A 285,408-nucleotide genomic window follows, 5' to 3' on the forward strand; every position below is an offset into this window, starting at 1 on the left:
AATTAAAGGAAAAAGTGTGTTTGACATCCATCTGCCAAATCTTAATTCTGACCAGTATAATCCCAATGGATAATCTGTCGAGTTGGAAAGTGTAGAAGCAGGAATGTGTGTGTTGCAGCTGCATTATAGCGGTGAGCACAAGTCTACCAGAATTTCCATCAGCATGTCACACACACACACACACACACACACACACACACACGGAATCTGACTTTGCTGCCAAAGTACGAATCTGAGGTCAAGCTAAGCAACGTGAAGGACTTTAATTGTTGCATACATGGATGAGCAAGAGACACTTCTGCTCCGAGGAGACAGATTAATAGTAGAGCCTTCAGGGATTAGTGCAGAAATGCCAGACTGACAGGAGGGGGGGGGCAACATTCTTGACACAAGATGTTTTGTTAATTTTTGTTATCGTCTTATTCTGTGCACACAACTTTTAAACAAGTCAGCAGAAAGTCTTGAATGGAAGCAGTCTGAAAATTGAGTGAATGCCAAGTTTAAATGGGCACAATCAGGTAAGTGAAGAGTCACACACACACACACACACACACACACACACACACACACACACACACACACACACACACACACACACACACACACACACACACACACGAGTCAGTGTGCACTTCCTGGGCACCACGTCACCTGGTGCTCAGGTGCTTTATTATTGTTTGCTGACTTGCAAAATGAATATTTCAAAATGTATCTATATTCAAGCTGAACACTTTGTGTTTTTAGTACTTTATTAACGTTATGTTAGTGTTCAATTTAAAATATGATATTTTCCAGTGAACATTTCAGAATATCTACCGGCTGTCACCGCCATCTTTGTTGTTGTTATTTTTACAGCTGTAATAAATCCTGAACATCACATCCATGTGAAATCTGTGACAGTTCTTCAAACCACATTTGAGATCCTGTCAGAAATATGTTCCAAAATGAGTTGTGATCGTCTAAAAAAAGAAAAGAAAAGGCCGATAACATCTTAAAGACGTGTAAATACAGGCTTCCTACATGCACACAGTTATCTATGTTAAAGTTTACACTAAATGTAATTGAACATAATGCATCCATTTAAAAAGGAATGTTTCTGAAGACATGTTTACACCAGGGGGGTGTGTGTGTGTGTGTGTGTGTGTAGGTGGTGGTAGGGGGGGCAGCATCCCCCCCCTACCTACAAGTATTCTGACAACGCCGGCTGTTCAACACAGGTCTGCCTCTCGTCGGACCCCTCCCCCTCTCTCTGCAGGTCGCAACGACTCAGATTTCTGGAACTTCCCTCAAAAAACAATCGTACATTGCGACCTTATGAATGAGCTCAAGCTGATGCAGACTGTGGAGAAACAAACGCAGCATGTGTCCCAATTAACGGGGGGCAACTGCAGAACTATGGATCCCACCCGAGTTACGAGCATAGGCTGCACTTAAGTGGCATTAATTACACAATGTTAAACTTGGGTTTTACTGTATTTGAAAACCCATCTGAACATGTAACATCTGAACACAATAAACTTCTTTTAAAAACTTAAAGGTTCGTCCGTTTAGAGATGCAGCTGTGTTCTGAGGTCTCAGTTTTGAACCTGGATAGTACAATAATGATTTAAAACAATGGCCAAACATACGGAATAATGATCCAAGTCGTAAAGGAGCCAATGGTACATTTGGAGGCAATGCTTTAGACTGTGCGAACATCTACAAGTTCTGACTGGAGCCCTGCGAGAGGCATGTTTGGTAATCTGAGAGGAATTTCCAGCCAAACCCTGGTTCACAGACGAAACATTAGGAGGGTCCCAACACCTCCCGTCTCTCCTGAACTACAAGCTTAATGTTGAGACTAAATGTAAACGCTGAGAGAACCTTTCTGCAATTACGGTTTACAGATCGCTCACATGTTAAATTAAATACAGTTCGTCTTTAGTACAAGAGAGTACGATTAACACGAGATCAATCCAACACTACATTTAAAAAAAAAAAGAAGCAACTGGAGCACATCTGGATCCAGTATGTTGGAGACTAGTTTCCAAGTTTAACATTGTGTCATCATTTGCCCACTAGCATCCAGTAACCACCACAAAAGGGATTCCCTCAGTTGTATAAAAAGTTAAATGATCCCTCGTTGACTCAAGGGCGTGCCTTTGTGGGCGTCTCATGGAACTAAACAGATCCAGACTTGATACATGGAGCAAGTAGAAAGCAGGCCCGGTAGACAGGTCGGGAATAAAGATCATGCAAGACTTAACCACGACTGGAATGGCACTCTCCACGTCTGTCGAGAATACCTAAGATGCTTAAGTATGCCAAGAATTCCACTTGTTTGTTTCAAACACGCACACGTGTTTAAAGCTGTAGTAAATATACAACTGGAACTTTCTGACATGACTCATGACAGAGAGAGAGAGAGAGAGAGAGAGAGAGAGAGAGAGAACGGTACCCAGCTGTGTGAACAGTTATATCATTTATAATGACCGTTACACTTTCTGTGAAATCTCGTCACGGCTGTGCAGACAAACAAACAGCTGCTAAAAGATATTATAAAAACACATTACCCTAAAGGCAAAAGTAATAATTACAGGACAAGATAAAAGAAAATGTGATGTCTTATTGTTGCATTGTTTAGACAAGAGCAAGTTAAACCATACAGCGGTTTACTAGTTACACCCTATTGATCAGACCTTGTGTATAACCACCACCAAGCTTCATTTATTTTGTTCCTAAGATTTGCTGGATTTGATATATACTTAAACATGTGCTTATATTGTCCTTGGGCAGGCTGTATATTGCATAATCAAAACCTTGTACGTGTAACTGTTACACCCTAATAAGCAGCTTCAAATTGTAAAGGACAAACATGCCGTAGTGCAAAATACTACTACTGCTACGTTGGTTAATGTGGATTAAAAACTAGAACAGTTCAACTCTTTTTACTCTCTAGAATAAAGTCACTTTGAGGGGAAACTTCCATTCAATCCAATGAAACCAAAACATTGTGAGTGGGGGGTGTTTGAAAGTTGCACAAGTCTCAAACTAAACACTGCAAAGTGTAGCTGTACCACACGACAGTATCCTTCACTGAACCCTTCCTAGCATTCATAACATTGGCCTAAATAACATGCTAATTGTCAGGTATGCTAATCGTCAGGTATGCTAACTTTACCACAGAAAGAAACGCATCAAACTTCAAAGCATGAAATACAAACGGTTTGCGTAAATGTTAGCAAGGTCAGCAAGGAAGTGCTCTGTTCATCGTTCAAACACGAACCTCTCACTGCGATGTGGAGCGTATAGTGTCACTTTAAGCAGCATCCATTAACATGCATATACTTAGATACATTATGACTTCAGAGATGCTCTAATAACTTCAATTTGACTGACTCACACAAAATAACATTTCTGCAAATGTGGCGGTTAGCCAGCCGGTTTATTCAAATCCACAGTACAGAGACTGTTCTACAGGTTGCCAGAGGCTGTCCTCGTTACGAAAGCCGGTCCGCACCTTCATCTTTAAACTGTTCAATTATCCCGAGGTCGTAAACTCTGTGACACCTTCACACTTTGTTCTTCGGTGAACTAAGTCACAGACGAGTGACAACTCTCCTTTTACCACCAGACTGGTTGGGAACATGCGGCGAGGGAAACGTGCATGACTGACATTTTTTCCAACCACCTAGCAAAGCACTTCACTACAGCTGCTCAGTGACAAACAGGAGAAGACTGTGGTGTTGAAGTAGGACTGCACACACTGTAAACAAACCCCGCTCTGCCAGCACGTTTTCTTGAGGGAAAAACCTGGCTGAAATATGCCTTAGATTAATCCTTCGGAGAGGGTGTTGACACTAGAAGTTGATGCAGCGATAGCAACCTGCAACGTTGGAGCGTTAACAGTCGCAGTGTTTACATTACTATCAGTCAGTACACCTGGGCTGGGTGACCTTGAGGCCCTTTGTCGCCATCTCAGTGGTTAGATACAGCTAATATTTACATGTATACACAGAGTTAGTGATCCCTAATCTACCCTACAAGACCGTCATTGAATGCATTTGAATCTAAAATGACATGAATCAGTTGTAAATGCAATATTACTTTATCTGGATCATATTGAGATGTTGAAGGACGTTTACTTGTGTGGTAAAGACCTCAGTGTGCTTTACCCACTGTGCATTACATGAGCGAGGGGTGTTCGTTAGAGGTTCTATCTTTCTCCCAGGATGGTGACATTAAATGACTAATGCTGTTGCATCCAGCAAGCGAAAATGATCAAAGTAATTATCAAGAACATTATCTTTAAATGATACGTTACACTTTCAGTATTTACTCAAGAGCTGCAACGATTAGTCAATTGACTAGTTTGATATTAAATTAATCGATAAAAATACCTTTCATGCAAGAAATGGCTGTGTTCGACCTTCAACTATGGAGGTGTCCTGCTTTTCTCTGTTTCATTATTCATAACTGAATATCTTTGAGTTTTGGACTGATCCAAATGGTCTTAAATAATATGAGGTTATTTAAAGTAGCCTACATGCTCTGACATGCCACTATGTGGTAGATACATCACCTCTGACACAGCTAGCCACATTAATTATAGTAAATAAACATACCTAGCTACTTGTATTAAAAACATACTTTCAAAAAAAACACTCAAAAGGTCTAATAAACTTGAGCATTGAGGTTATTAAACTAGACCAATTTACAAATGTGTGCCTCTGATAATACAGTCACAAACTGGAGCTACTAAGAGCTTAAAACAAGGTGCAGCAGCCATGGATGCACGTGGGTAAACAGTTAGAAACAGTTATAACTTTTAGCCAGCAGGTAAGTGTCACTTCTGATCCACTACTTACCTGTTAACCATGCATACAACACATCAATGTGTTCTCTGTAATCACCACATTAATGTATGACAGCTACAATCCACACAAATATGGCCGTCCATCTGCCTTCAAAGTGCAGAGTAACAATCCCCACTGCACGAGAGCATCCGGCTGTTAATGAGCTCTTTGTTCACACAGGTGCAACTGATGAGCAGCTGGCACAAACAGGACGATACCATCAATATCCAAAGTAACCAGCGTCTTAAATATCTGCTGTGCAAATGTGATCTCCAAGCACACATGGGATGCACATGTGTGCACGAGACAGGACATGAGGTCAGAGGTGACATGATCGTGCCCAATTTTAATTCGCTAAAAAAAAAAAAAAAATTCAATTACAGCACAAAGCACACAAAAAACTAAAATGATTCTTTTTTAAATCTGCATCTAACAAAAACAACAAATTAATCCACTTAAATGAAAATAACTTGACGTTACGGAAATTGGCAGCGCGCAAATAAATACTAAACAGACGAAGGCCTGTTGGGCTCCGAACTGTCCACGTATTTATAATATAAAAACTGTGTTACAAAGTACTCACTTGAATTACAGCTGAGGGAAACTGTCGACGGTAGAGTGTGAAGTCAGCGCTGCTTCCTCTTCCTTTCCGCTTAAATCTTCCTCTACACGCAACCCCTTGATGGAGCTGGAAAAAGGTGGAGTCATCTCTACACCGCTGTGAGTGGGTCGCCTAATATGGACGTAACCGACTGACGGGACTGACTGTCAATCATCAGCAAATCTGAAGCTTTTATTTGGCAACTCATTCTTGCTTAGACCAATAGAAGTTTTTAATATAGGTTGTTGATGGGATGGGACCTGTCTAAACTCTGGTATATAGGCTTATTATACACTCCATTGCTATGTGATGTAAAGAGAGCCAAGAGGCTGTAGCTGGCATCATATTACCAACACATGTATATATAATAATACTTACAATATTATGTTTAAAGCTCACCAGAGCTACCTGCCTCCATCATGTATTTCTTTTATCTTCCACCTACATAAAAATAGATTGAATCATAAAATAATAATGTATGCAACACTGTTATTCAGGCTTCAAATCGATGAATGACAGAATATGATCCCCAATAAAGATAACGTGCTACTTCCACATGTCTGTCAAATAGCAGCAAAATGTGTTTTTATTTCACACTGTGTAAACTCTGCTCAGCTATGTGTCAGTATACGTAACACGTTTTTAAATATGGCATTACGCTGCAAAGAAATACCACACATTTGCAGCCTGTTAAAGTGAGGTGGATGGATGTCAACATAGAAATACATAATAATATCTATAATAGAAAACGTTTGGAAGGTATCTGATTCTATTATATTGATTAAATAAGTAACCTAATGCATAAAAAGTAAAAAAAAAAGGCTCTAATTTTCATTTTATTTTAATTAAGAACAGGTTGTAGCAAAACATATTCACAGTTTGATTTACAGGTTTATCATAAGCCTACATCTGCAGCACTTTTACTAAGCGTTGTGTTTATTTGGAGCACTAATGTCAGTGGGTTTTATGCTGAGCGACAATCAAAGGTGGAAAGAACATCTGACTGGTTGCACTTCCTCCTGGGAGCAAAAGTAGAGCATAGGGCAGCAGCTTATTCGTCATGTTTCCTGTGTGTGTGTCGTCACTGTTGCAAGTTTTTGAACAATCTTAATTGCAATATATATATATATATATATACATGTATAACTAAGATATTTTAGTTAGATCACACGTAATCGTTTGTATGTAAAATAATGTTTTTTTTAAGTTTGGCAAGCTTATCCAACACTTAACCTCAGTTCTGTAGTTTAGTCTTACCCTATGGCTATACTTTATTTTATAGTTTACTTCACACACATCAAACATATTTATTAATTCACAAAAATACATTTAAATAAATGAATACATTTAATAAAAAGTAAATAAAGACTAAAAACACAAACAGCAGAGAAAAATAAAATAAAAATGGTAAAAGCTACATTATAGATTGTGCAGTATACAAACATTTTATGCCACATTGATAAACAATATTTAATCAGCATTTAAACTCAAACCACCTGCTGGTCTGTAAAAAGAGTCTTTCTCTGATTATGACTCACTGAATAAAGGAAGTCTCATGAAACAGTCATGGTGCCCCCAAGTGGAGATGTGGGGTTACTGCAACTTATGACTATCTTTTCCCCAAGTCCCTTTATTGAACAGTATTAATGGAAGGTGCAGAATAAAATCAATAAGTAACTCAACAAAATATGCACAAATATATATACATATTTACTTATACACATATATGTATATATATGTACATACACTATTTTAAAAATATTATAATCATGCAGTTTAGGTATTAATTAATATTTACTTCCTACCACACGTTTGGCTTCATATATAGTCTATATATGTAAAAAAAAAAAGCCAAATGCAATCAAATTTAGCAGGATATAATACTTGTTCTAACTTTCTAAACATGCAATGCATCTTGATCAAAGGCCAGGGAAGCAATACAATCTCATTTGTTTCTTACCTGTTGCCCCACGGAGGACCCACACATTGTGAAAACTCACCAACTCAATCCAACTACTTGATTGCAGCAGCTCTGTGAAACAATGTTCAGATAAGAATACACACTGAATCTTTTTCACAGTCTTATCATCCTGCAGGAAGAACATCTAGCTCTAGTTGTCTGCACTGCTGACTCTTTATGTCGTTGCTCCTGAACTAAGAAAATCTAAATCCTATCGCAAAAGCTAAACCTGAGTCATCACAAAGAGTCTAGACATCTTCTTTTTGCAGGTTGGGAGCCATAACCCAGCAGAGAAACAGACACCCTCTTCATTTTAGTGGCACCCATTCACGCTGGAGACAAAGGGAACATTCAGGGCAGCCATCGTAAGAACACTCAGCCCCCAAGGGCACCAGGAAACACACAGTTTCAGTCAAACATGCCTTGTTAGCTCATGATTTGCATGCATTTTTTGTTAATGCCTATTGGAGACTAGAACTTACTCTATTTGAGGTTGAATTCTAAGTTCAATGACAATGTCTTAAAAAGGCCAAGAATTTAAATGACATGTTATTGAGAAAAGCAGCATGGACTGCCAAACATTCAGAAATGTTTGTGGGATCGTTCTGCTCCTTCTGTACTATATGTGGCTCAAGAGGAGGGGTTGTTTTCTCAGGACCTTTACCAGAGGGCTGGACTTTGGTGGGACTAGTGGGCTGACTGCGCTCTGCTACAGGATGAGAAGAAAAAGAAAGAAAATGGAAAACAGGGAGGGCTGAGTGGGGGCCTTTTCCAGCCCTTCTACTCTTTCAATTTATAGGTCCTCCACACACACACCCACACACAGTCCCACACACACACAGTCCCACACACAGTCCCACACACACACGCAGAGACGGCAGAGCCCAGAAGGCAAAGTCAGGATGTGACATCATCCACAGGAAGAGAAGCCAAACAACTTTTTCTCTCTTGTCTGTGCTGCTGAGTGAAGTTGGAGCCTCTCCGTCTGTTAGTGGCCGGCAGAGAGGGAGAGGATCCAGAGGAGCTCGAGGGGGCAGAGCAGCTGGAGCTGTCCTGCACAGGGAGTTTCAAGTCAAAGGCTCCGGCGCCTGTATCCTCCCTGAACTTCCCACAACTTCCCACCACATTCCTCCGATGTAGGATTTCAGCCAGGTACAGTGCACACAGCTTTCTCTTTTTCTTGAATCTCTTGGTCTTGAGTCCCCTCTTCCTTTGGTTTCTGGTTACCCACATCTTGCAGTGCGTTCCTTTTTATGTGTCGGGTCTTGGGAGGACTTTGGTTGCGTCTGGAGAGGCAAATTCCAGAAAAACTATGAAAGTATGCCAACAGTGCGTGATCAGACACGCTTCAATCCGAGGCTGTTGAGGCACGAAGAGAGACAAGAAAAGCCCCACATGCTGTCACCTTTTCTACAAACCTATAACGTCTTCAGGACAAAGAATGTCCAAGTTTACGTTTCTTGGCTTAAACGGTGTCTCCCTGAGTGGAGGACTGAATGACACTGTAACTAAGAGCCTTCCTCTGAAGCTCTTTTGTTATGGACACATTAAGAGCAACAGTATCTCATGACCACGTATTCATGCTCCCCCAGTGGTGAGTTTTCAGCTGTAAAAGCTAGTGGAAAGAAAGAGTTACCCTCTCATGCTGCTTCCATTTGTAATCATTTCTGTTTCCTCAAATCAGAGTGAACAGAACTCAGTAGTATTAGACGAGCTTCACTTCTTTTGGTTTTTTTGTAGCATAAAGGGGCGACTACTGCATTCTGTTGCACAACTCTGCGGTGTACAATGACAATAAACGAACCTTAAACCTTGAACCCAGTAACACTATAAGCCTGACAGACATGTGAGGAGTCTGTGGAGTGTGAGCGTTCTGAAAGGAGGTCAGCAGCAGAAATGCACAACAAACCACCGTATCAGTGCTGCTTGGTCTGTAACGTGAGCACAGATGATAATGCAGGGACAGAAACTTCTGCTAATCTCAGTCACAGAGAAACAAACCACAGGAAATGTTGAGAGCGGCACTTCAAAATGGGACACAAATGCGGATATAGTATCGTGTTGCAACCACAGTCCCTCGAATGTGACTGCAGTGTCAAATCTGTGGAAGCTAAATATGCTGCAAATTACTGAATGCAAACACACGACTCGGTGTAACACAACCTAGACTTTGTTTCTTACAAACAGCCGACCTTATTTCCCTATGATAACCTACTTAATTAATATTCAAATGAGAACATTATCTTTTATTATCATAACAATAAAGTATTTGGATCACATACCCAGTCAGTGAGGGCATGCTCCTGATCACTGTGTATTACCTGCCAGATAGTTAATGGCTATATGAAAAATTCATTTTTCAATAATGTACCAGTTGTTGTTTCATATCCCAACACTAATTTCCCAGAGGGGGGGGGGGAGCTGACTGTGTGTTTTTCAATCAGTTGTCAAAGACCAAATTTAAAATGACAAACCTCATCTACCTTTCTTATAGTGCTGAGCAAAGCGGCCTAAATTTAGCCCAAACTGACTGAAACTGTTGCTATTTTTATCAATGAGTGCCACTGAACATCTTGTGATAAGGTCATACTGGTCTCGCAGAGCTTTGAAGGCAATGATGGCACATTTGGGATGAACTCAGTAGTTTTCTCTGTGGTTTGTACTTTGGCCTACATGAGTCATTTTAACGATCCAGTTCTTGAAAATGTTTGGCTTGTGAACGTTGATGTCATGCCTGGTTCACGCTCTGTATAGCCCCTTTGTAAACAATCTGACAATGATACGTAGGGTTTGTAGTTCCACCTTTGATGTTTTGGTCGGACGCAATTTGTGGTCATTCTGTCCTAAAGCAGTGGATTGACAGGACATGAACCTCTGACTTCTCTTGTTGTTCTTCTTCACAGAAAGGTCCCTGCATCTGAAAACAATCTTTACATGACAGACACTGACCCCCTGTGACCCACGATATCCGAGCTGAAACCAGCCATCGCTCAGGAAGGTCACGCTTTATCGAACTCAAACTAATTATTACTCTGGAGAGCTTCTTCTCCCCTTATCTCGGGGGAAGCGACTGAGTCAATGGCGTTGTGTCTCGGACAAGTGTTCAGCAAAGACAAAACATTCAGGCCGAGGAAGCGGTTCGAACCGGGCACCCAACGCTTTGAACTCCACAAGAAGGCCCAGGCCTCGCTCAAGTCCGGCTTAGACCTGAGGAAAGTGGTCCAGCTGCCGGAGGGAGAGAACATCAGCGACTGGATCGCTGTTCATGTGGTGGATTTCTTTAACAGGATCAACTTGATCTATGGCACGGTGAGCGAGTACTGCTCCGAGCGCACGTGTCCCATCATGTCCGGGGGGCTGAGGTACGAGTACAGGTGGCAGGACGGTGACGACTACAAGAAGCCCACCAAGCTGCCCGCGCTCAAGTACATGAACCTGCTGATGGACTGGATAGAGTCGCTCATCAATAATGAGGACATCTTCCCCACCAGAGTAGGTGTGTGAGGAGTCTACAAATGAAGGCTGTTATTGAGTGTGTAACCTAATACATGACTGATTGCTGCCTGCACCGGCGCTGTGCTGCATCACTGCTGTTCCCCTTCATTAACATCTCACAGGGGAGGATATAGTTCAAGCAGAGGTTAATTAAACAATGAGGTTGACATTTAGAGAAGACTGAATGGGTGATCGTGGTGGTATTTTATCTCGGCACCAGGTTTAGAGGAGAGAATCAGAGACAGGACTTTCCTCTGGGAGCTCTTGTTTCCTGCTACAGTCCATAGACGTGCAGGTCGGGTGAAATGAATCGGTGTAAATGGGTTTCGTCTGTGCTGGATAGACGATTTTTCAAGGGTTTTTCCCTTGAAATGTACCCAGTGTGTGCACAATCCTTCATGACCCTTAACAGGAATAAATAGGGACATAAAGTGGATGGAAAGAGTAAGCATAAAGTCAAACAATAGTTACCAAACTTTACCCTTCCATAGATAACTTCAAGGATATGTTAATATAATACACAGAGGCTTTTCCTGACACATCAATCCATACAAGACAAAGTGATCCTGATATCTGTAGTGTTCAAGCCTGGTGTCTTTCTTTCATTCAGTAGTTTTACTACCACTCGAAATGACAAAAAAAGATGTTCTCCCATCACTTGTAGCTCTTCTGCAGGACCTTTGCACAACTTCTCATGTTATTGTCGCACTAAATCTGCAAAAGATCCACTCACACCAATGTGTAATCCTATTTGTTTGTTTCTAAAGTAATATGTGGAGGTTTTTTTTTACCCCTTTAGTCAAATAGACTAGAAGAAACCCCAGGGGTTCAGGCCTACCCGGCTATGAACCACAGCTCTACTGCACCTTTACCTACAAGTGTATAAAAGAGAGTGTTTCAGCTACAAGAGGCTTTTATCAGTTCTCTTTGATACTTCTTAGACTGACTGAGGCCTCATGCATCTGAAAATTGTGCAAATGTACAATAGAATATTAAATTACAGGTCCTATCTTTTCTCTTTTGTGTCCGCTTTTATCAACCCAGTCCCTGAACAGAGGCTGTGTTTGGAATAACTTCTTGTCACTTCTATATATTGTAAATGCAAATCCCATTCCATTAAGACATTAGAGTATTACATCTGCTAAAGGATGGGTTATAGAAAGTTATTACATTTGTGCCTCAGATTGAATGACTAATCACTCTCTGAGGTCTGTAACACGTTTCTCTTTTCTTCACACTAGGTGTACCTTTCCCCAAGAACTTCCAGCAGGTGTGCAAGAAGATCCTGAGCCGTCTCTTCCGGGTGTTCGTGCATGTTTACATCCATCACTTTGACAGCATCTGCAGCATGGGTGCAGAGGCCCACATCAATACCTGCTACAAGCACTACTTCTACTTCATCTCGGAGTTCCACCTCATTGATCACTCTGAACTGGAGCCCCTGGTGAGATAATAGCGCGGCCTCAGATGTGTGAGGGTGACGACAGGGAGCAGGAGAAAGGGGATCAAATGGATGTTTTGTGCTGGGAGGGTTGTCAGTATCACTCTCACAACAGTCAGTCTTGCAGAAAATATCAGATATCCTGCCATCTATAACCTTGTTGTGCAGCATGCTTGGTGAGGTTGAGTTCTACCCTCATGTCAGTGCACATGCAGAGCAAAGAAAATAACAGCATTTTTAGTCTTCTGAGGACGTACAGACTACATGTCCTCCAATAACAATATTTTTTGGAATGGAACCAGCGCTTGTTCCCAGATTTTCCGTCATGAAAGAAACTTGTTAACTGCTTTATAGAAAAGGGTTTGGCAACAACTCTAATAAAAGACGTCGCTGACTTTGTGCAGTCACGTAATGAGGCAATTTGTGTAGTTGTTGCTTCACATATGAGCAGATGGAGAATGGTAGTGTGACTAAAAGGCTTCAGTTATCATCATTATGAAGACCGGGCTGTGTTATTCCCCTCACAAAATGAGAAGGGGGGTGAGACATTTATATCAATACGCAATAGAAAAGATGAATCTTGTAATACACTGTTTTATTGTCCCACCTTTAGTACCCAACGCATTTCCTTACAGCAGGAAAAGCAGCGTTCTTTCTCACAATAAGAAATAATGTTCATAAAATGTTCATTGAAAGTGTAGATTGCACTTTATAACAATCTGAACAATATGCATTTGATGTGTTAAACATGTCCTTTGTTTTCTTTTCAGAAGGTGATGACAGAGAAGATATGCAATTAAACAAAACCACACGGACAAAAGGAGTTTACATTTACACGTTATCTGAGCCCTGTGAGAAATCATCGGCATCAAACACTCAAAACAAAGAACAATTTTACATAAAGTGAGTGGTTTTCTAATGAAAATGGGAACGGTCCACTGACTCACCACAGTTCTTCAGATGGTGGCCCTGTGCCATCACAGAGCTTGGTGCATGATGCCATTATTATAGGACTTTGTTTATAATACATCTCCTGTACATATGCTTTTTCTTTCCTCCTCCTGTGCATGTATGTTTATGTTTGAACTTTTTTATATATAGTGTTGAGTCTTATTTTCTTGAATGAAAGTTTGTATTTTATTTTTTATGTTTTTTACACTTTGAACATAAAAATGCAGCTGGAAAATGATCAAAGCTTTTGCAAATGTATTTTTTTTTTGCAATGCACAACAAAAATGTATACAAAGCATTGGAAAATTAATACTTAATCATATATTTGCTTTAAAGGTTTAGTCTTACATAGATGCCGTCTCAGGCCAAAACCAATGAAGACAAAGTCATATTTTACCAGATAAATGAAGACAAAGTCATATTTTACCAGATAAATGAAGACAAAGTCATATTTTACCAGATAAATGAAGACAAGGTTAAACTATGAATAATAATAATGATGAAACATTGTTGGTATGTGGCATGAGCCGTCCTTCTGTCCTGTCAAACCTGTAAATGAATGTCGTCATCACACACAAAATCCCCACTACGTGGATTGGGGTGTGGCGGGGAATAAAGCGAAGTGACGTGATAACGGTCGCCGTATTTTCGACCAATGGGAGAAGAGTGTTTGCAGAAAGGGGCGGAGCAAACGTCTGGTAGTGTCTTCCCGCCTGCGCGTCACTGACTCTATCACTGATGGATTTCAGCTAGCAATGGATGCTTACATCAGCTGTGAGAGGCTTTGACAGACGGGATTCGGCTGGTTTGGACAAAGAGTTCAGGTTAGAAGGCTTTTTTTGCATTTATTGTTTTTGTTTTAACGTGACCTGACCGTAAATACAAACGAGTGAATGGACGTTAATCGGTAGGAAAAGCTATTTTAGGGTAAATGCTAGCTAGCTGGGGCTAACGACAATAACATCTGCTTATACAAACAGCCACTAACCCTAGCTTTCGTAATGTTATGGTTAACCTTTAACACGTTGTCCCCTCTTCGTAAGGGTGCCTAGATGTGTGTTAACAACAGTGTTCAGTAGGTTAAAGATGTGGCTTTCGTCACACACTAGCTAACTAACGTTACCGAGTTTCATCCGGACATCAACAGTAAGTGAAACATCTTAGCATATTACTTTGAGCTGTTATAAAGCTGGATGTTCTAGCCAAAAGCTAACGTCTCTAACATAAGTACGAAGACTAAACCTACCTACTGTAACGTTGGCGCTCAATAACCTCCAAACTAAATTGATCAGAAAGAGGAAACTGTTTGATTTTTCTTCCCACCAATGTGTTGTTAATGTCTTGTCAACGTGTACAGTATGTTTGTGTGTCTGCTGATGAAGGCTGTTCCAGACTAACTCTAGTATTTGTAATGTACTCTCAGTTGGCAGATATGGTGAGGCACAGCATGATGACAGAGTTGCAAACCTTCCAGCACTCTCTCCAGGTAAGAAGATCTGAACTATTAATACTGGTGATTCCTAAAGATTCAACCTCCTGAAACATGATGTTTAGTGACGATCAAACCTGTAAGGAAGTGAATACCAAGCTTATCTGTACAGAAATGTAGAAGCTTCATTGTTTTCCATGAGTCATGCACTGTTACTGGTTGTGTAAATAATGCTTCTGGTAATATCCAGAGTGAGGTAATGCCTTTCATAGAGCTTCCTGGATTTTCAACAGGCCACTGTTTTGACAGGGAGATAAGATCAGATAGGTTGTGACAGTAGTAATGCGTCTGTATAATTACTGTAGATAATGTTTAGCAAAATAATTCCTTATCAGTGTATTAGCCTTTTTTAGACTGAGTGTTTTAGAAAGTTAGATTTTTCACAATTTAACACTGAGAACAAAGTGAGTGAATTATGTATTCCTTTCTCGTGCCTTCCCTACTGTAGCACCGCCTGAACTCTCTCGGGCACCTCTCACACTTCCCCCCCTCCCTCTCTTCCCCTCTCTCATTTGGCCTCCTTCTCTGTATTACAGGGTAACTCCCTGGCTGTGGGCCAAGTGGGGCAGAGCTGTGGGGGAACTCAGGAGAACGGGGTCGTTTCAGAGGAGAGACAGCATCTTTCCCAGGGCCCAGCAGGTACAACAGCTCTTTGATTCAGAACAGCTCTGGAGCTACTGAAACGTACTGCATACAGTAACACGCTGGCAAAGTCTCTACTGTTTTTTTAAACTAATTTGCTTGCACATGGGTTCTTTTGTTTCGCTACAGAAATTGAGAAAAGCCAGCCAGTGAATATCCCAGATGCAGCTAAAAGAAAGAAGAAGAAAAGAACCCGAGCGACAGACAGCTCCACGGGCACTTTTGATGGTAAAGAAGCTGATGTTATTGTGAGACGACATAAATCAGAAGATGACACAAACACCTGCTGCAGTTTCATGTGTCACTTTCTCTTCAGATCTCTACAAACTCACAGACGAGGTGCTTGGTCAGGGGGCTTATGCTAAAGTTCAAGGATGCATAAATCTGCAGAATGGGCAGGAGTTCGCTGTGAAGGTGAGCAAAGATATTTTCTCATTATGTTTAAGGAAATGTTGAGACCGTTTGTTGGATGCTGTTTCTCCATTTTTTAAGTTGTCCTGCGCCTTATTGTGTTAAGTAACACCTTTGGCTAAATTTGGCTTGTGTTGTAACAGATTGACAACCGAGACACAGAGTTGTGGATTAAATCTCTGGTTCACTTGAAGGAAATCACACAATTTATTGAGGTGTTGTAGCAGCACAAAGACAGACATAAGCACAGATAAATAGAGTTACAAATAAGAATAAATGAATAAAAAATAAGATGTATATACAACTAGTGTAAGAGACTAGTATAGAAGCTATACAAGAGTTACATGATAGATTAATAGCAGCGAGTCTGTACTGCGGTTTAGTAATGATACTTCTTCTTTCTCTGTAGTAATATAGTAATATAGTAACATAGAAATATGCTATAGTGCATGATGTGGTAGGACAGAGTATGAAGTAAATCATAAACACTTAGACCTTTCATAAGTTTAATATGTTCTGTTGCGTTCTGTTTTGTTTGACAAAGATCGTAGAGAAGAGTGCCGGGCACAGTCGCAGCCGAGTCTTTCGAGAAGTGGAGACTCTCTACCAGTGTCAAGGAAACAAGTGAGTGCATTGATACATTTTTAAACTCAATTAAAAACCAACGCAGAATAAAACGGATTGTAATCATCGTGAAATATCTTCATGCAGCAACATTTTGGAATTGATCCAGTTCTTTGAAGACAGCACCTGCTTTTACTTGGTATTTGAAAAGCTGCGTGGCGGTACGTATAGATGAAACGCTTACACCATCTGCACACGCTTCGCTTCATCAGATGATTTGTGATCGTCACTATAAACACTTCTCTTCCCTTTCAGGCTCCATTCTTACACACATCCAGAACCGGAAGTACTTTGATGAGCTGGAGGCCAGTAAGGTGGTCCGGGACATTGCCCAAGCTCTTGACTTCCTACACACTAAAGGTAGGTCAACGTTAAACGTCTATCTTATGGAAGTCCAAAGAGAATAGCTGCAAATGAATGTTTTCATTTCATCACGGTGACAATGTGCTTTTCTCCAGGCATTGCCCACAGAGACCTTAAACTGGAGAACATCCTTTGTGAATACACTGATTGGGTAAGTGGCGTTTAAAGCTCAGGAAGCTTTTAGAAAGGCATTAGTTGTTGTTAGAGGCATCGAGTGTAACAGTAATGTTATGTCCTCCATCTTTTTTCACTCAGGTGTCCCCAGTAAAGATCTGTGATTTTGACTTGGGAAGTGGAGTGAAGCTCAGCAGCGCCTGTACGCCCATAACGACTCCAGAGCTCACCACACCGGTAACAGTTTTAAAAACATAAAACACACACACACACACACACACACACACACACACACACACACTGAACCAGTCTAATGGACAGTTACGTGACTCTCCCTGTGTGTGTTTTTTATTCTTGCCCTCTCTTAGTGTGGCTCAGCAGAGTACATGGCTCCAGAAGTAGTGGAGGTGTTCACTGATGAGGCCTCCTTCTACGACAAACGCTGTGACCTTTGGAGTCTCGGGGTCATCCTGTACATCCTGCTGAGCGGCAGCCCCCCCTTCACAGGACATTGTGGCACCGACTGTGGCTGGGACCGGGGTGAAACCTGCAGAACCTGCCAGGTATGTTTATCCTCTGCGCTCGCTCACTGTCCAGCTCACCTGACACTCCCAGAAGTGTTCCCTACCTACAGGGTTTACAGTAGGAGCTGGAACGACGGATTGCCCGTGTCGGAAAAAATGAAAGGCATCGAAAGATGTGGTGGGGGAGGGGTTTACGACAAGCACTTCTGATTATACTGGTGCCCTTTTTGTTTAATGATGGGAAACTGAATATCTGTTGGTTTTGGATTGTCGGTCAGACCAAACAAGACATTTTAAGATGTCACCGTGGACTCTGGGAACTTGTGATGTGCACGGGTTGCAGTGACATAGTATGCATATTAACGAGATAGTGTATCCGCTATAAATAATGTTTGCGTGCTACAGTTGGAGTCTGTTGCTCAACAGTTATCAAAGTACATGTGCCTCCTTAGATTAGTTTTATATTTATATATATTATATATTATATTATATATATATATATATATATATATATATATATATATATATATAAATATATATATATATATATATATATATATATATATATATATATAATAATAAAAAAAATATATATAAATAAAAAAAAAGTGTATATAAGTGTATTCTTTGAACCATTAGGAACAGAAAGTGTGTGTGTGTGTGTGTGTGTGACTGTTCATCTTGATTCAGATGTGACCGCATCTGTAGTTCTGGATATGAATTATTTTTTAATGTTTAATCTCTTTTTAGAAGCATTTAGTCACAACACCCATACAGGCACTCTAATGCGTCACCACACATGCGTAACAAAAGCAGCAACAGCTGATCAGTTTTACAGGATGTTGTGTCTTCTCCTCTCCTCTCCTCAGAGTCACCTGTTTGAGAGCATCCAGCAGGGCAAGTATGAATTTCCAGCCAAGGACTGGGATCACATCACAGCGGGGGCCAAGGATCTCATCTCCAAGCTGTTGGTTCAGGATGCAACTCTGCGCCTTAGTGCTGCTCAGGTCCTCAAACACCCTTGGGTGCAGGGGGTGAGTATCATAACATCTGTGTAATATAACACCTGTACTGTATCACTCTGCCATATTTATCTTCTTATTTATTTCAAGCCAGTTATTCTGTTTTCTTGTATTGCAGAACGCTCCAGAGAGAGGGCTTACAACTCCTCATGTTCTACAGAGGTAAGACACGAAGCTTCCAAAGTCAAGTCAAATGTATTTATGCAGCTTTAAACACAATTGTAGTATTTTAAAATGCTCTACAGCGGAAGTAAACTCAAATTAAAGCAGTAGATTTATTGATAGGACAGTAGAGTGTGTGTGTGTGTGTGTGTGTGTGAGTGTGACTCACGGATCCTCTTCTGTCTCCTCTCTTCTTCCAGGAACAGCAGCACCAAAGACCTGACTCAGTTTGCAGCAGAAGCCATCGCCTTTAACCGGCAGCTATCCCAGCACGACGAGCAGCAGGAGGATGTCGGAGTCGTCGTTTGCTCCATGAGGCTTTCTCCTCCTTCCAACTCCAGACTGGCCCGCAGACGGGCGCAGTCCAACGCTGTGCGCTCCAGCGACTTCGCACCGGCAGCGGACGACCTCACAGCCTGAAGGACCAGTACAAGTCCCCTCGTCGTGTTTCCTGACTGATTTGTTGTGTGTGTGTGTGTGTGTGTGTGGGGCGTGTGTTTTCACCGGGAGCCTTGTAGCATCAACCACACAGTGTCAGACGAGACTAACTGTTCTCGGTGTTGAAGCTCTTTCTCATGGCCAGTAATCTCCTCACCCAGACAGAGTTTGAGCACCGTGGGGACAGTTAATCGCCGGCTGCAACCTCCTAATTGAAAACAGTTGAAACTCTTGAGATTTGTCCCCGGAAACGTTTTAAGCTGCCTGCGTTTTCATTTTGAGAATAGCTTTGGGTTTACATCCACAGTCTTAACAGAGTTATTTATTTTCTATTAAAGGATGAAAAACATTCACGACGAGCCCACTACAGCAGCTTAATACCAGCAGTTTGTATTTAAATATCTAATCGGTACATATCAACACAGCATTACACACTCGCAGCTGTGTCTGTCCTAATGCAATATTAGATAGATTTTTATTTTTATCGTTGTCAAACTGAATTGGTTAATATGTTATGTAAATGCTTCTCAGTCACTGGAGGAAAGAGATGAGTTATCGTTCATGGAAGCTTTTTTTTTTGTTTGTTTTCAAGCATGTCAGTGTTTGGGTTAGATAGAATGTGCATAGATTTGATGTATGTGGTTTAAATGATGAAGTATGTGGTTTAAATGAGGAAGAATTGACACTTAGAGGAGACTGTCCATCTCTGGACGCAGGACTTACAGAAGGTGCAGTCACGTGAATGGATGTTGAAGTTAGAGAAGAGCCTTCGAACTAAATAGCGCTTTTTGTTCTCTTATCATTTCTAGCTTCCACTTCAACACAAACTACCTGTAGCACTGATGTACTTTAAAACAAGTCACTTATGTAGTTTATCCCAAAGGGAAAGTATTATATCTTAAATAAGCAGTTTGGTCTAACAATGTGAAATCGGCACTTACAGTAATATTTATCTTTTTAAAGGGTTTTAACAGCTTTTCATTGGAGTCCAACGTGACCTCAGGCTCTTTGTACTGTACCAACGTAACGCCATCCCTCATCGTCTTATTGATTTAACATCGCAGAGTGTTTTTAATTCATTAAATTGTGAGATTTCCACTTGTTTTAGTCGTGCGTAGCTGATTAGACTTGCACGTAGTAGTGAGATGGAGGATTTAAAGGGATTTATTTTGAGGTGTTTGTGTATCGTTGTTGGTTCTGTGACTGGACGAACACGATGAGACTTTAAGGGTTTTGAGTCCATCGAGTTTCTGATATTTACTTTTGAGCCTTTAAGCTGTTACTTTGTTTCTCATTATGTAACTCATCTATGTTTGAATGGGGTTCTCAGTGGCAGTGTATCACCCCTGTATCCCCCGCCCCCCCGCCCTATTAACTTTATGTATTACCCGCTAAACGACACGTCCCCTGATTCAACATTGTTGCCATGGACACCCCATCCCTATAGCAACAAAGGTCCTTTGGCAGGCAGGAATTGGCAGAGATTTGCTCGTACACATTAAACACCCACTTGCTATATTAAAGCCCTCTCCCTCCCTCCCATTATGAATCATTAAAGGACTTGTTTGTTTTCCCTCATCAACATGTAATGGCATCAAATGAGATCCAGTAATTGGCGTGCAATTATGGAGTCCCATTGAAATTTGTCAAAGGTCTTCTGCATAAATCTCTCTGTGGAGCATATTCTCACTGTGTTCTCAATAAAATAAAAAAAAGTGTAAACTACTCGACTGTGTTGCTGAGTTAATGCAAGATCTCATTCAGGTGTACGGAGCAAATGTGGTTTAAAGCTTTCAGTGCGTTTTGTTTTGAATGCTGAGAGGATGAGAGGGGGGGGGGATGAACCATGATGGACGCAGCAGAGGAGAAGTGTGTGTGTGTGTGTGTGTATCCAGATAACTTGAATGTTTAAAAGATCAAGAACAAAATGTACTTTTACCATATTTTAATAATGGATTTAAAGAAGCAGCAGCAACATTGAACACCCCCCCCCCCCCCCCTGTGTGTTTGCTCAAAGATTCCTGAATATATCAGATGTAGATTTACTCAAATCCCTTTTGCCACTGATTTGATAGGACGGTTTGTTTCAGAGCCCTGTAGCGCCCCCAGTGGTCCGTGTGCATTATAACCTGTGATGGTGTGTGAGCAGCAGCTCACTCTGCTGTTCACCTGCTGAAGGGAGAGATCTCCTCCAACTCCGAGACTCCTGCACAGCGTGATGGACGGACGAGAGACGTCAACACATCACAGAGGTTTATGGGACTGATCCAAGGTAAGTGACAGTGAGAGCAGATGTTGCTGTGTGGTTGTTTTCAGGTTGTGTGTGTGTGTGTGTGTGTGTGTGTGTGTGTGTGTGTGCACCTCTGGCAGCAGTTTGGAGAATGTGCTTTTGTAATTTGAGTGTTGCTTATGTTTTGTGTTATAATCCCAATAGATGCACTTTTAGTCGTGTTGCCACATGCGTTACATGTTTTATGCGTTGCTGTTTGTGTGCGAGCGCCTTTCTCAGTGGGTGTAACGGAGTAATTATAGTCACTTAGTCATTTATGGAGCATTATTTTGTAGCATTTAAGGTTTTTTGAACATTAATTCATCTCTAAAACATCTCACATTTGCTCTTTTCAGCCTCCTCCTCATCATCATCTCTCTCTGAGGTGATGAGTTCAGTGATCTGATCTTCAGCTTCTCTGGATCTCTCAGAGTTCTCCATGAGACATGGTGCTACCTGAAAAAACCTCCAGACCATGTGCTCCCAAGAAGGTCCCCAAGCAGCGCGCCCTGCCGCACCAGAGCCTGCCCTCCCCGGCCCTGTGCTGCGCCTGCGGACTGTGCATCATGCTGGCTGGCATCAACATCACCCTGGTGGGAGCGTTCGCCTTTCGCACCTTAATCCCTACTAGCAACCCCCCCATCATCATCGGGCCTCTCCTTCTGTTAATAGCCCTGGCCTTCTTCGCGGCGTGCTGTGTGGTGAGCAGGAGGCCCCCGGCCCACATGGCTCGCAAGGCTAAAGGAGGTGAGAAGTGGGGGCTGATGCGAATGGGGACGGCAGCGTTTGAGATGGAGACGAGCGAGCACACGCTGCAGGACACCACGGCCGTTCAGCTCAGCCCCACCAACTCCCCCACCTCCTCTCACAAGTCCAGCTCCAGCCACGGGGGCGACACCGCTCCGCCTGGCTGCCAGGGTGGAGCCGGCGAGCTGCACGTGTCAGAGATGTCTGACCAGGGTGTCACTGGCGATAACGGCACCTTGACCTCTGACCCCAAGGCGAGCACTCCCACACAGATGCTGCCCGCTCAGAACACTTCCTCAACATAACGTGGACTTTCTTCTTCTGCAGCCCGGTTTCTTAATTCTTTTTAAAAGAGACTACAGACAGAAGATAAATGAAGTGCGTCGTGCTAAACCTCTCTGATTGTAGCTTGTTCGGTGTGTGTTCCAGTATGTCGTTGAATGTGTATTGCTCAGTGAAACAGGATGTACATGACTTTGCCAGAAGAGAAACAGGAACAGGAGATGATACCTTAATCCAAGTTGCCTGTTTGTGTACTTCTTGTTGTGTATTCATGCAGTCAAGACAAATAATCCTGCATTCACGCGGATCGACTGCGGTTAGCTCTCGTCAACCTACGTTTGGAAAGAAGATGTCCAGCCAAGCTTCTCTGAGTCACGAAAGCTGCTCCTGTGTAAGCCTGCTAAATAATCAGCCACAGTTTTTTTTCCACACACTTTAACATAACTGTTCTAATTATTATTATTATTTTTTAATGCTGCAATGAGTGTGTGTGTGTGTGTGTCGTGTCGAGATGGATTTTCAAGAACAAATTAATAAGTGTGTGTCATGTTGTTACTGCAGACATCAATACGTGTTTGTGGCATTTATACGTGTTGTAAATAAAGCTTCAAAGACAAAGTTAACGCGACTCTTTGTGTAGCATGCACGGAAAACAACGCCATAAATAACACACTAGCTCGTACATGTCAGGCTATGTAAGAAAGGTACACGGCTTGCAAACATAATGAATTTGTTATCTGAGGAAAGCCGGCTGCGGCAGAGCAAACAGCTCCTTTCTGACATGTTGCCCATCGCTCGCCATCTGACCCAACAGCTTCTGGCGAAGGCGAGAGCCCTGTTTACTCAACATCACACAACTGCTGTCCACAAACACAGCAAGACACACAGTGTGATCCACAGACACAACTCAACCACTGGAGATAGCAGGACAGACACCAGCTGCTGTTATTGCCTTAAGAATGGCTACAGGCAGGTAGCGTGTGTGTGTGTGTGTGTGTGTGTGTGTGTGTGTGTGTGTGTAGTAATCCAGTGAGTCAGAAATCTGCTAGTGTAAAGGGGATGATATGTTTCAGTGAACTATTACTGAGGTCACGTTGCTCTGCAGGTGGAGAGTTGCAGTTTAATATTCTACTTAAGTCTCCGGTTCTTCTCACATTTTTGATCATCTGCTCCCACTTTCAGTGTAAATGTCACTTACCATGCATTACATGATTACAGTTCATTTAGCGGAAGCTTTTGTCCAGAGCGACGTACAAAAAGTGCAAACGATCCTGAGGATACGACTCCGAACAGCAAGAATCTTGCACGTACAATAGCTTCAAATAGTTACAATCCTTTAAGTGCAGAACAATAGCTTCAAATAAGACAAACAAAAGCACAACATACAGAAACAGTAGAATATTAATTCAACTATTAGCTACAAATAAGCCAAACCAATATAAGTGCAACATACAAAGAACTGCAGGTCCTCATCCTCCGTGGCACGGCGTGGACCAGGATCCCTCTTCAGGATCAGTCTCAGACCGGTGGGGTCACTGGGATCATCACAGAGGGATGATTCCCACAGAAACTCTCCTGCTTTGCTCGGGAACAGCCTCTAGGGGACGCAGGTCAAGACCTCGATCCCCCAGGTGAAGAATTAATCCTCCCCTGGTTTACTGCATACACTGTTACACATTTATTGTAATTTTGCGGTAACCACAATGATCTGTTTACAATTACCTTTACTGTAATGATGTTTTACAATATTGTGAGTACAGTATTACTGCTCTACTGTCATGTGTACAGTATGATACTCTAAAATACTATATGTCAAATATAGCCTACTAAGCCTAATAATAATATTATCTAATAATTCATTTTAGCACAGGTTTACTGTATTTAATATAAGAATATTTTACTTTAAAAAAATACAAGAAATAGAGGGACAATGTGAGTATGTATGTGTACAGTCAGGGAAGCTCTCTTTAAATGTGTTACATGTTTCAAGTCTCTGCAAGGTGATTGTGGTGCTCTACTGGAAAGCACTGGATGTAGATAGGAAATGTATCTACAAAATAATAAATACAAATTAGTAAAGATTATGCTTTGAAAGTGGTCAGTAGGTTTTCTCTGCACAGACACAGTAATAATAAATAATAATAATAATAATAATAATATATATTTTTAAAAAGATTTAAAAAATACAAATACAAATAAAAAGTATATTAAAATGAATAAATAGATAAAATTAAATAATAACAAATTAAATAACAATAATGTTCTGTAGCCTGGCGTTAAAACATAGTTTAATCAAAACAACAAGATGTCAGTTAATAAATGTTGTTATTTTAAGACAAATCCTTTTGTTTCCTCTCGTTTTAAGACATCTTGATAATTTTATTTAGGTTAAAGTTACATTTTCAGTGTGTCCAGTTTCACCGCTAGAGGGCAGTATCACCCTTCTCACTGTGGTTCCACGCCAGGTGAAGATGGTCGTGTTTATTTCGAGGTAAGGAAAACTACACGGTTTGTTTTGATTTAGTCTTCAGCTTTGATATTATATTGAATCTTACATTACTCTCCGAAAGTTTCACATTTCAACCCGCCACGAACTATTTCGTCACTATCAATCATTGTCATTTGTCAGTTTATTAAGTGCACCTGTCCAAAACTGATGCGCTCTTACTATTAGTTAATGTTTATGATATTGTCCAGGTTTTATTGAAACTGTTCTGGGATATGTTCAGAGAGGTTTTGCATCAACTTTGGTCATTTTGCACGCTTTAGCCTAGTTTGTGCTGCTGTTTTGTTTTGTTTTGCGTTATAGCAAGAGATTCTAACATGGAGTCCACCCTCATTGGTATACATGAGATGGACACAATATTACAATTAAAGACGCATCTCAGTGTTGTTGCAGGACTGTTGTATTAGACAGATGGTTGTACTTACAAACTAGTAACTGAGAGCAGAATGCCTCGTAGAAAGTGCAGATTTAAAGTCCTTCTTCACTTAAAAATGTGCCTTTTGTTGGAGCTTCACTGTGCAGCACCATGTTTGTGCACTAGAGGGCTGTTTTCACATGCTGTGGTCTCCGTGCTCATCTTAAACCTGAGTTCAATTATTGTGTAGCATCACAACTAGTTTGTCAGCCAACATGCCGTTTATACAGGTGTGATGTCCACAGAATGGCACTATAACTGTGTTGTACAATCACAAGAAATGATCCTTGTGTGTTGAAACTTGAAGCCTTCAGTGGACATACACACTGAGAATACATTAGTAACTTCAAGTAGTAACTTTTGAAATAAAAATGTGCGTATTCATAGGTGGTGTTTTCAATAAAAGAGAGGGAGTAGATGTGATTATGAGATTTTTCAGAATGACTAAATTAATTCACCTTCTTTGTGCATCTCAAATCCTATCAGTGTTTGCATGTGTCTTAAAACATATTTTTTTCAATTGATAAAGAACTTCAGTGTTGTCTCATCAAGCTCCTTAATCTCCATGTTCCTGTGAGGGACTTCAAAGCAGTGTAAATTATGCTTATTTCCTTATTTTTGGTTTTCTGGATTAGTTGTCTCAATTTAAACTTTCCCTCATTCAAGGTGTTGGGACCTTGAATGCACCACGGCCTCTAACTGCGCTTGTTCAAAGTGCCCGGCTGCACTGCACTGTCCTTGTTTCCTCCTCCTGCCTGCAGCTCACTGCGTGTTCAAGGGATGAAGTGTTCCTCCTGCGGCCCTGAACCACAGCCTGGAAAATACATTTCCCACAGGTAATACAGCACATTCCCAGATATTCAGAAGATAGAACAATAGCAAGGTTACAGTGTCTTTGACCTCCTCTGTGAATATAATCATCACCAGGTGAGTGACCCCATGTGTTTCATGCACGCTGAATTTCCCATACACAGAACCCCGCTCATGTGCGGTTTGCCCCGGCGTCTTGTATAAGCCATTTGTCTTTCCGTCTCTCGTCTGTTGTCGGGTAGAACAGGCGTTTAACATCCCACCTCTTGAAGTGAAGTGCCATTAATTTTATCCTTCTTTTCAGTTTGCAAAGCGTCCCTCCAAACAGCAGCCGGCTTGATCTAATTCCTAATGACTGTTGTGAGTGCTGACTCGGCTATTGTAAAACAAATGATATCTCTGCCCTGTTGGAATAATCCTAATCTATTTCAATGGAAGGGGCCGTATTAAAATGACAAAAGGGGGAGGATATATCCATCTCATGATAAATGTGCAAATGTCCACCAAAGCTGAATCAGACACCACATTTTAATGGCCCGATTGCGCGTTCATTTCTCGCCTCATTCTCTAGCAGCCCTGCTCCCTCCCTTTTTAATGCGGAGCTGGTCATATTTTGTCCCAGATTAGTATAGACGCCGGCTGACAGTTGCCTCTGCTCAAGGTATTTAGAAGACATAATTCATTCATAGATCTAGAAGTGCTCCCATTTGTCATCCCCATTTTTTATGCTCTCCACAGTCGCTCATTCCTCTGGGTGCTGGTGTGTGTGTGTCTGTGTGTGTGTGTCTGTGTGTGTGTGTGTGTGTCAAGGGAGATGAGGGCCATGGCAGTTTTCAGCTGATGTATTAGCTGGCATATGCAAGCAATGAATTATCAAGGAGGCAAAGGAGTCAATTATCCTCTCCTAAAGAGGGGCCGGGCCTGTGTGGCCGAGGGGCCCCTTTCCATATTTACCAAATGATTTCACAGAAAGGTACGCTGGGAGACCTGGGGGGAGACAGTGAGCAGACAGCACACACACACACACACACACACACATTCGGCCTCCACCCTCTCGTCACTCTCCTCCCTGCACATGCTCAGTGCCACCTCTTCGGTTAACAAGGACAGGCTGTGACGTTTTGGATCCGAATGGTAATAATCCATTTTATATACGCCAACTCCTCAAACTGATTTGGACTGAGCTGGAATAGCCACCCCGTGACCGTCAGCCATTTTGCCGTGTCCCAATTCTCTCTCCCCTGACTCCCCTCGAATCAAAATGGGGCCCTGATTGACTGTGCCGCTCTGACTAATAGAGTGGATATGGTAAATGAAATACCCGACACTTTCATTCCAAAGTCTCTTACCCCCTGTGTCCCCAGTCACTTTGCCTTGACATGTTTTCAGAGATTGAGCGTTCTATCCTGTTTTTGATGAGGACGAGGTGAGCGCGGCGGCGATGGCACCGATGCCTCAGAGCAGCCGGGACCCTCGAACATGAGCGGCCGAGCTGACAGGGCCTCCGGTGACTGACAGGCCTAACACTTAGGGAAATGAGGTCGTTAGACAGCATTACGAGAGGGCTGATAGCTCGGTAATGGGTTTTAAGTTTGGAATTTAACACAGAAGCCCACCGGGGATGGGTTCCATGTGCAGGTGGGTTCCTCCAGAGTAAAAACAGCAACTCTCACGGGCACCAGGTAGAGCAGGTGCAGAGGGGGGGGGGGGGGGGGGGGAGAAAGGGCGAGGAAAAGAGAACAACAGAAGAAAGATGATCACAACAAAGAACACGAGACAGCGATCTTCTTCAACACAAAGAAACCAAGATGAGGGTTTCAGCACATGGCGGACGACAGTTTCTGGTCCTGCCCTTAACTTTACGGATTTACTGAAAGACTTTTGCTTTCTTTTGCTTTTTTTGAATGTCCACACAATCTCCACCATCCAGATGATTGTTCCTCCAAACTGTTTTAATCTGTTACGGCTCAATCGCAGAAGGTACTGATTCCTAAAACAATGAACGTTTTCGTAAGGTTTATAATTTTGCACGCTGTATGCACACAGCTTCCAAGCTGCCTTGAGTCTTAAGAAAGGGCGTCTAAATTTAGCGCGTAACGATAAACTCTTAAGTTATAAGACATAGGCTAATGCGTAAGGGTGTTAAAACCAGTGGGATAGTTTAGTGGAGATTAAGGGACGTATCAAAGACTTGTGTAAAGCTCCATCAAGAGCTGCGCGGTTGTTTGGTGGGCATCTGCACATGCTTCTTTATATATATATATATATATATATATATATATATATATATATATATATAAATAAAAGGCCAGTTCACGGAGCTTTGGCAGCCAGTGAGTGACTGATAATGTCTCAACAGCACTCCCATTACTTCTTTTGGTGCTGTGAAAACGAATGGTCCACTTTACTGCCACTGTGGACCTTTTAGCGAGTTCTGTTCAGGAGGAAGATTTAGAGGGACGTTACGGCCGTCCGGCGGAGGGCAAGACAACTGGCAGCAGAGGATGAAATGGATGAGGTGCGGGAGAGTGATGACCGTTTCATTCTTTCCCCTCACTTGGTTTGTGGGACATGAATCACGCTCGGACTCTGTGAGAGGGTTAGGGAGGGGGGAAAAAGGTCAGGTTTTCATGGCCAGATTTTTCAGTAGAGCAGATGAGTAGGGTCGGCGATACAAATCAAATCACCCAAGCTTCACAATGTGTTTCGATTCCGTGTCCTGCAGGCATCTCTTTCACGGCACTCTGGAGAATACACACCGTGTTCAACCTCATCAGAACAGCCCGACTGGTCAAGCAGTGATTTCTGGTTTATTAGAAGTAGTGTGTGTGTGTGTGTGTGTGTGTGTGTGTGTACTAGTGGCAATCTTCTCTTTATTTCAAAGTGTTAAGTATCTTTCACAAACTGCTGCTGCTTTAATCAGCATCTGTCAGAATTCATTATGCTCGAGTGAACATAAAGCCTTTCTTTAGAGTTGTGAAAAACCAGAAAAATAACAGCCCCTTTCACTACCTGAGGTGTGGAGGATCGCTGCAGCAGGCTTAAGTGACAGGTAAATTGCAGGTTAAGTGGAGAACACGGTCTTTTAACAAGAGACTCCAGGCTCCTGCAAATCCTCCTTAGTCTTTAATCTGAATACAAAAGGCAGGGGCGGGGGGGATTAAATCTGACCCCTCAATGTTCTGTTTGTTCCAGACTCCACTCGAGGGCCTGCTGTAGCCGGCTGAAGAGTCCCAGGTTTGCATTTCCTTTTGTGCCATGTGGCGGCGTTTAAAAAGAACACCGACCACAATGCTGCCTCGTCATTGGCTAACTTCCCCCGGACAAAGGAAGGCCCCGAGTCACCAGCTTCCCCTCTCACATGCACTCTTATCAAACTTTAGATGTAGTTTGAGTTCTTTTAAAAAGGGACTGTTTATTAAATTGTGGATGAAACGGCGTAACGCAGCATCATTATCACAGTTCTGCCGTGGAGGAAAAACAAATCCTTCTTTATTTAGCAGCAACGACGGTTAGAAAGAGGAGAAGGGGCCGGGGTGAGGCAGGCGGTTAAGGCTTGCCGAGAGAAAGGCGCTTTGGGTTGTCAACGTTTTAGAGGCTTAGAGTCAAACCTATCCGGGCTCAGGAGAGAGGAGTCTGGGTGTTAGGCAGGCAGAATGACTCCTGATAGAAGGAGTTTGCGGCTCAAGTCGAGAGGAATCGTCTTGGCTCCCGGATGAGGCGAGGACTAATTGATTCTCTGAAGTTTCCTGTCGCAGAGCCCGATTACAGGTATGACCGGATTAAAAAAGGAGAGGGGAAAAAAACAAGGGATCTGGAGGAGGGAAATGGTAAAAATCAAAGAGAAAAGAAGATGAGGGCTGCCATAGACGGATCAGCATCACTTAGACGCATTGATGTGCTTGCTTTTGTGTGCGTTTTTGTTTGTGTGTGTGTTTGTTCATGTGTACACACACAACACTGCGGCTGTGTGTGATCTCTATACTCAGTGGCAATCATCAGGTCACATTGCAAGGCCCCTTTCAGCGGCGTGCTGCACAGGAGCACATTGTGTTGTAGCAGCATGCTTCCTTCAATCACTCACTTCTGGTTAACACGTCTCAAAGCCAGAGGCATGTGTCTCGCCTGCCCATAACAGTCCATGACAAGATTGAGTACTGAGGCATGTGGGAGCCATAGTGAGGCGGGCTCTAAGAGAGAGGCCTCCAGGAGAAGGAGAGTTAGGACGCATATCTAGACCTAAGCTGTCATGCGTGCGGCTGTAATGGCTTGTTTAGTGGCAAAGTCCAATCTAGGGCCCCAGAGAGCCATTATTCCTGGAGTATCGATCGGGCCCTACGGCCACCACAGCTCGGGCCCCTGTCCCTGATCCTGTTCAGTAATAAGCGTACTCGTGTCAAGGTGGTAATTATCATTGATCTGTAGCCGCTGTGACAGCGCAGCGGCCCCTTGCTGTGATTCATACCCGGCGTGGGGCTACTGGACTTGAGGCACCAAATCACCAATCTCATAGACGCATGCAGCTTCTGGTGGCACTGCCATGCCCGGTCCTGGAAACAAAGGAGTTCGGAGATGGATTTCAGGTTTTACTTTCTGGGTGGAAGTTTTGAACAAGGCTAATTACCAGCAGGAGAGCATTGCTTGGCATGATGTACCAGAACTCTAACATCTTTACCAACTCTGTTTTCATCTGACAATGAAGTAGCCTGCAGAAAGTTAAACAAACTCAACTTTCTTCCCAGGGGTGTAGTTTTTGTCTCTTTATCCGGCGTCGCTAATGTTTCCCTGTTTTCCTCCTCGTGCTGTCCTTCCCCATGCGTCGGCCAGAACGCCCCCACCTGTCCCCGGGTTATAAGCAGGGAGATCCATCATTAAAGATCTACCTCTGTGTGGTAGCCTGCGGCACAGTGTGTAGGGACACAATGTTAGTGTGCATTCTTTATTACTGTGTTAGCATTGTACTATAAAGTACATGTCCGTATACAACAATGTATGTGGCTTTGTGTTGACTTTTTAATACTTCTGCACAGTGACAAACTGAAATAGCTTAACAAACCATTGGATGGATTGTCGAGGACTTTTGTACAGATATTCACGGTCCCCAGAGGATTAATCCTAATGACGTTGCTGATTCTCTGACTTAGCATTTTGCACCACAGCAGGTCTGAGTATTCAGTATTTATTCTTAATGAGTGAAATACTTATCTACTTGATGTTCTGGCTCACACATTCATTGTTCCTAGATGATGTATCCTAATTGCAATGCTAACCTGCAGAACTAAAGACATTCCCATCAGCTGTTTTTAGTGCTAATTAGCTAATGTGAGCATGCTAACACTCTTAACTGAGATGGAGAACATGCTAAACATTACTGTTGACTGTTGACATTTAGCTCAAAGCACTGCTATACCTAAGTATTGCCTCACCGCTTTTTATTATTCTTTGACTCCAGACAACCATACAGTCCCAAAACAAACTATACAGGACTATAGTTCTGCAGAACTTTACAGTCCATTGCAGTTCTGCTTCAGCTTTACTGGGACGGCTTTTAACATATCTCTGATTGAATCTAATTGAACGACATGCTCACGGTGAACCCCTCCTCTTGTATGTGAGTGAGGCGAGTGAGGACAGGGAAGCAGTGAGAGTCAGATAGGCGACAGACGGACACACGGAGAAGGAGAGAGTTGGTGGGGGTTTCAAGGCAGGCAATCAGTTTTCTTTTTGTGAGCACTGGAGCGGGACTCGTGTCACCTGCAGACCAAACCCCATTTCCTCTGATTAAGTCCTTTGAAATATTCCATTTGTCAGTGTCACGGCCCCGGCGTGTTGCCGCGGCGTGCAGCCAGCCGTGTCTGTTGACTGTGTCATTCTCCAATTTACATCAGACACTGACAACATCATCATGTCCCTAATGTCCCCTTGGCTTGCTCTTGCTCAACCCTTTGCTCGCGCTTTCTCCTTTTTTCTTTTTTTGTATCTCTCTCTGATGCACCTTTCGCTTATCTGCGTCCTCTGCATCACACCTACACATCAGTCGTTGTCTGGATCCATCGGTGACAGTGAAGCCCGAATTGTTTGCTTGTACCTGGGCTCTACGGACTATCACTGTATGCCCCAACCTTAAGGGAGTTTTCCTCTTTTAAAGTGTTGTGTTTTTTGTGTGTGTGTGTGTGTGTGTGTCTGGAGTATCAACATCACTCAGGCCTCAAACTCTCATGCGTGTGATCTAACCCCATTAGCAGTCAATGTCTTTTCAGGAGCAGAGCCGCCATGGTTCAGAGAGGATGGAAATTTCAATCTCCCCTCTATCATTTTCCCTATCATTACTCCATTCACAGCCCTTCCTCTCCACCGCGAGTCCCGAGTGGGAGCGGAGCAGCTGAAAAGGAGGGCATCGTACACTCTGCGCCCAACTTTAATATGAATGGAGCAAAAAAAAAAAGAGAGAGCGGGGGTGTTTATACATTATTAGGGGTCTATTATAAAGCTCACATTTTCCCTCTTCTTTTCATTCCCTCACTCTCCTGACAGGTAGCGGGCGGGCTGCCTTGATGACTAGACTCAATCACCTGTGACAGTTTTGATTTGATGTCACTCTCTGGGTCGCTCTATTTGTTTGAGCAGTTAAGAGGTAATTGTGTGACATTGGCAGTGGAAGACGTGCTTTGGCGGCGCACCCGCTGAACCGAGGGGACGAGACGAGGGAGTGTGGCAATAATAAATGAGGGCTATTTTCCCCAGCATTCACAGACTGTGTGTGTATTGCAGGGGTGTGTGCGTGTGTGTGTGTGTGTGTGTATAGCTGATGGGGGGAACAAGAAGGGGCGATGAGCCCCTCTACCCTGGGGGAATTCAACTGTGAGATGCACATTGAGGTCGCCTGCACCCACTCTGATCATCACTTTCTCCGCTCGGAACGGAATTGTTTCTGTGCGTGGCGGCTTTTTTTTTTTCTTTCTTCTCTCCTGTCAAAGAGGAGTTTAGGTGTCACTCTGAGAAACTTCTGAACCCGCAACACGTTGACAAGCGGTGTCATGTTTTTCATGCTGCTTTTTTTTAGAAGGCTGTTGAATTGTTTTCAACAGTAACCGTATAACTCTGAGGAAGTCGAAACAAACTCATTGGTGTGTACTCGCTGCACCGTGATTGTGTTTGTTTGTTACACGTATAGTGCAACATGATTATAAAAAGGTAAATGTCAAAACAGAAATCTTAGTGATAAAGAGAAAGTCTTTCTCAAATTCTGTGCACTCCTGTGAATTCCAGTCAATGACTCCAATGCACAAAATGAAGCATAAAGTCCGGCGACTACAATCATTTTTCACCTTGTTTTGGTTTTCTGGCCTCAACTTTACTGTTTTGGTTCACTATTCAGGACGTAGTGGAGACTAAAACAAATCTAAAAGTACATGTGGCAGTCCCTCATTCTTTATTACTCGTCGTTTCTCTTTTCCTCATTCATTTTCAGCTGAACGTCACAATGTCCCCCTGAGTTGATTGGAGGTTATTCAGATCACCTGTTGGCTCCTAATTACAAATTGAGAGCAGCTTGGTGCATTTCCCCTCTCGACCAATCAGAGTGTGACGACGCCCTTTCTTCAGGGCTTAAGAGAAGTGTGCACACCCAGGGCATTCTGATCCGTCATTGACTTAATGCAAACCTCATTTCAGACTTTAGGCCCGGTTGAGATTTCCTAAGATTTCGGGTTGACAGTGATTTTTGCAATCTGAAACCTAGCTGGAGTGAATATTAATAAAACACCTTTCCACTAGGCTACCTGCATCAGGACAGAGTTTAGATTGTATTTTGTATGCTTGCCTAACGACGACTTAAAGCCTCCAGGCTTTATTCTGTTGTTTTATTTATTGGTTTCCTTCATGCACATTATTAAAGAGGCATTTTTTCAGTGTGAAGGAACTTGTGAGATTTGTTTCTCTAAGTAAATATGTGCAGGTTTAATCAGGACTGATGGTCTTGTAGCGCTCTTTCCTCCTTGAATTAACCAGCTAAGTGGGTTCGCCTTCTTGCATTCTTCTTCTCTTGATGATACAGAATCTGTATCATGGCTCATAAAAGCCCAAATTCAAAATGTACTGAACATATAAAGATGCAAATAACAGAAAAACTAACCACAAAGCAACACAATAAGTTAATTAACTTGCAGGGAGACGCACACTTTGGGCTGATATGTGCAGAATTGAAACATTTTGGATGTTTATTTTTCCTTTAAGTATTTACAAACCTGCCGATTTTTCTTTTTCTCACTAAGTTTACGGTCACCTTTAGGTCTGCAGCAACAGACACAAACCACATTTTTAGAAACCCCAAAGTAAATCTGATAAAGATTGTGCCTATTGTACAACCACATTGGCACTAAAGTCCTTTCTGTATTCAGTGAGTCTTCAACTCTCCCTGGCTTTGAGTGCCAGAGATAATCTAGAATCCTCCTTTTCTTATGTAGAAGAAGCAGAGAGAAATCGTGGTTGAAGATTGCAAATCTGTGAGCTCCAGCTTTACTCCCCCCCCCCCCACTTTCCCCCCCCCCTCTCTGGGTCCATTCCCTTACACCAGGGGGGAGGTAGACGAGGTGATTTTAGGGAGAACTGGATGTCGTCCTGGTCCAAGAATCATAGAATCTGACTCGGTTGTGTTTCTGCTCTGACCACTGTGCAGCACCAGGATAGTCTTTGGCATTTAAGGTGCCAGCAAAAAGGCTTTCTTGCTCTGCACGTTGAGCTCATCCATTTGTTTGTTATCTCAATCCAGGATTTGGAGAGATACAAAGCTGATTAAACAACAAAAGCATATGGGAAGATAAAGAACACTTAGGTAATGGGTTTAGCCTGCCTGTTTAGCACGCCAAATTCATCCCCCCTTTTTCCCTCGGCTCAAAATGCATTTGTTATTCTTCTCTCAGCCTTGATCCAGATGGGAGAAAAGGGAACAAGAAAGGGTGGAAAAACAACACAAAAAGAGTGAAGAGGCTTTTGGTGACAGTCTTGTGGGAAACCAGCAGTAGGGAAGTGCAGCAGGAGGCAGTTACTGTTGCTGTTGGCCTGCTGCTTGTGCATTTCTGTGTCGAGGCTTTAAATCTGCTGTTTTCACAGTTAATCAATATGAAATAATGTAGCGTTTAATTGCTTTTAAGTGCAAAAGTCTCTTGTAAAAAAATCAATCTCGACTCGTTTGCAAATGTCTATTTGTTTCTTCATTAAGGAGGTGATGTAATGTATGTGGACAAAACAGCAGGAACACCCATCTCTGTAATGCAATCCAATATAAATACTATAATACACATTTTATATTGAGCGTGGGGTCAATATATTAGTCGTTTGTGAAGCTGATACTGTTGTATGCAAATTATTTTACTGTGGCAAATTTACAAAAGGAGTAAATTAATACATTTTGCACAAGAGATGTGACAGGAAGTTGTTTGGATTCATTTCTCTTGCTGTTTTTAAAGATGTAAGATGTCGGAGAAGATATTAACTGACATGGCGTCCAAACAAAAGTCAAATAAATGTCTTTAGGCTTTTCCATACGTCTCTATTTATTTGGGTACATTAGTGTGTTAATGGTTGGAATATTTGCCTAATACAATAAGTACCCATCCTCTATGTGTTCATTGGGTGGCATGTAAACCAATACAGAGCCATTAAAGCCAGGCTTACTCTCCCCTGGTGAACCTGGCTAAAAGCAATCTGAAGGCTTAGCAGTCGCTCTGATAAAAACACCTCACAGAGGTCAGTGAGCAATGAGGAGGGAGTGGGGAAAACATATTTACGCTCCTCCTGCTGCTTTCCCCTCATGGAAAGAAGCCATGAGAAAGGTGCTTACTTAGACGAGATAAAGAGCGAGATGAGAGGCAGCGGACTTGGATTAGGGAAGGGAGACGATCACGGCCAGAAAAGGCAGGGAAGAGAGAGAGGGGGGGGGTGGCGGAGGACAGCGAGGCCGGGAGCCGGTGTCTGGGCTCGTTGGATATGGGGGGAATATTAATCTGGGTTTAGTGTGAGCAGGACCCCACAAACGGCTCAAGCAAACAGAGCTTAGACGAGGCCAAGCCTCGGAGAAAGTCCTAAATCTTCACATTAGCTCCCCGCGTTTCTTCTGCTGAACTCGTAAGCTCTTTTTCTAAAGGACAGCACAAACAAACCACAACCCCCCCCCAATAGTACCTCTTGCCAGTCCTACACTTCCTCTCTCACAAGCAGACACACACTCTCAAAATCAAGACGGCTTTCAGAATCGAGATTGCAGGAAATTTATAAATCCAGGGCCTGAGTGGATAGGGAGAGATTAGATGGGTCCCCCTCTTAAAGCGACAGGATGCCTCCCAATTGTGTTGCTCATTCTCCGTGTGTGCCCTACTTCTGTGTTAGCGAAGAAAGAGGGAGCAAGGAGAAACACTTTGGGGTTCTGAATCACTGGTGTCATGATAACCTTGGCAATCCTTGGAGAAACCTCTAGATTCTGTTTGGTTGCTTGGATTTCTATTGCTGGAAGTTTCCCAGATTCAACCCCAACAAAGTTTTTTGTTGCATTCTTCCGAGAGATCTTAACGGATCACCGGGAAACATTGCAAATAAATAGTTCCCTGCTTTAATTAAAGAGCTTTCCTTTTATACTTTTCCATAAGTATAAAGAAACTAATGCTCTCATCAGCAGAATATAAACTGGGACTTGATAGAGAAAGGTGGGACGTGGAGGAGGATGCCTAAAGAGGGTATCAGACTGTCCCGTTGGTGGAGAGAGGGGGGTGCCGCTGAGGGAGAGAGGGGGGCGAGTTGCTGAACCTCATCCCATCACCCGCAGCCTCCTGGCGGGGAGGGAACCAAGAAAAAGTTCCTTCTCACTGAGTTTCATTAACCTGACCACATGCGCCAAAAGCCCCGGTATTAGAGTTAATCAAACTGACATTGACACACTTGCTGCAGTCTTCTGGGTCACCTAGAGAAGCTCATCCAGGGCCCTGCTGCTTCTAATGTCCAACGTGCACACGTGAAGTATGCATATGTGTCCTCGTGCGCAGTCACACACTCAAGCAGCTGACACACACGCATTGCAACGCTCGTCTGCAACCATAACTAAATGAAATATCCTTTATGGAGTTCCAATTAAGTGCGGAAGAGCGTTTGATGTGAAGGAAGTGTGTCCAGCGCGGTAAGCCTCATGGCTAAATGTTACGATTGCATGAATGTCATTTAAACATCAAATGGGCCCTTGAAGGGCCTATAGGCCTTTTTAAATAAGTCACACTTTAAATCATTAGCGTCGAGAGGAGATTTGAATCTCCCACACGTATGACAAAAAATTAATAAAGTCGAGTAAATTCTGTAAAATATAATTTGCAGTAGTTTGGACACATTTGTCCATTTTTGTGTGTTTGTTTAAAAAAAACAAAAAGTAAAGTTTATCAAATTGATTTCTAGAAGTGTAGCGCAAAATCACAATTTTTAGTCCCAGGAAACTTTATAATACATTATTATATAATATAACCTAATTTAATATGACTTAACTCAATCAAAATAAATGTTAAAATAATGTTTTAATAATTGATATTTAAAAAAAAAAAGTTATTTACACTGTTAAACTAAATAAAATTAATTATAACACCTTTTCAGACGACAGATCCAAGTTTTATTAATGTATCAGCGTAAAATACTAATATAAAGTACATTACAAATTAATATTACAAATTGTCACCGAGCCCCAAATGACAAATTATGCAAATTAGATTATATATTTGACCTGACTTGGATCTTAACTTGAACGATCTTGTCAAAAGTGGCTGCCCAGCTGCATATATTTTTGACAAGCATACAGGAACTAGAATTACTGCACGATTAGCCTAATACTCTACATACAGGAAAAGTAGCAGTTTAAACTTGACAGTGAGTAAAAATCCATTTCTATGGACAAGAATTACTAATGGAAAGGAGTAAAATGGGGTTTTAGATATGTACAGTAGGAGGACTGGTTGTATTTAAGCTCCCTGCAAAGTCTCCCACTGGCAGCATTATCCGGCCTATGCACCTGTCAGACAACAGAACATGACGAAAAATGTACCTTCATCAAAAGGAGCCGAGCAAATATTAGACAATCTTCAAAACATTAGAGACGGGACGGCTCCATCCCTCTACCTGCTAACATTTATTCACAGCAATCATAGCAAAGTACTCATTTTGACTATATAAAAATATATATTTAAGACGTTTTGACTCAGACGTGTGGATGCAGAGTCTGACAGGTTGCCCTGCAGGCGTCACATGAGGCCTCGGGGGCGTTGCGGAGGGTAACCAGGTGTCCACTGAGGCGCCCACTCAGTAGAACAACCTTCATCAAGGCAACGCCCTCAACAGATCAATCTTCCCGTGACACTTCATTTAGACTGCATTAATGTGGAATTAGGGCCCATTACGGCTATTGGCAGGACCTGACAGTCCCTCAGCACAGGGATCCTCGCTTCCCAGGAGGGACCGCTGCTGAATAGAGCAGATAAGGCTTTTTCAGCCTCGCTACAAAGCTGAAGAAGTCATTAGATTCCCCCCCCCCCTCCCACTCATTCAACACCGTCATCAGTATTGCTAATCAAATAAAGGAATGTGCAAGGGTTTTCTCCACTCTGCTTTGGCGCTCCAGACCTTTTTTTCGACTCAAAGGAACGATTCAAAGCCTTTTGAAGGGTAGATTTTAACTTCTCTTCATAGGTCCGAATGTACAATACTTATAAGTCGGCCTTTTGAATGCCAACTTAATGATCTAATATCAGAAGTGTAATAGACGCCTGGGTGCTTTTGACCTAATCCAAACCCCTGATTAACGCTTTTCAAACCATCTTTCCACCACAAAAGACAGTTTCTAATGTCTATATGTCTGCACATGATGCTGGGTCTGTGTTTGTGTGTTTGTGGAGAGAGACGTTGTGTGTCTGAGCATCTCTTCTTCCTACTTGTGCACGTGTTAAACAGCCACCCGCCACATTTGGAGCCCAATTTTAAGCTCTGTGAACGAGACGTGCGGTTTGTATACAGACACACTGTATCTCCCTCACACACTCAAAAGCACATATGCATGGTCATGCTCACAAACCCCCCCGAGACATGCTCTAAAATGACATTATATGATAGTATAATACAGACGAACACAAGCAGAATCCTCTAAAGTGATAGCATCCAGTCCCATCCTTCATCAGGGGATCCTTTCTGCCGCCGCCCAAAGCAGGGAATCTGATTTTGATATCGTCACTTGAGCTGGTAACCAGGGTCAGTCATGGGGTGGGAGTCAGGTCAGCATCCCTGCGTACTTCGCCTCCACCTCTTATGTGTCACCGAGCCCCCCACTGTCTCGGCGGAGTTCATGGCGAGGCCCCCCTCACGCATCCCTCACTGACCAGGCGGCTGAGAGGCACACAGATACCCCCTTAAGGAGCTTTGCTCTCTGGAGGAAACTTAATCTCCTTTTTTAACGCCATCCCAAGGCTCCTCGCAGGCCCTGAATAGAGCGGGGGAGGAGCCGGCTGCGGAGTATCTTCGAGCCCACATGGCAGCCCAGCCCAAATCTGAATATCTGAGCCACGGCGGAGCTGAGGAGCTCCAACGCCAGCACAGGAATTAGCCCTCCGACAGGCCACGCTAAATCCCCCCGCCTCCTCCCCTCCGCCCCGCTTGCTCCTTCCTCCTATACTCTCCTGCAGAGACTCCCCCGCTTCACCCGCCGACACACGTGTTTGACGAGCTGTGACAGACACAGAAACTGATCGAAGGGAATATTGTCATCTATATGAAAACGATATTCACTTAAAGAATAACGGGCTGCCGAGGTATTTGTTGGAACCTTTAAAGCAGGGGGGTCCAATCCGGCCCGCTGGGATGACTTGGTTTTGATCATAAAGTAAAAGCCTTTGTAGAAACACTGCGATCTGTAAGTTGTAACACACGCGTGTAAATCATAAACTGATAATATTGTTGAAATTGCTCCTTAAGAAATGTCAGGTTGTTCATAATGTTTTGTAAAAAGATTAAGTTTGAACATGTCCGATCAGACCTTTCTAAGTGATCATTAGTTCACCTTTTGTTTTTTTATTATAAACAGCCACTTTCTCCCCCTACAAGCCCCCCCCCCCCCCCCACCCTCTGTCTGCCTTTCTCTCTCCCTCTTGACCAGAGGGCAGGGGTAAATATTAACCCTGACAGACTTGTGTGAAAATCTCTGAGCCATTTTATTTGGAAGGAGGTGTGACAGATTACCGAAGAAGGGCGGATTCCTCAGTGGCAAGAGGTAGCGGCTCTCTTTACCCAAACACTTTGGGACCCGTGCTCTGACATGCTCCTTTAGCACCCTGTCAGGAGACTATTCCCAAAGCAAACACAGCCAGGGCTTTCTCTCCACAAGGCGGGCCCTCATAAACTCCCTGAAAGGGACTTAAGAGTGCTGAGGAGCCACAAGAAAACAAGATGTGGGGAAACCAAACAGACCTTACAAAGCCCTGGACATGGTGTCTTTAGTCAACCTAACAGGAGTATGGTGTTCACTTAGGGGAGTAAAAGGAAAGTCAAATTTCAGCTCGGTTTTATCTCAGCAGGTCCAAACACAGACCGGTGCTGTACGTCATGCTGAAGAGTGTCCAAGTGATGCCAACGCAGAACAGAGAGGAGAGGAGAACAGCCTGTTAGACCAGTTTCCTGCCTGATAAATAATATTTATTCTTTCTGATTCTTCAAAAATAAAACAGCCTGTACTTTTGCAATACTTTAATGTTGAATACAAAGATAGTTTATTTCACTTTGAAGCAGCTGAAGCTCGTTATCGATCGTTGGCGACGTGAGGATCATTTCTTTGGGTTGAGCACGGACCAGAGAGCGCTCCAGGGGTTCAGACCCAGGAGAGTCATTTATGGTCATGGTGTGAGATTCTGTCACAGCCGTGATAATACAGTCCACACACTGGCTTAAGAGAGACAGGAAGTATATGAGGAATTTAAAACCTGCGCAGCTGTTGGACAATAAAGATGATGAAGTATTTTAAACACAAGCAGTCATTTTAGCAGATTTTGAGACGCATCTATCAGGACGAGTGCCTTTTCTTTCCTGTTTTAGTTGTTTGACTTGAGACGTCCAGCCCCTCTGTCACTGGAACAACAGACGCGGTGAATGGCTGCGTTTCAATTGGACTAAACTGTGTTTTTTTGTCCAAAAGTTTGTAAGGTGAGCGAAATCCAACTCTGTGGCTCCCGGCCACCGCTGAGAGACTTGTTGAGTCGGTGTCAAGTTCTAAGAATTAGCACCTAACGGAGGATGTTGTGGTAAATGATGTGATGAATAAAAGCTACAAACCTACTGTAGAGAGGAAAACTATTTCAGACTGAGCTGATATAACCTGATACAAACACTTCTACTAATGAGAGCTGCGAGAGGCTAAAACGCTCCATAGAGCTGTCACTCCTTTCATATTACACACACACATTATCTATTTTTAATATAAAAAGAACAATTATTAGGAGCTTTAATGTCTTGGACTATTACTCCATCTGGATACGTGTGTACGGCAGCATGAAGTGATGAAGGGAATATTGTTTTTCACTCTTAGATATATTGATTTGTGATTTTCCCTTTAAGGGGAAGTGGTGTAATGAAACTCCTGGCAGTCATGTCAGTCGTAAACTTAACTCCTTCACACTTGTTTAACACATGGCCAGAGACCTAACAGAGCATGCATATGTGTGTGTGTGTGTGTGTGTGTGTGTGTGTGTGTGTGTGTGTGTGTGTGTGTGTGTGTGTGTGTGTGTGTGTGTGTGACACTGTTAGTCCAGTGTAAGCCTCGGCCTGCTGACGCCCGGAGGGACACACCTCTGTTACCTTCTGGAGCAAAAACTGGGTCAAATGGTTGAAACAAGAATTTGTTTACAGGTGGTGGTATCGAGTGTTACAAAGGGGGGGGGGTGATGGAGGGTGTGAGGGCGGATGTGGGTAAATGGAAAGTCTTTAATGAAAAAGAAATGGACCCTAATGAGTGGATTCCTCTGGGGGGGTAAGAGGGATCACAGTTTCTTCAATTGAAAAAGTGAGCCAAATGGATCATCCATTTATTCATCATCTGTGGAATCGTCTTAATTGGAATTCAATTTAGCTGAATGTGTGTGCTAACGTGTACGTGTGTGTGTGTGTGTGTGTGTGTGTGTTAGTGTGTGTGTGTGCAATCACAGGGCACGTTGGACCCTCTTTTAAATTTGCTGTGCCTGATGGGCTCTGAAATACATTTCTCTTGAGCCCCGAGCAGACTTAGATACACTTGTCACATAATCAAATGTGAAATACAAAGTCCTGTATGTTGAAAGGGCCGGGACTTTATTCCAGGGGAAATAATTTACTCTGTTTTTTTTCTCCCCTCTCTCCAGCCGGTTGCTTTCATGTCATTTAGATGAGTGGTTAATAAGGCAGAGCGTTAAGAGGATTATGATCTGGTTGGGGCCGCGGTGGTAGTGGTGGATGCGGGTGGAAAGGGGGAGCATCTAAGGCAGGGAGATGTGGGGGGGGGGGGGGGGGGGGGGGTATATCGGCTGGTACAATACTGGGCAGGAGGAGAGCATCCTCCTCACTGTCAAGATTCATTTAGTCAGAACTAAGCACTCCAATAGGCCTGAGCTCTCCAATAGGCCATATCTTCTTCCTGTTCTTTCGGGCCGGGGGGGATTTTCTTTAAAGACTCTCTATCTCTCTCTCGGCGTTAATGAAGACCCTGGAAGTGCTGCAATGGGAGATGCATGCGTTGGTAAGCCAATGAGGAGGTGAGAGCCTGACTCTTGAATGGGGTTTGGAGGTTGAGTTTGGAAAAAGGGGGCAAGATGTGGAATCAGGAAGCTCCATATTTTAGCCACGGTCGGGCCCTGCGCGCCGGGAATCCAAAAGATAGAGCTTAAGAAGAAGAAGCTAAGAAAACGTACACTCTGACAGTCCAGCGTGGTTTCACTTGAGAGGAAAGGAAGATATTTGGGTAAAGTGTCTTACAGGTAGAGCAGACTTCACCTGGGAATCATCCTCTTGAAGTGTTCTTAGAGGAACTCTGAGGATTGACAGGACTTCAGGCAGCATCTCTGGAGAAGTAACGAGAGCCACCACTTTACTCGAGAGTCTTACCGACGCCGACACAGATTCCAACCGGTGCTGGTCCGCTGCCATTGGCTAGTGTCCTCCGATGCCTTCTTCGAGCGAAGCACTTTGCGAGAGCCCATTTTAAGAAATCTCCATGGATCAGCCGCGCTCGCTCCACAGCAGAAAGACACAAGCCTCCCCCCACCCACCGTTCCCAAACCCCCTCCACCATCCTCTTCCCCCAATGCAACCTCCCACCCCACCCTGCGACTCACAGCGCCCGGCACCAGGCTTCTTTAAATGCATCTTTAATTCAGCAACTTTGAAGTGGCACTCCGGCAAATGCACTCAATCAATTATAAATGAAATAATCTCCTTATAATATTAGAGATTTTTAAAGTCTAAGAAATACTGGGAGATTAGGGAGCCCAAATCAGTTTTAGCGGTATCTAAAGTGACAGCAGGAGAATCATCGGAAGGAGCGGGTAGAAACTTAAAATGATTATGTAGATCTGTGTCACCGCCGAATGTTTCTGCAAATCCCTGCTGGATCTACCGCAACGAAGGAAACAGATTATTCCTGGCCTTATTTAAAGGGTTGGAGTTCTTAAGTGGCTTTTTTAAAAGGAAACATTTATATATATTTACACATATATTTACAGCTCCCCTCTCTCTCTCTCTCTCTCTCTCTCTCTCTCTCTTCACAGCTACTCTTGAAGCTCCTCGCCGCCATCTTTCACCCTCCGGGTCATTCTGCGCTGTCACATGTTACAAGCTTCCCCTCCTGCACAATGGATAAAGCTTTTGTTAAACTTTCAGCTTATAGCAACACTCAGAACTAATTCATCAAAGCTAAGGATGACAGTAGATGTACAACCATTACAAACGTGTTTGCTCGAGCTGTTATTGTATCTTGTGATTCAATAAATTGGGCTGAGCTGCTTTATAGGACGCCTCAGGTGAACGAAACTGCTGCTGCTGACTCACGTTTGGAGTCAAATAGTCTGTTTTAGAATCGTATATATCTAAAACATTGACAACAGAAGAGTTTGCATATTGCTTATGTTGTATCATATTGCACAAATCTAACACGAAGCCACACATGCGAGCTGTGCCGGCCTGGACAAACGTATTTTCTGCAGCGGCTGTTGTGTTTATCCCCTCCCACCATTACTCACAGTGGTAGAAATTATGACCCAGTGCACATTTCTATCACGCTGGGGTTCATTCATCTTTGATTACACCTTTCAGATGATATAAATTAGGCCTATCCCACACTGTTAGCGTGATGGATTACAGGGGCCGATATGAAACACACTGATCAATATCATGGATTAGTTTCTGTGTTTCAAGGCTATGCGACTCCGTGGGAGCAAGTCTGCTTTTGCAATCCTGCTTAGCGCTAATAAAGAACTCATTTGAGCTTTGCAGCCCCTTTCCACTGAGCTGTACTTGGATGTAATATCACAACATTGCAATGCAAATAGACGGAGAAATACAATTTGCCCTTTTTGGTATTACATCATTGGTCATTTATGACATTTCAGTTGGAGAGCTCCTCTTTCCTGTCTCCTGCTAACCTTCCCAGTGGATCACTTGGACTATCAAACCAGGGAAATGCTGTTTATTGTAGCTGGCACTTAAGATAAAGAGAAAGCAGAAATCAATGGAGGGCTAATGTTCCCGAGGGCAGAGGTCATAGAAACAAGGTGCCAGCGGGCGTCGCAGCTCACCAGCTCCTTTTGGAGACCGTGAACTCAATATGTTGATCATTAAGGATTTAGTGAACTGTTGCAGAGAGAATAACACACTCTCTGTGCTGCCACATGTTATTTAATGTTTCACCATCTTACGCAACATTTAGAAAATAAAGCCATTTGCAGATATTAAATATGTAACATTCCTACTTTTCATTAATTTTATATCAATAAATAACTAAATGATGTGTCATGTGGAACGCGTCGCAGATAATTATCACACGACTCAGCGACTCCAGCGGTTTAACCTCTTTTAGCTCGTTTGTTTTGGTTTTACAAACTGCACTTTGTTCAGTTTTTTTCTCGCACTCTCTGCTTTCATTGGTGTTTATTCCAGCGTCAAACAGCAGACAGACAGTTAGCGACACGCTGGGGAACATAGTGGAGCATGTAGCAACCAAAGCGCCACATATTATAGTTGGCGGACACAAAAAGCTAAAAGGAGACTGAATATTAGACTTTGCGAGACGTCCACGACTCCAAATACATGTTGCTGCATGTCTGCTGGATAAGCAACTGTTTTGCTAACAGCTTTTCTTTATTGATAAGATGTCAATGTTGTCGCTCAGACTTACAAATGTTTCATAATGTCTTTATCCAGACATGGGAGGAGTGTTACTGAAAGCGCCACAATGCTGCCACGATATTTGCCAAGCGGTGCACAGGAGGGAGCGGTGTCGATCGCTTAAGGGACTCTCGTTTCATTTCTATTTGCTTACATGCTGTATGTAAAGCATTTAGGTTGACACCAAAAGCTTCTCATTGAGAGCGTTTAAGGTGAGGAAAGATACGTAGATGCATGTTGGCAGCGCAGACAGTGTGAGGTATTTGGCTTCCTCAACCTGCTGACAGTTTGACAGGAGGTGTGTTTGACCGTCCCTTTTATCAGCTAACTGGAAGAAGTCAGATTTATTGTGCCAAGAGGTTTTCGGGAGCATTACGAGAGCATCAGGAAACGTATTGAGGCATTTATCAAGCTTAATGAAAAGGCTCCATGTGGACATGGTGCAGGTTAAAGGAATAAGCTTTTAAAAATCAATCCAACCAATTACTGTCTGTCCCACTCGAGAGCGAGTCACGCTCGCCTCGGCGCACAATCAAAAGGGGCAGATGCAGCGAGAGGCTGAGGAGGGAGAAGAGTGACAACTTCATGTTTAGGTAATTATCACCACTTCTGGCATGAACCGAGGGGCCTCTTAACGGCCTCATTGTTGTTGTTAAACAGTTTGCTCTGTTGATTGATGATGAAAAGGGAACATGCACCCACACCTCTCCTGGGACTGTGACATAATGTGTGTGCATCCCCTGTGACCCTGCCAGCTGGGCAGGCTCAACACAACACACACAGGCGAGATTGTATGGACTACCACAGGGGGGGGGGGGGGGCGGCTATCAATACATTATTCATATCCATCTGACGGGACATACTCTGAGGCCAGGCACACGCACACACCCTCTCTCTCACACACACACACACATATTCGAATTTAGCCACTTTATCATATCAGTGGCAGGGCGGAGGAGTCGAACATCCCTGTAGATGCTCTGCTCTTTTCCTGCACAGTCATCAGATTCCCCGGCTCTCCCCTGTGTGTTACCTCCTCATTCATATTCATGTTGAGTCAGATCTCTGCCAAAGGGCTCTAATGCTGAGGAGGGGGGGGGGGGGGTGCGGCAGGACCCCGAGGCAGGGAAAACACACTCAAAACACACACACACACACACACACACACAAACCATTGCAGTCAATCTCAGCATGAAGCTTACTGTACTCATAATAAATAAATGTGCTATAATAAAATGTGATTTTGAGCAGTATTTAAAAGAATGTATAAAAAAAAGAGCTATTTTTAATATATTTGCATGCAGAGAGGAAAAGCAAACACATTTTACTTCCTGCAGAATCAGAATCAGTATTTAATTTTCACATGCTGACGTTCTAGCTCGGTGGGCAGCTAAGCAGCGCTCATTATGAACAGTTAAATACATCCAGATATCCATCAGCACTGGCTCTCTTTAACAGGCTCACTGGCCCCCCTGCTGCCGCTGTGTGCTGGAGGGATTATCTAACCAGAAGACGGCAGCTCTCAGTCCTCTCTTCCTCCAGCCAGCCTGCCTCTTGACAGGCAGCACGGCCTGACTCTTTACATGGTCAGTTGAACCATTCTTTATCTAACGATTCCCACCACTGCCCCCTCCCTGATTCCCCGTCTCTGAAGGATGTCGGTTTAGAGAGAGTTTTTTAAAATTTCACTATTAGGAGTTAAACTGCTTTTACCCCCCCAACGTCGCAATACATGTTCTTCGTGTGTCCCTGATTGGTGGGATCCGTGTGAGCAGGTATCCAGGTTAAGTGGCCAACCGCAGCGTCCCTGCAGAGAGCTCGATGCCTTCGGGCCATCTCACACACTCATTTCTTAAGCACTTATTTCCACAGCGACTTGCCTTCTCTGCAGAGGCTTCCAGCACACTGTAATTAGAGCCAAATGGTTGGGAGCAGACCTGACATCAGCTCTGCTGCTGCGTTAACACCAGATGTTACACAGACTCATCTGCGATGGAGTTCTGCAATGAAGGTAGACGCCGGAAAGACCGAGCATCTTCCTCTGTAGTCGATTTAAGTAAATGAAAAATTACCTTTTCCACTTAGCATAAAAACTGAAACCAGGGCGAAACAGCTAGCACGGCTGTGTGCGGAGGGAACACCTCGAAAGCTCACTAATTCACACATTAAATAATTAAAGCATACAAAAAACAGAAGCAGACCCGCGGCCCTTTGCATGTTGTTCCCTCTCTCCCCCCCCCCTCCCCGTTCCTGTCTATCTTTAGCTATACTATCTAATAAAGGTAAATCTTTTTTTTTAAGGGTCAGGGTTACGTTGTGGTTTCACGTGGAGGTTATCTGCGGCACCTTTTCTTCTCCTGGTGCAGTAACTTCAGAATTTGACTATTTAAGATGCAAAAATGCAGTTTTCTTTCTCTCTTTTATAATTTAACATTAATATCTGTTCAGTTATTTCTCATCCACCAGTCACTCAATGCTGACCGTTGGCTCTTGTGTAGTGCGTAGTAGTTTACAGAGTACAGTAGCTTAGTGGTGCCACAGAGTTTAAACTGTCATGCTGGGGTCCCTTAAGGTCAGTCAGTGGCTTAATGCTGGATGTGCCTCTGTCCTGACCGCCTGTTAAAGCCTTTCTAAAAAGGCTTTTTGCCGAACAAGGTATAAACCCAGATTATGAAACAACAATAAATCAACCCCTTATGCTCATTCCATAAAACAGTGCTTCATAGAGCTTATGAGAGGAGATTGTGCTCTCGCGGAGACGCAGGAGTGAAGACATGATAATGCAATAAGTGATTTACCTGTGAGTGAACAATCATCTGTGCATGTGTATGTTGCAGACACAGGTGTGTTTGACTTCATTGATCAGATAATAGGTAGAAAACTCTTTCAGAGGTGTTTGAAGCGGAGCTCCAGATCAGCAGCCGTTATTCTGATGAGAGACTAAAGAGGAGTGCAACTCCGCGGTGACTTAGGCTCAACAGATGAGCTTCAATTCTCTAAATGTTTGAATCCAGATGACCCACAGATGCTACAAAGCAGATTTAAAACAATAGCCAGATGTTGGATGTTAAGAGGTAGCTAGTATGAGAGGCTCCGGTTATCACACCGGCTGAGTTTTTGCTCGTCTTTTTAATGGAGAGAAGACTTAGAGCTGTTTCTAAGTGCTTCCAAATCAGATCAACCAGACAGAGGAAATCAACTTCTCCATGTAAGTGTGCGCTGCTTTGTGAGGCTGATATGGACCAGAGAGGATTACTCCTGGATGGGAGGCTGGCTTTGGAAGGACTATGAAGATGGGAATATGGATTTATAGGATCATTGCAGTCAAATAGTGGATAGAAGTCATTCGTGTGTGCCATGCAAAGATTCTTCAAGGGGAATACAGCTCTCAGTTTAATACTTTAAATACTTTCTAATGTTCTCTCGTTAGTGGAGTGCGTTTTAGGAAAGATTTCACACAACTGGTTATTGTTTCCTACAGTTTCTCCCTCAGAGGAACATCTATTGCAAAATGGTGAATGTGCACTTTTTTTTTATTCAGATGTGAAGTTCATGCTACACGAGGCTAAACAGCTGATTTGGGATTCAAATGAACTTCGTATGAGTTTGTGCGGTAAATTCAAGTTCCCACATACGATCTGCGGTTCCCATGCGCTGGCACTGAAACATCTAAGTGTCATAATCTTGGAGAATATTGAATATATTACTGTTTGATTAACCCCAGGTCATAAATTCAACTATATTAACTGTTAAAATTGAAGTTTTAAGTCGGGGAACGTTGCATTTCTAGGCCGGTTGCTTGTAATGAATTGTTCTTGCTCGAGCTGTGAACGTTGTGCAGATCGGTTTTGGACTTGACAGATAGTTTGTTTGTTCTTATAGTTTTCTCTCTACAAACATCTTTCTCAAATGGTAACCAAACACCAAACAGGTACACACATTTAAAAGCATTATCGTATCGGGGAAACGCTCTGTCTCATGTCTGCCAGCAGCCGGTTAGCTTAGTTTAACACTTGGAGCGGGGGACACAGCTAACACTAGATATAACGTGTTAATTTGTGAGATTAAGAGACAATTCATTCACCTTCTGACGGAGCTTTCCCCCTGCTGGCTCGAGTCAAAGGAAGAATGCACAAAAACTGAAGGAACTGAGAAAATACCAAAAAGTATTTCTCATTAGCATGTAGCACCATTTAAATAAAACCCCTTTTTGCATCCACAGAGTGTCGATAGTTTGTGTTTTTAAGCAGCATTAAAAGGACTTACAGCCAATAACGGAGGAAAGAGAACCAGAGTCTGCGTGGGGACTGTGTGACTCTGTAGGTTACTGATAGTCCCGGGCCCAGCCCTTTCCCTGGGTGATAGTTAATTACCCTGGATAAATCCAATGGCAATTTGTCAGGCTGTTCCAGTGTGCCCCCCCCCCCCCCCCCCACACCCACCGAAACCCAACCACTTCCCTCCTCTCTTCTTCCTCGTTCTAAGCTCATGTAATGAATCACTAATCACTCGGTCCCTGACGAGCATCCCCAGCCTATTATCTCTTAATTACCCCATTCAGGAGGCATCGACACGGGCCAGCAGGGGGCGCAAATCAGTTTGCGCTTTCGTGATGTTACATTTCAAAAAGCCCGAAGTTGGTCGTGTGTGGATGGCGACGGCGTATTCACCGTCAGGCGGTGAGTTGTGTATGTCACGGTGTTTCTGTTCGTACACCTGAGAGGGCGAGCGAGACACTGAAAGCCCCCCGGCTGTGATGGTTTTATGTACATAGAGCCAGAACGAACTGGCTTGTTCTCAATCTCTGCTCGGCTCTCTGACCGCCGGGCTCCAAATGGTCCTCTTGTGGAGCATTCGGGCTGTGGCAGAAAATGGAGGCCCTAACTCACAGAGTCATTTGCAGATGCGACACTTGGGATTTGAAGCGAGTTGCCACAGAGCAAAGATAGAAATTGGAATTGGCAGCAGACATGAAATGGGGTCAGGGGATTTGTCCCTGAAACACACACACACACACACGCACACGCACACGCACACACAAACACAGGACATGTGAGTTACAGGGTTCCTCTAATTTACAAGGGGGGGGGGGGGAGTGTCTGTTCAAACAATGGTGTCGCAGATGAACTGTAGCTCACGGAGCCTCAGAAACAGATTTAGAATAAAAAGCCTAATTTGTCATTCAGCAGAATTCCCACACACGAAATCGAACAGGTTCTTGCTGGGGCATCTTGAAAGCAAATGTGGTTTGGACGCAGGTCGGGGGGTCACACAGTCGATGTGATGGAGCAGGTTTTCTAAGCGGTGTGTGAGACGTGAAAGAGAAATTCCCATACTCCCTTTCCCCTGTCTGAGAAAAGACGAGAGAATAGGTTCAAGATCACACAGTTGTCGCTTGTTTACACCAACCGAGTAAACTGAGAACTATTTTTTATCGCGTCCAAAACTGACAGGTGCCCCCTGCCAAGTCCTCTTAATAGTCAAGGTTTTTTTGAATTTAATCTCACTAATTTCGACATATCCCTCTAAGGATCTTGAAGCTTAACTTTAGAAAAGAAAAAAGACCCTGTACGGCCCTTTTTGGAATCCTGGTGTCCGTTTTTTGTCAATCCTTTAGTGAAAGCCTGTCAAAAATGGTTAGCTTCTCCAGTGAAACTACTTCTTTGCATCTTAGCTCCCGGTCTTGCCCTGTGTCTGCACAATTTCTTTCTATCCTCTTGTTTCTCTCCTTTTGTTTAGATAAAGCGAGGGATTAGGAAAGATTTGCCCCCATAAAGTAGTGGTTTGATGGGCTTTTATCCCACCATGTTGCTAAAGCTGTGTAGCCCCTGGATTAGGCCCTGACAATAGGAACCCTTGTGCTGGGCCGCAGCCTGAGGGGCACAACCAAAGACCGGCTCTGAGAAAGAGGGAGGAAACAAACCTGCCAACCTCGATATGTCAAGTCTGCCAGAGAAACCGTTCTCTGGGCTGCAGCATGGTGCGCTGCGTCTACAGGATCATACGAGGAGAAACAATAGTGAAAGTGAACAACTTGTGGTCAGCCTCACATATAGAGCTGCTCTCTATCCAGCGGTACAGAAGGTTTTAGCACCTTTCAGCTCATTGTTTTGTTTTGTTTTGCAACACGCAACTTACCGCTTCACTCTCGATGTTCTCAGTGGTGTTGCTTTCAGCAGCTCCAGATGAATTCTAAAGTTGCTCCAGGGTCTGTTGCACGTGTGCATTGCTGCTAGTTTGCTAACACGTTCAACATATCCAACTTTATAATGATGATAACGGCAATTTGGAAGTTTATAAACTGCTGTTGCTCCCGAGTGGACACAAATTCAAACAATAAATAATAATTACTACTCCTCTGTTTTCTCTGAACACCATTAGTTGTTATGATTAAACTGTGTAACTTAATGTTTACATCGGTTTCTTGAGTTACAGGAAGTACATAACTAGACTCCACCCTTTTCCTTTAAATAATGTATCGCAATAGTTATAACTTTGGTGTTTTCAATAGATACAAAAGATGTCAACGATATGAATGACAGACCTAGTGGAGTGTACGGCGAGATCTGTGTGATCTTGCGCTTTGACACGATGGTTAATGATATCTGAGTCCAGACTGTGGAGCCAGAGGTTTGTCCATTTCCATCAGGTATCCAACACATGTGAGGAAAGTCTTAAAGGTGAAGGCCCAGCTAATACATAGCCGCAGGATTGCTAATGGCAAGTTGCTTTGTTACTCCAGTCACACAAGTCCCAAGGAAGCAGTCAATTCTAAACCATACATCAAAATGATTAATTTCCCCCAAATGAGCACAAGCTAACCTTGACTAAGAGCATGTGCAGGCCACAGCGGCTGGATTGAAACGTAATATATTCATGAAGTTAAAGAAAACCTAATGATAAAAGTTAATGGGCTCTGAAGGCTGAAGGCATCAACTTTCTCCTCGATTTGATGTAAAATGCCACTTGGAAATATTGGGAGCCATTTGAGGGGTAAAATTACAAACATTCATGCGTTATAAACCTGATTAAAAACTGAACATGATTCATAAATCTCTGCAGCTTCCTCGGCTGAGCGTTGATTCAGGCTGCCAAAGTCCTGATGCAGGGATAAAAGTTTTGATATTCAGAAAAGCAGGCCGCGGGGATGATTGAGAGCAAAGACGATAACTCAGATCTGAGGAGAGGCTTTAACACGATAAAGACTTGAATGCAGCCAGAGTGCAGAGAACAATGAGTGTGTCGATGAAATCCGCAGAAATCTGAGATGAATTTGGGGTTTAGAAAGTTAGTCTGCAGCGAGCAGTGCTGAGATCCTGAAGGTGATCGGGATGAGAAGAGATGGGGAAACTATATCATCGTGATGACGCCTCGAAAGCACCAAAGCTGTTCTGCAAAGCAAAACATCTGGAACTCCTGTTTGTGCTGTTTGAAGGCGGAAGAACTACAATGATTGACAAAGACTTAATTATAATAATATGGTTTAATACAAAAGGTTTCCTGCTTTCTAAAGTTTTATGTCACATTTATTATATTTAGCTTTTGGACTAAACAAGATAACAAGATATAGAAATGTTGGTGGATGAGACAATTATAGGCAAATTAATCAATTATGAAAACAATTGTTGGTTGGAGAAATTGTCAAAATGTAGATTAAAATCCTTAAACTGTCCAGATAATGTAAAACATCACATGTCCTACTTAAAATGTAAGAAATATACATTATTATTCCGAAAATCACCTTCTAATATCTCCTAAAACAAATGCATTTAGAGAGTCACTGCAGTTTAAATGGACTTCATATTGTGACATCACTGCAGCACGTGAGATTAAGCATCACAACTGTAAGTAAACAACTCTTTTAGAACACTGTAAATGTAATGTAATGTAATGTATACACCAGTTTGACACTTTACTAATAATTTGTTGTGAAAATGTATTTATGTCATTTAAAAAAAAAGTGTAAAAATGATATTGTAGGAATGATTGTGCAAAGTGTGAGTGTCCACTCCCCGCGTGGTCAGGGCGCTGCTCCACGGGCTTATACCCCTCTGATCACAGGCCCTCCTGACACTTGCGTTAAAGCCCTCAGCCATGCTGGACATTAGCCCGCATTAAGTTCCGTAAAAAAAAAAAGCTGATTTGAGGAAGAGCAGCTGAGAGGAATTCCTTCTCGCTTTAATTGCTTTAGAAAGGGTTCCCACAAAGAGACACTGGACAGATTTACCTCCAGTTTAAGTTCTTATTTCCATCGGTTCACAAGTTAATCCGATTTGTTTCTCCTCTAGGCCTAAATGCTCTGCAGCTATACTGAGAAAAACACAAGGTCAGAATTAAAACAACAGACGTTATTATTATTATTTTTATTATTATGAGTGTAATTTGCTCCTTTTTGTATTAGAAAAAAAAAAAATCATTTTACGCACTGGTAACCACTTGTTGCGTAAAAACGTCCACTACACTTTAGGATGTCGTTGCTTTCATGTTTTATATCTCCCCCCCCCCCCCCCCTGTTGTCTGAGAGTACACATTAAAACAGAAAGAAGAGAGAGGACAATACTGAACTCTGTAAAGTGAACTTTGAGTGAACGCGTCGCCTATAAGAGTATCACATTTTCTTTTCACGCAGGCTGTTGTCAGGAGTCTAAAGTTCTCCAAATGAATGTGACCAAAGATCAAATTGAGTTTAGGATTTTAACCCCCCCACACCCAACTCCCCTTTCTCTCTCACTCTCTCGGAGAAAATTCAACAAAATATGCAAGCTTTACATTAAAAGGCTACTTTCCGCTGCCCTTAATTCCAGCCTAAACGGTTTTTCTTCGGGAGAAGAAATCTTTTCTAAAAACCTTGAAGAAGAGAGGGGGCATTATTGTTTTAATCCTCTTACCAGCAGTCATTTTAAGACATTTTTTTGGAGGGTGAAATGGCGTCTTGTCTACCCAATCCTAACCTAAATCCCTTGGGGCCGGGGAGCTGCTGGAGGCAGGAGTGTATAGCCCAGCCTGCATATCTCCACCTCAGCTGCATTCCCACCAAACATGCAGGAGGAAAATAAAATTAAAGCGCGGAATTAACCTGAAAGTGCCCGTGCACAAGAGTGCTACAGGCCATTACTTACTATTTGCATATCATTTAATTAAGACATGTGTTAAAGAGCCTTTTTTTTGGCTGAATCCAAGCATTTAATGGAGTTAAGAGTTTCCTTTTTAATAAGTTCATAATACCAAAGGCTGTAGATCTGATGAAGCACATATTTACTTTGAGGCGTCTGACTATACTTCAGATGTTTTTAATATCTTTAATATTTTAGTCTCTTGACATTTCTAATGGTTGTTTTTTCCTAAAATGAATACTACAAATGGACATTTTAGTGTTTAGTAATTTAGCAATAATAGGAATGTGGGTAAAGCAATTTTAAACTACTCTGGTTAAAATAAGATAATTCCATTTTGTTTTTTTGTTGAATATTTCTAACAATTATTTATAGAAGGACCTGCCTTTTGACATTGTTTTTATTAGCAACACATTTTAAGTAAACCCATATCCATATCAAAAAATATGAAATAAATCCAAATTAAGGCCAAGACTGTTAAAATACCATAAAATGCATCTTTGTCATGCTGAGATTTGTTTAAATCCGTTTTAAAGCATTAAGATAATTTGTTATTAGGTCAGTCTGCATCCTCAGTAAAAAAAACATACATTATTATCACTTCCAAAAATAACAACAGTATGTTTAATAACAATACTTAGAATGATAATTGTCAAATATAGTAGAAAATGTTTGCATACGAAATTAAAAAACAAATGACAAAGATGTATTTCTTTTTCTTCCAAAACAACAACAGCGGCAGCAGAAAAGTCGGCACCTCGGATGCAGAAAAATCATCTCTGAAGTGAGGAGTAATGTGACGGAGGAGGGCGGAGGGGCTGGGGGGGGTGGTGGAGGCAAGCGACGTGATTGGCACAGAGAAGGAGCGTCTGAGCGTCCCGGTGACCCCACCCGGAGCGCTTTAAAGGCCGGTAGATGGCAGCTCAGCATCCTCCCACATCCACACAGAGAGGCGAGCAGCAGGACGGAGCGGAGCGAGCGGGATGTTCTCAGGATATCAAAGTGAAATGAACAAGTGAATGAAATGAACACGTGAACAACCGCCTGCGGATTTTAGAGAAGAAGACTTGAAAGGAAAATATTCGGCTGCTAGTGGAGATATTTCGTCTCAGATACACAGACAGCAGAGAGGTAAGACGTCTGCAGCATCCAAGTGTGCAATGAGTGCATTCCTCAATTACTTCTGTAGCCGAACAAGTTTTATTTATTTTATTTATATGCTATATTGATTTCCGATTCTTTTTTTTTTTTAACTTGCATTTATTTTATGTTTAATATCGCAGAGTTTTGTAGTCTTCCAAACTCCATCAACTCCTGAACACTACGTGGACCTAAATAGTGATACAACTAATGTTACTTTGCTCTATTTAATCTAATAAATATGTGAAACTGTCAGTTATAAAGCTGTACATTACACTGATTTGACTTTCCTGCACATGTAAACGTTGTGTAATAAGGCTGTGAAGTTATTTTCTGTTGTTTTTGTTTAACATCACATGTTGTTAATTGACTACATGTTAATTATCCCCATTAATTTCCTGTGTCGTTTTAAGTTTGTGAACGCTGCTGAATTGACGCCGTGCACAGCACCGGCTACAGGGCCCCGAGGCAATCTCTAGTAAATGCTGTATAACTCATAAATCCACGGCAATTAGCATAATGAGGCTTATATCAGAGCCCGAGGACGTGGCATTGTCCTGAAAGAAGAGCAGTATGTTGAATTTATAAGCTGCAGATTTTTAAAAAATCGAACAGATTACATGTAGCCAGGGGCTGATGTAGTAAAATAATGCAACGAAATAGTCACATTTAAAAAAAAAAAAGTTATTGCATTAGTCCCACGTTTTGATCACACACAACACACACACACACACACACACACGGTGACGCATGTTTCTCGTGTCAGGCCTGATGATAAATGAATAGTATTGAAAGTATTGAATTAGTATTGAAAGCTATTTGCACCCTCATTAGACACGAGCCCACATCTCCGTCAGCCTCGAGGCGTCTGACGGTGACTCGCGACCCGCCAGACATTAAAACAAACGGCCGAGCGCTCGAGACACACTCGGGGGGTAAAGTAAATATGTTGTCACACCTTCTGTCAGTCCTGCGGAGCTCCCACACTTTCACTAAATAAATGTTTTCAATCAAATTCTTAACGCTGAAAATTTTATTTAATAGTAGAAAGTGAAATAAAACGACAGAATGATCAGAATTCATTTAATTGCCTTATTTTGTTGTTTGTGGACGCGGTACCTTTTTTATCTCCTGATCAATAATTATAATTTATTTGTAATTATATTAATATAATTATTATATAATACAGGTAGGGAACTTTTATTTTTGTAGCCTAAATTTAGCCATTACAATTATGGACCACTGTGAACAAATTATTATATATAAACTTTCCGAATATAAGCATGTTAAAACAACTATAACTACAACATAATGCAAAAGAAATGCAAACAAATATAGGATAGCATATAAAGCCTACTACACACTTATTTTACTTTGTAACTGTTGTAGTAGGCCTGTGCTACATTGAGTGAAGCACTAAGTATACATTGTTTTTCTGACGGGAACTAAATATTCTCCACGCTTCTGCTCACTATCTTAAAACGGAATATGTAATTAATAATAATGCGGATTCATAAATCAAATGCATCTTACTGCATGTCCTTTTAAAAGTTTCAAACCAATATTAGTTTTTATTGTTTGAACGCTGTGAATGTCGCTAAAGAGGGCAAACCCTCCGTGGGGGGAATAAAAACTGTTCCGTTTCGATTTCCCTAAATGTATCTAACTGGATTAACAACACACACAAACACTCTCATCTAAATTCTCCATTAAATCATTATAAGTCATTATTAGTTATCTTCTCAGTTATTCTTTGATTAAATGAAGGAATCTCTTTTTTCTCCGCAGCGCAGTCCTGAGCTTGTATTTCACCTGTTGCCCTTTCAGTTAGTCAGCCTCCAACAAACGTTATAAAGCAACGTGTTGAAGTTAAAAAATGTTTAATAGCATCTAGAGAACAGACTGCTTTGTTTAAAAAGTGCTGGCACTCACAGCAGCTCGTCCTTCTCTCTGCAGACAGCACCATGCAGCACTACGGGGTGAACGGCTACTCTCTCCACGCCATGAACTCACTGAGCGCCATGTACAACCTTCACCAGCAGGCGGCGCAACAGGCCCAGCACGCGCCTGACTACAGGCCCTCAGTGCACGCTCTCACTCTCGCAGAGAGACTGGCTGGTAAGAATCCGTCTCTCATTTAGTTATTTAACGTTTCCCCTCTTATCTAATGTCATTTAAGATCTCCATCTTTCACTGCGTATTTAACACGCATTCATCCTGTGTTGCTCTCTGGGGGGTGCTTAAATGACCTTTGACCTTTACCTCAATTAAACTGGTCATGTTTGTTGTTTCTCAACGGCTGCACATTTCAAGACATTATCCTTGAGGCCCGGTATGGCTCCCAGCACCGAAAGCAGCGACGCAGTCGGACTGCTTTCACCGCCCAGCAGCTGGAAGCCCTGGAGAAAACTTTCCAGAAGACCCACTACCCTGATGTGGTGATGCGTGAACGTCTGGCCATGTGCACCAACCTGCCGGAGGCACGCGTTCAGGTAAAAGCCCCTCAGAATGCACTTATCCTGTGTACTGTTGGCCTGTTGCTCTCCATGATGCTCAACTTAAAGGCAATCTTGAATCATTAAAAGTGATAATGGACGGACAACGTGCTGCAAAATGTGGACAAACGGCAGTCATATGCTGTTATGTCACGTTTAGTCCTTGACCCAAGTACTGATCTGTCTCTCCATCCTTCTGCCAGGTCTGGTTCAAGAACCGCCGGGCCAAGTTTCGTAAGAAGCAGCGCAGCCTGCAGAAGGAGCAGCTCCAGAAACAGAAGGAGGCGTCCGGAGCTGCAGAGGGCTCTACAGAGGAGTCCAAGACTGACGTCAACACCACCACCACCGCTACCAACCTGGTCCCTGAGGCTCGCACACCTCCCCCTCCCTCCTCTTCATCCTGTCACTCAGAGACAGAGAGGCTGGCAGCCGCGCGGCCCCAGCCCGGAGAGATGAGCGTGGAAGTCAACGTCACCTCTCCTGAGCCGTCGGACAGCGAGTCAGCAGCAGAAGATAACGCTGACAGAGAGGAGGACGAAATGAGAGGAGAGACGAGGGGGAAGATCAGGGAGGAGACGCAGGCGGAGGGGGGAGCGCAGCCGGGTAGCAGCTCTCCATCCTGCAAACAGCTGAGTCCAACATCAGGTAGAAATAATGCTGTCTAATGCAGCTTGTTTTTCTTTTATACGTACAATATATTTTTTGTGAATTGGCAATTTGCACAATTAATTTAAAAACAGGAGGAACATAAAGAAAATCTAGACAAGACTCGTCAGTGTGTGTTGTAATGTATTGTCCTCATCCTCTCTTCCTGTCTAGACTCTCCCCTGAGCTCCCCCAGCTTGCCGTCCTCCAGCAGCGTGACCAACGGTTTGGCGCAGGGCAACTCTTACGCTTCGTCTCCTCTCAGCCTCTTCCGGCTGCAGGAGCAGTTTCGACAGCACATGGCCGCCACCAACAACATGGTGCACTATCCACCCTTTGAAATGAGCCCACCGCCCCCCATGCCCTACCTAGGCATGAACGTCAACGTGCCGTCCCCGCTGAGCTCGCTGCCATGCCAGTCCTACTACCAGACCCTGTCACAGGCCCAGCAGGTATGGAACAGCCCGCTGCTGCAGGCGGCACCAGGCAGCCACCCCGGAAGCCTCAACAGCAAGACCACCAGCATCGAGAACCTGCGTCTGAGGGCCAAGCAGCATGCAGCCTCGCTGGGATTGGACACGCTCCCCAACTGAAGCTGCTCAGTACCATGTCGTCAGGGCCGTACCGATGCATTATGGGCCCTGTCCACAGGAGGTGACTCTGGGCCCCTCTTCACTTTCCTCTTGACCTGTCACCACCGGCAGCAACTATGTGTATCCATTAAAACACAAAAACTCATTGAAATATCTCAAATTTAAATTTACCCAATCAGATAATTCTCTTTTCAAATACCAAATTACAAATCTGTGCTTGTTTCATGTAATTTAACTGAACAACTGCTTATGATTTGTTTGCAGTGTTCTTCATTTGAAATAAATTCAATTTCAAAACCAAAGCGGTGTGACAAACAGTAGAAACAGCATACTTCTCCGGTGCACGTGAAGGCACTTTAAGCTCCCTTGGGGCCCAGGGTTGTCGACGCACCTATTCCCCTTCACCTCATCGTCACCACGTGGGCACGCATCACTGCTGGGAGCACACCAGGACATGGAAACCGAAAGAAAGATTCCAACAAGAACTCAATGGACTTAAAAGAAAACAAAAGTCCCACCTGGACTGCAGCTGCGACTGAAACAGAACTTTTCTTCCTGTGGATCTTTGCTTGTGTTCGGCTCCTCCTGCTCAACACCTTGAGCAACAACTCTACTCATGCTGGCTGCTCACAAAGATTTCAGTCTCCTCTGTGAAGTCAGGGAAGAACTTCTTGAACTGCAGAGCTGACTCCAGGACAGATATAAGATATTAAAATATTATATAATTCAACCCCTGAACGTGAACTATGCATGCATGCACCCTCCTGAAGCATGGCTTTCAGCCGCAAAACACAAAATGAAGTCCCATCTGATCGGATATCAGAAATAAAGATCACTCGATATGATCCCGTACCCAAACTGTATTTCTTTGTAGATGACACATGACTGTCCTTGTTTAAAGTTACAGCACTCAGCTGAATCCATTGAGCGTTTGTAAATATCCCTCAGTGTTCACCTCCATCTGCCTGGTTAGAAAGTAACTCCATGTCTTCTTTTGTGTGAAGGATTTGAGAGGAAACGTTTCAATTTATTTTCAATTGTGGCTTTAAGCAACGGACCTACAGCAGCAATTTAAAAAAAAAAAAGGGGGGAGAATCTGCGGAGGAGGCAAATAAATATGAACCCAGCCGACATATATTTTTGTGAACTCGGGCGCCACACTGAACTCAACAGAGGCACCACTTTTTCTGAGCCCCTGGCTTCAGCAGGAGGGACGCACAGGCTCATTCTATATGTATTATATCACTGTAGATTCAAGAAATGTATTTCTCAATTGTTTAAAATGTGAGTAATTTATCTGTTTAATGCAAGGGAATAAATCACACATAAGAATGACTCGTGTTCTCAGTGTCGTCGGTTGAAAATATTTATTTGTTAAGAGGGAGAAAACTGTCTGCACAGAGGGAAAGCAAAACACATTCATAAATGTACGAAGTATTACGCAACGTTTCCTGAATAAAAGTCCTACTTTTAGATATTTGGGTTGAATTGAGGACGCTGTATAAATGTCGTCAAAAGAAATCATGGGAGTTCTGAATTATCAGAAGTTTTTTATGGATCTCTGTCAGCTGAAAGGTGAGTCAGAAGAATCCGACAGCTCGTTTTGGATCATGAACCAGGAATAAACACATAGCATGACATCCAACCGAGCATTTCACACAAGCATGCACTCGCATATAGGTTCTTAAAACAACACCAAGAAAACATGTTCTCCAAAGTTTCTCCAGTGAGAGGAAGTTTGCAACAAGAGAGGGATTAGTTTAGTGTGAATCCTTTCTGGATGTCTGACAGCGCCGAGAGGGTCTGACAGAAAACTGAATCTCAATAAACTGTTTTGATTTGCACACACATTACCTTAAACCCTTTATAGTACAAAAAAAATTAACTTTGGTTAATATGTTCCACTGAAGACACCTTGATGAACCGTAAATAATTTCGACACAGGAAGCCTACCATGCTCCGCGGTGAGGTTTACACAGCACACAGGGGAGAACCTGCCACTTGTTCACTCACTGCAGAATAACTAATCCTAAATGAAATGACTGAAGCACAGTGTCAGGCTCTAAAGAGTCTCCGATCCACAACCCACCCACCCTTCACTCTCTCTGCTCCCCTCTTCCCCCACCCTGTCAGCTGAGGTTTGGCTGCACCGAAACAGAATGCTTTGCCATAAGAAGATTACCTTTGGTTGGGATATCGATGGATTAAGTAAGAATAGAATGAGATAAAATAGGAGTGAAAGGGTTCCTGGAGTCAGCAAAGTTCAGACACCTGTTTTCTCCTGGGCTTTTTTCTTCTTCTTCGCTTTCTCGCTCCATGACCGTAAAGATTATATCAGTGTCTAACAGTAGAAAGGGGAGGTGAGAGAGGGGTGGCTGGTTTAAGATGGGGCAGGTTACAGTGCATACAAAATATTTCGGGGCTGTGTCGACAATTCTTACAAACTCCCTTTGGCTTTCATTCGGGCATACTCTTTAAACACGTGGTCAATTTGTCGTGAACGTTTGGGTTCTACGTGTTCGTAAATATCATATTGGTGTAAGTTAATGGGAATGCTGTGTGTGTGTGTGTGTGTGTGTGTGTGTGAGAGAGAGAGAGAGTGTGTGTGAGTGTGTCTATGGCAGTTAAGCCGCTGAAGGTTTCCAGGAGCTCTTTGATGTGTATCTGGGCAATGCGCTATTAGAGGGATTTTCCTAGTTGACAGCTCAGAGAATGTGTGGAGGAATTGCGATGCCAGCGGGCTAAAAGAATGCTGGAAACAGGATTAGGATCATATTCTGGCAGCTCCTGTCACTTCATCAATGGGCTAAGGTTTCCTCAGTGACAGCCCTCCTTCTCTGCCCGGCTAAAACCTTTAGTGGGACCATAAAAGGGGTGAGAGAGGGGAAAAAACAATGATTGAATGGTGTGCTATGATTTCTGTGCTGGGTTTGCTCTGAGGGCTTTGTGTTGGGAGGTCTGAGGGGGACGGCGTTGATTTGGAGGGAGGGGTAGGTCGTGGGGATGAGAAAAAAGGGGGCTTTTAATGGAGAAGGGGGGGGGGGATTTCTTGGAAGTTTTACACCCAAATCCCCATAGCAGAGCATGTGGAGGGGTTTTACACTGATGCTAGCGGACAGCGACAGCAGCTTGGTGTCCCCCAGGGGACGACAGCAGCAGCAGGTGGGGGTCGGGGGGGGGGGGGGAGACTGCTGTTTCCTGAATCTTCCAGGATCCAGTTTGTCTGTATAAGCTCTACCTGTCTTCACCAAGTGAGACCTCTTTCACCTCGTGACAGTACGTCTACTTAGATATGTGGGAGTGTCAAATATGCTTGTAGGCTCATCTGAGGATACAACGCCGGCGCTGTTGTGATAAATTTATCTTATTTTAATGAAGGATTATTCTTGAGATATTCTTTTATTGTCAACAAATCCCATTAAATGACCAAAAAACAACAATACTGAATTGATCTTGTTAACAAGTATTGTCTGTGTGGCCAAAGCCTATTATAGCTTATTCCTCACACGGTTTAAGAAAAGAACATATCATGATGAACATGGGTGCATGTTATGTTTGAGTCAATCCCACTTACACCGTCCTGCTGACATGTGTATTCATCCGTGGCTGATAGTATATATATTGTATATCAAGTATATATTCTTGACCCGTTTTTAAAGTTTCTTTTTATCCAGAACCTTGTACAAAAACGTTCATCTCAAGCACAAAGAGATGCTTTGTACCACGTGAACACAACACAATTTGAATTCATCTCATGTAAAAACACATTTCACACGTCCAAATTGACATAAACTCCCTTAATGTCTGCACATAGGATTTTCAGATTCTTCAAATGTGAAAAGAAAGACATCACACGTGAAGCACACTTCAGGTGATACATTCACTTCACATGTGTAACATAGAAGCACGTATGGTTTTCAGTCATTTTACATATGAAATGTATTATTTTGCATGTGAAAATATGAATTTCACAGCAGACCTGACCTTCGGGAACAACATTTGCATTTCATATCGGCTACTTTCCCTTTGTGGCTGTAGCACTGTGGATCAGCCTCTTCTCGCAGATCGCTCGCCATGTTCAGGTGAGTCATTAATGCCTGTAAGCTGAATATTTGTGAGAGGATTTTGCTGTGCACCTTCTGCCTGAGGTTGTGTTGCAGAACAGTTGTTGTTCAGTGGGCTTATAGGGTGGTCTCTGCTGTGCATCTTGGACCAGCTGTCTCCATTCTGCCACCAAAACCACTTCCCCCAAGAGTGTAACTCCACACTTTGCTCACCCATGTGAAACAATACTTTCACAATACCACAGGAGTTTGATTGTTGGCGACAAGTTATATAATGCCAGGAATTACAGACTAGCATGCAAATGCTAAATCCTCCTCTCTTTCTCCTGAGAAGTGGATGAGACGGACTATATCTGCAGGCTTCTCTCTGGCTCCCCAGCTTTGTGCTACAGAGACGCTCTCCTTTCTCCCCCTGACTTGGGTGATAATCCTGACACGCACTGTCTGCATTTTTTACTGTACGTGTTTAAGCGCATTTGCAGAGCATTTATCTCTCCAATGTAAACCAATTTGGCTATAAGGGCCTTGGGCCAAGCAAGGCGCCGGAAGGAAGAAAGGAAAACTCAAACCTAGCAGATGTGCAGAGAAGGGGAGATGGGAGAGCTGGCGAGGACGCGGGGGTTGATGAACAACTGAATGCAGCAAAAAAAAAATGGGAAGCGGAACCGCACGGGAGAAAAAGAGTGTCCCTTGTCCGAAGGGTAAGCTTTTGAAACTTGGGATAGGGGCCTTTAAAGCCGATAGAACGTGGATCACTGAATTGTTGAGTCACAGAATCTGCGAAAATCATTCGGAGCTCCCAGTTAATCCTGTCATAGTAAAATCAGTGGGCATACTTTGGGGATCCCAGCCCCTTCTGAAGAAATTTAGAGCCTGCTGTATTGACAGAGCTGCTGTTTGATACCGCCTATACACCTGTATCAGCTGTCTGTTAATCTGCCTTCCCCTCCTCCCACTACTCCTCCACAGCACGCCGCCTCTGCCGGTAGTAATGGCTGATGAAATGGACCAAAGACCTAAAAGCTGCCAATCTTGCTGCTTCTTGATGTCTCCTGTAAGTGGCTCTGGTTGCCGGCTGAACTTGCCACTTTGATCATCTGAAAGGCAGGAGCCCTGCTGCGTCAAACATTACTACCTGCAATTCTGTGGAGCCATAAAGACTATGGACTCCTTGGTCCCTGAAATGGGACATTAAGACAGAATCATCCTAGTTTAGTTGGGGCGATATCAAGGTGTTTTATTTGCTGGCCTATAGGTAGGGTCTGAATGTGTTTGGATGGCTTTTGAAGTACCTGATCTTACAGCGTAAGGTTCCTGTAAATGAGGTGTTTGCTGCTCTTATCAATGAGACGTTACATGAGAGGAGCACCACGACCTGCCGGGGCCGTCGAGTGCTTCTGCAGTATGATTACAACCGGCTGAGCTTCGGCCAGATGCTCTAACTTCTTAAACTTTTTAATAATACTGTATACACTCTATACACTTGAAGTATCACATATACATGACTACATCATGACATTTGGAATGTTTTCTTACAGATACGTCTTTATATCACAGTCAACGGTATTCTTAGAGTACGCAGTGCGACTCTTCACCTGTTTGTTTGGCTCGGTGAGAGTCAAGCTTATCGACCTGTAGCTCAAAGTTGCAATTAAATTGGGTGTCGATGATGAGGATCAACATTAAAAGCAACACGAAGTTTGCTTTCTCATGAAGTTTGATGTGACGATAACAAATATGGCTTTCGTCTGTAGTTTGAATGTCGTAACTTGCTGATAACCTGATAGCAGCAATCAATTCAATGGATTTGAAACAATAACACCTCACGCAGCAAATGTGAAGTATCTTACAGGTCTATATGCACACGCAACATAATATAAAGTATACCAGGACCCTGAAACCAAAGCAGCTAAATTGAATTCAGCCGTCATTCATTGTTAATATTTACACCTGTGTTTTTCCTATGTCAAAATGTCTTCTGGGAAAATACCTAAAAATAAAAATGTTCTTCTTCCATTTATTAAATGCTTTGTTTTTTGACAGAACTAGGGGATTGAATGAATCTGAGTTTAGATAGTGGGTATTTCATGTGGCGAACAGACAGTCTTTTGCACTATATCACTTGTAATATGATGATTTGATGCTACAGTATATTAATAACAGTTTAAATTGATTTTAATATGTAATATTATACACACACGACTGCCAAATTGTAACTGGTAAATGTATTTAAAGGGGCCATTTAAAGACTGACTTTGTGCATGTGTGTGTGTGTGTGTGTGTGTGTGTGTGTGTATTTGTCGTTGCTTCTGTCTCAGATCCTGAGGGATTTATGAACAATGTCAAGTTCCCTCTGAAGACCTGAGTCTCTTCACTGCCTCTTAAAGCTTAATGCTCCCTGACTGAGTGGCACAGCGAGAGCCACACACTCTCTCTCTATGTGCCACAGATAATGCTAAGAACAACCTCTCAATTCCAGCTCCTCTCCTCGCCTAATGTGCCCTCCTTCCTCTACCGCACGCACACGGCCATTTCCATTCAATGAGACAGCAGTGCAAACGTGGGCGATTGTAATGGAAAACACTAACATTGTCCCTAATGGTTTCCCATCCCAGGAGAGTTTTAAAACATATGTAAATTTATGTAAACCCAACAGAAACACATATTTACAATAGCACAGGGTAATCACAATATGACGACATGGTGCGCTGGCCCTGTAGATGGAGGCGCCATGTGTCATTAGTCTCCTTTATCTCTTTTTTGTTTCCTGTTCAGGCATCAGTGCAACAATCACTCACAATAAGAAAATGATCTGTGCTCATCTGGCACAGTGATGGAGAGGTGGAGGGAGAAGACGAATATATCACAACTTATGATTCAGAGGAACAGAGGCCATGTACCAACCTCTGGAAAACTATTTCTAATTCTATCTATAAACAAATAAAAGCAGCGGTTCATCTGTGAGAACTTTTTTTATTGTATTCTTCATCTCATCACAAAAAACTGTCAGTTCTTGTAAAGAAACAAACATGATTAAGGTGCAAACGTTATTTTCCGTATTCATTATAAATCCTCATTTTCAACACGTGGCTGCGATGCCTCTTTGAATTCAATTTATTCTCAAGCATGTAGTTCCTGTTCCTGTTCATGCTATATTGCGTGAAATATTAAAAACAGTGCCAGCGGTGGAAAAACAGAACAAAGACTAATGTCCAAACAGGAGGCTGAATTTTTGTGAATGTGCAATACAAATTCAACTAAATGTTAGAATCTTGAGGTTTGTCAATAAATGAATTAAACAAGGTTTCAATCAGTAAACATGGTTATCACCTTAAATGTTAACATTTAATACATCTTTATTATGGCCCTAAAAAGCCAGAGATCAGAACAATAATTATTGTAGATCAGAAGAGTGATTTTCAATACTATCAATAATATTTGTGTTAGCTTTTACTCATATTTCCATATTTTTTGTTTTAATGTGGTGGTGTTGTGTTTTGTTCATTTACTGGGTGCATTCATAGCAAATTCAACCTGAAGTTAGCAGCCCCCCCCCCCCCCCCCCCCCGCCCCCCCCCCGGCCCTGCAGGCCTCACACTGTGCTCTGTTTGACCAGTTGTTCCACCTCCTTCATGAAGCGCAGGCAGTGCTCATCCTGCCACGGCAGGGAGACACACTGCACCGCCATGGGCAGACCCTCGCCTCCAGACACAGCCTAAACACAAACACAACATCCAGTCAGTCGACACCACAGTCTTCTGCCTCCACCTACTGACCGACTGTGGAACTACTGTTCTAAGAGTGTCACTAAAATGGCCTGACACAGACGTTTGTGTTGATACACAGGAACATAAGTGCAGGGGCGGAGCCAGAGCCCGATGGGCGGGACCAGAGCCAGAGGGGCGGGGTCAGAGCCAGAGGGGCGGGGCGGGGTCAGAGGGGCAGGGTCAGAGGGGAGGCATTGCCCCTAGTGCCAACCAGAGTCAAAAGGTAGTTGGCTTTTAACTTTGACTGTTAACATTTATTGTTGGAAAGTCAATGAAACAACCACAAAGACACAAAATGACTAAAAAGAGACGCAAAAAAACAAGATTCAAAACGACATGATGGGGGGGGGCCTTTTACATGTCTGAAACCAGGGGCCCGATGTCTCATCATCTGTCCATGGCTGGAGGCTATTTGGAATTACAAACAGCAGCAATGTAATGATATCTGTTCATATTAGCATATTGAATAATGTACAATTTATTATTGCAAAGTAAAAAATGTTTGGGATTTAAATCAAGAAAAAGATCCAGCTGATTAATTGATAATTAAAATAATTGTTGTTAGTTGCAGTTCCACCTCAAATAAATACAATATGAATCACAATATGTTATAATTGTGACCTTGAAACATTACAAAGTGTCTGTTAAGTTACAACGAGGAGTGTTTAAATGGAATTATAAAAAAGGGCCTTCACAACGTCTCCTTAATAATAATAATAATAATAATAATAATAATAATAATAATAATAATAATAATAATAATAATAATAATAATAATAATAATACCAGAGTACTAAAGACCAGAGTTTCTGGCTGAAATTAGGTTTTTCATTAAGTCATGGAAGGACCAGAATGCCCTGGGTGTCCACACTTCTCTTAAGCCCAAAAGAAACGGCGTCGTCACACTCCGATTGGCCGAGAGGGGAAATGCGCCAAGCTGCTCTTAATTGTTAATCAGAAGGTGATCTGAATAACCTCCAAAGTTAACATTGGTGAGTCAACAAATGGAGAGAACTTTCAGAAAATAACAAACCTAAAAGCTCCACAACGGTAGCATGTGTTACTCCTGTACTACATCATCTCTCAGTGACGAGTGTTTCTTACCTGTTTGAAGTACTTGTCAATGTAATCCCCATAAACGCCCTTATAGTGCTCGAGTTCCTCCTCATCCTCAGCTTTCACCGTGGAAACGGTAACAACGCCGGCGGGAAAGTTGAGGAGATTGTAAAGTATCGTGTAAGACGCAAAACCTGGAAGGACAGGAAATAGAAAGTGTGTTATATATATATAATATTATAGCTCGAGCTGGCTACAGCATGATGCAGGGAGGACGCTCCCTAGCTCTCTGGCTTCTACAACAGTTCTGCTTTTTATGCTATAAACTTATCAGCAAAGTCACAACACCTCTGACCAATATTCCCTTTCATTTACACACACACGCATGCACACACACACACACACACACACACACACACACACACACACAGCTAGGTGTACCGTACAGGTAAGCTTGCCGCAGTAGAACAAGTTGTAGGCTGGTCCGATCACAGGGCACAGCAGAACGTCTATGTTGCATCTTCTCCACTCTGCTATCGTTTCCTGAATGTAGTCCTAATGAGAACACGAGAGAATTCAATGTCCCCTGTATGAATTCATACACACGCACACACAAACACACACACAAGCATCATTAGCGGACAACTGTACCTCAATTGCAGCATGCTGCTTCCACAGATTTTCAACAGATCTAAAAACAACGCAGAGACAGAGTCAGTATGTTTCTGGCATCTTGCCCGTGACATGCAATGTGTCAGTTACAAAACCTCGAGCGCAAACTGCCAACGTCAAAATGACTTTCTCACCCAACTCCAGAGATGGCGTTGAGTATTTCAGAAGTACGAGGAGACTGCGGAACACACACACACACACACACACACACACACACACACACACAAGACATGAAAACACACTTTCAGTATCAAATCCCACAGTCACTGTTCAAAGGAATAACTACCAAGGACGTATTTACACCATTAGATTATATAATGATATTTGATCATGTATCTATGGATGTCTGTCACAGAAGGAGAGAACTGACCAGCATCTTGAGGACGACCGAGAGGGTTTTCTTCAGCCATGAAGGAAGATAGTAAGGTAAAACCTGAAATCTGAGACAGGGGTCCAGAGGGCAGCCCTCCCTAAAATACAAACAATAAGGGATCATTAACACGATCTGTTCAAAGGGATTGTAATACTTGTTATAGTTAGACAGGTATAATAAAGTTTCGGAACATAGTCTAGTCAAAATACGTAAAGCTAATATTGTAGCTCTGTGAGGCGCAGCAGAGCTTTGACCTAATGCTAATAATGATGTCATGTTTCGCAGGTATATTTAGCATGTGCCCGTCTTATTTTAGCAAGTGAGAGGAGAGTGAGAGAGCTCCAGGAACTCATGAAATGCATTTCACACAATATTTATTTTGAAGGATAAACAATTTATCAAAAAAATAGTTAGTGAAAAGATGAAACACCAAAAAAGGTCAAACATATAACGATTCTTATCTCTTCAACTCACAGTTTCTGACACAGGGTGGCGGCTCCGTCTGCGAAGATACCTTTAACAATCAGTTCCACCATAACGTGACTGACCTTCAGAGGAGTGTAGGGCACCAGCTGCAGGCACACGTGACACAGAGGGAAACAAGTCACTGCATTAAAAACATACGGCTCATATCACATATTTAACGTGTGCCTTAGACAATATATGTTATGAGCGTGTGGGCCGTGGTCTTACAGTGTGCCCGGCTTGCTCCAGCAGAGCTTTGACCTCTCTAACGGATCGGAGCATGCTTGGAGACGGTTGTGAGAAGCCTGTCGTTTTCTAGGTAACCGATCCTGAGAGGTTGGGAGCTCTGGTACGTCTGAGGACGAGACATTGTCATTCATTATGAGTGGAAACGCACATAAATAGTGCCATTTTTGGAACTTAACTAAGAAATACTGAAGGCTTTACTTTAGATTCCTTTTAATTAAGGCACACTACTAAAGAAATGCGTGAACTTGCTACTGACAATGAACTGCAGGTTTAATTAGTGGGTTTAAACATCCCTTAATAGTCCTCTGATTACAACCATGATGAAAAACTAATACAAACATTGATGATATTGTGCCTTTAGGTCCCCCCTGCAGATTATATAGTTACATTCGACTCATTATTGTCACAGCTGAGCACATCTCCCCCCCCCCCCGAGGGAACATTTAGTAAACAACAGGCAGCGAACCTCAGGGGAGCTTTCACCAAGTTCCTTCCTCACTCTTCGCAAGGCGAGACAATATTTTTGAACCACAGTTACACAAACACATTTGGTAGCTAGAAAGGAAACTGGAGTTTGTTGGAGTTGTTGGGGGAAATAACAATCTGCAGTGGTGTTAGGCTTGGCTCAGCACAAGAGAAGCCTCCACTTTCCACAAGACTTTGGAACCCGACAGGGAACTTGGATTTGGGTGATAAGATTTCAGTTCATCCCAAAGTGTTTGCTGGGGTTGAGGTCAAAGTTCTGTGCATATCAGTGTATGCTGCAACATTTGGGAAATAACACATATTTTGCTTTCTTGCAGAGAGTTCGATGAGATGATTGACACTACTCTCAAAAGTGTGTACAAACGGTAAATACGTATCTGAAGCCAGCAGCTCGTTAGCATAAAGACTAGAAACAGCTAGCCTGTCCATATGTAACAAAATCGGGCTAAAACCCGCCGTAAAACATTACGTGTTTTGTAGTGGACAAACCTGCACATTAAAAGGTATGGGTGGAACAGTGGGGTCCAAAGCAAACATGTGGTCACACAGCAGAGCCTCCATGCACAGAGCCAGACTGTCCACATCCCTCGCCATGGGTCCAGGACATGACGGCACTAATTTAGTAAGAAACACAAGAAAAAGTAACCAAATGATTTCAGGTAACACATGTAGTATGTAGATAAAATGATTATACAACTGGAACTTACCTGATTTTTGACCTCGATAAATGGGGCTCAGACCCAGTGAACTGATGATGAAGACACAAACAAATAACAACATCAAAACAAAGCAATGGTTTACCTGCAGAGCAATATGTAATGAGTGATGTAATGATTATTCAAAGCTGAGCGAAGCAGACGCGCTCACCTGAGCCGGCCTGCTGTTGGCTTGAAGCCACAGATCCCACAGAATGATGCCGGAATACGGATGCTACCCCCTACATCACTGCCTAAACCAAGCAGGGAGCCCCCTCCTCCAATGAGAGCCCCCTCCCCACCGGACGAACCTCCGCTGGTCTTCTGGAGGCTGTGGGGGTTCACGGTCTGCCCATAGATGGGATTACCGCAGTCATAACTGGAGAAGTAATATTATAAAAACACAGATAAGACAACAATACATCACCCTTTGAGTTGGACGAATATAATGATGCGTGTCACAGCATATGATTGTGTGAGAAGTGGTTAACCTCAACAGGCCTTGGGGCAAGTTTGTTTTCACAAAGGGAATAGCTCCTTGTCTCTTCAGAACTTGAACAAGCACGCTGTCCTTCTTGGCTGGCTGGTCCAGATTAATGATCACACCACAAGAAGAGTCGTGATTCTTGTGTTGTAAAAGACATAAAAAAGGCAGAGAGAGAAGTGTTACATGAGAGCACTTAACACTTAACCCTGAGCTATTTCAAATAATGCCACACTAGTCTTACATGTGCGTACACATTTGGAAACCCTGGCAGTGTAATCGTCATCCTCACAATGTTATCTTTCTCAAACAAAATCAAGCCGTTCCGTACGGCACACAATGTTCCCAACCTCTGATCTTTGGTGACAGAGCGATCACCCATGTCATCTATGTTTCACCCATTTTACAATCTGTAATCTGTGGAAACACAAATCTATCCATCTAAACTTGGATTACAAATCCATTTACACAATTACAAAATACCTTGTATGCATAGTTTTCCTTGATGCTGATTGGAACTCCATACAAGAGACCTTCCTTGTTGGAGGTTTTCAGCTGGTCAAAACTCTCCAACAGGATACCTGTGCAGCAGTTCAGATCTTTGTTTACATCCAGAGCCTGTTAGAAAAGAAAAAAACAGCACAGACATGTTCATATTCATGCCTTTTCCTCCACAAGCCTGGTTTTAAAGAACATAAAAGTAAAGTGAGAAATGTGCAAGCAAGTCGATCAATATGTATTTTGTAACAATGCATGAAATCTAATGAAAAATCAAAATGAAATATATGATTGATACGCTGGTTTTGAACCTTTTCCATGTAAGAGTACAACACGTCCTCAGGACTCAGCAAGCCTTCCTGCAGTTTCTTTGTCAGCTCAGACAGAGACAGCGCCAAGATGAAAGCAGAGTCATTCCCTGGATGCTAGAGGACACACACACACACACACACACACACACACACACACACACACACACACACACACACACACACACAATGATTATCAACTGATCTGCTGAATATTGTTTACAGTAATCAATAATTTTGTCAGAAAATTGTGTAAAATATATATATATATATATATATATATATATATATATATATATATATATAACAATAAATATAAAAGTAAATATAAATATATATATATATATATATATATATATATATATATATATATATAAATAAATAAATAAATAAATAATAAAATATATATATAGCTTATGAATTTCAACAAAGGATCAATAAAGTTTTAACCTTTAATAATACATTTGTAGATAATGTTTTCTATTCTGAATCTAAATCTTAAAAGTAGCCTAAATAAAGTTATCAAATACATGTAGTGGAGTAAAAAGTATAATATTTGCCTCGGAATTGTAGTAGAGTTGAAGTATTAAGTAGCAGGAAATGCAACTACTCAAGTTAAGTACTTATAAATGTACTTTATAAACTGTCCACCACTGAGAATAACAACTAGGCTGCTTGTGTGGCCGCAGGGTCTTGAACAATAGACCCTTTCACAGCAGACATTTTGACTCACAGGCTGCAGGCTTGTGCCATGACCTTGTATCGAGATGTCTCATTTGCGAATATAAATCATAATCTAGAAAAAGCAACAAGTTATTGGTGAGCTCCACCTGCTGCTATGGCGGGTCGAAATGTCTGCGATGAGAACAGAAAATGACAGATGGTAGTCCAGCTATAAACACTTTTTAAAGCTCAGATAATCGTGTTGACAACAAACAATGCAAGTTAATTCATTCATAAAAAAAAAACCCAGGTCCGTGAGTATGCTTTCATTTTGAAGTCTCACCGACGTCTTGTACCGGAGGACTGCATGCTCAGCCCGCTGCAGGCTGGCAGTCCTCCGGTTTCTGGCTTTCTGGATCTTAGCCTTCGCGTCTTGGTGGATGTAGAGTTTGTGCACCAGCAGCACCACAGCTCCCACCGCGCCGGCAGCAGCCGTGAGGAGCGCCGCTGTCCGCTGGTCCACTTCAACTCCCTGAAGAAACTCTTTTACTTTTTCCATGATTTGTTTTTCCTCACTCCAAGAACAAGGATGCACGTTGGCTAACTGAGGCTAAAACCAAACAGAGTGATGTTGGATCGCGTATGAGTATCTGTTGGACTTGTAAGAGCTTTAAAGTCAACACCTGGGAGTGGCCGACGCCTATTGTTACATATCCATCGTCTTGCTCAGACAACTCGAGTCAATACAACTAACACAGTATTGCAACTATCTACACACCTCTGTTTGTCCAGGATAACTGGTTTGTGCAGAGCAATTAAATGTTTGCAAGATAGAGGGCGCCACAACTGAGCCCAGGGTTCCCACACCTTAATAAATTCAAAGACTTTTCAAGGACTTTCCAGACCCTAATACCTAAAAGTCAAGGATCAAGGTCAAGTATTGTTGACTAACGATGAACAGCAAAACAATAAATTGTGTATGTTGAGCACGCGAGACAGATTTATACAGGAGTTGAAGAACTTCCATCTTTATTCTTGCACAAAATAAGGAAATTCAAGCACTTTAAATGACCCATGTCTCTTGATGTCAATTATCAAAAACTTTCAAGGTTTAGATTTTTCCCCGCTCAAATTCACAAACTTTTTTTTTTTTAATCTCATACATATGCTCCACACTCCTCAGTTGGCAGAACAGTATCTCATGATCATAAATCCCTTCTTCTTTTTTTACGAGCAGGGATGAGCAGTTTTACACGCCACAGTAAAGCATTTATCAGGGCTGACACTCATCTCATCATTTACGTGACACAATAAAGTTTCAGATACTTCTGGAGGTTCATGTGAAGGTCAGACCACCTGAGCCTGTTAAATGTAATTTGTTTGCCAACAGATAGCAACACTCCTTCACTGCCTCCTCTGTCTCGTAGTAAAGCTTCAAGACATCCATTTTAAAGACACATTTTGTGGCAGGAATAAATTATTGTCAGGCATTCGTGGCTAGAAGTTCTTTGGTTTAACGACAGCAATCGGTTTAGCTTTACATATAATAAATGTTTGACAGAACGAAGGTTTTCAAGCCATCCACTTTAATGATATGTTGACTCCTACTTTGGTTTCTCGACACAAGCAGATACAGTACAGGAAACATTTAAAGGTACAACATACAGCAGATCCACAGATGGATTTATTTAAAACCATGTTCTCCTCATAGTACAATATTTGAAGAATGTCATCAGTCAGCGATGCATCTGTCAGGGAGCACTTCATTTGACCGAATGGAACAGTTTGTGTGACACCTAGAGAGAACACAAGAGGAAATGAATGAAGGCATACATAATAAAACCACTACTGCTTGTAACATGCAGGTCATTTTAAGCAAATGAAAGCTTATTTCAATGTTACTGAACTGCTGGATTGATCTTATGTGAATGACATGCAAAGGCAATGGTAATTTCATGCACTTTTTTTTTCAATACCACAGTACAGTCTCTTTCGGTGCTGTATGGATAGGAACAGTGGATGACATAGCTTGTATGTCAATAAAACAATAAAACCTTTTTGGTCAATAGAGGTCAAGGTGCCACAAAATACAAAATACCTTCTTGTATGTAAAGCCAGCGATGAGCACCGAAGCCTTACTGGCAAATATTTGGCAACAACTAGTGTAGGCCAAGCATGACAACAAAAGGCCGACTCCTGGTCTATTAATCTTTCTGCTTGGTACGATTGGCAAACGTCACACTTACACAGTGGTCCCGAGCATGCAGGAAGTCAAACAGCTCCTCGGTACAATCCTCTGCCGTCTTCGACCGCGAGCTGACCCTGGTCTCACAGGTCTCCAGACGCTCGCGAATGTGAGCGCAATTCTCCGTCTCTTCACACTTCTGTCGCATTGTTTCAAGAGGATCCTGAAACAAAATATTCAGCAATCAGAATATGTACCTCCATCCATCGTCTACCGCTTATCCGGGATCGGGTCTCGGGGGTAGCAGTTCCAGTAAGGAACCCCAATCTTCCCTTCTCTGGGCCACATCCTCCAGCTCCGACTGGGGGATCCTGAGGCGTTCCCAGGCCAGTGAGGAGATATAATCTCTCCACCGAGTCCTGGATCTTCCCCGGGGTCTCCTCCCAGCTGGACGTGCCTGGAACACCTCCCTAGGGAGGCGCCCAGGTGGCTCCTTACTAGATGCCCAAACCACCTCAACTGGCTATTATTGTACCTATTATTCTATAAATTTGGTATTTTCAATTTCACAGTATAATAGATTATTTTCCGGTGGATAGTGTTCGTACAATGTAATATGGAAGTGTTCCTTATTTTTATAACAAAAATTGCCAGTGGGCAAAATGCGAACTTACTCCCCAGCCTGAGGATTTCGTCGGTCTTTGACAATTGCATTACCATCTGTTGAAAATAAATTAAAAAAAAATCTCCGAAGCATTTGGGTTGTTGTCTCCGCTGTAACAAACCGTTACAACCCTAACTACATTCAGTTACCCCAACGGTATCAACAAGGATAAACTAAATATTGGAAACATCTGAACACCACCACCACCACAAACTAAAGCCTCCATAATTACCATGAAGTTGTACCTGATAAACTGGTCACCCAGTGCATGAGAGTATCAAGGGGACTTAAGAGGGGATAACTTCCTTTACCCACAGAAACATCCAACCTACTTTTCCTTCAAAGTTTAATTCATCAAAATGATGTGGGGTTTGGAATCAGTAAAAGAAAAGGGGGTTATAACGGTAAGTTTTGATGATTCTTCTATATGTAAAGAGAGACAATGCCTTATATAATTATATAGATTCCCAGAGGGAGGGGCACAGGAGAACGACCCCACCTCTGGTTACTGTAGGTCATGTGACCGGAAGACAAGAGTTCAAAATATTGTCCAGAGCTTGTTCACTTATTTTTTTTAGTACACTTTTAAGTTTCTTATGTTTGTCAGTTTCGTATTGATTTTTATTCTAACCTCTACAAAATAAATGATACTTTCCTTGCTTGAAAATTAGACAACCAATGAACATACCACCATGTCTTCCTCCTCCTCTTCTTCTTCCTCCTCCTGAAACAGACACAACGTTAATGACTAAATCAATTACACATTTCACTTCCAGCCATCAGACAGTTGTTAGCTGTAGTTTTAGTAAGAATTACACAACGTAATCCACGACGAACTAGAATAAATATGCTGCATGAATAAGCATTAAGATGTTTCTGAACGACGTTGGAAATATTAACGTTGGTTAATGCTAACGTAAGCTAGGTGATGATATAGCTAAATTAGCAGTGTTGTGTTAGCTTTCTAGCTAGCTTAAATTATGTAAACATTACTGGCAGCGTTGTCTTTAGTCTGTCAAAGCTACTAACATCCTCAGGCTCTCCGTTTATGATCATCTTCTCCTCAAAAACCATGATTTTATTGTTGTTGTCCTTAAACGACAGGCTGTCAAAGCTCGAGTGTTGGAGGACACAGCAGGTCACACAAGATAGCAAACCGGCGAAAACTAGCCACACAGTTTCCGGTCATAAGACTTTCACAATAAACTCTCCAGTTTGTCAACTTCGCAAACTATTTTATACGATCTTAAAACGTTGTTCGGACACGCAACAGGTTACAAAATATAAAGTTCAGATAACATTATGAAACATTCAACTCACTCAGTATAAGTTTTTTTGTGTTGTTTTTGTTTTGTCAAGATACAAATGCGTTTTATTTTGAAGTCAGAATCGTCTGGTGGGTTGGTAACTTCCTGTCGGCCAAAATTATAAAATGCAATGCAACCATTATGTATTGAGAAGTAATACTAGACCACCTGTAATAATTACCAAAGTGAAAAAAACACTGCAAAAGTATGTTATGTAGACCCTGCCATATAGGTCTACTTTTAGTCTTACTTGTCTGGACTAGTCCACTTAGTTAGAATTAAGGGAATTGCTTTTTTTATTCAGTGAAACAAGACAAGATATGTCAGACAAAACAAGACAGAACTACATTGGGTGACGTGACAGGACTGACACTACAGTGCCAAACATACATTGGGTAAAGTGCAAGAGAAAAGGCAGTTTGATCTTAAGGTGTTGGGTGTGTGTATTAGAGAAGTACCATGGCAATCTGTTTTGTAGGATTCTTCTGTGTAAGTGTGCGTATCGATGCAAGTGTAGAGGGGCAATAGAGGGTAGTTGTTAAAACATTTTTTTACAAAAAAAGGGGGAGAAAATCTAAGAAGTAGAGTTATAGAGTCAATTATATTGATTAGTTTATGATGGAGTGGTTTGACAAAAGTGTTGAAATTGAAGGCACTATTTGGGTACAGGTACAGCATTTTAAAGCTATTTATGAAACCCTAAAGCTGGAGGAATGTCATCATTGTGTTTATCATTCATGCCAGTGGCTCTATTTAGACACAGGTATGTAATATGTACACACAAAGCTCAAGATGAAAAATGTGCAAGATGCACAAAAGCCAATTTGTATATGACATTTCAATATTTATTATTTATTCTAGTAGAAAATATTGATCTGAAATGCCTTATAAATATGTTATTGTACCAATTTGCTCTACTCTGCAGCTTTACAACTCTTTCCTTTGGTTGATGAGGTGTTTGCAAGGACCACATCACACAGTCCAGCACATCTGGGGCGATGTAAAGGACTTCATAAGAGTAGAGCTTAAGGAGCACAAACAGAACTGGGATCCCTCAGACCAAAGAGACTACATCGACTGCTACCTGAATGAGATTCAGATGGCGATTGGCTCTAGATGTAGTTTTTTTTCTCTCCTTATACTGTGTTGCTCATGACGATGCTCTGTGTTCAGTTCCTGTTTGCATCATAACTGCTTGTACATCAGAACTAACAATTGTTAACATGTTGTACTGGCACAACATTTCATTGTGGCACCACTCCAGGCTGATATGTGTTGAAAAGTGCAAAGACCTGATGTTCAATCTTGGCTATGGCCTCTGCCTCACAGCACTATCTTTTAAGGCCTTATCTCCAACAGGATTGACTTCTTTTAATCAAACAAAGCAAGTCATTTTATTCATTTATTGTTGAAGGTACAAGATAAAGTACAAATTAAAGGCTTTTTACTTCACCCACTGAAGTTAATAAGCATACATTATAATGACCTTGGCTGTAATAGCGCTCACGTGTAGTTTTTGTAAATGATTTTGCAGCATGTCTTAACACATGTATTGTATACATTCTTAGGGTAAGGGTAAGGGGATGATACTTTTGATGAGGAAAACCTAGGTTATATGTGTCTTGGATCTGTATGTAGCTGGATCTGAGACCACATCCACCACCCTGCGCTGGGCTTTCCTCTACTTGGCAAAGTACCCTGAGATCCAGGGTGAGATCACTGACTAAGCCAAAAAAAGCTCTCTGGTTTTACACAATAATATGCAAATGGGTGATGCCAAAACAACTATATGCTCGAACAGGCTCCAAACCGAACTACTTGGTATGGTTTGGGTTAGAATAAGCATGTGACATAGTTACTGTCAGATGTGTTTACAAAACTCTCTCTTTTTTTCAGTCCAGAATTCGCATCGAGTAGGATACGTTGAAAATTTCTCACTCGCGAACAAGACCCCGAGGTACTTGAACTCCTTCCCTTCTCCAGATCCACAAAACACATGTAGACCAGATGGGCATACTCCTAGGCCCCCTCCAGGATCCTTGCGAGAGTGAAGAGTTAGTCCGTTGTTCGACGACCAGGACGGAATCCGAGGTTCGACTATCGGCCGAACCTTCCTTTCCCGCACCTTGGAGTAGACTTTACCGGGGAGGCTGAGAAGTGTGATACCCTTGTAGTTGGCACACACTCTCCGGTCCCCCTTTTTGAACAGGGGAACCACCACCCCGGTCTGCCACCCCCTAGGCACTGTCCCAGACTTCCACGCAATGTTGACGAGACGATAGTCGATAGCGAATGTTTTTTTTTTTTTACTTTTTCTTACCTCTTGCAGTAGCATTTTTTATTCCTTTCGTTGAACACTATGGAGCGTAATTCTTATACTCTACAGAATTATGTACACAAAACAAAACTGTGTAATGTGGTAATGCCTAACCTGCATAACTCCCGGCTAAACGAAAAATAGGCAAAGATGTGGATTATTGGTGGAACTGAGGTGGACTCGGTTGATATTAGACCTGACACGGCACCGACCTGTCACGTAAAGTAAACAGCCTTTGTGGATAACTTTAAGCCTAAATATGATTTACAAGACTGACTTGTATAACAATTTTCCCACTATACAGTCAAATAAAATGAGCTATAGGCCTAGAGACCAAAACATTTTTTGTACCACCCTGTAAACATGTTTATTTCTGCAGTTAAGTTTGGAATTTTCACATTGGGGGCTTCTGGAAATAACATCAAGTGGTCATTTGATGCACTGCAGTTTTAGGCTCTTACGCATAGGCTACAAAGTTGATGCTTGATGGAAACAAGTCATAGGCGTGTTAACTTTTGGTTTGAAATGAGACACGAACTCCGGTCACCTTGGTAAAAGTCCTGTGTTTGTGACTTCATCCCTATGCTGACGTTTTCGGTCATTATACTATTAAACCTGAATTTCTCTTTCGCTCCCGTCTCTACGCCCACCAGAGGTTGCCCTCAAATAACAAACGGAAATATGGGTTATAATTAGTTGCTTGCACAGACAACCTATATGTATGTCTGGTTTTTTTGGTGAGGATGGCTTGCTTTTGCAGCCTGTAGAAGAAATACTATTTCAACTTCTGTCTGTTCCCCTCCTGTTGCACAGCAAAGGTCCAGGCTGAGATAGATGGAGTGATTGGACAGTCCAGACAGCCGTCCATAAAAGATCATCAAGTTAGTGAAGCCAGCTGCTTTCATCCCTTTCTCTGCTGGTGAGGAGCAGCACAATGTCTTGTTTTATTATTACCTTTACCTGTTTGTACAGGATCCTGGAGCCTGTTCTAGCATACACTGGGACCCTACGGTGTTCCTTGGATAATGATTGCAGTTTGGCCCAAAGAACTCTTACTATCTTGTGATGATCCCTGTAGTTATTGGCTGTAGATGTTGAATCATTCAAAAATAATTTATGAAAGGCTCCTGACATGTTGAGATATTTAGTTATTACTTTTTTCCCCCACATAAAGTATTTCTACTGTTTACCACTACTACTACTACTACTAGGTCGTCCTCAGACGGGCCCTCCATCGGTGCTTCCAGTCATCCCGATCCTCCATGCATCTGGCTAGCTCGCCAGTATTTTCTGCTCCCGCATCTTTCCTGAGTACATTCACGTATGTTATTGCGGGACGCCCTCGTGATTGGTGCCCTTGTGTTGGCTCCCACAGCACAAGTTTGCTGGCTGGCAGCTCTTGGTGTCTCTGGCAGTGACCTGCCAGCCTCATTCTCCTCACTGCTGTTTTCTCACCCACCCTTAACGCCCCCCTATACAAGTGTGTGTTGGTGACATGCTCATCCTTGTTGATGCCAAGTACCACACGCAGCATTCTCGTGTAGCACCCATCTAGGGATTTCTGCAGGGTGGGCTTCAGGGTCCAGCATTCACTGCCATACAGGAGAACAGACTCCACTGTTGTATGGAAGAAGCAGAGTTTCATTTGTCGGGGGAGGTTGGAGTTCCACACACAGGTCATGCCGTTCAGGGCCCTCCATGCAATGTGCCTTCCTCACTTTAAGGTCTTGCCTCGGACGAGTTGACCCACGAGCCCAGGTATTTGAAATCATTGACTTCCTTTAGAGCAGTGCCTCCTGTTGTTTTTAGAGGTGGATGGTCCAGGGGGGATGTTATATGTTATGAACTCAGTTTTCTTGGCATTTAGCTGAAGGTCAACCTAGGCGCACTCTGTCTCCACTCTGCCCAGGAGTTCCTGTGCTTGCTCTACGCGGTCAGAGAGCAGACTGATGTCATCCGCATAGTCCAGGTCCGTTAGGACTAGAGCGGGGTATCGTCTCGACCTCCTAGGTGTTATTGTGAGGCCAAGTTCTAGCTCCCGTCCACTGATGGCCTTCCTGAGCGCATAGTCTAGGACTATGATGAAGAGGAAGGGGGCAAGGGTGTCCCCTTGCAACACCTCAGCCAGGATTTCAAACTCTTCACTGTTGCCATCTGGGGTTACCACCTTTCCTCTTGTACCCTTATACATGGTCCCTATGGCCCAGAGTAAATTGGAAGGGACACTGTACGCCTTCAGTATCTTCATCATCACGCCTCTGTGTATCGAGTCAAATGCCTTTTTGAAATCGATGAAGCACAGTACCGCTGTCAGGTTGTTCTTCTTAACCTCCTCGATGATTCTTACCAGAAGGAATTCAGCGGAGGGAAGTGTTCATCAATACTTTCACCCTACTAGTGGACTCCAGCAGAGCCTAGCAATGGCTGACTAATGATCTTGGTGAACCTCTGACCTTTGGTCTTCTCTACACCTAAAATCAGGACACAATTCATAATGATTGCCAGAGCAGTTTGCAGTTCTACTTCCTATAAAAGCCTTATGAGAATAACTACTCGGGTTGTCTTGAATTAGTTTAATCTCTGGGCCAAAACTGTTTGTAAATGTTTGTTTCAGGTACGTGGGTGTGTCTTGGGATGAGCCTACCCAAGATGGAGCTTTTCCTCTTCTTCAACTTCTTCTTTGCCTGCTGGGGTGAAGCCTGTAATGGACTATAGCTTTGGTGTTACTCTGGCACCAGTTCATTCAATTGATGATCTTGATCCTGCAATACAGACAAAGAGCCAACGAGCACAGAACATAGAGGCCCCGAGTGGAGTAGAGGGGTCATCACACCAGTCTGATGGGAAAAAACTTGAGTAGTCTGCACAGGAGTCCCCATCTCTTCCCTACCAGACAGATAGGACTAAGAATCTTAGTGGCTGCTAAAAAAATATTTATATGATCATATATGACACGATGAAATCATGAATTAAATCATTTTAAAGTCATAAAAGCCATTTCCAAGATGTTAGCAAAGATATAATCAAACATAACTATCTCATTTTCATAACAGACTATAAGGAAGAACATTTTCAGCCAGTAGGTGTTGGTATAGTTGTTTGGGAGGTGGGTAAGATAACACAAGGAACATTATGTATTGGTATCAGGGCATTTTAAATTGGCTGTTTATTGTCTCATATCTGATATGATTAAACATTTTATTGAAACCACATAGCCAATTACATTTGGCAAAGATAGAATCATTATTTTAAGGTCACTGATTAACAGTGTAAAATACACTTTTCACATAAATAAAGAGCATTTTATATTACTGGCTCATGGCAACAGAACAACAGCATTTCATGTGAAAGGAACAGCAAGGACAACACAGGCTTCAGTTAGACATGGCTTGAGTCCTTGTTAGCAGAATGGATTCAATCGTTTCTGTATTTAGATCCTATGTTAACTGGGGTGTCAGAAGTCTGCTGCTCTTCACTGCAGTTTTCATCCTCACTGCAGATTATTTAAAGAACTGTCGGTCAGGCAGTTTAAGATTAACGCACAAAGGAAAATACTAAATTTACATCTAATATTCTGTTTAATTCAACATCAACAACGTTGTCTCCAACATCATCTGCTCCCTGGTTTTTGATCATCGCTTTGAGTACGGTGATGAGAAGTACATGAAACTGATTATGTGGTTTGGCAAAGGTCTCCAGATTCGAGCCTCTATTTGGGCACAGGTACAACATTTTAAAGCTATTGATGAAATCCTAAAGCTGTGTGTACTGTGCAATACATTACAGTGCCCCTGTAACACTGAGCCTGGACCCGTCTGTGCCCCCCCCTCCGAACGAAGATTATACAATATACAAAAAGTACTGATTTTTTTGCGATTTTTTTGGCCCGTGGGCCGTAGTTTGGACACCCCTGATTTAAAGGTTTGATTAAATGTTAAACAATAGTAACTGTGTATTTTGTTTTAACGAAAACAATGCATAAAAATAAGGCTTTTATGAAATGAAAAATTGCTTACGAACACACAAATCATTTATAATTGCTAAATTAGGCTAAAATAGAAGGCTCCGAGTGATACTAAATGAACAGCCATTTGGGAGCCGGAAGAGCCAAAAGAGCCAAATCTTTGAAAAAAGCCAAATCTTTGAGTCTAGTATGAACGGTCTGACTCGTTACCATGGGAATACAAACATGCATGCCATGATTGATCACTGGAGAGATGCTGTAATCAGTCAGGAACATACCAATCATGGTATTGTTTTTGTTGTGCGCGATTATTTATACTTAACTAAAAATGTTGAAGGCTTGAACACTGCTTCGTCTCTTTTGTCCCGGGTTGAATGTACCTCGGGTTGAATGTGACCCTTTGACAAAACACTTGGCCCCAGCAAGGCCCCCCTAGTGATATTGGTCTAGAACCGCCACTGTATACCACTCCTGGCTGGTATGTGTTTGTGAGACAAACCTGCTCTCACCCAGATAAAAACAGAAGGAAAACGATGTTCAGTGAACAAAAGCCAGTTAAATGCTGTTCCTTGTAGCCTTTTCAGGCAAAAACATAAGCACAACACTTCCACACAATTGCTTGAAGCGGTCGCACATGAAGTCTTTCTGTCTCTAAGTCTGAGTCTGCTCCAGCTGTGTGTGCGGCCTCCGTGTCTCTCCTTGGACCCAGATTAATGCAAAAGAATAGAACCATGTCATCACCATGTTTATATTGTGTGACTGATTACCGGATTACCTTATCTCCAGCTAAAACACTCCCATCTCTCCCCAGCAGCCGGCGCCGTAACCACACAGTGCAAAAACCTAATCTGAACATTTGCCCTTGCCTCTGTCTTTTATGGCCTTATCTAGAAGAGCATGACACTGTTTGACCTAACAAAGCAAATCCTTTTCATTATCAAGGTACAGGGTTAGCTTGCTGTGTTAGCCATGTAGCCTTAATTATTTTGCAGCATTTTTTAAGACTTATATTTGTATATATTTTCAGAGCAAAGGTCAGGCTGACAATACTTTTGATGAGGAAAACCTGGTTATATGTGTCTGGGATCTGTTTCTGGCTGGATCTGAGACCACAACTTCCACCCTGCGCTGGGCTTTCCTCTACATGGAAAAGTACCCTGAGATCCAGGCTGAGATCACTGACCAAGACAATAAAGCTCTTTGTTTTTACACAATAATGTGTAAATGGGTGGTACCAAAACAACTATTGGTGGTCATTTTGTAAGGGGAGAAATTAGAAACATCATCTAACTACTTTTACTCTGAAGGTGAGAAATATTGTTAAATCACCATTGTCCTTCAAATGTATAAAATTCTGTACATCAAAACATGTTCAATATCCTCTTATGAATGGTCCAAGGTTGCAAATCAACAGGATCACAAATTATTAGAATTACTAATGTTACAGTCTTTTGCAGCCTCTTCAATAAATACCGTAACATCAGTTTGTTCCCCTCCTGTTGCACAGCAAAGGTCCAGGCTGAGATAGACAAAGTGATTGGGCAGTCCAGACAGCCGTCCATGGAAGATCATGGAAAACTGCCTTAAACTGACGCTGTCATACACGAGATCCAGAGGATGGGCAACGTAGTTCCTCTGGGCCTGTGTCATGTTACCAACAAGGAGATCCAGCTGGGAGGCTACACAATCCCAAAGGTCAGTTCTCGTATGCAACTTTCATTCCACATACACGACCAAGTTGCATCTTTATGAATTGACATTACGATTCCAATCACCAGGGAGTTATAATTATCCCCAATCTGACCTCGGTGCTGTTCGACAAGAATGAGTGGGAGACGCCCAACACCTTCAACCCAGGACACTTTCTGAACGAGGAGGGCAAGTTTGTGAAGCCAGCTGCTTTCATCCCTTTCTCTGCTGGTGAGGAGCAACACAATCTCTTGTTCTATTATTGTCTTTACCCTTTTGTACAGGATCCTGGAGCCTGTCCTAGCATACAGTGGGACCCTACGGTGTTCCTAGGATAAAGATTGCAGTTTAGCCCAAAGAACTTTCACTATCTTGTGATGATTGAAGTAGTTATTGGCTGTAGATGTTGAATCATTCAAAATTTCTCATGAAAGGCTCCTGACATGTTTAGTAATTCTGTTTTGGGTTTCCACAGTTATTACTTTTTTCCCCCACATAAAGTATTTCCACTGTTTACCAGAAGGAATGAAAAAGATAAGCGGTGGGAAGTGTTCATCAAGACTTTCGCCCTACTAGTGGGCTCCAGCAGAGCATAGCAATGGCTGGCTAATGATTTTTGTGAACCTCTGACCTTTGGTCTTCTTTAGACCTAAAATCAGGAAACAATTCATAATGATTGCCAGAGCAAGTTCTACTTCCTATAAAAGCCTTATGAGAATAACTACTCGGGTTGTCTTGAATTTCTTTAATCTCTGGGCCAAAACTGTTTGTAAAAGAAATGTTCAGTTTGTTTGAGTTTGTTTTCCTGTCTCAGGTAAGCGGGTTTGTCTCGGGGAGAATCTGGCCAAGATGGAGCTTTTCCTCTTCTTCACCTCCTTCATGCAGCACTTCACCTTCTCCATGCCTGCTGGGGTGAAGCCTGTGATGGACTATACCTTTGGCATCACTCTGGCACCACTTGATTATGAACTCTGCATAACCTCACGCTAAGATGTAACATAAATAACACTTCAAAAAGCAAAAGTCACCACGTATGATTCTCAGGTTTAGAATATTTGGCTCTAATTGTAGATCACAGTGGGTTTTCTGTTGCTTAAAATTTGTGATGCATCTCAAAAATGTACATTTTGGATTTCTAACACATGACCCAGAGGACATGGAGGCCAATATCTACAGAACATAACTTCTATTTTGGGAAATCTCAAAATATGTTGGTTGGATACTGTTTATATTATAGGCTATATGGTTTTTAAAAATCTAAGGAGTTGCAGAAAGACTTTTAAGATATGAGATGAGATAGAAACTTAATCAGCAGCATGCAGCATCATCTAATATTTTGTATGTTTGCTAATATTAGCTTAAAATGACCTAAAATGACATTATCTGGCATTTTTAACATTTAATAATCAGCTGTGCAGTGCCCAGTTGTCCGATTGCTTGGCCTCCGGAATTGCTGCTTGCAGCTTTCTTGAGAACTGCGCATCCAAACAACTTCACACTCAACAGTGCACTTCTTTGGATCCTCAGCAATACACCGGCCAAGTGAGACGTCAATTGCTTGAACGTTTTTTCAGAAACTCGAAGAACAGACAGAGACTTCTTCCATTTTAGTTAGATAATGCTGGGTACGGAATATTGCTGGAGTCATGCGAAAACCTTGTAACTTGTCTGGGTAAATACGCTATAAAGGATGACATAAAACAACATCTTGATAAAGAGTATCTGGACAGTTTTTACGGAAAGCTTTATTAAAACATTGTCGTATGACTTTACAAATGAAATTAGAGTCTAGATGGGAACAAGTCTGTTTGTTAGAGGTCCTGGGTGTAGGGTTTTCATCTTTGGGTTTTTGACTGTTGATTGGACAAAATAAACGTCAGCATAAATCTTAATGCTACAGCATACGATTATATTTTTCCCTGTTTCAACATGACAACGAGGTCGATAATAAAATGCCCTGCACTGAGCCATGAACTAACCTGCTGCCAAACACCTTCTGGAAGACCTCGAACGCAGACTTTGAGCCAGATCTTATCAACCAACATCAATGCTTCACCTCACTAATGCCATTGTGGCATTATTGGAGAAAATCCCTGCAGCAAGGTTCCAAAATCTTATAGAAAGTTTCCCCAGAACAGTGGAAGCTTCTTAACTATCAGGGGTTTGGAGTGAGATTTTCAACAATTGAATATGTCATGTCTCGTAGAGTTTGCTAAAGTTTTCATGTTGTAGTCACAGTGTCTTACGTCCAGTCTTGTCAGTCACTGTTTGTTATTTCACTTCCTGTTTTATTTTGTACCTGCCTCTTGTCCCTCATTCCAGACTCCTTAACTTCCTGCCTTTGTGTGGTTTCCCGCCATCGTCAGCGTCTGCCCTGCCCCTGATTGTTTCCACCTGTGCCCACTCAGCTCATGTATAAATAGTCCTGTCGCCTCTTGTAATGTGCCAGTCCGTCCTGTCATGTACTTGTGTATTGAGCCAGTGTTTCAGCAGTATTTTTTTGTGTAGCCTCCTTGTGAGCGTTTTGAGTTTGTGCTACCTTTTTTGCGAGTAAAATATTTTATTTTACACTTTACATCTGTCTTTGGTGTCGTGCATTTGAGTCTTCCTTCCCTTTGTCTGAGGTCGTTACAGCATATGGGAGTAATTTTTGGTTGCCGACATACTGTGCCGGCAGTGGGTCAGTCAGTAGTGGCTTGGGCTGTGAGCCGTAGGGTTGCTGTTTCAAGTCACCGACCAGACCTAAAGAAATGTAGTGTGACTGCTACTTGGAGAGGTCACAGCTCACCTCCTGCCCTGCTGTGGTGCCCTTGAGCAAGGCACCGGACATCCTCACTCCCATTGCTCCCTGGGCGCTGTACATTAGTTGCCCACTGCTCCTAGTAGTAGACTCCTGGTACTAGGATGGGTTAAAAGCAGAGAACAAATGTCACTGTGTGTGCTGTGTGCTCTGCATGTGTGACCATTAAAAAGAGGGTTTCATCCCTCCGATTCTATCTATCTGTGTTCATGTACTGACACACTTTTAGAAGAAGTGCTACTTGGGTATAGCGACAATAAATTCTTATGTTGAACACACTGAGTTTAAACACAAGTTATGATGAATTCAAAAAGACAGAACGAGAGGACAGAATGTCTTGTTAGCTTCTAAAACATGTTTATGATCATATAAGACAGAATAAGTTGCAGTGTAATTCAGTTAAAAGGTCCTACATGTTATTTCAATGGACTTGGAACATATTAGCAAGGACATAATTCTCATAACAGACTGTGAGGAACAACATTTACAGGGAGAAAATTAACATTATGTTTTGGTATCAAGGTATTAAAATGTGGCAGTCTAGATATCTTATATTGAATAAGATTACGCTTTGCCCTATACATACCGTAGAATATTTGTTTATGATTAACAGTGTTTGATAACAATTTTTCTTTGTTAAAGAAGTTGTGATATTAACTAATGAATGTATTATCTTGTCTAATAACTGACAAATGCACGTGTTTACGTAGCTCATGTGGAGAAATGTTAGGTACTATATGTATTAAATAAAGCCCATACTTAGTCTTGTTGTAAGAAACTCAACTCACTCATAACTGTCTAAGCATATCAGGAATTGTTGCGACTGTATAACTACGAATGAATGCATAATGTTGGGAGCGCCCCTTATAGGGACGTTCAAAGAACTTAGGACGTGGCGTGTCAAGCGCTCAGAGGCGTGGAGACGCTATCGCGCCAACTATTCCAACCAATAGGAGAAGAGAATAACAAAAGACAGGCTGTGATATTGTCTGTGTCTATATTTACTATGCTCTTTTATGCAATAATAAATAAAGAAGTTTACGAGTTTGATTATCGTTTTGAAGCTCCGGAACCAATTTAACCCACCAACAAGGGCAAAGTCCAGTGCAACTAGGAAGCATATAATACCGAGCCTCGCCCTCCCAGGAGTAAAATAGCTGATATTACTGGCTCATGGCAACAGAACAACAGCATTTCATGTGAAAGGAACAGCAAGGACAACACAGGCTTCAGTTAGACTGGCTTGAGTCCTTGTTTGCAGAATGGATTCAATCGTTTCTGTATTTAGATCCTTTGTTAACTGGGATGTCAAAAGTCTGCTGCTCTTCACTGCAGTTTTCATCCTCACTGCAGATTATTTAAAGAACCGTCGGTCGGGCAGCTTCCCTCCAGGACCCCGTGCACTTCCTATTGTGGGCAACATATTCAATGTGGATTACAAAAGGATCCATGAGAGTCTGACACAGGTAGATGTCAAACATTTTACAGGTAAACTAATAGGACTGTTTGTGTTATCTGTTATATGAATGATCATGCTCTTCCTCCTCTCAAATCCTCTCACAGTTATCAGAGAGATATGGAGATGTGTACAGCCTACAAATGGGCCAGGTATGGATGGTGGTTTTAAGCAGGCTCGAGGCTCTGAAAGAAGGTTTGATAACTCAGGGAGACAGCCTGGCGGACCGCCAAGTCCTCCCTCCGCTGCTGGACATTACCCATGGACAAGGTGAGAGGACGTAACACACACAGTCTATTTGATTCCCCGTGATGCGCATTTCTAAATTAATACTCCGTGTGATACATTGCTTTCCTTGCAAATCAGTTTTATAGCTAACATTTGTTCATACTTTTCTTCTTTCATTCCTGTAACTGTACTTTAGACATAACAACAAAAATATATCTTTCTATCTAAAATAACAATTTTGTAAAAATAAAGAATTAAAATTGGATCAAAATCTAAATGAAACCGATACAAGTTTAGTTGAACATGGAGTGTTTATGATTAATGAGAAAAAGAATATTCTGTAACTTTCCTGGTTTCTATCTACTTGTGATGTATTTCCCATCAGGGTTAATTTTCAGTAGTGGGAACACATGGAAGCAGCAGAGGCGTTTTGCACTTTCAACCCTGAAATATTTTGGATTTGGCAAGAAATCACTTGAGCCCATCATCTTGGATGAATTTACACATTGTGCAAAAGACTTCAATAGCTATAAAGGTAAATAGTGAAAGTACAGTGATAAATTAAGATTGAAAAAATATACAATTTACATCTATTTCTCTGTTTAATTGTAAAGGTATGCCATTCAATCCACACTTGACCATCAACAACACTGTCTCCAACATCATCTGCTCCCTGGTTTTTGGTCATCGCTTTGAATATAGTGAAGAGAAGTTCATGAAATTGATTGCGTTTTTTGACAAAGGTCGCGAAATTCAAGGCTCTATTTCAACACAGGTACAGCATTTTAAATCTATTGATGAAATCCTAAAGCTATGTGTGCTGTGCAATACATTCCTCATTTTGTTTATCATTCATGCCAGTGGCTCTATTTTGGCAATGGTATGTAATATGTACACAACTTCAAGATGGAAAATGTGCAAGATGCACAAAAGCCAATTTGTATATTTGTTATTTATTCTAGTAGAAAATATTTATATGAAATGCATTATAAATATGTTATTTTACCAATCTGCTCTACTCTGCAGCTTTACTGCTCTTTCCCTTGGCTGATGAAGCATTTGCCAGGACCACATCACACAGTCCAGCACGTGTGGGAAGATGTAAAGGACTTCATAAGAGTAGAGCTTGAGGAGCACAAACAAAATTGGGATCCTTCAGACCAAAGAGACTACATCGACTGCTACCTCAATGAGATTCAGATGGTAGCTTTGTTTTCCCTATACTGTGTTGTTGATGAAGATGCTTATCCTTCATTTCCTGTTTACATCATATCTGCCTCTCCAGGAACCATCACCTTACCGTGGTGGAGAGGTTTGTGTGTCCCTATGAACCTGAGAGCTGTGTTGTCTGGAGCCTGGTGCTCCTGGTAGGGTCTCCCAAGGCAAATTGGTCTCAGGCAAGGGGCCGGACTAAGAATGGTTCACATGACCCCATAAAACAGAGAGAAAGAGAAGGAGAGACCCTGCCAGGAGGAAACCCGGGGCCCCCGTCTGGAGCCAGGCCCAGAGGGAGGGCCGGACAGCGAGCGGCTGGTGTCCGGGTTTGCCACGGAGCCCGGTCGGGCACAGCCCGGAGAAGCTCCGTGGTGCCTCCCATCCATTCATCCTGTGGGCCCACCACTCATGGGAAAAAACGCTGGGGTCGGGTGCGCTGTTATACGGGTGGCAGTGATGGTTAGGGACCTCGACGGACGGGCAGCAGAGGCTGGCTCTGGGGACATGGAACGTCACCTCTCTGTGGGGGAAGGAGCCGGAACTAGTGCGGGAGGTGTAGCGCTACCAGTTGGAACTGATGAGGCTTACCTCTACATACAGTCTCGGTTCTGGAACCGTACTCCTGGATAGGGGTTAGACACTATTCTTCTCCGGAGTTGCCCAAGGTGTGAGGCATCGGGCGCATGTGGAGATACTCACAATTCCCTGGCTGAGTGCTGATAAGTTGGAGTTCATCCCGGTGGACGAGAGGGTCGCCTCCCTACGCCTACGGGTTATGTGGGCGGAAAACTCTGACAGTTGTCTGTGCCTATGCAACAAACAGCTGTTCAGAGTATTCTTAGAGACCCTGTATGGAGACCTGTATGGAGCTCCAGTAGGGGACGCCGTAGTTCTGCTGGGAGACTTCAACGTGCTTGTGGGAAACGATGGAGACAACTGGAGAGGCGTGATTTGGAGGAACCGCCTCCCTGATCTAAACCTGAATGGTTGTTTGTTGTTGGACTTCTATGCTAGTCATGGAATGGCCATAACGAACACCATGTTCGAACATAAGGATGCTCAAAATGTGGTACCAGAGCGACCTAGGCCAAAGGTCAATGATCAATTTTGTAATCGTATCATCTGGTCTGAGTCTGCATGTTTTGGACACTCGGGTGAAGAGAGGGGCGGAGCTGTCAACTGATCACAATCTGGTGGTGAGTTGGATCAAGGCGTGGAGGAAGACTCTGGACAGACCTGGTAAGCCCAAAACGGGTAGTGCGGATGAACTGGGAACGTCTGGAGGAAGCCCCTGTCCGGGAGATCTTCAACTCACGTCTATTGCTGAAGCTGCTGTGAGGAGCTGTGGTCTCAAGGTCTTGGGTGCCTCAAGGGGCGGTAACCCTCGAACACACCCTGGTGGTCAGGGAAGCTGTCCGACTGAAGAAGGAGTCCTTCCGGGTTATGTTATCCCGGAGGACTCCGGAAGAAGCTGTAAGGCACTGACGGACCCGAAGGGTGGCAACCTCTGCCATAGCAGAAGCAAAGCAGCGGGTGTGGGAGAAATTCGGAGAAGCTATGGAGAAGGATTTTCGGTCGCCACCAAGGTGTTTCTGGAAAACCATCCGGCACCTCAGGATGGGGAAGCAGGTAACCATCCAAGCTGTGTACAGCAAGGGTGGGACCCTGCTGACTTCGACTGACAAGATTATTGGGCGGTGGAAGTAGCATTTTGAGGAACTCATGAATCCGACTAATGCCAAGGTCATGGTAGAGGCAGAGCTGGAAGCTGATCGGGGACCATCATCAATTTCCCTGGTGGAGGTCTCTGAGGTACTCAAACAAGCCCACAGTGGCAAGGCCCCAGGGGTTGATGAGAGCCGTCCAGAAATCATGAAGGCTTTGGGTGTGGAGGGCCTGTCTTGGTTGACACGCCTCGTTAACATTGCGTGGAAGTCTGGGACAGTGCCTAGGGGGTGGCAGACCGGGGTGGTGGTTCCCCTATTCAAAAAGGGGGACCAGAGAGTGTGTGCTAACTATAGGGGCATCACACTTCTCAGCCTCCCTGGTAAAGTCAACTCCAAGGTGCTGGAAAGGAGGGTTCTGCCGATAGTCGAACCTCTGATTGAAGAGAAACAATGCGGATTACTTCCTGGGCGTGGAACAATGGACTAACTCTTCACTCTCGCAAGGATCCTGGAGGGGGCCTGGGAGTATGCCCATCCGGTCTACATGTGTTTTGTGGATCTGGAGAAGGCGTATGACCGGGTCCCCCGGGTGATACTGTGGGATGTGCTGCGGGAGCATGGGTGGGTGGGTCAATTCTGAGTGCCATCCAATCCCTGTACACTCAAAGCGAGAGTTATATCCGGATACTCGGCAGTAAGTCTGACTCGTTCCCAGTGGATGTTGGCCTTCGCCAGGGCTGCGCTTTATCACCAATCCTGTTTGTAATATTCATGGATAGGATATCAAGGTGTAGTCATGGAGGAGAGGGGTTGCAGTTCGAAAGAGAGCTGAAGAACGAGATTGTGGGAACAAGCGGCCAAAATGTTTTTTTTCAGACTGGTGGCTGTCATCTCCCTTAGCGATAGGATGAGAAGCTCAGCCATCCGTGAGAGACTCGGAGTAGAGCCGCTGCTCCTTTATGTTGAAAGGAGCTAGTTGAGGTGGTTCGGTCATCTAGTAAGGATGCCACCTGGGCGCCTCCCTATGGAGGTGTTCCAGGCACGTCCAGCTGGGAGGAGACCCCGAGGAAGACCCAGGACTCAGTGGACAGATTATATCTCCACACTGGCCTGGGAACGCCTCGGGATTCCTCAGTCGGAGCTGTCGGATGTGGCCCGGAAAAAGGAAGTTTGGGGTTCCCTAATGGAGCTGCTGCCCCCGCGACCCGACCCTTGATAAGCGGTAGACGATGTATGGATGGATCATATCTGCTTGTTTTGCACTTACATCAAAACTTACAGCTGTTAACTGACACAACATGTCATTGTTATACCATTCCTGGCTCGTATGTGTTGAAAAGTGCAAAGCCCTGATCTCAACTGTTGCCATGGGCTCTGCCTTACAGCACAATCTTTTAAGGCCATATCTTGAACAGCAAATAGGCCTTTTGACCTAACAAAGCAAATGCTTTTCGTTATCAAGGGTACAGCATAGGTTTAAGTTGTGTTTCTTGTTTTCCTTTACTTACTTAATGAACCATCATTACATTACATTACAGGTCATTTAGCAGAACTATGCATTTACATTGAACTGTAAACTGAACTGGACTACAGTTACCCTGGAGCTACTCAGGGTTAAGTACCTTGCTTAGGGTCACAATGGTGGCAGCCCTGGTATTGAACTCACAACCATCTGGTGTTGTATTTTGGAAGCCGTACCACTAGGTCATCACAACCTATCATACGTAACTATAACCCTTACTGTCTTAGCCCTGTAGCCTTTAATTATTTTTGCAGTATTTTTTAAGACTTGTATTTGTATATATTTTCAGAGCAAAGGTCAGGCTGACAATACTTTTGATGAGGAAAATCTGGTTATGTGTGCGTGGGATCTGTTTTTGGCTGGAACTGAGAGCACATCCACCACCCTGCGCTGGGCTTTCCTCTACATGGCAAAGTATCCTGAGATCCAGGGTGAGATCACTGACCAAGAAAACAAAGCTCTTTGTTTTTACACAATAATGGGCAAATGGGTGATACCAAAACAACTATTGATGGTCATTTTGTAAGGGGAGAAATTAGAAACATCATGTAACTACTTTTACTCTGAAGGTGAGAAATATTGTTAAATCACCATTGTATGACTAATTTTGTGCATAAAAACATCTTCAATATCCTCTTATGAATGGTTCAAGGTTGCAAATCAACAGGAACACACATTATTCTAATTACTAATGTTACAGTCTTTTGCAGCTTCTTCATTAAATACCGTAACTTCTATCTGATCCCCTCCTGTTGCACAGCAAAGGTCCAGGCTGAGATAGACGGAGTGATTGGACAGTCCAGACAGCCGTCCATGGAAGATCGTGCAAACCTGCCCTACACTGAAGCTGTCATACACGAGATCCAGAGGATGGGCAACATAGCTCCTCTCAGCCTGCCTCATGTTACCAACAAGGAGGTCCAGCTGGGAGGCTACACAATCCCAAAGGTCAGTTCTCGAATGCAACTTTATGCCACATACACGACCAAGTTGCGTCTTTATGAATTGACATTACGATTCCAATCACCAGGGAGTTATAATAATCCCCAATCTGACCTCGGTGCTGTTCGACAAGAATGAGTGGGAGACGCCCAACACCTTCAACCCAGGACACTTTCTGAACGAGGAGGGCAAGTTTGTGAAGCCAGCTGCTTTCATCCCTTTCTCTGCTGGTGAGGAGCAACACAATCTCTTTTTATTTTTATCGTTTTATTATTGTCTTCACCTGTTTGTACAGGATCATGGAGCCTGTCCTAGCATACACAGGAGCCTTTGGTGTTCCTTGGATTATGATTGCAGTTTAGCCCAGAGAACTCTCACAATCTAGTGATGATCCCCGTAGTCCCCAAGTGTTCATACATTCAATATTTCTTATGGAAGGCTCCTGACATGTTCAGGACAGAATAATTAATTGTGTTTTGGGTTTCCACAGATTGTACATTTTTCCCCCCAAATAAAGTATTTCCACTGTTTACCAGAAGGAATGAAAAAGATAAGCGGTGGAAAGTGCTCATCAAAATGTTGAACCCTGCTAGTGGGCTCCAGCGGAGTCTAGCAATGGCTGACTAATGATTTTGGTGAGCCTTTAGTCTCCTCTAGACCTAAAATCAGGACACAATTTCTAATGATTGCCAGAGCAGTTTGCAGTTATACTTCCGATAAAAGCCTCATGAGAATAATTACTTGGGTTGTCTTGAATTTGTTTAATCTGTGCAAAAGAAATGTTCCGTTTGTTTGAGTTTGTTTTCCTGTCTCAGGTAAGCGGGTGTGTCCTGGGGAGAGCCTGGCCAAGATGGAGCTTTTCCTCTTCTTCACCTCCTTCATGCAGCACTTCACCTTCTCCATGCCTAATGGGGTGAAGCCAGTGATGGACTATATTATTGGCATCACTCTGGAACCGGTTGATTATGAAATCTGCATAACTTCACGCTAAAATGTAACATAAATATCACTTCAAAAAGCAAAAGTCACCACGTATGATTCTCAGGTTTAGTTAAAAATATATATAAAACGAATATTTGGCTTTAATTGTAGATCACAGTGGATTTAAGTCTAGTTTACATTACCTGGCTTAATTGTTTAATATTCTTTTAAGTCACTTTTTTTTACAAAGGTGACATGAGTCCCTTTGTCTTTCTGTTGCTTAAAATGGATTTAGATTTGGACTTGGATTTCTAACACATGACCCAGAGGACATGGAGGCCAATATCTACAGAATATAACTTCTATTTTGGAAAATCACAAAATATGTTGTTAGGATACTTTTTATATTATAGGCTATATGGTTTTTAAAAACCCAAGAAGTTACAGAAAGACTGTTAAGCTTTAAGATGAGACGGAAACTTAATCAGCAGCATGCAGCATCACTTCATATTTTGTATGTTTGCTAATATTTGCTTAAAATTACTTTCAAATAAATTATTCAAATGTAGATGTCTCCCTGTTTCAACATGACAACGAGGTCGAAAATAAAATGTTTTTTATCCAGTCTGGTGTGAAATTACTTTTATGCTCTGCACTGAGCCATGAACTAATCGCTGCCAAATACCTTCTGGAGGACCTCGAACGCAGACTTTGAACCAGATCTTATCAACCAACATCAGTGCTTCACCTCACTAATGTTATTGTGGCTCTATTGGAGAAAATCCCTGCAGCATGGTTCCAAAATCTTATATAAAGTTTTCCCAGAACAGTGGAAGCTGCTATATTAGCATATTACCTATCAGGGTTGAGTGAGATTTTCAACAATCGCATATGGGTGTCATTTTGATGAATTCAAAAAGACAGACCGAGAGGACAGAACATCTTGTTGGCTTCTAAAACATGTTTATGATCATGTAAGACAGAATGAGTTGCAGTTTAATTCAGTTAAAAGACCCTACATGCTATTTCAATGGACTTGGAAATTATTGACAAGGATATAATTAAAATTGAAATCAAATTCTCACAACAGACTGTGTGGAACAACATTTACACGCAGTAAGTGTTGGTTTACAATAGCTAGTTGTTTGGGGTGTTGGAAAAATAATGCAATAATCGGGGGAAGAAAATGTGGCTGTCTAGATATCTTGTATCTTATAAGATTATGCTTTTACTTATACACACCACAGTGGCGTGCCGTGCATTTCACACCTAGGCCTTCAGTGATGTCCTACACAGTCCTACCTGAATTATTCCACCTCTTAATACCATCATTATGATGCCATGGCTCTAGAAACTATACATTTAGACAGAAACGCAGTATAACCGGGCGTTGCATCACCCTAACAACAGAGTTATATTAATATTTCCGAAACATTTAGTTGTAAATAGCAGGCATTCCCAGCAGTACAATGTGCAGTGCCTCTCGGAGGCTGTGAGCCGGGGGTACCGCTCGTAGTTAGTGATTTGAAAGTGGCGGACAAACCCTTTTCCTGGCTGTGATAGGCTCGCTAGCGGCGGGGTTGGCCGTTCTCTTCTCACAATGTCTATCTTTTCTTGAAAAGTTTGTCTTGAAAATGGCGTTGTAATTATATCTGCGACCAAATCGATCTCTTCTCCTCCTAATCTACACAAATTAGAATCTGATTGGTTAACGCCACAGTTTTGTCTCCGTTCACTTTAAGCGACAGGCGCCCGCACTGTTGATTCTGAAGGCCTCAGGACAGATCTCTTAGACCCTGGCAACACATCATGGCTGAAATATGATTGGATAAAAGCTCTAACATAAAGGCCAGCCCTCCAAATCTCGATCTGAGGCTGGAAGCAGCGCAACCAAGAGGAAAGCTATGAAATGAAGAGAATAGACTATGGGGAATAATTTAATACATATTTGTGGAAAAAGAATATCAAAATTAAATTAGTATTCTGATGATGTTTAGGCCAGCAGAGAAGGCCTTGCTGGCCCTGATGGCCCACCACTGACACACCATAGAATAATTGTTTATGGGTCACTGATTAACAGTGTTTGATAACTATGTCAAATATTTAAATAGGGCAAAGTCTAGTGCAACCAGTAAGCATTTGCTGTGTTGGTAAATGTCAATAATACCGAGCCTCGCCCTCCCAGGAGTAAGATAAGTGATATTATTGGCTCCTAGCAACAGAACAACATCATTTCATGTGAAAGGAACAGCAAGGACAACACAGGCTTCAGTTAGACAGGCTTGAGTCCTTGTTTGTAGAATGGATTCAATCGTTTCTGTATTTGGATCCTATGTTGACTGGGATGTCAAAAGTCTGCTGCTCTTCACTGCAGTTTTCATCCTCACTGCAGATTATTTCAAAAACCGTCGGTCGGGCAGTTTCCCTCCAGGACCCCGTGCACTTCCTATTGTGGGCAACATATTCACTGTGGATTACAAAAGGACCCATGAGAGTATGACACAGGTAGATTTAAAAAATGTACCATTACAATTTTTACAGGTAAACTGATAGGACTGTTTGTGTTATCTGGTACATGAATCTTCATACTCTTCCTCTTCTCAAATCCTCTCACAGTTAGCAGAGAGATATGGAGATGTGTACAGCCTGCGAATGGGCCAGGTATGGATGGTGGTTCTAAACAGGCTCAAGGTTCTGAAAGAAGGTCTGGTAACTCAGGGAGACAGCCTGGCGGACCGCCCAGATCTCCCTCTGCTGCTGGACATTACCCATGGACAAGGTGAGAGGTCGTAATGCACTCCTGTGACACACATTGTTGAATTAATACACTGTGTTATACATTGCTTTCCCTGCAAATCAGCTTTAGAGCTTGAATTTGTTTATACTTGTTTTCCTTTTAGTGTACTTTAGACATAACAACTAAAATATATCCATCTATCTATATATCTATCTAAAATAACAGCTCTGTAAAAATAAAGACTTAAAATTGGATCAAAATCTAAATGAAACCGATACAAGTTTAGTTCAAGATGGACTGTTTAACTTTAATGTGTAAAAGAATATTCCTTAACTTTCCTGGTTTCTATCTACTTGTGATGTATTTCCCATCAGGGTTAATTTTCAGTAGTGGGAACACATGGAAGCAGCAGAGGCGCTTTGCACTTTCAACCCTGAAATATTTTGGATTTGGCAAGAAGTCACTTGAGCCCATCATCTTGGATGAATTTACACATTGTGCAAAAGACTTCAATAGCTATAAAGGTAAATAGTGAAAGTACAGTGACACATTAAGATTGATACACAATGACGAATAAGCAATTTATTATATTTCTCTGTTTAATTGTGAAGGTAAGCCATTCAATCCACACCTCACCATCAACAACGTTGTCTCCAACATCATCTGCTCCCTGGTTTTTGGTCATCGCTTTGAGTACGGTGATGAGAAGTTCATGAAACTGATCACGTGGTTTGACAAAGGTCTCAAAATTGAAGGCTCCATTTGGGCACAGGTACAGCATTTTAAAGCTATTGGTGGAATCCTAAAGCTGTGTGTGCTGTGCAATACATTCCTCATTTTGTTTATCATTCATGCCAGTGGCTCTATTTAGGCACAGGTATGTAATATGTGCACAACCTCAAGATGGAAAATGTGCAAGATGCACAAAAGCTAATTTGTATATAACATTTCAATATTTGTTACTTATTGGTAAATATGTTATTGTACCAATCTGCTCTACTCTGCAGCTTTACAACTCTTTCCCTTGGCTGATGAGGCGTTTGCCAGGACCACATCAGACAGTCCAGCACATCTGGGACGATGTAAAGGACTTCATAAGAGTAGAGATTAAGGAGCACAAACAGAACTGGGATCCCTCAGACCAAAGAGACTACATCGACTGCTACCTGAATGAGATTCAGATGGTAGCTTTGATTTCCCTATACTGTATTGTTCATGAAGATGTTTATACTTCAGTTCCTGTTTACATCATATCTGCTTGTTTTGCACTTACATCAGAACTAACAGCACTTAACGTTTTATACTGACACAATATTTTGCGATACCACTCCTGGATGGTACGTGTTGAAAAGGGCAAAGACCTGATCTGAACTGTTGCCATGGCTTCTGCCTTATAGTACTATCTTTTCAGACCTTATCTCGAACAGCATATACACCGTTTGACCTAACAAAGCAAAGGCTCCAGATTTAAGTTGTTTTTCTTTACTTACGTAATTAACCATCATACGTTACTATAACCTTTGCTGTGTTAGCCATGTAGCTTTTAATTATTTTAAAGCATTTTCTAAGACATGTATTTATATATATATTCTCAGGGCAAAGGGCAAGCTGACAATACTTTTGATGAGGAAAACCTGGTTATATGTGTCTTGGATCTGTTTGTGGCTGGCTCTGAGACCACATCCACCACCCTGCGCTGGGCTTTCCTCTACATGGCAAAGTACCCTGAGATCCAGGGTGAGATCACTGACCAAGACAACAAAGCTCTTTGTTTTTACACAATAATATGCAAATGAGTGATACCAAAACAACTATTGGTGGTCATTTTGTAAGGGGAGAAATTAAAAACATTATCTAACTACTTTTACTCTGAAGGTGAGAAATATTGTTAAATCACCATTGTCCTTCAAATGTATGACTAATGCTGTACATCAAAACATCTTCAATATCCTCTTATGAATGGTTCAAGGTTGCAAATCAACAGGATCACAAATTATTCGTATTACTAATGTGGCAGTCTTTTGCAGCCTCTTCATTAATTACCGTAACATCAGTTTGTTCCCCTCCTGTTGCACAGCAAAGGTCCAGACTGAGATAGACAAAGTGATTGGACAGTCCAGACAGCCGTCCATGGACGATCGTACAAACCTGCCCTACATTGACGCTGTCTTACACGAGATCCAGAGGATGGGCAACATAGTTCCTCTCAGCCTGTCTCATGTTACCAACAAGGAGATCCAGCTGGGAGGCTACACAATCCCAAAGGTCAGTTCTCGAATGCAACTTTATGCCACATACACGACCAAGTTGCTTCTTTATGAATTGTCATTACGATTCCAATCACCAGGGAGTTATAATAATCCCCAATCTGACCTCGGTGCTGTTCGACAAGAATGAGTGGGAGACGCCCAACACCTTCAACCCAGGACACTTTCTGAACGAGGAGGGCAAGTTTGTGAAGCCAGCTGCTTTCATCCCTTTCTCTGCTGGTGAGGATCAACACAATCTCTTGTTCTATTATTGTCTTTACCCTTTTGTACAGGATCCTGGAGCCTGTTCGTACATGGATAACGAACAGACAAGGTACACTGGTACAGACAGGGATATATACACACAGACACTAAATGAGGGAACGAGACACAGCTGGGGGAGAAAGGCAAAGACACAAGGGCAGGGTGGATAGACACAGGAGGACCAAATCAACAATCAAAGGGAGACGGAAAAACACAAGGACATGAAGTAAAACAAGACATGACCCAAGGGGGAGTGAAAATTTCAAAATAAAACAGGAAGCAAGTACGACCAGATCGTGACATAACGCACCCCTCAAGGGACGGATCCCGGATGGCCCAAAAGTAAAAAATCCAGCAGGGTGGGTGGAGGGGTTCCAGAGGAGAATTTAAGGGACAAACAAGGCCATGGAACTAAACTGGAAAGGGAAGTCCTGGCAGGAAGTCGGGGGAGGCCAGCGAGACGGGGCTGGAGTCTGGCGGAGCAGGCGGTGCCTCTCTGGAGGCCGGGCTGGAGGAGGCCGGGCTGGAGGAGGCCGGGCTGGAGGAGGCCAGGCTGGAAGAGGCCGGGCTGGAGGAGGCCGGGCTGGAAGAGGCTGGACTGGAGGAGGCCGGGCTGGAGGAGGTCGGCTGGAGGAGGCCGGTGGAGGATTCACTGGGCTCTCGAGAGGCCGGGCTGGAGTCACTGGGGTCTCGAGAGTCGGGGGAACACTGGAACTTGGGTCTCGAGAGTCGGGGTGAACACGGAAACTTGGGTCTAAAGAGTCAAGGGGAACATGGAAACTTGGGTCTTGAGAGTTGGGGGAAACACGAGAACAGGGGTCTCGAGAGTCGGGGGGAACATGGGGGTCTCGAGAGTTGGAGGAACACAGGGATCTTGAGAGTTGGGGGAAACACGGTCTCCAGAGTCGGGGGAACACAGGGGTCTCGAGAGGTGAAGGGAGCGCCAGGGTCTCGACAGGCAAGGGAGCGGTGGGGTCTCGAGAGGCGAAGGAAGCGCTGGGATCAAGAGAAGCAAAGGGAGCGCTGGGGTATCGAGGGTCAGCAGGGGGACGGCTGGGGTCTCGAGAGGCAGTAGGGGGACATCTGGGGTCTTGAGGGGCAGCAAGGGGACAGCTGAGGTCTCGAGAGGCAGCAAGGGGACGGGGGCAGCAGGGGGATGGCTGGGGTCTCGAGGGGCAACAGGGGGATGGCTGGGGTCTTGAGAGGCAGCAGGGGGAGCACTGGAGTCTTGTGGTGCAGGGAGAGAACTGGAGTCTCGAGGTGCAGGAGGAGAACTAGGGTCTGCAGAGGTCCAGCAGCAGCGGGAACTGGAGTCAGCAGGGGTCAGCAGGGGTCCGTCAGAGGCGGAGATTGGCTGAGGACAAGGCGGGTGACGTGGGCTATTCAAAAAGTCTTGAAGTCACTCAGGCAAAATACTTTATAGCCCAGGCTTCCTAGCCATTTCCTCTTGAGTAACCCTAAAGCAGCCTGTTGAGTCCACAAACAGTGGGCTCTTCTCCATTCCCCATGGATACACATCAAAGTATATGAGAGATCATATAGTTCAATGTTCAAAATATCTGCTGGGTCCATACCTGGTCGGTTCATTCTGTCACAATGTGGTACAGGGAGGACCCAAATGCAGCACGCCAGACAAAAAGGGTTAACCAAAAGAGAGCTTTATTTCTAAAAGCTTAAAAATACAAAACAAGGTAAAACGTAAAGTGAAAACACAAACCGGGGAAAACACAAGGTAACACTAGGGAAGCACGAGGTAGCACGAGGCAACATGGGTGACGAACCGACAAGGAACACTGGAACAGACAGGGATGTATACAAACAGATACTAAACGAGGGAACAGGACACAGCTGGGGGAGAAAGGCAAAGACACATGGGCAGGGTGGATGGACACAGGAGGATCAAATCAAGAATCATAGAGTGAGGGAAAAAACACAAGGATAGGAAGTAAAACAAAACATGAAGGAGTGAACATTTCTAAATAAAACAGGAAGCAAGTACAACCGGATCGTCACAGTTCGAGCATACACTGGAACCTTTGGTGTTCCTCGGATAATGATTGTAGTTTGACCCAGAGAACTCTCTCAATCTTGTGTTGATCCCAGTTGTTATCGGCTGGAGATGTTGACACATTCAGCTGATGAATTCTGTTTTGGGTTTCCACAGATAATAAAAATCTTTCCCCACATAAAGTATGTCCACTGTTTACCAGAAGGAATTAAAAAGATAAGCAGTGGGAAGTGTTCATCAATACTTTCGCCCAACTAGTGGGCTCCAGCAGAGCCTAGCAATGGCTGACTAATCATTTTGGTGAACCTCTGACTTTTTGTCGAGACCTAAAATCAGGACACAATTTCCAATGATTGCCAGAGCAGTTTGCAGTTCTACTTCCTATAAAAGCCTTATGAGAATAACTACTTGGGTTGTCTTGAATTAGTTTAATCTCTGGGCCAACACTGTTTGTAAAATAAATATTCAGTTTGTTTGAGTTTGTTTTCCTGTCTCAGGTAAGCGGGTGTGTCTCGGAGAGAACCTGGCCAAGATGGAGCTTTTCCTCTTCTTCACCTCCTTCATGCAGCACTTCACCTTCTCCATGCCTGCTGGGGTGAAGCCTGTGATGGATTTTGAATTTGGTGTCACTCTGGGACCGCTTGATTATGAAATCTGCATAACTTCACGCTAAAATGTAACATAAATATCACTTCAAAAAGCAAAAGTCACCACGTATGATTCTCAGGTTTAGTTAAAAATATATATAAATGAATATTTGGCTTTAATTGTAGATCACAGTGGATTTAAGTCTAGTTTACATTACCTGGCTTAATTGTTTAATATTCTTTGAAGTCACTTTTTTTTTACAAAGGTGACATGAGTCCCTTTGTCTTTCTGTTGCTTAAAGTGGATTTAGATTTGGACTTTGATTTGGAACACATGACCCAGAGGACATGGAGGCCAATATCTACAGAATATAACTTCTATTTTGGAAAATCACAAAATATGTTGTTAGGATACTTTTTATATTATAGGCTATATGGTTTTTAAAAACCCAAGAAGTTACAGAAAGACTGTTAAGCTTTAAGATGAGACGGAAACTTAATCAGCAGTATGCAGCATCACTTCATATTTTGTATGTTTGCTAATATTTGCTTAAAATTACTTTCAAATAAATTATTCAAATGTAGATGTTTCCCTGTTTCAACATGACAACGAGGTCGAAAATAAAATGTTTTTTATCCAGTCTGGTGTGAAATTACTTTTATGCCCTGCACTGAGCCATGAACTAATCGCTGCCAAACAACTTCTGGAGGACCTCGAACGCAGACTTTGAACCAGATCTTATCAACCAACATCAGTGCTTCACCTCACTAAAGTTATTGTGGCTCTATTGGAGAAAATCCCTGCAGCATGGTTCCAAAATCTTATAGAAAGTTTTGCCAGAACAGTGGAAGCTGCTATATTAGCATATTAACTATCAGGGTTGAGTGAGATTTTCAACAATCGCATATGGGTGTCATTTTGATGAATTCAAAAAGACAGACCGAGAGGACAGAACATCTTGTTGGCTTCTAAAACATGTTTATGATCATGTAAGACAGAATGAGTTGCAGTTTAATTCAGTTAAAAGACCCTACATGCTATTTCAATGGACTTGGAAAATATTGACAAGGATATAATTAAAATTGAAATCAAATTCTCACTACAGACTGTGTGGAACAACATTTACACGCAGTAAGTGTTGGTTTACAATAGCTAGTTGTTTGGGGTGTTGGAAAAATAATGCAATAATCGGGGGAAGAAAATGTGGCTGTCTAGATATCTTGTATCTTATAAGATTATGCTTTTACTTATACACACCACAGTGGCGGGCCGTGCATTTCACACCTAGGCCTTCAGTGATGTCCTACACAGTCCTACCTGAATTATTCCACCTCTTAATACCATCATTATGATGCCATGGCTCTAGAAACTATACATTTAGACAGAAACGCAGTATAACCGGGCGTTGCATCACCCTAACAACAGAGTTATATTAATATTTCCGAAACATTTAGTTGTAAATAGCAGGCATTCCCAGCAGTACAATGTGCAGTGCCTCTCGGAGGCTGTGAGCCAGGGGTACCGCTCGTAGTTAGTGATTTGAAAGTGGCGGACAAACCCTTTTCCTGGCTGTGATAGGCTCGCTAGCGGCGGGGTTGGCCGTTCTCTTCTCACAATGTCTATCTTTTCTTGAAAAGTTTGTCTTGAAAATGGCGTTGTAATTATATCTGCGACCAAATCGATCTCTTCTCCTCCTAATCTACACAAATTAGAATCTGATTGGTTAACGCCACAGTTTTGTTTCCGTTCACTCTAAGCGACAGGCGCCCGCACTGTTGATTCTGAAGGCCTCAGGACAGATCTCTTAGACCCTGGCAACACATCATGGCTGAAATATGATTGGATAAAAGCTCTAACATAAAGGCCAGCCCTCCAAATCTCGATCTGAGGCTGGAAGCAGCGCAACCAAGAGGAAAGCTATGAAATGAAGAGAATAGACTATGGGGAATAATTTAATACATATTTGTGGAAAAAGAATATCAAAATTAAATTAGTATTCTGATGATGTTTAGGCCAGCAGAGAAGGCCTTGCTGGCCCTGATGGCCCACCACTGACACACCATAGAATAATTGTTTATGGGTCACTGATTAACAGTGTTTGATAACTATTTCAAATATTTAAAAAGGGCAAAGTCTAGTGCAACCAGTAAGCATTTGCTGTGTTGGTAAATGTCAATAATACCGAGCCTCGCCCTCCCAGGAGTACGATAAGTGATATTATTGGCTCCTAGCAACAGAACAACATCATTTCATGTGAAAGGAACAGCAAGGACAACACAGGCTTCAGTTAGACAGGCTTGAGTCCTTGTTAGCAGAATGGATTCAATTGTTTCTGTATTTGGATCCTATGTTGACTGGGATGTCAAAAGTCTGCTGCTCTTCACTGCAGTTTTCATCGTCACTGCAGATTATTTCAAAAACCGTCGGTCGGGCAGTTTCCCTCCAGGACCCCGTGCACTTCCTATTGTGGGCAACATATTCACTGTGGATTACAAAAGGACCCATGAGAGTATGACACAGGTAGATGTCAAAAATGTACCATTACAATTTTTACAGGTAAACTGATAGGACTGTTTGTGTTATCTGGTACATGAATCTTCATACTCTTCCTCTTCTCAAATCCTCTCACAGTTATCAGAGAGATATGGAGATGTGTACAGCCTGCGAATGGGCCAGGTATGGATGGTGGTTCTAAACAGGCTCAAGGTTCTGAAAGAAGGTCTGGTAACTCAGGGAGACAGCCTGGCGGACCGCCCAGATCTCCCTCTGCTGCTGGACATTACCCATGGACAAGGTGAGAGGTCGTAACGCACTCCTGTGACACACATTGTTGAATTAATACACTGTGTTATACATTGCTTTCCCTGCAAATCAGCTTTAGAGCTTGAATTTGTTTATACTTGTTTTCCTTTTAGTGTACTTTAGACATAACAACTAAAATATATCCATCTATCTATATATCTATCTAAAATAAAGACTTAAAATTGGATCAAAATCTAAATGAAACCGATACAAGTTTAGTTCAAGATGGACTGTTTATGTTTAATGTGTAAAAGAATATTCCTTAACTTTCCTGGTTTCTATCTACTTGTGATGTATTTCCCATCAGGGTTAATTTTCAGTAGTGGGAACACATGGAAGCAGCAGATGCGCTTTGCACTTTCAACCCTGAAATATTTTGGATTTGGCAAGAAGTCACTTGAGCCCATCATCTTGGATGAATTTACACATTGTGCAAAAGACTTCAATAGCTATAAAGGTAAATAGTGAAAGTACAGTGACACATTAAGATTGATACACAATGACGAATAAGCAATTTATTATATTTCTCTGTTTAATTGTGAAGGTAAGCCATTCAATCCACACCTCACCATCAACAACGTTGTCTCCAACATCATCTGCTCCCTGGTTTTTGGTCATCGCTTTGAGTACGGTGATGAGAAGTTCATGAAACTGATGACGTGGTTTGACAAAGGTCTCAAAATTGAAGGCTCCATTTGGGCACAGGTACAGCATTTTAAAGCTATTGGTGGAATCCTAAAGCTGTGTGTGCTGTGCAATACATTCCTCATTGTGTTTATCATTCATGCCAGTGGCTCTATTTAGGCACAGGTATGTAATATGTGCACAACCTCAAGATGGAAAATGTGCAAGATGCACAAAAGCTAATTTGTATATAACATTTCAATATTTGTTACTTATTGGTAAATATGTTATTGTACCAATCTGCTCTACTCTGCAGCTTTACAACTCTTTCCCTTGGCTGATGAGGCGTTTGCCAGGACCACATCAGACAGTCCAGCACATGTTCAACGATGTAAAGGACTTCATAAGAGTAGAGATTAAGGAGCACAAACAGAACTGGGATCCCTCAGACCAAAGAGACTACATCGACTGCTACCTGAATGAGATTCAGATGGTAGCTTTGATTTCCCTATACTGTATTGTTCATGAAGATGTTTATACAGTATATCTCAAAAGTGAGTACACCCTTTAGATTTTTGCAAATATTCTGTTATATCCTTTCAGGGGATAACATTATCCTACTGAAACTTTGATATAACTTAAAGTAGTCAGTGTGCTGCTTGAATAACAGTATAGATTTATTGTCCTTTGAAAATTACTCAGTACACAGCTGTTAATGTCTAAACAGCTGGCAACAAAAGTGAGTACACCCCATAGTGAACATGTCCTAATTGTGCCCAATGATGTTGTTTTCCCGCCCTGGTGTCATGTGACTCGTTAGTGTTACAAGGATTCAGGTGTAAATGATAAGCAGGGCTGTTAAATTTGGTGTTTTGGGCACAATTCTCTCTGAATGCTGGACAACATGGCACCTCATGGCAAGGAACTCTCTGAGCGGCTGAAAAAAAGGATTATTGCGCTTCACAAAGATGGCCTTGGCTATAAGAAGATTGCCAACACCATGAAAATGAGTTGCAGCACAGTGGCTAAGATCATACAGCGGTTTTCCAGGACAGGTTCCACTCGGAACAGGCCTCGCCAGGGTCGACCAAAGAAGTTGAGTCCACGTGCTCAGCGTCATATCCAGAGGTTGGTTTCCAAAAATAGACGTGCGAGTGCTTCCAGCATTGCTGCAGAGGTTGCAGAAGTGGGATGTCAGCCTGTCAGTGCCCAGACCATACGCCGCACACTGCATCAAATCGGTTTGTATGGCCGTCGCCCCAGACAGAAGCCCCTTCTGAAACCGATGCATAAGAAAGCCCGCAAACAGTTTGCTGAAGACAATGAATCCAAGAACATGAGTTACTGGAACCATGTCCTGTGGTCTGATGAGACCAAAATAAACCTGTTTGGGTCAGATGGTGTCCGGCGTGTGTGGCGGCACCCTGGTGAGGAGTACCAAGACAAATGTGTTTTGCCTACAGTCAAGCATGGTGGTGGCAGCATCATGGTCTGGGGCTGCATGAGTGCTGCCGGCACTGGGGAGCTGCATTTCATTGAGGGACACATGAATTCCAATATATACTGTGACATCCTGCAGCAGAGCATGATCCCCTCTCTTCGGAAACTGGGCCGTAGGGCAGTTTTCCAACATGATAATGACCCTAAACACACCTCCAAGATGACAACGGCCTTGCTGAAGAAGCTGAAGGTTAAGGTGATGGACTGGCCAAGTATGTCTCCAGACCTAAACCCAATTGAGCACATGTGGGGCATCCTCAAGAGGAAGGTGGAGGAGTGCAAGGTGTCCAACATCCGTGCGCTCCGTGATGTCGTCGTGGAGGAGTGGAAGAAGATTCCAGAAGCAACCTGTGCAGCTCTGGTGAATTCCATGCCCAGGAGGGTTAAAGCAGTGCTAGATAACAATGGTGGTCACACAAAATATTGACACTTTGGGCACAATTTAGACATGTTCACTATGGGGTGTACTCACTTTTGTTGCCAGCTGTTTAGACATTAACAGCTGTGTACTGAGTAATTTTCAAAAGACAATAAATCTATACTGTTATTCAAGCAGCACACTGACTACTTTAAGTTATATCAAAGTTTCAGTAGGATAATGTTATCCCCTGAAAGGATATAACAGAATATTTGCAAAAATCTAAAGGGTGAACTCACTTTTGAGATATACTGTACTTCAGTTCCTGTTTACATCATATCTGCTTGTTTTGTACTTACATCAGAACTAACAGCACTTAACGTTTTATACTGACACAATATTTTGCGATACCACTCCTGGATGGTACGTGTTGAAAAGGGCAAAGACCTGATCTGAACTGTTGCCATGGCTTCTGCCTTATAGTACTATCTTTTCAGACCTTATCTCGAACAGCATATACACCGTTTGACCTAACAAAGCAAAGGCTCCAGATTTAAGTTGTTTTTCTTTACTTACGTAATTAACCATCATACGTTACTATAACCTTTGCTGTGTTAGCCATGTAGCTTTTAATTATTTGAAAGCATTTTCTAAGACATGTATTTATATATATATTCTCAGGGCAAAGGGCAAGCTGACAATACTTTTGATGAGGAAAACCTAGTTATATGTGTCTTGGATCTGTTTGTGGCTGGCTCTGAGACCACATCCACCACCCTGCGCTGGGCTTTCCTCTACATGGCAAAGTACCCTGAGATCCAGGGTGAGATCACTGACCAAGACAACAAAGCTCTTTGTTTTTACACAATAATATGCAAATGAGTGATACCAAAACAACTATTGGTGGTCATTTTGTAAGGGGAGAAATTAAAAACATTATCTAACTACTTTTACTCTGAAGGTGAGAAATATTGTTAAATCACCATTGTCCTTCAAATGTATGACTAATGCTGTACATCAAAACATCTTCAATATCCTCTTATGAATGGTTCAAGGTTGCAAATCAACAGGATCACAAATTATTCGTATTACTAATGTGGCAGTCTTTTGCAGCCTCTTCATTAATTACCGTAACATCAGTTTGTTCCCCTCCTGTTGCACAGCAAAGGTCCAGACTGAGATAGACAAAGTGATTGGACAGTCCAGACAGCCGTCCATGGACGATCGTACAAACCTGCCCTACATTGACGCTGTCTTACACGAGATCCAGAGGATGGGCAACATAGTTCCTCTCAGCCTGCCTCATGTTACCAACAAGGAGATCCAGCTGGGAGGCTACACAATCCCAAAGGTCAGTTCTCGAATGCAACTTTATGCCACATACACGACCAAGTTGCTTCTTTATGAATTGTCATTACGATTCCAATCACCAGGGAGTTATAATAATCCCCAATCTGACCTCGGTGCTGTTCGACAAGAATGAGTGGGAGACGCCCAACACCTTCAACCCAGGACACTTTCTGAACGAGGAGGGCAAGTTTGTGAAGCCAGCTGCTTTCATCCCTTTCTCTGCTGGTGAGGATCAACACAATCTCTTGTTCTATTATTGTCTTTACCCTTTTGTACAGGATCCTGGAGCCTGTTCGTACATGGATAACGAACAGACAAGGTACACTGGTACAGACAGGGATATATACACACAGACACTAAATGAGGGAACGAGACACAGCTGGGGGAGAAAGGCAAAGACACAAGGGCAGGGTGGATAGACACAGGAGGACCAAATCAACAATCAAAGGGAGACGGAAAAACACAAGGACATGAAGTAAAACAAGACATGACCCAAGGGGGAGTGAAAATTTCAAAATAAAACAGGAAGCAAGTACGACCAGATCGTGACATAACGCACCCCTCAAGGGACGGATCCCGGATGGCCCAAAAGTAAAAAATCCAGCAGGGTGGGTGGAGGGGTTCCAGAGGAGAATTTAAGGGACAAACAAGGCCATGGAACTAAACTGGAAGGGGAAGTCCTGGCAGGAAGTCGGGGGAGGCCAGCGAGACGGGGCTGGAGTCTGGCGGAGCAGGCGGTGCCTCTCTGGAGGCCGGGCTGGAGGAGGCCAGGCTGGAAGAGGCCGGGCTGGAGGAGGCCGGGCTGGAAGAGGCCGGGCTGGAGGAGGTCGGCTGGAGGAGGCCGGTGGAGGAGGCCGTTGTGGAGGAGGTCAGGCCGGAGTCACTGGGCTCTCGAGAGGCCGGGCTGAAGTCACTGGGGTCTCGAGAGACGGGGGAACACTGGAACATGGGTCTCGAGAGTCGGGGTGAACATGGAAACTTAGGTCTTGAGAGTCGGGGGAAACACGAGGACAGGGGTCTCAAAAGTTGGGGGAACACAGGGATCTCGAGAGTTGGGGGAAACACGGTCTCCAGAGTCGGTGGAACACGGGGGTCTCCAGAGTCGGGGGAACACGGGGGTCTTGAGAGGCGAAGGGAGAGCTGGGATCTCGAGAAGCAAAGGGAGCGCTGGGGTATCGAGGGTCAGCAGGGGGACGGCTGGGGTCTCGAGAGGCAGCAGGGGGACATCTGGGGTCTTGAGGGGCAGCAAGGGGACAGCTGAGGTCTCGAGAGGCAGCAGGGGGATGGGGGCAGCAGGGGTCAGAGGCGGAGATTGGCTGAGGACAAGGCGGGTGATGTGGGCTATTCAAAAAGTCTTGAAGCCACTCAGGCAAAAGACTCTTTAGCCCAGGCTTCCTAGCCATTTCCTCTTGAGTAACCCTAAAGCAGCCTGTTGAGTCCACAAACAGTGGGCTCTTCTCCATTCCCCATGGATACACATCAAAGTATATGAGAGATCATATAGTTCAATGTCCAAAATATCTGCTGGGTCCATACCTGGTCGGTTCATTCTGTCACAATGTGGTACAGGGAGGACCCAAATGCAGCACGCCAGACAAAAAGGGTAAACCAAAAGAGAGCTTTATTTCTAAAAGCTTAAAAATACAAAACAAGGTAAAACGTAAAGTGAAAACACAAACCGGGGAAGACACAAGGTAACACTAGGGAAGCACGAGGTAGCACGAGGCAACATGGGTGACGAACCGACAAGGAACACTGGGACAGACAGGGATGTATACAAACAGACACTAAACGAGGGAACGGGACACAGCTGGGGGAGAAAGGCAAAGACACATGGGCAGGGTGGATGGACACAGGAGGATCAAATCAAGAATCATAGAGTGAGGGAAAAAACACAAGGATAGGAAGTAAAACAAAACATGACACAAGAAGGAGTGAACATTTATAAATAAAACAGGAAGCAAGTACAACCGGATCGTCACAGTTCGAGCATACACTGGAACCTTTGGTGTTCCTCGGATAACGATTGTAGTTTGACCCAGAGAACTTTCTCAATCTTGTGATGATCCCAGTTGTTATCGGCTGGAGATGTTGACACATTCAGCTGATGAATTCTGTTTTGGGTTTCCACAGATAATAAAAATCTTTCCCCACATAAAGTATGTCCACTGTTTACCAGAAGGAATTAAAAAGATAAGCAGTGGGAAGTGTTCATCAATACTTTCGCCCAACTAGTGGGCTCCAGCAGAGCCTGGCAATGGCTGACTAATCATTTTGGTGAACCTCTGACTTTGTGTCGAGACCTAAAATCAGGACACAATTTCCAATTATTGCCAGAGCAGTTTGCAGTTCTACTTCCTATAAAAGCCTTATGAGAATAACTACTTGAGTTGTCTTGAATTAGTTTAATCTCTGGGCCAACACTGTTTGTAAAATAAATATTCAGTTTGTTTGAGTTTGTTTTCCTGTCTCAGGTAAGCGGGTGTGTCTCGGAGAGAACCTGGCCAAGATGGAGCTTTTCCTCTTCTTCACCTCCTTCATGCAGCACTTCACCTTCTCCATGCCTGCTGGGGTGAAGCCTGTGATGGATTTTGAATTTGGTGTCACTCTGGGACCGCTTGATTATGAAATCTGCATAACTTCACGCTAAAATGTAACACAAATAATACTTCAAAAAGCAAAGGTCACCACGTATGATTCTCAGGTTTAGTTAAAAATATATATAAAATGAATATTTGGCTTTAATTGTAGATCACAGTGGTTTTAAGTCTAGTTTACATTACCTGGCTTAATTGTTTAATATTCTTTGAAGTCACTTTTTTTTTACAAAGGTGACATGAGTCCCTTTGTCTTTCTGTTGCTTAAAGTGGATTTAGATTTGGACTTTGATTTGGAACACATGACCCAGAGGACATGGAGGCCAATATCTACAGAATATAACTTCTATTTTGGAAAATCACAAAATATGTTGTTAGGATACTTTTTATATTATAGGCTATATGGTTTTTAAAAACCCAAGAAGTTACAGAAAGACTGTTAAGCTTTAAGATGAGACGGAAACTTAATCAGCAGTATGCAGCATCATTTCATATTTTGTATGTTTGCTAATATTTGCTTTAAATTACTTTCAAATGTATATTATTCAAATGTAGATGTTTCCCTGTTTTGACATGACAACGAGGTCGATAATAAAATGTTTTTTATCCAGTCTGGTGTGAAATTACTTTTATGCCCTGCACTGAGCCATGAACTAATCGCTGCCAAACAACTTCTGGAGGACCTCGAACGCAGACTTTGAACCAGATCTTATCAACCAACATCAGTGCTTCACCTCACTAATGTTATTGTGGCTCTATTGGAGAAAATCCCTGCAGCATGGTTCCAAAATCTTATATAAGGTTTTCCCAGAACAGTGGAAGCTGCTATATTAGCATATTAACTATCAGGGTTGAGGGAGATTTTCAACAATCGCATATGGGTGTCATTTTGATGAATTCAAAAAGACAGACCGAGAGGACAGAACATCTTGTTGGCTTCTAAAACATGTTTATGATCATGTAAGACAGAATGAGTTGCAGTTTAATTCAGTTAAAAGACCCTACATGCTATTTCAATGGACTTGGAAATTATTGACAAGGATATAATTAAAATTGAAATCTAATTCTCACAACAGACTGTGTGGAACAACATTTACACGCAGTAAGTGTTGGTTTACAATAGCTAGTTGTTTGGGGTGTTGGAAAAATAATGCAATAATCGGGGGAAGAAAATGTGGCTGTCTAGATATCTTGTATCTTATAAGATTATGCTTTTACTTATACACACCACAGTGGCGGGCCGTCTATTTCACACCTAGGCCTTCAGTGATGTCCTACACAGTCCTACCTGAATTATTCCACCTCTTAATACCATCATTATGACGCCATGGCTCTAGAAACTATACATTTAGACAGAAACGCAGTATAACCGGGCGTTGCATCACCCTAACAACAGAGTTATATTAATATTTCCGAAACATTTAGTTGTAAATAGCAGGCATTCCCAGCAGTACAATGTGCAGTGCCTCTCGGAGGCTGTGAGTGTTTGATAACAATTTTTCTTTTTTAAAGAGGGCAAACTCCAGTGTAACTAGGAAGCATTTGATGTGTTGGTAAATGTCAATAATACCGAGCCTCGCCCTCCCAGGAGTACGATAGCTGATATTACTGGCTCATGGTAACAGAACAACAGCATTTCATGTGAAAGGAACAGCAAGGACAACACAGGCTTCAGTTAGACAGGCTTGAGTCCTTGTTAGCAGAATGGATTCAATCGTTTCTGTATTTGGATCCTTTGTTAACTGGGATGTCAAAAGTCTGCTGCTCTTCACTGCAGTTTTCATCCTCACTGCAGATTATTTCAAAAACCGTCGGTCGGGCAGTTTCCCTCCAGGACCCCATGCACTTCCTATTGTGGGCAACTTATTTACTATTGATTACAAGAGGACCCATGAGAGTATGACACAGGTAGATGTCAAAAATGTACCATTACAATTTTTACAGGTAAACTGATAGGACTGTTTGTGTTATCTGTTACATGAATCATCATACTCTTCCTCCTCTCAAATCCTCTCACAATTAGCAGAGAGATATGGAGATGTGTACAGCCTACAAATGGGCCAGGTATGGGTGGTGGTTCTAAACAGGCTCAAGGTTCTGAAAGAAGGTCTGGTAACTCAGGGTGACAGCCTGGCGGACCGCCCAGATCTCCCTCTGCTGCTGGACATAGCCCATGGACAAGGTGAGAGGTGGTAATGCACTCCTGTGACACACATTGTTGAATTAATACACTGTGTTATACATTGCTTTCCCTGCAAATCAGCTTTAGAGCTTGAATTTGTTTTTTTCCTTTTAGTGTACTTTAGACATAACAACTACAATATATCCATCTATCTATATATCTATCTAAAATAACAGCTCTGTAAAAATAAAGACTTAAAATTGGATCAAAATCTAAATGAAACCGATACAAGTTTAGTTCAAGATGGACTGTTTATGTTTAATGTGTAAAAGAATATTCCTTAACTTTCCTGGTTTCTATCTACTTGTGATGTATTTCCCATCAGGGTTAATTTTCAGTAGTGGGAACACATGGAAGCAGCAGAGGCGCTTTGCACTTTCAACCCTGAAATATTTTGGATTTGGCAAGAAGTCACTTGAGCCCATCATCTTGGATGAATTTACACATTGTGCAAAAGACTTCAATAGCTATAAAGGTAAATAGTGAAAGTACAGTGACACATTAAGATTGATACACAATGACGAATAAGCAATTTATTATATTTCTCTGTTTAATTGTGAAGGTAAGCCATTCAATCCACACCTCACCATCAACAACGTTGTCTCCAACATCATCTGCTCCCTGATTTTTGGTCATCGCTTTGAGTACGGTGATGAGAAGTTCAAGAAACTGATGAAGTGGTTTGACAAAGGTCTCCAGATTCAAGCCTCTATTTGGGCACAGGTACAGCATTTTAAAGCTATTGGTGGAATCCTAAAGCTTTGTGTGCTGTGCAATACATTCCTCATTGTGTTTATCATTCATGCCAGTGGCTCTATTTAGGCACAGGTATGTAATATGTGCACAACCTCAAGATGGAAAATGTGCAAGATGCACAAAAGCTAATTTGTATATAACATTTCAATATTTGTTATTTATTGTAGTAGAAAATATATATCTTAAATGTCTTGTAAATATATTATTGTACCAATCTGCTCTACTCTGCAGCTTTACAACTCTTTCCCTTGGCTGATGAGGCGTTTGCCAGGACCACATCAGACAGTCCAGCACATCTGGGACGATGTAAAGGACTTCATAAGAGTAGAGATTAAGGAGCACAAACAGAACTGGGATCCCTCAGACCAAAGAGACTACATCGACTGCTACCTGAATGAGATTCAGATGGTAGCTTTGATTTCCCTATACTGTATTGTTCATGAAGATGTTTATACTTCAGTTCCTGTTTACATCATATCTGCTTGTTTCGCACTTACATCAGAACTAACAGCACTTAACGTTTTATACTGACACAATATTTTGCGATACCACTCCTGGATGGTACGTGTTGAAAAGGGCAAAGACCTGATCTGAACTGTTGCCATGGCTTCTGCCTTATAGTACTATCTTTTCAGACCTTATCTCGAACAGCATATACACCGTTTGACCTAACAAAGCAAAGGCTCCAGATTTATTTTTCTTTACTTACGAAATTAACCATCATACGTTACTATAACCTTTGCTGTGTTAGCCATGTAGCTTTTAATTATTTTAAAGCATTTTCTAAGACATGTATTTATATATATTCTCAGGGCAAAGGGCAAGCTGACAATACTTTTGATGAGGAACACCTGGTTATATGTGCCTGGGATCTGTTTCTGGCTGGATCTGAGACCACATCCACCACCCTGCGCTGGGCTTTCCTCTACATGGCAAAGTACCCTGAGATCCAGGGTGAGATCACTGACCAAGACAACAAAGCTCTTTGTTTTTACACAATAATATGCAAATGAGTGATACCAAAACAACTATTGGTGGTCATTTTGTAAGGGGAGAAATTAGAAACATTATCTAACTACTTTTACTCTGAAGGTGAGAAATATTGTTAAATCACCATTGTCCTTCAAATGTATGACTAATGCTGTACATCAAAACATCTTCAATATCCTCTTATGAATGGTTCAAGGGTGCAAATCAACAGGATCACAAATTATTCTAATTACTAATGTGGCAGTCTTTTGCAGCCTCTTCATTAATTACCGTAACATCAGTTTGTTCCCCTCCTGTTGCACAGCAAAGGTCCAGACTGAGATAGACAAAGTGATTGGACAGTCCAGACAGCCGTCCATGGACGATCGTACAAACCTGCCCTACATTGACGCTGTCTTACACGAGATCCAGAGGATGGGCAACATAGCTCCTCTCAGCCTGCCTCATGTTACCAACAAGGAGGTCCAGCTGGGAGGCTACACAATCCCAAAGGTCAGTTCTCGAATGCAACTTTATGCCACATACACGACCAAGTTGCTTCTTTATGAATTGTCATTACGATTCCAATCACCAGGGAGTTATAATAATCCCCAATCTGACCTCGGTGCTGTTCGACAAGAATGAGTGGGAGACGCCCAACACCTTCAACCCAGGACACTTTCTGAACGAGGAGGGCAAGTTTGTGAAGCCAGCTGCTTTCATCCCTTTCTCTGCTGGTGAGGATCAACACAATCTCTTGTTCTATTATTGTCTTTACCCTTTTGTACAGGATCCTGGAGCCTGTTCGTACATGGATAACGAACAGACAAGGTACACTGGTACAGACAGGGATATATACACACAGACACTAAATGAGGGAACGACACACAGCTGGGGGAGAAAGGCAAAGACACAAGGGCAGGGTGGATAGACACAGGAGGACCAAATCAACAATCAAAGGGAGACGGAAAAACACAAGGACATGAAGTAAAACAAGACATGACCCAAGGGGGAGTGAAAATTTCAAAATAAAACAGGAAGCAAGTACGACCAGATCGTGACATAACGCACCCCTCAAGGGACGGATCCCGGATGGCCCAAAAGTAAAAAATCCAGCAGGGTGGGTGGAGGGGTTCCAGAGGAGAATTTAAGGGACAAACAAGGCCATGGAACTAAACTGGAAGGGGAAGTCCTGGCAGGAAGTCGGGGGAGGCCAGCGAGACGGGGCTGGAGTCTGGCGGAGCAGGCGGTGCCTCTCTGGAGGCCGGGCTGGAGGAGGCCGGGCTGGAGGAGGCCAGGCTGGAAGAGGCCGGGCTGGAGGAGGCCGGGCTGGAAGAGGCCGGGCTGGAGGAGGTCGGCTGGAGGAGGCCGGTGGAGGAGGCCGGGCTGGAGGAGGTCAGGCCGGAGTCACTGGGCTCTCGAGAGGCCGGGCTGAAGTCACTGGGGTCTCGAGAGACGGGGGAACACTGGAACATGGGTCTCGAGAGTCGGGGTGAACATGGAAACTTAGGTCTTGAGAGTCGGGGGAAACACGAGGACAGGGGTCTCAAGAGTCGGGGGGAACACGGGGGTCTCAAAAGTTGGGGGAACACAGGGATCTCGAGAGTTGGGGGAAACACGGTCTCCAGAGTCGGTGGAACACGGGGGTCTCGAGAGTCGGGGGAACACGGGGGTCTTGAGAGGCGAAGGGAGAGCTGGGATCTCGAGAAGCAAAGGGAGCGCTGGGGTATCGAGGGTCAGCAGGGGGACGGCTGGGGTCTCGAGAGGCAGCAGGGGGACATCTGGGGTCTTGAGGGGCAGCAAGGGGACAGCTGAGGTCTCGAGAGGCAGCAGGGGGATGGGGGCAGCAGGGGTCAGAGGCGGAGATTGGCTGAGGACAAGGCGGGTGATGTGGGCTATTCAAAAAGTCTTGAAGCCACTCAGGCAAAAGACTCTTTAGCCCAGGCTTCCTAGCCATTTCCTCTTGAGTAACCCTAAAGCAGCCTGTTGAGTCCACAAACAGTGGGCTCTTCTCCATTCCCCATGGATACACATCAAAGTATATGAGAGATCATATAGTTCAATGTCCAAAATATCTGCTGGGTCCATACCTGGTCGGTTCATTCTGTCACAATGTGGTACAGGGAGGACCCAAATGCAGCACGCCAGACAAAAAGGGTTAACCAAAAGAGAGCTTTATTTCTAAAAGCTTAAAATACAAAACAAGGTAAAACGTAAAGTGAAAACACAAACCGGGGAAGACACAAGGTAACACTAGGGAAGCACGAGGTAGCACGAGGCAACATGGGTGACGAACCGACAAGGAACACTGGGACAGACAGGGATGTATACAAACAGACACTAAACGAGGGAACGGGACACAGCTGGGGGAGAAAGGCAAAGACACATGGGCAGGGTTGATGGACACAGGAGGATCAAATCAAGAATCACAGAGTGAGGGAAAAAACACAAGGATAGGAAGTAAAACAAAACATGACACAAGAAGGAGTGAACATTTATAAATAAAACAGGAAGCAAGTACAACCGGATCGTCACAGTTCGAGCATACACTGGAACCTTTGGTGTTCCTCGGATAACGATTGTAGTTTGACCCAGAGAACTCTCTCAATCTTGTGATGATCCCAGTTGTTATCGGCTGGAGATGTTGACACATTCAGCTAATGAATTCTGTTTTGGGTTTCCACAGATAATAAAAATCTTTCCCCACATAAAGTATGTCCACTGTTTACCAGAAGGAATTAAAAAGATAAGCAGTGGGAAGTGTTCATCAATACTTTTGCCCAACTAGTGGGCTCCAGCAGAGCCTGGCAATGGCTGACTAATAATTTTGGTGAACCTCTGACTTTGTGTCGAGACCTAAAATCAGGACACAATTTCCAATGATTGCCAGAGCAGTTTGCAGTTCTACTTCCTATAAAAGCCTTATGAGAATAACTACTTGAGTTGTCTTGAATTAGTTTAATCTCTGGGCCAACACTGTTTGTAAAATAAATATTCAGTTTGTTTGAGTTTGTTTTCCTGTCTCAGGTAAGCGGGTGTGTCTCGGAGAGAACCTGGCCAAGATGGAGCTTTTCCTCTTCTTCACCTCCTTCATGCAGCACTTCACCTTCTCCATGCCTGCTGGGGTGAAGCCTGTGATGGATTTTGAATTTGGTGTCACTCTGGGACCGCTTGATTATGAAATCTGCGTAACTTCACGCTAAAGTGTAACACAAATAATACTTCAAAAAGCAAAGGTCACCACGTATGATTCTCAGGTTTAGTTAAGAATATATATAAAACAAATATTTGGCTTTAATTGTAGATCACAGTGGATTTAAGTCTAGTTTACATTACCTGGCTTAATTGTTTAATATTCTTTTAAGTCACTTTTTTTTTACAAAGGTGACATGAGTCCCTTTGTCTTTCTGTTGCTTAAAATGGATTTAGATTTGGACTTGGATTTGGAACACATGACCCAGAGGACATGGAGGCCAATATCTACAGAATATAACTTCTATTTTGGAAAATCACAAAATATGTTGTTAGGATACTGTTTATATTATAGGCTATATGGTTTTTAAAAACCCAAGAAGTTACAGAAAGACTGTTAAGCTTTAAGATGAGACGGAAACTTAATCAGCAGCATCCAGCATCATTTCATATTTTGTATGTTTGCTAATATTTGCTTTAAATTACTTTCAAATGTATATTATTCAAATGTAGATGTTTCCCTGTTTCAACATGACAACGAGGTCGATAATAAAATGTTTTTCCTCCCAGTCCGGTGTGAAAGAACTTTAATGCTCTGCACTGAGCCATGAACTAACCGCTGCCAAACAACTTCTGGAGGACCTCGAACGCAGACTTTGAGCCAGATCTTATCAACCAACATCAGTGCTTCACCTCACTAATGTTATTGTGGCTCTATTGGAGAAAATCCCTGCAGCAAGGTTCCAAAATCTTATATAAAGTTTTCCCAGAACAGTGGAAGCTGCTATATTAGCATATTAACTATCAGGGTTGAGTGAGATTTTCAACAATCGCATATGGGTGTCATTTTTGGTTGCCGACATACTGTGTTCATGTACTGACATACTTTTAGTAGAAGTGCTACTTGGATAGAGCGACAATAAATTCTTATGTTGAACACACCGAGCTTAAACATAAATTATGATGAATTCAAAAAGACAGACCGAGAGGACAGAACATCTTGTTAGCTTCTAAAACATGTTTATGATCATGTAAGACAGAATGAGTAACAGTTTAATTCAGTTAAAAGGTCCTTCATGTTATTTCAATGGACTTGGAAAATATTGGCAAGGATATAATTAAAATTGAAATCTAATTCTAACAGACTGCGATGAACAACATTTACAGGGAGGAGGTGTTGGTTTATAATAGCTAGTTGTTACAATGAACATTGTTTTAGGATTAGGGCATTAAACTGTGGCTGTCTAATTATAAAATAAGATTTCACTTTTTTATTGTTCACTCATTAATAGTGTTTGATAACTATTTTTCTTTTTTAAATAGGGCAAAGTCTAGTGCAACTAGGAAGCATTTGCTGTGTTGGTAAATGTCAATAATACCGAGCGTCGCCCTCCCAGGAGTACGATAAGTGATATTATTGGCTCCTGGCAACAGAACAACATCATTTCATGTGAAAGGAACAGCAAGGACAACACAGGTTTCAGTTAGACAGGCTTGAGTCCTTGTTTGCAGAATGGATTCAATTGTTTCTGAATTTGGATCCTTTGTTAACTGGGATGTTAGAAGTCTGCTGCTCTTCACTGCAGTTTTCATCCTCACTGCAGATTATTTCAAAAACCGTCAGCCGGGCAGCTTCCCTCCAGGACCCCGTGCACTTCCTATTGTGGGCAACATATTCACTGTGGATTACAAAAGGACCCATGAGAGTATGACACAGGTAGATGTAAAACAAATCTACCATTAAAAATGCAACAGGTAAACTGATAGGACTGTTTATGTTATCTGTTATATGAAGCATCACGCTTATCCTCCTCTCAAATCCTTTCACAGTTAGCAGAGAGATATGGAGATGTGTACAGCTTGCGAATGGGACAGGCATGGGTGGTGGTTTTAAACAAGTTTGAAGTCCTCAAAGAAGCTCTGGTAAATCAAAAAGACATTCTGGGGGACCGCCCACATCTCCCTCTGGTGCAGGATATAACCCATGGACTAGGTGAGAAGACGTAACACACACAGACGCAAAGCTTGTCTTTTTCACTCCTGTGGTACTGATACAGGAAAGTTGTTGAGAGAATTATAAACTGTGTAATATATTCAAAAGCTAAATTATACCAATATGTTGAAGTTTTGTTTAACATGGACTGTTAATGTTTAATGTGTGAAAGAATATTCCTTAATTTTTTCCTGATCTCTATCTACTTGTGATGTATTTCCCATCAGGGTTACTTTTCAGCAGTGGGAACACATGGAAGCAGCAGAGGCGCTTTGCACTTTCAACCCTCAGAAATTTTGGATTTGGCAAGAAGTCAATTGAAGCGGTAATCTTGGATGAATTTACACATTGTGCAAAAGACTTCAATAGCCATAAAGGTAAATAGTGAAAGTACAGTGACACATTAAGATTGATACACAATGACAAATAAGCAATTTATTACATTTCTCTGTTTAATTGTGAAGGTAAGCCATTCAATCCACACCTCACCATCAACAACACTGTCTCCAACATCATCTGCTCCCTGGTTTTTGGTCATCGCTTTGAGTACGGTGATGAGAAGTTCATGAAACTGATGACGTGGTTTGGCAAAAGTCTCCAGATTCAAGCCTCTATTTGGGCACAGGTACACCATTTTAAAGCTATTGATGAAATTATAATGCTGCGTACCATTGTTGTTCGATACATTCCTCATTGTGAAACAGTTTATCATTCTTGCCAGTGGCTCTATTTAGGCACAGGTGTGTAATGTGTACAAACAAAGCTTGAGATTGAAAATATGTAAGATGCACAAGAGCCAATTTGTAAATGGGATTTTAATATTTGATATTGATTCTGAAATGCCTTCTAAATATATTATTGTACCAATCTGCTCTACTCTGCAGCTTTACAACTCTTTCCCTTGGCTGATGAGGCGTTTGCCAGGACCACATCAGACAGTCCAGCACATGTTCAACGATGCAAAGGACTTCATAAGAGTAGAGATTAAGGAGCACAAACAGAACTGGGATCCCTCAGACCAAAGAGACTACATCGACTGCTACCTGAATGAGATTCAGATGGTAGCTTTCTTTTTCTTATACTGTATTGTTCATGAATATGCTCAGTGTTCAGTTTCTGTTTACATCATATCTGCTTGTTTTGCAAAAAACATCAGAACTAACAGCTGTTAACGTGTTTCATCATGGCACTACTCTGGCTGATATGTTTTGAAAGTGCAATGACCTGATTTGGCCATGACTTGTGCCTTACAGTGCTATCTTTTATGGCCTTATCTCCAAGACTTTTACTTTTCTTGATTATAACCTTGGCTGTTAAATTGCTGACATGAAGTTTTCAGGATGTTTTAACACATGTATTTTTATACCTCAGGGTAAGGGGCAGGTTGAAGATGCCTTCGATGAGGAAAACCTGGTTATATGTGTCTTGGATCTGTTTGTGGCTGGCTCTGAGACCACATCCACCACCCTGCGCTGGGCTTTCCTCTACATGGCAAAGTACCCTGAGATCCAGGGTGAGATCACTGACCAAGACAACAAAGCTCTCAGTTCTTACTTAATAATGTGCAAATGGGTGATACCAAAAACAATTTATTGGTGGTAATTTTGTAAGGGTAAAAATCAACACCTGTGTTTCCAGTTCTCGCCCTTTGACCTTCAAATACTGCTGGCACAGAACAGACTCTAACCCAAATGTACGACCAAGACTGTCAGAGTCAAGAAAAAGGTTTTTTTTGGCTTAATTTCAAAAACAGGCAAGGGTCAAAACCAGCCAGAGAAGGCAAACCTAACCAGATACAGGTCCAGGAAAAGAATCATCAGTCTGGGTAAAAGGCCAGGATCCAGGCAGGATTTCACAGAGAAATAATGCTGGATAGCTAGAGCAGATGCAAACTATACAACCTTGGGACAGTGAATGGACCAAATTCTCCTTGACTAGCTTGGGACTGGAGACGTAGACGGTAGTAAGGATGCCAATGGCCCAAGTAAGGCGGACTGCTGAAGGGTTTATGACCTTGTAGACAAGAAACAAGCCTTGAAACCAACTTCTTAGATTTCACCTGGAGAGGTAAGTCCTGCATAAGCCAAACCTTTTGGCACAGAGTGTGGCGGATGGCAGGGACGCAATGTCGGTGCGTGGCCTTTTTGCTAACTATCAGACACATGGAGGAGAGTAGAGAAGGCTAGTGTTGACAAACAAAGGCCTGAACTGATGGAACACTGGCTTTTCATTCCTATTCTGGGAAAATAGAAGGATGGAAGTCATAGAAACACTAGAAGTGGGTGAGGCTGGTGGTTGAACTGGGAAGGGTGTTGTGGCATACTCGACCAGACAAGCTGACTTAGCAGGCAGAAGGGTTGCGGGAGGAGATGCAAGGAAGGCTTTCTCCATCCCCTGATTCATGACCTCAGTTTGACCATTGGATTGGAGGTGGAAGCCCAACGACAGGTTGATGGTGGTTCCCAAGATGTTGAAAACTCAGGTGAATTTGGGTTCCTGACCAGAAACGATGTTGCTGGGGAGGCTATGCAGACAGAAAGCATGTGTGATGCTGTAGAGTCCTCGGTAGCTGATGCAGGGCTGGAAGGACTTGCCCTTTTTCTCCACAAAAAAGAAATCGCACCCAGCAGGAGATGAAGAGGAAGCCACCAGAAGCTCGTTCATGTATTGTTCCATGGCCTTGGTCTCTGGAACCAACCCAATGGAGGAACAGAATCAGGGGGAGGGCAATGCTGCAGTCTTACGAGCTATAAAGAGGCAGTGACTTGACTTTGTTGAAAACCTCTTTCAGATCTGGAATGACATAGGGAGTTAGTATAACAAGAGGGAAGGCAAACAGACTGAATAAAGCTAGACACTGAACCTTGATACATCATGTAACTACTTTTACTCCAAGTTGACTAATATTGTGCAATCACCAGTGTCCTTTGCATTTATCATTAACTCTTTGCATCTACCTGTAAAAAATACTGTTCATCCTCGAATGACTGGTTCAAGGTTGCAAATCATCACAAATCGGTCTATTTACTAATGTGGCATTGCTGAATTGTGCTTCATCTCTCCACGAGTCATTAAGATGTATTATTGCGGCTTGTTGATGAAGCTTGTCTGTTCCCTACCTGTTGCACAGCAAAGGTCCAGGATGAGATAGACAAAGTGATTGGACAGTCCAGACAGCCGTCCATGGAAGATCGTGCAAACCTGCCCTACACTGACGCTGTCATACACGAGATCCAGAGGATGGGCAACGTAATTCCTCTCAGCCTGCCTCATTCTACCAACAAGGAGATCCAGCTGGGAGGCTACACAATCCCAAAGGTCAGTTCTTGTATGCAATTTGTATGCCACATACACGACTATGTTACGTCTTTATAAATTGTCATTATGATTCCAATCACCAGGGAGTTACAATAATCCCCAATCTGACCTCGGTGATGTTCGACAAGAATGAGTGGGAGACGCCCAACACCTTCAACCCAGGACACTTTCTGAACGAGGAGGGCAAGTTTGTGAAGCCAGCTGCTTTCATCCCTTTCTCTGCTGGTAAGGAGCAACACAATCTCTTGTTTTATTATTGTCTTCACCTGTTTGTACAGGATCATGGAGCCTGTCCTAGCATACAGTGGAGCCTTCGGTGTTCCTAGGATAATGATTACAGAGAAGAGAAAACGGACAAGATAAAGGCCATGGATCATAACTACATCCTTCTTGTGATGAATGTCACTGATCACTGCACTACCCAGGAATAATTGACTGGGATGAAGAATTAAAAATCATCATTCCTTTAGTCCTACTCGTGGGCACCAGTAGAGCCTACCAAGGACGATATCTGACTAACGAAACAACATTGCTAATGGTTACCAAAACAGTCAACAGTTAATCATTCTACTTCCTTTAAAGACCTTATAAGAATTACTACTGTTGCTTCTACAACTACTGTACTGTCTTAATTAGTTTGACCTTTGTGCCAAAACTGTGTGTCGAATAAATGTTCAATTTGTTTCTGTTTGCTTCCCTGTCTCAGGTAAGCGGCTGTGTCCTGGGGAGAGCCTGGCCAAGATGGAGCTTTTCCTCTTCTTCACCTCCTTCATGCAGCACTTCACCTTCTCCATGCCTGCTGGGGTGAAGCCTGTGATGGATTTTCAATTTGGTGTCACTCTGGCACCGCGTTCATATGAAATCTGCATAACTTCCCTCTAAGAATAGCTCTGACATATAAAACATATAAATTAATAACATTTATATCTACAAAAGTGACATGAGTCACTTTGCCTATTGCTTACCTTAAAACATGCTCATGGCATGAAAGAGGACAGATTTAAAATGACAAAATGCCATCTTAAATGCAGAAATGTTGTCAAAACATTTCAAAATCCCCATGAGGCCTCTTTTTAATTTCAGAATACTAACTGTGGAATTTAATAGGCAACTACATCATTAACATACTTCTAATACTTGTTTTCTTTGAAGTGTAAAAGGTGTGATACATCTTAAAAATGTGTAGGTTACATTTTGAATTTCTAACACATGCACCTGAGGATATGGAGGTCAATGTCGACACCTTTTATTATGCATATATTTTAGGACATTGTATATATTGTTTAATTAAAAGAAGGTTGGCAGTTGAAGGAAGAAAGTTTAAGCTTTGAGATGAGATGGCAACTTAATCAGCTGCATATAATATTTTGTATATGTGTGATATTACTCCTAAATACATATGAATGACATGATCTGATATTGAAACAATTATTGAACATGCAGTGTGGTAAAGAATAACGCTGTCAAGCAGAAACCCTAACTCATCTAGGGTAAATAGGCGATAAGACAAAAGATTATATAACTGTCATAACACAACTTCATGATATATCCGGAGTGTTTTATTTCGTTATTAATAAAACATTGTCTGGTGACTTCACAAATAAAATTGGCGTCTGGTTCTCAAATGTGTTTGAAAAGTTTTTATTTTGGAGACACAGACCAGTGTTTCACCTGACCGTGACGACGTCGCTACCAGGTAAACGCCCAATCACAGCCCAGTCATAACGCATGACGAGGTGTACGTTATGATCTCTTCGATTGCACTCTGAAGCGAATACACACGTAAGTGGATCCGGAGTCAGCAGGTCGTGAGGATGGATCGACCCTCTGGTGTGTCTGGTTCCTCCGTGTGGCTGTGGCTGGACGGCCGCTGTCTGCTCCTCTTCACCGTGGTCCTCCTGGTGATAGCGGAGTGTTTGAGGACCCGTCGGCCCAGCAGCTTTCCTCCAGGACCCTGGAACTTTCCTCTCGTAGGGAACATCTTCTCCCTTGACTTCAGCAATTTGCATACAGACATGACGAAGGTAGGACTGCGATAATGCATCTTCAGATAAGAGAGGAAAGCCTCAGTCAGTGATATCAGGGGCCAACCCCAAAGTGCTTTAAAAGTAACCTTTACATTAAAAATATGTTCTGAAACGTACAGGTATATGTGCATATACAGTGCATATGCTTATATATGTAGAGAGGCGTTATGTGGACTTCTATTGGATTTTGTGAGTAGTCTTGCTGCAGCATTTTGAACTTTCTGAAGTTAGAGAGGTTGTATTGAGTGAGGAATACAGCGAGTTACACAGTCTAACCCTAGTGTAATAAAAGCACAATATAAAGCTCTAAAACTAGATTTTGACAAACGGCTACTCAAGATTCTGCATAAGGCTCATATTAGATTAATATGTACACCATTATAACACTGACAGGGGGCAATTTCTGCCTTGTGAGTGTTTTTACTTGCAATAAAGCATTTTAATATTGCAGCATTGTAGATTTTACTTAGGAATCTGAATAGGACAGAGGATGTGGGAATATATCTCAGGAAATAGTCGCCAAAATAATTAGGTTAAATACAATTTAATACACACAAAACATTAAAATTGTGTGGTAATGTGAAGCACACTACAACGACACAGAGTTCATCTAGTTTTAGTGGCTTTCCACTCAACAGTTGTCAAATCCAATTTGCCTTTTTGTCACTGAAAAACAAACACTGGACTTTATGCAGTGAGGTCGTTGAGAGAAAGAGTTAACATATATTTTACAAACCTTTTGCACATATTCTCACACCTCAAAGTGAAGTTTGCATATTTGCTTTCCATCTCACTCCTTGTGGCAGTTAGCAGAGAAGTATGGGGATGTGTACAGCCTGAAAATGGGCCCCTCCTGGATAGTGGTGTTGAATGGCATCGACGCACTGCAAGAGGGTCTCACCAAAGGAGACCACCTGGTTGACCGCCCAGCTTTTCCACTTCATACTGATGTGTTGCCCGATCTAGGTAAAGACGTATTTCTAACCTTGTAGTCTGAAGATTACCTTCTCCATCACTGGGGGGCTGCAGCAGTTAGAAGTTCCACTCATTATGTGATCTGTATCCACACATGTTATAAAAAGAGAAATTGAATTAAAATCATGAATTTGATGTTCTGTAATTGCAAATGAACCAAAGTTTAGACCAAATGTTCATATGATGTGTGTGTGTGTGTGTTTCATGACAAGTTTTCCTGTACAGCTTTGTTACATTTAAGATACATATTCCACGTATACATACAGTCTGTTTTATACTCCGTGAACTCATTTATATCACAATCTGCTTTTCTGAGATGATTCTTAATCTAAATGAATTCTTTTCTCACCAGGTATTATTTTTACGAATGGACATGTGTGGAAACAGCAGAGGCAATTCGCCCTCCTCACTCTCAAATACTTTGGCGTTGGCAAGAAATCCCTTGAATCTTCCATACTGGATGAATTTATGTACATGTCCAAAGAAATCACTGTTCACAAAGGTAAAGAATCTAATGCACGAATATCTAAAAGTGACCGTGCTGTGAAGCGGGTGTAATCCAAAGTCAAATACGTAAAGCTTCTTCATCTGTACTACACAATTTTCATTTTTTAATATGTTCAACTGTCAAAGGCAAACCCATCGATCTACATCTCACGATGAACAACGCCGTCTCCAACATCATCTGCTCCCTGATTTTTGGTCATCGCTTTGAGTACGGTGATGAGACATTCATGCGGTTGATGAAGTTGTTTGTCAGAGGGCCCCAGCTCGAAGGCTCCATCTGGGCTCAGGTACTGCATTTCCAAAGCTATTATTAAAAGCTCCGAGCGTTCTACTGTTCTTGTGACATTCATGCATCTGAATACTTTTATCCTCATAAGTATTCATTGATCTTTTTATGTCACACATTAGGTTTTTGTTAAGTATTTGCTCTTTGATGTAAACGTGCTCTTAGTCTTCTCATTGATATCGGCAGCTGTACAACGCATTTCCTGCGTTGATGAGGCGTTTGCCGGGGCCACACCGCACCGTTCAAACACTTTATGGGGAGATATTGGATTTGATGAAAACAGAAATCAATAAGCACAAGGAAGACTGGAACCCCTCCGATCCCAGAGACTTCATCGACTGTTACCTGAATGAGATTGAGAAGGTTGGTGGACAGACTGAGCTAATAAATCAGCAACTATTTTCATAATCGATTAATTGTTTCAAAAAACATAAAACGTTTGCAGCTTTTCTATATTTTACGTGATTGTAAACTGAACATTTTGGGTTTTTTGACAGTTGATTGGATGAAATAAACTATTTCAGGACGTTACCTATAGGCTGTCGGCCATTTTGACACTATTTTCTGACATTTTATTGACCAAATAATTAATCAAATAATTAAAACAGATAAAAAAATACTCGATTAATTGATAGTGAAAATAAGCCGTTGTTGCAGCACTAATTTAGAAGGTTTTGCACATATTCCTGAGGGAAGAAAAAGTATAAAAATACTGTTATTTGGCTTTAATATCAATAGAATTGACATTTTATGACTCCATATTCCTGTCTTACCATTTGAGTATGAAAAGCATTACGGGACCAACCAGTGCCTCCAGTTTATAGATGCTTTAAGTGGTCACTGTGTATATCAACGCTTAATCACAAGAGAAAATAGGTTTATATATGTATATATATGTACGCTCAATACAGACTTTGATGGTTTATAATTAGAAAACATATCAACAAATTATTGCAATAATAATTTAGCATTTCCAAAAGTAGTTGAGTGTATTTTAAAATGCACTGAAGTAAAAGAACAATTCTCACAAAATAAATATGACCAATACATGTTCAATAATCAATTTCTACCTCTGCCTTTAGGTTCTGCAAAATAGAAATATTCCAACAACAAGGCTAGTTCTTTTGGTGCAATTGTTGTAATCATATTTTACATGTAAATATTACATTTAAATTACATCAATAGTGTATTTTGGAAATGTTCAGCATCGGGACAAGAAGGATGAAGATGGTCGTTTTGATGAGGACAATCTGGCAATGTGTTCGTTTGATCTGTTCGGGGCTGGATCTGAGACCACAGCCACCACCCTGCGCTGGGCTTTCCTCTACATGGCAAAGTACCCTGAGATCCAGGGTGAGATCACACACAAGAAGTTTGTCAAGTTTGATTGGCAGAAATAAGTGCAAACCTGAATTACACAATCTGAATGAATTGATCCCTCTGCTGTCCTGTTGCACAGCAAAGGTCCAGGCTGAGATAGACGGAGTGATTGGACAGTCCAGACAGCCGTCCATGGAAGATCGTGCAAACCTGCCCTACACTGACGCTGTCATACACGAGATCCAGAGGATGGGCAACGTAGTTCCTCTCAGCCTGCCTCATGTCACCATCAAGGAGGTCCAGCTGGGAGGCTACACAATCCCAAAGGTCAGTTCTCGTTTACAACTTTCATTCCACATACACGACCAAGTTGGGTCTTTATGAATTGACATTACGATTCCAATCACCAGGGAATTACAGTAATCCCCAATCTGACCTCGGTGATGTTCGACAAGAACGAGTGGGAGACGCCCAACACCTTCAACCCAGGACACTTTCTGAACGAGGAGGGCAAGTTTGTGAAGCCAGCTGCTTTCATCCCTTTCTCTGCTGGCAAGTACAATATCTTAACATGTTCAATATCGTAGGTTTAAGATATTGGACGAATAACAGCATCAATGATTGACTGGAATGCTACGTATTAGAAACGTATTATTTGAGAACATAATTATTTAGGTTTTATTGTAGGTTTCAAACACGGCCTGATGAATATTAGGTAGAAATGTTTCCTTTAGTTTCGCACTTTTTGTTAAGTTCCTAAGCATCCCTTCTGTAGTGTTTCCCCGTGAGAGCAAATAAAAGTACATCCTGCAATTTAAGCATAGCTGGAACCAAAGCTGTGTTTCATTTTCAAACTTGTGGTCTTCAGCCCCTCAGTGACATTGCCTCAAGTGACATCACTTGAGGCAATTTATCAGACTTTCAGGAGCCACAAAATACTTTTTTTCACACATTGCGTAGTTACTCTTCAAGACCACGTGTAATGTGGGTGGAGCTGCCCTTTAAGTAATCATATCTGCAGACACTGGTGTGTCCAAGCAACACATGTATCATCTTAGGTGAAGATGCTTCAGATGATAGTTTTATTTATTTCATTCGTCTGATTGCCGTGTGATTTTTCCTGCAGGTAAGCGGGTGTGTCTCGGGGAGAACCTGGCCAGGATGGAGCTCTTCCTCTTCTTCACCTCCTTCATGCAGCGCTTCACCTTCTCCATGCCTCCGGGTGTGGAGGCTGTGCTGAAGCCCCGTTTTGGCGTCATCCTTTCACCCAAACCCTTTGAAATCTGTGCCACTTCACGTGAAGAGTGATCCACCTCCTCATGCTTTCAGAGTAGCTTTTAGCTATGCTATTAGCATTTATCTGCAACGACTCCTAATAAATCATCTGGATCTTTAGCTTGCTAAATGTTTCACTTTCTTCACAAGCTAGTCGCTTAGTTGATGACTGTCAACTAAGTGAAAGTGGAGCTTTAAGGTAAGACAAGAACAAGAAGTGTTAGCTTACTGTATTGTCCGGGATACAAGGTCCCCGTGGATAAGAAAGTCTTAAATCTAGTTTTTCATATCTAAAAATGTCCTAAAGTGTCTGGAATTGTAGGAGTGGGGGGGGGGGGGCATTAATCTGGGTCTGGGTTCTGCGAGGTCTGTATTGTTCGATGCTCTGCAGATATTTATACTTTTTTTTTATGGCATCTTATACTTTTATAGGTATTCAAGAGGTCTTAAAAGTCCTTTCATTTGACCTTCAAAAATATGCAGATCCCCTGGAGGAACCTCGAGGGTCGGGCTGATATGTAGATATGGTTCATCCGCACCACCATGATATTCAGTCACACTGCAGCTCAAACTGCAACTAACAAAAGTAGACACAGAGCTGATATTGTGAGACATTTAATAACTCTCAGCTGCCATATACAAACATGACAAATAATGAAACCATTGCACATTTTATATACTGAGGAATATTTCTCATGAATTGTAAACACATGATTGTGCACAGAACTGATTTAAAGATAATCGTCAACATACTTTATGATACGGTGATGTCCCTTTTTGTATTTCACCAGAGAGGCGTGCCCTCAGAAGAGCCGCAACACCACCTTAATAATTCTTATACGTTTAATTTTACAGTTCGCTCATCTGCCCTTCCTCTCTGGACACTGGGTTTTGTAGCCCACCCTGTAGGCCTGCAGGTACACACGTGCTTGGTTCATCCTGGAAACACAACCACAACGCATTTATTATTATTATACATCTAACTTAACCTTTATGGTAAAACGATGGTCAACAGATGCTACTGTTAACATCTCTCACATTTGTTTTTACATATTTTTCCTGCGATAAATCCCCAACCTCTGCAACTTCACGCATTGCCTGATCCAGATCTAGAGAATGTAATAAGAAAAGTAGCCAACCTGTATTTAGTGCAAAGCTGAACTCCCAGTGGGCCGCAGCGGTCAACGTAACTCTCCCTAAACGCCTTTCTTACGGCTCGAGCCATGCTTACCACGGTGGTGACCACAGGGCACGTCCTAGGACACACACAAACACAAGTGCACATGAGAATACAGTAAGTAATAATAATAACATTTCATCATCTGCTCCACACTTGGGAAGAAGAAGCAGTGTTATTGGTGTGCAATCGACAGAAGTAAAAAGCTAATGTTAAGCAAACTACTAATACTAATGTGCTTCATTAAAACTATTTGTTCACTGAAAAAAGCAGACCCGTAATGAGCAGTAGACAGACCACGGATTGAAGAAACGGCGTTGTTATTTGTAACTCTTGTTGTTGTTGTTGTTGTTGTTCATACTTACAGTCTCTCACAGCGCAGGCCTGCGGTGCCCTCTGGACAGGTGCAGGTGTTGTGAGGACTGCATGTGGCCCCGTGCTGGCAGGGCGGCACACAGGGGGTGGTCACCGCTGCAGACACACCACACAGCAGGAGTCTTAATGCAAGGTGACGGCAAAGTCTTTTAAATACACGCGCACACACACATACACACACACTAACCCGTTTCACAGAGACTTCCAGTAAATCCATTGGCACAGCGGCACCTGTTGAGGCCCACACACACGCCCCCGTTCTTACAAGGTTTCTGACACTGAACCGGCTCTGAGGGAGACAGAAAACCCAACATGCAATAAATTGTATGCTAAAAATGTATCGAGCATCTGTTACTGTTAAAGGGAGCATTGGTTATGTTATTTGAATAAGGACATCAGTATGACCTAAGAGTTAGAACAGTGAGCTGGAAAAGTGGCCAAGAGAAACTGGACTGGAAGCAATTCTCTTTGGTTATTTACCTTACCTTATTTTATTTTATATATATATATATATATATATATATATATATATATATATATATACACATATATATTATTTTTGTATATATTTATTTATTTTTTAATATATATATATCGTTTTTTTTTTATATCATATATATTTTCTTTTTATATCATATATATATATATATATTTTTATATCATATATATATTTTATTTAAAAATATATATATCATATATATATATATATATATATATATGTAATATAAAAAAAATATATATATATGATATAAAAAAACTATATTATGTATTTTCCTTTACATTCTTTTATATTTTGTATTTATATTTTTTATATCATATATATATATAATATAAATATATATATATATATATATATGATATAAAAAAACTGTATATTATGTATTTTCCTTTACATTCTTTTATATTTTGCATCCATGAAGCCATTTTAGCTCACAATTAAAGTAAAGTAAAGTACAAAAAAGTCTCAAGGGGGAATTTTATCACCCAAGAAAAACTGCAGAAAGCAGCAAAGAGAAGAAGAAGAAGAACCCATCAACCAGAGACAACTCTGCTGACCCACAGCTGGCAACCACACAAACCCCCATTTAAAAAGCCCAACAGCTGATGGAATAATGGAACCTCATATAGTGTCTCCTCTGGGAGGTGCGTCCTAATGGAAGCAAATTAAACTTAGTGTGCAAAAGGAGCCGGGAGCCACGGACAGATTCAGCACCTCATCAAAGTAAAAAGACTTATTGTATCATTTATTCATAACCCTTTAGTCTTTTGCATACATTTGCACAAGCAGGGAACAATTTTCATGACTTTTCCTTTGACGATGATTTGTTACTGATAATAATATTGCTTCACAGGTTTTACTATATTGAAACACAGGTGACTATTTGTAAGGTCCTGCAAAGAGTGAGTGTCATGTCACCTATCTGGCAGCGAGCTCCTTTCCATCCACTAACACATGTGCATTTGTTGACATCCACACATCTTCCCCCATTCCGGCAGGCAGGACTGCACATGGCTGCAAAACACACACACATAGAGGTAGAGGAGCTGTGTTGGAAAATGACACTTAGAGGTATATTGTGTAATATAAACATTTTAGATTACCCGCTGCTTTTTCCATCATGGTATAACACATGTTTCCCCAGGCAGGCAGGGAGGCAGTGGGACCTGCATGCCTGGTGTAACTGATGCCAGATGTGTTGGTGGTTTTGTTACTCACGCAAGAGGCACTGCAGGCCGGTGTAGTCAGAGGGACACTGGCAGGTATCAGGCCCCACACAGCGACCACCGTTAGCACAGGGCAGCTCACACACCGCTGAGAGGAAACAAAACAATCTTGTAAATGCTTATGCAATAGTGTTTTTCTAGTGCAGTGCATGCTGCTACAGAAGTGGGGCAGTCTTTTGTCTCCCCCCTCTGGTAGTGAGAGTAATCACCATATGGGAGCTTTGGAGGAGTATAGCAGAAGTTAGATTTCTGGAGTAGAAAAAACTCAGCAATCAGGGAAAGGATTAAAGTTGTTTTTTTTAAAGAGCGCTCCTGGATGCTGGGGAGATGAGGCCAGCGATACGCTTTATCAGAATTGTTTTTGGTAAGCGCTTGAATTTAGGGGACGTTCATTTACATGTAAAAGTCCCGCACTCCACCTTTAAACGTCAGAGGCGCTGTACCTGTGTGGCAGCCTGCTCCGGTCCAGCCAGGAAGACACAGGCACTTGTTCCAGCGCATACAGGTACCTCCATGGGCACAGGGTGGGGAGCACATGGCTGAAATACACAATCAACATATTTATCATAGCAAATAACTGTGAAATCATCCATGTACAGTACAACAGTCGAAGGTTTGTACCTGAACAGCCCAGACCAGGATAGCCTGGAGGACAGTCGCAGCTGTTTGGGCCCACGCACACTCCATCGTTCTGACAGGGAAGGTTACACACAGCTGTAATGGCAGAGAAATTAATGTTTTAACTTTTGCTAATACTTTTGTTTGCAAGATTCATCAAAGTCGACGTCTAAGCTGTTTGATGTTTGACTCACGCTGGCACTTGGTGAGGTCGTCGGTTTGCACTTCGTACCCCTCCCTGCAGGTGCAGTTAAACCCACCAGGATGGTTCACACAGAGCTGCTCGCAGCCTCCCTTTGTGAAGTCCCCGCACTCGTTCACATCTTACATGACGGCGGGAGACAAGCAGACGTTTAAAAACAGAAAAACAATCTGCAGTCTTGTTTGTTTGTTTCCTTTTGGGCCGAGGGACGAGGGAAGCTTGTCTGTGTGCACACGAGCTTATCGTCCCAGGAAGACGCGGCCACAGAACAGTCCTTAGATTTAACCCGGCTGATGGGATTTCTTTTAATGAACATGTTCAGTCTGACACGTGCAAAATAGATGAAAAATAAATCCCATTTGCTGCAGGGATATGAGTGGAATGTATAAACAGCTTAATTTCAGGGATGAAATATGTACAACAGGGAAGGTGGCAGTGAGGACATGAAGTCTCACCCACGCAGCTCCTCTGGTCTTCTCCCAACTTCCAGCCTGCTCCACAGCTACACCGGACCTGACCCTCGGCCCTCACGGTACATGTGTGGTCGCAACCACCGTTCCTCAGCTTGCAAGATGTAACATCTGTACAGGTGAGAAAGAAATGATTATAACGCTGAATATTTACAGATTATAATAAAAGTTGAACAAACAATGAATCTGTCGTTTTTCAAGAAAAACAAATAAATAAATAATTTTCCAGCTAACTGAACATCTTTAATGTTTTGAAATGGACAAGTTACATCCATTGTTAGAATTAAATGTCTTTGAAACTGTGATACAGTATCCAGGCTACAGTCAAGTCATGGGAGACTACATTTAGGAAATAAGAAAAGCAGTTAAATAGGTGCAATTATTGCAATGAGGAACGTACTGCTGCAGGTGAGGTTGTCTGTGTGTAGCAGCAGAGGAGGAGGGCAGTGGCAAATGTGTCCTCCTGGGGAGTTGGTGCAGGTGTGAGAGCAGCCGCCACGCTGGAGTTTACATTCATCAATATCTGAGCACACACACACACACACACACACACACACACACACACACACAATGAGAACATGAGATAACATATTGATGGCAGTTTCTGTCTCTTCTGCATGTAAATCATCCTCTCTAAATGACTAAAATGAGTAGGTAAACAGTGAGAAGTGAAACAGTGTCGCTGAGTGACTGACCCACGCAGGTGTGGCCATCGATGTGCAACTGGTAGCCGGGCCTGCAGGAGCAGAGGAAAGATCCCTGAGTGTTGATGCAAATGTGCTTGCAGGTCCCATTCAGCTCCAAACACTCATCCACATCTGGGGGATCAGAAACATTTAGTTAACTCTTCTCTAATGGCACAACACGGCTCCATGTTTTTGTAAGGGCTCATTCAGACTTCAGTCAAACACTATGTGCAAAGGAGGACAAGGAGAAAATGTCAGGCCGTAAAAGTCCTTTTAATTGGTCACCATGTCTCCGCTGTACGGCAACATTTTCAACTACTGCTGTGTTCGTGTGTGTGTGTGTGTGTGTGTGTGTGTGTGTGTGTGTGTGTGTGTGTGTGTGTGTGAGAGAGGAAAATTGCAAAAGCTTCATGTTTCGGTACCCTACCAGGCTGATCTGGTCAGAAAACAAGGGATTCAACAAGCATGCAGGTTTATTCAAATATGCCGCCCCCATCCAATTATCTCCAACATCGGCATGAGAACTAACTTCTGGAAAGTTTCGCAAGGCGGACTTAAAGAGGGAGGACGTGTATATTCAGATAGAAAGTAGGAGAAATAAGTTAGCTTAGCTTAGCATAGGGAGAAACAGCTAGCCTGTCTGAATCTGCCTACTAACTCTAAAGTTTACTACTCAACATGTGTTTTGTTATTTTGTGTTATTGTGTTTGTTGTTACCGTCTCTGTGCAGAGCCATACTATTCCCTTCATCACATAAAAGTTGGAGTGAATGGATCAGCACCTGACTCCTGACCTGGGGTTTTTACCTGTGCAGTTGAGTCCACCCGGGTGCAGCTGGTAGCCGGAGGCACACCGGCAGCTGAACCTTCCTGGTTGGTTGGAGCAGTTGTGTTGACAGTAGCCGTTGTTTAGAGCACACTCATCAATGTCTGTAAACAAGGACAATCCTGAAGGACTGGTGTCCGAAGAGTGCTGTGTGACACACGCAGGTAACTGTTTGCATGACACAAGTATCACTGGCAGATACTGAGACACGCACAAGTGGAAAACACACACACACACACACACACTTGCTTACCCACCAAAACAAGAGTGTCCATCTCCATTGAAGCCCTGGTAGCATTGGCAGAAATAAGAGCCAATGATGTTGCCACAACGAGCGTTGGTGTCACACCCGTGACCACCTGACGCACACTCATTCTCGTCTGGAAGGAGAGAGCGCGCACACACACACACACACACACACACACACACACACACACACACACACACACACACACACACACACACACACACACACACACACACACACACACACACACACACAGTTCAGTTCATTTCCATTTAATAATCATTAGTCTGCCACTCGGGATCATTTTTAATGGAAGGCATAACGGCGAGCATTAAAACAAGCGCACACAGGGAAGTTGACCCCGGCTACAGGAAACTCAGTTTTCCATGGAGGGACGTCAGCACTAATTACTTACCTTCGCAGTGTGTGCCGTTTCCCCGGTAACCTGGTCGGCAAACACACTTGTAGCTCCCAAGCGTGTTCTCACACACACCTAGACCATCACACACCGCAGGACTCTCCGTGCATTCATCCACATCTGGGACAGAGGAGGAGAACGCTACATGCATCAAGTATTTGACTTTTCCATTCGCTTGTTGCTCCGACATCATTTGCATTTAAACTTCTTACTGCTCAGTAAAAAAAAGCAACTGTTGTGTAATCCAGACCCCAATCAAGTCCTTATTTAGAATCCTGACCCTGCAACACTATGGGGAGATGTTCTAATATAAGACCCCGTGTCCAACTTCACAGCCATGACTTTGCTGTAGCAGTTTGTAAAGGAATTGCACGTACGTAAATAGTATTAAAATATCAAGATATTACAAGAAACTCTTTTAAAGATGGCCCTTAAACTTTGCTTATGTTTTGTTTCTCATAGAAACCCCTTAAATACTACACTCTGGCACTTTAAGCATTGGAAAGCACATCGTACCTTGACACACGCTGTAGTCTGGACACACAGGACCTGAGACCGGAAATGCAGAAGAGTCACAGAGAAAAGACGAGGGAGATCGAGTATTGGGAAGATTTGAGAGAGGACAAGAGACATTAAAGGAAAGGTGAAAGAGCGGAGAGAGCAAACAACAACAAAAGTACAAACAACACAAGCGAGCAGCAAAGCAGCAGATTAAAGCTCTCTCTTCCTTCCTGTCAGCAGAAGTTATTAAGTCTGGTGAACTCAAGGGGAATGATTAGAAACACTCAAATCTGGACATCAGTCTCATCAACACCAGACTTACCAACACAGGCGGGGGCCTCTGCTCTGAAGCCTTTCCGGCACTGACACACAAAGCTGCCGGGAGTGTTCACGCACACGTTTCCCAGCTCACGGCGACACTGCTCCTCGAAGCTGCACTCATCCACGTCTACGGAGAAGAGAAGGCAAGAAATATAAACAGGGATGTCACAGAGGTAATGTGTAACAACACCCACAGAGGAAGGAAGGAAGACGTGTTAGCCCTCACTGCTACCTCAGTGTAGCTGCTCTAAGTATAAACACGAGATATTTAATTTATGTATTTGATAGGGACGATGCAATTTAACATAGTTCCAATACAGAGCAGGAAACTGCTGAGTTTGCAGAAATTGCAAATGTGTCCCTCTGTGTTATTCTTGTACAATGTAGTTAAAATATAAAGCTTTCAGTATTAAAAACCACAATACACTACAAATATAGACATAATATAAATGACACATAACACAATACACCTTGATAAATGCAGATTTGTTTTTAGGATGTGGTATTGCTTCGAGTTACTATCTAGTCTCTGCGGCTGGACTGTTAACACATTTAAAAAACAAAAATGAGTAAAGCTCTCAAAGCCTCTTTTCAGTTTGTGACACTGATGCCACCGGCGACCCTTTAATGCATTACTTTCAGCGCCTGATGGTATAAGGATGGAAGATGTTTGATGGCGCATGAGCCCCGACTGTCACACAGTACACACACACATAGAGAAAATGCATTAAGAAGAAGCGTCTGAGAGACCAGCAGATGTTGACATCAGCCTCACCTACGCAGCTTTGTCCATTTAGAGCCATTACATATCCTGAGAGGCACGAGCAGGTGAAGGAGCCAGCCGTGTTTCTGCATTCAGCGTCACCCTGACAGGCCTGCAGGCCCGTCACTGCGGCCAGAGCACACTCGTCTATATCTGTAAACACCCACAAGGCACACGTGCATTAAGAACGCACTGCATCGTGCTATAATAGTACAGATAATCAACTCTCCTTCCAACATGCACTCATTCCCATAGAGTACATTCTCTCCCACACACACACACACACACACACACTGATGATGACACACCGTGGCATCCTGCAGCACCCATCAGATAACCACGGACACAGCTACACGTGTACGAGCCGGGGGTATTAGTGCAGCTGCCGTGGAGCGCACATTGTCCCGGCCCCTGTCCTTCACACTCATCAACATCTGTCGGGTAGAGAGAAGATGACGTGTTGCACATAAAACAGGTGCTACATGTGGGATATCGATTGATAGTACAGCACAGAGCACTGAAATATCAAATACATACATGTTGTAAAGAAAGTAGATTACAGTCGAGACAAGTCGGAGTAGCTTCTGTTGCACTGACCTGAATGTTGTGTTTTGTTTGTCTGTGTATTATTGCAGAATTCATGCAAAAACTCATTTTAAATAGTTTAAAATAGAGATGCAACGATTAAACGTTTAGTTTCAAATTTAAATACATGCCAACTATTTTGATAATCGATTAATCATTAAAGTAATTGCAGAAAAAAAAATTTAAATGCTGTTTTCAGCCTCTCAAACATAAAGATGTTCCTATTTCATATCATATTAAACTGAAAACATATCCTTGGACTTTGAGAAACTGGGATTTTTCACTCTTTTCTGACATTTTATAGACCAAACGATTAATTTATGAATGGAGCGTATCATTCTTAGTTGCAACCCTAGTTTAAAAAGCAGAGTAGAGACTTCCCACTCTAATTTATATACATTAATTACACATATTTCCCAAACTGAATGCTTTATTATACATCGCCTTCAGTGGTTCTGCTCCATCTCACCTTTACACCCTGCCGCCCCCTCCAGAGTGAAGCCCACAGGGCAGGTACAGTTACCCCCATCCTTCACCATGCCAGATGGACAGCTGCAGCCTGTGCTGTTCTCCAGCATCACCTGGTTTCCAGGACACTGAGGAGCAACACTGGGACTCGGGGAAACTGTGGTAGTCAGAGGAGCTACTAGTGTTCAAGAAGAAAGAGAGAAACTTTTAGGAGAAACTCAAAGAGTAAAAGAGAACGCGGCAAAAGCCAAAAAAGCTCACCTGTGGTCGGCGTGTGGCTCGGCGTGGTCTCACTGAGATTTCCGATGGCGTTTTGAGTCACCTGTAGAAAAACAGAAGAAAAACAACACATTTAGTTTCATTCACACTCATCACATCCAACAAGGACATTTGTAGCATGACAAAGGAGCGTTTCCTACGTCACTGGTCTGGCTCTTGGTGTGCTCCGCCTCTGCCTGTATCAGGACTTCATTTTCATTTTCCTCTGGGCTGTTCAGAGGCTCGGACACCGACAGAACCAGCAGCAGGGCCGACAGGAGAGTCCTGAGGTGAGGCATCACCTGAATCTGTGTGGAGAGGAGGAGCTGTGTTTACTGAGCCACCAGGAGGTCAAAGAGAAAACAGCTCAGAGTTTAATAATGCAGAGTTGATATCATGAGACAATTACTACAAGGGTGAAAGAGTTGACATTATCCTTATATGATGAATTGTGTGCAGCTGTAGTCACTGTAGCCTTACAGTGCATGTCCAGACAGGCACAACAACAACAACACAGGGGGAACAGCACCCTGTTATTAAGTTAACACCAACCCCCTGAGCTGTCTGCACAGAACAAAAGAAACGTACAGCAGCTGCAGTAATGCAGATAAAGAAAAAGTAAGTCGAATTTGAAAACAAAAAAGAGGATACGTCCGTGGGACTAACTTATAAAGTAGGTGATGCGATACACAAGCAGGGTAAACGTGTAAATAACTTCTCCGACTTACCCGGGTTAGATCTTCTCGCACTTATGAACGGGTTTGTGTCTCCAGGAGATAGACGGAGACAGCGAACTAAAACAGGCTTCCGATCTTCTCCAGATGCTGAGACTCGTGCAGCTGCAAAGCCAGCTCTGTGTCAGTGTGGGGGGCTGTACGCTCCAGTAGTGACTCCACATCCTGTTCAGGAACTCTGCACTTCCCATTCCACAAATCCCAAAGCACCGCTAAAGTCAGGCCCGCAGGCTGCTCCACATGCCCCTGCTTTCAACCCCGACATGGAGGTCATAAAGCAGGAGGAGGCTCGGTCAGGAGGGGGCACATGGGAGGTCAAAGAGACGACACAGTTCATTAAGTGACTATTGCACCCTGCCTGATGGGGAAACATCTGGGGGTTCAGGTCTCCATCTCTGGGTTGAACTTTCCTTTAGGAAGTTAATTCACAAGAAGGTATTTTCCTAATTTTGCTTCATGATTAAATATTATACACTTATCTATGAAGCTAGTCTGTGTGAGTTCATTTTACAATTTGCAATCATTATCTCAGATCACATGAGACAATGTATATCTGCTGTTACATGGAGCGACAGAGATGGGGGAGAAATTACTGTTTGTTTCTACTCCAGCAGCAATTTGGAATAATCTGCAAAAAGGAATTTAAATGGATGAATCTGATACCTCCATTGTAAGCTCTACAGTCAACAGTCTACAGCTCAAATTGTCTCCCTTGTTAATTGTGTCTGTGTTTATCCTACTGTTAGCTGTACTTTAGGATTTTAATCTGTTTTTCCTGCAACTGTTAACGCTGTCGTCCTGACCAGGTCTCCCTGACAAAAGATGTTTCCAACCCTCAATGGGACTAACCGGGGTAAATTACCATTTTGACATTAACCTGGATTCATCCATTCGTTCTCTTTTGTTTTGATCACAACATAATTTCTGTCAAATGTTGTATTTGTACTTTGTGTTTATCCTGTACAGACGACATCTATTGCACGTCTGTCCGTCCTGGGAGAGGGATCCCTCCTCAGTTGCTCTCCCTGAGGTTTCTTCCATTTTTCCATTTTTCTTTTAGGAAGTTTTTCCTTGTGCGATGCGAGGGGTCCTAAGAACAGAGGGTCTAAAGACAGAGGGTCTAAGGACAGAGGGTCTAAGGACAGAGGGTCTAATGACAGAGGGTCTAAGAACAGAGGGTCTAAGGACAGATGGTCTAATGACATAGGGTCTAAGAACAGAGGGTCTAAGGACAGAGGGTCTAAGGACAGAGGGTCTAATGACAGAGGGTCTAAGAACAGAGGGTCTAAGGACAGAGGGTCTAAGGACAGAGGGTCTAAGGACAGAGGGTCTAATGACATAGGGTCTAAGAACAGAGGGTCTAAGGACAGAGGGTCTAAGAACAGAGGGTCTAATGACAGAGGGTCTAAGAACAGAGGGTCTAAGGACAGAGGGTCTAAGGACAGAGGGTCTAAGGACAGAGGGTCTAATGACATAGGGTCTAAGAACAGAGGGTCTAAGGACAGAGGGTCTAAGGACAGAGGGTCTAAGAACAGAGGGTCTAAGGACAGAGGGTCTAAGGACAGAGGGTCTAATGACATAGGGTCTAAGAACAGAGGGTCTAAGAACAGAGGGTCTAAGGACAGAGGGTCTAATGACATAGGGTCTAAGAACAGAGGGTCTAAGAACAGAGGGTCTAAGGACAGAGGGTCTAAGGACAGAGGGTCTAAGGACAGAGGGTCTAAGGACAGAGGGTCTAAGGACAGAGGGTTTGAGGACAGAAGGTCTAAGGACAAAGGGTCTAAGGACAGAGGGTCTAAGGACAGAGGGTTTGAGAACAGAGGGTCTAAGGACAGAGGGTGTAAGGACAGAGGGTCTAAGGACAGAGGGTCTAAGGACAGAGGGTCTAAGGACAGAAGGTCTAAGGACAGAGGGTCTAAGGACGGAGGGTGTAAGGACAGAGGGTCTAAGGACAGAGGGTCTAAGGACAGAAGGTCTAAGGACAGAGGGTGTAAGGACAGAGGGTCTAAGGACAGAGGGTGTCGTAACCTGTACAGTCTGTAAAGGCCACTGAGACAAATGTATAATTTGTGATATTGGGCTCTATAAATACATTTGATTTGATACATTGAACTCATTTGCTGTCAGTTAACTGGAGAAAAGTCTGGTCCTCTGCTGCTGACCAGTGCACTGCTCTACTGGGTGACCAGCAGTGCCTTGCTCAAAGGCAGGTGTTGTATGTCCAAATATAATTTAGTGTCAACTGTGCAAATTTCTCAAACACAGTAGCCCCCACCTTGTATAAATGTTTGTATGCAGATGTCAATACAGACAATAATGTGACAGATTATTCTCCTCTCCATCACCACGCTCCTCCACAGTTTAACGATAATGAACTATACAACTATTAATATTTCTAAATGTCTAAAATATGTATACAAACACACAGACACCTCACGCCTCAACAAGATAAAGATGTTAGCTTGTTGTTAAAAAAAAGGACACGTTGACGAGTAATAAATAACATTTATTCAGGTTTTCCTTGTGAAGCAAAAGTGGAATTTTACAAAATACTTTCATGTTGCTCTTTATGAATGACATTGTTAGGAAAACAATCTTCATGAAAAGTGATACAGGATTTCTGTATCAACACAAACTGTTTCAAGATTGTATCTAAATGAAATGCAGCTGCAATAATAACTTTGATGGCTTTAGATTTGATCAGTGATTTGACATTTCGTAGCTGCCAGCTGATGATATCTACATTTTGTGAAAGCGGTTGCAGAGATCCATAAAGAAGCTGAGTAAACATTTGAGTGCTTTAACTTGCAATAACCTGTTTTTTCTACAAGGCATTAAAACATCACAAAGAGAGGCACAATAAAAGCAGCAGCAGCAGCAGCAGCAGCAGCATCCACATGCAACAACAGAGAGAAGTGTGTATGAAGCAACAATCTGACAGTCGACTACTTTATACACTTTTAGGCAAAATAATTATTGTATTGTATGCATTTGTAACAAGAGGATGGTGCAAAACTGGGCACTGATTCAATATTTTGCATGACTTTTTATCATGAGGAAAATATCAGCTTATAACACAAGAATACAAACATTAATCTAACCAATCATATATACAATTGTATCATTCTATGCAAATCAATGCACTGTAATGCATTAAATATACAAACAAACATATATGTGCAAAGACCAAAAGAAACTTAAGTTATGTAATACAACGTTATAATACCGTTGAATAATATTAAAGTCGTTAATAATAACCCATTTTAATGGTAAGAAATGGAATTATTCCACTGAATGTTACGTTAGCACCTACACAGAGACTACATTCAAATAGACACTCGCTAAGATTGTGTTTCATTATGTTAAAACCCATTGCTACTGAAACTAATTAAAGGTTAAACTCTCAGCTCAGCAAATGTATCATTCTTTAATTTCACTGGTGAGGCAGCCAAGGAAATCTTGAAGCTGAAATTTCTCAAGTTATTGCCCCAGTGTCTTATGGGAAATGCATATGAAATTGGCAGGATCTGTCTTGAAATGTGTGTAAAATGTAATTAGATTTCATAAACATGCTCCTTTTTTGCAGCCATCGTAGTTTGGAATGAAAACTTGCAGACATGTCCGTTCTGAGCAGCCCATTGGGTGATGATGAGAAGAGCAGAAGCGATCCTCAGTGAACGTCCAATGAGCAGATGACCTGTAGGTAAAGGGTGACGGCCACCACTAGAAGGGTGTGTCCATCTGGCTGCATTTTGCAGCAGGTGACACAACACCATAACTCCGCTCCTGCCACCTCAGCCACTGCATGTGGACCTCTTTCTGCACCTGCACACATGCATACGTCCACAACATGCAGCATCAGGCTGTTTTCAAACTAGTAAGATGATGCTGTTGTTATATGCCACATATATTTGTTTGCTATGTAATCGGTTTATCAAAAAAAAATCTAATTTAATATGTTTGTGCAACACTGGAATATAAAATACTAAAATAAATAGTTTGACATTCTAGGAAATATATTAATTTGGTTTCTTGTGAGAGAATCTGTTAAATGTGAGGCGACAATCAGCAAAGAAAGCAAATAGCCTATTTCCCAAAATATTCACCTATTTTTTAAAACTTCAAAAACAGGAACAAAAAGCTCGAGAAGTTCAGTCTCGATGTGTCAAAACCTAAATCACTGAATTCAATTATTTGTTCCTCCTGCACCACCAAGTCATTTTATATGACATTAAGTGGTTTTTATTCAGCATGTTATTGGGGTTTCAGTAACAATGATGAAGCTTTAGATATCATACATTTCCCCCGGCATCAGAATGTTTTTCATTAAGCCCTGACATCTCTTCACCACTCACTGGTGTGTGATCTGAGCACACGGGTTTATTATGCAACAGAGAGCTGTAAATTATCTGTGTGTGCTTTGTTGAATATGTTTTAGCAAATGCTTGAGAGTGCTGTGGCTTGTACTGACCTCTTGATTGAGAAAGCAATAGAGAATGGCTACAAGAAGCCCCTGCAAGAGAGAATCATTCACGTTTAGGAAAGGTCCGCACCATTAAAAGGTCGCATATGAAGTGAATATGATCATCTGATCTGTATAATGAAACATGCAGAGTGAAATTGGACTTAAAGCCTGAGTTACAGCAATTTATGCACTTTTATTGCGAGTGTATTCCATTTTTATATGACACTTCTGTGCCAAATTAATTAGACTTCTCACAGGGGACAGAAGCTAAAGTGACTTGAGAGAGCTGGCTGTGTCTACGGTTGCATGTCTTCAGCAGATGCAAACACTCCCAGCAGCACACTTCTGCTCAGCCCTCTTCCACCAAACTCATTCTTTATTTTTGGCTTTTCGTGCAATTAAATAGTGTTCTTCAGAAGTATTTTATTAAACAGGAAGTACTAAATCTGCTTTTAAAATTGAAATGCCTTCGGTACAGACACATTTCACGTTATCCAATACTTTGTTCATACCTGCTGAAGTAATGACAATCCCAGCTGTACTTTGTGTTTAGTGCTAATTAGCTAATGATATCATGTTAACACGCTAAACTAATACAGCGAACATGGTAATTATTATTCCTGCATGGCTGCAGACTCTCAACAAAAGAGAATCTTAAGTTGAAGTTTCATAACCTTAACACATTTGTAAATTAGCACTTATAAATACAACTTTAATTACTGCATGGAATATGTCTACAAGTGCAGAAAGTAACGCAAATCCAATTACTGTAGGACATAATTCTAGATAGTATGATGTGTCTATGTCTGTCTTTGTGAAGCATTGTTTTAAACTTCAGTGAGTGTGTGTGTGTGTGTGTGTGTGTGTGTGTGTGTGTGTGTGTGTGTGTGTGTGTGTGTGTATTTGAGCATGTACAATATAACGCTGTGAGCATATTGAGTGTTTATATGAATGTGTGTTTACCTGGAAGGATCCCATGCAGAGCTCGATACAGAGGCGCAGGCTAACATTGAAGTAGTCAGGCAGAAAATTGAAGACCATGTAGTGAGTACCAAACAAAGGGATGAGGAGCAGCGTTGACTTCGTCAGGCGTCTGTTGCACAGAAGGAGAGACACAAGATGCAGGAGGTGAAGCTTCCTCAGGGACTCATTTAGTGCACGTCGAATCTGAACGCTGCTCAGGAAAGCATCCTTCTTGCAGGCATGCTAATCATCAGGTGCCAATCAAGAGTGTTGTGTGTCAACATTGTGTGTGTCTGTCAGTCTGTATACTGCTTTTGTTGATGAGGGGAAAGGTAGAAGCAGGTGCATGATTCAAAGTGAGTATAATCAAATGTGAGTGCAGAGGTAATGCTTTTTTGTCTGAGGGGGAACGTATCAGTCTGTCTGGTGCAATTAGGTTCAGAATCTCTCAATTTACATGCTTTTGTATGTCTTTTAAAATATTTAAATATGCATGATGTCTCTGAACACTTTCAGCCAATTAGTGAGCCTATTTCCTTTAGAAATTCTGATTCTGGGAGGTGGAAAGGTAGAGTCGGCCTGACTGACGAGTTCGAGGTTCAGCATCTTTCCCGAGATCAAAGTGTTTACTTACTAAATATCAAAGAGAGGCGAAAAACTAATTGAAAATGTGTCCATCGGACTGAAAAAACTCAAAGGTTCAAGACAAACAAGTCACAACTTTGAAAATCTAAGACTGTGTGAGATGAAAGTAGTAAATGCTGTAATGACTAAAGTAGGAGAAGTCTGTACCTGTACTGAGAGGAGTTGTTGAAGTGGATCAGCCGAGGATTCAGCTTCTGTACCAGGATTCTGATGATGTTCATAAGGAGAATGAAATTGACCTGTTGAGTGAAATAATAAGACAAAAATAGTTCAGATTGAATGAGATAAAGCCTTAAGTACTAACAATAAGGTGAGTATTGAATGTTAAAGCAACAATACGGGCAGCCAAATGTGTAATCGACCAAGACTGGTGTCTTTATTTACGTGCACAAAATACGTTTTTTCAAATAATTTCTCTGCATAACAATCTGTAATCTGTTCGATGCGTTATTAAGAGTCTGTCATTGTGTTTGTTTCGGCACAACGGGAGCATTTACCGCTATAGACACAACTATTGGTCCCTTGATGATCCACCAATAGGGCGAGTCCTCGTTGATGTCCCAACATCTATTTAGGAAGACATTTTTGAAATGCGCTCTTTATTTCCGTCTGCAGAAGTTCTTTTAATGTGTGATGCACTGTGACTTTAACTGACTGTAGAATAAACATCTACTCACAAGCAAAATGACAAAATGAGTGCAAATTCAAAATGTTGTCCCTCACCTTTCCTCCTAAGGATGTGTTTCTTCATCATAACCCTATACTGAATATCATTACATTTTAAGAAAAGGCTTTACATCTGTAGTTCTGTTGCAGAGAGCTGTAAATATATATAATAAATAACTGTGCTTGTGGACAAATAAGTGGTAGCGGAAGTTTATACAAACTCTGTGTCCTCAAAATACATCCTGGATCCAATCCACAGGGCGATGAAGAGCACAGGTACACCTGTGGAGAGGCAGAGAAGCTAATCTAATCAATCAATACACACAATCAGACAGTTATCAGATGTTTCTAATATCTGCATTGTGTTCAGCAAGAACTCAAAGTCCATTGAATACTTTAGAGGCGTCATGCTGCACATCTACATTATGTTAATGTTCCTGTTTTGCCATAACCAGGACACATTCATGTATATTCATTGCACTGAAAGTGGCAGAAACATTCAGCCCACAAACATAATTAAATACATTAGTAGTGACTGCCACAGGGGTGTAAACTTTAAAGCAGTTTGTTTGGTAATTACAGTCGATGACATCGAGCCAGGAGAGTTAAAAACTGTACTTAAATTGTACTTGTTGTCCCCAAAGACTGTAGCTTTGAATCTCATTTGAGTCACTGAACTGCAATAAAAAACTGTTCAGCTCAATAGATCATTAAAAAATACTCTTTGTCCCTCAAAGATTCTCATCCTAGACCCCATGGCATGATGTTGATGAGTGGCAGGTGGGATATATATTATGGCACTATGTTTGGACTTAAGAAAGATATGCTATTTAAAAGTAATTAAAGGTGAAAATGTAGAATTCTCCAGTGAGTGACGCTGTGGAGAGACACAGAGTACATTTCAAAATGTAAAATGTTTAATTTGTGAAGCTGCTGATCTGACTTTTATACTGTGCTACACTTAATTGTGGCTTGAACAATAAAGAAACCTGTTATGTGAATAAAAAACACAAATAGTTTCTGAAATAAAGACTTCTGTTACAAATCACATGCAAGTCATAGACTGGAAACTGAAATGCACACAGTGCAAGTATTTCTGCACTCACTGTAGTGTAGGGATGTAATAAAAACAAAAACACATCTATTTATTAAGATTTTAAAAAATCTGTTAATTTAATAAACAAATAATAATAATTGGACCTCACAAACCAACGTGAACTTCAGTGCACTTGTTAGCACGTCACTCTATAAACGTAAAGCTGCCTTCACATGATAAGAAATGTTCCCTGCTTGCCTTCACACAGCTGTTATTTCATTGGCTGCACTTTGAAAGGTCAGCGGCAATTGGGGTCAAAGTTGAAATAATTTGAGGTTTGAGTGCAGCGCTCGGTGGTGCGCCACGCCGAGGGGTAACACCTCCGCCTGGTCGGGCTGCACCTCGGTCTCCAGAGGGAAACAACAAGACAGCCAGTGCAGAGCTGTTTAACCGCTGATCATGTGAAAGCAGCTAAAACACATTAAATACATTCAAGTATGTGTAAAATATAAATAATCCAGTCTTTTTAAATCTCCTAATTTTGCTATTCTGTAATTATAACCTACAAATGTTTAAGTATTTTTCATATCATATAGGATACAGTATTTTCGAGATATCTCAAAATTGAACCAAACTCAGCATAACATATGTTGCATATGCATGTCAAGTTCTCTCACCCCATCCCAGCAGGCTGAAGCCCCAGAGGCACCGACGACTGTGATAAAAGGACGAAAGCAGCAGGGAGTTGAGGTAAAGTGCCTCCACCAGGAGCCAGAAAAAATTGGACATTACACAGTAGTGACAGAAGACCACAGAAGCCTTACAGGCAAACTGGACAGAAGAAAGAAGGGAGGAAAAGGAGGACACAGAGCAAATCGTAAGTGATCTGCAAATCTGCAAATAGGAATTTCGTTATACAATTAAGAACCTCTTGTCCTCAACGTCAGTGTCTTACTGTGGAAAGGGTGCAATGGTTGGTGTCGTCACTTGAGAAAAGAGTTGCATCCTTTATGAACACCGCCACCGCTTTCAGGATAAATGTGATGAAGAGCTGGATGTGAATAAAGTTCCTGGCACAACGCAGCCTCCTGTTGAAGTATCAGGTAACAGACAAATAAATGTACACAAATACAAAAAGCCAGATGGTTTGATGAGCATACAAAGTTGGCAAGATGGTCAAAATGAGTTCTGCTTTGCAACACACTGTTACACCCTAATGGCTATAACGCCTTGGTGTGTATGGTTCTTCATAGGCAGTTGATGGCCAAAAGTGTGACAGAATAAAATCACAAAAGGGAAACCAAAGCAGTTAGCAAGAACATAAAACTATTAAAATGTACATTATGAGGAACAGAAACAATAATGAAAAAAGACATGGAAGTTGTGGGATTGTGATTTCAAAGAGATTTCACGACAACAGCTGGACAGAGAAAATGTCACAAGGACGTTCTGGTCTCTTTGTTGTTTTGGCTGGCTCGGCTCTCTGGGGGTGCGTGAGAGGACCCTTGACTTTGTGTCAATCAGTTGCTAAGTGGACTATAGCACCTGTTAGGTCCATGTCAATGAGAGTCGAAATCCAAGACTGAAAATATTGGAACTGAGAGGTACGACACAGATAAAGGAGTAGCACGTAGGGATTACGGCACGGAAAATGAGTTTTTTTTAGTGTCACAACACCATGACAACTGATTCCATAACTGTTATGATTGTTTTTTACTTTGACTTCTTACAACAGATTTGTTTCTCTTCCTTAAAAGAAAAGATTTTTTGAAAAAATGTTTATTTACTTTCTATGCAAAAGTTGGATAAGCAGATCAATACCTCATGTCTGTACGCAAAAGCAGATCAGCCTGCTAGTTAGTGGCCAAGAAGTTATGTAACTCAACCACAATTTAGCTTTTTTACATTTCTGTAACAGGAACATGTTTATTAGTCAAATGTAGAGGTGTCGGCAGGCTGACTTTTTGTACTTTGGGCTAGCTGCTTCCTCCTGCTATCAGTCTTTATGCTAAGCTACGCTAATCATCTGCTGGCTGCAGACATGAGAATGGTGTCAAACATCTAACTCTAGACAAGAAAGTGTACGCATATTTCAAAATGTCAAACTATTCCTTTAATAAACTACACTAGGACATCTTTCTAAATGTCCCAAACAAAGGTGTGTGTCAGGAATATCTTGTTCACATAGCAGTCACTGGATCGGTTCGCAGCCGAGAAGCGGTTGGGATGAGGATCAGCACCTCTAAATCTGAGGCCATGTCTCTCAGCAGGAAACCGGTGGATTGCCTGCTCCGACTGGGAATGAGCCCTTACCCCAAGTGAAGGAGTTCAAGTACCTCGGGGTCTTGTTCGCGAGTGAGGGGGCGATGGAGCGAGAGATTGGCCAGAGAATGGGAGCAGCGGGGGCGGTACTGCAGTCGCTTTACCGCACCATTGTGACGAAAAGAGAGCTGAGCCAGAAGGCAAAGCTCTCAATATACCGGTCGATCTTCGTTCCTACCCTCACCTATGGTCATGAAGGCTGGGTCATGACCGAAAGAATGAGATTGCGGGTACAAGCGGCCGAAATGTGTTTTCTCAGACGGGTGGCGTCTCCCTTAGAGATAGGGTGAGAAGCTCAGCCATCCGTGAGAGACTCGGAGTAGAGCCGCTGCTCCTTTACGTTGAAAGAAGCCAGTTGAGGTGGTTCGGGCATCTAGTAAGGATGCCACCTGGGCGCTTCCCTAGGGAGGTGTTCTAGGCACGTCCAGTTGGGAGGAGACCCCAGGGAAGACCCAGGACTCGGTGGAGAGATTGTATCTCCTCACTGGCCTGGGAACGCCTCGGAATCCCCCAGTCGGAGCTGGAGGATGTGGCCTTGAGAAGGGAAGTTTGGGGTTCCTTACTGGAGCTGCTGCCCCCGCGAACCGACTCCGGATAAGCGGTAGACGATGGATGGATGGACATACAACAATAATGTTGTGATTGCTATTGTTTGTCTCTCTGTGGTAAATGGAATGACCATAAGTTTACTGGTTACTGATGAAAAATTAAAAAAAAGTCAGTCTGGAAAACCACAACTTATTGTAACACCATCTGTTCTTACCTGAAGAACAACAGGATGCACACAGCAACAGCCAGCACCACTAGAGAGACGCTGTGGCCGACGGTGTAAATCAGCTTCACTGTGGCAAAGTACGACTGCTCTGTCTGAAAGCAGACGGGGGAAATGATTTTGTATTTTGTATTATCCTCCAATGTAAAATACATTTCATTTGTTTGGGTAGGAGCACTTCCTGGGACTCAAAATGAGTTTGTTTGAGGTGATCTTTGGATAACGGTACATGTAGAAGCAAAAATCACAAAAAATGACTCTCTTTTTAAATAATTAAAATGCCTCATGTAATGATATAGTCATGTTAGACCTAAGAAACAAACTCCATGTATTGAAGAGATGACTTTGGCAAGATCATGGCAAGAAAAAGCTTTCTCCTTCTTTTGAAGTCTAATGGCGGTATGACTACAATAACTATTGAATCGACTCAAAAAAGTAGATAAAAAAGACACCTAATTTAATGCAAACTTGTTTTTAAGGACTTTCCAGCTCTGCCATTGGAAGACTTAAAAGGTATTTTTTAACTCAAGACAAAAGATGCTCTATAGCACCAAAAGTAGTGTTCTGATGATTATCCTCCAAAAGCACTGTTTAGTACGATTAAGCCCAATCCTCTCTTTGAGAAACAAGATAATTTCAGCTATTACCTGATGGCTGACATTCGATTCACTTACTGCCTTGCAAAAGTATTTTTTGACATGAGGCACATTTATATAATAGATTTTCCTTTTCTGCTCTCGAGAGGCAACAGTAAACATATATACTCAAATCTAAACCACAGCCCCAAAAAAAACCAAAAGGAGGTATAGTCGCACTTGCAGTGTGACTCCCCAAAGACAAGAAGCTATCGTTACATTTCTCTGTTTCTAATTTAGTTTGTTTGGTCTGTATTTGTCTCTGTGTGTATTTGTTATTTTTCTGTTGGTCGTCTCCTTGTTGCAGTTGCTTCTCTTCCTGTCCTGACCTCCGTGCTCTTAATTTCCCCAATTTGAAGTCTTTTTCTTTCTCGCCGCAGCATCTCTCACCTCAGGAATGTCATCATCCACACTGCAGGCGATGTGGTACGGTGGGAAAGGTCTGGACCAACCTCCGCTGGTGCAGTTACGGCTCACTGAACCTGCGGTGAAAGGTCGGATAACAAAAAAAGAGTCAACCGTGAAGAGATTATCTTCAGATTAAACTCACTAATTTGTCAAGGCAAAGAGATCAAATCAATTTTTAACCCTCACGTAACCGACTGTGATCATCCTTGTCAACACGGGAATCTTTCCCACTATACATCTGATGTGACATAAACGCAACATTAGCGTGTAGCCTGAACGCACCACTGTGTCTCAGCACAGCCTCACAGGTACGTCGTTTTGTTTCGACACTGTTATATATCCTTACCAACACATAACACATGCAAAAGTTCTTCTTGTTTGCTCATTTTGTAAAAACAATTATATTGGGTTCACAATCTGTGTACGCTGCTCATTTACCTGTGCAGAAAAACTAATTTGATTTCAGTCTACTGTGACAATCTAGCAATCCTGAACAACGAGAGCAGGCATGAGTCTAATTAAGAAAAAAAAAGACACCCTCCTCCTCCCCTCCTCCACCATTAGTCACCTGTGTTGTTTTTGAAGAGGGAGAATACGGCAGGACAAGCTCTTTGGACCGCTTCCCCGACGGCTGCATGAGGCCAGCAGGTGACTGCATCCCAGAATAGTCGACAACCTTTTCGGAGAAGGAGAATGAACTCCATAAACACACATTTATATGCATGTCAAAACCCACCGCCACACAGTAAATATACACTCATGGAGGTACAGTCGAGGTAAATGGGGTGTATCACGCACAACACACCCAACGACATTCTTCAAAGCCATAACATCTGTCACTTTGTAAATTGTATTAAGACAAGAATGAGGAAGTACTGGATCTCCAACCAAGACCTTTATCTTGATAGATGACATACATGAATCCTTATGTAACTATCGTTAATGGTCTCCTCCACAGAGGCAACGCGGTGATAGATCACCTGGTGCAGTTGGGACGCCCTGACAACTGATGATTCTCTGTGAAGCATTTATTCCAGGTTAGTCTCTTGCACTTAATACGCCTGGATTCATTTTGCAGCATCTGCTGCACGATGATTTTTAAATGAATAACGCACCTTCTGTGCTTCTGTTGCCCTGCGCTGCAATGTACTGAAGGCAGAGCCGCTCCTCTTTCTCCAGATGAAATATGTACTCGCATTCAGGGTGCAGGCTCGACAAAGCCTAGGGGGTGAGAAAGAAGGAAGAAAGGAAGGAAACAATGCTGTTTCAGATGTGACCAGACATTCAAACAGAGGACACAGTGGCTACACAGTCTGTAGAAAGACATTTCATGTGTACGTCAATTCATTTTAAAGGCAGTGAGTCACTTTGCCTTTAGCAGGAGATGCTCTCCCACTAAAACAGTAACCTTTTGGCAAGGCTCACCTATTTCCCTCAGTGGCATTAAGCGAAATTATCTTTCACTACAGCGACACAGAGAGGGGAACATTCTCTAAAATAGTTTCCCCCTCAGGACACAGATGATTCTCTTGGCCTCTGCTCCTCATCCATGTAGTGCCCTTCAAAGATCCTTCTGCTGTTCTACACCTGCTCATTCCTCTGTTTCCGGATGCCAACATTTATTTTATTTTTATTTGCATTTGCACGTCTTGTTTCTGAGAAAGAAAAAGGACGTATGTAAGGGGGATGATGGAGAGTAGGAGGATGCACTGAAAGAGGAAAGGCTTGTCATGATAATTATCATTTTGGCTGCACCACAAAATGTGCGAGTGTGTGATAATAAACCTGTTTCTCAGTCCATGTCAGTGAATAGTTGCCATTTAAGAGAGGTCATAAGGTCAGAAAGTTCAACTGAGAATGCGCAAACATTTCTTTGTTAGGTCAGACAAATATGCAGGAGATGAATGTGTTTGTGAACGTTGTTGTGGACAATGAGACCTATAGAGAGAGGAGGGATATCATTTGATCATTGTCTGAAGTATGGATATGAATATATAATGCCTGTGTTTGTCCGAAGGAGTAAGGTCCATCTGTGCTGACGGGTTTCCAGATGATAGGAACGCCAAAGAAAAGGGTCAAAGAGGCAAGACGGGCCAGAAGTGAGTGCACATAACAAATCTAAGATCCAAATTGTATTTTAAACATTCTATCAAACTGATTATTCGTCTGAATCCACAGAGCAGGTTGGTGGTGTGTAAGTGGAGTATCTTGTGCGAATGGGCTCAACTTCCTGGATATAATTAAAGTGTCATTTATATTTCATCCCATGCTGCTGGTGAACTTAAGTTGTCTTGAATGTAAAGGTCAGAGCAGCAGGCAGGGGGCTTTTTGTGAGCTATGAGAACATACTGCGACTGTGTGCTATTATATAATATCTGCTTTATTATGGTACCATGAAAATGTTTTGGTTTTTTGGGGGGTTTTTTGAGAAAGAAGAGAGAAGCAAATACAGATTTAAAAAATGCAAACGTTTAGGCCGACATGTCATCACGATGCCCCTCCGTTTTCAAAATGACATGTTTCGCATTTATTATTTCCCAGTATTTCTGAGCTGCTATTTGAGTCTGTCCTTTGGTTTTAGAAGATGAAGATTAAAACACAGAGGACAACACAAGAGGTCGGACATTTGTACCGGATTCCGCTTAGTTCCCTTGCAATCTCAAACACCTGAGGGAACTCCTGATGAAAGGAAACTTCAGAGGAATTTAGCCTCTGAAGAGCACGAACACTTCCCTCTGGAGACTTTCCCCCACTCACCAGCTTTGTGAATGTCATCCAATAGGATGCACTGGTTGTGTGTTATAAACACTTCCATTAAAAATAACTATGAGTTTCTCTGAGGGGGAAACGGCAACATCTGCACCCGAACAAACCCACCTGGAGCCATTTCATGAAATCACATGAATGAGTGCGCCGTGCATAGATATACATTTTATTATCATAATGTTGTGCAGACCATGAACTGAGGGACGTTGTTGGAAATTGAGAAGAAAATTGCCTAATGTGTAATGGCAGGATGTTTGTCCACAATGTACAGATTTAGATTCAAACACATTTCTTTCTTTGACACGCTGACAAGTATTCTCATAAAGTGTCAAGAGATAAAATATCTAATCTCCTAATTTAATTAAGTTATAGTTGAACAGGTGTCTCTTACAAGAAACAGTTTACCTTTGAAAGTCATATCAATGGCAACGCCAATCATTTGAAGGATTTAAACCAAGAATAATGCTGCGCCTTCAAATTCATCATTTGAAAATAGATAACCATGGGTGAAATTGGTTTGGACCGAAACTCTTTTCTTGTTTCTCCAACTCAATCACTCACCTCAGCCCCTTCTCCTCGTTGTGTGTCTTAACTGTCACCTTGTTCACCATCTCACATGTACACACACACACACGCACACACACACACACAAATAATGGGAGTCTTAGAAGAAGCCAGAGTTTGTGTTTGTGCAGAATAACAAACCACTTTACCAGCAAAGTCAAAACCACATACAGTTTATACAAAATACAGAAAACTAGTTTGAATTAAACACAATCTTCCTGACAGTTGATGGACGGGAAAAATGTTTCCCCCCATTTTCTTTGAATAAGTAGCAAGAAAAACGAACCTCTCAGCACTATCTCTCCCTCCGTCGATGAGGAAACAGTTCTCTTTGTTCTTAATGCAATGCTAATAATGTAATGAGAGGTGTCACTGTGCAATTTACACAGCAATTATTGTTCTTTCTGTTCAAAGGCAGGCGAGGGACACATTTAAAAAAGTGGTTTACCTGCCTCCTGCTGAGAAACCAGCTTGTGGTAAGTGTGCTTCAAGGTGGGACATGTATGCAGATTTAAGGGCATATTGTTCTTTGCTAAACTGTGGCCGTGTTGTTATAATTCATTGTTTGAATTCAATGAACAGTAATGTAACGCGCATAAAGCACACTTTACAAAAGAACCGGCTAAATGGCACACAGATGGGAGGGGTGGGGGTCTTCCCTTTACAAATGCTGTTAAGATACTTTATTCTACATAAGAATAGTGTGCAGGGGGGTGAGGAACAAAGCAAGAGTCAAGACTACGTGGCTGATGCCGCTCTCATGCTTTTAAGAGACAGACATAAGGAGAGAGGGAGATGTAGAGGGCTATGTAGAGGGAGATGTAGAGAGGATGTAGAGGGAGATGTAGAGATAGATGTAGAGATAGATGTAGAGAAAGATGTAGAGGTAGATGTAGAGGGAGATGTAGAGAGAGATGTAGAGGGAGGTGTAGAGAGGGATGTAGAGGGAGATTGTAGATATAGATGTAGAGAAAGATGTAGAGGGAAATGTAGAGAAATATGTAGAGGGAGATGCAGAGAGAGATGTAGAGGGAGATGTAAGAGAGAGATGTAGATATAGATGTAGAGAAGATGTAGAGGGAAATGTAGAGAAATATGTAGAGGGAGATGCAGAGAGAGATGTAGAGGGCTATGTAGAGGGAGATGTAGAGAGGGATGTAGAGGGAGATGTAGAGATAGATGTAGAGATAGATGTAGAGAAAGATGTAGAGGGAGATGTAGAGGGAGATGTAGATGTAGAAGGGGGATGTAGAGAGAGATGTAGAGGGAGATGTAGAGAGAGATGTAGAGGGAGATGTAGAGATAGATGTAGAGAAAGATGTAGAGGGAAATGTAGAGAAATATGTAGAGGGAGATGCAGAGAGAGATGTAGAGGGAGATGGAGATGTAGAGGGAGATGTAGAGAGAGATGTAGAGGGAGATGTAGAGAGAGATGTAGAGGGAGATGTAGATATAGATGTAGAGAGAGATGTAGAGGGAGATGTAGAGAGATGTAGAGGGAGATGTAGAGGGAGATGTAGAGGGAGATTTAGAGATAGATGTAGAGAGAGATGTAGAGGGAGATGTAGATGTAGAGGGAGATGTAGAGGGAGATGTAGAGAGAGATGTAGAGAGAGATGTAGAGAGAGATGTAGAGAGAGATGGAGATGTAGAGGGAGATGTAGAGGGAGATGTAGAGAGAGATGTAGAGAGAGATGTAGAGAGAGATGTAGAGAGAGATGTAGAGGGAGATGTAGAGGGAGATGTAGAGGGAGATGTAGAGAGAGATGTAGAGAGAGAGATGTAGAGGGAGATGTAGAGGGAGATGGAGAGGGAGATGTAGAGAGAGATGGAGATGTAGAGGGAGATGGAGATGTAGAGGGAGATGGAGAGAGAGATGTAGATAAAGATGTAGAGGGAGATGTAGATGTAGATGCAGATGTAGATGTAGATGTAGATGTAGATGTAGATGTAGATAGAGATGTAGATGTAGATGTAGAGGGAGTGGAGATGTGATGAGTGTAGAGGAGATGGAGTAGAGGGAGATGTAGAGAGAGATGTAGAGAGAGATGGAGATGTAGAGGGAGATGGAGATGTAGAGGGAGATGTAGAGAGAGATGTAGAGGGAGATGGAGATGTAGAGGGAGATGTAGAGAGAGATGTAGAGGGAGATGGAGATGTAGAGGGAGATGTAGAGAGAGATGTAGAGAGAGATGGAGATGGAGATGTAGAGAGAGATGGAGATGGAGATATAGAGAGAGATGGAGATGTAGAGAGATGTAGAGAGAGATGGAGATGTAGAGGAGATGGAGATATAGAGAGAGATGTAGAGGGAGATGGAGATGTAGAGGAGATGTAGAGAGAGATGGAGATGGAGATGTAGAGAGAGATGAGATGGAGATATAGAGAGAGATGTAGAGGGAGATGTAAAGAGAGATGGGGGGCTGCAGAAGGTAAGTCTGGATATTATGTGCCCTGAAACTAAACGCCAAACAAAAGGCCCCTTCACACTGCCAGGTTAGCGTGCAGTCTGCTGTAAAAATGTTCTCTGAGAGGTGAAGCCCATTATCCACTAACTACCCAAAAAGGGGCCATTGAATTGAGCTCACTTTGCAGATGTTGAATTATATTTTATACAGCAAATGAGGTGCACTTTAACGCTGCTGCCACGGTACTGTGGCGCAGGATACAAATATGAAACATGTTCAGTCATTTAGAAAGAGAGCAAGTCTGTGAAGTTCAGATGTTGAAGGAATTGTTTGACATTTTAAGAAATGCGATTATTAGGTTTCTGGAATGTAACGCTTAATATTTATCGAACAAACACGAGTGTGGTGTTGATCTGTATAATACTGTATAAAAATGTGTTGGCTGCTTGTGAGGGGATTCAGATTTAGTTCATAAGATGTAAATATGGACCATGCATTTCATTGTTAATTTTTTTTTGTTTCTCTCTCAGGTGCTGATTAAAGTGCAAGTTCTTTTAAATGTGTGTGTGTTGTTCTGGACTCCAGCAGTTCATTATAGTTATCTGCAGTCCTGAGCAGTGAAAGTGAATACATTGAAGTGGAGCATGTTGATCAGTCTTGCCTTGTTTCCATTCTCTCTCCGTCACGCCGATCATCACACCACCTGTTTGCCGGATCCTCCTGTTTCTGTTCCATTATGGAAATTTGTGAGGTGGCCGTGTAATAATAATAATCCAATAAAGCTATTGATAAAAGAAAGGCCGTCGGAAGGAGAATGTGCGCAAGTGTGTATGGTTTGTTGCCCATCTTGCTTCTTCATAGTTGATTTGCCAAAATAAATTGAACAATCAGATAGTAAACAAAGCCAAGCAGTCATTCAGTTGTATTCACAAATATTCCAAATGGTGTGTGTGTGTGTGTGTGTGTGTGTGTGTGTGTGTGTGTGTGTGTGTGTGTGTGTGTGTGTGTGTGTGTGTGTGTGTGTGTGGGGGGGGGGGAGTGGTAGTCTAATAGAAAAGATTCCAATTTTCATGGATTTAAATAAAGATAAATGTAACATTTTCTTTGCTAATATCCCAACGCGCAAGCAAATGTTTTCTGATAAGATAATACATATCGAAACATAATCACTTGTACTACCAGACTATCTTGTATCAAAACATACAATCATCCTCTCTCTCACACACACACACACACACACACACACACACACACACACACACACACACACACACACACACACACACACACACACAAATAAACTAGTGTTCTAGCAGCACAGGTATAATACACACATTCTTCTTTACATGTGTGTGTGTGTGTGTGTGTGTGTGTGTGTGTGTGTGTGTGTGTGTGTGTGTGTGTGTGTGTGTGTGTGTGGTTTGCTGTAACTGTAGTGACGTATGATGAGATTCACTGCTTCTCAGTGTGTGTTTCTCTAGATAAGCATCCTCCAAAGGAAATGTAATCCCTGGTTAACACATATTTGGCAAACATTACAAAGTACAAAGTAATGATAAAATAATATCATGTCACATATAACGAAAACATTTCATTAGGGCTGCAATTAATGATTTGATTTTTTATTACTGATTAATCTTTAGACTATTTTCTTGATTACATGTCATACTTTGCATGATGCTTGCCTTTGTAATTATACATGTGGTGTTTTTTTATTGTTGTTTTAATGTATGTTTTTTACCACATATATTATTGGTTGTTGGTCATTAGTGCTTTATATATATATATATATACATTTATAAATACACCTATTTCTCACATACGTGTGTACATAACAGTCCTGTCTACTCTCAAGCTTTTCCAGCTGTGTTGTCCTTGTTCTAAGCTGTTACGTCTGTGTCAGTACATTGAGAGCCATGAAAACAGTCAATGCAGGTGTAGAAATCAATATCCTCCTCTCAAACACACACACACACACACACACACACACACACACACACACACACACACACACACACACACACACGCACACACACACATAGTAATAGTATTTACACAATCACATTTTCTGACTTTTTTTAAATATATTTTTTGTCGTTGTTGTCATTATATATATATATTGTTTGAATAGTTTACCATCAATGTTATGTAGCTATATTATTCTCTGTATATTAATATTGTGTTTTCTACAATGTATTGTGAAGTCATCATCCTTTGTAAATCACTGCCTGCTCTTTATAATGCTTTTAAAGTGTCAACTGCCTTTTCCTCTCAAAGAATGCCTGACCTTTACACAAAGTCTCTTGGTGTTTTTTATTTCCTGATGTCTTTTCCTGATTCCTTGTATGTGTACATACTTGGCCAATAAAGCTGATTCTGATATATCCATATATTAACATATACTCCACCAAAGTGATTTTAATTAAATGTGAAATATTACATTAACACACAGACATAAACACACACACACACACACACACACACACACACACACACACACACACACACACACACACACACACACACACACACGCACACACACACACACAGAACAGTTAATAATATGGTGTTTGGGGCTGCATTTAACACAAACTCTATACTTTAGAACTTTATAATTATTCATATAAATTAGTTTAATTATTAATGATGAGAAAATTACTTTTGAGTGAAGAAATAAACAGCTGCATATCAGGTGTCTGCAGACAGACGCAGCGCGTGCACACTCTCACGCTCTGACGCACGCACACAGTTAGTGTGTCTTATTTAATCATGGGCGTTGATTGAAACTCATTGACCAGCACAAGTGATTGACAGTAGGGGAGGATAAAGAGAGAAATAAAATGAAAAATATGTCAATTTCCTGCAAAAGAGAGCTTCAAGTTTTCTACGTGGCAAAAATAATAATGTATCTTTTTTTTAATTTCTTTCACAAAAAGGTGAAGTTAAAGTAAATTACTCACATTTGAAGCCAAACACAGAGTGAGAAAGATCCCTCTGATGTGGAGACAGGACATGATGTAGATTCCTCCCTTCTCTCTCCTGCAGGGTGGGATGCTGAGACCCTGCTCTCTGCCCAGGTGTAAATACAACACGAGTCAAGCATGCAACAATACAAAGGGAGCAATTCCTGTGTATATTTTTCATAATAAAAGAAAACTCACTCACGCGGTATCTGTAAGAAATGGCTCTTAGAAAAATATTTGCCACATATTTCAAAAAGAACGGCCTCCAATACCATAACGAAGGATGAAAATGTAATTAACCATAGGTTACACGATTGTGAAGTTGTTTCTCTATTTTATTTTGAAGGGCAAAAGCAGTTCCATGTTTGGCTGGTAAACTTTACAGCTGAGGCTGAGCTCGTGTTTGTGAGGTGAGAGTCTCAACATGCATTGCTCTGCTTTTCTGAGCCTCACTGTGTCGCCAAACATACAGAGCTGCTAATATTAGGCTGGATTTACACTTTACACAAACATGTGATAGAGGAGATAACCCAGATGATGTACGGAGATATGAGTCTAATGGAGAAGCTGTGTTTTGTTTGCTTTATGTTTCTACATATTTTATTCAGATTTCTCTGATTCATATTGGTTTTTTAAAATTAATTTATGCATTTCGTCAATTGATTTTGTATGTAAAATACCAGGTCATATAAGATCGAGGGGGGCGATAATTACTATTTTTATTATAGTATTATCAATCTGGCAATAACTTCTTGATAAAATAAAATAAAAACTGTAAATATAAATCAGTAAAAAGTGAAAAATGTCCATCATAATCCCCATGGTGACGTGTTTATAGTCCAAAACGCAAAATTATTTAAAAAACAGCAAATCTTCACATTTGAGAAACTAGAACAATCAAACATTTGGCATTTTAGCTAGAAAAACTGATTATAGATTAGTTTTCTGTCAATCAACTGACTGATGATTTGCCTTATCTTCTCCGATCATTCTGTCATGTGCACAAAAAAACAAAATAAATGCACTATTATCCTGACTAATGTGTTGATCTTGTTGTTCTGTTGCTCCAAGCTGTCACACACTAAACCAGACACAGATTTGTGGATGTCGGAGGCATCATCACTCTTACATTTTATTCATGTTTACTGGGTATTTGACAGGTCTATTACTTGTTACAGAGAGCGATGCTTCATGCACATTCTACTTACGATCCTTCAAAAAACAGCATGTAGAAAAGTCTGTCCCTGCGTGTATACTTTGACAAAGATAATGTAAACTTAACAGATTTAATATGTTTGTAACACATTATAAAACAATTATCACAAAGTGCAGCTCTGTACAGAAAATATGAGCTTTTGCATAGAAATTGCACCGAATTTACACTCATGAAAAATATAAGAGCTTTGACTGTGAAGCGAACACAGATTTCTATAAAAGCAGCACAGAGGTTGCTTTATTAAGTAGTGTATGGTTATATCCAAGAGTGAGCTTCCTTATTGCGCTCGACACTGAAACACTTTTGATCACCGCGTGCAGTGCGGAGCGTTACCTAAACGTATCACAAAAAGGTTCCAGAGATTCAAATAAAATCAAACTCAAAAATCATTTCAACTTATAAAACTTAAAAGCAAATGCTATTGTGCATATTGTGATTCAAATCTAAGTTTTGATTCATGTTCTGCGCGGATAACAAAGAGTAACATGTGCAGATGCAAAAGCAAACTAATCCCTGGCAATCAGACTTAATAGGCACTTAGAAATACAGCAGCTCATTAGCTGACAGTCATTTAAATACTTTTAGTGAATGTCGTTGTAATGACACACGTCAGCCTGTGTAGGTGCAGGCACTCTGCTTAATCACATCCTATACACTGGGTGGAGGAAGCTGGTTTGTAGTCTCCTTACACAGAAAGTAAGATGGCAGTTTTTACTCTTTGTTTTTTTGCTTTTTCCAAAAACATAAAGATTAGGACACGCTACTACTGGAGGACAATTCCCTGTCCTACTCCTGAGATGTGCACATAGTTCATATGCTTTGTTATCAAACTGAAAGTGTCATTTTTTTTCCTTCCTGCGCTGCCAAAGTGCAAACATAGTGTTCAGAGAAGTCAATTAATAAACAAACAGCTCGTCTGCACTTTGCTGCTTCGAAAGCGTTAAATTAAAAGACTGCACAACTGACCATGATTTATTCCTGGGTCTTCTTTTGCTTTTGCAGATAAATACCTACAATGTTTTTTTAAATCATATTTCATACGCTGATACGACTGCATTCCCTACATTTTTGCAACAGCTATATTTGGGAAAAGAGAGGCCAGAGCAAAACTAAAGACGACAACTAAAGAAAGAAATGAGAAAATCACACAATTACTCTGAACAAACAGCTAAACCCTTGGTGTGACAAAACATTTGTCTTCCTGTTTCTCTCTAAAAACACTTCACTTCGGCCAAAGTTAAAACACGAACACGCCTCAAAACCTCAAGACTTAAATAATACAGAAACGTTTTGGAAAACATTAAATACTTGGATAAAAACAGGTTTTGTGAACAAAGGATGAAAGAAATGTATAGTCATTGAATTCTCCATCTTGTAGTGTCCCTTCAGCTGCCACAGTGACATCATGGCTCTGTGGGAGGCGTCCAGCTTCAGGGGAAGTCGCTTCCATCGTAGATTATGGGCCTTTCCATCGTCAAATGGTAGAAGACTTTCTTGGAGATAAACCTGTTGAAAGATCAAAGATAAATCAATCAGATAAAACTGAAACAAGATGCTGTATATACTGTATATATTCCCAACAGTGGCAGGAGAATAAGAGTTCAAACACTTCTTCACAAGCTTCAGGACAAAGCTGCTGGGTGTCAGGTGTTATACCGAGAGAAGGAGTTGTCAAAGATGAGAGTGTAGAAGCCGGGGTTTCGGACTTTCAGCTGTCCCTGAATTGTCTCTTTATGGGAACTGCAGCGAGTCAAAGGAATCAAGACCTGAGAGAAGAACAGAAACAGTGCTGTGAAACTCAAAGTACAGATGAAAGAAAAGGTAACACACATAATGAAGTGTTGACATGAGATGATGGTACATGACACTGAAGGTCGTGACTCTTACAAACCCTGACCTTTTAAGCGCAGGATGTGCACCTCCACCTGCTGAGCAACCTGCAGTGGCTTTTCATCAGGAAGTGATGTTTTTGAAAGATCAAGCAAATAGCAAAAAAGCTGCAGGGGGCGCATGGTGAGGGCCAGTGCATTGTGTCTGGTATTAACTTCTGCTTCTGAGTCACCATATGTTTTGAAATAGCTGCAATTTCTCACAATAATTTAATGATGCAACATTTCCTTTGGCTTTTTGCCTTCCTGGACTTTTACTGCAGCAGAAGTAGAAGGTGCATCTACCTTCGACTGTTCCACATGAGCGTCAGCGGATTCCCTGTAAACCACACTGAAGGAGATGCTCTTCGGCTCTGAGGAAAACATCCAGCTGATGGTCGGCCCACAGTCCCCCACTGCAACAGTTATCACGCTGTAACAGCTGGACTTGACGAAGAGTTCCCTGGAACCGTCACCGAACTGAGAAATATCGTCAATGCTGAGCGGGACAGCCATCCTGCAATGAGAGCAAATACATTTTAAGAGCGGCATTAACACAAGGCCACTCATCGGTTACACACATTAAGGAAAGCAAAAGGCCAAGACTCACGTGACTTCTCCTGATTTGAGGAGGTTGATTTCTGAATCCTGAACGGTGGGAACATGGTCTTCAGGGTCATCGGGGGTCACGTCTCCTGTGCCTCTGCACAACACAAGACACACAGAGTAATATTATGTTTTCAATGCATGTTACTCTTCAACGATAATGATTCCCTCAGAACTATAATGATCATTTAATTTAAAGAATACAAAATATCCTGGTGTGTTCAACATAGTGATTCATCTTTATGCTTTAAAGTGGAAGATGGATTTCATGTATTTAGCAGGTTTCATCCCATTTATTCCTTTTCAAATACATTATGCGTCACATTATTATTATGCGTCACATTACCGGGGGACACCAAACCTGCTCTCCTCCTTCTCTTCCTCTCTCCTGCCCTCCCTCTCATCTTCTCCCTCTCTATCTGTAATCATTTATGTAAATGTAGTTACTAACTCATCAGAGGGACAGAGGGTGTAAGGACAGAGGATGTTGTATCCTGTATAGTCTGTAAAGCCCACTGAGACAAATGTGTAATTTGTGATATTGGGCTCTATAAATACATTTGATTTGACATTAATTATTAGGACATTACAGTAAGTTAACTGAATGTTACCTTCCTCCCAGATATCTCTGAGGTGCACCTTTGTACATTTGTGGTGCATAAATTCTGGTATGAAAGCAACAACAAAGTACTTCTGCATGTGTTGTAAACATCTGACCAATTGATTGTGTACTATTCATAACATGGAACTAGTTAATTTCTCAATTTCCTACTTCCCACCTTTGATAGTTTGTGAAGTTGAGGTGAAAACAACAAGTATGTAGGATCTTAGTTCTGACATGTGACATGCTCTGATTAGACAAAAGCACCCTGGTACACTTCATGAATGTGTGCAGATGTGACACTTCTGAGGGACTTAACAGACCGTGGAGGCCCGAGTGTTCATCTGAGATCAGTACTCTGCAGCTGCAGCATCTCGTGCTGTGACTGAGAAAGTCTGAGTCACATACTGACTCTGGCTGAACTAGGTCTCAATCTCATTGGCCGTCCCCGGATAAGTATTACACTCACATATCCAGTGCTCCTGGAGGCCGGCGGTCTTGTTCTCCCTCCAGGGAGCACGCCGTGGTCTGGGAGACGGTGTCACTGTCGTAGACGCCATTCACTTCCTCTTCTGTGATTATGTCAAAAACTCCGTCGTCAGATCTGTTGTTGGGGTCTGACACTGGAGGGAAGAAGAATGTATAAATGTAACTATTGGACCACTACATATTCTCATCGTATAGTCTTCAGATTATACAGCATACAAAAGACTTCTCAAAAGCATGGACTATAACAATAGATCTACTGTCACATAAAGCGGCTATCCTTTCTCTAAAATATAAATAAAACAGCTTCCTCTCTAAATGCAAATGTCCCTCTTCCTCTATTGTCTATTGAACAAGAATCCTACGACAAAGACTTCAGTCCTTGTTCCTCATTCTGATAAAGTCCATCTTTTCACTTCTGCTTTAAAGTTCCCAGTTAACTTACGGTAAAGGACCAGAGAAGCAATCAACTTGTGGGCCAAGTGTGCGGTTGTCAAGCTAGCATGTAGTAGTTAGCATTTCCCTGCTTGCCTCTCACCTGTTACCCTGGGAGTGGGTTTATACGGGGCTGGTTCAGGAGGTGGCTGAGGTCCGGCTCCCGTCGGAGGAGGCTGAGTGTCTGAAGGACTCAGCTCTGCCTCCGTGAACCTCTCCACCACCGCGCTGTGTTGGGTGTAGCAGTCCCTGCAGCAGCGCTCCTTCTTCCCGCTGTGCTGGGTCATCACATAGTTGTTGCTGCAGTAGTAGCAGAAGATGCGACCACAAAGCCTAAAATATTATCAATGTATGAGGGGGGGGGGGAGAAAAAAAATCAGTTCAGTTTTCATCCATTTTAGACTTTTTTGTTACTAAAACATATTTTTGATGTCTTGTGTGCAGTCACCTGCAGTGATGTCTGCGCAGCCACCAGGTGAACTGGCCCTGGCAGCCGAGGCACTGCGTGGCCTCCTTATCCACTAACCACCAGCGTTCCTCTGCTCGCAGCCTCTGCTCAAACTCCAGAGCGTCTGACTTCTGCCACAGAGCATCTTTGTCCCTGATGTGATGCACAAAAGAACAGGTGAATAGGGTGAACCTTTTAATATTCTAATAGATATCCACCCAGTGGATTACTTACATTAAGACATTCTTCTCAAGTCCTCTGCAATGTTGTGTTGCAAAGGAGACATTATCTTATTACATCTGTGCTAATCTGAATAAGCCAGGTTCAAAATTCTTCTTTCATTTTGTTGATATATTACAATCTGCTTCAGAATAAAGATTGATATAGAAGTTAGTGTCTTTCAAATGTTTTTATTCAACTCTCCAAGCATACAGCCTCGACGCTGCTGACAGATGAGCTAGAGACGGGTCACACCTTATAAGCTCGATGAGCCGCTCTTCAAGGTTTCTCTTGGTTGCGTTGAGGTCGTCGATCTCTGCGGTCATCTTCATGCACTCGCTTTGTTTGTCGGCTTCTGTTGTGTCGAGTTTCTGCTTCAGTTCCTCGCAGACACTTTGCACAGCCGAGTGTGCTTCTTCAGCGCTGAAGAGAAAAGAGGTGCAAAAGAGAAAATGAGTCAGTAAGTATTTTATGCACCAAGATGAAATTGACAGGTATCACTGGTGATAAACGCACCTGGTTACTGCATCTCTCAGCTGCTGAGTCTCGCTCTCACTCTCACGAATGGTTGTTTCTGTCTTTGTGATGTGAGCATCTTTCTCGCCAGCTAGCTGTAAGTACTTCTCATTCATAGCCTTTATTAAACATTAGAAGAACATGCATAAAAATACACATTAGTAAAAAACATTTTTAAGACATTTAAGCAATTGTTCCATTTGTGTTCTTAAAATGAACTGTAGCTGATGTGTCTTGCACTCGATGACATATAGAAACATGTCATTCTGTAGAATCCAATAACAGCATGTGACCCAGCAAGTTAACAACAAATCTAAATCATTATTTTATTACCTTGTGATTTTGAATCTATTCTACAATCAAAGAAAACTCTTAAAGAAATCAAAGTGTCTCATTATAAAATGCACAGACCTGAAAGAAATGATCTCACATAATCATCTACTGTTAATTAGAATTAAACAAACACTGTCCGTGTTATTCTGTCCCATGTGGTGTGTCGCTTCCTTTTCTCCATCCCTGCAACTCCACTAATGACAAAGGTGCCTGCTGCTCCTGGTTATGTATAGGATGTTGCACTTTTGACTGCAATCTATTTACAGTCTCCTCTTAATCATATATGTTTTTCTTTGGACTTGAAAGTGAGAACATTTGTATACAACACTTTTTCCTCTCCAAAGATTAAAGAACACATTCTTCCATCACCATGTTTTCTACTTATTGTCTCAACATGAATCGCTGTATTTGATGCTGGAGAGACACAGACCTCTAGTTCAGACACTTTGGCCTGGAAGCTGGACACATTCTTCAGCTCCTCCTGCAGCTGGGTTTTCACCTTGTCCAGCTGCTCGTTAACACTCTGAAATACAAGAATAACATAAGAAAAGGGAAATAGGAAGAGTCTACAGCCACGCTAGCAGGTCTGTGAGCCTCTGCAGTACTTAGGCACGGCGGTGCTTTGAGCTAAATGCTAACAAACTGATGCTACTGTTTGCCACGTACACCTCACTTTAGCATGCTAACATTTGCTAATTAGCACTAAACACAAAGTACAGCTGAGGCTGATAGGAATGTCATTAGTTTTGCATTTGGTCGTAAACCAGAGTTTGGCAAGAGATGAACCGTCAGGGAATGACTCAAGTTATTACAATTCATCCTGCGAGGGACATGAACCAAATGAACCAGCAATGTCAACCTCATAGTGGCACTAAAGGAACAGTCAGGGGATCAGCTAAATCATATGGTTTAATCACCTGAGGGCTATGAATGGCTGTACAAAATTACGTGGCAATCCATCCCATAGTTGTTGAGATATTTCAGTCTGGAATGAAGCGGTGGACCGACCGAGTGACAATGCTATCCCAATTTACGCCTCGCATTAAAATGCTATTGTGTCTGGATACAGGGATACTCTTCCCTGGCAAAAAGGTGTTTAGCAATCAAAACTGTCCTTACATGGCAGTGCTTCCTACAACCAACCAACAAGTCGGCCATTCCCAACTAACTAATATGCATATTGAGATCTGATCACAGTGCGGGTACAATCGCGATATTAAAAATGTCTTGTAATACCAAGAGTATATGCAAAGACCCATAAAGTTACAGTGTCTGCTCCGCCTGCTTCTGACCGACCCACCTTCATCTGGACCTGATGACTCATGCTTTCCGAGCTCATGTGGAACTTGGCGGCCTCCACCTCCTCTCGGCTAGAGACCTTGACGCTCCGCATTTGGTTCTTGGCCTTGTCCAGCTGCTCCTGGAGCTCCATGATATTCTGTGGAAGTGTCTTGTTCTCTATCAGCTCCTCTCTTAGTTTGGCATTCTCCAGCTGTAGTTCTGCCATGCTCTCTTCTAGTCGCTCAACATCTTTCTCCATTTCTTCAATCCTGGCAGCGTCCCCTGCCCAATGCTCTCTAGCCTCCTCCTTTTCTGCACCTAGCTTACAGATGGTCATGCCAAGCTCCGCCATCTCTGTGTTTGCCCTGTGTAGACCCTCACGTGTCTCGCTGTTCTCTGTGGATAGCTTGCCATTGTCTGCCTTGAGTGTGGACAGCTCTTCACGGAGGGCAGCCGCAGAGATAGACAACTCGGCATGGGCGGCTACTTCTCTATCACGCTGTTCAATGAGAGCCCCCTCTTTCTTTTTGAACTCCATGAGCTCTGTTACATGTCTTTGATTCAGTGCCTCTGTCTGGGCTTTAAGATGCTCGGTCAGAGTCCTGAGCTCATCTCTTTGGGCCTCCGTCACCTCCAGCTGTGCTTGTGACTTCAGCTTTTCCTCCTCGGATCTCTGTACCCGCACCCTGAGGTCCAGGATCTCTGCCTGGAGCCTGGACACATCTGCCATGCACACCTCCAACTGGTCTTCAAGTTTGCCTGTCACTTCCTTGTTCTCCTTTGCTTGGACCGTGCTCTTCTCCAGCTGAGACTTCTCCATCACTTGGTTCTCAGAGGTGACCCTTTCAATCATTTCTGTCTGTCTAGCACAAGTTGCTTCTGCATCAGCTTTGGCAACCTCAAGATCCTTCTCCCTGGCCTCAAGAGATTTAAAGCTGGATTGCAGCTCAACAAGGCTCTTCTCTTTACTTTCTAGTTGGGCCTTTTTGGCTTGGAGTTGTTCTTGAAGGCTTGTTTCATTCCTGCGTGACACTCCTAAGTTCTTCTCCAACTCTCCGATCTTCCCGTGAACACTCTTCAGGTCCGTTTGCATGCGGCTAAGAGCTGCCTTCACAGTGTCCTGCTCATCTCTCAGACACTGGTTCTCCTGGTCCAGTCGCTTTGACGTGGCCTCAGAGAGCTTTGTGGCCATGGTGGCTCGCTGCAGACTCTCATCCAGCTTGCGGTTCTCCTCACGCAAGTGCTTCTCTTTATCATCCACTGTCATCTTGGTATCATCCAGCTGGCCACGAAGCTGTTTCTCAGAAGCTCTTAGAGCTGCTAATTCAGTTTCGAGCACTGTTCTGTTTCCTGCCATCTCCTTCTTCAGCTCCTCGCTTCTCTTCACCGTGGTCAGCAGTTTCTTATTCAGTTCCATTAAATTGCCGCACTGCATCTTGTAGTCTTCCATCTTCGTGGCTTGTTCTCTCACGTTACCTTCCAGCTCAACAAGGTTAGTGGTCAGTTTGTCCCTCCCTGTGGTCAGGCTTTGGTTCTTGGCTTCTAGCTGTTGTAGTGTCTTGCAGCTAGGAGGTAAGCTCTGCCTCTTTCATCTTGAGCTGCTCCTTAAGGGCAGTGACTTTTGCTTCTAAAGACTCTTTTAAACCACCAGCATTCCTCTGCATTTCGTCTTTATCTTGGTTTGCCTTCCTCTGCACCTCCTCCACCTCTTTCTCCTTCTCCTCTAGAGATCTTTGGAAGTCTTGCAGTTGCCTTTGAAGGTTGCTCGTCTCCTTCTCTCTCACTGTCAAGGCCCCCTGCAGCTTATCAAGGGCACTGCGCTGTTCCTCCACTTTCTCCTCCAACTTGGCCTTCTCCTCAGACGCAGATGTAACTAGTGCTCCGAGTTTTGCTTCGCCATGCTTTGCAGCTGCCTCCTTCACTTTCAGCTCGTCCTCCAGCCTTTCTGCCTGTCTTTTCTTCTCATCTACCTCAGCTACAGCGTCCATCTTCCCTCTCTCTGCATCTTTCAATCTGTCTAGCAACTCATGTATCTTTTGAGCTGAATCAAAGTAACTGGTTGCCTGCTGGCCTTTCTCATTCAGAACCCCGTCTAACTTGGCCATGAGCTCTATGTTCTTGCCCTCAGCAGTAGCCAACCTTTCCTGGAGCAGTTGTTGTTCAGCCTCCCTGGCTTTTCTCCCAGTCCTGAGTGCTTCCACATCTCTGGACAGGGCCTCTTCTCTTCCCTGCAGAGCCTTGAAATCTCCTTGCAAGCCCTGTTGCTCCTCTTGGGCAGCAAGGGACACATCCAGCTGCCCCTGGAGCTGCACAACTACGCCCCTGAGCTCAGCAGCCTCTTCGCCCAGCTGCCGCACCTTATCTAGGAGCTCTCGCTGCTTCAGCTCTGACTGGTCCAGCTCCAGGCGAAGGTCTTCAGCTGTGCCGGCATCTTCGGTGAAGGCAGGCAGAGACTCGTTCAGGTCATTCAGCAGACTCTGGCCATAGTCAGGGCTGGAGGGGAACTCGTGTGGCTGCTAGATGGTTTCAAGGGTAACCAGAGGAGTAGGGAAGGACGAGAGGAAGAGCGATGAACATCATGCAATCATTTTAAATGATGATAAAATGACAGGATGTTATTAGTGTGTTACCTGGGAGTAGGTGCTGGCAAGACTGTTTATACTGGAACTGCGACTGGGTGGTTTCCACATGTGGCCAGGTGAGTTTGCACTTCCCAGTGTCCTCCTGTTGATCAGAAAATAAATCTGATACTGTAGTAGGTGCAAATGAATGTATTTAGACACTCTTGTTTCTGTAATAACTTCTAGATATTCTTGCAAATTGTTTTCTGCTCTACATGTTGTTCTCATGATTCCTCTTGTTTGTTACCTGGCAAAAGTGGGCCAGGAGGCATCAAGATCATGACCTCTGGAAGCCACATCAAACTGGACCTCATTGAGTTCGTACAAGTGGTTTATTATGTCAACACTAAGATGGGGCTTCAAGAAGGGGCTTCTTACATAATACCAGTCACTGTGGGAAGAGAGGAGGGAGAGATCACAGTAAGTATCACCCTGACTACGAGAAACAATAATAGTGATTTAAAAAAAGGAAGTTTCAACCCATATTTCAACACTGACAAAAAAAGACATTTTGGTTACGCCACAGCTGTATGCCTCTTTAAGATTAGCATTTTCCCTTGTAGTTGTGTATTTCTCTGTTTGGTACACAACTACAGCTGATACTACTGACTACTTTAACAGAAAGGGGGGGAAATAAAGATAAACAGCACAATAGAACATCAACATTTTGTAAATAAATAATAAAGTGTCCAAAAACAAATGCTGTTTTATTTTTCTAATCAGTTGCCAACCATTTTGCAAATCTAAAGGAACAAAAAACATCTCTAAGAGACTTCATTGTGCTCTGATAGTTTTACCTGGTGACCCTCTGGTTCATCAGGCACTGCTGCAGGGTGTCAGCAAGTCGCTGATGTACGAGGGAGTAACGGATAAACGCTCGTCCTTTCCCCAGAGATGTCTTCAGCTAAAGCAAAAGAAGACATTGTTTCACACAGAGCTTATAGTCATATTCAAACTGCAGCGATATCCCGCACGTCACCAAACTACAATTAATGTATTAAATAATCAAAATGATCATTTGAATCTCAATTGTTCAAGAAGAAATGCTGTAAACATGCAGGAAGGGACTATTTTATATGCAACAAGCACTATTTTGTCAATTTTTTCTACCAATTATATAGAATTAAAAAGAAAAGAAGATGAACAAAAAAAACATAACATCTTACAATTTCGGTTCTCAAGCAGAAATATATACAACAGGCTCTTTGTGTATGTTAACTTGTGTCATGTCTGAACTATAAGAGATGAGAAAGAAAATGGAATAAAAAGCACTTTAAGTCATTGTGGGTGGGGAGCAAAGCAGATACAGATACTACTCCAATGGTTTAATGAGTCATCTGATGTTATTAATGATCAGTATGTAATCAGTGCTACACGAGTGATGTCTTCATACCTCAGGGATGGATTTGACAAAGCGGATCCCATCATTGGCTCCTTTGATTTTGGCCAGACACTCAGTGAAGTATTCCCAAAAATCCTTCTTTGTACCAAGAAAAGTGGTCTTCTCCTTTTGGTCAAACTGAAAGATGGATAGATGTATAGATACATTTATAGATACAGTTGGAAACAAAAACTGTTGATTATTATTCACATCTTCCTTAAGTAATTGAGATTCAGTGGGTCAGGTGTGACAATGAGATGAGATAAATCACACCTGTAGCAGGTACTCAAGTTTGTAGGAGAATTTGTGCAGGTTGATACTGTCGTCAGTGATCGGCTCCCCACTTTCCATGTACTCCTTCGCAAGCTCTGCAACAGCCTCTGAAATGCACATAGTTAAAAGAAATGAAAAAAAGGTCAGATATTAATTACACAGGACTCATACAAACACTTGTACAAACACATACAAAAGGCAAAGGACACATGCTTCTTACAGAAGAAAGGAAAGGAACAGCCAGACTTCATTCAGAACATATTAACATTAAGGAAGGAAAGAAGCAGGGAAACAAAAAGGCAGAACATTGTTATCTCCTCAGACATCACCTTAAGTCACATGGCCTGAAACTAAATCAAAAGAAATGAACAATCCACATAATATTTTCACCTCTTGGTACATTTTGGTTACACACAAACAGCCCTGGTGCCTAAATCTCCAATCCTTTCCATTTGTTTCCATTTCTACGCTCTTCAACCACAGCTAGTCTGTAAATCAACCACTTGCCTCGTATCCATCGCAAAAACTGGAAGGACACCCGCGATGGGTGCATCATCAGTATGCACTCTCTGTCTCGCTGCATGCTGACAGAGGCGTCCACCACACCCTTTCTACAGGGACGTGAGGTCAGATGCACGCTTTATCAAATGATTTGACCAGGAAAGGTCAGATAGTTCCAGGCGTAAAGATTGTACTCAGACTTGACACTGAGACTCAGGTCATCACATTATGTCTCTGCGTTCTCCTCTCCTAAGTCACACCATGTCAGCTGCCAACCACTGACTGCAGCCAATCTATTCACACACACACACACACACACACACAGACACACACACACATAAAAAGCTGGCGTACCATGCAGATCTCGGATAATCCTCTGTAGTTGGCTCTCCCCGACCGTAGCCCCAGCAGCCATGGCCCCACCGCTCTCTCCCTGGCAACCAGGGGTCACAGGGTCACATCCAGTCTGCTGAATCAGAGAATCAGAAGCAGTCAGGAACAATAGATGGATATGAACGCTCCAACATACTCTCTCGTGGCTCCACATGGGCACACTTTAATGAGAGCTCTCATGATGGGTAGATTGCGTCTGGTAGTGTATGATCTGTATAATAAATGATTTCACTATTCATTATTACCCATTCTGCTACTACTTTTCAACTGTAATATTTTATTCCTATCTGTCAAACTTTGTTTTTGTAACATTCAGTGACACAGTCCAAAACAGCTAAAAACGTAATTACATTCTTATATAAGGGCAACATTGATGGATGAAATTATGAACATAGATGCAAAGTGAACTGAAGAGGGGGTCAAAGGGGGTCATTTGCATAACAATATGATCACAACATCCTGCGTCTGGTTGATAAATATTGTGTTAACTGCAAAGCTAACGAGAGGAAGTGTTTCTTCACTAAAATCTACTTTTATTATCCAATTTATTATTTAATTAATGTACAATTCGCCTAGTTGTTTAACCATACAGGTGTCTGAGACTATGTCAATACTTGTTTAATAAGAAATGCAGTATATACAGTATATAAGATGATGCTCTGTATGTGACATGAGGAAGTATTCATAACTGTATATCGTGTGTAGGAGCTAATGTTACTGCGTTTTCCTCCTGAAATCCTGAAATCCCTGTTAGTTAGCTATGAGGAAGTAAACAAAAGCATATAATAAATGCTGTATTACATTTAAATACAACGTTATAAAAGTGGCAGAGTACTGGAACAACCTACATTTTAGTAGTTAAACATTCACACTTTAATAAGTTTAGCTAAACCAGTCTACTATATGTGTTTAACGTTAGTTTGTTTTAGCTAACAGCTAACTTAGCTACGTTGACGTCAGTTGAGTTTCAACAGTTTGAAAACATCAGGAATAGTTTTACAACACTAACTATCGGCTCTTTCAGCACTAATATTACTTGTCTAACATCGAAAAACGACAGACATGAATACATAGATGGCAGCTCGATCTTTTACAGACAACTTTTGTGCTTTGTGTAGCTGTCACGGTGACGTTATATTTAGCTTTGACACAGTGAACCTTTGACAGACATTTTGAAAATAACTGTGACAACACTGAGAATCGATAATTTAGTTAATCGAGCAAGTTTATAGATAGTTTCTGATGAAATAATAATAACTTTGACATACTTTTATAGATGTGACTCAAGTCCATAACAACCAAGATCGTTTATGCGTGCATACAATCTTGTTGAAAGTTTTGTGATTGACACTGTCTCATCCACTCACAAAGCGACATATAGCTCTCCGACCAATGGCTGTGCGCTCGGTAGGCGGGACCCTGAAGCTGATGTTTGGTTGTCGTAGCAAAGTAAACAGCGGTGTCATGTGATCAATGACGGTCATACATGTTTGTCCCACTTCTCTCTGGTCCTTTGTTGTCTGTTGCACATCTTTAAAGTATATTTAATACATCTGCGTTATCTATTTTCTTACAGAAAACCTTTTTAAGTCTATTTGCCTTTTATTATTTGTAAAGCCTACGTGTAGCATATAGTTATAAAGTAAAATAGACTGACATTTAATATGACAACACCCAGTTCATTGGTCAATTTTAGTGAGGTCTCATATCTTGAAGGGACATCAACTGATTTTACGAAAATAATCAGTTTGTGTATGATGTTTCATGTGGCTCTGGGTGAGCGTCATCTAAGCTCTGTCGTGGGGAGCCCTCTGGACACTGTGGAGGTGGTGGGAGAGAGGAGAATGATGCCAAGCTGTGCTCTCTATTGGACAACATGTCCCACCCCCTCCAGGACACTTTGTCCGCACTGTGCAGCTCCTTCAGTGACAGGCTGCTTCATTGTTTTGTCTCACGGAGAGATACCGTAGGTCCTTTCTTCCTGCAGCGGTCAGACTGTACAATCACCACGGCCCCTGGTACACCACCACACCAAGATAATGGTATCTATTCCAACACTGTTGGGCAATTATCAATGCCATGTGCAATATTCACTCTTACAAATCTTTATCAATGACTGTGTACTTATAATACTGTTACTGTATTTTATTCTATTTAATTGTGTACTTGCCACTTTTGCTTTTTCTGTAACAATGTACATTTCCCCGTCGTGGGACTAATAAAGGATTTCTGATTCTGATTCTGATTCTGAAGCTTTGGTTACTACAAATTTGAAAAGCCTGTGTCACAAACTGGGGCCCTAGAGTTCCAGAGACACAAGCATTTACCAGGCAGGAAGGGTTTAATTAAAATATGCTGTTGGTTACATGATGAGAAATGCAGGATCAATTGTTTATGAAGCTTGACCCATACTAAGGACTAAAAGTCAAGGCATCTGTTCCATCAATTTTGACCCAATTTTGACCCTTCTGCCCAAACGTTATGAAAGTGAACACTAAAGTGCTGGAGTACCCCTATTTAGTTTCATTTCTCATTTCTAAGGTCTCAATACTATAAGTGTTGATTCATCAAAGAAAACACACATCCTTTCCTTTTCAGTATACAGCCATGCAGATAGCTTTGGTTTAACCTGCCCACATTTGGAGACATCCGATTCTGAGATTTCTTTTTAAAAACTAGACCTTATTGAAAATATTCATAGCATGTGCTGCAGATTATAAAAGAGAGATTGTTAATGGAAATGCATCCCACTTTTAAATGTGTTAAATGTAATCATTTAATAAAGGTATGTGCATCGCAAAAAACAAACAGGCCATGGTATAGTTGGCACCAGAAATCTCTGGGAGGTATATCTCACAGTTTTGGCACACAAAACAAATCTATTTGCATGGCTCTAAAGCAGTCAAACTAGTCAAACTAGTAGTTCAGGGGCCACATGCAGCACAATTTGATCTCAAGTGGGCCGGACCAATAACATCACAGCATGATAAACTATAAATAACCACAACTCCAAATGTTTCCTTCGTTTTAGTGCAAAAAAGTACAAATACATTCTGAAAATGTTCAAATTTGATCTTTTTACTAAACATTATGAACAACCTGAAATTTCTTAAGAATAGAAGGAGCAATTCCAACAATATTATCAGTTTATCATTTACACATGTGTGTTACAACTTCAGCTCACAGTGTGTCTACAAAGGCACAACACATTTAGTCACAGGTCTGAACAGTATTTTACTTTATGATCAAAACAACACATTTTTACACTTTGCTAAGTCATCCCACGGGCCGGATTGGACCATCTGGCGGGCCGGTTTTGGCCCCTGGGACGCATGTTTGACACCCCTGCTCTAAAGTATGTTTTGTGTTTAAAAAAAAATCTTGTTTCAGGTTCCACTTACTAGATTTCTTCCAGGCCTTTCAATCACATCGCAAAGCCTTCATCGGTTTTTGCTCTGTTTTCATGGAGACACTTAAGTTGTCTACATATAAGCCACATAAGGAACTTTGGTCATAACAGGTGATCATATTGTGTTAACTCTCTCCATGACAACAGAGCAAACTCCATCCACTGATGAAGGCCATGAGGAGTGACTGAAGGTCCTATAGGAAATCTTGAGTTTAAAATACTTGTCAAACTACTTTTTCCAAGGTTAAGATTGAACTTTCAAGCTCAGCTGACTTCTTGAAGAACTTTCTTTAGGCTAAAACTTTAAGGTGAACGTGTAATCTAAAAGGCAGAACACATCCTGAACTTGTGTGATTCTTGCAGACTCCCCTTAATTTATAACCTACAATAGTGTAAAGTGAAAGTGTGACGAAAACATTGACACATTTTCCTTTCGAAGAGATGTGATCTACATAAACTGCAAACAACCACAAATACAGGTGAGCTTAGCACATATGGTAAAAAAAACCTGTCACGCTAAATGAACAAAACTAGGAACAGAAAACACCGCCTCACTTGTCACGAGATTATAATAGCTACTCCTCTTTTAACTCTACTTTGAGTAGACAGAAGGCGTCTCATCCAACAGCACATCAGTCCCATCAAGCAAGAGGTAGGTCCGTTCTTTCTTTACACACTAAACATATTAACATACTTTTAGAATCTCAATAAAGGAGTTTCAGTGTAACATATCAGTAAATGCACCCTTCTGAAGTATAAAGACCTTTATTATTATAACTCTTATTATTTCTTTTCTAGGATCCAGTGATCAGCGATGAATGACACTTTCAACTTCAGCCAATATGACACGGACATCGTCAATGAAATCTGTGAAAAGGACGAAGTGGTCAAGTTTGTATCCATCGCCATTCCTGCGTTCTTCTCTGTTGTGATCACACTGAGCCTCACGGGAAACGTCCTCGTCCTTGTAATCTTGGCTTTGTACGAAAACCTCAAGTCTCTCACCAACATTTTCATCCTAAACTTGGCCATTTCTGACCTCATCTTCACCACCGGTCTCCCCTTCTGGGCAATTTACCACATCTGGGGATGGGTGTTCTCAGACGCCCTCTGCAAAATTGTGTCCTTTGTCTTCTTCACTGGGTTTTACAGCAGCATCCTCTTCCTGACCATCATGACCATCTACAGGTACTTGGCCGTGGTCCACCCTCTGTCTGGTCTGAGAACGCTGAGACTCAGCACCGGGGTTTACGTGTCTTTCGTACTGTGGATAATCAGCATTGCAGCTGCCGTGCCCTCCCTGCTCCACAGCACGCTCATCCCGATCCCCGAAAAAGATGGACACTCCATGGGCTGCGAATTCCAAGATACCACGTGGAAAAGCATCGGTGTCATACAACAGAATATTTTCTTCTTGATCGCTTTTACGGCGATGGCGTTCTGCTACATTAAAATAGTGCGGAGAATCACAAGAACGAGATCGCACACAAAGAACAGAGCTGTGAAGTTGGTGTTCTGCATCGTGACGGTGTTCTTCCTCGGCTGGGTGCCGTACAATGTCGTCATCTCCCTGAGGATTCTGGCTGATAATTTGGGTCCACCATTTGATGACTGTGAAGTAAGCATCCAGATTGACTATGCGTTCTTTGTGTGCCGGCTCATTGCGTTCTCCCACTGCTGCCTGAACCCTGTCTTTTATGCATTTGTTGGTGTGACGTTCAGGAGGCATTTGAAGACATTGCTGCATCGAATGTTCATTCGCCGAAGTCCAGTCGAAGAACAGCAGGTTCAAATGCAAAACGTCTCACGTGGATCAATGTACTAGTTGCTAAGTATATTATTTCCTTGCATTTGCTGAAATACTGATTTAAAAAATGACTAACTCCAGTGTGCACTTGGTCAAATCCATTGTATAGGAATATAGGAACTAGTTCATATGTTGAAGTTTGTAGCAAGCGGCACTGAAATTCAAATCTGACCTGTTTATTAGTGTGTGTGTGTGTGTGTGTGTGTCACTCATTAGTGAAATTATGATTTATTATGTAAATTTAACAGCTAAATCTTGGTTTTCCATATACTATATGTTAAATATGTAAGAGTTGTAATGCTAGTAAATATGCTTGTATATTAACATTTTCTGGCCAAATTTGAATTTATTAAGTTGTCAATGTTCAGGTGGTTTTCAGGTAGATTAGTGTAGAAATAACTCGATGGATAATAATGTCAAACATCACATACATATATTTAACCTTTAATGATCCCAAAGAGTAAAAAGCAATGTAGAAATATTTGCATTTCTTAATCCCTGCGTGTAATAAAAAAACACAATTACTGAAAAGTGTGTGTTCAGCAATCTGCATAGAATTATATATAATAAGGATGAATAAAAGATAAACTTTCATTTTCATTAGTCACCTATTTCTACAAGAACAGCATGTTGTCGTGGAATTCTGGTGAGAAGTGAATCTATTATACTGAAATAAAGATACTTGGTTAAAGAAGTGAGCTCTTTATTCTTGCAAGAATGGAACAACAAAGTGTCAAGCAGTCTGCAGTGAAGTTCAACGAACAGAGAATACAATTAGACTATATCGTCACCAAGTGGGTGACAATGTTTACAGACAATCGGCTGTGCAACTACGCACATCCAGCTGATACAAGAGATACAAGCTGACACATGTAGAGATACAAGAATACAAGGGGGACATGACCACAGTGTGCTCTGGTCCCAAACATAAGATGAGCATATGAAGAATAGGACATTACAAGACAAGATAAAAAATGACCATTACAATGTCCGACCTGGTTTGTACCATGTTTTACATATCACATAAACTTTAACATTTTAATAATAATGAAAAGGTATTTAAAATACATGGCAGCCTTTGTAAAACCAAGTCAGACCCGCTGATCAGCTTTTTAGATAACGACATTATATAATCTGGACACGGATCATTATAATGCTTACGTTTGGCTTTGCTGCATCTTTATTACTGTTGGGAAACCAACAAACTATGAGAGCAATCTGACACACAGCTCTAAGCAGCAGTAAAGTGAAACTAGTATTTGTATTAATCGTGCAGCTGTGCATGTGTGTGGGTTCAAGCCGTGAACTTCGATTGCTTCTTTCTAACTTCCTCCTTCGGTCTGCCGAGTTCTTTGGCATCCACTGCACACCTGACAGTCACGGAAGGAGGTTTCTGAGGTTTGCCTCTTTTTTTCTTAAAGATTTAAGGTCCAAGTGTCTAAAGTTGAAGTGTGACATCTTATGACAACATGTTGGGAAATGTGCTTATTTGCATTTTTGCTTAAAGTTAAATGAGAAGATACTTCTCTCATATGTGTCTGATAAATGTAAGGCAGCAGCAGCTGGTTCACTCAGCTTTAGCTTAAAGCCTGAAAACAGAGGGAATCAGTCCTGGCTCTGTCTAAAGCTCCACCTGATAACACATCTAAAGCTCACCTTTCAACATGTTATATCTCATTAGTTTCATCCGTATAAAAAACTAATTGTAGCGCTGTTACCCCCTGTGTCCAGTCTTTGTGCTAAGCTATGCTAACTAGCATCTGGCTGTAGACATTTAGGTTAAGAGAGTGGTTTAGTATTGTGCAATAGAAACAAATAATGGCAACATCCTGACACTAAGAGGATGAGCTATTTTGAGTGTTGTATTTGGCTAAACAACATGAAAAAGCTTTTTAAAAAGACACAAGCGTCTAGTTTTTGTAGCACATGCACGGTCGGTACGCTTGTAGCACCGTCCGTGTTGTCCCAGATTTTGGGCTGCACACATGCATACTTTCGCTTACTTGGGCGGATGAATTTACTGGCAAGAATGCATATAAGAGTATTTCCAAAAATGTCAAACTACTGCTTTGAAGTCATTTAACAAGTCTCCTCACAGAGAGAAGTTAATGCTGTGAAGTTTACTGGTTTAAAGGTTACAATCTGATGTAGAAATCCAATGGATGACAGAACACACTTTGACAGTAAGGTCACACATCTTCTTTCTTGAACAGAACAAAAGAGAAACAAAAACAGTTGTTCACAAAGTGTTGATGTTTGGCTCGAGTCAAATATTCAGGCAGAAGAAGTGAAGAGTTGAACTTACAGTTCAGGAATGGATCCAACTTGCAGAGAGACGATCACCAGCGCTATGAAGTTCACGGCTATTGTCACACACACAAGAGCAACGAGAGCTACCTAAACATGGCCACACAGAAACACACACACACACTAATAAATGACAACCATTAACTACATAAAATGTACCATTGAAGTTCCTTAAATACCATCAGCGTTCATCCACGCAGTACCTAGTTTCTGAAGACAAATCAAGAGAAACAATGAGGAGTCGTGTAAATGCAAATGTTGAAGTTTATATAATATTTCATGGATTTCTGCACAATGTCAAAACACTTTAATTAAATCCACCTGTGTGTCCGTGTTTACCTGTGAATGATTGTTCTTTAAGGGCACTTGTTGAGTTGCTTGTCTCTGTACTTGGCTTTGTAGTATCAGAATCAGAATCACTTGTACTTATAGAAGTTTGTGTTGTACCTATTCTAGTACTTGGCTTTATAGAACTTGTAGTACTTGGCTTTATAGAACTTGTGGTACTTGGCGTTATAGAACTTGTATTACTTGGCGTTATAGAACTTGTAGTACTTGGCGTTGTAGTACTTGGCTTTATAGAACTTGGAGTACTTGGCGTTGTAGAACTTGTAGTACTTGGCGTTGTAGTACTTGGCTTTATAGAACGTGTAGTACTTGGCTTTATAGAACTTGTGGTACTTGGCGTTATAGAACTTGTATTACTTGGCGTTATAGAACTTGTAGTACTTGGCGTTGTAGTACTTGGCTTTATAGAACTTGGAGTACTTGGCGTTGTAGAACTTGTAGTACTTGGCGTTGTAGTACTTGGCTTTATAGAACTTGGAGTACTTGGCGTTGTAGTACTTGGCGTTATAGAACTTGTAGTACTTGGCGTTGTAGTACTTGGCTTTATAGAACGTGTAGTACTTGGCGTTGTAGTACTTGGCTTTATAGAACGTGTAGTACTTGGCGTTGTAGTACTTGGCTTTATAGAACGTGTAGTACTTGGCGTTGTAGTACTTGGCTTTATAGAACTTGTAGTACTTGGCGTTGTAGTACTTGGCTTTATAGAACTTGTAGTACTTGGCGTTGTAGTACTTGGCTTTATAGAACTTGTAGTACTTGGCGTTGTTCTCACAACAAGTCGATGGTGGACCCAAGTGCAGCACACAGAAAACCAAGGATAATTGGTAATGACCGTTATTAGTAGTCAGGAGCAGGTTATAGCTGAGTACACTGATCCACAGCGGGATGATAATAATCCAAAAGGACCAACCAATAGGTAGCAGGCAAGGGGTAAGTCGGGGCCGGGCGGAGGGTCGAGAAACAGGCAAGGCAGACAGGTCCAAAATAGGCTTGGTCGGGAAACAGGCAGGTCAGGGGCAGGCAGGGTCGGCAACGAGAGATCTGTTTGGGGCAGAGCGCTGGAAAGACTTGCATGATACAGAGTACAATCTGGCACTGAGTGAGTGACTGGGAGAGGCTTAAATAAGGGCTTGATTAATTGGCAGCAGCTTGAGCCCAAGGCGAGGTGATAAGGTGGGAGCGGCTGGCTGGTGTGGTGAGAAGGAGGCGGGGTGTGGAAAAGTACCGGGCTGAGGTAAGAAGTACTGGAGCAGACTGTGACACTTGTAGTACTTGGCTTTATAGAACTTGTAGTACTTGGCGTTGTAGTACTTGTTGTAGTAATTGGTGTCCGTGATGGTGTGTTGGGTGGAGTTAAAGTGACATCCACCTCCACTGATTCCCAAAATGTGCTGAAATACTCGAGAAATGTGGCTCTGAAACATATCAGACACGCAAAGATGTTAACGTCAATCATCTTGCTCTGCATCGTAGGCCTAACATGGACTTTTGGAGGTCAGTCAAAGTGTATAAATACCTGAAAGTGATGTCTACGTCAGCTCCCTGCGCCGTCCAGTTTATTCGTTAAATATTCAATAAATCAATTCACTCCATTTATTACTTCTAATAATGGTGAAATGTGAGGATAACTTACTGCTAAACCATCGCACGTCAGGAGCGGAGTCTCCTCAGACTTTGAAGAGTCATCAAGGAGAAGGTGGAGGCACGGAAAGATGAAGACAGAGAAAGTAATAATAACTTTGATTGATAGTGACAAACAAGGGGTCCAATAGTCTCTGTACCTGTGAGAGGTTCTCCATATTGTCCGTGTTTGTAAGTGATCTCAAAGGGCGGCTCAGTGTCCTGAGGCTGCCAATGTGACCCTCCTGGGTTCCTGTGCTCAGGTGACATTGATTCACACGACTGCGGGAAGAAACCTTCTGTAAACCCATGCACCTTTGTGCTGATGTAAAGGCCACTCAAAGCCCACAACCACATCTGGAACACAAAAGGCCTTCTGCATAAACATGCAGTCAGTGCGAATGTAACTAAGTACATTTAATCAAGTGCTATTTGTACTTTACTTGAGTATCATAAGTATCATTATTCAGAGTTCCTCAACTTTTGAACAATGCAGTAGGACAGGGGTCTGCGGCTCAGGAGCCACATGCGGCTCTTTAACCCGTCTGAAGTGGCTCCCTGTAGCTTTGACATAGAAAAACATGGACCATGTATTTTTTGTTGCACAGTGGACGATCTTTCAAAGGGAACACCTCTTATCTTGGAGTTCGAGGTGATATTGTGACACTGAAATAAAATATATATTTTTTATATTTCGTCAACTACAAAATGCGTCACATTCTCCTGCGTCTACGGGCGTGGTACCTTTCCCTGCAGGTGGCTTATCTTGAGTTGCAGACCCCCGCCTAACTCGGTATGCTAACCATGGATAAAACCAAAAAAAGATAAGTTTCGGAGGAAAGTTGTTTAATTCTGCGTGGACAGATACATTTGCTTTCCCTGTCAACGATGCTGGCTCACCACTGAGCTTGATATGTGGCGAGAAATGAGCAAACAACAGAAAATGTGGGACATTTGTGAGGCTGGTGTCTGTTTAAAAGCAATAGAAATGATCACCACCTCCATGTGGATGAAAACGCACAATGTGCTCTTTAGATAGTAAAGGTTGCCGACCCCCGCTGTAGGACAACAACAGAGTTACACGTGTAAAACACACTTATATTAAAGCTCTTTAAGCTAATAGCCATTGTTTGATTGCAAATGCAGTTTTCTAGAATACAGAGACCAAAACAAGGACTCACACTCTCAGAATCACTTAAATATGAAATGTGTGTATGAATTTATTTAGGAAAATAGGAATAATTCAAACATAAATACAAATTGCAAACTTTCTAGAGATCTCTCTCACTGTTTTAATTCAAATTCTAAGACCTCAGTTGCAAATAATTACAGTGAATATGACAGTAAACATTATTTTCTCTTTGAAGACTGAGTTAAAACGACACAGACACGCTAACAAGTGTCCCGGCTCACATAGTTGCTGTTGCCTGTTTATTGCTTCTTTGCACAGCTGCTGTCATTTGTGTTGCTGTTTTGGAGTTTGACAGCTGTGGACAGAAAAAGGAAAGACTCTTGGCAACTGAAAGTGACGATCGCTTACACAGTGTGGATTCTGCTGTTTGTCATTTGGGTATATGTGAGCAGTGTTCACAGAGAAACATTACTGGGGGGGGGGGAAGCAAAATAGGTGAATGACTTGTAGTATACTGTCTGAATAATGATAATGATGATATGTGTGGGATACAGTTTGGATTCTTATGAAGAACAAAATAACAAACGTCGCTATTTTCTGTTACAGGGAATCCAGAAAATAGTGAGAGAAGGACCATAAAGGACTTGGCTTGCGAACCAGAGGGTCACCAGTTCAAGTCCCCGAACGGACAAAGTGTAGACTGGTACTCAGCGAGGAGCCGGTCCATGTCGACACTGTTCCCCTGCCTCTGTATAGTAGCTGCCAACAACTGCTCATTCTGGGTTGGGTTAAATGCAGAGTCTGAATTGCTCTGTGTGTTGCGCATGTGGGACAATAAATGCATGAGAAATAAATATCTTTATCTCTAAGATGTAAATCTGAAACTAACAATAAAGCCGGACTGTCTAATTTCATGAACCAGCACATACCCGTTGGACTATACAGACTGAATTATACTTATATTGTATCAATAAAAAAGAAATCCATGTACAAGGGAAACGCCCTGTCACTTTTTATCAGAGTTAAGTGAGTCAGCAAGCAAGTTAGACTCGTTTATAGTTCAGTATCTCCTCATACCAGGCACATCCAGTCATCCCTGAGGGAATGTTTTCGTGGTGTGATCATCAGTAACTGCGTGGAATGTGCTTCTCTTATGAAAAACAAGCCTAGCTCTACTTTATGTGGCTGAAGTACTGTATTCATAAACATAGATGGTATAAGGATACAACATGTAGGAAAGTTCAGCACATAAAATACTAAAGTCTGTGTCATGACTCACCTCGTTGTTGCTTACAGCAGAAGTATCTGATGTAAGGATAAATACAATGTGCACAATTCATCAATATGAAATGAAAGATATAAAGTTTTACTATAAGTTGTCCTGATATAATCACATCACAATGTGTCAACAAGGGCAACATACACACAGATATGAACACTCCTGCTTTGATAGGCATGTCAATAAACAGCAGCAGCTAGAAGTATTTATTCATGATGTAATCCTTGTGTGAACCCCACTGTACACTACTTATACAGAAGTCAATGATGCCACTTAGCTGAATGTCGTTGCTGCTGCTTTTATTTCTAAAAGCTTCTCATGACATCTTTAATCTTCACTGCATCTCATTTTACTCCCTTTTTGTTCTGGACTGAGAAACTAAAAGGATACGATGAGTGTGTGGACACATTCGCTACCAAGTGTTGTGCAGATTACTCCGATTACTGAACGTTATCGTGCAAGGTTTTAATACAAGGACTGACCACATGTGAACTCGAAATATTCAAGGAAATCTGTTTTTTATGTGGAGTGAACACCAGCCGTACGGCGAAGGATACGCTAGGAATGCGTTACGCATCTGTTGGCCATTCGCTCTGATAGGTTTTGTACAAGTACGCTCTGTATACGTTCATATAGGTTGTATATGCTCATTTTCATATTTCAGAATACGTTTCTGCCATACGGCACTGAGTGACGGGGCCTTTAGTCTCATGCAGGCTCATCAGAATACACCGGCCCATCTGAGTATCTCCACCCACGGCTTGAGAACTATCTTTTTAAAAAGAATTCTCACAAGCCAATCAGATTGAGTTATTTCGGGATGGCGGCTTAAAGAGACAAATCAACAGAGTGTTTCAGACAGAGGGTAGAAACAGGTAGAAGTAGACAGTATGAGAAAGATAATGTATTCTGTTAACAATAAATCATGTAAAAACAAGTATGAACCTTGAAGAAGAGCTACATGTGTAGGAGTGCAGTGTAGGTGGAGGCCACACATTTACTATGTAAGCAAATATTTAGATTTATACACCTGACGGTAAAAACTACTTTGGTCATGTTTGCTATCTACTGCATATGATTCATACGTGAATGATTGTTCAGTTCTATGATTCTTTGCTAAATTGCTAAAACATCTGCCAAGATATTGACGCACACCTCACACTTACTCAGTTCCTGATTCAATTTGCATTAACTTTGTCGTTTCTTAGCAACACACTGACACCGTTGCAACATGTTCACTTCGATGCTCCGTCGAGTCGAGTTCCAAATACTTTTCTTAATGTCACAAAGACAAAATGTGCAGCGAGTGCCTGTAAAGGAACCGTGCTTCGTACGTCTTAACCTGTTAATGATTAAACTCCTGCTGTGTTGTACAAGTTGTAACTTCCTGGTTTCCAAAGATGCCGTACACTTAAATATGTTTTAAGACTTTTACACAAAAGCAAGTTAATGTTCACGTCTCCGTTACACGTAGAGAAGTCTGACTGCTCTCCGACTGTTGGGGGACGTTCAGAGAGGAAGCATCAATTATTAACCTTTCTAGTTATCAAAATAATCTTTATTGAAAATATACACATATTCAAGTGAGCAAAACCAAATACATCTTAGAATGATACATAAGAAGAATGAAAAGTATCCCAAGAAATATATTTTCAAATGTCATTTTTGCACAAAATCTTTCTGCAAGAAACCTTGAACCAAATCATTGATGTGCGTTTCAAACATAGTAAAATCTCCTCTATACGAGTGTTTAAGGCACATTTGCTGACTAATATTTAGCAATATTCCATTTCTACTAATTAAAATCCCTTGGTGAGAGTTGACAACATTGTAAGAACATCTCAGCGGTTTCTTTACGATAAGTGCAAAAAACAAAGCTTTTCATATTCAATATATATATATTTATATACATACAGCCGTCCAAACATATTTCAGTCTATGAAAGAGACAAAAATATCACAAATATACACATTAAGTAAAAAACAGAGTATAAAATATATATCTTAATAAAAACCAGCACTCTTAAGATAAGATAAGAATTAAAGCAAACAGTTTTTTAGTGCAAATCCAAATGGTGTACACGAGATAATTAAATGAACAATGGGATGCACATTAAACAATATGAAGTAAGCCATCAGTTGCCTGAGAGATTGGTAACAGTTAAAAGGCTGTCGAACAAAGTGCTGTCGATACACATCTATGACCCCAACCAACCAACCAACTATATATTGTATATTGTTGGATAAATCTGCAGGAGAATATGCATTTCACACCCTACTCTGGAAGTGGAATGATGCTTAAAGCCTGTACATGTACGCAGTATTGAAAGCTCAGTGCTGGACATCTTGTAAGCAGTTCATCAACACTGGACTGCGGCCCGAGTACAACCTCCTCTCTGACAGAGAGATCAATCATTTTTACTTTATATGTGAAATGTTACGTCTTAATGTAACACACACTTATTTATACGTCGTACCTCGGTTTCACCGCTCCTGTACCGTCCCAAGGAGGACCAGGCTGGTCCAAAATGGTATTCCGACTTCCTCTTTGATGGTTCATCGGCATCCTTTCTGCTCTACGTTCCTCTCTGACACCACAGGTAAGACGAGATGGGAGATGCGGCTCCACAGTCCACTGAACTTGTCTAGGTCCATCTCGTTGAAGTTGATTTTGTTGCTGGAGTCCACCAGCCTTTCCTTCACATAGTCTTGCACCATCTCCTCCACTTCCTTCAGATTCTGGTCACCCCTGACCTCATCCTGAGGAAGTAGCACGGTAAACAGCAAGAACACCCGCTTGTACGCGGCGTTCTCGTGGTCGCAGAAGCGATAAAAAATGAGCGTGGAGCCTGGGGGCAGCTCTTCGAAGCGATGGATGACGGCCACGGGTTTGTCTCCATCAAAGGCCGCTCGCAACTGGTTGTCGATGTCCAGCTTCACCTGCATCGCTGTCCTGGCCGGCTTTGCTGGCTCCATCGATGTGGAGGACGGAGGCGTTGAGGGCAGACGAGAAGGAGGAGGCCAGGCTCTGAGCCAGGCAGTGCAGTGTCCTCTCAGCCCCGTGGCCAGCGGTGAAGATCAGACTGACTGGCTCTGTGGGCTGAGCTGTCTGCAGGTGCTTTTCCAGGTGGATCTTGCTCCTCCTCCACAACTCAGGCCGCTGACTCGGGAACTGAGCCTCAAGAAGAGACAGCTGGTCTGCAAACATTTCTGGCTTTGCAGCACTGGGTGGATGCGTTCCATCAGCTGCAGTCTTTTTGAGTACAGGGATGATCTTGCAGGCCAGCAAGACGGCGGAACAGATCAACGCCACGAGGAACAAACGCCACAGACACCACGCGAGTCCTAGAATGGACACAAGACCATATTCAAATCCTGGAATTAATGTAGAACAAGGATGTTTGAGTGTGACGATATTGTAATTACAATGACTACAGCTTACCTCCACAGGAATATCCAGAGCTTCTCTCGAGAACAGGCCTTTTCTTTATTTCTTGTAAAGGAGAAAATGTCATTAAATGAATGTCACACGTGTCACAGATACATTAGGTGTCGCTATAGACCAGAGTATTAAATACCTGGTTTTGTGTGCCAAACTGGTTTTTGTATCCGATTGTTATTCACACGTTGTCGTCGTGTTGTGTCGGAGTTCTCCGAGGCTCGAGACACACTTGTGTAATGGTGGTTATCCAGCGGTAAACCTAAAGCTGAGATAGAAGTTATCAATATAGAAATCTGATTGTTTTTAGAGATCCATTGCACAGGTGCTCAACGCACATCTGGCTAAATAAAAACATCTACAATACCAGTGCTCTTGGCTTTCATCGTCTTCTGGTAGTCGTCCGTGCTTCTGATCTTCACATCATGTCGGTTTGCCGGTGGTCTGATTTGTGCGGCAGACTTGGTGGGCGCTACAGGTCGACTAGGTTGAGTTGGTTTTACTGAAAACAGACAAGCCAGATTAGGACAACTGTATTTTTCCTGCCTTGATGCAATTATTCCCATGCAGAAAGAAGCTATAGCCTTTTCTTACCTCTCTCGGTTTTCCTCAAGTCTGGATCATCATTTACAGCAACGAACATTACACGAGGGGATAAATTCGTATCTCCAAGGGCGTCTGATTAATACAGAGAGAAAACCTTGATTAAATAAAACAGCCTGTGATTAGATCTGATGGTGGCATGAAGTCCTATGAATTCAATGTTAATAATGTCATTGTTAAAAGAGTACACCGAGATGTTTGTAATTTGATAGCATCTGCAAGTTGTCACTATACTCAAAAGATTTCTTTGGTTTTAATTTTATTTAGTTAATTAAATGAATAATGGAAACATTGGGCTGATCAATAATTAAAATATTCATTAGTTGCAGCCCTAACCTTGACAGATTTCTGGTTGGTGAGTGCCATGGGAGGACTCCTGCATACTATCCATTTCCAGGTCTTCATTTTTCTCCATGTCTTCATCTGATTCCTGAACATCCACATCCATCTCATCACCATGGTCGCCCACTGCTCCTCCAGTCTCCAGCCGTGTCTTCTTGCTCGGGGACTCTGTCAAATGGGCAATAAAAGTGTTACTACCACCTTGAATAGTACAGACACACGGTTAACTGTCGTTGTTACCTAACGTTAGGCAAATACTGTTAACTGGAGTATCCCACCTTCATCCTCTGAGCCAGTCTCCACATCTCCGGAACCATTGACAGCTGTCACAGGAGTTGGTTTTTTTAACTCCCGTCTGGTCCTCTTCAGAGGACCCCTGGCAGTCAGTTCAAAACCCAATACTAACAGAGGAGCAGAAAGAGATGATGTTAATGGGGAGTGTCCTCAGCCACTGTAACTGTAGATTCAATAAAGTTTCAAAGAACTCCTGCACGTTAACGTAAAGCTCATTTCCTCCCTATTTCCTAGTCTAATCTACCACACCGATAAAGTCAGCTGACGTTAGGTATAAAACAGAGATTGAAAGCGATGAACTTTCAGTGATCTTAAGTCAGCTGACATTAACCGTTAACGTCAGTTAGCTTCGATGGCTAAACTAACAGAGCTAATTGTTATAAAAGTCCATTTGCTCACCTTTAACGTTACTCGAAGTCTGCCTTGTCGATCGTCTCAACGGTTGAGACACCTTATTCTCAGAAACCCTGGAATCCATTTATGATTATAACAAAAGCGATGCCAAAAACATCAATGAATCAATACGACGTTCACATACGGACAAGCAAAAGACTTCCTGCAATTGTAGGGGAACCATTTTGTGACCGGACGGTTTTGATGTCCGGAAAGAGCACATTTGGTTAATGTCTATGGAAACACGGGCGCGGCTGAAGGTTCCGCCTGAATATTGTGATCTGTCAGTGCGAATGTGATACACGTAACGCAAGCTAAGAGATAAGGAAGCGTTGCACAGGTCATTTTCCACGGCGATGTGATCGAGGGTAGGTGTTTTAGGCAGTTTCTAATTATTTAACATAGATGTATGTTATTTAAGTTACACGAAGGCAGACTAAAGCCATGTATTATCTTGCTAACTGTTGGTTGATCTAGTATTTCTTGTCTTTCACTTGTCTTTCACTTGTCTTTCACTTGTCTGTCACTTGTCTGTCACTTGTCTGTCAGTTTACTCGTTAGCTAGCTAACGTTAATCAACAGTTTACGTAATGTATTAATATTCGTACTTAACGTTATATTCCATTAGCTTCGTTTCCCGCTGACCAAGTTTAGCTAGCAAAGCTAACACCTGGCTAACTAACGCTAGTAAGCTTCCAGTGCCTCCAGATCTTATTTAGCAAACCGCAGGGAACAGACAATTCAATGTTTCCAGCTTTGAGTTTGAATAGTAAGGTCATTATTTGTGTTATGTGCTGACAGTTTCACCTAATCACAAGCCTTCCATGTTATTTATTTATTTACCTGTGACAGTGTACATTAATCAACATGTCAGTTTCTACCTCCGTGTAAATGTGCCAGAGTTAGCTAATGAGCTAATGTTCATCTGTAGTCTCAGGGCTGGTTATTACCTATTGTATACAGTCATGGTTATTACAAATGAGTGGCCTAATTGTATCAATACAGCACAAAACGATACATTAAAATAAATGCATTACAGAAGTAGCAGGTTTATGTATACAATAAGGAATGTGGCAGTGATGAGGTATTCTAATTACTCATGATTTTGAAGTTTGGTTTGCTTGAAGTTAACTCTTAAGTTTATGTTTAAAGGAAAACCATTGTTAATTGACAACACGGGGAGTTGAGAGTGCTATAAAGAGAAATGAGAGGCTGCCTCTCAGCCTGTCCCTGTGACCGATACACCAGAAGTTTTACAACATCACTTGAGACTTTGAACATGTGACAAGGATCTGAACAAAACCGATAAACCTACTCTAGTCTTAGCATAAAAATACAAGAGATGTGCTTTTTTTCTGCAGATTTGAACCATCTCTTGAGTGAAGTGCCTCCATCCAAAGACATGGCAGAGCAAGATCACCACCCCACAGCAGGTACTGAAGCACCAATGACAAAAGCCAGAACTCGGGTTATATTGCACAAGAATGTTTACAAAACATTTACAACAGTGGTTTAAATGTACACGCCATTATTTACTTTTTTTATCAGAACGCAAGGAAGAAGACGAAAAGCAGTCCACGACAAATCATGACGATTCACCCGCTGACAACAAAGAGGAAAGAGATCCGGATGGAAAGCGGCAACTCCCAGAAGGTAAGATATGCAAGCGAGGTCAATAGTCATCCATTCATGTCATTCGTGCATCTTTACTAAATGTGTTTCTGCATCTACTGTACTAATCAAATATGCTCTCTGTCTCACCAAACAAGATTCAGTTTCATCATCTGCATCCACAAACAGTGGGACTAAGAACAACAATGGTGAAGACATGACGCAGCCTGTTAAAAGCAAGTATATAACATAATATCCGTGTTTAATTTCTGTTCTAAAGAGAAATGAGAGGCTGCCTCTCAGCCTGTCCCTGTGACAGATACACCAGCAGTTTTACAAAATCTCTTGAGACTTTGAACGCGTGACAAGGATCTGAACAAAACCGATAAATGTGCTAAATACTTGTTTTCTTTTCTGCAGCTTCGAACCTTCTCTTGAGTGAAGTGCCTCCATCCAAAGACACAGATCACCACCTCACAGCAGGTACTGAAACACCAATGACAAAGGCCAGATCTCAGGTTATATTGCACTATAATGTTGACAACACATTTACAACAGTGGTTTAAATGTACACGCCATTATTTACTTTTTTATCAGACGGCAAGGAAGAAGACGAAACGCAGTCCGCGACGGATCATGACGTGAACAAAGCGGGAGAGACTGATCTGGATGAAAAGCAGAAACTCTCAGAAGCTAAATCTGCAAGCGAGCTCGGTATTAATCCATTCAATGTGTCGTTATCAAATTATTTCTGCATTCTATATAATATAATATCAGTGTTTAACAGACCAAGAAGACAGTTGTAGTCTGTTCATGTTGACTGTTGTCTCTGTGCTGTGTGCGTGTCAGTCTGATCTATGTTGTTATGTGTCACCTACAACAATCTAAGTAAAGTTATTGCTAATGAACTCGTAAAGGAAGTTGTAAAGAAAGCAAATGGTTGTGACCACATCTGGGAAATAAATCAAAGTAGGTTTCTTAGAAATTGAAAATGAAACATTAGCCAGTCAGTCAGACTTTAACTCGGATGACACTTGACTTCTGTTTTGACTTCAGACGGTGATCCGGCTGACGCGGTGCCTCCAGATGTCGACACCACGCTGAACAGAACCCCTCCTCCGGGTGATGTGGGAAGTCACGGTGATCCGGCTGGAGCGGGGAGGGGGCCTCCAGATGTCGACGCCACGCTGAACAGAACCCCTCCTCAGGGAGGTCAAGGTGATTACAACAGAGAGACCATACCAGCTGAGGAGAAGCTCAGTGAGTCTTTCTGTCTGAGTGTTCTTCACTCTCACAGAGTGTGTGCACACTTATATTACTCACTTTGGAGAAGCTTGCCTCAGACCTCTAACAAGTGTCATTTGTGGCAGTACTGTAAAAGTCTCCCTAACAGGGGCGTGACCCAGTTTACTGCGTCGTGTTAAAGTCCATTTGCTTACAAGCTCCTCCTCCTGGTGTGGATGTCATTAAACAAACTGACCTTAAGTGTATCTTACAATGATAGTGACGTTCCCTCATCGTGTTGCAACCCCTCCTCTGCAGCTCATCAGGGAAACGCAGTCTGCGTTAAAACTTAAAGAGCCAAACTGTGGAAGATACTTATATTCTTGGCTAACTCAAGACTTTTACAGGACTTAGAATAATTTCTTACACAGAACGAGGACTAGATTTTGTCCCCGACTCTGAAACCTTGTTAGAAAGAGATGTGTTCATGGCTGGAGTTACAGTGACTCACAACTGTTTCAATGTACACGTGGGTGTTGTTATAAGATGCACTTAAGAACTTAACATTGCACTGGAGCCTTTTAAATCCCCACACTCGTAACTGTAGAGACGCTGATGCTTGAGCTGCTGTGGAAGTTAAACTATTGTAATGTTCTCAGGAGAGTACAACACTGGGGAGAAGAAAGCATCAGAAACAACCTCCCCACCAACTCTGGGTGACGCGAAGGACGACCAAGTAGATGGACCTAAAGAAGAAAGCCCCGACACGAACAACACTAACACTGGAGACGGTGAGTTTGAGTTTAGTTTTTCCTTCAGCGTTCTGCTTTAGAGTGCTGAGCTTCTGGGCGCTCCGGTCTAACGCAACAGGTGTTCAGTGAGGGAGCGTGACATGTCGCTGCACAGGTGACTCTCAGCGGTTAAGGTCCGTTTAGTTTCGCTTTAAACAGTTTTGTTTTTCTCCTACTGTCCAGATGATGGAAGCGGCCGGAAGAAGGTTTTAACTCGTAAAGCAGAAAAGGGAACTCGGAGCAGAGCTTCCTCACAGACACAGCAAGATGTTGAAACCATTGGTCCTACCACTCAGGAGGCGGCTCATGTTCCAGAGGGAAATCTTCGAGGTAATCTTATTTATAATCACGTTGCATGTTGTGTATTACTTCACACACAATTATAAATAACTTCTGTATTACTTATAAAGTAGTTGAGACAACACGTGTGCCTTCTCTCCATAGGTAGTAGAATATTCGTGATGGCGGGTATATTGTTATTTTTTGCCATCATGGGACAATATCTCCTCCAAGTCGAGTCTCCACTTCAGAAAAAAGATGTGCGGCAGATAGACATCTTCCTCGGGCAGTTTGAAAAAGTAAAGACTCGCTTCCCTAACCAGCGTGCAGAGCTCTGGAGTAGGAGCAAGATCCACCTGCTGAGGCACCTGGAGACAGCTCAGCCCACAGAGCCAGTCAGTCTGATCCTGACGGCAGGCCACGGGGCTGAGAGGACACTGCACTGCCTGGCTCAGAGCCTGGCCTCCGCCTTCTCTACTTCCCTCAACGCCTCCGTCCTCCACATCGATGGAGCCAGCAAAGCCGGCCAGGACAGCGACCAGGTCAAACTGGACATCGACGGCAAGTTGCAGGGAGCTTTCGAAGGAGACAAACCCGTGGCCGTCATCAACCGCTTCGAGGAGCTGCCCCCGGGCTCCACGCTCATTTTTTATCGCTACTGCGACCACGAGAACGCCGCCTACAAGAATAAATGTCTGATCTTCACAGTACTGCTCGGGGAAGAGGAGGAGATTCCCGCCGAGGCTCGTTTGAGCTCTGTGGAGGAGATGGTGGACGACCGCCTTCAGAAGAAGTTCCTCTCCGATGGCCGTCCGCTAGCTTTCGACAGGATGGACCTCGACAAGTACGGGGGATTGTGGAGTCGCATTTCTCACCTCATCCTGCCTGTGGCGGCAGACAAAAGGATAGAACATGAAGGGTGCTTGTGGACATGAATAGTCACTCTTGAACTTTTAGTCTGAGCACTCAGCTACCGGTCTGTTTCAGTCCTTCTGAGGCGAGTAGCAGCGGCTTTAATGGCCCAAAGGTTTCTTACATAAACTATATTGAATCTCACCACAGATAAAGACATCAAGTAGAAATAAGACGCTTATAATATTATGAGGATAATGCTATGGGATATATATGTGATTCACATTCATCGCAAAAAGGCTGTGGTGTTTTATTCTTGTGCTACTTTGATCAGATGTAACCTATAGAGCAGTTGTCAGATGAAAGGGGATTTGACTGGGTTGTACAAGGCAGAACTATTCTTCTGGTATCTCAACACAGGGTTTATGATTGTTATGATAAATGTGTTTTTCTGCGATTCTCAAACCTACACGGCACCACATGTCTTAACTGAACTGCCTATGTTCCTTTTTATATAAACATGTACATGTTTCACACTACAGGAAGCATTTTAATGGGGATAAGTGCATAAATTGAATGTGCCTTAAAGTGCAAATAAACAGGTAATTTCAAATTCTTCATTTGTTGTCATTGTAATGAACACTGTTGCCGCTAGAGGGCAGCACAACCACAGCTGACGCTTATCTGCTGTGAGGTGACAGAAGCAATATGCAACAGGCTTCTTTATATTTCACCTCGATATAAAACCTTAAGTTTCAAGTCGGATCTCAAAGAAAGACGCAGCTTGGTCTGAAGTGTTTAATGATTGTTTTATTCATAATAATAATAATAATAATAATAATAATAATAATAATGTTCCACATGATGTTTGTGAAGACGTTTGCAGCAGTTCAACTCCTCCTCGCCAGTTGGGGCAGGTCCGCCTCCTGTCAGCGCAGCTCCAGCTGCAGATGCCGGCTGCTCTCTCCAAGAGTGCACGGTTTCACCGGCTGCCTTCACTGACGATGCACAAGATGCCATCGCGCTATAAAGCTTAATGCAGTTATCTCATGGCTCTTCTGGATACACCTCTCTAATCTTTGGAGCCAGATGTAGGATATGACATTTTCTTGGCTGCTAAAGTAATTTGTGACAGGCTGTGCCTGCTTGCATTCTTGCAATATTATTTCTCCTTTCGGCGCTCTGTGAGCCTCACAACATGTTTAAGTTATGCATTGTCATCGTTATGTGCTGTGCGTTTTCTCCATGGTGCTCTGCAGCGCCAAAGACCTGGGGTGAAGATCCCAGGTCAGAATTTGAGACCAAGGCAGAGCAAAGGGTCAGGCTGCAGGAGGAGATACAAGGTCAGGAGAGCATCCTCTCTAAGGTAGGAGGAAATATCTTTGCTTCATATGTTATATGGAGATTTCATCATTTCGTGCGTAAAGATTCAAACGTTTTTGTTGAGCGTGGTGGAAAATGCATCCGTCCTCTTCTCTTTGTAGCTGCTGGGTGATTATGACAAAGTGAAAGCCCTCTCGGAAGGCTCTGACTGTCGGTGTAAATGTGTTGTCAGACCCCTGAGCAGGAGCGCTTGCCGGCGGATAGAAGAAGGCAGCGCCACGGCGCAGGACTTCTACACTGTGGAGACTATCACATCTGGACCAGAGTGCAAGTGTGCCTGCATCGCTCCTCCGTCAGCAGTCAACCCATGTGAGGGAGAGTTCAGGCTGAAAAGACTTAGAGAAGCTGGAAAAGAGAATGTCAAGGTGAAGTGTCGCCCGCTCCATTTTCCTTGCACAGAGCCTCCAGTACATATAAGTCCCCATGCTGCGGTGCCAACAGGCTGAAAGCTGCCTGTTAGCTTCTATAGAGCCCTGGATCACCGGGGGATATATTCACATTCAGGAAAGGATAGCCCCACATTTCATCCAGAAACTCAAAGTGTATATGTGCTGAGGCCTATTTTACGCATGGCATGTCTTGAATTAGTCAACCCTTTTGACAGAATCCACTTGGTCATTCTAGCTTTCCACCATCCTCGAGCTGCTGGAGGGCTCCTTCTATGGCATGGATCTACTAAAGTTGCACTCGGTTACCAATAAGCTGCTGGATCGCATGGACACCATGGAGAAGGTACAGTAAGAGTGCATGTGTTGTTGTAAAGATGAATGCAAATATGTTGGTACGACATGCACACACTGGTGGTAGCAGGTGTGTTTATATTGGTGGCTTCTGGATTCAGTGGCTCCAGTAAAACACATTATTTGGGCCAGTTTTCAGATTTATCAGGGGCTGTAAGTGGGAGGGGTGCACAGGCGCGGAGGTTTATCTGACTGAATATAGAACCTTAACTTAATTAAACGTAATTGATCAACCTAAATACATTATTTGGACTTTTTTTGTCAGTACAAATAAAATGGCTTAAAGCTCACAGCATGTATTCTTCAGTGTGAAGATGTGTCGGAGGGTCACAGATCCACACACAGAGGAGTGTGAATGAGTTTTATTAGTCTTTGCAATAAAAAGAATAATTAATCGTGATTGGAACAACTTGCAAAGACTGGACTGGAAGACATAACGATTGGGATTCTTTCTCACGACTGTAAACAGCAGCTGGTCGAGACTTTAGCTTCCTCCATCACACTTAGTCCAAGTCGTATCTATAATCAAATAGGCCTGCAAAAAAGTTTTGCATGTGTAAATCTAAGTTTGTGTCCTGAATCAGAATTGGACTGTGGCATAACTCACAACACTTAGACGACATGCTGCACCTGCCTGCTGTTAGGAAAGCTGCGCTGCACAAAGTGTCAGGAAGCTGCATTTGCTTCTGAAATGACCTTTTTCACACACTTGTCCTGGCACGGAAAACACAGCTGCAGGTAATAAACCCAGTGGATAAATCAAGCGTATCCATGATACATTTTATTAGTGTCAGCTGTGTCTGTCCTGGTTTGACGTGTGAAAAACAGAAGTGTAGTCGCGTCACTTACAGTGCATTCTGGTAAATGAGTTGAGCCCTTTTTCACAGAAGACATTTTAAAATAATACAATGAATTATAACCCATATCCAGTCAGCTGCTTCAGTTTCAGGGTCCCGGTATTGTGCATGCTGGCTCACTGTCACTGTGATGACTCACTGGTGCGCGGAGTGATCTTTGATGTGCTTTTCCAACTATGACAAGTCAAAATGTCTGCTGTGAAAAAGGCCTCTTCATAACTGTGATAGTAAGGAACTTTTTCCTTCTGCTAGTGATTATGATTTCTGATGATTGCAGCCTATTTTCCATCATAATAAAAAACCAAAACATGCACAGTATTTCTATTAATATCTCAATGTGTTCATGACTGCATGAAGGCAGTGTCTCTGAACTACAGCACGGATGAGGTGAAGAACCAGGAGAATCCTTCCATCCAGGCTGATGCCACTGAACGCCTGCCGACTCTTCCTCCGCAGGACCACAACAGACTCAGTGAGGTCAGCGAGGCCGCAGCATATCCAGACCCACATGTACACTTTATTTATTTAACCTTTTATGTAGAAGATTAATCTTATTGAGAGGCAGGGTCTCGTTCTCAAGAGAGACCAAGACGCAACAGCAATACAACACAACGCAACAGCAATACAACACAACGCAACAGCAATACAACACAAATCATAAAAGTGCAAAAGTACCAAAGTCAGTCCTTTTTTACATTTTACTGCACTATAATAAGACATTAACATAACTGTTGATACTAAAAGTCATTATGTGCCCGTAGTTAGTGCCATGACCTCACACACACACACACACACAGTAGGTGTAGTATTTACTTTGTATTTAATAAGTAATTATTAACACAAAAGGGTGATTAATTGCGCAGTACTACCACCATAATAAGTATCCACTTGTTATGAATGGTAAAAATAAAGTTGTAGCAGGTGTGTTACAACATCACTGTCACTACTATGAGCACGACTTAGGTAGCATCTTTAAAGAAGATAACATATTACGCAGTAATTCCTAGTATTTACCAGAGAGCTGTATAACAATTACACGTACAGCAAAGTACAGAGTCCTACCTGTAGCCTAAATAATTACAGGTTGTTACTGTTGTAGTACACCTAGTACATGCTTATCTCCTGTGATATTTACTACTGTGGAATTCACATAATGTAGAAACCTTTAAGTAGCTTTTAATACAGCAAATGAACTTCTAATTACTGCACAATGCTGCAGAATGATCCAGTAAATAGTGTAATAGTAAAAAGTGCTAGTTTTATGTTTCACACATGTGATATTACACCAGCATGTAATAGATGTTTGTGATGTTATTCTGCACTTTGTTAAACAGATGCTGATAAAACAGTATTCTATATTAAAAACAGTTGTGGAAGCAGAATTAACTGAATAGTATAAAAGGAGTGATTGGGTTCAGATGTTGCTGCTCAGACTGCGACAGCATTCAATCTTGCATACCTTCAAATCAAAAGGAGCATTATGAGTTCTTTCCACAAAGTGCCTCATAAAGTCATCATCGTCTCCGTGTTTAAATATGTTATTGAGGTAATTGGAAGGTTTGGCAGAAGCGACGCACAATAGCTTTCACACGGGAGTCTGATCCACGGCAGCTTTATTATGACTGCAGAGCCGTCCAGCAGTGTTGGGTGATTCACAAAGTTATTCATTAAATATGTCACAAAAATTAAACTTTTTTTTTATTGATGGTTTGCGGTAACACCTTTTTAATGACGCCCATGTTTATAATGTATTATACAAATACTTATAATGTGTTATAATCTGCTTATACCGCTGCAGAATCATAGTTATAAGCACTCATAATGATTTATAACAGTAATCATAATGCATTATATAAGATTTTATAATATAAGGTCAAGTATCTTAATACTTTATTACTGCGGGTTACCGGCTGACATTTTAAATTACATTTTTATAGTTTTTTCACTTTACTTAAATCATCCAATGAGCACTTAGAATAACTTAGTTGTGATAATAATGCACACTTATATACACTATCCTTTCCTAAATATGCATATTATGATACTTGACATGATAAGTCATTATACAAAGTGTTAAGATTTAATGTTATAAAGCATTATGAATATGAAACTCCATGTTAAGCGTACTTATTCAGAAGAGAAATTGAAGTATTACCCAAAATGTCCATTTTAAACGTCAGTCATAGTTGACACATTGACTTCCTGGTGCAGCTTTGTCCTCGCCACAAAGAGGAATTATCTTATCATTAAAAATCTTCTTGGTTGGCTGAACAGTGCATCTGAAAGAGCATTCACATAAAACTAATGGCCCAGTATGTAATCAAACAGATGTTTTATAGAAGTTCTCTGTGTCCATCTGTCCTCTAACAGGAGAAGTATGAGGAGACGTTTATTGGGGGAAATCCTTCCTTCCTACAGACAGATGGTTCCGTTCAGATCATTGAGGTCAAACCTCAGGTGACCATCAAACATGTGGCTAACAAGGAGGACTCTCAGGTGTCGAAGACCAACGGAATGATCATCAGAGGAATGACTTTTTATAAATCTGAGCCAGATCCGATGGTGGCGGACGACGGGGAGCCTGGAGAGAACTGTAAGTGCAGCACATCAGTCGGCTTTAAGGGGTAAAAGCAGAGAAAGAAACATCTGAAACCTGCACCTGATTGTTGACTGATTAAATCACTCACACAGTGTAGCGTTTCCTTATACGTCCACACTCGGCTTACCGTGAAATAGGATCCGTGGCTTGATGGATTATCACGTTCCATTACTTGATGTCAGAACATAAAAGGCACAAAAAGCTTTAGTGCTTATCTAAATGTCTAAATGTCCTGCCATCTGTCAGCTGCTGTGGATGCACTGCAACAACGTGCAATAACGAGTGGCGTCGTGATTTGTGAGCTCACTTTACAATATCAGTGGTATTGGATCATTACAAATATAATTTCTCATGGCGCTCAGATTATTTAACCAAATGTTTTTACTTCCCCTTTCTTCTTCTAGTTTTTGAGTACCACGGGTTCAGTGGCGATGGCCCAGTTAACCTCTTCATTGAGGAGAATCTTCTACAGCACAGAGCGCCGCGGCCCAAGACGAGAGCGGGATCCAGATCGTTTCTACCGAAGACAACAGGTCCTCTGCAAGGTTCCACGGAGACCAGCCGAGAACCTGAGCCCTCCTCAACAATTCACAATGAGTTCATCCGTGCCGGTGGAACCACATCACTGGATGCGTCTACGGATGTACGGAGTCACAAATTTACAACGAGAAGCGCCACGTTTGGACCGACCACTACCACACAGAAAAACAGGACCACAGACACTGCACCTCAAACTACTCAAAGAGTCAAGTCTGGAATCACTCAGTGGCCGATCCCTTTCACTGCCAAGGACTCAAACCAAACTGCAATGAACACAACACGACCTTCGGAAGATGCAGCTGCAAAGGAAGTCCTGCCAGCGTTCACGACAAGAAATATAGTAACCACCACGATCGAAGCCTCGACCCTGGAGGAGAAAGTCCAAATGCGAACCACACCTTCAAGCACACTTGCACCAAACCCGGCCACAGAGGCTTCAACTACCAGCCCCACTTCCACTATGACCATTACAACCCATGCTGCCCCGACCTCAGCACCACTACACATCACAACAGCTTCTACGCCGGCTGCGATCATAACACCAGAAGAAGAAACTCAATCCACCTACTTTTCGGACACTTCTCTGCCTTTCACCACACCTGTGACTACTTCTTCTTCAGCCGCCGCAGCCACAACCATCACCCCCACCACGACCACGACCACCACCCCCACCACGACCACGACCACCACCCCCACCACCACGACCACGACCAGGCAGGATTCTCAAGTCAAACAGAAATACAAAATCAGCTGGGATGAGGAGGGAGGAGAGACGCCCAGAATCAGACGAGCCGATGCAAAGGCAGCAAGAATCTCCCTCAAGAAAACCTGGTAAGTTCATTTTTTTATGTTGAAAGAGGAAAAAAAAAAAAAATTCTTCCACGCTTTTAAAGAAAACACCTAAAAACACTAAGAAAAAAAATGTTATATTGCTATAAAATGTTGATGAGCAAGTGGGAAGGAAGATGCAATGAAAGTGTGGTGCTTTGAGCTACATGCTAACATGCTAACATGCTGTTCACCATCTTAGTTTACTGCGTTAGCATGCATGCTAGCATACTAATCAGCACTTAACACAAACTCCAGGTGAGGATGATCAGAATGTCATTACTTTAGTAGAAATGTGGTGATAAATCACAGTATTTGATTATTTAAATGATATTATTATCTGAAGATGGCGGTAAATAGGAAAAAGAAATCTGAAGGCTTCATATCCCTGGCACTAAGGATATCGGTACCTCATTTCATGGCAAGCTATCTCTAAAAACCACAAAGGAAACGTGAGGGGATCAACAAAGTGAGCGTGCTTCACCCTCTGGGGAGCGTGCACCACAGTTCCATGGCTATCCATCCTCTAGTTGTTGAGATATTTATATGGTGGTGGAGCGACAACGCCAGACTAGTTAAAAACATCTTTAACAAGTTTTTATAAAAGCTTACCCTCAAATATATTGCCAAAAAAGAAAATATCCTCTAACTATTGAGCTGATATTGTTCTGTGAATCTCTGAACTCTGTGATTTGGTCCTTTTGAGGCAACCTAACCCTTTCCGTGATTCAAGCTGGTAAAAATAAAAGCCTGTAATTATTTTCAGCCTCTGTGACGTAGGTCTGGAGGATGTCGAGCTTCCTCTAACTCCTCTCCTACTGTGACTCTTTACAGGGGAGTGTAAGGACACTCTGGCAGAGATCTCAGAGCCAGTAACTCACAACGTGTATGGCAGGAATGAAGGCGCGTGGATGAAGGATCCAAAGTCTGATAATGACAAGATTTATGTCACGAACTTCTACTACGGAAATAACCTCCTGGAGTTCCGCAACATGGAGGTTTTCAAAAAAGGTAAGAGTCGGAAGTCGAAGCTTTCACTTATTACTTTTCCTGTTTGCTTCGATGAATCTCACGCGTCTCCGTTCTTCTTCATCCTTTCTAGGCCGCTTCACCAACTCGTACAAGCTTCCCTACAACTGGATCGGCACAGGCCACGTGGTCTACGACGGGGCTTTCTACTACAACCGCGCCCTCTCCCGAGACATCATCAAGTTTGACCTGCGTGCGCGTTACGTGGCCGCCTGGACCATGCTGCACGACGCTCTGGTGGAAGAGTCGTCGTCCCTGGGGGAGTGGCGCGGTCACTCGGAAGTCGACTTCGCCGTGGACGAGAGCGGCCTGTGGATCATCTACCCGGCACTGGACGATGAGGGCTTCTTACAGGAAGTGATTGTTCTGAGTCGACTGAACCCGTTGGACCTCAGCATGCAGAGGGAGACCACCTGGAGGACCGGGCTCAGGAGAAACCACTACGGCAACTGCTTCATCGTGTGCGGCGTCCTGTACGCTGTTGACAGCTACAGTCTGAGGGACGCCAAACTTGAATACGCCTTCGACACCCACACGAACACTCAGATGACTCCCAGAATGCCCTTCACCAACAACTACACCTACACCACGCAGATTGACTACAATCCCAAAGAAGGTGTTTTGTATGCGTGGGACGACGGACACCAAGTCACATACAACATTAAGTTTGCCTATGTGGACCCTTAGTAGTTTAAAAAGAAGTTAATTCTATGGTTTGGATTGTAGATCAGTCCACATGGCCTTCAGTACGGAGACAAATGGGGGCCAAATGTACAAAAATACTTAAATATATTGTGAGGAAATTGTTTAGTTGTTTAATTGTTTGTACCTGAAATAAAATAAATGATCCTGATTCTTCTCCAGTCCACAGATCACGTTGGACTGTATATATATTGCAATATTGTAAAAAAAAAAAAAGCCCAATGGAAAGAAATGAATGTAGAAAGGCGTCAAAACCAGTTCAGGTCTCGTGTCAAATAACTCTTTATCAATTCACACTAAAGAACCAATTCATAGAAGCATACTCTTAATAAATCCCCATTTCATGTTTCTCTTTTATACACATTATTTTGTATTATATTTTTCTTTGCATCATGTGCCACAGGTTGACCTTTTGTCTTGTGAAAGCACTTGTTCCCTCCTTATCAGACTGTTTTAAAAAGGAGACTGCAATAAAGTTTGGAAATACTAACAGAACACGTCGTCTTTGTTTGGCTCATTTAAGTCAAAGTGGCTTTATTCATCGCGTCCGAGTGTCGAGTCAACTGTGAGGATGGAAGGCAGATGAACGACTCTGAATACAGACGGACAACGATTGTTCAAGCAGCTACTGGATATAAATCGAGTTATTGTAGAAGACAAATACTCCGGGAACAATCGATCTATTGTACTTGTTGAACAAAACACACAACAATGCAGTTAAACACTTTCCAGCCCAAAAGGATACACACCAAGGTTTTGTAAATCCAGTGTTTATTTTGGTTTATGCACATAAAAGAATACAAAAAAACACTCAAACTTTTTAATTGTACTCTTGCTTTATTTCCCCCAAAGTATTGTTGGGATGCAGGGAAGCAAATATATTTTCAAAACCAAAAAGGAAAAAAAGAAATTGCAGACAGACGGCCTGGCCCCGAGAAAACACCAGCGAAGAGAATGTGTTTCTTTTTAATGGGCATCTGTTGAGCTAAAAACATAACCATGTGTGCAGTTGTGAAGCTAGAAGGTTTGCACGTTCAGGTACAAGTATAGTATGTTGCTTTATCAACGTATACAAAAACATAAAGTACATATTCTGACGATGTATCAGCAGTTTTGAAGAATGGGAGGCATTTAAAGCCTCATCTTCCCAGGTTCTGCATCACACAAACAACTCATTTCCAGTAGATTGCATTTGCAATATACTGTAAGCTTAAGTGCACAGAATAATAAGTGCAATTCAGCCCCATGGACGGAGAAGTCAGGACTCCAACGAAGTCTCTCACCAGTGGTTATCAAACATCGGCCGTTTTAGCTCAACTGTTAAGGCAGGGGTTTCAAATTTAATGAAGAAATATCAGGATGTAAAAAAAAAATCTCCTAGTTCTAACGTTTACGATATGTTTCCTTCCAATCCACCATTAATCACTTTATACACACACACACACACACACACAATACGTTATTTAGTTTGTTGCAGTCGATTAGAATAAAAGGTTCCCAGAAAACACGAATCAGACAAATAGAGAAAAGATATTTTAAAAAACAAATCAATGAATCCTGACGCTTTGACGGCGGAAATGAGTGAATTACATCACACCGCAGGAGTAGTCATAACTGTTACATAATAATAGAAATAATCATGTCCAGTATCTGAATGTGTTCATTAATATAAGAGAAGCCCAGTACAAAGACCGATATAATGTTAAAAACACCTGAAACCAGCCAACAGCAAAGTGGTTCGCCTGCTAGCTTTCACAGATCACCTGACTTCCTGAGATTACTGAACGCCTCTATTGCTGCATGTAATTAATGTGGCGTCTCTTACTGTTAAGAGGCCCTTGCAGAACTCTATTCTGCAGCGGCGATACAAACGCAGAATTTGTTTGTGCTTTTAAAAACGTTAATATCACAAATGCCTTCCCAGTGAGATCAACCGCAGGTGCCTGTTCCGTTTTGTTTTCCTTCTCGACATTAAGAAACCCAAAAAAAAGAAAGAGCAGACACGAGGAGCGCTGTTACGGGGTAAAAGTATTTGTGTTATGACGGGGTGACTCAGGGTTCAATGCTCAGCCCCCTGCCGCTAAGCAATTACCCTTATGTGGGGCGTCTCGGATTGCAGGGAAAAGTCAGTGTTGCCACACAAGGAGCTGCCGTTTGCTCGGACCCTTTTACAGAAGACCTCTGGATATCAGGCCTGATGAAGAATGCGGCCGACTAGCGCTGAGCTACCTTTTTGTTGTAATGGATTTCATTCAAATCTAAAATCAAAAACATGAAGTCAGTGGGAGTTCACCAGACAGAAGAAAACACCTAATAAAAACACAAAGTGTTAATAAGAAGTCTTATCTTCTGTTTGTCCTATAGATAAATCATAACAGGTGTTGCTGTTAATCTTAAGCAGACCCCATTAGCACAGCGACAGGAGGCGCGGCCTGGCTGTCCGTCGGGGAGTGCTGGTAAAACGTGTCTGTGCGGTTGACCCGGAGCAGAGGTGGGATGGAGGAGGACCGGATGTGGAGGATCCTCGTGTGCGTTACTTCACAGTCGATCTGCATCATCACCTCAGTAGTCTTTGTCCCTTATGATGCTGTCTGTAACGGCAGGGGAGAAGCACAAGGTTGTTGGTTATGGCGCATCAGCAGTGGATTTATATTACAGCAAAACATTTAAATCAACTCAAGACACAAATGCTGCTCGCCAAACTGTCGAACTGTATTCGTCATCCTAATTAATGGCAGGTTTTTTGTTACACTGGTTGCTAAAAAGACCTGATAAGAGAGTGTTTTGGGAGCGTAAAGGAGTGTGAAGGAGTGTAAAGGAGTATTGTTTGAGGCAGTTGGGGGCTGAGAACCGCAGCGAGAGAGAGAGAGGTGGAAGCCGGGTCACACATGGAGTCCAGAGGTGAGTCACATTCTGGATTTCTCCTTCAAAGAGATAAACAAAGCAGCTCTAAACAAGAGCAGGACATGCATGTTTGAGAGGAGAAAAGAAGAGTGTGGGGAGAGAGAGACAGACACAGAGAGACACAGAGAGACACATAGAGAGACAGAGAGACACATAGAGAGACAGAGAGAGACACAGAGAGACACAGCGAGACACAGAGAGACACAGAGAGACACAGCGAGACACAGAGAGACACAGAGAGACACAGAGAGAGAGAGAGAGAGACAGAGAGAGACACAGAGAGAGAGAGAGAGAGAGAGAGAGAGAGAGAGAGACAGACACAGAGAGACACAGAGAGACACAGAGAGACACAGAGAGACACATAGAGAGACAGAGAGAGAGAGAGACACAGACGGAGAGAGAGACAGAGACAGAGAGAGACAGAGCGACAGACGGAGAGAGAGACAGAGACAGAGAGAGAGAGAGAGAGAGAGACAGACACAGAGAAAGTGAGAGGCAAACAGACAGACAGACAGAGAGAGAGACAGAGAGAGAGAGCGACAGAGAGAGACAGACAGACCGAGAGAGAGACAGAGACAGAGAGAGACAGAGAGAGCGAGACAGAGAGAGAGACAGAGAGAGAGACAGACAGACCGAGAGAGAGAGAGAGCGAGAGAGAGACAGAGACAGAGAGAGACAGAGAGAGCGAGACAGAGAGAGCGAGACAGAGACAGAGACAGACAGAGACAGAGAGAGACAGAGAGAGCGAGACAGAGAGAGCGAGACAGAGAGACAGAGAGACAGAGCGAGCGAGCGAGAGAGAGAGAGAGAGAGAGAGAGAGAGAGAGAGAGAGAGAGAGAGAGAGAGAGAGAGAGAGAGAGAGAGAGAGAGACAGACAGAGAAAGTGAGAGGCAAACAGACAGACAGACCGAGAGAGACAGAGAGACAGAGAGAGACAGAGACCACTGGTGATGAGTCAGGAGCCTTCAGGCTTCGTGTTGTGTTCAGAGAAGAAAAGAAGAAACTCTTGAAGAACAGAAAGATCGATGTTGATGAGTCAGACTATTGTGTTTGGAAGAAAAAACACAGCGACTGCAACACGGCACAGATGATGATGATGATAAACACAAAGCTTGTTATCCAAAGATAAATTCACGAGGTCGTCCTGACGTGTGACCTACAAACAACTGCTCCGGCTTTATCTTGGGAAAGTCAAGTTTGGCAAGTCTCAAGTCCTGAAGAGGCTGGACGTGAGACAACAGTGTGGTTGATGGTTAGTGGTCTCCCACAGCATAACTCTGCTCAGCCTGGGGCTCCCTTGTGGACTTACATTAACAGACAACTTAAAAACGTGCGGAGAGAGTCAAGACGATAGCAACATTCTCCATATGGAGCACGCAGGCCAAACACACCTCCGTCATCTTAGTGCACTCCACAAACGGAACTGTAGGAGTCTTTAAAATGCCTGCAAAGTCCTTTTCCAGACACCTGTACAAGACATCAGCTTCTCTGCAGGATTTCCACGGACGTACACTTCAGACAGTTTATCAGACTGTGCAGTGACAACAGCAGCCAGAAGACTCCACACGGATGTTCAGATCATTAAACGGTTGCTGTGTGTAACGCCGAGCATGACTTCATCTGCTCCTGAACTTCCTCCTTTGCACCTGCAGTGAAACTGGAACCTTTGAAATGGCTTCAGTGTTTCAACAGACATCTCTGGGTAAGGATTTTGTCACGCTATGTCGGCCTCAAATCAGGCGTCCGTCTGAAGCCGAGCTGGAAAAGTTATTCTCTGTATCTCCAGATTACTTGATGAGATCACATCTGATTTTTTTCCCCCCTCAAGTTTCAAGATCCTGTCACTGCTGCACAAATTAAACGGCTCTGATATTTCCACCCCTCATTTAAATCCAACTCAAGTCCAACAAGATAGGCAGCACAAAGTGGAAAAGTGTCACATGTACGATCCAGATGCAGCACATAAGGAGGACGAAGACGGTGGAAATCGTGCAAATTCAAGAACAAAGCAAACATATTTCTTTTGCAAACCGACACGGCTTCGTATTACAGCCCACATATCTTATAATAAGTTCATAATTACTTTGACCAAGTGAGGCAAACACCCATAACTACACAGCAACTAATCAGGAAGCATTCTAAAACCGTAAACCAGCCTTTCCAGCAGGCAACGGTCCCAAATCTTTCCAATGTAATAATCGTTTTGCCAGATATACATACTATTGAACTACATTACTGCAGTCTAGACGTATAATACAATAACACTTTTGTCAGGGTATACTTGATAGTGACTAGCTGGTGAACAGAGTGAAGGATTTAGACCAGGGGTGTCAAACATGCGGCCCGGGGGCCAAAACCAGGCCTGCCAGAGGGTCCAATTCGGCCCGTGCACCTTTTATTCTTAAGAAATGTCAGGTTGTTCATAATGTTTTGTAAAAAGATTAAATTGGAACATTTTCAGAATGTATTTGTACTTTTTTTGCACTAAAACGAAGGGAAACATTTGGAGTTGTTGTTATTTATAGCTTATTATGCTGTGATGTTACTGGTCCGGCCCACTTGAGATCAGATTGTGCTGCATGTGGCCCCTGAACTACAATGAGTTTGACCCCCCTGCTCTAGACAGATCTTCCCTCAGAAGATGGCGGAGACCAAAACGGAGCCAAAAAGAAAAGTGAGTATTGCACTTCCCCAGGTGAAATCTGTTTAACTCTAAGTCACCTCTATATAAATGTATTACCATATAGCCTTAGGTAAGGGAAAACAGTCCAGCTTCAAGGCCATGCAGCACAGCATTTCTGTCAAAGGTCCATGCTTCATGGCATAGGTTTTCCTCAGGGTACATAAGTGTACACATGCCTCCAAATGTTAATGTTGCTCTTCGTCTGCTGGATGTGCACACAGGCTACTGTCTGCTAACACGTTCACAATATCACATCAGGTGATGATACGTCAATGTTGTAGTCAAAGCTTGTAAAAAATAAAATGAATGCACTTGTTATTTTGAGACTTTATGTTTCCCCCTAACGACATTACTGTATCCTCTAATTATTTTATGAGTGCCCGCTAATTACAAAATAGCTACATTGTAATTTGTGGGCCATAATCTTAAACCATTATCCAAATTGAGTCCCATTTAATCACCCGCACTGTTTATGTCCAGCTTTCACCAAATTACCAAAATGTCTAAATTCTATTCAGCCAACTGCTTGACAAGCTTGAACAGTGAAACAGGAAACACACAAACACACAGCCCAACTTCAAACAGCAGCTCTTTGAAGAAGCTGCCAAATCCACCGTCCTGCTCTGCATGGTCTCCTTCCCCCTTCTACTCGTGCCATCTGGAGATGTTCCAGAGAGCTTCAGCGACACAGTGAGCTGGTGTGTGCTGATAAACCCCTGATGTCTGGCAACGACGCATCCGAGGAAACCTGAGAGGGCATCTCGGGAGTACGGAGGCTGCCAGACTGGCACAAGCACTGAGGACGTGTTCATGAAGGACGCTTTTTTTTTTTTCTTCACGTCAGAAAGGAAGAAATTACTCAGCAAGTTTAATTTCCAAAATTACAAGGCAAATAAAGACAGATGTGGATCTAATAGGACGACAATTAGGCAACTTAAACACTCACATAACTTACTAATCCAAACAATATGCTCATCTATTTATTTAATGACTGATTGGGACGTTCGACTGTAGAGTGTACAACCCAATGTTAAACAATAAAGCAATGTTTTACCATTTAATCACAGGCAGTAAGAAGACGAAAAGAGTCTCCTGCAGACACGCTAGCAGCTCTGTGAGGCTGAACGCTAACACACAGAACATACTGATGTTCAGCAGCCGCCATATTCACCATCTCAGTGTAGCGTATTAGCTTGCTAGCATTTGCTAATTAGCATTGAAAACAAAGAACAGCCTTGGCTGACGTTTCCAATTTGACCTGATGATGGCGCTAGAGGAAACGTTCGCCAAGTTATTACAATTAATCCTGAGGGGGGGGGGGGGACATGAACAGTTGTTGAGGCATTTTATAAAAAACTAAATTGGTAACCTCGGAGCGGCGATAAAGGGAAAGTCATGGGACCACCGAAGTGATTCCTCTCCCGGGGACGATGGACGTAATAACTAGCTTCACGTATCGAGAAATCCCTGAGGCAAATATTCACTCGCACAAGTTTATTTTTGCAAGGATGGCAAGGGTTAAACATTTGGGTTGGTAAGAGTGCACTCTTTCTCAGAGTATTGGTGGGGATGTTTGTTTAGATTAGAGCAGTAGGAAAATCTGACCCCCGACTCCGTCAGGGGTGCGGAGCTCCACCTTGAACCCCCCGGCGACAGCTGCCTGTTGGCTACAGTGCACATGTACAGTCTCAGGGAAGTGAACATACGCTGTAGTGAGTCTCCCATGGTTGTTCCACCTGTAAATGATGTCATCTCCAAAACATTCCTCTCCTCCAAACATGTCGCTTCCACTTGATTGAGCTACTTTCAAACTCGGGAGATCGTTAAATAAACACACCCGTCAGTCCTTATGAGGAGCCACTGCTCAGCCAGATATATTTTCAGAGAGAATCAAGGCGGTCGAGGTCAGGAAACTTTAACAGAGCCCCTGAACCGTGGACTCACGGCCAGACAGAAACAAGCCACGGCTCACATCAAAGTCTCGATCTTCGATGCTCAGTTATTGACCACGACAGACCAAACGCTCACTCCAGATTAGCAGAGTCTATCCACCTCCTCCAGATGAAAACCATTTAGTGACTAGAGAAGGAAGGCATTGCTAAAAGGAGAGCTGCAACAAGGAGCTGGAAAGAATTATCCTCCACTGTGGAGCAATCATGCTCCAGAGAGAGGACAGTGTTTCTGCTTTTCTAAGGGTCTCGCCCAACTAAATGTGTACATTTGCACTTAATCACTTCAAAGTTTTCAAACAAAGACAACATAAATCTGAACCGCGACTTGAAGGCTGTCATCTGTGTGACACATGGGGCTGTATATGTTGAAAGCGGGTGTAGAGAATCAACACCATGCGCTTTTTCTACATCAGCCCGTTGGCCTGCTTGTTATCTGAAACTGAAGCTACCGTACGTGCATCTGTGCTGTTTGTCCTCTCTCTAAAAAAAAGATACCGCGGGATCCAGCGAGCCCATTAAATGCAAACACACTAACACCAGAAAGATGTTTTTTGGTACAAGCACGGAGGAACACAACGTTTTGCATTTGCCGCCAACTTGCAGGCATCCATGACAGATCGTGCAAATCGAAGGCCCTTTTCTTGAGCAAACAAGAATCTTTCCAGACCCGATATCTCTCCCTGAATGCCACCTTTGTTTGCCCATTTCTACAATTAGCTGAAAAGGAGGTCTTGGATTTCACCATTTACTGCTATTTCAATGGGCCATCTGACCAGCACGGACCGTAACATTCCTCCCTGACAAGACCAACCAAGAACAATGTTTACCTTCATCAATCTTCATCTCAAAACACCCCCCTCCAAGAAGTTATTTCCCATTGGCCATGTCTTCCCGAAGAGCTCATATTCCACTGACTCACTCCTCTCAGAGCTGGTTGACTAATCAAATCTGTTACTGGTGCTTTGCCACAGACAAGACGGGGAGATAACAGAGGAACAAGAGGATTTATGATACGAATACCAGGCAAACACCCAACAACAACAACAGCAGGCTGTCTTCCTAATTGCTCACACCCTACAAACTCAATCCCTGTTGAGCAGGTCTCCTCCCAGTCCACAGTGCCGCAGGCCCGGTGAAAATCAAGCCTCCTGATAATTAACTGCAGAATTTGGACAAAGAAGATTTCCACTGAAATCTCTGGTGACCTGACTTTGACTGTATCGGTGATCCAGCAGATCTAAGGATGAAGTCATGGAAATCAAAACCATACTTTAGTGATACGCAAAAAAACAAAAACAATTTGGCAACAAATGCACCAATTGGAGTCCAAGGTTTTGGCCGATAACGCGTTCAAATATTGAGGCAAACCTCATGTACAATATACTTGGTTAGAATGTTTTGATGGATTTTGTTTTGGATGGCAGGCGGTCAACTAAAAGGGTGATTGCATCTCAAATGGACTGGTGCAAACACCCCCACCGCCCTAAACTGCAACCAAGTGCACTCTGATTACCACCCACTATGACAAGCTGTGGGTGGCAATTGTTTTCTTTAAGATGACATGAAGATGAGCGGTGTCCCTGCTCTTTAAGCTGATGAAGACCTGTATTGGTATTTGATGTTTGCAGCCATCATGTGCAACAATCACAGTGATTGTTTTGAGTTGCATGCTCAAACCAAAGTGCAAGGACCAAAAGTCCTTTATGTCCATGATAATAATAATTCTACACTGATGACTTCTTAGCTAAGACTACTCCCACTTGCCACGTAGACGCTCACAGACTCACATTTAGCAGACTGAAGAGGAGACATAACTTACCAGAAAAACTCACACATGACACAAACAGAGAGCCATGGAACACTGCAGGTGGCCGACGTGTCAAAGTTGCACACTCTACTACTTTCCTTGCCTGCTGGTGGCCCAGTTTGGACTGGAAACACAGGTCTAGATCATACTGTTTGCAAGCTGCAACCCCAGGCGCCTTAAAGCTGCATCGTTTCAAAAAGCCAGCAGGAGTGAGTTTATGGTCTCAATTGCTAGTTCCAAGTCTTTATTAACACAACATGATGCTCATTTAGTAAAGTATGGTCCCATTTAGAGTAAAACAGACAATAAAGCTGTGTATGCTTTAGGGTGGGACTACCTTGTGATTGACAGGTCGCTGCCATGGTGGTGTCCAGTTTGGGTGCTCTCCGTGATAAGCGTAGCATTTGGTCGCCTAAAAACATCTTGTTCTTGACTCGACCCTCTCGTGTCACTTCTGGTTGACAAACAACTAAGATGGCGACGGCCAAAACGGCAAACTTGAGGCTTCAAACCAATGGATGACGTCGTGGTGACTTCGTCCACTTCTTACATGCAGTTTATGGGCTTTGTACAAACGTCCTGTCCTTGTTAATATAAACCTTTGTATAAATGATGGACACAAAGCCAACATTTAAAGCAATGTATGCGTGTAGGGATAACAAAGATGTGGTCACACTAGGTTCTGTCAGCATAAGAGTCATTTTCTAAATGTTTTTCTTAGCATTATATCTTAAAATAATAATATTTTCTGTGTAACTTCAGTAAATCTAACAAAATACACACATCGCTGCCGAGGCCTCAACTTCAATATGTTCAGCACGACAATCTAAAAAAAGATCAAAGCCATAAGGAAATGAACACACTGAGAAGCTTTTTTTTGTTTTTTTAAAATGTTTGTGTCTGTATGTGGTTGGGTCAGCGGCTGCACAGACACTTGACAGCATTGCTAAATGCAACAGGGAGTATAATCAGAGGCTGAAGGACATAACAGAAACCAGAAAGGGCTCCGAGGGAGGTAGCAGAGACCTTCTACTAACAAGACGCCAGATGCCAAAGAAACCTTTTGGCAAAGAAAATCTATAAAGAAACTTCCATTTAAGTTAAAACAGGCAACACACACACACACACACACACACACACCAGATTTGTGGAAAGAAAATATCAGCACAGTTAAAAAAAAAAAGAAAAAAGGATCAGAATCACCTTAATAGGTTTAAAAAGCAAAAGTGCTCCAGTTTGGTCCTAAGAGTTCTTTCTTGCAAGTGTCTTATATCACAAGTAATGCATTCTTGCAGGGAGACGTGTCTCTGAATCTGCTCCCAGCTCGCCTCTCATCTGTTACACTGTGTTGATTGATCAAACTCAACAACTGTTTGAGTCTGTGCTGCAGTACATACCGTTTATGTTCATGGCTGGCAACACCACAGACATCTTCGGTCGACTTCCTTTGTTGTGGTTGGTGGCAGGAAGTAGAAGATGATCCTGAGAACAAAGAGGAGAAGGTCATCGAGAGGAAAATACAACTCATCTGGAAGCGAATGAAACAGACGCAATGCGTGCGTTTGCCAACTGTTGATCAAGATCTGGAGAAGACCTGCTACAGGATTCACATTAACTATTTGAGGTTATCAATGATGCAAAGTCATTTGGGAGGATCAGACGACTTTGCATGAGGCAATCGTTTCCATGAGGGTCACAAAGTTCTCCAAATTGGTTATGCCTCGAAGTGAAATCACTCCAATTTCAATACTGTACCAGTGAAGCACTTATTGGTCTAAATTATTAGTATTTTATTGCACTAAATACTGCTAACACACACACACACACACACACACACACACACACACACACACACACACACACACACACACAGGTTAACTTTATCGCACTCGACTTGCACAAACTCAGTGAATTGAAAAACGAGGGGGGTTAAGGTGATGACAGGCGGGAGTACGGTCTGAGGTCGGGGGAGGGATCACAGCGAGATACATGGAGACATACCGACGTGTGAGAAAGACTGTAAACTTTATATATATGAGAATAAAGAGGATGTGAAGATAAACAGAGCACATGTGGGAGGCTTCTATAAAATGCCTAATAGGTTCGTTTAACGAAGATGTTGCAACAAGTTATCTTCTGGCTTTATTAGCAGCGTTGCTACAGTAAAAAGGATTAGATGTGATATACAGTCATGGCACTGAAAGGAATTAGGGATAAGCCGTAAACCATCCAAAGGGAGTATTAAGTGCTAAAAATGGCAGAGAGGGCGCCATGACTGTTTGGAGGGAGGCACCAACCACATTGCTGCTCATCATTAGGGGACCGGCGCTCGTCAAGCTGACATAACAGCTGCAGCTGCCATGACAACAGGTGAATTTTCCTTGAACCTTATTTAAGCCAGTGTTTCCACCACCTCACCTCAATGCACACTTACATAAAGCCGCAGGTGCAGAAGCAAAAACAAAACAAATGAGGGTAGAGAGCGAGCGGCTCTATATTTTGCTCTTGTTGGGATTTATGTTTTCCATCCTCTCACCTCATGTCACACTTAAACAAAGCCACAGGCGGTCATGTGTCTATGGAGGGCTTAAAGTAACGTTGATCTTAGCGTGGCCATCTCTGAGCCTTAAAGGCAACATACTGTAGAGAGTGACCTCAACTGCTGGCCAGTGCAACTACAGCCCACGATGAACCCGGCGAGTTGCCTCGAGGGGACACAAGTCAAATTTGTAGTGATTGGCTTTAAAATCCAAACAAAATTCCAAATTTAATGCAGAGCTTTGGCAGTCTCGTAATAACATCATACAGACTGGGACAAAACACCACACACACACACACACACAGTGAAACCCAGGAAACGAAATACAGGCAAATAAACTGACTGAGAAAAGCTAATAAAAGTCTGTGAGGATTGGAAAAGGTTGCACTCTTGAGTTTTTCTCCTTAAGTAGAGGGGAGGTCCGTCGTCACATCACTTATACTTTATCACTAGCTGGATTTTATGCAGTCTTATGTGTGTGCAAATAAAAAACACTGAACAACAGGCCTGTAAGGATTGTTTGTTTGTTTACTTTGTAAATTCATTTAAATTCTGGTGTTTTTGTATTTGCTGCCGTTTTGATTCAAAGCATCTGAGAAGCTTTGGGCCCCGTAATGTTAAACTTTCTAAACCACCTGACGGCTCATGCAACACAAAGCTGCCGGGAGCTGACAGACAGCTACTTGACCTGCGGTCGCCCTCGACTTCGGGTACACCATTGTTGTCATTGTCCCTGCTGTCACCATGCCAACTCACAGCCCAACCTTTGTGACTCGCTTGGTGACAAGGGGTCTTGATCTTTGACCACATGCTTCAAAAAACCCCCCCGCCCCAGTGAGTAATCCTGAGGATTTAAAGGCTTAACATCACCCGGAGGTGTTGAGTGTGATACGAGCTCTTTTGGAACAGCGACCAAATGTGTTTCTTTGGACACATTTGAAAGTAAACGTTTAAAAATCGGCACAGTTCAGTGACAACAGATGGAGCAGCAGCTTCCAGTGATAATGAGGCATAACTTAGAACGAGTACAACTCTTTCTTGAAAAGGTTGGGTGCTGTAAAAGAAGTATTTCTGAATATGATGTCCAGGGTTAATGATATCAAGAGGGGAAATTAAAAACAGGTTGAGAGTCTCAAATGTGGAAAAATGGTGAAATGCAGATTAACGGTGACATATGGCCGTGCCTAAAAACCTCTTGGTGATTGCAAATGGACCGAGGAAACTGGACTGGAGGCGGATAGTTACACCCTCGTGCGTGTGTGTTTCATCCCCTCCCTCACTGTTCTCTCAAATCAAACCTCTCTGTTCAGGAACCGGCCTATTACAGATCATTTATGATTCATAAGTTACTCTGACTCTAATTTAATTTCTTGCTTTTTTATGGCCAGTTTGAGAGAAGAAAACTTCATGACAGAAACAAATTGCACAACTTGAGCGCTGAAGAACCCGTTCAAACTTACCCTGCGGAAAGACACTACATAGAAAGTGTCGCCACGACGATTGATCTCGTTAAAGAAGTCGCTGTAGGTGTGATGAGGCGCGTAGTACACCTGCAACTCACTGCCAGGACTCCTGTTGATGAATAATAACAGAAACATGTGAGAAACACTGAAAGAAATATTCAGAAATGGGGAGAAAAAGACTTTTATATTAATTATTATAATACAATACATTAGTAGTTTCACCCCGGTGCAGGAACACTTTGCACCGTGGTGTTAGAATAAGATCATTCGATCATCAGAATGATCAAAAACTACTTTTTACAGTGGAGCACGGTCATCTGGAGCTGCAAGTGTTACATTCATTTATCAGTTATTCAATCCACAGACAAACTATTCTCATGTTTATATATAAATAGGAGAAGTTTCTGCTTTTCCTTGATTCTCTTTTGGTTTTAGACTGTTGGTCAGATAAATCCAAACATTTAATAAAATCATTAAATTAATGACTCATTAGTTGCACCTTGGGGTGTCGCAATATATCGGTATTGACTATAAGATATTTAATATTATGTGAATAATATTCTGCTGGCAGATTTTAAGCCTCAACTATTTTTTTGTTTATCAGTTCATCTGGTTGACTTTCCATTAGAGCAGTGGGGGGGGGTCAAACTCATGTTAGTTCAGGGGCCACATGCAGCACAATCTGATCTCAAGTGGGCCGGACCAGTAACATCCCAGCATGATAAATAAAAATATAAATACATTTATATATAAATAACAACAACTCCAAATGTTTCCCTTCGTTTTAGTGCAAAAAGTACAAATACATTCTGAAAATGTTCAAACTTAATCTTTTTACAAAACATTATGAACAACCTGACATTTCTTAAGAATAAAAGGAGCAATTTCAACAATATTATCAGTTTATCATTTACACATGTGTGTTACAACTTACAGATCAGTGTATCTACAAAGGCACGAAACATTTAGTTATGATCAAAACAACACATTTTTTCACTTTGCAAAGTCATCCCGCGGGCCGGACTGGACTCTCTGGTGGGTCGGTTTTGGCCCCCGGGCCGCATGTTTGACACCCCTGCATTAGTGTAATTGTTCTTTTTGTACGCATTCATAAAGTTATGTTTACAGACTCTCTCCATTTACTTACACGTATTTTAAAGGTGTAATTAATTAGACAAATGCACAATAAACAAATGAATTTGACGAATAGCTTTATTATCATTATTGGGTTGTTTTTTTTGTTCAAATATTCTTTAGATATCCAGATAATATGGTTATTGTTAATTTCTTTTGCCTACGATAATCATGTAGTGAAACATGTGATATTGTGACATAATCCCACAGGAGAATAAAAGCTTGTGTGGTCTGGTTTTAAATATATACAAACAATAGTAATAATAAACTGCCCAAAGGTTAGAAACGGGAATGCTTTTTTTTAATTCCATTTATTGATTTTTCCTCTTTCGTCCTGTAGATTTGGATGTTTCCAGACTTACAACTGGGGAATACAACTGTGGGTGGCCAGATACCAAACTACACGATGTAGTCCAGCAGAAAAGCTTTTCATTGACCACCAAAGCTCCGAGGGTCATGCTTTAAAATGACTCATTAAATGATCATTATTCAGACAACAGTGTGGAACTAGAGGCAGAAATGTTATTCTTCTTATTCCCCTCAAAGAGACACTTTGTTCAAAGACAAATCTAAAACAATGAAAAATACCAGTTTGTTATGTCTACAGTTGCTTTACATAATTCCATATTTCAGCAATAATAAACACTTCAGTCTGCGTCTCTTAACAAGCTTCAGCTCACTTAGTTTAAACACACAGTGTTGGTTCGCCACACAAACAGCAGTGACTGTATTTGTCGGGATGGATCTACAGTATGTTCCCTCTTAATGCAGCTTTATGGGAATTGTTTTGCAAGGAAAAAGCTGAGAAATTAATCTTACACAAATACATTGTCAGAGGCCTTTACTCACTTTTCCTCAGAGTTTTCTGTGTATTGAACCGTCACAATCTGAGCACTCTCTGCCTCCTTATTCTCTGCTTTCTGTTGGAGGGGGGGGGGAAGGAATAATCTCTTCACATTCACATCAACAAACCATTAGAGAGATAAACTGCTGTCCAACACATAAATACAAACACGGCTACGATTGAACATCATTAGGAAACATCTAGAGATCAGCAAGGACAGCGAGTAGTCTCATCTAGTGAAGGATGTTTACGGCGTAAACATCCTTCACTAGATGAGACTTCTTATGCACTTATGTGCATGTAGAACCATTCAAAATACAAATAAAGAGTTATATCTTATAACGTTGCATTGCTGTGAAGACGTACGTGTGTCTGTGAGGATAAAACGGCTCAATGCAGGTGAGAAATAAACACATCTCCATATGTTTTTAAAGTAAAAAGAAGAATGGGTATATATGAAGTTGGCAGCTCCTCGTGGATTAGCCCTACTGTGACAAATTCTGAAAACAAAATGGAAAAAAGGAGCAGGGGGCACTAATCCCACAGCTCCCCTCTAAGTGTTGTGTTTACTTTCTCAGGGCTGCCGGATTAAACCCAGCCCGATGAAGAGAAATGAGAGGCAGAAAAAGGGGGGGGGGGGGGGAGGTGGTGAGAGAGAGGCTTTGGTTTGCCAAATAAAAACCTTTAAAATGGCCAAAAACACAAGTGAAGTTTAGTGTGTGAGCTTTAATGCAAACGATCAACATCCCATCAGTTCTTGCACGGCCCATTAGATACGTTTTCCTGTTTTTCCAAAGCATGACTTACCAGAATGGTCCTGGTGGGTTTGTGATTGCCGTTACTCATGCGTCTGGATTTGGTCTGCTGCACTTCATGACGGTGGACCCAACCCCTCAACTCGTGAGCCAACCTGCCAATCAACTCGTATTAGACTCGATTTCTTTTCACATTTCAGCATTTTTGTGGTCTTGCGTGAAAAGGAGAAAAGTAGGCTGTGCATTAGAAAGTTGATAACTTACTCTAAGCACTTGGTCTTGTTAACAGGAGGCTGGCAGGGGGGGGTTGGTCTGAGGAAGATGGGATCCTTCACCACCATCAGGGCCTTATCCTCAGAGCTGCAACGCAGAAGATAAAAAAAAAAACAGATAGGGGTGTTAAACGAAAAGAAAAGGGATATCTTCACAAGACAGTTCGCTCGCAAATCACTGGAAGACCTTCAAACAAGAATCTGCTTCGAAATATTTTCCACATGTCGAGAATATGCTTTGAATGCAAACAGAGCCAACATGGCCGCTTGCCCTCTGACGGAGGTGAAACACCCAGAGTGGCTCGAGAAACAGGAAGTGAAAGAAAACCGGCTTCAATGTGGAGACAATTATAAACCTTTTGAATTTTATTGGTTCCTAATGAGTTCTAGTGATTCAAATTCTTAATGCTTGACATGTGCAGAGGTGGCAGCGCTTCAGTCGCTAATTGTACGCTCGGAGACGGCGAGAGGGGAAGTGCAGACTCTGAAACGACACGGCCACGTGCTGCTGGAGAAAGATCAGAAGCACGCCATTGAGAAGTGAGCACGCCGGTCACATCCAGTGTGATTATGGACAATGACAGACGGGGTTCACATACATTATGGATTAGCGGCACACAGCATTGCATAACTTGACCTTCCTCCTCAGACGTTACTGCGACTTTAATTACAGCTGTTGTGTGTGCTCTGTGAATGAGTGATTGTGTTCCTTGAGGTGGTGATGTAGACTGTCCACAGTCAGTGCCCACCTGCATCGGGGCTTGTTCGCCTGTTATGCCACCGACGTAACACCTCCCCTGGGCCCCCTTGACCCGAGTCCAAACGTCGACTGCGCCTCGCATTCCCGTCTCTAAAACGCTCTAGAACTGGTTCTGTGAGACAACATGTCAGCCCACAGAGGCTTGATCATAACTCTAACTGAGAGGCACGTATTCCCTTTCCCGCACACACTCACACACCTTTCTGTTCAGCGGGACCCCAAGATTAGGTTGCATATCTCCCCCCCGCCCGTCATCCTCCTCTCTGGTGCGTTTGGTGTTGTCACCCCCTTTTGTAAAGGCTAATGTGTTCCTTCCTGCCAGTCTTGGTTTTAATGCTGCAGTGAAACCTGATCCTACAGCTGAATGGTTTGCATTAACATGTAACGTACCCGACACAGAGATCTGACAAAGCGCAGGCTGACAATGCCATGCAGACATCAGGACGCGGGGGTGCAGGTAATGTACCAAACAAGAATGCTATTTGTGCAATTTACAAATGAGACAGCTGGGCCTCTATTGCATTTTTATTTATTTTTTTAAAGAAAGACAAATATATAAACCCTTTAGAAAAATAAACCGTTACGAGCAATATAAAGCTGGATGTCAAACAAGGCCTGACCCCTAATTTCCCAACTTGTTACTCATAGCACAACTGCTAGCCAACCAGCCAGGGGCCTGGAGGCTTTTGAAAAGCAGACGTTTAGACAGAGGTGGTGGCGCGCATGTTTACACGTGCTGTAATGAGCTGTAGCAGTTCAGACTGAGCCCAGGCACAGGTGCATCCGGGTTCACTGACATGGTGTTGTGTTATGAAATGTGTTGGGGGGGATGGGGGGGTTGAGCTGGTTGGAACGGGGGGTGAGCTCATTACCTGTCGGCCATCTGAGAGGGGCCACTGCTGAGGTGATCGGGGCCCATCCCAACCTCCGCTTCCGCCTCCGAGGAGAAACCCAACAGGTGTCTGCTGCCATGCTGCGTGGAGATATCTCCGAGCTTGGAGCCCGGGCCACCCTGAAACAGACTGAAGAGGCAGAAGACAGGTGAGGCGAGATAAAGAGGCTAAATCAGGACACTAAGCGGGAGGAAACAAACTGAACAGAAGAAACCGGGTACTGGACTGAAATAACTGCTGAATTCCACGTGGCCCACATCCTGTGCGCAGGAGGGTTTTCTTTCTACTTTAGCCACAAACTGAATCTGAACTCTGATCCAGACTGCATAACCCAAATCACGCTGGGGAACACACACACACACACACACACACGCAAAAACACACACACACACACACACACACACACACACTTTCTTTCAACGGTATTACTACACTGGGTGGCATTTTCATTTCAAAAGGGATCCGACCTCAAAAGCGGGCATATTTTACATTCCAAAGGAGAGCCCAAACACAAAACACAGACGCGAGAGCAGGTACAGACACACACAGACTTTAGCTACTGTGAACGCCACTCAAGCCGCAAACGCTTTCATGGGTCCCAAGAAACTTATTCATGTTTAAGCTCTAAAGAACAACTGTGAGCAGATCATCAAAGCCCGTCCAACAAGTAGACCCTTGCATCTCCCTGGAGAAGGTTATTCCGAGAAGAAAACAAAACATTTTTATAAGATGAGAACACAGAATTCATTGTTATAGTTGGAGGTGGACTTCATTTGAGGTTTGTGGGATTACGCCATCTGCTAAACTGGGTGGAATAAACCATTTTTCCCAGTGACGTCTTACACAACTCATCTCAATCTGTACAGATAAGAGATGCTGACAAATGTTTTGTACTTCTTTTGTAGCCCGAAATGATTTTCCTCTTTAAATTTCAGAAGTGGTACCGTAAATGTTTACTTTCCTCTCAACCCAGCAGGCTGTTTGGACGCTTATTTAACCATTAGTCCTATAAACTCTGGCAACAACAGAGGACTGGAAGATGCACACAAGGCATGGAGGAACTCTTAGTCAACTAAATCAGTTTCTGTTACAGTGTGTGCATGACTGGACTGTTACAGTGTGTGCATGACTGGACTGTTACAGTGTGTGCATGACTGGACTGTTACAGTGTGTGCGTGACTGGACTGTTACAGTGTGTGCGTGACTGGATTGTTACAGTGTGTGCATGACTGGACTGTTACAGTGTGTGCATGACTGGACTGTTACAGTGTGTGCGTGACTGGATTGTTACAGTGTGTGCCTGACTGGACTGTTACAGTGTGTGCCTGACTGGACTGTTACAGTGTGTGCCTGACTGGACTGTTACACTGTTACAGTATGTGCCTGACTGGACTGTTACAGTGTGTGCCTGACTGGACTGTTACAGTGTGTGCCTGACTGGACTGTTACAGTATGTGCATGACTGGACTGTTACAGTGTGTGCCTGACTGGACTGTTACACTGTTACAGTGTGTGCCTGACTGGACTGTTACAGTGTGTGCCTGACTGGACTGTTACAGTGTGTGCCTGACTGGACTGTTACAGTATGTGCCTGACTGGACTGTTACAGTGTGTGCCTGACTGGACTGTTACACTGTTACAGTATGTGCATGACTGGACTGTTACACTGTTACAGTATGTGCATGACTGGACTGTTACAGTATGTGCATGACTGGACTGTTACAGTGTGTGCCTGACTGGACTGTTACAGTGTGTGCCTGACTGGACTGTTACAGTGTGTGCCTGACTGGACTGTTACACTGTTACAGTATGTGCATGACTGGACTGTTACAGTATGTGCATGACTGGACTGTTACACTGTTACAGTATGTGCATGACTGGACTGTTACAGTGTGTGCCTGACTGGACTGTTACACTGTTACAGTGTGTGCCTGACTGGACTGTTACAGTGTGTGCCTGACTGGACTGTTACACTGTTACAGTGTGTGCCTGACTGGACTGTTACAGTGTGTGCCTGACTGGACTGTTACAGTATGTGCCTGACTGGACTGTTACAGTGTGTGCCTGACTGGACTGTTACACTGTTACAGTATGTGCATGACTGGACTGTTACAGTATGTGCATGACTGGACTGTTACAGTGTGTGCCTGACTGGACTGTTACAGTGTGTGCCTGACTGGACTGTGTGCCTGACTGGACTGTTACAGTGTGTGCCTGACTGGACTGTTACAGTGTTACAGTATGTGCATGACTGGACTGTTACAGTATGTGCATGACTGGACTGTTACACTGTTACAGTATGTGCATGACTGGACTGTTACAGTATGTGCATGACTGGACTGTTACACTGTTACAGTATGTGCATGACTGGACTGTTACAGTATGTGCGTGACTGGACTGTTACAGTATGTGCGTGACTGGACTGCTACAGGACTGTTACAGTATGTGCGTGACTGGACTGTTACAGTGTGTGCGTAACTGGACTGGACTGTTACAGTATGTGCGTGACTGGACTGTTACAGTGTGTGCGTAACTGGACTGGACTGTTACAGTATGTGCGTGACTGGACTGCTACAGGACTGTTACAGTATGTGCGTGACAGGACTGTTACAGTGTGTGCGTAACTGGACTGGACTGTTACAGTATGTGCATGACAGGACTGTTACAGTGTGTGCATGACAGGACTGGACTGTTACAGTATGTGCATGACTGGACTGTTACAGTGCGTGCATGACAGGACTGTTACAGTGTGTGCATGACAGGACTGGACTGTTACAGTATGTGCATGACTGGACTGTTACAGTGTGTGCGTGACTGGACTGTTACAGTGTGTGCGAGACAGGACTGCAATACGTTGGCTTGTATCACAAGGTTAATATTAAGTGTGGGTGCTTCTGCTCAGAGCTGTGAAGGGAGATCAGTATGAATGAATGTGATACCTCTTTAATTATGTTTTGTTCAAATAAAGAGGATTCTTTTTTCATTTGTCAACTTCTAGTGAATTATGTTAAGTTCTGTACTTCAACAGGAAATGTTCTGCTCTGTTTTCAATAAATGTTTTTTTGCGTAACTTCTTACACGAGAGCTGTGACTACACAATGACTCATGGGGCTTCCCGTTTGTTTTCCTCCAGTAATCAAACTCTTGTGCCTCCACAGTATGTTGCAGTTAGCAGTAACCTTCATGTGTCTTCAGCTACAGCTTAAAGACGTAGAGAGAGAGAGTTCATCATTTTGCGTGGTGTGCTCACCTCATTGGTCCGACGTTAAGTATGACGAACACCAACACCACCATGAGACACACGGCTCTCCTCTTGGGGGCCGTTACCTTTAGGACCGTGTTCTGCAGGAAAACGTAGGCATCATTACAAAACTGCAAATCCCAGGTATGAGTCGCGTGTAATTCTCACAAGGCTGTGAACAAGTGTCTCTCACCTCACTCAGCATACCCTCCAGCTGCCTCTTGAGGTTGCCATTCTCACACTTGAGCGACTCGTTCTCGTACAACGCCATCTTCAAGCGACCTTCCAGCGAGAGCAGATAGTCTTTCTTCTTTTTCCGAGACATGGACGCCGACTCGCGGTTCTTTATCATGCGCTGCTGCCTCTGGGACACCTTCGACTGGAGCGAGAAAAAGTGACAAAAGACAGAACCAGGAATCGGGTTAATACTCATGTCACGTATGTTATCGCATGTGGACGTAACCAATCCACATCTATCCTCAATGGTATCGATGCTTCTTATTCTTTATCATCATCATCATCATCCATCTTATTATAATGTTTCCACTTTAGAGCTTCAGCATCTGCTCATTCTGGAGGATGTACGGGGTACACTGAACAACACTGAAGACCTCCTCACAAGAACAAGTGTGAGAAGGGGGACGGGGGGACGGGACACTGGCATGAGAGAGAAACCACCCATAAAAACACACGGTGAGAAAGTAAACGAAGGAGGGGAAGCAGACATAAAAGCCAGGGTGGACTTTGTTATCCTCACAGAGAGAACACCTCAGATGCTCTGGTTTACTACGGTGTCAGAATCACACAGAGACGCGTTCAAGATGTATCGATGAGATGAGACGCCGCTGCAACAAATCATGGCTTTAACACCACTCCAAAGAACCCTTAAGTGGCACATGATGGAGCTTCTGCTCGAAAATATTTAGACAGACATGCTACGAGAGGTCCAGAGGTCACCTGCAGCGCCTCGGTTGCACATGTGAAGGAACATGTGTTTACGGAGTGTGTCACTCTCTGAGAAATGGGTTCACATCTGAGACGCATAAACACAGAGGCACGATGTACGGTGCAGGTCTGGAGTTCAGCCATAGTCGGTCTTACCGGCTGTAATTAGTGTTTTACACACTCAAGTTAATGTGTAAATATTCTGCGTTTTTCTATTAAGATGTTTGTTTTTGCTTTATCACAAATTAAGACAAAACTTCTTAAAAAAAGGTGAGCAACAACAAAAACATGAAAATAAACAAATAACTTAATAAGTTAGAGTAGTTTTACAGCTTGTTTCCAGTAAGGATACCAAATTCCTTCCACTCCAAATCATATAAAATAAACACAAAAAGCACACAACTTAACATGCCTTTGGCTGTGGTGTTACCCACACACCTTCACTGACCATCCAGTCCCCCGCTACCCCCTCTCCAAACACAAACACCCTACCCAGGGTGAGCCTCTAAGATCCTGGGCCTAATGGCCCCGCTGGTGATTAAGTTATTTGGATCCCTGTATTTGTGTTCTGTCTCCTGAGAAACCCCTCTGTCTCCCAGCCCCGATCTGGGAGCCGTGCCACGAGCCCGAGCCTGGGAACGCTGCAAGTAAGCAGTTACCAGGGAGAGAAGGAGGAACTTCACATCACCACCAAAATGAGGCTGAGGAGGAAAATGTGGGGCAGGCGGTGAGAAACAATGGCAGAATGGGCCCTTCTCAAACAATAACTGACAAAGTGCCCGTGAGCAGGGCACTTTGTCTCCTGCTGATCTACTCTCTTCAGTCAGCATCCGAAGGGTTACTCCAGGAGGAAGTGTGTGATGAACCATTAACCATCCAGACGGGCGGGGGCTTCGTTTTAACAAGTTTAGCTGAAAACTTTTTCCTGATTTTACTGGAGGTCATAAAACACCTATAAACGGCAGCATGCGTTCCACACGTGAAATAACTGTCAACCTGTAATACAGAACTCTTTCCAACAGCTATTTGAGTTTCAATTCACTTTGTAGCAGTGTTGGGGAGGAACTACATTCATATTTGCAAAGTGAGTCACTTTTGTAGTCAACGACTGAAACTGCAAACAACTTTGGGACGTAAAAGTATTTCTGACAATTAAAAAGATTTGATTTCAAAGTATCTTTTCCCAACACGGTGTGTTAAACATGTAGGGCACGTTGTTCTAGTTGTTCTGTTGTTTTTGCATACACGTATTTAGGCGACCGTTAGTGGAGAAACTGGTATTTTCCATTGACGTATCCATCGCAAAATCCACACTCCCCTTTAGATACATTAGAACCGTGTCCTGTCAAAGAAAGTAAGGACCGCCTGCATGCCTGACTTCGTCACTAAACATTCAACAAGTATCTCATTTAACACTCTGTAATGAAACAATGGAGTTTTGTGAGATTACAGTAGTTTTCCTGCTGCATCGTATTACACGAGAGCAGCTTTTACACATTAAAAAGACAAAAACAACCAGATGTGGTCAATTGTTGGGTGCATTTAAATAGGAGGCTTGTTGTTACACCCCGAGCATCTACGATGGATTTCTCCCTTTATGGGAGTTGAAAAATAAAACGGCATGTGTAATGGTTTCACTCCCTTGTAGCTCTCCAGGTGACTTTTTAAAAACAAATCTTTTTAACTCAATTTAGCACTCTGATTTGGAAACTGGACACTGATGTGAAAACATCGTCTTCTGTGTTGGAGGTAGTGGACTCCTTCTCATCCAGCACGACACCATGCTTTCCTGGGGGTCCCCTCCTGTAAACCCGCCCTTCCTACTAGTGGGAGGACTTGTTGAGGCCTGCAATTCTAGGCCCGGACCTGTTTTTCAGTCTAGAACACACACTTGCGCACACAAAACACACACACACACACACACACACACATAGCTAAATCCCCGGCAGTATAGGAGCTCATTACATTACAGCGACCCAATCCCTGATGGCTGTTTACAGCTGTCGCAAATGCTTCGTTCTGCACAACACCTGTCTGAAGCATGTAATCGTTAGCAGCCGTTTAACACCCGGGCTTATAAAGTCCAACTATAACCCAAAATACAGTACTGTAAACAACAGGACACACACACAGACAAACTGTAGATACAACATGTAGTAACACCTGGCACAAGCATGCCATCTTTAACAGGCATTTTACACACGCACACACCCCCCCCCCCCCCCCACTGTGCTGTAGCCAAACCACAGTGAGGTTATAAAGTGAACACAGCTGCAGCGGGTCCGAACACCAGAATACACATTCACACAGCACGACACGGATCAAGACATTCTCGGTCGGCCACAGAAACAACTTTTAAGTACATTTAAAGTGACACTACCGCTGTATCTTATAAATATAAATATAATAATAATAAATATATAGGTTTTTTTTCTTTCAGCACTCTTTCTTGAGAAATTAATCGAGGTCTCGACTCTACAAACCCCAGTCGTATTTCCCCCCCCCCCTCACAATTAATGTGTACGGCCCCTCCCCTTTAATCACCTATTGTAAACTTTATTGACTTGGTTAGCTTTACAAACGGCTGAGAGGCGGATTTGTTTTTGCCTCTGAGGCTTTAGAATTCGTTCTCCACTTCTGGCATGAGCAGCACTTTCTCCAGACTCTATTATCCCCACGATAATTGGACAAGTTCTTCTCAGGCCATTTTAGGGCCGACTATTTTTTTATAGCAAGAGGTCAACAACCAGTTCTGAAATTTCTGTCGACGTTAATTATAAAATAAAAAAATAGAAAACCTGATGGAAAACATTGTTAATGGAGCAGACTGTTAAATTATAACTGTGTGACATTAGCTTATGACTAATGGATGAAGCACCAGGGTCACACAGTGATCATTCTCTGTGGTCGCCCCAGTGTCACCACCGCAATCACTGCAAATGATTTAGGAGACATTCCACAAATGTGACACAAATGGTTCTTCTTAATTAAAGGGGAACTACCATATTTGAGTTTCTGGAGAACCTACCAAGCCACAAACTGTGAAATAAGACAACCCGGTCAGAATATATGGGATTCAACAAGCCGTTCAGAGTTGGCTCCCCTTCCTGTGTCACATGGACAACACCCCCCCCCCCATTTTCACAAGTCCACCAGAGCAGACGGAGCGCTTCAGAAGGTGAATACAGGTATATTCAGACAGTGTGAGAAAAACAATGTGTTTAACATTAAAGTATGTTCTTGTAGAAACCCAAAATACAAAGTATGAAGCTGAAAAGGAGCATAATACTTCAAAAGAAGTTACCCTGACAGCTAGCCCCTTCCCTTCACCGTCAGTTTGCGCTTGCCAGCGAATAGGAAACTTTCTCACACACAAAAAGAAAACAACAAGACAAACAGAGGAGACGATTGAGTGAGAACATGTTTCTCAACTCACTAAAGGTCAGACATGAGCGAGTCGTCAAACTGTTGTGCTGGCGACCAAAGCCTACAACACACACACACACACACACACACACACACACACATAATCAGAAACACAGGCTAATAAACTGTCCCCAGATCTTTACACGAATATCGGACTTTCCCAACTCTTTGTAATATAACAAAAACATACTATAATTAAGTATTCGTCTATTGTTTAACTTTTGAATATCTCGGTCATTACACAGAACCAAAAGAGGGAGAAATACTGAAGATCAGGAAGCTGTGTGGCGACGCTGCGTGTCTTCTGTTTACTGCAGCTGTCCTGACATCACCCCCGAATGCAACACACGCAACGATGTCCTTCTATGACACCATTCACACCGTCTGAACAACAGTCACATGACGTACGTCTTCCCAATGAAAACCCAACAGGTTGAACCAAAGTAGAGGCCGATAACGATCATCTGCGTTATTCTGACGACCACCAACATCATTTTAAGATCATCATCAAGCAGATGCTTCTCTTTTCAATTTACAAACATAAATCGTTTCATTTGATGTCATATATTTGGGCGTCATTGGCATCTTACAGACTGACATGGTCCATGTGGTTTAATAACTTTTCCTTAAGTGTGGAAAAAACATTCATCATCTTACGTAAAAAAAAACCTAATTTTATTTTTATATTTTACACGGGAATTAAAGTTAATGCTTTATGAAATACTAAAAATAGGGTAATATGAGAAAGTTTATGTTGGGCAGGTTCCAGTCCGAGTGTGAACATGGCAACCACAACATCATAGTTACATCGTGGGCAAGTGCATGCACGCCCATGCGGCAACTCATGGCATGCAGCTGCATGCAATTGCACTCTGGCAACTCCTCACATGTCCATACACACAACACAACTCTCGAAGGCACTATAGAGTCCATAAAGGAGAACCACCTCCAGAAGATCTCCACAGATTAGACAGAGACAATATGTGTACGTGTTAATATCTCACGTACATCAACAATGCAACAATCAGGAAGACTAAAGTCACAAAGAGTGCGGACGGGACTCACATCATCATCTGAGGAAGAGGTCCGAAGCGTGATGGAGATCGCTGGAGGGGCGGCGACGGGGACGGGCCTGTCATGGGTGAGCGTTGGCATGGCGACCACATTGGCGGTGACGGCCCGTGCAGTCTGGATCTGCAGCACCTGGTTTGTCTGAGACAGCACTATGGGACGTCCTGAGAAAGAGCACACAACACATTTTTTTAAATTACAGGTCTTGGCTCTACTATAATCATATTTTTACTGTATGATTATCGTTGAATAACGCCGACTGTGATTATGTGTGTGTGTCAGTTTGTTTGCATGTTTGTGTTCTTATCCCACATGTGTCTTGCCATCTTTAATAAAAACATCCACCCTGATATTCTACACAATCTGGACACTGCATCAGTCTGCTGCTGAAAGAGCCTCCTGCAGCAGATGGTACAGTCCAGCTCCTTGAAACCCCCCCCCCACTTCTGGTGACCTGCGTTGACCCTATCTTTAACGGGGCTCTGTGTTTAAAGTACAGGTGGAGAAGATGTTTGCCATCTTGACCTATGGTCTTAAACTTCCACATTCCAAACTGAGAGGTGTGCAAGTTTTATGTGCACGGACAGCGTAAACCTGCACGCTGGCCCATATTCAAAAAGGGTTATGGCCTGAAAGAAAGAAAACCTTCAACAAAACACGATATTGTCCAGGTTTATAAACGTCCTGTAAAAAAGTAGGAGCCTCCCAGAGTGTAGCCCGCCCCACCCAGTAACATTGTGCCATTCCTCAAACTGACCCCGCGACCTCTAATACCAAACAACCCGCCAGTGCTATTTGTAGCCAGTCTTGCTAATGAATGTGTGTGGTGCCTGCGCTCGCCATCTGTGAGAAGAATTCATGAGGATGAAAGTCAAAAGAAACAAAATACCTCGAGAACACCTGTCAGCCTGTCAAACTCTGTACCGTGTGAACTCATTAATAAATATGTCTACTTCTTCCATTTGCCTGATGCGCAGCCACGGGCTCACTCCTCAGCTGTGAATATTACGGAGATCTTAAAGCAAAGAGACTCGTAACGCTGAGCAGGCTTGACTTGACTTCCATCTGGGGTCCTAAACCTAAATGTCTTGGCTTTAACCATTTGTCTTGGCTATCACCGAGCGGACCGGAGAGCCAAGTTAGAATTGAAGTCGAGAGAGGTCAGATACTCCACCCACTCGGATCCCAGGCGATGACATAAGTATTGACATTGGCCTAGGTGCTGCTGAAGTAACCAGATTGGTAAACCAGGCGGGCTAAACTAAATAATAACAACTTTAATGCACAAAACACACACAAATCAGCCCATAAAGAGTCTTTGGTTACATCTGGAAAGGCTGATTCCCGGCATGGTTTTGTTTCTCAACTGTAGCCCACATGTGGACATATTTTGGATAGAAAAAAAAGGGGAAATCTAACATCTCAATGTCTGATTTACTTATACTTAGTTGACCTGTCAAGCAGAGTAGCAGAGGACAGCGAGGACTGAAGATCACTGATGAGCTTAAACTAAGGTTAAAGCACCATCTGCTGGTCGAGACACAACAATTAACTTAGTGTCTATTCAACGACGACGACCACATTCATCAGAAACGAACAACCTGTCATAACACGTCATCACTTCCTTTAAATGAGTTACAAAATACTCCAAGTAAATTAACAACACACTGCTGGCTAATTAATTCAGTGCACAGGTCTGATGCAATGCAGTGTGGCGCGAGGCAACGCGTCTGTGATGCAGTGTGAGCGCTGACCTAGAGGGGGCGCTGGTTGGATGTTGATTGGAGCTTGTTTGACCACAGGCAGCACAGTGGTCTGCAGGGGCTGGATGATGATCGTCTTCGCCTGCAGGGGAGCTGCTGCGTGAGCCAGGGGTACAGCTGTGATCAGCGGCTTCGGCTGGATGGAAATCTTCGGGCCAATCTGAATCGGCCTCTTGATTGGCTGAGCTTGTCTGGCTGGTATGTGGATGGGTGAGGGGGGGGGGGGGAGAGATAAGAAAACAGGATTTGTGACAATACAAGGAAAGGCTGACTCTAAGCTCAGGTGAGGAATTTATCGTTACAAGGTATATTTCACATTGAGAGACCACTTCTATCTGTTTGTTTGGATTACATCCCAGACTTCTGCAAATTTAGAGTGCGGTGAACGTTTTGGACAAAGTGTACAGACATATGCGACGATATGTACAGATGCTGAGGCTGCCTCACCTCGGGCCGTCTGGATGCTCCTCTTTGGAGCTTTCTTAGGTGAGGCAGAGACGACAGAGAAGCCGCTGGACTCTGAGCAGACGGAAACAGGAGAGGGCAGCGACTGTGAAGACAGGGCCTCATCCTGGAGGGAGGAGCAGAGAAGACTCGTGTCTATTAGATACTGGACTTCTTTTTTTCTAGATATCAGCATTAAACAAAAGCATGGTTGTAGTTCAGAGGCTACTAATACTGAATCATTTGGAGAAAATATCGAATTGTGATCATTTTTGCGATACGAGTCAGGATATAGGAGAGAATGATAATTTTCGCATCATTAATAAATATATATAAATGATCATAGTTTAATTTTTACAAGGATCTGTACGAGTCTGTAGAGCGGGACTATTCCACAGCACCACTATACTTTTGTTTTGACACATATTTTGCATACAACAAATATTACGCCTCCTGCATTTAGGATATTGCACGAGTCCATATTGAGATTTTGATAAAATTCTGATTAACTGATCAACCCAATACAAAAAGGGTTAATTATCTTGACTCCTGCTGCTCAACACTCGTGCACAGAATGCAAAAACAAATGCACTATTCAAAGCTGTGTGTTGTTGCACAAGCGCGTATCACTGTCACCCAACAGTTCTGATGAACACATTACGTCACAGTAGCTTTAGGATCATGAAGCCTTTCAGTTCATCAGTCACCAACAAACTCCCCAAGAAAGTAGAGAACACTGTCTGACAAAATGTGACGCCGTCACATCAGATAAAATATGAATCAAGTGTCCTTGTCAATATTTAAAGTCTCCAGTAGACAAATGTGTCCTTGGATTCACTCAGGGTGATGCAGTGAGCAGACACACACACACGTGTGCAGACTGTTTTGGGGGCTAGACGAAGATGTAACCCTTGTCCTTGTTTTGACACACTGTGAAAACATCTGCCTGCTAAATTATGCTAATGTGCCTGAAGTTGTCAGCACCTTCTATCTAACGAGCGGGCGGGGCGCAGCTCAGGCAGGCAGCAGATTATTACTTTGACAAGGTGTTTAAGGCTTTTGTTAATAAGTGTCTAAAGTGTGCATCCAAAAGGTAAAGAGCAGCTGTTAATATGTTAGTGGACACCATCTGGATGGAAGCTTTCACTTGTTCCAACTGCGCACCAAGAGGGGCACATATGTAAATCGCCAAAGTCGATAACAATGGTAAAAAAAAATTTGCATTGGAAATACAAGTCGGATGCCTGAAAACTGAGAAGGACAAAGAGTTGTGACAGTGGTGACTTACTTGTAAGAAGTACGGGGACAGGGACTCCACGGAGGAAGGAGAGGGGACGGAGCCCAGAGTGTGGGCAGGTGACAGAGAGTCCACGCTCACCTCACCATCTGGAGACACAAGGACAAAGGCGTCAGGAAAATGTGTCACATATGAAGGCTTATCAGCACAGGCGGGTGGGATTTACTATCCCTGTGTATTCCCCCACATAAACACAACACTAAACCCTTTCTATATCGTTTATTCATAAACGTCTGTGTCCCATAAATACACACCTCAGGGTTTGTACAGCTTTTTAAGTGTACAATTTAAGCACTTATTAAGCACTTTCAAGGAACCTGATACAAAAATGTCCAGACTCTCAAAGCCTTCAGCGTCACATTGTGAACAAATAAAGTTTGCAGAATTCCTTTATACGCACAGCAATCAAGATATATATATATTTCATTATGATGTATATTGTTTATTTTGCTAACCTTGAAACCTTCCCACATACTTTAAGGAATATAGCACTATAAAGTAAACATTCAGAAAGGTATGCAACAGTGTATATTCTATCAAACTGCCACATCACATGTGTTATACCATACAAATATTTAAAAGATTAACATCGGATGCTCTTATATTTCAGTTCAGACTTCCTCTATTTCATGCTGAAATGTGAAGCCACGTCTACACAGATGTGTTGTTGCTGTACCTGTGTAGGGGCTGCTTGTGTCCACTTCATTCCACGGCAGTATATCGATATCAAAGTCCAGGTCTGGACCCTCACTGGCCTGAGAAATCAAAACACACACTTTTTAAACTATGGATCTCATTAGAATGTAGATTGGAAACAAAGCTCTGAGGAATAGCCAAGCATTTCTAACACGTACAGAGAACAGCATGTGAATACAACTCGTTCTCTTATTGCCTAAAGTGTGCCTTGACAATACCGGACACCTACACAATGTGCATGTATACAGGTATGTGGGGTGCTGCTGTTTCTGTATCACTTGTTCTTACATAACACATCGTGCAAACTTGTTAGCTAATGATGCACCTGCAGCTCTAGTTCTGCCCCACAGCACATTTCTTTCAGTTTCAGTTGAAATTTACATACTGAGAGGACGTGTTACTCACATAGCCAACATGCTCCAGTGCCTGAAGCAGCTCATCTCCATCCCCCAGGTAGTCCAGCTCATCAAACAGGCTAATGTCTGTGTAACAACAAGCATAAAGCTCACAGCATCACGTCAAACTGTGTTTCAGTCCATTGAACGGTTTAAGTGAGAGACTAATCCGGTCTTTAGATATTACATTTCATATTATCCCAGCAGTAAGTATGTGCAGTCGTACATTTATTTTGATTAATACAAATATCAGCTTTTGAAAACGTATTTAATTTTTTATACTTTTACTAGATAGCTGTGCAAATGTAAGCCGCTTGTGTATGTTTATGTTCCACTTTCAGTTATTTTTTTATCCAACATTAATTCTCATCATAACTACCAAATAGTCATTAATTTTCAGAATTTTAATTAAATGTAATTATTTACTAAATGCTAGGGAGAACATTTATGTTTTCAGTCTGCAATATGTTAACGATTAGCAACAACATTGATTTTGATGCTTCTTTATTCTAGATAGATAAAAAATCAAATAAAACTCCCACCTTCATAAAACTGCTATGAAAATACTATTAATATTGTACCTATTAATTAATTTTAGACTGAGTGTTTGTATGTTGGCTACAGTTTATTATAGACATATTATGGGATATAACTTCAGCTCCTTTAGAGGCAACTTTATCTATATTTATTAGAAATATCTGACCTGTTACTTCAACTAGAAGCTAGCTATAGCTACCTCTGCTTCTCAATATGCTTCTGTCGACAACATGCTAGTTATTACTTATATTATACCCAGGTTACATCATCACATCATCATCATCATCATCTACTACAGCTAGCTAAACTCATGCTAACTGTATTAGCTAGGACTTGAAGCGTATGTAAACAAGACGGCATCCTGCCCACGCGCATCTAACGGCAACCTTGTCACAAGGTGTGGTTTAGAGGCACCTTTATTCATATTTATTAGAAATATCTGACCTGTTACTTCAACTGAAAGCTAGCTATAGCTACCTCTACTTCCCTGTTTCTGTGTACAACGTTAACTTACCCCACTCTCCTCCATGGTCGATAGACATGATGCCTGTCTCACTATCCATCACGGGGTCTTTTAGATGATTTTCTAAGTATAACGTTAAATCGGAAGACATCCTCTTTAGAATTCATGAGTATATTGTCTCAGACAAACAAGTTGCGATGGAGCGATGGCTCATATTACTTATTCATGTTGCAGCTGTTTGAGCAGGAAATGTCCTGTTAGATACACGTCTGGCTTTAACGTTAGTCTACGGGTGCCGCCGAGGGACTACTGTCCAAAAAAAGCAAACGCAGGAGTGCTGCTGGTAGTGTGCCGTAAACTGGTGCTGCAGTAAGCCAGGCCACAAGGCGGCGGTATATAGTAACGGCACTGCAGTGACCTCTCCGTTGAGCTCATGACAGAACAAAGAAGACATTTGAATTTTGCTGAATAATGTTTGACTGGATATGGTTTAATATTGAATTTCTAAATCACTTAAATTGCCCACATTTCAAGAGGATTGACAGTCCAAAGCCCCACATCTTGTTGATCCGAGTGATCAAAACTATAAATTGAATCTTGCTAAAGAACCGTTCTAGTGGGCTAATGTCTAGTCAAGGGCTCTCACACATTAGCCTACAGCAGGAGTGTCAAACATGCGGCCTGGGGGCCAAAACCGGCCCGCCAGAGGGTCCAATCCGGCCCGCGGGATGATTTTGCAAAGTGTAACAATTAGTTGTTTTGATCATAAAGTAAAATACTGTTCCAGATACCTGTGACGAAATGTGTTGTGCCTTTGTAGACACATTGTGACCTGTACATTGTAATGCACGTGTAAATGATAAACTGTGGCATACTATTGTAGAAATTGCTCCTTTTTTTCTTAAGAAATGTCAGGTTGTTCATAACGTTTTGTAAAAAGATCAAATTTCAAAGTTTTCAGAATGTACTTTTTTGCACTAAAACGAAAGGAAGAATTTGGAGTTGTCGTTATTTATATGTTATTATGTTATGAATGTACTGGTCCGGCCCACTTGAGATCAAATTGTGCTGTATGTGGCCCCTGAACTAAAATTAGTTTGACACCCCTGGCCTACAGTGAACTAAAGGCCGAAGTGAGACTGAAGAAAAAAGGAAAAGTCCTAAAAGTGATATGGGTACAATCAACTGATCCATCTCCATGCTGCAACCACTGATGATGATCATGATTGAAAGACAATTGAAAGACAATGAGTGTACCTTGAGTAGGGATTGCTTTGTCAAAACTCAACCATTAAGTGTCTCTCGTCTGAATGATACACATACTGGTTGAAGAAAGTATAAAGAAATAACTTACAAACCAGGTGTTTACCACGAAGAGAGGGTCTATTTAAAGACAAAGAATTGCATTTTGGGAAGTGAAGGATCCATTTCTTTCATGTAAAAAGTTAGGATCTGTCTCTGTGTCCTTTAACTTTATGGAAGTGAAATACTGCTCGAGTAACCTTTACAATTCAGACGTTTTCATGTAACGGTCATCGAAACAGCCTATAAAAAGAATCTCTGGTGTTTGGTGACCCTGCCCTGATGGACTGAATCAGTTCATGAATCATTTGAACCAGCATACGCAAATGTCAGTACACATATAATTTGATCCAGCTCTTTGCGTGCCTGTGCTTATGGAACAAAATGTTTTGGAACTGCTGTAACTGACAGTTACACACACACACAGGTCCTACGTGTTGTGTATACAGTGTACACATGGGAATGTCACACATGACATATAACACATTTGGCCGAAAGTTATGTCATCTTCCAGTTGAATGCATTCCAAAAAGTGTCTTCTTATCCGTTCAATCTGTAGAGATGTCTCATCTCATCGGAGAGACATGTATGTCAGCTCTGCAGCATATACCTTCTCCTAAAAGGTGTACTTGTAGACTTTGTTTGGAAGTTTTAAACGGCTCGTACACAGTGATAAGTGACATTGTGTGCTAAAAATCAGTGGCTGAGTCTAATTCTTCATGGGCCTTTCAGGTCGTAGTGAGATTAACCTGAAGTGGTATGGCTGATTCCCTCCTGGATTTGTTCCGCGCCATCTTGGAAGAACAAGCTCCCAGTCTGTATTTACTTATTAAATCAAGGTAAAGACTAATGTAGAGCGATCTGCCTGGAGTGTGTGCTTCACCTATAACATAAACCTAATCAACGAATGTAAACTATCTTATTTCATGAATCACTGGTGAGCCCAGTGTAATGTTTATACACTCTCTTACGTTAACGTGACTATGCACTTTGTGGAAATCCAAGGTTGTCTTTAATGTCAAAGTCAAACTGTCAAACATTCCTCACAGTTCTTAAAAATATAAGCTGTGTGTGTGTGTGTGTGTGTGTGTGTGTGTGTGTGTGTTAGGCCATGTCACGTGTCCTGATGGTAATGATAATGCAGCTGTGTGGGATTGGAGTGGTGTGGTAATGGCATGGACGGTGTCTTTAGTCTGTGGATAGTTCAGGGCTCATCATATTGATTGTGTGTAAAGCCCATCGGACCAGACACGGACAGCAGATTAACAGGTTAACCTGATTTGCTGACAGAATGGTTTAACGGAACATTTGGGTAAAATGGAGTCGGGGCTTTGGGACACATTGTTGTTGAAGCTACTACAATATATTCCATCCATCGACCTTTGTTTTTATGGGTTTTTACACTATTTCAAAATATCAGTTTCTCGTTTGTATTTGTCACAATGAAGCAGACATGATGTACTCTTGAGATACAAAGAAATATACCAATATTGATACTGTTACAGTATTTGTGTGTATTCAAGGATCGGGCTGGTTTTCACATGAAAGATGTGAAAACAATGACAAACGTTGTTTCAGCACATGCCACTTAATAACAACATCCCAGCTTCAATTCTGGCCTTGGGACCTTTGTTGCACATCACACCCCCCCATTCCCACCCAGAATAGAAAAAAAAAAAAAAAGAAGAGGGTAGGGGGCATGAAGTAGAGAGAGAAGGAGACACCAAAAGTCGAGAGAGCGAGAGAGAGGAGAGAGAGAGCGCGAGCGCTGGAAGGGAGAGCGAGCGCAGAACCAGAGGACGAGCTGAGCGGTAGGACGAGAGGGAAGAGAGACAGAGCATGAGAGAGTGGAGGGCGAGGCGGGGAGAGAGCGAGAAAAAGAAGGATAGAGGTGCTCGATAGCGACGCTGATACGGTGGGAGAGGGGAGAGCGAGCGCGAAGCAGAGAATAGCGGAACCCTGGAGCCTCTCTATTCTCTATGATCGCGAGCGAGGCGCGGGAGAGGAGAGGAAGCCATCGAGTATAGATATACTAGATTTTGTCTGCTGTTGCTGGCTATATATAGATCTCTTTGTATCATCCGAAGATAGATAAGCTCTATATAGTCTGATGATATAGTATATGTCTCTATGTATCTCTTATGTCTCTATATCTATCGATCTCTCAATCGCTAAACTCTTCCCCCTCCTCCTCTGATCTCTATCTCTCTCCCCTCTCCCTCCCTCTCTCTCTCTCTCTCTCTGTCGCTCTCTCTGTCTCTCTGTCTCTCTGTCTCTGTCTCTGTCTCTCTCTCTCTCTCTCCCCCTCTCCCTCCCTCTCTCTCTCTCTCTCTCTGTCTCTCTCTCTGTCTCTCTGTCTCTCTGTCTCTGTCTCTGTCTCTCTCCCCCTCTCCCTCCCTCTCGCTCTCTCTCTCTCTCTCTCGCTCTCTCTCTCTCTCTCTCTCTCCCTCATTTCTACACTGTTACTTGTCAAATAAAGATGTCTTAAAAAAGAAAAGAAAAGACAATCAGAGAGAAGCGCCTACGATTAAAATATATTTAACGGATTAAATTAAGATGATCATGTTACGATAATTGGGCTGTCAAGCGATTAAAAAAATAATCTAATTAATTACAAGCTTTGTGATTAATTCATCGCGATTAATCGCATATAACAATATTTGCTGTCAGAGCTCCGTGCTCCGTGCTGTCGGAACCAAAAGTCAGGGGCATCTAGGAGCGCAAAAAAACCCAGATAGGATCTAGTTTCTTATCTTGTTATCAGCTCTACATACTCATAAGACGTATGTTCATTTAGCATCAGATCACTGAGACGATCACCCAATTTGAACCCCTTGTGCTCGCTGTCTCTTGCTATCTGTAGTCAGGATGGCTAAAGATGATACAACTTTACCTGCACATTAGAGAGACAAGATAAAAACGAAGTTTGCAACAGTCTGTAATAACTTTAATGCTACTTTAATGAGAATCACACCGTGGCAGATTACACTGAACTACTACAACTAACTGTCAAACTATCATAAAACAACTATCAGTTGTGCATGATAGTCATCACTATTTTTTGTGATTTGGATTTCTGAGAAAATGTGTTTTGTTTGTCTGTGATTTAGATTTTGGGCCTCTCTTTAATCTCAGTTGGTTATTTTACATGAATAAATTGAAGACACTGCTGTCAGACAAAACAAAGCCCCACGCTGGTGAGCAGACAATGTAAACCTAATTAGGCAAAAAGGAGGAGAAACAAACGGTTGATGGTGTTTTTGTGTGTAATGAGTATATACCACCAAACAAATTCATGTAATTTGGCAGAGGCCTGTTAGTGTGTCGAAGGCCTGTTTTCAATCAGACGTTCCTTATCTTCTACATATTTCTTCTGCAGAGGAACTGAAACAGAGTTCATCTAGATGTTGAAATAAGGTCTGGATACTTTTATTTCGTGCAATCGCTCTTCTGTTTTGTTGAAATACTTAGAATGATGAAATGCATTGACTGCTTTCCTCCCGTGTAGCCACGCAGGGCAGAAGCATTTGTTGGTGAGCCACTAGATGTGAAAAGGAGCGAGAGAGGTGGAGAAGGAGCTTCTTCTAAGCAAAGAGAAACCCTTTTGCAAAAGGGAGTTTGAGCTACATTTCATCTTTTGTGTCCCAGATTGATGACCTATGAGATGGATGATGTTCTGTAGTGCTGTGTGGCATTGTCTTATCCTGGCCGACACAAAGAGGGGGAACACTTATCATCTCAGGCCTGTGTATGGAGCAGGGGGCAGGGGTTGTCAGAATTGTGAAGAGGGTCCAGAAAGGCGGGGGGTGGCTGGGGCTCTCCCCCCCCAGATAAAGCGTGGTGGAGATGGGCTAATGACAGCAGAGGCAGATGGAGGGAGCCGTCTCCCGTGACAACGCAGCCAGAACCTCCATCCTGAAGCCCAAGAAGGACGGATGCAGAGAGGGAAGGACAGAAAGAGAGGAAGGGGGCCAAGAGGAGCGAGAAAGAGGGAAACAACATTTGGTGTATGTGTGTTTGGATGCCAACCCATGCAATAATGTTTGTATGAATACATGTGAAGCGCCGTTTTGAGGGTGACTCTAAACAGGCGGTTTGTTGCTCAGGTTTGCGTTAGCCTTTTAGCTGCACGGTGACTTGCTGGTGGTCCAGGTTTGTAGAGCTTGGTTCAGGATTAGGCTTTAGGACATTGTTTGGTGGGAATGGTGGTGTGAATACAAAGGGATTAGTGCAAAGGGTTGCTTCATTGACTGTGAGTGTGTATGTGTGTGTGTGTGTGTGTGTGTGTGTGGGGTGGGTTGTTCTGAAGTTGATGGATGAAATGAATAGCCACCAAAATAAAACATTTTTTGCTCTAATTAAGCAAAAACAAAAGAAAAGAAAAATGTTAAAAGAGCTAAACAATATGATAGAATAAAAGTAAGTACTGGTACTACTAACATGGTGCAAGAAAACATTGTTGATATTGCGACTTATTATCAGAAAGCAAATTTCTTTAAATAAAAAAAACTGTTAATATTTTTTAATTTACATTTTTCAAAGGGCCACCATTCATAAAAAGAGACAAACACACACGTTTCTCTCAGTTCCCACGTTCCTCTGCTAATGCATTGGAGAGGAAAAAAAGCCTACCAAAATCATCTCAATGCCTTGAACCATGTGCCACCATTAGGGACACACAAAGAGAGATCTGACAAATGACCATTTTAATGTCCCTCTTTGACTTTAATGAATTTATACGTTATCTGGCCCTAATGGAGGCTGCGGTGGAGGGGCTGGCGCAAGGCCATAACAAATGAAAAGCTCTGATTAGTGTAGAATGAGCTGAGAAAAAATGCCATTCATCTTGGTTAGCATCCTCCTGTGCTCTTTTATGGGGCGCTGTTACAAGGACGGTGGAGCCGGGGGTGCTTGTCCCATTAGCGGGGCAGCCCAAAGGCCCACTGAGTGGTCATCGGCCCGGCGTTGACGGAGCGTCTGCCCGCTCCGCAGTTCAAGACTGTGAATGCCTCAGTGCGGCTTGACTCCTGAATAACCTTCTGAGGTACCGGGAGCTTCACCCCTGCCTGACCCCGCACTCCGAAGAGGGGTGTGGGGGGGCTCCGGGGGGTACCCAGACCAGGACTCACACTAGCAATAGGTAAACACTGGAGAGATCCCCTCAGAGTAGGGCTGCAGGACATTCAAAACAGTGTACATTTAACATTTTAGAAGCATTAAATCATATTAGATATTTCCTTATAGGTTCAATAATAGGCTACATATTCATAAGGATGATGTGGGAGTTGGAAAGCAGCTTCCTTTGAAATTTACACCACAGGAAATGTAACATAAATGCAAATATTGTGGTAGATATTAGACCTTGAACATCACAATCAGTGTCTGATATGCCGAACAGAAATACCAGCCTTATGGTGGTATTGAATATTATCTAAATTGCTATCTCATAGCATCATTCATATGTTTACATTTCCTTATGAGACTTGCTGGCTGCAGTTTTTTTTATTTTAGTATTGAGGGTGATTTTGTTGAAGGGGGGGGGGGGGGGGGGGGAGTAGGTTGCATTCAAAAGCACCATGTTTCCATTTTCTTTTTTTGTCGTGATTCCGGGAAGTATAACATTTTACTGTGAAAAGATTGCAACACGGTGTCACTGCAGGAGAGATGTTTCGTCATGATCGTGTTGGAGCTTGATACCAACCACTGTTGTCATTGGGAGAAGCTCTGTTTTACCGCCCCCCCCCCCCCCCCTCGCTGGGCCCCCGTGTAGAGCCGCCTTGCAGAGTTCAGTCGGGCTGGGAGAGGAATGCGCTGGGATGCGGAGCAACACCGACTGTAAGGAAACCGACTGAACAACTCGCACAGTAATGGACAGCAATGATCCATATTTACACCTCAGTAAGTACGCGTCAGCGATTTGTTTTGAGCCCGGTCTGCCTGTTGTGCTCCTCGCGAAGCTGCTGCATTTTGTCTTGACTTACATGCGAGAGAGAGAGAGAGAGAGGGAGCGTTTGTTTCATGGCGTCTTCTCTCCAGCCTGCGAGCTGTGCGCGAAAGCGTCCGCGGACTTTATTAACCACCGTCTGTGAATCCGTTTGTTATGCTGCTCCCTTCGCTAGAATAAATCTTTTTGCAACTGTCCCGATTGAAACGAAAGCTGCGACCAATACAAAAGTCAGGTGATCGTGGTTGTGCCGGTCAGGCAAGGTCAGAGGTTGGCACTTTAATTGCGCTTATGTAATTTATGGGGCTTGTCGCGCGTCTCTTGCTAAACTGTTTGAGACAGAAACACTATTTATTGGTCTGGGATGGCCTGCAGATCAGGAGAGAAATGCACGAAACAGCGTTGAGGAATGGCGGATCTCTCATGATAAACAAACTTGTACTTTAAAAAAAAAAAAAAAAAAAAACCGAGTGTGAGACGCGCCCAGGTCAGTGCTGTGGCTATAACCCGCTGAATGACAGCATGATGTGATTTTGCTCTGTAAAGATGAACTCTGCTCTGACTCGGCGACTTTGCCCTTGAACCAACTGATGGATTTTTCATTTCCATTACCAGGATTATTTTTTTCTGACAGCTATGGGACTCCATTGTGGAGTTTGCAACATGTTGGATACACACTGTGCGGATCCTGCTGACGGTGTGTTAAATGAGCGTCAGGCCTCTGTTTTTTGAAAGATAAACCTTTTTTAGATTAGACTATCTGGATTGAGAGTCTGAGGCTGTGTGAGCTTCACTGAGTCACAACACTATATGCATCATTTATCATGTGATGTGTCCCCCCCCCCCTTCTCTCCCTGAAAGATACACTCATTGCCAAACCCTACTGCAGTAGAGATATGCCATGTGCTTCTGAAACCCTGTCTTCTGTGGGGGGGGAACATGAATAATAAGTGTGGCATTACAAGGAGACAAATAAAACTGGTATTTGAAGATAAAGCTGTGCAACCCCTTTATGTTATCCCAGATATCTCTGCACCATTTTGAGGGGCTGGAAATTGTTTCCATAATGAATGTGGCTCCCAGGGGACTGAGAGAGACATCTGGATGGGAGAGCATGTAGAGGGAAGCCCATGGCGTACAGGAGAAACAGAGCGGCTCCCCTGGGCTGCAGACGCTTTCTTGTCTGTCTTTAAAGATTTGCTCTGATCGGACATCTTAACGGTTATATAGATCCAGACAGCATCTGACCAGTATATTAATGTGCAGATATGTTATTCATCCCTTATTATTAAGTATTAGCGCTGCAACCAACCACTATAGATTAATCTGCTGATGATTTACTAGATTAACCTATTCATTGATTGCATCTGGGATGTCTTTTTATGTCTAATTTGGTCAAAAAACCCAAAGATATTCAGTTTAATATGATGAAGAATCAGAGAAATGCGGGAAATCCCCATATTTAAGAGGCTGAAAACAGCATTTTCTGCCATTAATACATTAATAAATACATTCTAAAAATAGTTTTTCTGTCCATCGGCTAATTGATTAGTCGACTAATCGTTCCAGCTCTATTAAACATGAGCTGTTTGTTAATCAAGTAGTCCAATGCTGATACTGCGTGTTACTCTATCCAGCGGAGAGTTATCATGTAAAAACTGCTCATCGCAAAGAATCTGATCAATGTTGGTTTCAATGAAGAGTTCTGTTGTCCCATTATGGTCCTACGGTTATGCTGCTGCAGCTTCTCCAGACCACAATGACTTGCAATCTGGGATAAATGCTGAACAGTACCAGAGGACAGTTTCTTTTTTCTTTTAGTGCATTTACATTATTAAAGTTTGTAGTAAAGCCACAACCACTGAAAAACCATTTCAAGAAAGTGTTGTGTGTTGGCCCCCAGCTATGATTTATGATGTATTAAATGTAACAACCCACACACCATAGACTCACGACTCACTTCTTGAATGGGAGATGATCGCTCTAGAATTATTCTGTCATTAGTGTGCGGCCAAGGCGAAGCAGTTCTGGTCATTATGTTTTGGGTTGTTTTCGTGATATACTCAGCTTTTCCCAGACATGTTGTGTTTCAGCAGGTTTGATGCCGGCCTGCCCCAGGCTTTAAGTAGAATCAGCGTTTTTCTCTCTCAGCACTTTTAACTTTCCATCAGTGGAAGTGATTCTAGACGCGTTGACGAGCGCCCACTCGCTACTTTTGACGGAAGGAACGTTTTTAGCTCGCAGACCGGGGAAGTCATGGCAGAAAGAAGAACGGGATGGGAGAGTGAAGGGAGCAAAATAAAGGGGAAGTGTGTGTGGGGGGGGGGGGAGAAAAGGTCACCCTGGTTGATGTGAACTCTCATCACTTGCTAGGGGTCAGTGATTCACCTCTCAGTACACACTCAGAGGCAGAGAGGGACACACACACACACACAGTCACACACTAATGCCTAAACGTCACAGCTGCAAATATACACACCTCATATATCCATAGCTTATTGCACGGCAAAATGTCACCGTGCTATCATGTGACATAAAGAATGTGGGTGGTACTATTTGACTGTGAAGTCAGTATAAAACCGGCTCTCTAACAGCCGATCCCCGCGCAGAGCTTTCTTCACCCACTCCTGCAGAGCAAAGATAAAGCACACAGGTAGAGGGGTGTGGCTCTCTGCAGGTATTTGCTCAAGAATTCTGTAGCTTGAGACCTGCAATGCCTCAACGCCGACACACGCATCAGCACACAATGCACACAATGGGTTTATTCCCAGGCACTTTTGATTGAGTGTGTGTATTTATGTGTCAGTGTAAAAGAGGCTGCTTGTCTTGACTGTGTGTGAGTGGGTGCTAATTGTGAGAACAGGATAAGGGAAGAGAAGGGGCGTAAGAAGGACATTCTCTGGGCTAATTGCCAGTAATTAGTCATTAGTGAAGAAGGTCAAAGCCTTGATTTAATTCCAGCTTTAATCAAGCAGAGAACCTTGAAAGGCCCACAGGCTGCAGCGGTGTTAGGTTATGAGATGTATATAGCTATTTCTTAGCTAATTATGCAGTAACAACATACATGCCACACATGGACGCACACCAACTCTCATTTTCCACCTTGTGAACATTATGTATTACACATCCCTCTGATCTCGAGCATCCATTTTCAGTGTTTGCCTTCAAGTAATTCATCAATCGCAAAGGCATAACGGCTGAATATATGCCTACTTCAGATGTTTGAATAAATTAGACTCAGTGTAGAGTAAATGTAACAATTCTCTCATGCAAACATCTATGGAGCGATCGCTGTTGATGTGTCTCTAAAACCAAAAGTATTTCAATGTTTTAAGGGGTAACACTATTGGCTGCCCCTCAAGTGTATGGACAGTGGTGGAGGAAGTATTCAGATCAATAACTTTAATACCACACGATGAAAATACTCCATTACAAGTAAAAGTATTGGCCACAAAATATAATTAAAGTATCAAAATGTCTCTGATGGTGTCATGTCCTTACATTATTACATTGGTCTTATCGATGCATTAACACGTAAGCAGTACGTTAGCGTCGTGGTTGAGGTGGAGCCCTCTCATATTGCTTTGCGTTGTGCCGGCTGGTGCAGGGCAGCAACAAAGTCCGTCCACTTCCTTCTGTTTGTAGTGTCGGACTTATTTCTCTATCGTCCCACGTCATGTTCATTTGCCTTACAGCGAAATGCAACTGTCGGGGTGTATGTCATCTCGCTGGGTGATTTTTGAGAAGGTTGATGGTTAGAAGGTGGATAGTTTGAGTAGTGTTGATAGTGCACAGCTTTGGTAGATCCAGAGTTTGGTTTTGGTTGGATTTCCAGATTTGTTTAAGTCTTATGAAAGTTGTTTTACTTTATTGATTCAGTTTTTAATATCTTGCCTTGTATCCACATGATGGTGAATATGAGAAATGACCAGTTATCTACCTCGTGTACTGTTGCTTAGTTTAATCTATAACAATTTATGTATGAACTGATTGTGATGTAGCCTACTACTCAAATAAATGTAGTGGAAAATATTACAACATTTTCTTCTGACGTGTAAAACAGCAGAAAAGGGAAATACTGAAAATACTAAGTTTCCACCACTCTGTATAGTTATACAACATCTTTGCTATAACAAGATAGGGATGTAATGATGAGAAAATGACTAATTCTGACAACTGATGAATCATTTTATGACTCCGGTCGGACTGTTAGCTGGACGAAAAAGAACTCTTTGACAATGTCCCCCTGGCTTCTGGGAACTAGTGACGAGCAGTTTCACTACTTTCAAACCTTTTATAACCAAACAATTTGGTCACTTTGTGATACAAATAATGAACAGATTAATCAACAATGAAAACAATTGTTAGTTGCAGCCTTATAACCAAGTACGTCATTAGAAAGAGTAAAGACTCCAGAGATCATTAACAACATAAATAGGAAAGGGCCGGATGAGTACGTTGGTTTGACTGACCAGTCAAAGAGTTCTTCACGCCACTGTTTGCCCCCACAGGAGCACACATGGCAGTCACAAGTAAAAGCTGAGTACAATATGTCTCATTAAACCTCTCCATTGAGAGACGTGAAGAATATGCTGAAAACCTCGCTTGGCTATTTTGAGTGCTCTTAAGTGCCATCTCAGTGCGCTGCTCCTCTCTCACACCCACACGCATTAATACAGAAACACAGGCGCACATTGGGAAAAAAACATGTTTTTCTGTCTTCACTGCTTTTCTCTCGTGTCTTTTTTCGTCTGCCTATTCCTACAAATGTCCAAGCAACCGAGTGCGTTGCATGATAATGTCCTTCCTGTTCTCAAAAATCACTGCTAGCAACGAGCGGAGCACGTAAAGACAAAACCGTTTCCTCTGGAGATCAGTTTAGAGGGCAAACTGGCTGCTCTGTTGCTCCTCTGTTTCTCTGTCAAACTGCTACAAGATCTACAGTTTGTAGACAGACGAACGCACGACACCGACGACAAAACAGCCATAATCTTATTAGTCGGTTCAGATTAAACATTTTAAGTGTGTTCCATAAATTTAAGGTTGCCAATTGTCCTCCTGTCACGTCTTCATAGTCCACGATGCGTCTATGAATGCTAATTATGGCTCTCAGTGTTAACTTGCCTTGTTTAATGTGGGCCACCACAAACTCTTATAACACAGCGTGCATTTAAAAAGGGCTGTATTATTTTAGCTTCTCCCTGCGGGATTTGTTAAATCTGTAAGAGCGGCAGCGAGTGTCTCTTCTCCTTCTCCGTCCTCTCCTCTTCTTGTGTCGGGCTGCCGAGTCTCTTGCCAGGTTAATGTCACTGAGGGGGATCTGGTTACTGGTGGCTGGTGGCTATCCTTCAAGCACTGTATAGACATTTGATCCAGCCTCATGCAGGTGCACTGCACAAGAACACTCTGTTGAGTCATGTAAGTAATAGATGCACGCATGTTGGGGAAGGCTTCTCAAGTTTTTAGTGCAATCTTTTAATCCAAATGTCTGTTTCCCAAGCTTGAAGGGTAGAATAGGGTGAACATTTGATAGGATGGCAAGGATAGATAAAAAGGAGCAGCTGCAGAATTAAAATCAGTGCCAATTTCACATTTATTGGCTAAGGCTATTTTCTGGTGATAATGATATGACATACTTCCATAGCCAAGAATGCATGCTGCCTCTGACTGAACAAAGTTAACTCCTATGCGCAGGTTGATTTTACCGTTTGTTGCATTTGGTTACTGTTTTTTAAAGCCTGTTCTGATACACTGAGTCTTAAAATAGTCCTATTTTAAGACTGATCTTTCGCCGTTTATTTAAGTTCCCTTACGTTTTGTCATGTATTGTTCCTCATTGCCTTTAAGGTATATTTTTGGCCTCTGCTTACATCTGGGTTTTCGCTTTGCTGCGTGTTTGCTTGACCATCCTAGAGCCTTGAAACAGACAATTCCTGACTTCCTGGAATGCTATAACACACAAACATGTTAACAATGTGCACGTAGGCAACTCTACATGCCACAACAGCACCGTTAAGCACGCGTGCTGCCACCGTTATTTCTTATTAAGGGAAACTGTTTTTGTGGGAGATAAAAGAAAGAATGATTTCGCCTCTGGGCCACTTCTTGTCACTTCCTTTCTCAACACTCACATCCCATTTATACCACCTACGCATTAGTCAGAAAGGCCTTGACACATAAAAGGGTTGTACTTTCAGTTTCGTACCGTCTCCCCGTGTTCTCTCGCTCTTGCTCCCTTTTAAGAAGCAGTAATCTGAAACTTCTAGTTGTGCTGTACATTTAAGTGTGACCCCCATGACCACCCTCACTTCCTGTGCCGGTTCTGCCACGACAACAGGTGTCTCTGTGCGGATAGTTTTACCAGCGCTGAGAGAGAGACTCACGCACACGCTGTGAGTGGGCGTTGGAAGAGCAGCAGTCGGTCAGTAAACAGTTCCTGTGGGATTGATCTCTGGAGAAGGATAATCTGGGTAATCCTATAACCGGCACCGGTGGACTCCACCTCTTCTGCTCTTCACTAACGCCACACCCCCTTTTCCACATCGACCCGTCTGTTCCTGTGCTGTCCTGAAACGAGTTTGACGTCCGGAGTATACACATAATTTTTTGGAGTTTTCTTTTCCACCGAGCCAACACTCGAGTCTGAATCCTGGTCCTGAGTGACCGGCGTCCTGCCAGCAGCGCCCCACTTGCACCTGACGGCATGTGGCACCCCATGGCATCACCTTCAACTGGAGGCAGCCCCGGAAGGGAGATAGGTTATTGCCACTGTGAGTAGCCAGGTTTTGTGTTGCCTTTATGTGTGTGTGTTTGTTGTTGGGTCAGAACGCTTGTGGTGGAACATGTTGCCCGTCTGCACCACTGTTGTTGCTCTGTGATTTTCCACAGAAGTGGAGCATGAGCACTAAAAGCTAGCGCTGCACAGATGCACTACGTACGGTAATGCCTCTAATCCCTGTGCACTCTTTGCACAAGTTTTTTTGAATTTATATCCGTAGCAGGAAAAACCTGCAATGAACTGGACAAATTCAGCGACTGCACTTCTTTGCATTAGAGGTTTTCCATATGTGCATGAACCTCATTGTGATACATTTCTCACACTGCTGGGAGGACTGTAGATACAGATTTTTATGATCTTATTGACCCCAAACAGCTCAGTTCCTACCTTAAAAAATTGTTGGATCACTTTAACCGGTTGTGACAGGTACAAGGCTTTGCTGTTGCCTGTGACTCACTTGAGGTCTCAGATGTGGTCAGCAGGGATGCCACTCAACTTCAAAGGACGCTTCCAGCTCTCATTGCCGTGTCCTTCACTATCAGTTTATCTCTCAACACTTGTCCTTTCTTAGGAGCCCTCTCCTTGCTGCTTTCTCTCTCTGTCTGTCCGTGTGCCACCCTGCATTCATCCTTCCATCAACGCTCACTCTGATGAGATTTTTGTGCTTTTCCTCCTTCCTGCGTTTAAAGAGCTGCGGGAGGTGTTGATGTGAGCTCTCTTCCACACATACTGTAGTCGGCCTATTAACTGGCTCACTGTGTGTGTGTGTGTGTGTGTGTGTGTGTGTGTGTGTGTGTGTGTGTGTGTGTTTGTGTACACGTGTAATGTGTCGATTCTTTTATCTCCTCGCTAACAACCTTGAAGATGTTCGCTCACTCTCCGGCTCTGGGCTGATGAAAGGGTGGAGAATAGTGGACAAACTTCAAATAAAAAACCTTTTTTCAGAATCTGATCTTGCCCTTAAGTACAGAAGACTTCTATTCTAATCCACCTGTGCTTTGTGTGCATGTTGTGTACAGTCTCTGTGTTGCTCTCTGCACTCAGAGCACAGCAGGACAGACAGCTGTGATGACAACCACAATACTCATCATCACTCTGCAATAACGTTGACGGAAAAACTGATGGAAAGGGTAGACCTACTTTTCAGCTCCTATTGAATTTAGAAATAATTTGTTTAAACAACTTCACTAAGGTTTAATAAAAGCTAGAAGATTTTCCACACAGCCATTAGTTTCAGTCAATGTCGGGTATAATGTGAAAGTCAGCTTTGCAGAGACTTGATCCTTGAACTTGTATGTTATTAGAAGATGAACGTGGAAGACGAAAACAAACAAACAAATAATGCAATTTTGTTTTCTGTTTCAACTCTGCGAGTACATTTTCACATTGTGGTTGTAGAGGGTAAGCAATCAATTGGAAACTAGTTCAAGTTAAAGGGGTAAAACATGCAAAGCCGGTCCTTTCAACGCGTTTTTAGCCATGCTAGCATGATCGCTCTAGAGATGGCAATGTCGATCCACCACCACTTAGGTCCAGACTGAAATATCTTAACAACTATTGGATGGATTGCTACGACATTTTACATATATCCTGATAACTTTTCCTCTTGTGGCAACATGTTAGATTGTCTTTGTGAGCATGTTAGCACATACTTTAGCATTTAGCTTAAAGCAACCTGCGCTTAGGTGCAGCCTCACTAGTTGCTAGTGTGGCTATAGACAATAAGTCTGGTTAGTACCTAAAAAGCCAGGTTAAAATGCACGTTTCCATTACTGCTGTGTATTGAATGATACGTATCATGATACAGGGGTCATAATTCAATATTTGCGGTGCTATAAGCGAGGCTTATATATGTAAATCAACTAATAAATGATGATTACTATAAATTAAGCTACCCAGCAATGTATGAAGTAGTTCAAATGAAGTCCTCCTTTACCAGCTGCAATATTAAAGTGATGAACACATTAATGCATCAATAATTAGAATCCACTAATATAATAAACATTATTCTGAAATGTGCCATGCTGCATCTCCAGCTAATGTCTGGTCTTTCTGCCAGGGGGAGGTGTGACGGGCGCTGCAACAATCAATGGTTCTCTTCATTTTGAAGAGGATGACACAGGATGTTTTAAGGTTGTGATGTCACTCGAGGAATTCAGTGTTTCACACATACACACGTGCCTTTTTGTTCAGGCTGGAGGTGGGAAAGAAACGCGACCCACAAACACCCACAGAGACAGAGCTGCTAGATGTCAGGCACACCGGTGATGAACCACAGGAAATGTTTACTCGTACTCGACAGTTCTTTGCCCGCATGTGTGCGACTAGAGCCCTGATGATACAGTATCACAAAACATAACATCGCAATTCTCCACCGTCTCTTTTTCTTACACCCGTATTAAACATTCGCTAACGTTATGTGAATATTAGGAGTAGATGGAGATAAACAGCGCCAGTCGAACCTCTCAATGACGAGGGTTTACAGTCTCCACATCGCTCCGCACAGATGTTTTCTTCTGATGTTTAAGTCGCATACTTCATGTGCGTCATGATTTATGAATCTGTTTTCAATTTGCTTTTATCAACAAACCTTTTCCACTTCAGCCGAGCCAAATATTTAGTATTATTACCTCCGACAATGAGGTTATGTGTTTGGCTAGGTTCACTTATGGAAACGGACTTTAGTTTCAAGTTTTTAATGTTCAGCGTTTCCATAGTACAATATATTTTCTTTCCCACATGCCCCGTTAAAACTAAGTTAACTGTAACTACTAAGCTGGTTGTGTAGTGGCTGTCTATCCAGGATCTGTTCACAGATCCAGAGGTCAGGTCACCCGGGTCACACTCACTTGGTCACAGCATGAGCCAAGTGTGTGTGTGTGTGTGTGTGTGTGTACTTCTATTTGAGATGCCTCATTAGATAGATGCTTGGGTTTGCATTGGGGATTTCAGTCCACCTGTTTGTTTGTTTTCCAGGACTGCTTGGTCAGTCTGTTCCGTCCGTCTGTTAGCTCTCCTTGTTTAAGTTACAAACATTTTTATCACTTGCAAAACTTTATCTCGCCCCCGTCTCAGCCCTGGCGTCCTCATCGATCCTTTGCCTCTGTGCGAGTCTGCGGTGTTTGTGGATGTGAGGACACGTCAGCAACGACCCACATGTGGGAAATACAGTGTGATGTGTACTTTATGTTCATTAGACATTTTCTTCTATGTGTTTTAAGCGCTGCTATAGTGAAACTACAGAGCGAGGGGGGAGGATAGAAAGGGAGTCCATTTCTTTTCTTTCCATAAAAAGTGTGTATGAGTTCATAAGAAAGTTCACTACAGGGCAGAATGTAGTGTCAGAGAAGTTCACCAGCTAAAGTGCTCGTGTTGTCACAGCCGTATGCTTTTATGGGAACAACATGTTTTCTATTTCTTAATGTTTTCAACACGCTATACAGCATCTGTTTGTTTTGTTTTTAAATTAAGTTCATCTGATACTATGGGCTATATTTATTTTGGCTGTTAAAATGGATCCTCCTTGAAGCATCTTTGTGCCGTAAATATCTTAATTTTCTCTCATCAATAACCGTTTCTATATCCTCAATCACAGCTGTGCAGAAGAAGAAAGAAAACAGGGGCTTTTCTCAATTGATGATCTAATGTTCTCAGCCAGGCGCAGAGATTAGGTGTGTGTGGTGGTGGGATCATGTGAGCGTTGGGGGGAGATGCTGTTTCAGAGCGGGACAATGCCCTCCCCCATCCTCCCTTCCATCCATCCATCCATTGCTCCCTTCCTTCCTATCCGGCTCTATCCCTCTCTCTCTGTCCCCTCCTCCTCGGCCTCCCACCTTCTTGACAGCTGGCCTGCTGAGCTGCAGATACTTACCCGGGGATAAGAGGATTTACTGACACAATTGATCAGACATCAACCTCATTTAGCACAGAAATGAATGTTTAAAGGGTGACGATTTTGTGCTGGTGTGCGTGGAAGATTTGTTTGTTTTGTCTTTTTTAACGATGACTGAGTGTGTGTGCATGCGAGGCGTGTGTGTGTGTGTGTGTGTGTGTGTGTGTGTGTGTCAGACGAGGGTTCATGTCTGCCGCTTACAAGCTGGATTGGCAGCAAAGAGATTTCTTAATTACATGTCCGCTGTATCTAATGCGCTCCGCAGGCTGTCCGTCTGATTGCTTTACGATGCATTCTGCTCTCTGTCACTTGGACATTGTCAGCCTCAAATATTAGCATGAGAGCGTGCACTCGTACTGCACACACGCAGAACATGCATTAAACACATTGATGCACATGAGGATCCATCTTCACAGGGGCTGATCTGATAGATATTGAGTCTTGTTTTGTTGTTCAGGAGTCGATCTGCTGCTCCCGCCCCGGTCACTCGTCCCTCACTGCCCGCTCTCCCCCCCCCCCCCCCAGTACACTCTCCCAGTGCTGGTCCTCCAGACAGAGGATATTATTAGCTAGTGGGCCATGGGTTTATTGAATTACCACACAGTGAAGTGCTCCATCCAGCCACTACCCAGTAATTAACAGTGAGGGACTTAGAGGGTTTGTGGTTCTGTGATGTTTCTGTAAACCTGTTGATCATCACATCAGTTTGATACAAATGTGGCTTCGGCTGTTCGCTGCCACCAATGTGAGAATAAAATGTATTTGACCTACATAAATGATCATCTATAGCGTGCAGCAGCTGTTTGATGGTGATGGCGGTGTTGGTCCACTGCGTACATTACTTCATTACTTGTTTACATTGTGATATAAGAAATGTAAACAATGAAAAACATTAATGATGTGAAGAGATGCAGTTCACTGATCACATCTTTGACTGTTTAGTTTATAAAATGCCTGGAAGGGGGGTCGCGAAATTGTTTGTAGAGAAAGCAAATATTTTTTTATACATTTGTTGTTTGTAACATTTTGTTTTTGCACATTCACACCCCCCCCGTCGCACAGAACTCCGATAGCACCCCCCCTTGTACAGAACTCCAACAGCAACCCCCCTCGCACAGAACTCCGACAGCACCCTCCCTCGCACAGAACTCCGACAGAGCCCCCCCTTGCACAGAACTCCGACAGCGCCCCCCCTTGCACAGAACTCCGACAGCACCCCTCCCTCACACAGAACTCCGACAGCACCCCCCCTTGTACAGAACTCTCATACAGAACTCCGACAGCACCCCCCCCTCGTACAGAACTCCGAGACAGCACCCCCCCCCCCTCGTTTGAATACCATTTAAAATATAGGGGGTCCCTGCTCCATGCTACACCAGTTTGGGGGTCCTTGGCCTGACAAAACGTTGAACACCCCCCCTTTAAGTGCAGAACAATAGCTTCAAATAAGAAAGTGCAACATAAAAGAACATTTACACGTTACAGTTTAAAATCATATAATAATGAAAAACACAAACATCTGACAAAACAGAATTTAAAACGTGAAGAGTTGGAGACACAATGTTTCGCTTCAGCGTTGACCTAAACCATCAATAGATTATTCAGATTAGATTAAACTTTGAGTAATCGACCAACCGTTTACACCTCACAGTGTATCTTGTGCGTGGGGCCATTTTGTCCTTGTACCATGTGTGTCAGCGTACATGTACTGTAGTCTGTGGAAGACCGCTGGTTATATATAGTACATATCATATATCCAGATATAAATACTGTTCCTTAACTAATATCACCGGGCAAATTCTTCTTTATTTTATTTTGTCTATCTTATAATGGTTTCACATTAGGAATAAACAATAACTGTTTCTCTTAAATAAACGTAACATGATACACAAAGTGGCCTCAACATCAAACAAACAGTCCAGGACTTATGAGCCATGTGAGCCAACATACTGAAGTGACTGCGACAGATGATCACGAGCACATCGTCCATCCCTAATCCAGATCAAACTTCGATGATCTACATTTTCCTGACATTAAGCGAGGCGCTGCTGGTGATTCACTTTGTAGGTTGTACGTCCCCTCGGTGCATTTCTGAGAAAGATCGGTGTTAATCGGCCGTCTACTGCAGATAGGAGCTTTTTTTTTTTTTTTTACTTGGTTCAGGAGTTTGGCAACATGCGACCTTTGATTGCAACGCCAGCGGTCAAAGGTGCCCTTCACTGCTCTGTCTGTTTGTTTGCTCTCAAATAGATGCTTGCATTGCAGCCGGTTTAAACTGAGACCGAGAGGAAGCACTGGAACTAAATCTGTGTGAATTCTGTGAGTGTCTTATGATCTTTTAACTGTCAATGAACAACACCCCGAGGCTCGCTTATGTACCTTCCTCTGCTGTGCGACGTGTGATCGGCCCGTGTATTCCAGAGGCTTCTTTGTGTCGAGCTGATTTACATAGAATAGAGATGGAACAGCCGGTTGAGGTGGGTCATTTGAGGATAGGCCCCTTTGAGCCGCTCTGGGCCGATTTATGCTTCCTCCGCTGAACATGTTGGCCTCCTTCCACACACACACGCAAACACACACTCCACTCACAAAGCATGCTCAACTCGCCGGCCATTCCCTCTTAGGCATCCCACCAGCTGACTGTCCATGTGCTTTTGTTCTCCCCTGTGTAATGCAGCTACAAAGACTCTCAGGTCTAAAATAATGCAGTTGTCTTTGGGAGTTTTCTCAAACGTGCAGGTTTTGTTTTGTAATGTCATGTTGTAAGGAAATGCCACTTGGATAAGGCAGAGAGTAGTTTCAAACAGGACTGCAACTCATGACTTATTTTCTTTTTTTGTTTTGACTGATCTGTTTGTGGTTTTGTAATCGATTAATCTGGGAAATGTCAGAAAGGTTTGCCCTTTAAAGGTTCTGCGAGCTCATGGTGACCAACAATGCAAATGTTAAATTTACAACGCTGAAAAACAGCAAAGCCTCACGTTATTAGTCAGCATACATTGATTCTGAGTTCTGGGTTGATGCTATTGACTTCCTTGTTTGTCCTAGTTTCAAGCTTAAGAAAAAGTGGACAAAATGTACGACAAGGCAAGAATGCAAACACTGCTTCAAGTTGTGAGTTTAGTTTAGTCTCGTCTAGTCTCGTCTCCCCCACCAATCTGTATTATTACTGCTTCAGATCTCTCCGTGCAACGACCTTTCTCTTGTTATCTTCCTCGTCTGACCGGCGCGATCCAAATACCTGTTGGTCTCCGTGTCTGCGAGAGCACGTTGACAAATTGTTGGCTGGAGTGACGATAGCCCTGTTACTATATCTCCTACTCAGCACTTCTAGAATAGAATAGATCTTTACGAGCGCCGAAGGGAATTTGTCATGCACATAAAGAGAGGCGTCAGTGTACAAAATCAGACACAGTACATGCCGTACTGTCCTCAGCCATTACATAAGCTCGTTATTCAGATGAATCCGCTCTGCACAAAGCTGAGCACAAACTCCCGCCATTGTAGAATTTAAATCTTGGTCGTACTCGCAGGCAGTAGCATGCAGTTTAAAGAGTATGGGGCTTTTAAAATGGTAGTTTACGACAATGTATATAGCGTGTCCAGTCAGCTCTGTGGGAGAGAAAGGGAGGCCCCAATACATATTTGACTGCCAGGGTTCACTCGTGGAGGGTTGGAGAAAGTGGGCGAATGAGAGAGGGGGTGGAGGCTATAGTCTCTGTGCTAAACAGGAAGTTACACAACATCTGGTCCTTGGCATAGTAGGGAGAGTGAATGACCAGCTGTGTGTTTTACAGTGTGTCCTCGTGTAAAGCACTGCATCCAGGCAGACAATGTGACATTCCTCTCTGTTTCCCAATTCCTTGAAATCTGAAAGCAACTGTCTTGCATTACTCAAACTTTCCATTTCCTTAAAATAGAGTGCTTCTCATACGCAGTGGAGACGAGACTAATGTGGACTTTATCAGTGCCAGAGATGAAGTATCAGAGCAACATTTCAAATCTGTTGCCAAGTATTTAGCAAGTCGTTCTGTTTAACTCGCAAAAACTGAATTCACAGTCTGGATATGAAAACTAGGAGATCTTGTTCACCAGAGAGTCCGCCTACAACATATATTGACAAGTTTAATTACACAAATAAGGGTGTGTAATGATGACAAATATATAGATCACCGGGGTCCTTATGAAGGTCTCGAATCTGGTCAAGCAGAGATTCAGATTTAGTCTTTAGTTTAATTGAAAGAGGGAACGCATGTGAGTTTAGATGCTCAGAGCAGTTTAGAGCCTGAGAAATGATCAATACAATTGTTAGCATAGTTTATCGTCTATAGAATAGTTTTGTTTGTATCTTGAATGTGTTCTTTAGTGAACAGTCAATCTGTGCAAATATAAAATGGATTTTCAGTTGGCAAGGTTCTGCAGTAGTGTTGAAATGATCCTTCCTGACAAATTGAACATTCATACAAAATCATATTTGCAATGGTATATTTGTTTTATGCTTCTCAAGATGATGGATTTAGTGTTTTAATGGATTCTTGAAGAAAAGAAACTGAATTTAGTGATTTTTTTAAGGTAGAAAAAGAAGAAAAATCTCCCTTTGTTCGCATATTTAAGAAAAACACAGGTGCTGTTCATTGAGTGCCATGCACACACACACACACACACACACACACACACACACACACACAAATAAATTGTGACATTTAACCAAAAACAGTGGCATTGGGCCCAGAATCGCATTGCTTATCAGTGTGTGTGTGTGTGTGTGTGTGTGTGTGTGTGTGTGTGTGTGTGTGTGTGTGTGTGTGTGGGAGGGGGAAGGGGTGGGGGAACCTTTTGAATGTTCTGAGCATTCAGATGAGTCCAAATGTTCAGATGGTGGCCTGTCACTCTTCATCAGTAACATTGTGCTCCAGTTTACATCATCTCTTTGAGTCACGGACATTAGCCCGGAGAGGTGGTGCGTATTGCATCAGGCTACAAGAGCACACGCAGTGCCAGCCTGTGGCATTGTTGTGTGTGTACAATGTGTACAGTAAATGTTGGTCCTTACACGTCAATGTATAAGTTGGTATTTGTAAAATGTGTTGATGGTGAATGAATGCCTCATGCATGGACTTACACACCGCGGCCTGTTACTTAGTTGACTGACAGCTTTTCTAAGTAGGTCATCGATGTAAATGCCAGCTTGTCAGTTTACATCTTACACCCTCTGACCAAAACTTAGACGGGCTTCACTCTGTATAGCCATATTTACACACTGACGGAGAAATCGACGGAGAAATCGCACAATTAGTCAACGATATATGTTCAGATTCTCAGGATTGTTGTTTAATCCATTCATAAGGTTCTGAACAGGGAAATGTGCTTATGTACTATACTGTATATTTTCCCATTAACAGTATATTTTACTGTATTTTTCTTTTTAGTCGCTGCCCCACTCATTTAAAAGTGAATGGATTTTTAAATAAGGTGTAAACAATGTTTTATTTAATTTAATTATACATTTAATCTATATTTACTTTTGACCAAAAAAGGTAAAGAAGCGTGTTCTCACTTGTAAATAATAATAATAATAATAATAATAATAATAATGCACAATAAAAGACATTAATAATTGACTGTCCTGTCCTGCAAATATTTCAAAATAAAAGCTTTTTGTTAACAAACGAAAGACTTCTGTCCACAGAAAGACCCTCAAGTGCTTTTATTTTGAAACAGATTTTTTTTTGTTTTACTCTTTTCATGTCTGCGACATATTCTACAAATAAAGACATTGCAATTGTAGTAATGTTGCTGTTATGATGTTAATATACTGTCGAAACCGTCACGCAGGCTGCGTGGTAATTGGACAAAAACGTCACTTATTGCAGCTTTAAGCGATACGATTTGTAATAATGGCTGCTTGTGTAGGTGTACCTGATCAACTGGTAACTCAGTGTAAATCTTTATATATTGTGTCTCCTCTTTCGTTATTCACACATTCTTCTTTCTCCCTCAGACTCTACGGGGCCAATGACCCACACCCATCCTTCTCCCATGGTCGGCCACCCGTCAGTCATCAGCAGCTCCAGGCCCTTACCGTCCCCAATGTCCAGCATGGGCTCGCCAATGAACGGCCTGGCCTCGCCCTACCCCGTCATTACATCTTCTCTGGGCTCGCCCTCGATATCGTTGTCGTCCACGCCCAACATGAACTTTGGACCGCTCGGCAGTCCACAGGTGAGAAAATGTGTGTGTGTTGATATAGCGATGGACATTGACTTAAAATGCTTTTTTTCTCTATGTGTTATGTGTTCCGCTTTCCTTTACCATTTGAAAGAGAGTGCATGTGTTATAAAAACAATAAAGACCTTGTATTCATTCCTCTGACCAGGGGTTCACATTCTTTCAAATTTCTACTTTTGGCAAGCTCGCTCCTTGTTGAACTATCATGTTCTTAGGTTGATCATGTGCTCTCATTCTTGGGATCTCCCACTGCGGACAGGAGGTTGAAGGTTAGGCATATCCAATGTGTTTGGCTGGCATACCTTGGCTTTGCTCTCTCTCCCCTACCCTTCTACTGACCTTTAAACTTCTCACCCTAAAGGTCATCCCGGAATTTTGTGTTACTGCTGTCATGCGAGGGGACTTAAGACGTCCGTCTATTAGCCCTTTAATGGATTACTGAGAGAAAAGAGAAGGAGAAAAAGAGCAGCCTACTTTTTCCACACTCTCTTCCCTTGTCTCCTTTTTATAGTTCCCATCTTGGTTATGATATCTGAGTTGTTCATGATCCTACAACAGCTCCCTTCACCGTGAAGTTGCATCTTTTAGATTGGATAAATAATAGGCAGAAACTCCCATAAGACTGCTCTTTTTACTGTCTGGCACAAAGGACTTGGAGAGAGCGGGCTAATGGAGCTGCTTTCTTTAAGTGGTCTTTTGAATGAACTACAAACCCCTCAGTGCTTTGATGATTGGCCACACATAAAGAAACACACATGGAGTGCTTCAGAGGCTGGATCGAGGCCAGTGCTGCGGGGCACAGCAGACAATGATATACATTGGTTCAATCTCAGTATAGATCTGTGCCTTTAGGGACAGCCAGGGTTGATACGAGTGTACGGTGTAACCCTCTATTCACTGCTCGCAAACAGCCAGTGACCAAGCCCCCATCAGTTCATTGTGTCGTTCAACGTCTTGTACTGTTTTCATGGGTGAACTGAAGTTCATGAGCAGTGCCGGGCTGATATAGTGTATTTATTCTGGTTGTATTTGTGTTTTCTACTACCATCTTGTTCACTGATGAGTGCCACTTGGACCAGCTTTTTGGCTTTATGTTGTCATTGTGAGGTAACTGTAGATTGCACAATGTAATGGCTGTATGTTAATGACACCGTCGGCGTTTCCCTATAAGCCTCGCTTTAGTTATGCAATTCTGTGCCACCAGGTACAATCTCCCGGGGGAAATGAAAGCTTGATTTACAGAAAAACAAAATGCAGTGTTGCCAAATCTTCCAATGAAAGTAGCTCCCGCTAGCTCCAAAAGTTGCTCAAAGTCGCCAGTTGATTTGCATAAAGCTTAGTGGCTGTGTCTGCCTGCCTGCACGGCACCAGAGAGGGGGAGACCCCGTACAATTGGCAGAAAAGACTTTGAATGCGATTACTCTGAGCAGCATTGGGAATGAATTACAATATAGTGTATTTGAATATATTTCTTGCTTTTGCCCTAATGGTTTGAATAAGTGGCAGAAAGCAGAAAGTGATGTGGTTGTCTTTGGGACGCTGCTTCCAAACAGTATTTTCTGATTATATAAGCTGCAGGTATATTTCCATATATAATTCAGTAGTTTGACACAGAATAATAAAGTGTCTCATATTTTTTTTAACTGATAGTATGAATATTTTTATGCATTTCGTTACGACAGCAGCGAGAGAAAACACAGATTTAATATTCAGTTATATTATACTGTGATGATAGCCGTCCCATGTGTTTTGAGTTTCTCGTACCGCAGGGGGAGGGGCCGCATTTCCATGATTGATTTCTTTATTTTTCTCAATTTAGTAATCAATCATTCATTCCGTAAATCGTACGTTGACGTGTACAAACGTGCCCGCTTTGTCCGGATCCCAAAAAACCCAAAGACGTTTAGTTAACTATCATGCAACAGTGGAGACGCTTGTCTGGTGCAACGTGGTCTTCATACCATGTGTTGTATAAAGAATGTATGAAGCATCAATAATCCACATACAGTGCTTGTAGCACTTTTCTACAGAAGTATGTTCTGCGTCTAAAGCGACATGTCTGAACAACTGTTTGAATGCATCACAAGACTTATATTTTCAAACCGCAAGATGATTTATTTGTAAAGATTGTGGGCAGGAATAGCTGCTCTCTATTGACTCACAGAAGCACAAGTACACAGGGGGCTCAATGCTCATTTAAGTGTGACTACCTGCCTTTGGGGCATCTACAGTGCAAGAGGGTGGTGGTGGCGGATTTGGTACGCTCAAGGAAAACTGAAAGACAGAAGAATCTCTTGTATATTCTCCTCTGCTATAAGGTCACAGGCCTAAGTTCAGTCTGCCATTAGAGCATATTCAGAAGAGAGTGCACATTGTAAATAAGTGATAGGAATTGCCTGAGGTGGGAAGGATGTCCTATATGCTCTGCGGCACCATATACATAGAGCACGAGTGCATGTGCAGGTCGCTCTTGTTGTTTTCGCTTGGAGTGCAGATGTTTGCGACAACAACTTAACAAACAGAAATGCACAGCGCAAACATGTGTCCTGCCTGGGGTTCATGAGCGGGAGAGGGTCAAAGGTCGCGATGACAGGATGATAAGAGAAAGGGAGAGATATGTAGAAGTCGAGGGACTTGTTGCTCGGCCCCCAAACACGTTTTACCGCTCATTTGAGAGGTTTCATGGGACTCCTTTAAGGTCTCATATGAGATGTTTTAATGGCATCAGAGTCACTTTAATTAAGGTTTGAATTGTTGTCTTGCTCTTATAGGACGCTGAGGATTAATGAATACAAAGATTTGGACTGGTGAAACAAATTGTGTCAGATGTCTAAATGTCATATTTCAGAAATTGGGACGACCCTACACACGAGTGCCCTCTGCTGTTTGTGCTTGAGAAGTGCACTTTCTGCACACGTGACTACCTTCATGCACTTTTCCCCGTCAGCAAACACTAAAGAACCTGTATGACGAGCCTCAGACAGAAGCCTCAGCCACACCCACTGACCCAGCATGTGATTGCACCCTGTACTTTCACAATAAAATGTGTGGGTGGGGAGAAGAGAAAATAATAAGGGTGAGCGGAAGACTAAATGCGGAAAATAGAGAAAGGGGGGTGCGTGTCATGAGACGGTGAATCGCTATGCGCTCTTACTTCCCCTCTGCTTCCTCCTCCTCGCCTCTGTTCAGTTCACTTCTGGCCACCTCAGCTTCAACTCTTTGTCTCTGTTCTGTCTTCCTGTCATCTGCAGATGAACTCTATGAACAGTGTTAGCAGCTCGGAGGACATCAAGCCTCCACCAGGCCTACAGAACCTGGGAAACATCAACTACCAGTGTACGAGCCCCGGGGGAATGTCAAAGCACATCTGCTCCATTTGCGGGGACCGCTCGTCAGGTAATGTTAGTGGGCGAGGGAGGGAGGGAGGGGGGGGGAGGGATGGGCAAACACATTTACACTCCCACTCACCACAAACATCACCACCCAGATAACTGAAGGAAAGATAACAAAGACAGATTGATTTCAAGGTTACTTGTGAGGCATTCTGTCAGGTTTATTAGTGCAATGTTGATTTGCTCTTTGATCATTCCGACTGTAAAACTGTGAAAGTAGCAACACTGCAGCTGTCAGGAGTCAGAATAGATAAAGGCAGACATGGAGAAAAAGTAGTCTTCAGATTAACTACAGCATCTTTAAAGAGACATGGCATTAATAATTCTGAAATAAATATTTTTTCGTAAATATAGTATGTAAATACTTACCTACGTAAATATAGTACGTGAATACTTACCTACGTAAATATAGTACGTGAATACCTACCTACGTAAATATAGTACACGTAAATATAGTATGTGAATACTTACCTACGTAAATATAGTACGTGAATACTTACCTACGTAAATATAGTACGTAAATACTTACCTACATAAATACAGTACGTGAATACTTACCTACGTAAATATAGTACGTAAATACTTACCTACGTAAATACAGTACGTAAATACTTACCTACGTAAATACAGTACGTAAATACTTACCTACGTAAATACAGTACGTGAATACTTACCTAAGTAAATACAGTACGTGAATACTTACCTACGTAAATACAGTACGTGAATACTTACCTACGTAAATACAGTACGTAAATACTTACCTACGTAAATACAGTACCTAAATACTTACCTACGTAAATACAGTACGTAAATACTTACCTACGTAAATACAGTACGTGAATACTTACCTACGTAAATATAGTACGTGAGTACTTACCTACGTAAATATAGTACGTGAATACTTACCTACGTAAATATAGTACGTAAATACTTACCTACGTAAATATAGTACATGAATACTTACCTACGTAAATATAGTACGTAAATACTGACCTACGTAAATACAGTACGTAAATACTTACCTACGTAAATACTGACCTACGTAAATACAGTACGTAAATACTTACCTACGTAAATACAGTACGTAAATACTTACCTACGTAAATATAGTACGTGAATACTTACCTACGTAAATACAGTACGTGAATACTTACCTACGTAAATACAGTACGTGAATACTTACCTACGTAAATATAGTACGTGAATACTTACCTACGTAAATATAGTACGTGAATACTTACCTACCTAAATATAGTACGTAACTACTTACCTACATAAATACAGTACGTGAATACTTACCTACGTAAATACAGTACGTAAATACTTACCTACGTAAATACAGTACGTAAATACTTACCTACGTAAATATAGTACACGTAAATATAGTATGTGAATACTTACCTACGTAAATATAGTACGTGAATACTTACCTACGTAAATATGTACGTGAATACTTACCTACGTAAATATAGTACGTAAATACTTACCTACGTAAATACAGTACGTAAATACTTACCTACGTAAATACAGTACGTAAATACTTACCTACGTAAATATAGTACGTGAATACTTACCTAAGTAAATACAGTACGTGAATACTTACCTACGTAAATACAGTACGTAAATACTTACCTACGTAAATACTTACCTACGTAAATACAGTACGTAAATACTTACCTACGTAAATATAGTACGTAAATACTTACCTACGTAAATACAGTACGTAAATACTTACCTACGTAAATATAGTACGTGAGTACTTACCTACGTAAATATAGTACGTGAATACTTACCTACGTAAATATAGTACGTAAATACTTACCTACGTAAATATAGTACATGAATACTTACCTACGTAAATATAGTACGTAAATACTGACCTACGTAAATACAGTACGTAAATACTTACCTACGTAAATACTGACCTACGTAAATACAGTACGTAAATACTTACCTACGTAAATACAGTACGTAAATACTTACCTACGTAAATATAGTACGTGAATACTTACCTACGTAAATACAGTACGTGAATACTTACCTACGTAAATACAGTACGTGAATACTTACCTACGTAAATATAGTACGTGAATACTTACCTACGTAAATATAGTACGTGAATACTTACCTACCTAAATATAGTACGTAACTACTTACCTACATAAATACAGTACGTGAATACTTACCTACGTAAATATAGTACGTAAATACTTACCTACGTAAATACAGTACGTAAATACTTACCTACGTAAATATAGTACACGTAAATATAGTATGTGAATACTTACCTACGTAAATATAGTACGTGAATACTTACCTACGTAAATATAGTACGTAAATACTTACCTACGTAAATACAGTACGTAAATACTTACCTACGTAAATACAGTACGTAAATACTTACCTACGTAAATATAGTACGTGAATACTTACCTAAGTAAATACAGTACGTGAATACTTACCTACGTAAATACAGTACGTAAATACTTACCTACGTAAATACTTACCTACGTAATACAGTACGTAAATACTTACCTACGTAAATACAGTACGTAAATACTTACCTACGTAAATACAGTACGTAAATACTTACCTACGTAACCTACGTAAATAGTACGTGAATACTTACCTACATAAATACAGTACGTGAATACTTACCTACGTAAATACAGTACGTGAATACTTACCTACGTAAATATAGTACGTGAATACTTACCTACGTAAATATAGTACGTGAATACTTACCTACCTAAATATAGTACGTAACTACTTACCTACATAAATACAGTACGTGAATACTTACCTACGTAAATATAGTACGTAAATACTTACCTACGTAAATACAGTACGTAAATACTTACCTACGTAAATACAGTACGTAAATACCTACGTGACTACGTTAGAGGAACGTTAGATATCGGCTACGTCGGCTGACGGTGAACCCTACAGCAATGTATTGATAACGAGTGGATACCCTATTCCTACCCGATGTTAAGATGATGCCTGACGACGGAGTAACTTATTAAACGTGTTTCTACAGTACAGCTAGCGTTCAGCATGTTAGCCGTTCTCCAGCATCAGCATGACGTGAACCAAATGGCACTTTTCCAGCTCCGTTGTCCAGACGCTCTGATATGTTTTAAATAAGTAAGTGATACGCTATCAATGTTTGACATGCGTATAATAATTTGTTATGTATACGTCAGCTACAACACCGCTGTGGAAAAGTTGGACGTATTTGGACTCTGACACATTTTGAGCTACTTTTCATATACACCGGCATGTTTCTGCCATACGGAGCTGTGTGACAGGGCCTTTAGCCCCTGATTTACTATCAAATAAGTGTAAAGACTTGGCATCTTCTTTTATTAGTGAAACATATATATCAGGCCATGAATTCCTCCAATAAAACCCAGACGACTGCTGCAACTGCACAGAAACAATTGAGCTAAATCGTCCACATTCAAGGCCATTAATACTAAAACAGTTGGTTGACATCTTTTCAAAGTCACTGAAAAATAAATGTGCTTTATACAAAAGCTGCCTTGACTTGCATTGTTGTTCTGTTTGCTCTGATCTTTATTGTTTTGAAACATGCTTTCAGTTGTGATTACAAAGATCTACAGATAATGTTCTGGGCACTGCAGTACTGATGTTGCGTTGTCTCCACAGGAAAGCACTACGGCGTGTACAGCTGCGAGGGCTGCAAAGGCTTCTTCAAGAGGACCGTCCGTAAAGATCTCACCTACACGTGTCGAGACATGAAGGAGTGCCTGATTGACAAGCGCCAGCGAAACCGCTGCCAATACTGTCGCTACCAGAAGTGCCTGGCCATGGGCATGAAGAGAGAAGGTGTGTGTGCAGGTGTGATATGCTTAAGGTTCGGTCTGGGCGTGAGCTGTAGGCTTGTGTTCTCGATCATTATTTTCATCATGTTGAGGGGATAAGCATTGTTCCACTCTGCAGAAATTCAATTTCAATTCTAGTCGGGATCCCAAAGAATCCAATAATACTGTCAGGAAATATGTGTAACACGATGCACATCTCATCTTTAAACATATCTTTGATGTTGTGGCGCAGTCATAACAAACTGTGTTGCTTTGCTTTGTGCTATGTTTTTAAAGAAACGGAATATCTTTCGGTTTTTGACATTGAAATTGAGATGTATTGTACATTCCAATGAATTATGAATTATTGGGTTTGTGGGATTAAGACTCCTTGTCTTCTTTGAAGGTGTATCTTTAGTCTTCTTACAGTCAAACTGTAGAGCGGACTCTTTAATGATTGTCCATCGCAGAGTGAACATTAGAGATATTATGCTTTTGCTGAGTCAAGGACAATGCGCACCGGGGTGTGTGACCTGAAATATATGTGTGTGCGTGTGCAGCGGTGCAGGAAGAGAGGCAGCGTGGACGGGAGCGGGGGGAGAGTGAGGTGGAGTCTACCAGCAGTTTCAACGAGGAGATGCCCGTGGACAAGATCCTGGATGCTGAGGTGGCTGTCGAGCCCAAGACAGAGACGTACATCGAAGGCAGCCCCAGCAACTCAGTAAGCCGTGAATTATTCATCTGCTTTTTCTTCTCACGAGGCTGACATGGTACCTAACAAGATAGATGTACGGTAAACAACACGGTGCTGCTTTATGATGTTGGCCTGATCAGTGGTGCTTAAAAAACATATGTACCCACTTGAGAGTGAATGATCTTTTTGCTATAATGAAGCTGGATGAAGGAATAAGATCACGTCTAATTAAATTCAGGAAGAATCTCCAATGGCCCATAAATATAAAGCTACTCAAAGGTAAATAACACAAGCTGAACCTCTAGTCTCTAGGGTTTTTTAACAATGCACAGAGAATCATGTAAAGGTCAGAGGTCAGTAAATGCTCTGTAGTCACAGAGTTACCATTTTATTGGGTATATCTGTACAATCTTCAAACAGCTCAGCCATAAATCCTGCCACCTCAAGCTCATACTGTTGCCACAAGTGACACAACTCATTTTCGTGACGTTATTCTGTACTTGTAAACTTCAAGAATGTGTTTAAACCTTCACAAGTCTCGAGAGGAAACTCATGACCCAGAAGTAGCCCCGGCTGCAGCTGCTCATTAGATGCTGTCAGACGGGTTCAGGTGTCACAGACGGAGCTCAGCAGGGCACTTATTGATTGTTTTGTTTCTCTGCAGACGAACGACCCCGTCACCAATATCTGCCAAGCAGCCGACAAGCAGCTCTTCACCTTGGTGGAGTGGGCCAAAAGGATCCCGCACTTCTCTGAACTCCCTCTCGATGACCAGGTCATCCTACTACGAGCAGGTACACACACACACACACACACACACACACACACACACACACACTCCCATGCATGCAGCAGACAAACAGTATATGCACACATCTATATTTGCGATGGGGATGCACAGCGTTAATTAAAACACACACGTTTCCCTACAACAGTAAACGTAGACAGGCCTTTCCAACTCTCATGCCTCATTACTCAACGCTATTTAATTAAAATGCTTTTGTTTCTTTCCTTTGCTTTATTTGCTTAAAAAATTAAAACAACAGGCTTCACTACAACCCTTTGTCCTGACGCTGGTGTAGCATTTCCTTTAGGGTAGTTATTCATCCCCAGGCAGGCAGTCTATTTGACTCTTTTACATTTGCTCAATACATTTGTGACATCTAGTTTAATGGAGCAGTGAAACCAAATATAACTGGACTATTTGCCAAGTCCCAGCAGTGCGGTTTGCAGCCACAGCACTGCTGACCTCTGCTGGTGAGACATTTCACACACAGTCCTGAAGGAGGACGTAAAGAAGCCGCACAACAGGCCCGATAAGAGTCTTTGATTTGTGATGATGTCATGATCACACACAATACATATATATATATATTTTACTCTTTTGTTTGCGTCCAGGCTGGAACGAGCTTCTTATCGCCTCATTCTCGCATCGCTCAGTCACGGTGAAAGATGGCATCCTGTTGGCGACCGGCCTGCACGTCCACAGAAACAGCGCCCACAGTGCTGGAGTGGGCTCCATCTTTGATAGGTAGGTTTGTAGGTTCAAAGTTAAAGCTGGAGTTACTGTATTGACTTGTTAAAATGTAGTTTACACGGCTGCAACCATCAGCTACAGGGGGTTAATATTAATCATCAGCTGCAGATACATTACATCATGTGCTCTGATGTAGGAACACTTTTACTAAAGGCTACAGTTGACTTAAGTTTCTTCCATATGTGGATTCTTCATGATAAATGGGAGCCATGTATGTAATTGGTTTTATTTTGTTCACTCTCTAATGTTCATCACTCGATCTCCTGCAGAGTCCTGACTGAGCTGGTATCCAAAATGAAAGATATGCAGATGGATAAGACAGAGCTTGGCTGCCTGCGAGCCATCGTCCTCTTCAACCCAGGTCAGCTCCACTCTTCACCTTTTATACCCCCCCCCCCCCCCCTCCCTTCACACACAACCAGCATCACCAGGGGACCTCATGTGCATTCGTAAAGCATAAGAGAAATCTGACATTTCCCCCGTCATGGCTTTGCATAATACATATTGAAAGTAATTATATAATACTTATATTTAATATTCTACATATTATATTATATAGGCCTTTTTTATTTTAATATAATATTAAAATATAAAAAATATGGTAGGTCATATGCAGGGGAATTTTAATCCAGATTCTGCCTTGTCGTGGCAGACGGGATTAAATTACAAATGACTAGAGGTCCCCAGGTAGTACTGGTCTCCTGCTAATGTCTTCTAAATGAGGTAGTTTTCTGTGTATTTGTATGTATTTGACATACAGAAGCAGATACTGAACTTAATATCTTCACGTCAGCCTCTCTATGAACCCATGATGTGTTTCTACCAGTGTGGCTTTTGACATACACAGATGTAATGTTTAATTAATGTAACGTCTGACTTGACTGACAGTTTGTGTTTGTTTCAGACGCAAAAGGTCTTTCAAACCCAGCAGAGGTCGAGGGGCTGAGGGAAAAGGTTTACGCCTCATTGGAGTCGTACACGAAACAGAAATACCCGGATCAGCCTGGCAGGTAGGAAACGCAAAACATTACAGCATCAATCGATATCCGACAGTTGTTGAGTTGCTGCTCGGGCTTGTGTGAAGGTTGCAGATTACATCTCGGCACAGCTCTTAACCACTTGATACAGCGTTAGATTTAAAAGAGGCCGGTAGTGTTACTGCTTATAGAAGATGGTTGCTATTTATTCTTTTTAATTTACTGTTGGGAGCTAAATATACTCTCAGTTTGCTTCAGCTGTCGACACTTAAAATTGTTATTGGCACAACAAACAAATAAATAAAATATTACTCTGATTCATTCATTTTGTTAAGTAAATGTATTTATTGTGTACTGAATTGACTTTTTAATGAAGAATATCACTTAATAATACTTTATTATTACTTTATTATTACATTATAAGTAAAAGTATTTATTGCAGATGACTTTAAATGTATGAAGGATTCATTAAATACACTACGTGATAACAAACCGAAGATTTGTTGTGTTATTTCAAGGTTCTTGATTTACAAAGTAACTATTATATATATATATATTATATTATTATATGTTATATATATATTTATATATAACTACAGTCGTAAGATAAATACAGTATTATCATATTTCCAAATAAAATATAGTACAATCAAAAAACTTTAGTGTGTAGTCTGGTAAAATTTAAATATATATATATATATATATGCATAAATAAAAATAGAAGGATGTTTGTGTCACAGTAATTGGCACTTTCTTCTTCTTTCCATCTTATTCTGCAGGTTTGCCAAACTTCTGCTCCGCCTGCCCGCCCTGCGCTCCATCGGCCTCAAGTGTCTGGAGCATCTGTTCTTCTTCAAGCTGATCGGGGACACGCCTATCGACACCTTCCTGATGGAGATGCTGGAGGCGCCGCATCAGATCACATGACACCAGTCCCCCCTTCCCCCTGTATATACTCCCGCATTGTCAGCGATATGAAGACGGAACTTAAAAAGACTTGATTCAAATTGTAAAACAACATATTTTGTACCAAGCAAAACATTGTAATTAAAGAAATTTTTTTAAGTATTTTGAGGTTGTGGGGAGGGTGGAGTCTTGAGACGGAGGATCGAGTACAGTCAAAATGAATTCTAATAGAATTGTTAACAGATTTCTTTTGTAAATAGATAATTTCAGGTGTCCATTTTAAAAGCAACCCAGTACAATTAGAAAAAAAAAGAATCATATTTTATTCAAAGAGGAGTTGTATAAAAAAAACTGAAACCATCCATGTATTTCTTAAAACACATTTGAGAATTCTTACAGAATAAAGTTATTTAAAAATGTATCTGAAATGTGTTGTTTGTCTTGTCTTTTTTTATTTATTATTATTATTGAGCTACATGGATTTTACAAGAGCAAATTGTTAGTATTAAAACAAATGTTAAAACATTTTTACTTTTGATCCCTGATCACCTGAAACTGCACATTTATTAAGTGACTGAGTTTAGGTCCTTAAGGCATATAACTTAATCAATGGCGGAACATTTTTTTAAACAAATATTAAAAATATTACTCAATTGCAACTAGAAACTAGCAAAAAAATATATAATGTGTTGATAGATTATACATTTTCTCAATATACGCAGAAATATGTTTTCAAGTGTTGTCCCATATTTGTAGTTCCACTCGTTGACCACCAGATGGCGCCAACACTGTAAACTCCTCAACACACACGCTTCATAGCATGGTGCATATTCCTGAGCTAGAGAACAACATCAGATCTTTTTGATGGTGTTGAAACTGCTGGTGATGTCCATATTGTATAAGATTAAACGTAAATATTAAAGAACTAAACAACAAAATGTGCAATATTGTGGAGCCGGACCGATAAATAAGCATGTATCAGAGATATATCTTTATCACTACATATTATTCATAAGACTGTACAAAAATGCGAACATTGTGTGGGAATATGTGTCAATACATGAATAAATAAAAAGGAATATTGACATAAATCTGATTTTATTATTTTAAAGATGTATTCTTTAAGTATCAATATTGTATAAGCCTCAACATAAATGATCGGTCCAGCTATAGCATATAGTATGTATTTTTTATTTCTTTATTTAGTTATTTAGGCATAGGCATATCTAAATCTCTAAAAAAAAGAATCTTGATTCATAACACTTGGAAATGGAAAGACAATCAACACTAATAGATACAATATGTTCTCCAGCACTTTTCATATTGTTGTTCATTTTTGGCATCTCCATTGACAATCCTGTTTGTAAAACTTAATAAAGTTTGTTAAAGCTTCTATTGATGCATCTATATATCTATTCAACACTTGAAATGCATCATATCCCTTCAAAATATGACCTTTCAACCTGCACTTTACTTCCTGAGCACTATATGCATTATTGCTTTCTAATGAGAAAACCTTTGATGTGCGTCTCTGGTAACTTTGTGCCGTCCAATGTGGGGAGAGAGAGTAACAGAGGAAGGGGGGGGGGGGGAGAGGTAACCGGCACCTGCACATGGAGGAAGTCTCTCTCTCTCTCCCTCTCTCTCTCTCTCTCTCTTTCCTTCCCGTTCACTCCTAATAGGATAATTGATAGAAAGCCTAAATAGTCGATAACGGTGGACTCGGAGAGGTCGTCGGAAGGAGACACGTTGATGCGCTGCTCTCTGCTCCGAGCAGCAAGTTGCAGCAGGACTTTGAGCTCCGGAGATGCTCTGAGAAGAACTGAAGAAGAGTTGAGAACCAAAATACTTCTGTAGCTTCTGGAGACTCACACTTTACAGGTATGAGCTTCTTCTTCTTTTTTTTTTATTTACTTACATAACTGTGTTTAAAATGTTCTTCAATTAACTTTGATTAAACGTATATTTGATAAATGTTTCTTCAGAGGAGAGGAGAGAGGCAATGGTGGATCGACCGGCATGCTTAGGTGGGTGAAACCCGATGACATGATTATATTAATAAAGCTTTATTAAGTAACATTTCATATTTAAAAAAAAACTTTTTTAAATGTTTGAATTTAACTTGCAGTGTTTGATTTTTTTAAAACTATTTTTGGCACGTGATCATCATCAAACGACCTTATTATTTGGTCAATTAAAAGAACAATTAACAAACAATTGATGCCTCAATATATACTACTTTTGTACAGTAATAAACATGTGTGTGTAACCACTTTCCCCTGACGTTACATCGAAGTAAAGCCGCATTTTAATGGCCCCTCCATCAAACTTTGTTCAGCCGAATAATCCAGTGTTTCAGCTGCTGATTGGAAAAGTGTCCTAATTAAAGGATTTCCCCATCATTGCAGATATGGATCAACGGGCAGTGTGTGCCGGATGCCACCGGATGATCAGAGACAGATTCCTGCTCAGAGTCACTGACGGCCTCTGGCATGAGGAGTGTGTGCGGTGCGCGGCGTGCGGGGACGCGCTCACTAACTCCTGCTTTCTGCGGGACCGCAAACTTTACTGCAAGCGGGACTATACTGAGTGAGTGCTGAGCTCTGACTGTTCATTATTGTTTGGTTCTCTCCTGATGTTCCAGCTGAGATCATGAAACACTTACAGCATTACTTCTCTGCCGAGAGGCTCATTTTCAGCTTCATCTAAAGTGAATGCAAACAGATTTCCCAGGTAGAGCAACATTTGATTTTACACTAATATTCTTTTTATCAGAGTTTTGCATTAAAAAAAAATGCAATTTCATTTAAATTAAAAATAAGGAAAATATTTTTTTTAAAGGTCACCAAACTATGTGACAATGTCAGGTTTCCCTCACTGGTGAAAAATCATCGCATAAAGACATTTAAATTCATCGAGAGTAGGCTAACATATACATATATATATATATATACATATATATATATATATATATATATATATATATATATATATATATATATATATATACATATATATATATATATATATATATATATATATATGCTAAAATGTATATAATATGCTAAAAATATCACATTTTAGCTGCACCTCATTTCTTGTTTAAATACAAAAGTGTTCAGCCTACAGTATAATTATTATACTATTTCTTTTCTAGTCCTGTCATCATGCAGTTTTAGCTTTGGCTCATGCATATATGTTGCAAATATACTACCCACATTATAGTGCATGTTATAGGAAAAACATCTATTTGTGTTTTACTAATGTACTTTTAATTTAGTTATAGGCTGTTCATTTTATTTTTGTTGGATTTTATTCATTTCTTTTATATTATTTTTTGGCCCCGTGGTCTAAAGATTACAGAGTGTTATTAAGTCTATTTTCACAACGGATCCCTTGTCCAGATCTGACCTTGACTAAGATTGTGTGTGTGTGTGTGTGTGTGTATGTGTGTGTGTGTGTGTGTGTGTGTGTGTGTGTGTGTGTGTGTGTGTGTGTGTGTGTGTGCAACTTAGAGAGATAGAGGGACAGTGAGAGAAAGTATCTATTCCTTCTTTGTTTTGCATTTTTTAAATATGGGTACATTTTTATAGTTTATGGCAAAAGCATTGAGTGTATGTGTGTGTGTATGTGGGAGGGGGGGGGGGGGGGGGTTGGTGTGTGTGTGTGTGTGGAAGGTTTGGTTTTGTATGTGTGTATATAGTGTAAGCTGACTTCCAGGGAACTTGGCACAGTGCACCAAGAGAACAAGGTGACTGTAGGAGGAAGGGGTGGCGAGGGAGCAGGAATGTGAGAACACTATTGCATCGTGTACATCCACACACACACACACACATACACACACACACACACACACACACACACACAACAACACAATCACACCTTCACACACACACGGCACACAACCAGGGGTAGAGCTCAACTGACACATTGTCAAAATGTGTTAAATTTTCGAGGTCCATTGGCGTGGCAACTGCAAGCTGGGGACAACATATGGTCTCGACGTCGAGGCGGTCCCCCCCCCAAAAAAAACCTCCCACCATTATTACCCATTGCCCGACTCCCTCTTACCCACCCAGAGCCATTACCTCATCCCTTCATTCTTCCTCCAAAACATGCTCTCACCTAAACAAGAGCCAAGATGAAAGCTGCTCACCCTCACAGGCAGCAGCTCACATTATTGCTGAACAATTTAGTGATGGTCGTTCTGCCAAGCAGGCAGGGACGCAAGAAATGTTACACCAAAACGCTCCCCGCCATCATGTTCCCAGCCAACTAAATCACACTGCGGTGGTGCTGGAGGTAGCTTTAGTCAGCAGAACATTTTAAAACACGCAGTTTTTGAAATGGCAAAGCACTGATGTCAACCTTTCAATAGTTAAAAGGAACTCAGAGTGGCTTCTTGTCAAAAACAACATCATTCAAAGTGCTTAATGTGATCAGTAGAGATCCCCACACTTGGCTAAAGCACAGAAGACAAAGCAGGACTGAGAGGTAATTAGGAGAGGAGAGCCATATGTCAGAAGGTCTGGTGAATCCCGACAAGAGAAGCGGCGAGGATGGTGTGAACTTATTTTGGGGGACAGTGCGCTCCATGAGCCCTGGCGCTGCAGTGCCGCGGCATCTGGAAAGCTCTGCTCACAGCAGCCCGTGAGTCGAGCTACGGGACGACGCCCAGCCGACCGTGAGATATCTGACCTGACCAATTAGCAGGAGGCCTGGTGCCAGAGCTCTGCTTCTGAGGTCTCACGTCTCTCTCCACCTCCCCGCCGGTGCTGTCGGGGGTTGTGACACCCTATAAGCACATGAGCACCACTTTGGTCCACGATGAGGATTTATTTTAGAAGTGTGCCAGCGTTTCTCTCTGCTCCCTCAGTCAGCTCATAAGTGATGACTATTCCACACTGTGACAACGTTTTGTCTCTGATCATACGCTGAATCTTTTGTCAGATTCTCGCCTTGTTTGTTCCTCGTGTGGTAAATCAATGGCAGCAGGAACACCAGGTTTGCCCCCGGTTCCCCCGGTTCACGGAAGCTAAAAGACAATAATGCTAAAATTTAAATTACCTGAACAAAGCAGTTTATATTTGTACCTCCAAATTCATCATAGCTTGCTTTTATTACTGGCTGCAAGAGGCCATAAATACCCAACTAGTATCAGAATGCAGAATTAATTTAAATGTGATTTATGCAGAACAGATTATTCAGAACTGCCTCGTTGAGTCACACTGTGGAGTAGTTTGATCTGTTTGAGACATGCAACCACAAATGGATGCATGTTCTTTGTTATACTCACGTAGATAGATACATTAGATAGCAGGACATTTCATTGCAATATCCTGCATCTTGTTATCCAGTACAGATGGAATAAATAAGTTGCATACATGCTATTTGTGTTGAGTGTTTCTTCACAGAACTAAAGCTACATGTTCAGGCCGTTTGACAATAGGTTGATTACATATGCATTAATCAATGTAGTGATGCATTTATATTAAATGGACCAGTGCAGCTTTACACTCAGCACCACAATGTAAAGATTAAGCAACATGAGATTTAGAGGATCAATAATTGGGTCAAACTTTCAACATCATGATGTTCTGAGGTAGACTTATTGATTGGATGTATGTATTGTCTTCAGCCCATCCGTGGTGATTTAAAAACACTTATCTTAATATGTTTTGTATGATTCCATGTAAATGATAATGATAACTATGTCAGTTTTATATTTTGCGATATATGACGAGCAGTTTTCAATTAGAAGATTGTCAGAGATGTTGGTAATAAATATTCCTGACATGATTGTATTGTCCAATTCACACAGGACACACAACACACACACAACACACACACACAACACACTGCTCTGTAATCTAATGAAGCTGTATGCAAATTCCTGTCTGACAATGTGATTTTTAGCTCGCTCTGATTGTCAGTGGACTCAGATTGGCTAAACGGTTCAGTGGACAGGTGCACTGAACAGCAGATTGGTCGTCAGATCAGCGGTGTGACTGCCGGTGCACTTGACCCGCAGATGTGTATCTGATACACGACCTCTGTCGGTGTGTGTTTAGCAAAAGATCCAAGTTAACCTGATCCAGAAACAAGATCTGTCTCTCTGCATGTCCACCAGACCAGCAGTCTGTCTACCAAAGGTCAGCACTGAAGTCAGGACAAGAACAATGAGAGAGGAGAGGAGAGCTGTGTGTGTGTGTGTGTGTGTGTGTGTGTGTGTGTGTGTGTGTGTGTGTGTGTGTGTACATTTCTGCTAAACACTCATCTTATTATTATACAGTGCATCTACATCGAGAGTGGCTGACCCTGTCCATGTCAGGGTGGAGGAGCGCAGGATTTTGCTGACTTATTTCTCCGTAATGATCTTGTCACTAATTGCCATGTCTAAATCCAGCGTGACTGAGTGTTCCCGCTCTCCTGCCAGAGCCTCTGCGCCAATCATGTGAACGGAAACTCTGAAATATTAAACACTTTGAGCTCCTCCATAAGTATTGGAGGTACTCTTACCTTTGCATTAACAACGCTCGCCGGGTACGATGAGACGAACTGGACACGGCGCGTAATGGAAAAGCCATTCTCGAAACACCAATGATCTCACAACGTTAATGCTACTTCACTGACATCTAGCATTAGCATCAGACTTTAAATCAAGTGCTTCGCCGTATCATAGAAACACAGAAACATTCCGGGTATTTGCTCGGCCACACTTCCTTTGAAAATGTTCCGTTGATGCGTCTTGTGTTGCCACAGGAATGCACATACCACAGACCATATTAAAGTGCACACTACTGAGGCCGTGGGGCAGACGACTCGGACGGGTCAAGCAGACCGACTGACCCTCCTGAGCTGCTGGGAATGGGCTTTACCGTTACCCTGGTGACCCCACAGCAACAGTGAGAGGTCCCAGCAATGTTTGTCTTCAGGATGTTGCAGCTCGAGACCTTTTGACAGGGACGTCTCAACCTGCGTGTTTGCTTTATGTTTAGTCTGAGGTTTTGTTTGTTGGTAAATACTGGGCTGAATTTACATAAAGGAAGTCAAAAGCTATATTTGTTTCACTTGAAAGTTAATGGGAAATCTTGACTCCACTTAAATCCCTTATTACTAAGATTATTTTCACTTTTAAGTCAAAACTGATTGAAACTGAAATAAAATATATATATATATATATATATGTGTGTGTGTCTTTTCGTGGCGTGCCATTTAATTGTCTGGACCGTGACAATGACTGAGACAAAATACATGAATGAACAATGTATTTGTTGCTTAAAAATACTATAAAAAGAAAGTTTAGCATCAAGTTGTTCTAATAAAAGAGATATGTGGGCTGTGGAAAATATTATTATTTTCTTTAAGGTTGTTCTTTACATTTGTAGTAGCTCCATTGATCAGTACCAAGTTGTTGTTGTTTTCCACACTAACCTCAACTGCTTATTATTTTCTAATGGCTACCAACAAAAAGCCTGAGCTTGAATCAGTGATATATGGGGGGGGGGGGGGGGGCGTGTGAAGTATTTTTATGTGAAAACAAAAACATGGAGAAAAAAGCTGTCACTTTCTCATGCCTCTGGGCTGACTGGTCTGGTGACCCAGTCAGGTCTGGAGACAAATGCCAGCTCCAGAATGATGACGCATCATCCTGCGTGACAGACCCAAAATGCCGCGGTGCCAGCCAGCGGACAATGGTCCTGCTGCTTGGGGGCCGGCTCTGTCTTTGTCCCGCTCTGGTTAAGCAGACTTAGGGATAATTCCGCGGATAATTCATGGGACCGGCGGCTCAGCCTCTCCCACCGGGAGATCTGATTCCCCCCCTCTGCCTGGAGCCATGGCCTGCCGAGAGCTTTTCTCCCGCCTCCCCAGGAGCACAGCCTCGGACAAGGCAGTCGGAGCCACGGCAACAGTCTCTGAGGCTAAGCCCACCAGTCCTGGTTGCCGGGCGCTAAGATGCACACCCGCCACGCTAAGGGTATGTGTCTGAGTGGTCGGGGCAGGAGGAGGAGGCGGAGAGGGGAGAAGTCAGGTTGGCAGTTGTTTTGAGTGACAGCTCGACTCAGCAACATTCCCCAAGTCAACGAAGCATTTTCTTCTTTCTCATGGAGTCCCTTCTTACCGAGGTGCGAGGGGTCCTCGAGTGTCTCAGCTTATACTCAAGCTCCAGGCAGCCAAACAAAAGCATTACTCTCTGTTATTTACTGAGCTCTCACAATTCCTCTCTACTTCCTCCCTTGTTACACCCCCACCCTCCTATCCCTCTCTGCAGTCTGTTTGCAGTGCGTTGTGGGGGCTGTGCTGAGGCCATCTCTCCCGCTGACCTGGTGATGCGTGCGGGGGCCGCTGTGTTCCACCTGCGCTGCTTCACCTGCAGCGTTTGTTCCTGCCGCCTGCAGACTGGAGACCGCTGTGTCCTCAGGGAGGGACAGCTACTGTGTGCCAGAGAGGACTACCATCAGTGTGTGGCCAGCCCGACCTCCTCCGACACAGGTACAGGCTGTGTACAGTGTGTGTGTGTGTGTGTGTGTGTGTGTGTGTGTGTGTGTGTGTGTGTGTGCAGTGTGTGTTTGTATATGTACACTAATAACTGGATCAAAACGGACACAAACGGGTTGTTTTGAGCCAGTGTTGCTGATCCAATCCTGTCACTATTTGTTACTGATTGTTAGTCATTTGTGTATATTTGTGCAGTTTTGAATGTGATATGTATTTCATTTTGTACAAACAAATGTGTGGCAGTCTTAAAGTTCAAAAGATCTATATTTTAGTTTGGGTAAATAACCCAACAATATTATGAAAATACAACATTATTAGGTGTCAAATATCATTAAAATGATGCTATGACTAAAACTACTGGCTAAAACTTTCCCATCTACTTATTAAGAAATTCAAGTGGTCTGAAAGTGTTTTAGGGGCTTTGTCAATGTGAGCTGTTAAAAAGCATTCTGGGAAATGGAGGAAACCTTAAACTGATGCGGAAATCAGGTTAAATGAAAAATAAAACTACAACTCAAAAAAACTGAGTGCAAATGAAGCATTGAACTCATGGCATGAGTTTTTCTTTTGTTTTTCTTTATGTGAATGCCTTGTAAGTGAATAAACATTTGCTTTTCAATCACGTGTGCCCACTAGGTAAAAGTGAAGAAGAAGAGGAAGAGGAGGAGGAGGAATGTGGAAGGGTCACAGGCAGACGAGTTAGATCAGAAGACCCGGAGAGCAAACGTCCTAAAAGGCCGCGCACTATTCTCACCACTCAACAAAGACGGACCTTTAAAGCCTCCTTCGAGGTCTCATCCAAGCCCTGCCGAAAGGTAGAGGGATTATTCTGTGTTCACCCGGGAGGTGCTGAAGTTCCTGTTCCAGATATCACATAGAGTGTCCATCTAATTTCTTTAAGATTATAGTTGTTTTCTGTCAACATTCTTACTGTAATTCCTATAAACAACTGAGAATCTTGTCAGTTTAATGAGAATATAACATAGACTAGTGTGTGTTATTAGAAGTTTTATCTTTTTTTATGTGTATTTCTCTCATGCTTTTCAAAAAAGAACAAATAATTCACTCTTCAATGCATAAAACATAGAAGTTAGCCCAGAAGTGTTGCAGGATTTCAGCGTTCTACTGTCTGTAGCAGTGCTGCTCATTGCTATGAGTTGATAAACGATAGCTGTGAATACATTAAACGCAGACTTGACCAAAAAATACATTTCATAAAAGCTTTCATCCCTTTTTATCCTTGTTTGAGGCAGATTGGTGAAGGGATATAGATTATTTTAACTTTCAAATGACCTTTTCTCTGTTTCTATTTTCTAATTTTTACCCTCCCTTTCTTACTTTCCCCTCCCCCTGAATTTTAATCCAAGGTAAGGGAGACCTTGGCAGCAGAGACTGGTCTGAGCGTCCGGGTGGTGCAGGTCTGGTTCCAGAACCAAAGAGCCAAAGTAATACAAAGTACACACACACACACACACACACACACACACACACACACACACACACACACACACACACACACACACACACAGTCATATGCAGTACTAATAAAAGGACTCTTTCTGCACCGTGTGTGTATGCCAGAGTGGAAATCAGCCTGGTTATCTCTTCATACAGGAAACTGATGACATCTCACTGCGAGATCACTGCAGATTAAACCCCATATTTCCTCACAAAGTGCGCTCACGTGTGGTTTCCCTCCTCCACTGAAAGAAGTCCTTTACCTTTCTGTTAATACTTTGCAATTGAGTGAACACACTCGTATGCCTGGGTGGCAGAGGGACTGCGGAGTGAGAAAAATGTGTTACACTCCGCCTGTGTGTGAGGTTTATGTCTGCTTGTGCATGTTTTTTAGATGAAGAAACTGGCCAGGAGGCAGCAGCAGCAGCAGGAGCAGCAGCAGACTCAGGAGCCGCGTGAGCACCCATCACATCACACAGGTATTATTTTTAATACGAAGATTATTATTATTACTCCCATATGATATGATATCCTTAAGATAAAGTTAGATATATATCTTACTTTTCAGCAATGCTATAATTGAGATAATATTGTAGTATCAGGAGGTTTTTTTATTATCTTTTAGCAGATTATTTAATCAATATTACAAAGGCAAAAGAGTAAGATTAGGGTGAATACCTTATCTCTTGACAAATATGTGAGTTTAGAAAGCCACATAAGTCAGTTAATATAGATTTAAAGATGCCAAATAGCTATAGCAACATGAAGGCAGCTCACTTCCAGACGTTACTGTAACAGACAGCAGTAAACACACTCCTGTGTGTCTCCTGCGCCCCACAGCGCCCTCCTGTGGCGGTTTGACCTCTGAGCTGGAGCACCTGGGTTCCTCCTACACCCACATTCAGCAGCAGCAGCAGCAGCAGATGGGACTCACCACACTAGAGCAGCAGGACTATGACATGGACCCCTTCAGGCAGGGCCTGACCCCACCTCAGATGCCAGGGGATCACATGCACCCCTACGGTAAAGAGTCAAACCGTGATGGAGAATTACATTTAAAGTAATGCTCGACAAAGGTTTC

The 285,408-nt window shown here is 42.3% G+C and overlaps 24 protein-coding genes, 1 long non-coding RNA gene and 1 pseudogene across 34 annotated transcripts in view; 17 read left to right on the plus strand and 9 right to left on the minus strand.

Annotated features, from left to right (window-relative positions):
* elovl1b (ELOVL fatty acid elongase 1b) overlaps positions 1-5,571 on the minus strand; it is a 15,176-nt gene extending 9,605 nt beyond the window's left edge. Inside the window, exon 1 of one of the 3 annotated variants that reach the window (XM_029429427.1) lies at positions 5,419-5,571. The gene's annotated coding sequence lies outside the window, so the exon portion shown is untranslated. Of the gene's footprint in view, positions 1-4,847; positions 5,099-5,418 lie in introns of those variants that run through there. The other 2 variants (XM_029429428.1, XM_029429426.1) reach the window with 2 other exon arrangements.
* A 2,557-nt stretch (positions 5,572-8,128) lies between these two features.
* On the plus strand, positions 8,129-13,521 carry mob3c (MOB kinase activator 3C). Its single transcript, XM_029429695.1, has 4 exons — positions 8,129-8,548; positions 10,300-10,892; positions 12,133-12,335; positions 13,103-13,521. The coding sequence occupies exons 2-4, from the start codon at positions 10,475-10,477 to the stop codon at positions 13,130-13,132; spliced, it is 651 nt and encodes a 216-aa protein (XP_029285555.1). The 5' UTR covers positions 8,129-8,548; positions 10,300-10,474; the 3' UTR covers positions 13,133-13,521.
* Positions 13,522-13,963: 442 nt separating this feature from the next.
* mknk1 (MAPK interacting serine/threonine kinase 1) lies at positions 13,964-20,797 on the plus strand. Of its 2 annotated transcripts, none has more exons than XM_029429693.1 (14): positions 13,964-14,107; positions 14,707-14,769; positions 15,309-15,411; positions 15,544-15,642; positions 15,731-15,828; positions 16,370-16,449; positions 16,537-16,610; positions 16,705-16,809; positions 16,908-16,963; positions 17,068-17,163; positions 17,295-17,489; positions 18,320-18,484; positions 18,567-18,634; positions 18,835-20,797. In XM_029429693.1, the coding sequence occupies exons 2-14, from the start codon at positions 14,716-14,718 to the stop codon at positions 19,052-19,054; spliced, it is 1,413 nt and encodes a 470-aa protein (XP_029285553.1). In that variant the 5' UTR covers positions 13,964-14,107; positions 14,707-14,715; the 3' UTR covers positions 19,055-20,797. The 2 variants fall into 2 exon arrangements, with proteins under 2 accessions (XP_029285553.1, XP_029285554.1); XM_029429694.1 differs by having other exon boundaries at positions 13,966-14,107; positions 18,591-18,634.
* A 286-nt stretch (positions 20,798-21,083) lies between these two features.
* Positions 21,084-22,982, plus strand: LOC115007247 (transmembrane protein 275-like). Its single transcript, XM_029430026.1, has 2 exons — positions 21,084-21,344; positions 21,698-22,982. Exon 2 carries the CDS (start codon positions 21,788-21,790, stop codon positions 22,391-22,393), a length of 606 nt encoding a protein of 201 aa, XP_029285886.1. The 5' UTR covers positions 21,084-21,344; positions 21,698-21,787; the 3' UTR covers positions 22,394-22,982.
* Positions 22,983-55,581: 32,599 nt separating this feature from the next.
* LOC115007121 (diencephalon/mesencephalon homeobox protein 1-B-like) lies at positions 55,582-60,838 on the plus strand. Its single transcript, XM_029429826.1, has 5 exons — positions 55,582-55,761; positions 57,727-57,888; positions 58,084-58,262; positions 58,469-58,910; positions 59,085-60,838. The coding sequence occupies exons 2-5, from the start codon at positions 57,735-57,737 to the stop codon at positions 59,501-59,503; spliced, it is 1,194 nt and encodes a 397-aa protein (XP_029285686.1). The 5' UTR covers positions 55,582-55,761; positions 57,727-57,734; the 3' UTR covers positions 59,504-60,838.
* A 6,308-nt stretch (positions 60,839-67,146) lies between these two features.
* LOC115007202 (vitamin D3 hydroxylase-associated protein-like) lies at positions 67,147-74,130 on the minus strand. Its single transcript, XM_029429963.1, is given in 16 exon segments — positions 67,147-67,282; positions 68,439-68,584; positions 68,837-68,945; positions 69,042-69,081; positions 69,197-69,240; positions 69,433-69,532; positions 69,910-70,007; positions 70,129-70,206; positions 70,208-70,255; positions 71,125-71,249; positions 71,343-71,383; positions 71,503-71,709; positions 71,822-71,955; positions 72,298-72,432; positions 72,624-72,737; positions 73,627-74,130. Coding segments are annotated over 16 exon segments (1,758 nt in total). The 5' UTR covers positions 73,843-74,130; the 3' UTR covers positions 67,147-67,159.
* A 717-nt stretch (positions 74,131-74,847) lies between these two features.
* On the minus strand, positions 74,848-77,314 carry uqcrh (ubiquinol-cytochrome c reductase hinge protein). The gene is made up of 4 exons (XM_029428801.1): positions 77,162-77,314; positions 76,821-76,856; positions 75,530-75,691; positions 74,848-75,079 (listed from the first exon to the last, which is right to left on the minus strand). Exons 1-4 carry the CDS (start codon positions 77,204-77,206, stop codon positions 75,047-75,049), a joined length of 276 nt encoding a protein of 91 aa, XP_029284661.1. The 5' UTR covers positions 77,207-77,314; the 3' UTR covers positions 74,848-75,046.
* A 740-nt stretch (positions 77,315-78,054) lies between these two features.
* Positions 78,055-86,399, plus strand: LOC115007287 (cytochrome P450 2J1-like; annotated as a pseudogene).
* Positions 86,400-89,304: 2,905 nt separating this feature from the next.
* On the plus strand, positions 89,305-96,765 carry LOC115006802 (cytochrome P450 2J2-like). The gene is made up of 9 exons (XM_029429317.1): positions 89,305-89,675; positions 89,773-89,935; positions 90,279-90,428; positions 90,508-90,668; positions 90,920-91,096; positions 94,587-94,728; positions 95,058-95,245; positions 95,328-95,469; positions 96,055-96,765. The coding sequence occupies exons 1-9, from the start codon at positions 89,472-89,474 to the stop codon at positions 96,228-96,230; spliced, it is 1,503 nt and encodes a 500-aa protein (XP_029285177.1). The 5' UTR covers positions 89,305-89,471; the 3' UTR covers positions 96,231-96,765.
* A 1,696-nt stretch (positions 96,766-98,461) lies between these two features.
* LOC115006803 (cytochrome P450 2J6-like) lies at positions 98,462-104,091 on the plus strand. The gene is made up of 9 exons (XM_029429318.1): positions 98,462-98,665; positions 98,777-98,939; positions 99,272-99,421; positions 99,509-99,669; positions 99,905-100,081; positions 100,493-100,634; positions 100,975-101,162; positions 101,245-101,386; positions 103,916-104,091. The coding sequence occupies exons 1-9, from the start codon at positions 98,462-98,464 to the stop codon at positions 104,089-104,091; spliced, it is 1,503 nt and encodes a 500-aa protein (XP_029285178.1).
* A 2,231-nt stretch (positions 104,092-106,322) lies between these two features.
* Positions 106,323-113,290, plus strand: LOC115006836 (cytochrome P450 2J2-like). The gene is made up of 9 exons (XM_029429382.1): positions 106,323-106,526; positions 106,638-106,800; positions 107,116-107,265; positions 107,353-107,513; positions 107,749-107,925; positions 109,972-110,113; positions 110,454-110,641; positions 110,724-110,865; positions 113,115-113,290. The coding sequence occupies exons 1-9, from the start codon at positions 106,323-106,325 to the stop codon at positions 113,288-113,290; spliced, it is 1,503 nt and encodes a 500-aa protein (XP_029285242.1).
* Positions 113,291-114,941: 1,651 nt separating this feature from the next.
* LOC115006855 (cytochrome P450 2J2-like) lies at positions 114,942-120,347 on the plus strand. The gene is made up of 9 exons (XM_029429424.1): positions 114,942-115,149; positions 115,255-115,419; positions 115,745-115,894; positions 115,982-116,142; positions 116,407-116,583; positions 116,988-117,129; positions 117,470-117,657; positions 117,740-117,881; positions 120,172-120,347. Exons 1-9 carry the CDS (start codon positions 114,942-114,944, stop codon positions 120,345-120,347), a joined length of 1,509 nt encoding a protein of 502 aa, XP_029285284.1.
* A 1,502-nt stretch (positions 120,348-121,849) lies between these two features.
* Positions 121,850-126,529, plus strand: LOC115006646 (cytochrome P450 2J2-like). The gene is made up of 9 exons (XM_029428977.1): positions 121,850-122,053; positions 122,167-122,329; positions 122,557-122,706; positions 122,794-122,954; positions 123,214-123,390; positions 123,701-123,842; positions 125,460-125,647; positions 125,731-125,872; positions 126,354-126,529. Exons 1-9 carry the CDS (start codon positions 121,850-121,852, stop codon positions 126,527-126,529), a joined length of 1,503 nt encoding a protein of 500 aa, XP_029284837.1.
* Positions 126,530-127,461: 932 nt separating this feature from the next.
* On the plus strand, positions 127,462-132,070 carry LOC115006992 (cytochrome P450 2J2-like). The gene is made up of 9 exons (XM_029429623.1): positions 127,462-127,671; positions 128,481-128,640; positions 129,002-129,151; positions 129,283-129,443; positions 129,629-129,805; positions 130,648-130,795; positions 130,902-131,089; positions 131,173-131,314; positions 131,889-132,070. The coding sequence occupies exons 1-9, from the start codon at positions 127,462-127,464 to the stop codon at positions 132,068-132,070; spliced, it is 1,518 nt and encodes a 505-aa protein (XP_029285483.1).
* A 583-nt stretch (positions 132,071-132,653) lies between these two features.
* On the minus strand, positions 132,654-142,591 carry LOC115007279 (fibropellin-1). Of its 2 annotated transcripts, XM_029430080.1 has the most exons (23): positions 142,405-142,591; positions 141,838-141,984; positions 141,680-141,740; positions 141,420-141,596; positions 140,674-140,799; positions 140,378-140,518; positions 139,604-139,729; positions 139,297-139,329; positions 138,778-138,900; positions 138,373-138,495; positions 138,097-138,219; positions 137,300-137,422; positions 137,005-137,127; positions 136,590-136,715; positions 136,127-136,255; positions 135,936-136,028; positions 135,758-135,853; positions 135,307-135,402; positions 135,007-135,102; positions 133,777-133,878; positions 133,580-133,685; positions 133,177-133,293; positions 132,654-132,976 (listed from the first exon to the last, which is right to left on the minus strand). In XM_029430080.1, exons 2-23 carry the CDS (start codon positions 141,973-141,975, stop codon positions 132,898-132,900), a joined length of 2,457 nt encoding a protein of 818 aa, XP_029285940.1. In that variant the 5' UTR covers positions 141,976-141,984; positions 142,405-142,591; the 3' UTR covers positions 132,654-132,897. The 2 variants fall into 2 exon arrangements, with proteins under 2 accessions (XP_029285940.1, XP_029285941.1); XM_029430081.1 differs by lacking the exon at positions 139,297-139,329.
* Positions 142,592-144,898: 2,307 nt separating this feature from the next.
* On the minus strand, positions 144,899-163,130 carry ghrhrl (growth hormone releasing hormone receptor, like). 2 transcript variants are annotated; one of them, XM_029430588.1, is made up of 13 exons: positions 163,021-163,130; positions 155,438-155,543; positions 154,891-154,998; positions 154,305-154,396; positions 153,271-153,374; positions 151,141-151,273; positions 150,863-151,016; positions 149,371-149,431; positions 148,981-149,050; positions 148,631-148,722; positions 147,839-147,968; positions 146,882-146,923; positions 144,899-146,235 (listed from the first exon to the last, which is right to left on the minus strand). In XM_029430588.1, exons 1-13 carry the CDS (start codon positions 163,072-163,074, stop codon positions 146,134-146,136), a joined length of 1,248 nt encoding a protein of 415 aa, XP_029286448.1. In that variant the 5' UTR covers positions 163,075-163,130; the 3' UTR covers positions 144,899-146,133. The 2 variants fall into 2 exon arrangements, with proteins under 2 accessions (XP_029286448.1, XP_029286449.1); XM_029430589.1 differs by having other exon boundaries at positions 144,899-146,273.
* Positions 163,131-164,120: 990 nt separating this feature from the next.
* LOC115007020 (FYVE and coiled-coil domain-containing protein 1-like) lies at positions 164,121-177,558 on the minus strand. Its single transcript, XM_029429659.1, is given in 19 exon segments — positions 164,121-165,745; positions 165,896-166,005; positions 166,414-166,624; positions 166,718-166,810; positions 167,784-167,937; positions 168,339-168,568; positions 168,684-168,836; positions 169,158-169,325; positions 169,419-169,537; positions 170,182-170,274; positions 171,052-172,599; positions 172,601-173,548; positions 173,663-173,756; positions 173,901-174,044; positions 174,451-174,557; positions 175,047-175,172; positions 175,308-175,414; positions 176,163-176,277; positions 177,470-177,558. Coding segments are annotated over 18 exon segments (4,542 nt in total). The 5' UTR covers positions 176,224-176,277; positions 177,470-177,558; the 3' UTR covers positions 164,121-165,669.
* A 2,589-nt stretch (positions 177,559-180,147) lies between these two features.
* Positions 180,148-182,036, plus strand: LOC115007609 (chemokine XC receptor 1-like). Its single transcript, XM_029430550.1, has 2 exons — positions 180,148-180,262; positions 180,409-182,036. The coding sequence occupies exon 2, from the start codon at positions 180,425-180,427 to the stop codon at positions 181,433-181,435; it is 1,011 nt and encodes a 336-aa protein (XP_029286410.1). The 5' UTR covers positions 180,148-180,262; positions 180,409-180,424; the 3' UTR covers positions 181,436-182,036.
* Positions 182,037-182,103: 67 nt separating this feature from the next.
* LOC115007610 (mucin-2-like) lies at positions 182,104-184,910 on the minus strand (the record flags this gene model as incomplete). The annotated part of the gene is made up of 2 exons (XM_029430551.1): positions 182,104-183,814; positions 184,064-184,910. Coding segments are annotated over 2 exons (936 nt in total), but the record flags the coding sequence as incomplete, so codon positions are not given.
* A 666-nt stretch (positions 184,911-185,576) lies between these two features.
* Positions 185,577-188,310, plus strand: LOC115007611 (uncharacterized). Its single transcript, XR_003832199.1, has 2 exons — positions 185,577-185,799; positions 187,431-188,310. It is a non-coding gene; the product is annotated as an uncharacterized LOC115007611 (long non-coding RNA).
* A 1,329-nt stretch (positions 188,311-189,639) lies between these two features.
* LOC115007339 (torsin-1A-interacting protein 2-like) lies at positions 189,640-193,387 on the minus strand. The gene is given in 9 exon segments (XM_029430155.1): positions 189,640-191,045; positions 191,047-191,447; positions 191,545-191,595; positions 191,681-191,809; positions 191,909-192,043; positions 192,136-192,219; positions 192,481-192,654; positions 192,765-192,887; positions 193,180-193,387. Coding segments are annotated over 9 exon segments (1,563 nt in total). The 5' UTR covers positions 193,259-193,387; the 3' UTR covers positions 189,640-190,658.
* An 8-nt stretch (positions 193,388-193,395) lies between these two features.
* LOC115007338 (torsin-1A-interacting protein 2-like) lies at positions 193,396-198,546 on the plus strand. Of its 2 annotated transcripts, none has more exons than XM_029430153.1 (10): positions 193,396-193,541; positions 194,535-194,606; positions 194,722-194,826; positions 194,943-195,020; positions 195,205-195,267; positions 195,382-195,498; positions 195,841-196,044; positions 196,668-196,799; positions 196,983-197,129; positions 197,244-198,546. In XM_029430153.1, exons 2-10 carry the CDS (start codon positions 194,576-194,578, stop codon positions 198,011-198,013), a joined length of 1,647 nt encoding a protein of 548 aa, XP_029286013.1. In that variant the 5' UTR covers positions 193,396-193,541; positions 194,535-194,575; the 3' UTR covers positions 198,014-198,546. The 2 variants fall into 2 exon arrangements, with proteins under 2 accessions (XP_029286013.1, XP_029286014.1); XM_029430154.1 differs by having other exon boundaries at positions 193,397-193,541; positions 195,841-196,002.
* Positions 198,547-198,871: 325 nt separating this feature from the next.
* Positions 198,872-207,103, plus strand: olfml2ba (olfactomedin-like 2Ba). Its single transcript, XM_029429242.1, is given in 9 exon segments — positions 198,872-199,296; positions 199,415-199,678; positions 199,938-200,045; positions 201,268-201,420; positions 203,281-203,503; positions 203,914-204,826; positions 204,828-204,880; positions 205,712-205,888; positions 205,980-207,103. Coding segments are annotated over 9 exon segments (2,673 nt in total). The 5' UTR covers positions 198,872-199,128; the 3' UTR covers positions 206,594-207,103.
* A 259-nt stretch (positions 207,104-207,362) lies between these two features.
* On the minus strand, positions 207,363-239,177 carry atf6 (activating transcription factor 6). The gene is given in 17 exon segments (XM_029429243.1): positions 207,363-209,172; positions 209,174-209,199; positions 217,353-217,437; positions 219,955-220,066; positions 221,941-222,011; positions 222,743-222,845; positions 222,955-223,050; positions 224,595-224,744; positions 227,866-227,957; positions 228,050-228,235; positions 233,293-233,462; positions 235,053-235,256; positions 235,509-235,632; positions 236,794-236,891; positions 237,479-237,557; positions 237,904-237,980; positions 238,945-239,177. Coding segments are annotated over 17 exon segments (1,944 nt in total). The 5' UTR covers positions 239,045-239,177; the 3' UTR covers positions 207,363-209,001.
* A 6,768-nt stretch (positions 239,178-245,945) lies between these two features.
* Positions 245,946-274,785, plus strand: rxrgb (retinoid X receptor, gamma b). 4 transcript variants are annotated; one of them, XM_029429205.1, is made up of 11 exons: positions 245,961-246,093; positions 252,477-252,909; positions 262,811-263,031; positions 266,289-266,433; positions 270,102-270,293; positions 270,817-270,977; positions 271,615-271,744; positions 272,349-272,481; positions 272,757-272,848; positions 273,392-273,497; positions 274,244-274,785. In XM_029429205.1, the coding sequence occupies exons 2-11, from the start codon at positions 252,843-252,845 to the stop codon at positions 274,389-274,391; spliced, it is 1,395 nt and encodes a 464-aa protein (XP_029285065.1). In that variant the 5' UTR covers positions 245,961-246,093; positions 252,477-252,842; the 3' UTR covers positions 274,392-274,785. The 4 variants fall into 4 exon arrangements, with proteins under 4 accessions (XP_029285067.1, XP_029285065.1, XP_029285066.1 ...); XM_029429206.1 differs by having other exon boundaries at positions 270,102-270,281; XM_029429207.1 differs by lacking the exon at positions 252,477-252,909 and having other exon boundaries at positions 245,946-246,093.
* A 1,582-nt stretch (positions 274,786-276,367) lies between these two features.
* lmx1a (LIM homeobox transcription factor 1, alpha) overlaps positions 276,368-285,408 on the plus strand; it is a 10,372-nt gene continuing 1,331 nt past the window's right edge. The window contains exons 1-7 of the mRNA XM_029429209.1: positions 276,368-276,397; positions 276,779-276,959; positions 282,643-282,863; positions 283,506-283,684; positions 284,237-284,314; positions 284,722-284,806; positions 285,168-285,350. Of these exons, the coding sequence (XP_029285069.1) occupies positions 276,373-276,397; positions 276,779-276,959; positions 282,643-282,863; positions 283,506-283,684; positions 284,237-284,314; positions 284,722-284,806; positions 285,168-285,350 (952 nt within the window). The 5' untranslated portion in view covers positions 276,368-276,372. The remainder of the gene's footprint in view (positions 276,398-276,778; positions 276,960-282,642; positions 282,864-283,505; positions 283,685-284,236; positions 284,315-284,721; positions 284,807-285,167; positions 285,351-285,408) is intronic.

The sequence above is a fragment of the Cottoperca gobio genome, chromosome 4, assembly GCF_900634415.1.
Source record: "Cottoperca gobio chromosome 4, fCotGob3.1, whole genome shotgun sequence".
Taxonomy (NCBI): domain Eukaryota; kingdom Metazoa; phylum Chordata; class Actinopteri; order Perciformes; family Bovichtidae; genus Cottoperca; species Cottoperca gobio.

Excerpts from the sequence above, each read along its gene's own strand:
- mob3c (XM_029429695.1), top strand. The coding sequence starts at position 10,475 with ATGGCGTTGTGTCTCGGACAAGTGTTCAGCAAAGACAAAACATTCAGG. Across the intron at positions 10,893-12,132 it reads CATCTTCCCCACCAGAGTAG|GTGTACCTTTCCCCAAGAAC; the intron begins GTGTGTGAGGAG and ends TCTTCACACTAG. Across the intron at positions 12,336-13,102 it reads ACTCTGAACTGGAGCCCCTG|AAGGTGATGACAGAGAAGAT; the intron begins GTGAGATAATAG and ends TTTTCTTTTCAG.
- mknk1 (XM_029429693.1), top strand. The coding sequence starts at position 14,716 with ATGGTGAGGCACAGCATGATGACAGAGTTGCAAACCTTCCAGCACTCT. Across the intron at positions 16,450-16,536 it reads TACCAGTGTCAAGGAAACAA|CAACATTTTGGAATTGATCC; the intron begins GTGAGTGCATTG and ends ATCTTCATGCAG. Across the intron at positions 17,490-18,319 it reads AAACCTGCAGAACCTGCCAG|AGTCACCTGTTTGAGAGCAT; the intron begins GTATGTTTATCC and ends TCCTCTCCTCAG.
- LOC115007247 (XM_029430026.1), top strand. The coding sequence starts at position 21,788 with ATGGTGCTACCTGAAAAAACCTCCAGACCATGTGCTCCCAAGAAGGTC.
- LOC115007121 (XM_029429826.1), top strand. The coding sequence starts at position 57,735 with ATGCAGCACTACGGGGTGAACGGCTACTCTCTCCACGCCATGAACTCA. Across the intron at positions 58,263-58,468 it reads TGCCGGAGGCACGCGTTCAG|GTCTGGTTCAAGAACCGCCG; the intron begins GTAAAAGCCCCT and ends TCCTTCTGCCAG. Across the intron at positions 58,911-59,084 it reads ACAGCTGAGTCCAACATCAG|ACTCTCCCCTGAGCTCCCCC; the intron begins GTAGAAATAATG and ends CTTCCTGTCTAG.
- uqcrh (XM_029428801.1), bottom strand. The coding sequence starts at position 77,206 with ATGGTTTTTGAGGAGAAGATGATCATAAACGGAGAGCCTGAGGAT. Across the intron at positions 76,857-77,161 it reads TAAACGGAGAGCCTGAGGAT|GAGGAGGAAGAAGAAGAGGA; the intron begins GTTAGTAGCTTT and ends TGTCTGTTTCAG. Across the intron at positions 75,692-76,820 it reads AGGAGGAGGAAGACATGGTG|GATCCTCTTGAAACAATGCG; the intron begins GTATGTTCATTG and ends ATTTTGTTTCAG.
- LOC115006802 (XM_029429317.1), top strand. The coding sequence starts at position 89,472 with ATGGATTCAATCGTTTCTGTATTTAGATCCTTTGTTAACTGGGATGTC. Across the intron at positions 89,676-89,772 it reads TCCATGAGAGTCTGACACAG|TTATCAGAGAGATATGGAGA; the intron begins GTAGATGTCAAA and ends ATCCTCTCACAG. Across the intron at positions 91,097-94,586 it reads ACCTCAATGAGATTCAGATG|AGCAAAGGTCAGGCTGACAA; the intron begins GTAGCTTTGTTT and ends ATATATTTTCAG.
- LOC115006803 (XM_029429318.1), top strand. The coding sequence starts at position 98,462 with ATGGATTCAATCGTTTCTGTATTTGGATCCTATGTTGACTGGGATGTC. Across the intron at positions 99,422-99,508 it reads AGACTTCAATAGCTATAAAG|GTAAGCCATTCAATCCACAC; the intron begins GTAAATAGTGAA and ends TTAATTGTGAAG. Across the intron at positions 101,163-101,244 it reads GAGGCTACACAATCCCAAAG|GGAGTTATAATAATCCCCAA; the intron begins GTCAGTTCTCGA and ends TCCAATCACCAG.
- LOC115006836 (XM_029429382.1), top strand. The coding sequence starts at position 106,323 with ATGGATTCAATTGTTTCTGTATTTGGATCCTATGTTGACTGGGATGTC. Across the intron at positions 107,514-107,748 it reads AAGGCTCCATTTGGGCACAG|CTTTACAACTCTTTCCCTTG; the intron begins GTACAGCATTTT and ends TCTACTCTGCAG. Across the intron at positions 110,866-113,114 it reads TTTCATCCCTTTCTCTGCTG|GTAAGCGGGTGTGTCTCGGA; the intron begins GTGAGGATCAAC and ends TTCCTGTCTCAG.
- LOC115006855 (XM_029429424.1), top strand. The coding sequence starts at position 114,942 with ATGGATTCAATCGTTTCTGTATTTGGATCCTTTGTTAACTGGGATGTC. Across the intron at positions 115,150-115,254 it reads TGAGAGTATGACACAGGTAG|AATTAGCAGAGAGATATGGA; the intron begins ATGTCAAAAATG and ends AAATCCTCTCAC. Across the intron at positions 117,130-117,469 it reads AAAGTACCCTGAGATCCAGG|CAAAGGTCCAGACTGAGATA; the intron begins GTGAGATCACTG and ends CCTGTTGCACAG.
- LOC115006646 (XM_029428977.1), top strand. The coding sequence starts at position 121,850 with ATGGATTCAATTGTTTCTGAATTTGGATCCTTTGTTAACTGGGATGTT. Across the intron at positions 122,330-122,556 it reads GGATATAACCCATGGACTAG|GGTTACTTTTCAGCAGTGGG; the intron begins GTGAGAAGACGT and ends ATTTCCCATCAG. Across the intron at positions 122,707-122,793 it reads AGACTTCAATAGCCATAAAG|GTAAGCCATTCAATCCACAC; the intron begins GTAAATAGTGAA and ends TTAATTGTGAAG.
- LOC115006992 (XM_029429623.1), top strand. The coding sequence starts at position 127,462 with ATGGATCGACCCTCTGGTGTGTCTGGTTCCTCCGTGTGGCTGTGGCTG. Across the intron at positions 129,444-129,628 it reads AAGGCTCCATCTGGGCTCAG|CTGTACAACGCATTTCCTGC; the intron begins GTACTGCATTTC and ends TGATATCGGCAG. Across the intron at positions 131,315-131,888 it reads TTTCATCCCTTTCTCTGCTG|GTAAGCGGGTGTGTCTCGGG; the intron begins GCAAGTACAATA and ends TTTTTCCTGCAG.
- LOC115007279 (XM_029430080.1), bottom strand. The coding sequence starts at position 141,975 with ATGCCTCACCTCAGGACTCTCCTGTCGGCCCTGCTGCTGGTTCTGTCG. Across the intron at positions 133,879-135,006 it reads AGGAGCTCGCTGCCAGATAG|AGCCGGTTCAGTGTCAGAAA; the intron begins GTGACATGACAC and ends TGTCTCCCTCAG. Across the intron at positions 133,686-133,776 it reads TGGAAGTCTCTGTGAAACGG|CGGTGACCACCCCCTGTGTG; the intron begins GTTAGTGTGTGT and ends GTGTGTCTGCAG.
- ghrhrl (XM_029430588.1), bottom strand. The coding sequence starts at position 163,074 with ATGTCCTGTCTCCACATCAGAGGGATCTTTCTCACTCTGTGTTTGGCT. Across the intron at positions 155,544-163,020 it reads CTCTGTGTTTGGCTTCAAAT|GCTTTGTCGAGCCTGCACCC; the intron begins GTGAGTAATTTA and ends CTCACCCCCTAG. Across the intron at positions 154,999-155,437 it reads GGGCAACAGAAGCACAGAAG|GTTGTCGACTATTCTGGGAT; the intron begins GTGCGTTATTCA and ends TTCTCCGAAAAG.
- LOC115007609 (XM_029430550.1), top strand. The coding sequence starts at position 180,425 with ATGAATGACACTTTCAACTTCAGCCAATATGACACGGACATCGTCAAT.
- LOC115007338 (XM_029430153.1), top strand. The coding sequence starts at position 194,576 with ATGGCAGAGCAAGATCACCACCCCACAGCAG. Across the intron at positions 195,499-195,840 it reads TAAATCTGCAAGCGAGCTCG|ACGGTGATCCGGCTGACGCG; the intron begins GTATTAATCCAT and ends TTTTGACTTCAG. Across the intron at positions 197,130-197,243 it reads TCCAGAGGGAAATCTTCGAG|GTAGTAGAATATTCGTGATG; the intron begins GTAATCTTATTT and ends TTCTCTCCATAG.
- rxrgb (XM_029429205.1), top strand. The coding sequence starts at position 252,843 with ATGTGGCACCCCATGGCATCACCTTCAACTGGAGGCAGCCCCGGAAGG. Across the intron at positions 266,434-270,101 it reads TTGCGGGGACCGCTCGTCAG|GAAAGCACTACGGCGTGTAC; the intron begins GTAATGTTAGTG and ends TTGTCTCCACAG. Across the intron at positions 272,849-273,391 it reads CATCGTCCTCTTCAACCCAG|ACGCAAAAGGTCTTTCAAAC; the intron begins GTCAGCTCCACT and ends TGTTTGTTTCAG.